General features: G+C 38.8%; 12 protein-coding genes and 1 long non-coding RNA gene across 46 annotated transcripts; 8 read left to right on the forward strand and 5 right to left on the reverse strand.

Annotated features, from left to right (window-relative positions):
• The first annotated feature begins 3,640 nt into the window (after positions 1-3,640).
• LOC129728477 (uncharacterized protein K02A2.6-like) lies at positions 3,641-6,971 on the forward strand. Its single transcript, XM_055686924.1, has 2 exons — positions 3,641-5,269; positions 5,967-6,971. The coding sequence occupies exons 1-2, from the start codon at positions 3,641-3,643 to the stop codon at positions 6,969-6,971; spliced, it is 2,634 nt and encodes an 877-aa protein (XP_055542899.1).
• Positions 6,972-7,168: 197 nt separating this feature from the next.
• LOC129730401 (uncharacterized) lies at positions 7,169-10,725 on the forward strand. The gene is made up of 2 exons (XM_055689714.1): positions 7,169-8,004; positions 8,067-10,725. Exon 2 carries the CDS (start codon positions 8,232-8,234, stop codon positions 9,267-9,269), a length of 1,038 nt encoding a protein of 345 aa, XP_055545689.1. The 5' UTR covers positions 7,169-8,004; positions 8,067-8,231; the 3' UTR covers positions 9,270-10,725.
• A 417-nt stretch (positions 10,726-11,142) lies between these two features.
• Positions 11,143-15,046, forward strand: LOC129730551 (ethanolaminephosphotransferase 1). Of its 4 annotated transcripts, XM_055689970.1 has the most exons (7): positions 11,143-11,559; positions 11,670-11,745; positions 12,290-12,358; positions 12,666-13,118; positions 13,185-13,520; positions 13,576-13,752; positions 13,821-15,046. In XM_055689970.1, exons 3-7 carry the CDS (start codon positions 12,329-12,331, stop codon positions 13,890-13,892), a joined length of 1,068 nt encoding a protein of 355 aa, XP_055545945.1. In that variant the 5' UTR covers positions 11,143-11,559; positions 11,670-11,745; positions 12,290-12,328; the 3' UTR covers positions 13,893-15,046. The 4 variants fall into 4 exon arrangements, with proteins under 4 accessions (XP_055545945.1, XP_055545944.1, XP_055545946.1 ...); XM_055689969.1 differs by lacking the exon at positions 11,670-11,745; XM_055689971.1 differs by lacking the exon at positions 11,670-11,745 and having other exon boundaries at positions 11,518-11,627.
• A 7,431-nt stretch (positions 15,047-22,477) lies between these two features.
• LOC129730553 (uncharacterized) lies at positions 22,478-23,825 on the forward strand. Its single transcript, XM_055689972.1, has one exon. It carries the CDS (start codon positions 22,578-22,580, stop codon positions 23,715-23,717), a length of 1,140 nt encoding a protein of 379 aa, XP_055545947.1. The 5' UTR covers positions 22,478-22,577; the 3' UTR covers positions 23,718-23,825.
• Positions 23,826-45,610: 21,785 nt separating this feature from the next.
• On the forward strand, positions 45,611-46,602 carry LOC129730361 (uncharacterized). The gene is made up of 2 exons (XM_055689646.1): positions 45,611-46,408; positions 46,467-46,602. Exons 1-2 carry the CDS (start codon positions 45,813-45,815, stop codon positions 46,525-46,527), a joined length of 657 nt encoding a protein of 218 aa, XP_055545621.1. The 5' UTR covers positions 45,611-45,812; the 3' UTR covers positions 46,528-46,602.
• A 6,084-nt stretch (positions 46,603-52,686) lies between these two features.
• On the reverse strand, positions 52,687-54,266 carry LOC129729626 (uncharacterized). The gene is made up of 2 exons (XM_055688343.1): positions 53,724-54,266; positions 52,687-53,662 (listed from the first exon to the last, which is right to left on the reverse strand). The coding sequence occupies exon 2, from the start codon at positions 53,633-53,635 to the stop codon at positions 53,036-53,038; it is 600 nt and encodes a 199-aa protein (XP_055544318.1). The 5' UTR covers positions 53,636-53,662; positions 53,724-54,266; the 3' UTR covers positions 52,687-53,035.
• A 5,052-nt stretch (positions 54,267-59,318) lies between these two features.
• On the forward strand, positions 59,319-60,091 carry LOC129731199 (lysozyme 2-like). The gene is made up of 2 exons (XM_055691017.1): positions 59,319-59,604; positions 59,709-60,091. Exons 1-2 carry the CDS (start codon positions 59,461-59,463, stop codon positions 60,006-60,008), a joined length of 444 nt encoding a protein of 147 aa, XP_055546992.1. The 5' UTR covers positions 59,319-59,460; the 3' UTR covers positions 60,009-60,091.
• A 187-nt stretch (positions 60,092-60,278) lies between these two features.
• LOC129731198 (uncharacterized) lies at positions 60,279-88,967 on the reverse strand. The gene is made up of 10 exons (XM_055691015.1): positions 88,515-88,967; positions 85,455-85,643; positions 85,163-85,387; positions 84,954-85,105; positions 61,898-62,038; positions 61,741-61,816; positions 61,336-61,668; positions 61,081-61,272; positions 60,631-61,023; positions 60,279-60,569 (listed from the first exon to the last, which is right to left on the reverse strand). The coding sequence occupies exons 1-10, from the start codon at positions 88,698-88,700 to the stop codon at positions 60,279-60,281; spliced, it is 2,178 nt and encodes a 725-aa protein (XP_055546990.1). The 5' UTR covers positions 88,701-88,967.
• Positions 88,968-101,072: 12,105 nt separating this feature from the next.
• Positions 101,073-193,227, forward strand: LOC129732294 (sodium/hydrogen exchanger 3). 28 transcript variants are annotated; one of them, XM_055693057.1, is made up of 26 exons: positions 102,806-103,436; positions 136,342-137,284; positions 145,427-145,469; positions 145,551-145,763; positions 163,024-163,287; positions 163,377-163,570; positions 163,758-163,878; positions 163,943-164,081; positions 164,349-164,566; positions 164,633-164,716; positions 164,782-164,990; positions 165,057-165,182; positions 165,245-165,426; positions 165,820-165,955; positions 167,331-167,345; positions 168,450-168,470; positions 169,829-169,885; positions 169,946-170,026; positions 170,093-170,261; positions 171,300-171,410; positions 173,306-173,731; positions 174,304-174,369; positions 174,434-174,592; positions 177,340-177,670; positions 180,185-180,247; positions 189,009-193,227. In XM_055693057.1, exons 2-26 carry the CDS (start codon positions 136,739-136,741, stop codon positions 189,235-189,237), a joined length of 4,203 nt encoding a protein of 1,400 aa, XP_055549032.1. In that variant the 5' UTR covers positions 102,806-103,436; positions 136,342-136,738; the 3' UTR covers positions 189,238-193,227. The 28 variants fall into 28 exon arrangements, 25 of the variants coding, with proteins under 25 accessions (XP_055549023.1, XP_055549029.1, XP_055549037.1 ...); XM_055693048.1 differs by lacking the exon at positions 102,806-103,436 and adding an exon at positions 101,073-101,198 and having other exon boundaries at positions 145,427-145,763; XR_008729224.1 differs by having other exon boundaries at positions 102,805-103,436; positions 145,427-145,763; positions 179,280-180,247; positions 189,009-189,095.
• On the reverse strand, positions 121,455-121,904 carry LOC129732296 (uncharacterized). Its single transcript, XR_008729227.1, has 2 exons — positions 121,705-121,904; positions 121,455-121,647 (listed from the first exon to the last, which is right to left on the reverse strand). It is a non-coding gene; the product is annotated as an uncharacterized LOC129732296 (long non-coding RNA).
• A 12,795-nt stretch (positions 193,228-206,022) lies between the features above and the next one.
• Positions 206,023-240,164, reverse strand: LOC129727144 (intersectin-1). Of its 4 annotated transcripts, XM_055684648.1 has the most exons (14): positions 239,468-240,164; positions 236,809-237,567; positions 236,322-236,737; positions 236,147-236,244; positions 235,901-236,076; positions 235,452-235,836; positions 235,210-235,383; positions 234,907-235,125; positions 234,211-234,416; positions 233,814-234,138; positions 233,408-233,755; positions 233,216-233,345; positions 232,973-233,146; positions 206,023-207,631 (listed from the first exon to the last, which is right to left on the reverse strand). In XM_055684648.1, exons 1-14 carry the CDS (start codon positions 239,626-239,628, stop codon positions 207,621-207,623), a joined length of 3,582 nt encoding a protein of 1,193 aa, XP_055540623.1. In that variant the 5' UTR covers positions 239,629-240,164; the 3' UTR covers positions 206,023-207,620. The 4 variants fall into 4 exon arrangements, with proteins under 4 accessions (XP_055540623.1, XP_055540625.1, XP_055540624.1 ...); XM_055684650.1 differs by lacking the exon at positions 206,023-207,631 and having other exon boundaries at positions 232,626-233,146; positions 233,814-234,060; XM_055684649.1 differs by lacking the exon at positions 206,023-207,631 and having other exon boundaries at positions 232,626-233,146; positions 233,871-234,138.
• A 1,498-nt stretch (positions 240,165-241,662) lies between these two features.
• Positions 241,663-250,193, reverse strand: LOC129728479 (uncharacterized). The gene is made up of 4 exons (XM_055686925.1): positions 250,073-250,193; positions 247,981-250,009; positions 247,537-247,913; positions 241,663-242,879 (listed from the first exon to the last, which is right to left on the reverse strand). Exons 2-4 carry the CDS (start codon positions 248,088-248,090, stop codon positions 241,663-241,665), a joined length of 1,704 nt encoding a protein of 567 aa, XP_055542900.1. The 5' UTR covers positions 248,091-250,009; positions 250,073-250,193.
• Positions 250,194-250,921: 728 nt separating this feature from the next.
• LOC129730695 (protein ref(2)P) lies at positions 250,922-255,474 on the forward strand. The gene is made up of 4 exons (XM_055690225.1): positions 250,922-251,500; positions 252,486-253,011; positions 253,408-254,810; positions 254,873-255,474. The coding sequence occupies exons 1-4, from the start codon at positions 251,320-251,322 to the stop codon at positions 255,016-255,018; spliced, it is 2,256 nt and encodes a 751-aa protein (XP_055546200.1). The 5' UTR covers positions 250,922-251,319; the 3' UTR covers positions 255,019-255,474.
• Positions 255,475-264,392: the final 8,918 nt, after the last annotated feature.

Consider the following 264,392-nt stretch of genomic DNA (forward strand, 5'->3'; position numbering starts at 1 on the left):
TGTCTTCGCGCTAATGGTATTTCTTCATGAACGACGCAACTTCTGGAAGGCACTTCGTACTTTAAATTTCCCCGTTCACGGCCAGCCCGGAGCGAAAGAAGAGCAACTTTGACATCTCGTTCTCGCTGATTGTCAGCCACAGCCGCACCTTCTTGGGGAGCTTGGTCTGTGAAATAAACTTAAGCTCGGTACTCACTTCCTTCGTGGGGGAGGTAAAATACGAAGAGTCCTGCTAGTCGTTTCCATCCAGGGTGAGATAGGTCTAGTCGTCCATCACCACTGCCACGTCGCGATTCGCCGGGAAAATCTATTTGACCATCTTATTCAACCGCTGTCGCTGCGTCATTGCCTGCAGCTCCGAGACCAGTGGACAGGACTGCCGCTTCCTGACATGTATGTCCATGTTCTCTTTTACTTTTCACTGTTTTAGCGCATGCACCAACCTCCCGGCCAAGTGCACGCAGTGATTTAGCCACTTCTCTCTCGGTTTTCCTCTTCAGCATCCTTTGAAGCTTCTTGTCGCTCGGGGTCGTTTTCCGTCCGGAACCGGGCTTTCTTTCGATGCTCTGATCGTTGTCCAATAGTGTCAAGATGTTGTAGATGTCAGAACGGGCATACCCAGTGTCCATAAAGTGCCGCACGATGTCCGTTTTTGACGCGGCGGGGTACCGTTTTTTGAACGCGCACACTTCTGAACGAAGTAGCTTCACTTTTTTCGCTATAAAAGTTAGAGTTTGACTGATAAAGCTGTCAATTTTTTTTTGCTAAGTCATAGATTACTATGATTGATGATGCATGAGTAGTTTCGTCAGTGCGATTAAAGGTAAACCCATGAAAAATTGGTAATTTTTGTCTATTTTTTCACCGAAAACGTTATTCGACAAATGCAATTTTGCTATGTAAATCTGTTAAAAAATGAGTCAGTGATTGCCCAAACAGAATGGATACGTTTGCGTTGCGTTGACGTTAAATTGACAGTAAATGTATGGCCTTGAATGACAAATCTTACGATACTGCGAATGAAAATTCGAACAACCGGACGAGTTAAACAGTTTGTTTTGGAAAGTTCGGGTTTTACGCCGGGGTGCTTTCTACGGAGTAGTTTCAAGCCGAAGTTTGTTTTGAAGGTTGTATAATAAGGGAAATAATTGAAGCAGGCAAAATTCTGTCAATTTTTAAATGGCCAAATCTTTACGAAAAATGAATCAATTTTGACAAAGCAGGTTTCATTTTACTGGAAAACTGTCCTAGTTTCCTAGTACTACTTGAGAACTGGACGTGACCAAGGGTCACTGGAAATGTTTCAGATGTGTGCGAAGTGTGTGCCAAAGTGTACATTTTTGCAACGCGTAAAACTTTTTCTGACATTCTGTTTCACTTAGGTTCATATATTGTCAATAAATCAGAATTTATTTCGAGTTCATTGGTAGCCAAAGATTGAAAATTCGCCAAGGAATCATCGAGGTATGAATTTATTAAGTATGGGTGTTGATTTTGACGGTTTTTTCCCTGTTGGGTACTAATTTTCTTTAAGCTTGCAGCACTCTAGCAGAATTCAATCGAACATTGTGGGTGTGTAGGTCTTATTAAACCAAGCAACTTTGCAAACTTGCATTTGAAAATCTATCTGGATTAACATTTAAAAAGGTCAGATTATTTTCACGCGGATTTTCTCTAAAGCCCTATTTAGAGTTCCAATCAAAGTGAAAATCTCATACAAAATGTTCATTTTTTCACGCCCGTGAAAAATGCAACCTGCAAAAATTTCACTTCGCTTGGAACTGTATGTGGATATTATCTTTTTCACTTGGGTTTACCCCGCGTAAGAAAACCTAACTGTATTTGAACCTTTTTCTTATGAATCAATATATCTTAGTTAAAATTATCTGAACTTTCCTTTACAAATATAAAAAAATAAGTTAAAGATCCTACTCTGAAAAAAATATAATTTTAAAAACAAAAAAAAATGATTTTAGATAATATCGGTGATCTCAGATTTTTTTAAATGAAGTATTTTAGATAGACAATTTAGTTGCATAGAACGTTCTATGCGTTGCAAAAATGTACACTTTGACACACCCTTTTGAAATCCGAAACATTTTCGGTGTAGGTTGGTCACGCCAAGTTCACAAGTAATACTAGGAAACTAGGATAGTTTTCCAGTGAAATGAAACCGGTCATCAAAATTGATTCATTTTTCGTAAAGTTCTGGCCACTTAAAATTTGAGAGAGTTTTATTTATCTCAATTATTTTGTCTACCCCGGTTTAGTTTAGTGGAACTAAAAATTGTTTGTTGGGTAACAGATACTTTAAACTTAAACAGTTCCAAGTTGAACTAAACAACTACCAGAAAATTACCAATACACTGCCGCTATGCATGTCCATCATATTATAAGAGTTGGCAAGCCAGAGAAAATGCATTTTATTACAATTTGGTATCATTGCTTTTTATGAGATGGTGCAAAAAGTTGGGATATAATTAAAGTTCTCCAGTATTAATTTGTCGAATTCATCTGTTCTTAGGAAACTAAAACTATAAATACCTTTTTAGTTACCATTTTTTCTCAGAAACTCAGTGACACCCGGGGCGAACCTTTACACAACCTCCAACAATGCTAAATCTTGTCGAATAGCAGCACCCAACAAATACCTAGCGGCAAAAGCAACTCCTGGGGTAGGGTAGGTGAGGTCTCCTTCTTTTGGGTCTCCTCCAGTAACAAGCCGCACTGACTTGTGCTCACTCTTATAATATCGATAATTATCGCTAGCGTCAAAAAATTAACGATAATATCGATGTCCAGCATCTATCGATATTATCGATAAGTATCGATAAGTTTCCCATCACTACTTTGTGCTATGAGAGTACATGCTTCGTGCTACGGAGAAGGGAACGTGCTACGTGCAAAAAGGGGAAATTTGATTGTAAATTTGGAGAATTTTATGGTTCAGAGTTTGTTCTGGTTCAGATGATGTCGATGACTGTTTTCCTAGTTTATGGTAGAGTTTATCGTATTTTTTTTATTTTGCTTAATTTTATTAGATGCAGCTGTAATGCCCGCGTTCGCGGTCGGATCCGATCCGAGGAACGATTGGATGAGGTGGAAAAAAGCTTTTGAGAGATTCATTGCCGCCAACGGAGTAACTGATGATGAGGAAAAATATAACCTGTTGCTAGTGATTGGTGGTATTGAGTTGCAGAGTTATTTTGATAAAGTTGATCAAGCTCAGATTGGAGTCCCTATCGAGGGTGATAACGCCAATTTGCAAATTTTAAAATATGAGTCAGCGATATACGCTTTGGACACTAATTTTGCCCCGCAGTTGAACAAACAGTTTGAAAGGCATCAATTCCGTGCGTTGAAGCAAGAACAAAGCGAAACCTTCGAAGATTTTGTTTTTCGATTAAAAGGACAGGCTAGTCGCTGCAAGTTTATTGACCCTGATGATATGATAGTTGATCAAGTGATCGAAGGATGTACCTCAGTGGAGTTAAGGAAGAAACTGTTGACAGAAGAGAAAACGTTAACGGATGTAATGCAGTTGGGCAAGACCATTGAAGAAGTACAGAAACACACAATGGAATAAAGGAATTCGAATGTAGCAATACTAGGAAATGTGAATAAAATTTCGGGAAACCTGATGATAGATAGAAATAATCGGAAGTGCTGCAATTGTAATCGGGTCGGCCATATTGCGAAGGATATTTCTAAGTGCGTCGCTAGAAACGTTACATGTTTCAACTGCGGAAACAAGGGACACTTCAAAGTCTGTTGTCGTAAAAGAAAAGCGGAAGAACCTTCTTTACGAAATGAAAATAAGAAGAGGGTATATGCAGTTATCGAATCCAATGATGATAAAGCAGGAAGCGGTGTTTTCTTCGTGAATGATAACGGTCCTTCTGAGATTTTGAAATTTATCGTCGGGGATGTACCAATTTCGTTGGTAGTTGACTCTGGATCACCAGCGAATATAATTCGAGACAGTACGTATCAAATACTTCAACGAAGTGGAGCAAAAATCGTCAACGAACGGAAAGCAGATAGAACGTTAAGCTTGGAAGCTTTTGCGTCGAACGAAAAAATTCAGTTCAGTATGGCCTTTGAAGCAGAAATCAGAACACCAGAAGAGGAAAATAGGATCTGGGCTCATTTTCTCGTTGCACCTAAAGGTCAAACTGATTTGCTAAGCAAAGCAACTGCATTTGCACTTGGAGTTTTACGAATTGGATATAGTGTCAATATGATTACTGGTACTTCCAATACAAAAAATACGGAGACTGAGTTTCCTAAGATTCCCGGAGTCTCACTCAAAATTCATATTGATGAATCAGTCAGGCCAGCAATTCAAGCTCCAAGGAGACTTCCTATCGCAATGGAAGCTGCAGTAGAAGAGATTCGCGATCTTATCGACAAGAAGATCATTGAGCGTGTTGAAGGCCCCCAGTCATGGGTTTCACCAATAGTTCCTGTTAGAAAGAGTGATGGCAAAATACGAGTTTGTATTGATATGCGTGTAGCTAATCAAGCGGTTATTCGAGAACATTATCCTATGCCAAACATAGATTCCGCGATGGCATCGATCCCCAAAGTTGCCAAACTATCCAAAGTTGATCTAGAGTCTGCGTATTACCATCTTGAATTGGAACCTGATAGTAGAAAAATAACTACATTCGCATGTCGGAGTGGTGTATATCGGTTTCGACGATTGATGTTCGGTATCAAATCGGCACCAGAACTATTCCAGCGAGAAATGGAGAATTTGTTTCGCGGAATCGATGGTCTTATTGTTTTTCTCCATGATGCTCTTATTCACGGCAGTACAGAGAAAGAACATGACGAAAGGCTGGATGAGTTTATGAAACGAGCAGAAGCAAATAATTTAAAGATTAACAAGGCAAAGTCAGTTTTTGGTGTTAAAGAGGCAATTTTCTTGGGACATGTAGTTTCGGTACATGGAATTAGACCAACAAATGACAAGATACAGGCAATTTTGGATTTACAGCCTCCAAGCTTTATGACAGAGCTTAAATCTTTGATGGGAACGATAAACTTTGTCGGTAAATTTATTCCTAACTTAGCATCAATGACAGCCTGCATGGGAGAGCTTCTCATTAAGGATACACCGTTCCTTTGGCGGGATAAACACGACCAAGAGCATATAGAGATAAAGGCTACACTAGGGAAGGTCGAGTCACTTGGGTTTTTCAACCCTGTTGACGAGACATTACTTATTACGGATGCTAGTCCTGTTGGGGTTGGAGCCATCATGGTACAGGTCAAAGACGGTATATCAAGAACAATATACTGTGCCTCCAAGAGTCTATCTATTCACGAAAAAAAGTATTGTCAGACAGAGAAAGATTGCTACGCGATGGTATGGGCTATGGAAAAGTTTTATATGTATTTATATGGACACCATTTTACTCTGATTACCGACTGCAAGCCGTTGCAATATTTGAATAGAAAGATGGATCCTGAGAATACAATCTTTCGATTTTGAGGTTAGATATGAACCTGGAGACAAAAACCTGGCTGATTCGTTTTCAAGGTTAAGTGTAAAGGACTTGGATTCTGCTGAAAAGACAGATGTAGAAGGAGATATCGTACAATGGATAGTCCAAGAATCGAAACCTGTTGCTATACGTGTTGAAGATATTTGTAAAGCGACAACTGAAGACGAAGAGCTTTGCAAGGTAAGAGAGGCCATCGAGACAGGAGATTGGGATGGCATTTCCTTGCAGTACGCAGTCTCAACAATCAAAAATGACTTGGCGGTGTATGGAGAACTGGTTCTCAGGGGTGATTGGATAGTTATTCCTTCATCAATGAGAGAAAAGGTTGTACAACTAGCTCACTCTGAGCACCAGGGCAGCACAGGGGTCAAAGCTCTTCTGAGATTCAAAGTTTGGTTTCCAGGGATGGATAAACTAGTAGAACAAGTGGTAAAAAGATGTAAACCCTGTCAGATAACGTCTATTCCCGACAGTCCAAACCCGATCATTCGTCGGTTTCCTACACAGCCGTGGCAAGATCTCGCAATGGATTTCAAGGAAGGTTTACCGTTGGGGAAATCTTTACTCGTGGTAGTGTGTTACACAAGCAGGTTCATTCAAGTTGAAGCCATGAAACCAGCTACTACCCAAAAAGTGATCAGTGCGCTTTTGAGAATGTTCGCGTTATTTGGCGTACCACGTTCGATCACAGCGGATAACGGTCCTCAGTTTAGGTCATCGGAACTTAAACAGTTTTGCACCAGTTATGGCATACATTTGAATCTTTCCACCCCGTATTGGCCAGAACAAAATGGAGCGGTGGAAAGACAAATGAGGAACATCGGACGAAGAATCAAAATCAGTACAATTCAAGGAACAGATTGGGAACATGATTTAATGAGTTACCTACTCATGTATCATGCCACACCCCAAGAAACAACAGGAGTTGCTCCAAGTAAGATGATGCTTGGTCGGGAGCTACTAACTACAATGCCCTCAATCAACAAGTGTAACAACCTCGAATTGGAACCAATGCGCGACAGGGATATGATGCTGAAGGAAAAAAACAAGGCCAGATCAGACGAACGGCGTCACGCGACATCTCATCAATTGAAAGAAGGTGATACGGTTATTATGCGCAATCAGCAGACAGGATCTTTGCAACCGACGTTTACAGCAGAAGAGTTTAATGTTGCCGAGGTCAATGGAAGTAAGATAACTGTCAGGTCCAAGCAATCGGGAAAAACCTATTTTAGGAACAGTGCTCATCTAAAAAAGCTACAAACCAGTGAAGAAGATGTAACGGAGGAAGACAATGGAAAACAGGAAAACTCAGATAATGATATGGTGACTGATAGAGAAATAATCGCAAGTGATAAGGATAGAGTCAGTGATCCGATAATTGAAGAACTAGATAGATATCGTAGAAAGGTTAAGAAACCGGAAAGGTTCAGAGATTTTGTGTTGGGGAAACCTTAGAAATGAAATGGATCTAAAGAACCCATTTATGGGGAAGTAAACAAAAATATAAATGAGGTAAATATTGGTAAATATAAACTAGTGTTCAACATGTAAAATATTTCTCATTTCTAAAAAAGGGAGAGATGTACCGTCTGTAAATGTCTGTGATAGTAGAATGAGTGATATGTCTGTCAGTGTGTATGCGATGATGAGGTTCGGATGTCGTACTGCGGGGAGAGCTCAGTTTTAGTTCGGACACCGAAGCAACCAGTTGGTCTTGCGATACGCTCTGTTGGAAACGATCCCTAAGACGATACAGCTACCTCATCATTTGTGTGATCGAATTGAAAGAGGAAGAGATTTTCATAGATATAACACTAGAAACGCGGATGAAATAAGAACACCTTTCTTTCTAACAAGAGCTTCACAAAATTCATTGTTTTATAAAGGTATAATTTTTTTCAATTCGATGCCAAGACATGTTAAACGTGCACCAACGCTTGCGGAGTTCAAGAGACAATGTATTTCACACGTGAAAGTTTCTGTTGTACAGAACGAAAATTAAAACTTTTATAAAATGACGAGAGTTTATCTGACGAAGTTTAAACAACGGATTTATTTTGAATGAACTATTTATTTTTGGAACCTATCTATTTATTTATTGTTTTATTGAAGCATGTAACTGACGAAGTTTTTACGAACGGATCTGATTGTGTTGTTTAAAATATTATTTATTAAATCTTTTTTAATATGTAATGTAATAACAAAAACTACTGTGTTCGTCACGGTAGTGATGATGGATTTTTTCCTTTATGTTGTTGTAGCTTTAAAAAAATAATAGAAAGTGACTACATAAGTTTGAGCCTCGCGCGCGGAATTCAGATATAAATGGATTCTTTAACAATGCTTAGAGAAAAATTATGAAGTAGTTGTGGTTAGTCTGGCTGAAGGTCATGAAAACCCTGTGCTAGTTTTGTGTAGCTCTATAGCTCTTCACATTTTTACCGATGTGAATCAAGTAAACAGTTTTTGAAGAAGTTTATATCTGGAGGTAAATCAGTTCGTTTTTTTTTGTATAACTGATTTAATTGTGACTACATTAATTATCTATAGATAAATCGTCCAGCTCAATCCTTTGTTGGGGTATGTTGCGGGACCATCATCATCATCATCATCATCATCCAGCAGCTCAGGCTCAGCGATGTCTGGATAAAATTGTACCCCTCAGCCCCCGCACCTACATACATTACACACAACTCTGTCTCCAGGCTCGACAGAATGTATGTCAGTCATGGTCTCTGTGCGCATCTGCGGAACGCAGCCACTCATGTATACTCCTTCACAAACCACAAAGCGCTTACTGCCCGATTATGCCTCCCCAGCCTCGGGCGCGCACCTGGTCGCGGATACTGGTCCTTGCGTCCCCACCTTCTGACAACAGAAAACATCGAAGAATTCCAAGTTCGATGGCAGCGGCGAAATTTTCCAAACTGGATGACGTGGTGGCTTTCTTGTGCTAAGCCAAAAATAAAATCGTTCTTTCGATGGAAATCTCACGAGGCTTTCAGCGAGTTCCGCGCAGTACATCAACGGCTATACGCTCAGCTGCAGCGAGCGTACGATGATTATTACCAGAATCCAGCAATATTAACTACCATCAATCGTGTGAAAGCACAAATGCTCGCGCATCAGCGAAAATTTTCGCAAAACTTCATGCGCATCAACGACACCTATATCGCCGGAGAATGCATCAGCACATTCCAGCTGGGAGAACGGCAGAAGAAAAAAAACGTCATTACGGAGCTACACGGGGAAAACGACGAAATATTAAACACCTCTGAAGCAATCGAAAATCATTTGTTTCAATACTTCAAGGACCTCTACACGGCGTCAGCGGTACACGAGGACGCGAGGCAACCCTTCCAATGCAACCGAGTCGTACCTGAAAATGATATCCCCAATGAGGCTTGCATGGCTGAAATAACAACAGCAGAAATCCTGGGATCCATACGATCGTCGGCCAAAAGGAAAGCTGCTGGCAGCGATGAGATGCCTGTCGAATTTTACCAACGTACATTTGACGTGATACACCGAGAGCTGAACCATGTACTGAACGAGGCGATGACAACCGACTTCCCACAAGATTTTGCCAACGGCGTGATCGTGCTAGTGCGAAAAAGTGGAACGACAAACACTGCACGAGGATATCGCCCGATCAGTCTGCAAAATGCAGATTTCAAAATTCTTAGCCGAATCCTAAAGGCACGACTTGAACTGATAATAAAATCGCGACGAATACTGAGTGATGCCCAATAGTGTTGCAACGACGGGCACTCAATTTTCGAAGCCACTCTTTCTCTGAAAGATCGAATCGCTGAGCTGCGGGCGCGAAAGAGGAGAGGGAAACTGATAAGCTACGATTTGGACCACGCTTTTGATCGAGTGTCCCTGTCTTCCCTGCACGAAACTATGCGCCAGCTGGGAATAAACCCGGCTTTCGTAAATGTGTTGAAACGAATAGCAGAGCGATCGTCTTCTCGACTGTTGGTAAACGGGCATCTCTCCGAACGTTTCTCTATTGAACGTTCGGTTCGACAGGGAGACCCGATATCGATGCTGCTTTTCGTCATCTATCTTCACCCACTTCTCCAACAGCTGGAGCGGCGTATCGGTACCGATCTGGTGGTAGCATACGCTGATGATATCTCAGTGATCGTCACCAATACACAGGTAATTGAAGGAATCAATGAACTATTTGATCGGTTTGAACAGACTACTGGCGCAAAATTGAATCGTAATAAAACTGTTGCGATTGATGTCGGGCTCAGTGATGGAGACCCATTAGTTGTACCTTGGCTGCAAACAGTAGAAAAGGTTAAGGTTCTGGGTATGTATTTTGTAAATTCAATACGAGCCATGATAAAAATTAATTGGGACACACTGGTAACAAAATTCACTCAGAACTATGGATACACTCACTGAGAAATTTAAATCTCCAACAAAAGGTGGTACTATTAAACACATTTATCACGGCGAAAATTTGGTATGTTGCATCAGTTCTACCAGCGTATTGCGTGCATACAGCCAAAATCACGGCCACTATGGGTTCGTTTATATGGCGCGGACTTCCTGCACGCGTTCCAATGCAACAAATGGCGCGCGACAGAAACTCTGGTGGAATGAATCTGCAGTAACCGGCACTGAAATGCAAAGCATTGCTGATCAATCGGCACATGCAGGCAAGAAATTCCCTGCCGTTCTATCAGCTTCTTCTAAACGAAGCAACTCCTCCCCCCGCAGATCTTCCCTGCCTTAAACTATTATCCCAACAAATCCCTCTCCTCCCCCCACTCATACGGGAGCATCCCACGAGTAGCCAGATACATGGGCTTTTTCTGGAACGAACGGAAATACCACGAGTAGAAAAAGAACATCCGAACTTGAACTGGAGACGCATCTGGACGAACATTGCAACGAAAAAACTTAGGTCAGAAATATGGAGTAATTTGTTTTTGCTCATCAACGAAAAGACTGAGCATAGGAAACTGATGAGAACCATTCACCGTGCAGATGCGGAGAGCTGTTTACATTGTAATGCTCAGGTGGAGACGCTGCAACATAAATTTAGTGAATGCCCTCGAGTGGCACACGCGTGGCATTTTGTACAGGAGAAGTTGACTTTGATTCTCGGTGGATGGCGAAGACTATCCTTCGAAGATTTGCTGCGACCGACATTATTGAATATTGGACCCGTGAAGCGAAATAAAATTTTGCAAGTGTTGATATTATACATCACCTATGTTAGTCAAGTTAACGATAGAATCGATGTTGAAGCACTATGTTTCCATTTTCAATGTGAAAGTTAACTATTTGTAAATAATATTTTAAAATCAAGAAAATAAACTAAACTTTTTACAAAAAAAAAAAAAATGACAACAATCGTTTGCAAGCTTACATTAAAAATACTGTGTTTTTTATGGTTACAATAAAAAACATTGTCCGTTTACTGTTCCTACCGCAAAATACATCGTAATTTTTTTTTCGGGCAGTGACATGAACCCGCTTACATTCATTACTTACGACCTTTTCACATGATGCATCTGAAATCTCATATCAAAATTTCCTCATGAAGTATCATACCTTAACAAACTGTCTATTTGCGTTGAGACAACAAAAATGCATGAGTAAACTGACAGTTGAGTTTGTCAATGCAGAAAATGCTGAAAATTCGATAGTGTGTGATGTTATTTTCAAATAATTGGTAAAACAGTTTAATGAATATTAAAAGTAAAGTAATCAAAGTTTTCAAGCGTTAGTTTATAATATAAATAAGCTAAATTCGCTTTATGATAGGATACGATACGTTTCACTAAATGCTAACAAAGTTTCAAGCTGTTTTTCCGACCCGGTAAATCATTGTTAGTCGATATTGCTCCGGTCAGAATTCTGCAGAATTTCTGGTGCCGCTTAATAATTATCATAGTCGAAGAAATTCCTCCGTTTTGTACCACCACCGAAAATACCCACAATGAGAAAGGACAAAAACGTAAACATGACAGTCGGCTACCTAACCAAAGAACATCTTGCCGGATTTGATAACTATAAGGTAAACCACGATAAAATTTGGTTGCAAGGCGTGTAACTTCGACAGCTTTGAAAAGAATCAATCGTTATGTAAGCAATGCCTGTGTTAATCGTATTTTATATTCAAACCAGAAACGTGCATCGAAAGCTGTTTAGTAACTAAATAAGTTAGAATTCTGTTTCTGGTAGCTGCATTAATTGCTTAGAGGTTGGTTTGTGTTTGTATACCGTGCTCATAACCAGCTAACACTAACCATGTTACATGTTAAAAATTTTGAATTTATATTTAACTATGCCACGTATTATAGTTTATTATATTACCGTTGCTAATTATAGCTGCAAGTTAACGCTAAAATATCTATCTCTATAGTTGATAGTTATTAGACCTTGAATGGCTATCGATTAGACAAACTGCATGTAAAATGTTTGCACATGAAATTTTGCACAGAAGCTCGCAGAATAACGTCACTTCATCTAGTTTACAATACCAAACAAATTTCTGTGGGTGGATTCAACGCTTCTTCGTTAGTACCGGTATAGCCTATTTGAATTTTTTTTTAAATTGAAACAATCTTCGAAATTTATTAAACATTGATGCTTTAGTTAATAACAACCTTTGAACAAAATATGTTGAATTTGTGTTCTCGATTATGTAGGCTTTTCGATTTGAAACTACCAGTTACCCAAATCACTATTCTACAATTTGGAAGCTTTTAAATATTTAAATAAAATATGCAATATTTTCATTTCAGTACAGCGCACGGGACACGTCACCCTTGAGTATCTATTTAATGCACCCATTTTGGAATTGGCTCGTGGAGGTGAGTAAATGTCACTAAAACAACTTGTTACTTAAATTAACGAATGCTATAAAGGTCTTCTAAATTCATCTGTAATCTAGAGTTCGTCACAGAGCTTTAGAATTGCGCAATCTTCCTATTACAATTATGTCAACAGTTTCATATAAAGTACATACCTAATATTCTTTAATTCAATCTGAAAATGTGATGCATTGAGACTTAGGTCACGAAGCGTTTGACTCAGTGTAAAAAGTTCAGCAATCTGCAAGTGTAAAGAACATTCTAGGCAACAACTAAAATTTTTACATTCCTCGTTCCAATATTTCAGTACTTTCCAAAATGGGTTGCACCGAATTTGATGACCTTTGCCGGTTTCTTATTTACGGTTCTGAATTTCGTGATGCTGTCGTGGTACGATTGGAATTTTTGGGCTAGTACCGATCTTCCTGGCTACAGTCCGATCCCCAACTGGTTCTGGGTACTAGCGGCAGTGAACATTTTCCTAGCTTACACATTGGATGGAATCGATGGGAAACAGGCGCGACGGATTGGTCTTTCCGGACCGTTGGGAGAACTCTTCGATCACGGGTTGGATTCCTACACGGCGTTCTTTATTCCAGCCTGTTTATATAGTATTTTCGGAAGAGGCGAACTTTCGGTACCACCAATCCGGATGTACTACATAATGTGGACGATATTTTTCAGTTTTTATTTGTCGCATTGGGAAAAATACAATACTGGCGTTTTGTACTTGCCGTGGGGCTATGACCTTGGAATGTGGGTAAGTAGTTTACATGATAGATTTCTTTGTACGTGTTTTTATTCGTATATTATTATTAATACGAAGGGATCGGTGCTGATGTATCTTGCCACTTGGATGTTCGGATACCAAATGTGGAAGACTGAGTTGCCTGGCGGTGTTTCGGCCGGTCAAATGATGGAGATTTGCCTACATATTAGTGCCATGTCTAATCTACCAATGGTTGTGTATAATATGTATCGATCCTACAAGGATCGCACGGGTAAAATGCGGACAGCGAAAGAGGCTTTGAGACCGCTTTTCACATATGGAACATTCATGTTATTCTCACTACTGTGGGTGTTCTTATCACCGAATGATATTATGAACAAGGACCCAAGAGCCGTTTATATTCTTAGCGGAACCATCTTCAGTAATATAAGCGTAAGTAAGCTAATAATTTGGTTGTGCGTCATAAATTGTGGTCGATTTTTTGCAGTGTCGACTGATAGTATCCCAAATGTCTAATACGATAAGTGAAACGTTCAATTGGATGACGGGTGTTCTTGGCGTGGCGGTTTTGTTGAGTTTTACAATTCCTGCTATTGAGCGCCCACTTCTTTATCTTTTAGTCATTGGTTCTTCATCAGCACATTGGCATTACGGAACAATCGTGGTAAGATTGCAGTACTTTTTTAAGCTTTTTCATTTGATATGATTATTTCGTATCTCATTTATTTTAAGGTTCAGCAGATGTGCAAGCACTTTAACAGGACATGTTTCAAAGTTACTAAACCAAAAGAGATCGACCAATGAGACACAAAACTTAATGAGATAAGTGTGCAGCGTATTCTGTAAACTCAAACGGACTGGAAGAATCAGCATTGCATCACATGTAAAATGGAGATGAATAGTATTCGTTTATAGATAGGACGCGTATACAAGGAAGAGAGACCACCTTAATTTGTTTTAATAATTTATTCTATTTTTGTAATTATTTCTTAGTATTCATTTACGAAATTGCATCATCGGATTATTTATTTTTATCGCATTGTTCTGCCATAGAATAATGATCGTGCCAGCTTAACGTCCTCGAAATTAAATGCATTTTTTTAATTTTATTCTTTTAGCATTTATCCTACTAAAGTAAGTAATTATAATGTTCCAAGGAGTGTCAGGTTTGCAAAGGTTCTCGACAAATAAAATGCTTACACCGTTGTATTTTTAAACAAGATTTGGTAGCTGAGCAGCATTTACCCGACAACAAACCTTTGATAGAATTGTCAATATTTAACATCATGACAATAACATAGATAGCAACATCGTTATAACTGAAGTACTATTTATGCTTCGAATAACAGTAACAGTAATAATAGCAACTTGACTAGTTCTGTCATTTCTTATGCAAGAATTTTAGTTTCCACCGTTATTATAACGTTTTATGCAGTATTTGGTTTTATTTTACTTACTACTAACCGTCTTGTCCTGGTACAAGGCGGATAACTGTGATGCAACATATTCAGCTTAAGAAAAATGATCATTTTATTAGTAGAGGTTGAACTAACAACTAACTGTACATACATTCATTGTGTCATCAGATGCATAAATGATTCTTCCTCACAAAAATATCCTCAAACACTCCGGGAATTGACAAAATTTTCCAGGTTTAAGTAGAGTGCGCTTATTACACAAATCGCTAGATTTCGCTTTGCTGTGTAATAGTATTTTTCTGTTAAAAGAATGTAGAAGTTGTAGTTTACTGTGTATAATTTTGCCAAAGCATCTGGAGGTTGCTGCCATGCATTCTATGTAATAGCTTAATGTAATAGAAAGACAGCAGATTGTGAACAAAAGGCAGCAATATTGTATTCATGACACAGTAAAAGTCCGTATTACTTCAAATTAGTGTACGTCAATTCATGTAAATCATACAATGATAAAAAATTAAATGAATGGTCAGTATCTTATAATTGGTAAGTTTTTTTTAGAGAAATTCAAACATAGTCTCTGCTGGTAATTTCTCCGGCATTCTAGCTACATGCCCAGCTCACTGAAGCCTGCAGTTGAATGTCATTTTCTAATTTGTCGTTAAGGATTGAATGCTCACCGATCAGCCTCTTTTAGTGTCAATGCTGCATGGTCATAGAGGACCACCGAGAGCGTCAGTGTTTTATACAGTGCTAGTTTTGTACGGGTTTGCAGGCTGCGGGACCTCGACTGGTTACAAAATCCGTAGAAGGCCTGTTTGCAGCCACTATCCGCCGCTTTATCTCACGACTAACCTGATTGTCACACGTCACCATTGTACCTTGGTAAATAAATTCGTCAACTATTTCAAATGATTCCTCATCTATCACTACCACAGCAGCAACATCCGACAGGCTACCACGCTCTCTACCCGCCACCATCTACTTCGTTTTGGCATCGTTAATGACAAGTCCTATCTTTGCAGCTTCCCTCTTGAGAGGTCCAAAGACTGCACAGCTTAGGAGTATGTACTTCTCTGCACGCCAGCGGTGTTGAACATTAAGTTTGACAGCCCATTACCTTGTTCCAAACCATCTAAAGTCACAAAAGTGCCCGATAACTCAGCGGCTACCCTGATGCATGATGTGGAACCGTCGAAGGTGGCACGAATCAGCCAGATTAGTTTTGTTGGAAAACCATGTTCGAGCATAATCTGCCATAACTTCTCTCAGTTCTCTCAGTCGTACGCTGCCCTGAAATCTATGAACGGATGGTGAGTTTGCAAGTTAAATCCTCGAAATTTATTGAGGATTTTTCACCTTCTGATACCTGAACAAAATTTTTAGAAAAGTAGATAAATGTTTAAGAGAAATTAGATTTTCGAATTTCGTTCAGTATTCATGTTTTCCATTAATTTCCAATGGAAGGCAATTATATAGGCTCATTTTTATGTGAAGAAAAAAAAAAATATAGGCTCATTTGCAAAAGTAATTCCACACCCTTGCGAGTGGCTTTCAGAGAGTTTACCGGAACATTCGCGATGGTTGACATGCGTGTAGGCATGTATTTGAGTTCTTTCTATTTATCAATTCCTCCTCAATTTTCGCGTCAAGATTTTCAAAGTAGGTCTCACGCTTCTGGTTTGTCCAGAAACTCGGGATGGGAAGCAGCTGCGGAACGTTGGGTGGGTTGGCCGAAATGGGTACCGCATCGATTTTCAGCCGCTCCATCTCCTCCAACGATTGCTTCGAGTAGTGGGCAGACACCAGATCCGGCCAGAGCACCGCGTCTTCGCCCCTACGGTATTTCTTGATAAACGACGCAACTTCCGGCAGGTACTTCGTACTATAAATTTCCCCGTTCACGGCCAGTACGAAGCTTCTCGCTGATTGTCAGCCACAGCAGCACCTTATTTGGGAACTTGGTGTGTGAAATGAATTTCACCTCAGAGGTCACTTCCTTCGTGGGGAAAGTAAAATATGGAGTGCCCTGCCAGTCGTTGTCATCCAGGGTGCGATAGGTCTCGGCGTGGACCACCATCATCAAGTCGCGATTCGCCGGAAAACTCGACTCGACCATCGAGCAACTCCGAGACCAATGGACGGGACTTCTGCTTTCTGATGTCCATGTTCGCCAGGTACTTTTCCACTGTTTGGCCGGTTGAACCGACCTCCCGATCAAGCGTACGCAGCGATGTAGCCACTACCCTTTCGGTTCTCCTCTTCAGCATTCTTTGGAGCTTCTTGTCGCTCAGGGTCGTCGGCCGTCCGGAACCGGTCTTTCTTTCGATGCTCTGATTGTAGTTCTGCAGTGCCAAGATGTTGTAGATACCGGAACAAGCGTAACCGGGGTCCCTTTTCCGTACGATGTTTGTTTTCGACGCGACGGGGTAACGTTCTTTGATCGCGCACACTTCTGAATGGAGTAGCTTCACCCGCATAATCAAAAACCATTGCTGAAGCGGTAAGGATTTTATCTGTACTTAATGTAGTATGGTAACTGTTCGTGATAATGTCCCTCATCAGTTATTACTGTACTAAACTGAATGACTTAAACTATTTATATTCAGTATCCCCACATAGGATAGTGAGCACTGTTTGTCCGCCACACCTTCAACGGTTGAAGCTCCATCGAAAAACGAAGAGATCCAGTGAACGGTGTAGTCGCAGGTGTTTGTCAAACTATAATGAAAGGTAATCAAATTGGTCACAAATCTTTCGGCTTTAGTATTTATACAATCCTTTTTTCTATCCAGTATCTCCGAGCAGAACGATGTTGAAGTCCACATTGCACGACGACGAATGCAAAACAGCGCCCCTCGCAGCCTGGAAGAATACAAATATGACCATTCACAAAAAGAAATGCGCAAGATGGCTGACAAGTGATGATATCTGCAGCTGAAAAACAAAAACATGATTTTGCAAGAAATAAAGAAATCGCCACTAACAGTCTTTATATTCAAAACAATATCACGACTATTCCACGAACGATTATCAGAATATAAATCAATATAAATATACCATTCATGAAATGATACCTGAACAACTGGAAACTACTGCAAAATAACATATTTATACTATTTGAAGAAAAGTTTTAGTACAAAATTTTGGATTATCAGTTTACCATATCGTGTATAATATCGAAAAAAATATGTTCGGGAAAATCGCTGTTTTTGAACGGTAACCATACCTAACGCCTAGCTACCAAATGGTTTTTTCTCAGTTTACTATAAACTAGATGGTCAAAACTGAAGCTGATATGGTATGTAAATGGTTATGTGACGGTTTTATAAATGGTTAAGATACTATACGGTAAACAATTCGTGTATAGTATTTGTTTATGCGGGCACTGTTTTCGCCATTATGGTTAGAGTTTGAGTCAAATTTTTTTCTTCTGACTCATGGGTTACTATGATTGATGCTGCATGGGTAGTTTCGTCAGTGCGTGTAAAGGTAAACTCATGAAAAATCGGCCTTTTTGGGCATTTTTTTCAATACTAGCGTTAGGACTCAACAATTTTGTCTTCTCGAAAAAAAATTTCCATCTAAAATTTGAGCAAAACTTTAGAACTCTATTATTGTCCGCAGTGTAGAAGAAGTTTCGGTTTAATAAGAAGACTCCCACTTGTTCAGTAGCAAGAGTTTAATTATAAATTCCTAATTGGGAAATTAGGACAAATATTAGAAAAGGCGATTTGCTTGACAAAATTAATTACCTTTAGTATTCCAAACTGTGGCAACGAAATAAATTGCGGCGCTTTTTAGGCCTCATAGCACCACATGTGATAATTGTAAAAACTTTTTTTAAATATAAGATGTTTGCAATATAGCTACCTTGATGAGTATAAGTGAATATAATTTGTTCCTTGCTTAGTAATTTAAATTAACTTAGTAACAATAATTATAGGAAAAATATTTAGAAAATCAATTGGAACTTTCTATTTCGAGTATCGGCAAACGTGTCATCCGCTCACTGAATAAACGGTCTTTTGTTCTCTTCATGTGATGCCATGTCCGCTGGCGTACAATGACACACAACGTTCCCTCGAGTGGACACGGGTGTGGTGTTTGCGATCAGTCGTCAAGACCGTCAGTCAAAGGTACGGGAGTCTTCCTAGTTCCTTGAAGGGCGCAGGAAACACTATCGTAAATGAAACAATAAAAAAAAAATCCTTTTCTCTGAGTAACGTTACAACTGTACATAAGGGCATCCTTAACAGTGCGGTACCATTTAAGTTGTTATGGCGGCTGTGTACAGCGCGGCTATTTTGCTCACTCATCCGTTTTCACACCGGTCGCTGCTATCGTTTCAGTTTGACGTTTCATCCAGCATAAACCTTTAGCAGCGCTGTTATCGGGCTGCTAAATTTGAGAGCGCCATGCTTCCCGGAAGCTCGGCTACTATTTCTCTAGCGCGTTTAGCAGCGATCGGTACGGTGTGAAGTGATGATAGAGCGCTGCCAAACGGGGTATAAAAGCGCACCGTTAAGGATGCCCTAAGTCTGTAGATTTATAACCTCTCGCTCAACGATATCCATCAAAAAATCTGTCGCTCGCAACAGTACTTTCTTTTGGTTTTGTCCGATAGTTCCGTGTGGGTAAGTACCCACATGGATATTTTCCGAGTGGGTATTACTACCCATACTACCCACATGAAACGCCGGCCCTGATTGACGGTCGGCACTCTTTGGATGTTAGGTCTTTTAGAGGACCGAACATCTATTTGGACCCCTATCTCGTCGTTTGTAAGTCCGCGCATGGTTTTTTAACGTGCTGAAATCTCGCACAGAGAACAGCGGTTGAAAACTGATGGCGTGGTGGAGGAATTCGCCAGAGAGCTGGATCAACAGATCGCAGAACAGCAAGAAGTACGAGTGGAAGACATAAATGGGCTGTGGAGTAATATTTACAGTACCATTGAAACGACTGCGGGAGAGGTGGTAGGTACGACGCGTGGAAGACAGCGTAACAGCTGGTTTGATGCTGAGTGCCAGAGAGTGACGGACGCGAAGAACTCTGCCAGGAGCCGCATGCTCACTGTGACTAAACGTCAAAACAGAGAGAGATATAGGGAGACAAGAGCTGCCGAAAATATAGTCGGAAGAAGTGTGAGTACAAGAAGCAAGTGCTCGCCAGTGCAGAGAACAACTTTGCTAGGAACGAAGTGCGGAGCTTCCATAGAGTCAACAGAAATAGAAGCAGGCAGGAATGTTCCGTGTGCCAGTCATGTGCAATGTCAAGGACGGCAACCTGCTCACGGATAAACCGACGGATGCAGCCAGGTGGAAGGAGCATTTTCAGGCGCTATTAAACGGTGAAGTGCGAGAGGGGCAAAACAGGAACAGGATGAGGATTATGAGCGACGAACAAGCTGTAGAGCCAATAACACAGGAGGAGGTTAAAAAGGCGGTAAGCGAGCTGAAAACGGCACGGTCGCTGAAGAGGATGGTATCCCAGTCAAGTTTCTGAAAGCGGGAAGCGAGCGGCTGCACCGTGCTATTCAACAGATCATGCTGAGGATCTGGGTGTATGAACAAATGCCGAACGACAGGCTGGAAGGCCCCATATACCCAATCTATAAGAAGGGCCATCGACTGGATTAGTGCAACTATCGAGGCGTAACGTTGCTCTACTTCGTTTATAAAGTGCTCTCCCGTATCCTGTTCTTCAGATTGAGATCCTTAACGGAATCCTTCGTCGGCGAACACTAGACTGGTTTTCGACAGTGGCGTTTCACGACGGATTAAATTTTCATATAAGTTTCAATAAGTTTCGGGAATATAACTTGGGAATATAACAGATAGTAAGTCTATCTGTTTGTGACTTTTAAGGCGACATACGACTCAGTGAAAAAAAAAAACGGGCTCTGTCTGATAATGCTGGAACACGGTTTCCTACCGGAACTAATTAGGCTGAGTCATGTGACGCTGATCATGCGTGCGCATGGCTGGCGAGACATCAGCCACGTTCGTAACGTTAGATGGACTGAAGCAGGGGTGTACGCTCTCCAACATACTGTTTAACATCGAAGTACGAAGAGCAAACGTGTGAAGAAACGGTAGGATCATCATGAAATCTCATGTGATCCTTGGTTTTGCGGACGACATAAATTTCATCGTAGTTTGCAAACTCGCACCAAAATAGCGCTGTCTAGGACGCTGATCCTCCCGGTTGCCCGTTACGGACATGCAGCATAGACGCTGAAGGAGGCTGATCGACGAGTGCTCGGAATATTTGAGCGTAAAGTTCTGCGATCGTTACTTAGCGGCAAATTGGAATATGGAGTGTGGCGCAGACGCATGAATCGCGAGTTGCATCAGGTATACAAACATGCTGATATAGTGAAGGCAATACAGCGGGGCGGTGGGCTGGACATGCGGCCAAAATGCCTGAGCCGCCAACACTATATTCAGCAGAGAACCGGAAAGAGGCCGTTGACTCCGTGGTAGGCCTCGCACTCGGTGGATGTGCGCGGTGGAAGAAGATGCACGATCTGCTGGTGTACGAGGTGACTGGAGAACGGCTGCTCAAACGGCCAACAAAATAAAGTGAAGTGAAGTAAAGTATCTGCAAAGATCCAGCTGAGAAAATGGAACGAGTTTTTTAATTACTATATGTTAAGAAAACATTTCTTATAAAATAAATAACCAAAGTGATGAATTTGTTGTAGTTATGACGGACATAGGCATGTAACCCTACTCTCTTCCTGATAATCTTGTACTTTTTCTCAGGAAAAGCAAGTCGTGTATCGCCATTCGCAAAGCGGAAATGAAGAATGAAGAATTATTTTTGCACGAACAGTGTTTCTATCTTTTATCCAGAAATTATTGTGAGCTCCTAAATTGATCGTTTTATTTCTTGCATTATGATTCTAAATATTAAAATAACGATAAAAATGATGCAATTCAATTTTGCTCGAGAAAACTAGTAAAGTTTGATTTTTTAAGGTGTGTGGCAATTTTTGTATTACATTTCAGTTCGCGAACATTTTTATAAATATTTTGTTTTCATTACAAACGGGAACGTTTTTACCGAAAATCCAATTTTCTAGAAAGTAGGTATATTATTTTTTTTTTTTTGGAAACTGTTATTTCGTGTATCAAAAAATGACCGCCAACAATCAATTTTGTTGAACTTTTCTGTGCTTCCAATACTATGTTAATCACAAATCAAATGGTGTCAACAGTTTTTGATGCTATTCTATGTTTGTTACACTCAAATCACGCCTGGAATTAGTCATTACTTAATAATAGACAAATAATATAGCTTCCCATATTTTTTTTTTAATTTATCTTTAATTTATTTATCTATGCTTTCTCAACACGATACTAAACTGTAGATAAATAATTGGTTTAACTCTGTCTGTGAACTTCAAAGAAGAAGAAAAAGATAGCAAGTGCGCTCTGTACCGTGCTTATTGCGTTGGGTGGATGTTAAATAAAAAATATATAGAATAATGGCGTGTACATGCAGGTACATAACAGTTAATGATAGTTCCAGCCGATAGTCAGTAGCACAAGATTTTTTCATGCTAATTATACATGTTGTTTCAAGTGCGAATCTGTCAATTCGAAAATAATTGAAGCTCGATTCGATTATGTCGTTCAGCAGTCTCAATTTTCACTTACAGCTAACGGATTCCAAACCAAGTTTTGATATTGTTTGCGCGGCCCATACTGTAGATTACCTTACCGCACAAGGTTGCAGCACGCGATCACTCCAGGAAAAGGCACCAGATTCGCTTATATCTAATACTGCTTTCAGATTGAGGGATTACGGGGGACTGTTTGAAGTGTTAGACAGAGACGGGAGTCGACCATGATCATCGCTGTGCACATATCAGAGGGAACGGCATTTTCAATTTTCTGTTTTTATATTTTGCTTCTTTCCTGTTGCGTGCCGTCGTCTTCAATGAACCTGGTTGGCGTAAATAAAATATATCTTTGCGACCAGTCGCTTGTTGAACTTGAACCAGAAAGCAGTGATATTCGGACGTTATTGGAGGAATTGTTCTTAAGCGCGCTTTGCGGAAAATATGTTGCGATCGTTTTTGATGCTGTTGATGCTGGGTTCTGCGGTTCTGGCAGGACCGGTAATTCGCGATGATAAACGTTTAAATAGAGGTGATTTAGAAAGCAGTGCAACTCCGGAAGCTAGTACCACTTCAGTTCCAGATACTACACTGCCGGTGCATGCGGCAGAAACTAGCCCGGAAACGTCGAGTGTTGCAGTAGAAGTATCAACAGATGCCGCGGTAACTACGCTCGCTGCAGTGCAAACCTCCAGTGCAGTTCCTCAGCCTTCTTCAACGGCAGTGACGCCTGCTAAGCCGCGTAAAACCGTAACTTTTGATCAGCGACAGGAGGGCAAGTTCAACATTCGAGCTGATTTGGAGAATTTCGTTATCGTTGTCGTACCATCGTCTTCGTCAGCCGGAATTTCACTTTTAGATTTGCTCAATCGTTCTGGTCAGAAAAAACAGCAGCAGAAAAAGTCGGCTCATCGCAAGGGAGTCAAACATCATTCCGGCCAGAAAAAAGTGCAGAATGTGACCCCAGAGGTGGTCGTGTTGGATGATGTTCAATCACAGGCACGGGTAGTTAATGAGGAGTTCATCGAAGGACGCACCCCGTACAAAGTGGACATTTCTAGTACTGGTCGCAGCAGTAACTCAGAGCTTCCATCGACGATCTATCGCGTCGTACGACCATTCACCGTCAACGTAGAACAGCCAACTTCGTCAAACATGATTCGTTTCCCCGCGTCGTCAGGTAATTATGTTAATTCCATAAGAGAGGCCAAATCGTTGCCTGTGATGTCGGCGACACCATTCGATGACGAAATTAGAACTAATACCGTATTCGCTATACTAACAAATAACAACAATGGTGATGGTGGGATCGATCCTATCGAGGCTACTGATGATGATGACGATCATAATAATTACCTGATGATGGGGCAACGGACATATCTTGATTTACCTGCTTCTCCTGATTCTTCGTTCGTTAGCCTAGAGTACCCCCTGTCCGATGTCGACATGACGAAACTGCAACTGCAAGAGGACAACGAAGGGAACGGTGATGGATGGGAATTGAAGTTGATCGGTGCCCAGGAGCAGTGCGGTCCCGATCGCAAACGTGACAGCTATGGCGTGTGTCAATTCGTCACACCGTAAGGTGTACCGCTTTTTCTCAAAACGGTTAGCGTTTAAGGTATATTTATTAATTGCTTAATTTATTATAGACAACATAAGTGCCAAATAAATGAAGAATATCATGCGTAATGTAACGGTTTGATTTGTTCGATAAAAATGCTGCAAAAGTAGGTACGAAAACGGCACTGCATTTAATTACCACAAGTGGCCTTATTCATTTTTGCTGGGATTTGCGAATCGGCTGATTCCGTTGTGTTGAGTGGGTCATCAAAGGAAGGAGATAGGTTTGAGTGCAAGCAGTTCTGATATTCCGCCATATGTAAACAGTAAGACGATTGCTTTCTCCGCATACCGTTTGGTCTGTAGTGTTCATTGCATGATGCGGGAAGACATGTGACGTGAATGAACTCTATCCGATGGGCCTGGTGACGGAGAAAGGGGTAAATAAAAAAGAACACGACGTGGATGCTAAAATATCAGCTTATATGTTTGTTCCGTTATACGCCGTCCGACCTACATTCGATATTATCGCGACCGATGGCGTTTCGAGACTGTGTTTTATAACCTCGACCAGATGAGCCGCACTCAACCGGACGTCACAACGGGCTCAACTCAATATAGGTCGATCTCGGCACGCGGGACTCAATATTAGTTGCACTGTTTATGTCGATTCTATCCGGTCGAAAAATAAGTCATTGGTATATGCGAATGTAAACAAGTTTCGCACGGTGTTTCTACATTCACGAGTAATATTTTTTGTTGATTCCAAGCAGAAGTCTGAAACGATTCGTAACAACAACAAAACAAAATCTTAATTGCTTCCACTAGTGAGAGTTTTCGGGCCAAATGACCTATCGATCAAATTCAAGTGGAACATATGAATAAAATTTTGCACAAGTGTTTCGTTCAGCAAACTAGGTATTTTCCACGGGTGGGAAAATTTTTCAGGCTCAACAAATATTTTTAAAAGGTGTATGTATTTCAGCATACAATGTATGCAAAAAAAATTCTGCTCAGAAACCTTTGGTTGTATAGAAAAACCATCCGAATATAAGTTGTAAGGAACTATAGTCATCATTAAAATGATGTTCTATAACAGCGGTTCTCAACCTGGGGTACGCGTACCCCTAGGAGTACGCGAAAGCCTTCAGGGAGTACGCGAAAGAAAAATCGGTAATGGCGGCCAAAGCATTTTTCTATAATATTCCATTTGTTGTTCAAACTTGCTTTTGAAACATGACTGTATCAATCAAACAAACCATAGTTCAATTTGAAACCTGAACTAGACTACCACAACATAATTTACCACTACTCCCTCTCACTCTGCGAGAACATTCCAACCCAGGGGGTACAATTGATTTGGAAAATATCGTCAAGGGGTACGCGAATAAAGAAAGGTTGAGAACCGCTGTTCTATAAGAAGTGTACTCTGACAATTTATTTACTTCTATATTACTTTTCTCGTTAGCCCAATCACAAATTGCAATGGTACCATGGTAAGGTACTTCCCATTACGATAGAACTGATATGTTTGAATATCACAGATTCTGAATTGTAAAACCAGAGGGATTGCTGATGGCTTCATTGTTATGCCAATTGTTCAATAGATATTTCAAACACATTACATTTTAAAGTTATAAACAACATGAGTGCTCGAGATATCTTCTGAATTACACTGTTCGAAAGCTGAAAAAATGCTGCCCTAAAACTCAAAATAGTTGCCATAGAAAGACAATAGCTATTCAACCAATATATACAATATCGCACGCTTAGCCTTGGGACTAATAGCGGTCTCGATCAACTAGATTAGTTGAGAGAACTCGTTATCGATATTGTTTTTGACACATTTTGCATGTGTAGGATAAGTACAACGATACACCGTGCCCCAGTGCTGAGTCGAGAAAACTTCCAGCTCGAAAAGATGCTCGACTCGATCGGGAATCGAACCCGATATCCCCAAAACATATATCACAAACACACGATATCCCGTGTGGGAGAGCTAGTCGACAAACATCGCTAACCACAGAACCACGGGGACCACCATTCCAGTGAAATTTGGTACCTTTAGCCAGTGTAGAAATGCGTCAACTTGAGACTCAAATACAATGGATACGTTTGCGTTGCGTTGACGTTCATTTGACAGAAAAAGTATGGGCTAACTGTCAAATTACCGCAAACGCAGCCGCAACGTAGCCATTGCGCAGTGGTCCAATAAGGCAAAAAGTGGAACTTAATTCCATAGACCCATTTACCTTTATCGTAGCTCAAAAGTGTCTTCGGAACAATTGTTGGTATGAATGACCCGCATAATCGCAAATTGTCGAAAAGTATGAAAAGTTTACTATACTAAAAATAAAAAAAATAACTTTTTTATGTTAAGAGATAGTAGAATAGTTTGTTCAGCAAAGTTGTAGAAAATTCAAAAATATGAAACTTTGTTGGACAAATGAAAATCCTATCTTCTTTCGGTACAAAGTTATAAAGTATATTACATGGACCTAACTTAAAAGTTAGTTTTTTGTACTTAATTTTTGTTAGTTGCATTTTACACGAAAGCATTGTTCGGAGGAATTGTTAGGGCACACAAAACACACATTTTTGCCAAACGTCATATATCTCCAGGACTTTTCCTTACAAAGTTATATCATATTTTAGCTTTTTTTTCGATAACTTCAAGAACGTTTAAGTTTAAAAGGGGCAAGTGGAATCATGATGTCAATACTTTCCTTTGAAGTTAGGCTGAAGCTTAGCTTAGCTTAGCTTGACCTACTGCACATATCAATGGTTGCACTCCGTGATTGATCTGAATCAGTAAAATTGCACAGTGAATCAACTGAATGGGGTTGGGAGTGACTGACCATTCTCATTGTACAAGTTTTAGTGATTCAATACTTAGAAGGATCAATAACGACACCGGCCACGTCCTTGCAATCAGGTGGGGAGAGGGAAGGGATGTTAGTGTGACCCTTGCTATTCGGAGACCGTGTTTACCTCTGCATCTCAACAAAGGTCACAGGAAGGAGGTTTTTGTTAGTAGAGGAGGGCTCGTTGGATCAGGATTCACATGTAACTCCTACATCGTAACTCCTACCTGTCTCTATTTAGCTATTTTCGGTTTATTCTATATTCAGCCGGCTGACTAGAGAAGCACACTTAGCTTATTTCTAGATAAACATTTCAAAAGGTCCTATCTGCTTTCCTCGTTTTTCTGAAGCGCCTTTTTATTTTGGTAATGGTACAGCTTTATTAACTCTCCCAAGCTTGGTTTCCATTCAGGAGGCTAGAGTGATCCCTCCGCTATCAACTTGTGCAAATAACGTGTTATAAAAGGTTTTTAATAAGTTGTGATGGTTGAATGAAAGTGATCGATAAAAAAATCAATCAAAGCAGATAGGACCTTTTGAAATGTTTCTCTAGATTTATATTTGGTACCAGTTTAGACCAAGAGAAAATGCTGCGTGCGAAGTTAGTTTATTACGAAGGCGAAAGAAGTGTCTTTAATGTCAAACATCGGCAATATTTAGGAGCGGCGCGCGCGTAAACCATCCACCACCCGAAGAATCCAAATTTTCATACATTTGTTTATGTCCAATCCCGTATACTCTCAAGAAAGCGAATACTCTTCGGAGGACGCGATTCTTTGATAGGTATTCATTACGTAGTTATTAGATCAATCACGATATTTATCAATCGAACTCGATTTGCGACACGCTTATATAAAAGCAACGGGCAGGAAATCTTTGGTTGAACGGTCATACCAAGACTGAGCTTATCCCGCATTTCTACTCTGCGACGGAGAGAATGGTCTGTGTGATTATGTTTCCGTGGCAAGTGATGGAATCGAATGATGATTCGCGCTAGGCTCGCGTATTACGAATACCAACGGTGTGTATCTTTCTTATCAACCCCGCGATCCTATGCGAATGACGGGCGCGAAAATCATTAACTATACGAAGCATCAACGTATTCAAATAAATGTATATTACCAAACTCAAATACCTGCAAGAAAACAAGCGCACTTCAGTAGGGGTATACCTCGCGTATATATTATTGCTATATTTACTGAACGAAACCTACTCTGAATCGCAACGTGCTGGAATAGAACCAACTGGTGGGCAGTCTTCAAATAAATGATTTGATACACCTCGGAAGTCACAACACACTGAAAATACCGGGCCGAAGACTTGTTTACACCGGAGCATTATGAACGACATCTCTATTCCCTCTAACTGACGCAGACGCACAGAGACACGGAGTTTCGCGCTGATTATTTCTTACTTCTCGAATAATTAAGCTAAGATACCTACTGAGTATAAAAACTGGCAAAGTTCCATGCATTCATAGCTCGAAATTTTACAAAAATGCAAACATGCATATCGAACAAGAGAGAGTTGGTTTATAAAATGCCAAAACAATCGCAATCAGGAGTTAGTTACTATGCCGACCGACAAGATTTCAACGTGATTAAATATAATAAATAAAATTGTTTCAACATTTATTCAAAAGCTCGAAAAATCATAAAACAAGTACATAAAACTAAGCAAAATGTTCGTAACCGTCTGGTCATAACACGAACGATAAATTCCTAAATTGTAATGCTCCCGATTCCATCAAAGCCAGCGTGTTTAATAATTGAAAACAAAACTCAATTCTTGAAAACTCGCTTGGGAGCAATAAAATTTATTTAAAAGCTAAAAAAGTCATAAAAAGCTTAAAAGCATAATACTGCTGCGCATAGTGAGTCCGACCCATTTGAACCCCCATCAAAACTAAAATATTTGACGGAAGTGGTGGTTAAATATGTATGATTTCATAACAATTAATAAATTCAAAAATTTTGTTCTGAAAAACTTCGGGAAAGCATCCAAACATATTGTCCCATATCGTAATGAGCAATGGTATGAAATTATACATTAAATCAAATTTTTCTCGGTTTGCTCAAAATACTAACGGGACCGACCCGCCATGCGCGGTAAAACAGTTCAAAACATATATCACAAACACACAAATAGGAATTTAAAGTAAATGGTGTTATTCAATACAATTCTACAAAATGTCAAAAGTGTTATTTTGTGTTGCGTCTCGCGCCTAAAACACGAATTGAAACAAAATCTCAACACATTAACAAAAAACGCACTTGTCGATTACTAGAAACAAACGCGCAGCGCATAATTGAAAACGAAAAAAGGAGACATATCGCACCCGGCAACCCAGCTGGGTAGCTTGGCAATAAAAAATGTTCTACATGCCTAATGTCGTTTTCGTTTTTGCGGTGTAGCTACCCCGCGGACTACACTTTGTCCTAGCACTGTTTTTTTTACATTTTCCGGACTATCCTTTTTCTGTCCCGGACAGTCCGCGCAAGAAATAGAGTGAAGTTTTGAAGACACCAACACATTAACACGTATGTGTCAAAATCAAAAAAAAAAAAATGTGGCAAAATCGATTTGCTTTGATTATTGTTCTTCGCGTGTCAAACATCAGGTTGAATTTTATTTATTTTGTTTTGTTATTTTGTTATTTTTCAGTAAATTGGCAAATTTTTTGTACAGTAGCACAAATGCGATAAAAGACAATGGCGATAATGACCAAAACAAAAGTGACAGTTACCTCTGGTATTACGCACACCATTGCAACTGCTCGGAAAGTGTTTTTTTTTTCAGCTGCAAAGCGTAGTCCGGGACGGGATAGTCCTGCCGCAAAAACGAATTCGACATAAAATAACTTCGTACGCAAAACAGATCATTCACACATTCATACTCTTGCCAAAAGGGCAAACCGAAACCCGCTATCAGCCACCACACAAAACCGAGTGTCTATGCATTCTTAAAAAAAATATGAGACACAAAACTTATACTCATCTGGATGGCGCTTTGGTAGTGATGGTACGCACACCGAGCAGCACCAAGCGACACCATAGCACAACGCTATCCAACTGCCATCCTCTTCGCTCACATCACCACCAGTGATGGAAACGAAACGAATATGATGCAATCGTCGTTTATTCATCATATGTTCACTTCACGATGTGTACAGGCCGGGACTAAACTCGAATCCTCTCAACCCATAATGAAATGATGATAGGGTGCATAGGTTTCAGGGAGAAAACAAACACATGACTAGACTACATCAGCTCTGTGAAGCGATTCGATCGTTGCGTTTGTCTCTCCATAGGCCGGTAGTTACGGGAAGAAAGGATAGCAACAGGAGAAAATCATGCCGCCTGAACAGCAGCAGAGGTGTGGTGCGGTGAGAGGGAATGTGTGGGGGAAGGAACTACTTCGGCAGCGGTTGAGTTTAAGCGAGAGTAGGAGAGCATACACTGTCATTTTCTTTCTTTTTCTGACAAAAAATCATATTCATGAGTCAAAAGAATAAGGATATAACAAGTTCTGATCGCTCTGTGTAACAGAGACGAATAACTTCATATACCGAGTTGTGCACATTGAGAACCACGTATTGTGGTGTACACTAATGAATAGAAATATATCCTAAAGAGGAAAGCAAAAAGAGTGCACCAGCACCGATACTTTGTTTTTCGCATACTGACGACGATGTCAACGCATCCTAGGCTTGTTTTATATGTATTCATTAATCGCTAGAGGTGATTTTTTTCCTTCGCTGATCACCACGCAATCTTTTGTACGTGCATAACACACCGCTAGCCAGTGCGATACACCGAGTTAGCACTAACACTTGCACAACTTTCCTGGCTTGGCAATTTGGCAATTTTTGAGCGTGGATAAATTGGTCATTCCAACGCTAGAAACACTCGCATTTTCACTTATACTTCATTATTATCGCGCAACAAAAACATCACTGATAACTTTTCTTCACTTTTCAGCAAACTTGCCTGCATAAATCACTTAAAATTCGATAATTTAACGGAGAGGTTTCAGAGCACGTACCATCAATCAGCCGTGCTGCCAACTCTCCTCTTTACTTTGAAGTTAGGCTGAAGTACTATAAACTCCTTTAGGTTCCATTTGTCCCAATCCACCTATATTAGAGTACGGCGAGCATATGTTACAGTAGGTTTTCATATATCAAAAATACTAACTTTTTTGTGTTAAGAGATAGAGTAATGGTTAATTCGGCAAGGTTTTAGAACGTGCAAAAATATGAATCTTTGCTGAACAAACAAAATTGCTATCTTCATTGGGTACAGAGTTAAAGAGTATTTTCTGTAAAAGTTACTTAAAAGTTAATTTTTTGCACATAACTTTTGTTAGTTACATTTTACAAAAAAAAGGTGTTCTAAAGAAGCATTTGGGCATACAAAACACACGTTTTTGTTGAAGACCTCACAATTCCAGGACTTTTCCTTACAAAGTTATTGCACATTTCTGCATATTTTCTCGATAACTTTAACAACGTATAGAATTAAGATTAGGTGGATTGGGACAGATGGAGCTTATAACAGGTTCGAGCACTCGAGCTAAACTTCGAGAAAAAGTATTGACATCCTGATTCTACTTGCCCCTATTTACTTTATACGTTCTTAAATTTATCGAAATCATGCTATAACTTTGTAAGGAAAAGTCCTGGAGATGTGTGGTCTTCAACAAAAACGTGTGTTTTGTATGCCTAAATGCTTCTTTAAAACACCATTTTCTTGTGAAATTAACTTTTAAGTAACTTTTACAGAAAATACTCTGTAACTCTGTACCCAATGAAGATAGCAATTATGTTTGTTCAGCAAAGATTCATATTTTTGCACGTTCTAAAACTTTGCCGAATTAACCATTCCTCTTTCTCTTAACACAAAAAAGTTAGTATATTGGATATATGAAAACCTACTGTAACATATGCTCGCCGTACTCTAATATGGGTGGATTGGGACAAATGGAACCTAAAGGAGTTTATAGTACTTCTGCTTAACTTCAAGGAAAAGTATTAACATCATGATTCCACTTGCCCCTTTTCAACTTATACGTTCTTGAAGTTATCGAAAAAATAAGTTAAAATATGACATACCTTTGTAAGGAAAAGTCCTGGAGATATATGACCTTTGGCAAGAATGTGTGTTTTGTGTGCCCTAACAATTCCTCCGAACTATACTTTCGTGTAAAATGCAACTAACAAAAGTTAAGTACGTAAAACTAACTTTTAAGTAAGTTCCATGTAATATATTTTATAGCTTTGATAGGATTTTTATTTGTTCAACAAAGTTTCATATTTTTGAATCTTCTACAACTTTGCTGAACAAACTATTCTTCTATCTCTTAACACAAAAAAGTTAATTTTTTTATTTTTAGTATAGTAAACTTTTCATACTTTATGACAATTTGCGATTATGCGGGTCATTCATACCAACAATTGTTCCGAAGACACTTTTAAGCTAGGATGAAGGTAAAAGGCGCTATGGAATTAAGTTCCACTTTTTGCCTTATTGGACCACTGTGCATTGTGCTTGGGCCTTTACAGTGTAGGAATGTGTCAACAAACAATCCCAAGTTTATCGGACGTCGATTGGTTTGAAATGTTATGCGCCAAACGGAGACATAACCGATCGACTTCCGGTAAGTTTTAGGTTGTTGGAGGTAGGGTTTGCAATATTCCCGTTTATTCGTTCATTCGTTTATTTAAGGTCGCATTGATTTACGAGTTTCAACATTTTTTATCAATTTACAGAAAAAAAAATTATGAATGAGCAAAGAAAAAATCAAGCAACTAGGAAACGAACTAGCAAAGAACGACATTAGACGAATTGAAAGAATACCTAATTTTTCGTTTACTGAATAAGACAGCAAAAATTTGGTTCTACACTATTGTATAGGAAAGCAAATCATGAGAAATTTGATATAAAATTGTAAAGGAAAGTAAATCATGCACAATTTTTCAAGGAACTCGGGAATTTCGGAATATCAATAATCGGAATCCCAGGATATCAATAATCGTTCCCGGGATTGCAAACTCTAGTTGGAGGCCCCAAATGGAACCAAAACAAAACTTGGTTGTGGAAAAGAGATCACTTTGTCCCACCCTAATATTCATAATTAAGATGAACGGTGTTGAAGCCCCAAATAACCGATTCCTTCTACCACTTCGAATTTTTAAAGACTCAAGACTCGGTAATAGTGCATGTTATCTAGTACAGTACGTTCTGCCGGTACCCGGATAACTGTCCCATAATGAAAAACAACATGTTGAGAAAACGGCGATTTAACATTATCCGTGAATTTTCTGATTTCCAGCTATTTTGAGCAATTACATCCAAAACCAATGACCAGAACAATTTCATGGCACCACAAGTATAACGTTAAGAACAAAAAACCATGGGTGGTATTGGTTTTACGTTATATAACTTGTAAAAAAAAACAATATGGGACAAAATATGTGGGTACATTTCAAAAGTACTCGCATATTTTGTCCCATGACATATAAATTCAACCAGCAACCGGCAGTATCACTGGCAATGTAAATTGTACTACAGAAAAACAACATTAGTCTAGTCAATTGAATGACATACTTCTATATGCCTAAATTTATCCGATATACACTAATCTGGAGCAACATTATATGTTCGCAGTTTGTTCCACTATGCAGTGGGATTGTAATGCGGGTACTTTCAATATGGGACAAACACAACTTGGTATTTTTCCAATGTTTTTCCATACAAAAGTATCAAATTCTGATTTTTTTCGGAAAATATGATAACAATTAAGTCGATTCCCGATGATAACTCAAAAGTGACAAAAATCAGTATGGGACAGCTATGCGGGTACCGGCAGATTAGTACATTAAGAATAGAACTATATACACTGAATTCTGTTATTACGCGATCTTCACGTGATTTTATTTTACACGATTTTTTTTAACGCGATTTGCTCCAAATAACGCGATTTTTTTACGCGATTTGTGACATGGGATACATTTGTATATGAACCAACACATAACACACACATACATACACATAAATACGCATACATACTCAAACATACGCAGTTACCACATACCGAAAGATTTTGTCAAAATGACGCGTTGTTTTTTTTGCACGATTTGTTCCGAATTACGCGATTTTTTTACGCGACTTGTTCAAAATTACGCACGATTTTTTTTGCCTTCAAAACAAAGCTGTTTGAGGTGAAACTGCGTTGAAGTCACACGAGATGCGCTAGATTACGCGAGACTACTATGACACCTTCGATTGACCTTCTACGTTAAATTTCCATGCGGCTCTTAATTATTCAGGTTGGAAATTTTGTTGATTTCAACATTTTTAGATACCTAGGTCTAACGAAAGACACCGAATATTTTGGAATTTGGTTATACTGTTGTAAGGATGATGTACTGTTGCAAGGATGATGTACCTGAACAAAAGCTGTTAAATTTCAAGTGAAAATGCATTTATTAGACCGATATTTCATTTAAGTTAACTTCCCCCTTCAAAAATGTAAAAGTTCAAGCCGATTTGTTAACATTAGCGGTTTTCCGACAGCGTATATGCTCAATTTAGCAACACAGTAAATAATTCTAAATATTACGGACAAGTAAAACATCTTCTCATTCAAATTTCAGTTGCTTCTGACGTAAACCACGATTTTGTTTCAAAAGTATGTGCAATATCATTTAAATTTTACTTGATTCCGACGTAAACCACAATTTGATTTGAAAATTATGTGCAAAATCATTTAAATTTGCATGGAACTGTGAACAAAATCGTGGTTTACGTTAAAAGCAACTAAAATTCAAATTGGACAATATTTTACGTGACGTGTAAAATTCAGAATTTTTTGCTGCTTAGTGACAGTGAGAGTGTCGTTAAAAAGGAAGCCAAATAATTAATAATGAAGATAAAGTGTTAGTTTTCAACATTCCTCGAATCCCAGTTACAAACATCGTAACTACAAATTGCCATTGAGATATTCCATTTTTTTCTTCTTGGTGTTCCCTTTTTTTCTCGGTATTTTTTATTTTTCGTGTAATGAGATTATGATTCATCTGGCCAAAACACATACCTTTCATCGGAATGGTGTTTTTGAAGAAATGGGATCTAAATTTTGTTCAAACATTCTTTCTAGGGCAAATTTTAATTGATAACTAAAAACTGGGCTTGCCCTATGCTTTAGACAATAAGAATAAGGTCCCCTTTTGTTAATTATTTTAGCCGGTCTTCCAATACACAGTAATTAAACTTTATGTCGAATCGCATATAAAGAATTGTCTCCATTGCTTATGATAGAAAACATTATAATATATCACGCAAATTCAAATGATATTGCACATAATTTTCGAACAAAATCGTGGTTTACGTCAAAAACAACTGAAATTTAAATTAGAAAATATTTTACGTGACAAGTACAATTCAGAATTTTTTACTGTGTACCTTTCTTGTAAATTATTGTTGAATCTTGCAGTATATTACACACAGTCAAAACCGGCACATTTTTGCTTTTAAAATTGTTTGCTGAGATTTTTGTGCAGTTTAATTATAACTGTACAATGCGCTTGTGTCATACTTACATGAGAGAGATAGAGCTTATATACATACTCTCATTTCTCTCTGAGTGTGTTTGTTATTGAGTAAGAGAACCTCAAAAATATTCCAAAATTTCAATTGTCACCTGTTATTTTCGAGTAATTGGATAAAATGGAAGGTTTCCATCATGTTGCAACGGGCCTAGTATCGTACCTTGAGGCACTCTAAAGCCTAATGTAGGAGCTGAGCTTGAGCGGTTATCAATGACTACGGAATGTTCGATTCTTTCGAAAACTTATTTTTCCGGGTCGACAGACTGAGCTTTTGAGACCTTAAAAAATTGTGAGGCACACGAAAACATGTTCTTTTTTATTAAAGTTTTAATAACATACCGAAAAAACACCCAGTTTGCTATTATTAGTGAAGACATATGTGTATAAGTTATAGTTATAACCCATTGATGCAATTTGCAATGCAACGAATTACATACTATATAAAAACTTGTATTCCTGCGAACGGTGAATACTTATGTTGTTAATGTTTATTGCACCGAAGGTACACAGAATCGTAAATTTTCTACTTCAATTGCTGGTAGTCTACAATTATCTTCTTATAATCTTTGCATCACGATTTGATTCCCGAGGCTCTCAGCATAGTTGCTTACGAGTTTTTGTTCTTAATTTCAATTTTCCACTGCAATTAAAATTACTGCCCTTAAAAAGATATATTCTTTCACATTTGTAACTTCTTCGGATGCTCTTTCGCATTTCTTCACGGGAGCAGTAGCGTGTGCCACAAAGCGGCAATAATAAATCTAAAAAAAGCAAAGTACTGTTAGTTTCGTTGACCCTTTCTGGATGTATCGGGATCGCGCTTGTCCCGGTTTCAAGAGCGCTTGGGCGGAGAGTGGCCATCGGCTCGATTCGTGTCTATTTACTATATCATTAAACTGTTTAAATAATAGCTCGCTCGTCACTTCGGATGCTGCGTGCCCGATCGCCTGCAGCATCCACCAGTTGATACTGGAGATTGCATAGATTTTCAGCCTTGTGCATGTGTTCAGGGGACTTCTTCAGGAAAACGCCCGAAGACACTGTGGTATGTTTTGTACCGTTCTCTTGCGTCATCCGTTGCGCATATTTAATCGCAGGTATGCACCTTCGAATGCAGCGCGGAAAGGCGGGACATTCGATTACTTAAGCTACGGTTTCATTGATGACACAATACTGTGATGGTAGAATTCTCGTCTGGTTAGTGTTATGTTGCTATGTGTACTAGAGGTTGGAGTCGGTTGTCACTTGACTATGTTACAGGTCCACATTTCTGAAATTTTCAATACATGTTCAAATTTAACAGCTTAAACTGGAAAAAATGAAAGATTGTAGCTTTTTAACCAGGCTTGTGAATTTTGGTGCCCAAAGATCTTTAGAGATTCTAATGAGTTTTCTTGTAAGCAAACGTGGGAGCGACGAACCCGCCGAGCTGCCTTTTGACGTATTTCTGCATTTGCTTTTTTTGTTGTTTTCGACCAGTGTAATCCATATGCTTAACGAAAACCCGGGATTATACTCTTAATATGTTGTTAAGCTTGTTTTATGTTTATTGATTATGCGGGAAGTCATTTTTTCAAGTTGTGTAACTCAAATTGCGATTTCCAGATATAAAAGAGATCAGTCTCATTGGAATTGATGAATAAACTGATTCACGCAAAAGTTGAATCACAGACAGACGTATTTTAAACAGTGGTGGGCACCGTTCCGCTAATTCGCTAATCGCTTATTAGCGACGCTAAAATTTGGTTAGCGATTAAGCGATTTCGCTAATTTCTGAGCTGGTTAGCGGACTGTTAGCGTCGCTAAAATATTGGCCTTCGAAGCGCTAATCGCTAATTCGCTAATTTTATAGTGAAGCGACAAACTATTTACGAAAACGGTTAGTCGCTGATGGCGTACATAAATTGCTCCGAATGATGGACATACTTTACTGTGAAAGTTACTTTTGGAACATATGTTTCAAATACACAACGTTCAATTGACTTATTTGTCTAGAATTCCTCTCTTCACGACACAAGTGCATGTCAGTCTTTTTACCCTAGAATGGGGTTTCAATTATCGCACAAGTCATAGGAAAATTCTAAAGAACAAGCTGCAATTGCAATACACCTGAAATTATGACAACTTCGGTTCTACTTTTTTGATTTAAATAATATTTATGTTTTTGTAAAAACATTCCTTGAAGTATTCATTTCACATAAAGGCAGAACCACTTATGTTGCTCCTTGTTTTCATAAAATTCTCAAGTACGAACACCGTTTCTTGAATTTTGAACCTCTTATTGTAAATATCACTCAAAAGTAAGCATTTTCGTTTGTTTTTATCAGCAATAAACATAACTATATGACAATCTACGTATTAATAAGTTAGCGATTAGCGATTAGCGAAAGTTCCGCTAATATGGATTAAGCGTTTAGCGTTTAGCGATTATCGAGCTAAATTTTCCAGTTAGCGGATTAGCTATTAGCATAGCTAAATTTTCAATTAGCGGTGCCCACCACTGATTTTAAATGTATGCAGCATAATACCACTACACTCCAAACCACTACACTTATAAAGTAGGGATGTAACGGATATCCGCATCCGCATCCGCGAATGCGGAACATCCGCATCCGCGAATGCGGAACATCCGCATGAAAATTGACATCCGCATCAACATCTGCATCCGTAATCACATATCCGCATCCGCAACCGCATCTGCAGATGTCTGAAAAATCACATCCGTAACATCCCTGTTCCGGTCTGTCTGTCTGTCTGATCCATATAGGCTCGAAAACTACCGAACCGATCGACGTGAAAATTTGTATGTTGGGGTTTCTGGTGTCGATAAAGGTTCCTATGATAGTTTGAGACCCTTCCCTCTTCTGGAAGGGAGGGGTCCCATACAAATGAAACATACATTTTTGCACAACTCAAGAACAAGCCAAGCAAATGAAACCGAATTTGGCATGTGGATGTATTAAGGGGTATCAGGTATCAGGTAGGTCGGCTAAAAGCCATGGCTTATAACGGCACGTTCCCCTCACATGTGAAGGATTTGTGCCTAACCGTAGCAACCTTCTCATCATTTACCTGACAAAAAGGGAAAGAAGAGATAGAAGAAGAAGGAATTATTAAGAGTGGGAGAGGAAAAGGATAAAGAAAGGATTGGAAACATAGAAAAAGCATGGGATATTTGTGTTCTAGGAATAATTAGTGACAAACCATGAAGTTCGTCTTCCTAGTCCTAGTCCCAGCAAAAATTTAGAAAGCTCTAGAGTTCTTTCCCGCAATTGAGAATGAACTGAAGGATATTTTTCAAATAAAGAGATCAATATTCAGATTCATTTATGAGATGACGACCGAAAATCCTGTAACGCAGTTGGGCAAGTCTGGGACAACTACATACTAAATGAAAAGAAGACCCATAATCGCCTTCACAGAGGTCGCAACCAAAAGTATTCGAACGATGCATGCTTGCTAAATGATAGTTCAAACTACAGTGGCCAGTTAGAACTATCATCAGCACACTGCAGTTCTTTTTTGATAGATTCAAAAGATAGTTACTAACTTTTACAGATAAGCTTGGTAAATACAATTTTGTTTGGCGACAGGAGTCAAGATTTGTCCACAACCTGTTATGCTCAGATAAAGCCCAAAATCAGATCTTTTGTTTTATCCAAGACTCAGGAATAGGTACCGCGGGCTCAGGACCCACAATTGTTAGATGCACCACTTCGGGCAAGCTCGTCTACCCTTTCATTGCCAGCAATGTTAGAGTGTCCAGAGACCCAAAGAAGATTAACAGTAATTATGATGCTAAGTTCTTCTAGACAAGTGCGACACGCAATGACTAGCTTCGACCTAGAGTTGTGAGAACCAAGTGCTTTGACAGCAGCTTGACTATCAGAACAAATATAGATTATTTGCCCAATTACCTTTTGTTGGAGGGCTGCCAGCACTCCACAAATAATAGCAAAGATTTCAGCTTGGAAGACTGTGCAGTAGATACCTAATGAAAAAGATTGTTGCAATCTTAGTTCACTCGAGTAAACTCCGGCTCCAGCTTTTCCTTCAAGCAGAGATCCATCCGTATAAATAACAATATGATCCGAAATTTCTCTTTCTATGCGGCCTGATATCCAATCATTACGCACAGGTAAAGAGGTACTGAAATCACCATAAGGAAAACTCACAGGAAAAGTCATATCACTTGGAGCAACTATAAGTTGGTCCCACGAGAGCATGTGTGACCACACACGTGAATGGGAATTGTTATTATAGATATCATAGTGCCAAAATCCATTTGCTTGTAACCGGTATGCACATGAGTAGGCTTCCTGTTTCAAGAAAATTTGCAAAGGTTTTATACCAAAAAGAGCTTCTAAAGCAGCAGTGGGTGTTGTAGAGAATGCACCAGACAATGACATTAGACACATCCGCTGTAGATGATTTAACTTTGTCTGAATGCTACTAAGCTCTCCTTTTTGCCACCATACGAGACATCCGTACGCTAGTATTGGTCTTATTATTGCAGTATAAATCCAGTAAATGTATTTAGGTTTAAGACCCCAGCTTTTACCAATTCAATTCAATTGTTCGTCTACATTGTCCAATTCAATTGTTCGTCTACATTGTCCAAAGGCCATGCATGCCTTTCTGATTCTAAAATCGATGTGAGCAGACCAGTTAAGTTTAGAGTCTAGTATTACTCCAAGGTGTTTAACTTGATCTGTCACACAGACCTCAGAGTCAAAGAAACGAAGTGGACGAACTTCAGTGATTCTCCTTTTTTTAATGAACAATACAAGTGATGTTTTATTGGGATTTACAGAGAACCCAACTTCACGACACCACTTTTCAGTTTCCTTTAGAGCCTGTTGCATCAGGTTAAAAATTGTGCTTATACACATTCCAGTAATCATAACAAGATAATCATCAGCGAAGCCATAAGAAGGAAATCCTAAGTTATTTAGTTTTCGTAACAGACCGTCCGCTACGAGATTCCACAGCAGAGGTGACAAAACGCCTCCCTGGGGACATCCTTTGATGCATTGTTTTCTTATGTACGTTCCTCTTAGCGATGAGTTCAAATAACGATTTTTCAGCATCTCATGTATCCACGTCACGATAAATGAGGGTATTTCATGAAAGTGTGCCGCATCAACTATAGCATTGAAAGCTCCCTCAATATCTAAGAAAACTCCTAAACAGGATTGCTTCCGTGAAAAGGCCTTTTCTATATCATGGATAACACGGTGTAAGAGAATAATTGTAGACTTTCCTCTTTGATACGCATGTTGCATTTCATGAAGAGGTCGTCTGGACAAAATTTCATTGCGAATGTTATGATCGACAATTCTCTCCAAACATTTGAGGAAGAACGAGCTCAAGCTGATTGGCCTAAAGCTTTTTGCTTCATCATATGAAGCACGTCCCCCCTTTGGAGTAAATTTGACATTTATTTTTCTCAGCATTTTGGAATGTATTCTGTAGCAAGGCTGCAAGTAAAAATCTGCTTTATTAAGTCTGCTAGTTTCATTCACACTAGAAATGTTTGTGCAGAGGTTTTTCCAACCCCGTCGTTCAGAGGATTTCAGAGCTTTTTTATAGGCTCTCTGAGCTGTTTCAAAAGCAATGATTCCCTCTGTACGGCGTCTGTTCCAAGCCCTTCTGCAATTCTTGCGTAACTTTGCAAGTTCAGTATTCCACCAGGACGTGCCTCGTGTTGATTTAATTGTTCGTAAGGGACAACTTTCTTCATAAGCCTCCATGATGTAGGATGTTGTGATTTCAACAGCATCGTCTAGATCATGTGGGCTTTCCAAAACAGATTCATACCCGTGAAATTTCGACGCTAGAGCGTCGACATAGGCGTCCCAAACTGTATTTTTTGGATTCCTGAAACGAGTTACCTCTAAACAATCATTTAGATGCTCAAAGAATATAAATCTATGATCAGCCAATGATTCTTCGTTAGAAACCTAAAACACTAACTAATATGTCCCTAATAGTTAGACGCCCCTTCCTTTTCTAAAAGGGAGGGGTTCCATGCAAATGGAACCAAATTTGGCAGAGGAATGTTTTTAGTGGTAAAAAATATGTCCATAATGTTTTAACACCCCTCTCTCTTTTGAAATGGAGGGGTCCCATACAAATGAAACACAAATTTTGCGCAGCTCATGAACCAATCAAGAAAATGCAACCAAATTTGGTATGTGAATGTTTTTAGAAATAACAAATATGTCCATAATGGTTCGACGCCCCTCCCTCTTCTGGAAGCACATGTTTCTGCACGAATTTCTGCACATCTTGCGAACTAATCAACTAAATGGAACCATATTTGGCAGGTGAATCTTTTAGTGGTAACAAATATGTTCCATAATCGACCTTAGGCAACATTTTGCATTGTTAGATGGCAACTTCCGGTTTCTGGAAAACAGCCGAAAATGGCCGATTTCCACCCAATATAATAATATCCGGATCTAGAATGATACACAGGAGCTAAACTCGACCTCAGATAGCATTTTGAATTCTAAGATGGCGACTTCCGGCTTCTGAAAACAGCTGAAAATGACGTTCAAAATCCAGAAATTGTCTCCAAATGCCATTATGAAATCCAAAATGGCGACTTCCGGTTTCTAAAAAACAGCCAAAAATTGCCGATTTCTGTCTTACATGAGTGTCTGTAATCGACCACAGACCCAATTTCGGAATTTGATTTGGCGACTTCCGGTTCCTGGGAAACAGCCGAAAATGATCGAATAACATCCAATATGGGTGTTTCTTCAACCAGAATGACGCTCAGAGGCTAGAAATTATCTTACTCACCATTTTGAAATCCAAGATGGCGACTTCCGGTTTGTGAAAAACAGCCAAAAATAGCCAAATACCATTCAATCTGTGTATCGCTGGAACCAGAATTATGCAATGACCTAACAATTTACCTCAGGCACCATTTTAAATTGCTAAATGGCAACTTCTAGGAAACAGTCGAAAATGACCGAATAATACTCAATATGGATATTTACGTAATCGAGATGATGAATAGAAACCAAACATTGACCATGGACACCATTTTTGAATTTAAAGACGACCACTTTTAGTTTCTGGAAAACAACCAAAATAACTAAATAACTCCCAATATGGGTATTTCCGAGATTGATGCCAGAAAATCTGCTGAAAATGGCCGAAAACCACCCAATATATATACTCAGAATTAAGGCGATGTACAGAAGCCAATAGTCGAGGATGTTGTCATTTCGATAAAACCAATCATTTTGAACGATTTGTTATTTGACTTTGATCATATCCTATGGCCGATTCGTCGTGCATTTGCAGACTTTAAACACATCGCAAGGAATCAATAAATTTGGAACGTTTAAAAAGTACGATACCACATTTAAATTATGTTAAGGCCACATATATCGATCAAAGCAAGTATAGTTTTAAATAGTCTTTGAATTTCTTTTCTTTCCATAACTTTTGAGCCACATATCAAATTGTTATGAAGTTTGTTATTTGTAAGTTTGAGAGATGACTCGTTCGTATGACACTAGTTATGTTCAAATAAGTCATGTAATCTTTGAGATAATAGACTTTCGTTGTTTTATTGACAATTTAATACATAACGGTTGTTGGGAACGTATAGGGCAGGCAAACTTTGAAACCACGTGTTTAATCCTAATTCATCAGTTAACCCTTAACTAGCCCACTCATCTGATAATAATATTGATCAAATTGGTTGTGTAGTTTCTGAGATAATGAAGTTACGTGATTTTCACATTTCGGTACATTACAGACGAAGTTACAGTTCGATTACAGTAAAATTCAATAGGGTGTTATGAGGTAGCTAGACTTATTAATTGACACTTATTTTGTGGAAATCGGGTCAGCCATCTCTGAGAAAAGTGAGTGAGTCCAAGTAGTCTTCGGAATATGTTCCTTTTCATAGCTGGATTTTACATTTTTAAACATAACAGGCAAACGAAGAGTCCGATTGCAAAACAAATCAATAGGGTCTTATGGGGCAACTAGACCTTCCATTTGACACTGATTTTATGAAAATCGGTTCAGCCATCTCTGAGAAACATGAGTGAGATTAAACAGTCTTCAGAACACGTTTCTTTTCATAACTTCTGAACCCGTAGTTCAATCTTTATAAAATTCAAAAGTTAAGGGTTTTTAAGGTAGCCAGTTCATTTGAAATCAATTTTGTTCAAATCGGTTGTGTAGTTTTTGAGATAATGTTGTTTCATGATTTTTACATTTTGATACATAACCTCTAAACTAAAAATCCGATTACAATGAAATTCAATAAGGTTTTATGGGACAACAAGACCTTTCATTTGCGAATAATTTAATGAAAATCGGTCCAGCCATCTCTGAGAAAAGTGAGTGAGAATAAAAATCTGCATACACACACACACATACATACAGAAAATGCTCAGCTCGTCGAGCTGAGTCGAGTGATATATGCCATTCGGCCCTTTGGAGCACTTTTATACTTTCGGTTTCGCAAGTGATTGCTATACCTTTCTAGGAGAAAGGCAAAAAGAATGAACGAGTTTCGAAAACAAAGTGATAATTATTTTCCAATGTCAAAAAGCGGAAGCGAACAGGAGGGTTTCAAAATTTCGTCCTCTCGAAAAAAGTCCCCACGCAAAATGTGGAAAAAATTAACAGATCAAAATCGATTTTTTTATGCAAAATGTGTTAAAAATACATAAAACGTAGAGATTTCGTGTACCAAATTTTTTTTTTTAACTTGGGACTTGGGACTAGAAGACTCAAGCTCGAATTTTTTTTTTCGATCTTAGAAAGTAGTTTTTTTTTCTCAAAAATAATAGTTTGAGATAACACTAGATCTTGACGTTTACATTTCTAAGACATATGGCATCAAAAACAATTTCTACATTTCATGTACTATACACTAAGGTCGCTTTTTACGCGGTTATTTTCACGCGGCTTTTTTTACGCGGATTCCGGAATTCACGCGGTTTTTTTACGCGGATTCTGGAATTTACGCGTTTTTTTTTACGCGGATTCCGGAATTTACGCGGTACTTTTTTACGCGGATTCCGAAATTTACGCGGTTTTTTTTCGCGGTTTTTTTACGCGGTTTCTTTTTACGTAAAAAGCGACTTTAGTGTACAACCTGTGCAATTTTTGTCGTCAAAAATGTAAAATTCTGAACGCTTTGAGGCTCTACTTCTCTTTGAGGCTCTACTTTTTGAATCGATTTTTCATCCGGGAAAATATTTTCCTGGATTCCGGGGTTTGCATGAATATTTCCCGGAACTGTTTATTGAGTTTATTGAGTATTGAGTTTATTGAGTTTTTCACTGTTATCACTTGTTTTCAGAATGCAAAACTGATTTAGCAAACTTCAACAATAATCAAATAAAGTTCCCAATCGAGGGACACTATTCCAATCACCCCGAACCTATTTCAAGCAGAATACATCTGTTTTTCGGGAGATTTTCTTCGATTGATGTTTGTTCAAAGATGTTTTTGTTTTGAACGGAATTTTTTATGTATTCGTAAGACAGCTAGTAGTCACACAGAGCTTTCGTTTTAGTCATTGGAATTCGATAATTATCAAAATTCAGGAGTTTGAGGCCCGTTTTCTTCAACTGATCAAAATAAGCATCACTGCTGATGCCGTTCCTCACCCTACGACATTCAATCAGGTTGGGAATGAATAACTTTTCTACAAACATCGTAGCGCCTTACGGTCTTCAGAAAAGTTTTTCCCAGGGAAATTTTCCGCAAATATCATGCATTGATATATTTTTAGAAGCCAACTAAAGATCTCTGGAGCATAAGTTTTGAAAAGGTGGATTTTTCTATTTAAACTCATATGGAAACTTACAGTTCCACCGATCGATCTGAAAAGTTACAATGTTGTTAAAAGACCCATAAGGAACACGAAAAGTGCATGCAAGCTAACATTTATTTTTTCCTACCCTAATACATATGCGTTTGCGTTTACTTAATTTAAATTAACTTGATTGATTCATGCAGAAGTGGAAACATGTTTGAAAGTCAAACTCTGACAATGCTGCTATTGTATTGTAACGTTAGAAGATTTTCATACATAATCCACATATTATTATAATATATGATGATATATTCACCCATTATGAACTGATAAAATTCAAAAACTATGTTTCATATTTTCTTTGCGAACTAGGTCAATGTTCTATTGGTTTTCTCTATCGAGAATCCCAATAATAATGAAAACCGTCACTCCGTCAAGTTCCACTCGATCAAACTATTTTTGTCCCCAGTTTGGTGGAATTCGAACTGCTATAACGGGCTAGCTGCAAATAATCATAATCCAACGTACCACTCATCGATCGTTTATGCTGCCGAAGCAGAGATACATAAGAGAAATCCAAAAGAAAGCAAACCATCATTCCAGTGTTTTGCTGCACCGCGACAGCTCCTGCAAAAGAAAGAAAAGGTAAAATAACAGCGGCAAAACGATGAATACCTGAATGACGATTAGAGCGGGATAGCGGTCAACTCCCGGCTTGCGATCGGGATGCTGGGTCTTATAATTCATTCTGGTGTTACTTCTGCACCGCGTTGGGTCGTTGCTGGGAGACAGTTCGGAATAATTTTGTTTAAAAGTTTTGAAGTGTACTGTTTATCGCAATGTCCAAGGTATCCTGCAGATCGTTTTGGATGTTGGTGGTGTTAGGAATCAAACTGGTCAGTGGGCTACCGGTACTAACTTATGATGATGATTATACCGATGGTGACGACGACTATGATGTGATATTTGACCAGCGTCAAAACGGAACCGAGAACGTGCGCATTTCCGTAGACGGAGTTGTTGTTGCTGTTCCCGCACCCCCGGTCCATACGGATATTAGCACTTTAGCTGGAGCAGCATTCGTAGAAATTCTCAATGCGCAGCTTGCTGCTATGGATAGCGATAGCTCGGATGAAGAGAGTCCTAGTACTACAACGACGTCCACTACTACGACAACTACGACTACCGCGTCACCAATTTATCATGATCAGTTGATTCCTTCGAATTTTCTTGGCCAAAGTTTGTCGTTTTTATTCAATAAAGGCGTTGAAATTCCAATCAAAATAGCATCCGAGCTGAAACCACTAAGAACGGGCAAGCCAGCATTTATGGTGATCAAAAAAGGTGAAGAAAGTGATGACGAAGAATATGTAGATCCTGAACCGGTGAAGCCCGTTTCTAATGTGCCAAAGAAGGCATCGAAACCTAAGCGAAGGTGATTTGTAGTTATTCAGTTAAGCTTCATAATTTATTTTTGTTTCCGACTTTTACAGATACAAGCTGAAGACGGCCAATCTCCTAAAACCTTTATTGCAAAGAACTTATTTGGCTTAAATCGCAGGGACTGAACATAATATGTGATAGATTAAGGTATAATACTGAGTAATAAATTATTTTGTTAGTTATATATTCGCCATTCATTCGACAATCATTGCATAATTTGTTCAATGGGTATCTTTCTTCTACTTCTACTCAATCTTCTACTTTCACCGGGTTTTCTTTGTGATGATCAAAATACCGGATTATTTTTTCGCATTTTTTGAATTAGGTTGCAACGGTTTGAAACCAGTTTAGCCGGTCTGCTGTGGGGTAGCATATTGTATGCTATCAGTTTCGACAGCAGGTAAACACCCAAAACTCCAAAATAAGGTCAAACAATATTGATTCTGATGGGTTGTTGGTATTTGGTTGATGCTTCGTTCACAGAAGTTACCAGTGGGTCAATGAAAATTCAATCAAGGTTTCCATGAATCATCGAGTAGTGGATCTCGATGTAGCCCATTTTGACATCTTCTCGTAGTGTGACTATTGCAAATTATGATAATGGGGTCAAAAATTTAACATCATAACGAAGCAAGTTCTAAAAATTTTACATGTTTTGTTTTTCTAATATCGTCGTAAGAATATTCCGCAAAGCATGTTAGTAATTGCCAAACCTAAATGAAACTTTCTGAAATACCAAATTATGTATTATATGACAAATCATTATATGAAAAAGTTCGTCTCGTTTATCTACAGACAATACAACTAGATTACCTACTAAAAAGCGGAACTGATGGCGTTAAAATTCCACACATTTTTTTCGATAAAAGTAGGTTTGGTACCTACTGGATAAAGCAAGTATAATTTCTCTATGCGTTCAATGAGAAATTCCAAATATTGACAAAAATGGAAATGGACCTCCATACATAAAGTATTTTATTGTAATAAAATTTGTAAGCTTAATTTTGTTTTTAAATAAAAAAAAATTAAAAGTGAATTGAAAAAAACGTTCTTCATAGTAAATTAAGTTACTTGTGAGACGTCGTACATAAATTACATAACGCTAAAAACCTAGATTTCAGACCCCCTCTTCACCTCCCTCCCTATGTAACGATAAGTAACGTTCGATATGACCCCCCTAAAATTACATATCGCTGGACAGACCTGCCCACCTCCAAATTTATAATTTCGAACAAACATCACAGTTACGTAACGGTCTCAACTCCCCTCCCCCCTATGTAACAATAAGTAACGCAGACCGAACCCCCCTCCCCCCTTCATGCGTTACGTAATTTGCGTACGACGTCTAAGACTATAACCATAAGGCACACCAAACACACGTTTTCTCTCTCCAAAACCCACTCATCTTTAGGACTTTTCCTAAAAAGGGGCAAATGAGGGATAATGGTGATATTTATATACAGAAAGGTAATTTTTTCCACATAAAATAATTTTTGTTCCACATAAAATACTCCATAACTTTGTACGCAATAAAGATAGGAATTTCGTTCATTTAGCGAAGTTCCATAATTTAATAAGTGTTAGATTTTTTCCAAGTGAACCATTTCTCTATCTCTTAAGAGCCAATTCGCGAGAACCTCAACCACCTTTCTGAGGGACGTTGTGTTGATGTTCTCCGATTGGGCTGAAATTTTCAGCGTTTGTTTATCTATTCAAGGTAGAAAGTTTTGCAAAATTTCAATTTTTTTCATTGAGGTTAGTGGGGTAAAACGGCCCTTGAAAATGATATGTCCAAAAACGTCCAAATACAAAAAAGTGCAATAACTCCTGCTAGACTCGCTGGATTTTTCTAAAAATTTGTGGTATTATTCTACACTAAGAGTACTTCAAAACGCATGGTCACAATATATGGCAAAGACGTAGCATGACGAAAAAAAAATGCATTTTTCTTTTAAAAATTGTCATTTTCCTACTCTTCTCAACATCGCTAGAAAAAATATCTGAATATAGCGTTTTGTAGAGCAACTCAAGAGCTTTAATTGCATGTATAAGCCAAGTGTGCCAAATGGGGTAAAACGGCCCTAGAAGTTTTTTTTTCGAAAAACCATCAATATCACTAAAATCACTATATTTACTGCTCGACATAATAGATATTGCTCAATTAGTGACATAAGTTGCAACCGTAGTTCAGTAAATAAATATTAAATTGTTGGCAGTATTGTTTATCACTATGATTGTTCGCCATTCTCTTTTCTTTGCGTATTTTAGTTTTGGTTTTGTGAAAATGTTGTGGATCGTCTGGGCTTGTTACCAGAAATAAAAAAAAACAATCTATCACAATATCATAGATTACACTGGTCAACACAGGTTCTGTCCTGAAATTTTCTATCTTTTTTCCAATTCGAGCTTTAGGGCAAAACGTATGTTGACCACTGCATAATGGTCCAGAAACCGAATTAAAAACAATGGGGCTGGAAAGAAATAATCTACAGAAAAACTTTATTTAAAAATGTAGTTAGGGTAAGAACGACTTAAGCAGTGGCACCTATAATCAGTCGAAGAAAATGGCCCTCAAACTCCTGAATTTTGATCATTATCGACAATTTCAATGACTAGAACTAACACTTCGATAAACTAGCTGTCTTACGAATTACATGAAATACCGTTCAACACAGAAAAATCTTTGAATAAACATCAATCGAAAAAAATCAAGCAAAATTGCCGCCATTCAGGCGCCATTTCGGCTATAGAAGAAAATCCTCTGCAAAACAGATGCAAACTGCTTAGAATAGGTTCGGAGTGATTGGAATAGTGTCCCTCAATTGAAAACTTAGATGATTATTGTTAAAGTTTGCTAAATCACTTTTTAATCTGAAATTGAGTGCTCACAGAGTAAAAGATTACGAACAAACTGATTTATTCATGTTTGTATTTCATCTTACACATTTCGACTAATTCGTCTCAATACACAGGCGGTTCCTAAAGCTGCTTAAAATATGGGTCATTCCATACGAAGTCCAGAAAAAATAATATTTTTGACCAGAAGTGTTGCCAGATAGATTATTTTTGTATTTTGGAATTAAATTTGCATTTTTCGGCAAATGCAGTTAATTTTATTTCAAATTTGATGGTTTCATCGTATTTCTTTGAAAATTTTACGTAAGAAACACTTATCATCCCGTGGTAATATGAGCCAATCTTGAGATATAACATTATTACGAAAAATTAATTACGAAATTCAGAACTATTCTTGGGCCGACTCGGAAGGGTGTCAAAAAGATCTGAATAAAGTTTTTCCCCTAAGCAAACAGAGAAAGGACGAACCCGGCGATCATATGGTCTGCAGCCTTTTCTCGCACCTCCGAGGTGGTTAAAGGTACCAAAATACACAGGAATGGTCGAAAAGCTATACATAATCTTTCTTTTTTTCATGTTTGAGCTCTGGGGTAATTTTTTCGCTTTTGCCTACCAGTGTTGATATACAATTCTAGATAAACATTTCAAAAGGTCCTATCTGCTTTCATCGTTTTTCCGGAGCGCCTTTCCATTTTGGTAATGGTTCAGTTTCAGTTACTCTCCCAACCGTGGTTTTCATTTAGAAGGCTAGAGTGATCGCTTCGTTGGGTGGTGACCAGTGATGGAAACGAAACGAATATGATGCAATCGTCGTTTATTCATCATATGTTCACTTCACGATGTGTACAGGCCGGGACTAAACTCGAATCCTCTCAACCCATAATGAAATGATGATAGGGTGCATAGGTTTCAGGGAGAAAACAAACACATGACTAGACTACATCAGCTCTGTGAAGCGATTCGATCGTTGCGTTTGTCTCTCCATAGGCCGGTAGTTACGGGAAGAAAGGATAGCAACAGGAGAAAATCATGCCGCCTGAACAGCAGCAGAGGTGTGGTGCGGTGAGAGGGAATGTGTGGGGGAAGGAACTACTTCGGCAGCGGTTGAGTTTAAGCGAGAGTAGGAGAGCATACACTGTCATTTTCTTTCTTTTTCTGACAAAAAATCATATTCATGAGTCAAAAGAATAAGGATATAACAAGTTCTGATCGCTCTGTGTAACAGAGACGAATAACTTCATATACCGAGTTGTGCACATTGAGAACCACGTATTGTGGTGTACACTAATGAATAGAAATATATCCTAAAGAGGAAAGCAAAAAGAGTGCACCAGCACCGATACTTTGTTTTTCGCATACTGACGACGATGTCAACGCATCCTAGGCTTGTTTTATATGTATTCATTAATCGCTAGAGGTGATTTTTTTCCTTCGCTGGTGGTGACGAGCAAAAAAAGGGTCTCCACTCTGTTTTCACGTCTGGCCCAGGCCTAGGGGGGGCCCCTTTACCCCCCCCCCCTAAAATCCGGGCCTGCTGATACCTCATATTTTGAAAACAGCCTCGCTTGTATCTTATTTTCTGAAATCGTAACAAAAGACCGGTGTATCGGTCATTATTTTTGATTGTTTGAAAATATTGCTCCATTGCTGGAGAATCCCGGACAAATTAAGAAAAACGTGTGTTTTCCCCCATATTAAAAGTTTTTCGAACCAAAATTCAAAATGACTCGATGATTATTTAGAATGTTGACTATTTAGAATGTTAATTACCAAGAAATTTTCGATTTGAAATGACAGTCTGAATCTTTTAAAATCATTAGAACATAAATATTTTGAAAAATGTTGAAATTAGACTTTAAAAAGAAATGGACTTTTTTTAAAGTTCCGTAATAACTCCAAGTTTCTTTGGTGAAAACAACTCGTATTTTTAAATTAAAGTTTAGTGTTTATTTAAAATTTTTTAGTCAAAATGTTTTTTTTTCACGATGTTTATTTTTTTATGAGGCATTATCAATTCCCTACAATTCATTCTCGGACAGTTGTTTTATACATACAACCAATGGTTTCTGAGCTACAATACTTTGAATAAAATCTATGCCAGAATGGGTCTAGAAAATCTCCTATCTGTGAAAAATGCTAAGCCGAATACGTGTGCAAAGTTTTCTTTCAATTAAAAAATGGTCGATATTCGAACATAGGTCATTTGGGGCGACTTTGCGCATTACCAAAAATCGGTGCAATTTTCAATTGCAACAAAAAGCTCTCTTTATAGTAGTTCATAGTATAGTGAATAACTAAGCTATTTTTTTTCTTGACAAGTCTACAATCCCTACAAATGATAAGCCTCAATTGGGAGAGCTAACATATCTCAACAAGGTTGTTATCACACATCTTTACCAGTGTTCAAAATACACCGCATTTGTGATTAGTCACACGAAATAATTAGCTAACATGAAGTACTTAAGTTACATGAAATCACTTTTAAAAAGGATTGAGCTGAGAATTGCTAGCTCATTAAATAGTTATTTTTTGTTCATCATTTTATTTACCAACCAGAAACAAATATTGTAAACATAAGTTACAAATTATTCTAACAGTGCTCTCCATCTTAATCAAAGTTTTTCACCTTGCATTTATCTTGCTAAGGGGCCATCCACATACCACGTGGACAGCTTTAGGGGGGGGGGGGGTGGTTAATGTCCACGGTCCATACATTTTTTTTAGAATTTATAAGGGCAGTTGTCCACGGAGGGGGAGGGGGGGGGGGTCAAAATCGTTAAAAATGTGTCCACGTGGTATGTGGATGGCCCCTAAAGTACTTAGGTGTCATACATTTTACTTTTACAATAATGTTATGTTACTCGGGGCTGTTTCATTCGCCAATGCCTCGTTAAATATGAGGCTTCTCTCGGAATCGTTGCTGTTGTATACGGAGTTTGATTCAATTTCATTCAGGTCTTATGAAAATGAGATTCTAGCTTCTATCCCTAACTGATTTGAGTATGATTGCGAGCTTGAAACATCAACGATCAGCGCGTGGTACGTATGATATGAGTCTGAGTTCATTGAAAATAGATAACACTAATTTTACCAACTTAAGGGAGAACCTTGAAAAGTCATTTGTAATAGGTTTTTTTCGGATTTTCCTATATTAAAAGCGAACAACTTTTGTAGTTTATAAGTCTATGTGCAAGAATTGTAGAAAATAACGCCTTTAACATATCGATACAAACGGCGTGCAGCATAACTGGAGTTCACTTCGTCCTAGAGTAACCATTTTTTGAGTCAAGATAAAAAATGATTTTTTCGAAACTGCAACGGTGATATTCCCCCTGAATTATTGAAATAGTTTTTCGATGCCCTACTTGAGTTTACATGATTACGTACAATAGTTATAACGTATTACGAACGGTATTGAAGTTCATGAAATTGAGCAAACATATATTTATATTCACATTCTACAAAGACTATAAAATTTCCCTTTTCCGTTTCGTGGGACTCATTTTAATTTGGCAAATTTTACTTAAGCAGCTTTCTAGTACAGAATGTATTTCATATCATGGTCTATCCAAAGCATAAAATCGAGATTTTCTTCGCGCTTATAAACGACTAGTGGCAATGCAAAAAAACATCATCTATTCCGATATTGACGAAAACGGTAAAAATCGATTATTTGTGAAAGAGTAGTTATTTGCTTGGCTAGCAGAGAGGCAGTTGTCTAGGTACAAATTTACCGTTAAATTATTTCACACTTGATTGTTTTTTAATTTGCATCTTCCATCCTCCAAATAACTTTCTCGCGTAACGTTGATGGCTTCCCCCCAACACTCGGTTTGACCTGCATCATTACGGTATCCAACCGGATGGGACGCGTCTGCTGGAATCGATCCTCCTTGTTGGTGTGATTGTGCGTCACATTGTTACTAAACTTGTTCTCTTTATTGGTCGTCTCAAAGACGGTTGGATTGGTGGCGTCCTTTGCCCCATTAGTATAGCGTTTCTTGCTAATAGTTATTGTTTCGTTCTTCACATTATTGAAATTCTCCAAGCGCTCGATTTTTATTTCTTCGGTCGCATAGTTTTCGGCGTTCATTTTATGATTAGATTCCACCCGTTGATCATCGACCGCATCATTGTCCTGATTGTTCATTAAAAAATCGCTTATCTCTAAGAAAAACTTGGCCGGCAAATTGTTACCATTAATTTGCAGCATCGAATCAGCAGCTGATTGCTGCTGTTGTTCCTGTTCCGTCAAAACTTGCTCTTCTGGAGTTGCTGACTGTTCACTTTCTTCGAATGGAATTCCAAACAGCTTCAGTATTGAGTTACGAATCATGGTTGCCATCGTGCTACCCTTCAGCATGGCCAGCGAAGACTCCGGGACTTGGATCTGGAAATTTTTAACATGCAACCGAATATTTGTTTCGCCATCTGTTTGCCTCTCGTCATACATTACGTCCGCTTCGTCATCCGCTTGCTTGTCTATATCTCTTCCAAGGTCCGGAGGCTGTTTCACTTTTGCAACGATATTCACTCCATTTGCGCTTTCAGCAGATGCAAAAGTCGTCAATGAGATCAAAACCAGGCATAATAAAATCGTTGAAGAAATTTGCATCTTTGATTTTGGGAAATAACCAACCGGATGATCTTTATTGTGTATTGATTATTTATTTTCCGAATCATCAATACTAGCTTGAGTGTTTTATTTATTATTGCAACCGATTCCGAACCAACGATATCGTTTCGTCACACTGTGATTGCCACTGATTTACGCGGGGCGTTTTCAACGCCGAACGGCACACGACTAAATTGATCGGGAAATGTTCAACCAAAGCGACGCGAATTTCGTAGAGCCTCGGAGGCTTCAGGGACCGCTTTGTTGTGGTCAGGTGGCGATGACAAAAATAAACACCGATACAACTGGAAAAATATAGAGGAGGGAACAATGAATCAACCCGCTCAACCGTTACCGATCTCTTCGGATCTCGTGTATTGTTGTGGCTGTTGGAATCAACGTCGTGTGTTGCTACTCGAGCGATCGTAGGCCGGCTACCTCAACTCGCACTCACCTCGCAACTAGACTTTGAAAGGAATACCATCGGCGAATGTAATTCAAAGGAACACACATGTTTTAATGGCCAATTTATTGACATTGGTTGTAGCACAAGAAGAAAGTCGTTACAACGATTGTAAGGTGATGGCGTATTATACATATTTATAAGCATCCGATAAACCTTTTTGAAGTGAGACATTTAAATGTATAAATTGAAGAAGATTACTTCACTTTTCTAGTGTGAGTCCTACGGCAGCAGCAGAGTGAAATCTTCTATTCTATATTTTATTTGTTTTCATTCTAGTTTACTTTTCATCGATATCTATTTCCGATGATCGATGATCTGATTAGGCTCTATTCAGAAGCAATTGCGCCAATGGCCAAATTTGGGTTCTTAGAGCTAGTTTGATAGCTTTCACCGCAACGCGGGCGTTGCTAATTTGGTTTGGGAAATTCCAACCCTCACCTTGGGTAGCAGCGAGCTAATAAATTTTACAGCGCAGTAGCAACGAGCCGAAACGTTGCTACTCGATCAAATGTCAAACTATTATTTCGTTTACTTACGTTTTGTTTTAAATTTACTTCATAAATGGTTGGGATTTTCATTTTGATAATACAAGGAATCTTGGTTTGTGATAATATTACGGAAAATAACGTGTGCTTTGAAACGCGGACGTTTATGTGAAGAAAAAAAAAAAAGAAACGCGGACGTTATTGGTCGGCCCCGGAAGACGAAGTGCTTTGCCTCGCTTGGTTGAACACGTCGCAAAACGTAAGTGTCGGTGTAAATTAGTGTTCGCAAAAATTGTGTGACCGGATTCACGAGTGCTTTCTAGAAATATGAACGGAGAAATGCTAGAGAACACTTTGCTAGCTACTAAAAGTAATTAGATTTGGGAAATTGCTTGTGCGAAAATCGCTATTTGTCAAAAGATAGCGTCTGTAGTATAAGTGCTGGTCGGTTTTGACAAATCTAAAACGAAATGAATCAAGTTGAAACATATGGTAAACAAACCGCCTTGATACGTTAGTGTTTTTAATGGGGCGTCATATGATTTTAGCTGTGTAAAAATATTTATTTGTTTGTCAAATGCCATTGGCTGGAAGTGTTACTTTGCTAATTTCATTCTTAAAGAAAACAGTGGCTGAAGCACATCGAGAGTTAAAAAAAAGTTTACAGAAGTGCTACTCCAAGTGAAACAACGTGCAATGATTGGTTCCGTCGCTTTAGAGACGGCAATTTCGGCAATTTTTGTGAAGGAAGGTCAAAAACCTTCGAAGGCGCTGAAATGGAAGGATTGTTCGATAAGTATTCATGCCAAACGCAGGAACAGCTTGCTTCGGTATTAAAAGTTATAATTCTTATTTTAAGCAGTAAATGCATGGGCGCAACTAAGGAAATTTTCCAGGGGGGGGTAGTTTTCATGTATGTAATTTTAAAAAACAGAAAAAGGAGTTTTAATATGCTTATTTAATAACGCTTAAAATAGTGTCGTAACAGCAGAAAAAATCACTTCGGGATAGAATCTCCGAAGATGTACTGAATATTTTGAACACAGTGTCAACGCCAACCTCTTTCAGCAACACTGATTTGATATTGAGGAGAGCCAGGTTTGATAAATGGCTGGGCAGTGCTTTTAAACAGCACACCCGTACTAGCTGGAATAAAATAGACCCCAGTGTGGTTCAAGGCATAATGCCCTATTCCTACCTCCACGTGTTATCGACTGGGATACGAGAAACCAAGGGAGAACCGGTGAACTGGTGGGAACTTGGTCGTATGCTGACAGGAAAGGGGTAGTTGTTCTCCTTAGAGAGCAGCTTGTCTGAACCCCACAGGCTAGGGGCGGCTCAAACAGCGACTGATCCGGACCGAACGGCTGAATTATAATATGCGGTGTCTCGGCAGCTACACCTATGATGGCCGTCGCGAGATAAGGCATCGCAGCCCTAGTAAGGCAGCATACTAAAATAAACATACTACGAAGAATCAAGAATTCAAAACGAACCGGAACAATAGGCAATGACCCAGCCGACGAAATAAGGACGACGATTAGAAGCTCAGTACATGTAACAGTAGATCGCTCAACGCCCCAGATGTCGACTGGATTCTGCTGGATCAGCTAGAATTCCGCCACTTCGACATCGTCGCGCTCCAGGAGCTTTGCCTGAAAGGAGAGAAGGTACGGTGGATTTGTGACCGCATGGCACAGTACCACCAAAGCGGTGGCACAACCAATGAGCTTGGTAGCGGTTTTATAGTGCTGGGCTTATTAGCTACAACTACATTATTCTCAATGTTCACTGCCCTCACGAAGGAAGACCTGATGCAGAGAAAGAAACGTTCTACGCACAGCTGGAGAAACTTTACGATAGCTGCTCGCGTGAAGACATCAAGATCGTCATTGGGGACATGAACGGAAGGAAAGACTTATATAAGCCGGTGATCGGCCCGCACAGCCTGCACACCGTGACGAACGACAACGGCCAGCAATGCACCAATTTCGCAGCTTCCCGCGAGCTGGCAGTCCAAAGTCCCTTCCTTCCTCGACCAACGTCCAGCAAAACAATTGTCCACGTTCTCATCGTCATTACATACGTACGCACCAATCACAGTGCTGACCGGACATGACCACTTCGATACAAAAAATTACGAAACCCTGATATAACCGGTAGTCCTCTACGGAAGTCCTCTTTGTGTTTTCGAACGGAAGGGGATGTGGACTATCTACGGTGGAGTACAAACGGACGACGGATGATGGCTCGACCAGATCGAAAGAGACTTGCGAGTGATGAGACGTCTGGGGAACTGGTGAAACACAGCCCAAAACCGAGTAAAATGGCTACAACTTCTTGATACATCACGAGTTACTACAGCTCTTGTCTGACTGGTAAGATGAGTAAGAGAGCTAGTTTTGAGAATCGATCCCAGGTGCAGAACTAGTTCTTAGCCGATGAATGATGACATTTCAATTTGTGTTGATTTTGATGCTCTGATAAGTAGTATGGAATGTAATTATATTGAATACAATCATTCTCTGGGAAATTCTAGGGGGGGCTAAACACTTTCTAGGGGGGGGGGGCTGAACACTAAAGAAAAAACAAACAAAATAAACAAAACAAAAGCTTATCGGCTCATATTTTATTTTCTCCAGCTGTCGTTAGTGGTGATTCCTGGAGTGGTCATCTGTGGCGGCTTTACAACTGCTCCTGCAGCTCACGGTCTCCACCAACAGCAGCGACAATCCTTGGCGGGGCGGTGTTCTCCTGCTCCTTGTTGTTTAGCCGGGGGCAGCCAATAAAAGCCAATCGCTAGCCCAATCCGGCGAACGAATACAAACAATAGCACTCAATCCACGCGCCAATGGGGCAACTTTTATTGGACTAACACGAAAAGCGGAAAAAACTTCGCATTCATACGACACAAACTGTTAAAACACAGCAGTGAAAAACCAGCCTCGAAATAAAAGAAAAACGAGCATCGCCAAAATAAACGAAAAATGTTATTTTGAAGCATAAAAGTTGTTTGGTAAAAATTGGTTTAAACAAATTTTGAGTATAGATCAGTATTTGGGCGATATAGATTTTGATTCTAGGATAGTTTAAGCATGTTTTAGGCCAATAAAAAAATGACAAGAATTTTTTTTTTGGTTTAATAATTAATTCACGAATCACAAACATGACAAAAAATTTTAAATTATAAAATTACCAGACTAACGCGACAATATCGTTTACAAACGAGCACACGATCGAATTAAAACTAATAACCGCTTTTTGCCTGTGAACCATTGTGAGCTGTTGGAACCGAACGAAACCATTTCTGGGAAACAGTATCGACTTTAATTAAACCGAGCACTGCGCGACCACAATACGACTAGAGGTAGGAGAAAGTGATTCTGCTACTTGACAACGCTCGCTCTCACACTGACGAAGTCGAACTTTACATTATGGATGATTTTTGCGCAAAGTTTAGCTTTGACAAAAAAAAGCATTGTTTTCATGTAGGAAGTCCGATAGTAGAAACACACTTATTCGGATGGATTTTGACACCTAAAAGCAAAGCCTTGGTGCTACATTCCGATTTGGAACTTGACCTTCTGTTTATTTATACACAGACTTCGCAGCCGACTATTTAGTGTACAGGACAATTGCGGGGCTAGCGCTACGATCCTACTGACACTAACAACCTACGAACCTACGACAACTGGCTTGTTAGGCCAGCATCGTACCTCGAGACCATCTGGAAGATGATTGGCACTTATGAATGAAATATATGCTCAAAGACTTGTGCGTTTGAAATAAATGACGTCTTCGGTAATGTTGTAGCTAGTAAAATTCCTGTATAGGCTGTCAAAAAAATCCTACAAAATACATTTTATTCATTAGCACTAAAAGCTTTTACTTTAGTTTTTATAAGTTTTAAATAAATATTTTTTTTTGCTTCCTAAATTGATGTCAATGACACTGAAGCACGATTCTGGTGCCAAACAATGCCCAAAAAAAAAGAATCCTAATCAGGAAAAGACACAGTAACCGCAATTTATTCTTGGGTTAATTGTGTGGAGTGTCTATGAACAAAATGTGAGAGTTATATTGTTCCCAGATTTGTTAATTAAAAAAAAATAATAAAAGAAACGGATTATCCGGAATGTAAATGCCAATTTAACAACTGAAACGTGCATTTTTTTCGAAAAAATATCTAAGTATAATTTTCAGAAGAAGAGAGGCTATATAAATTCCAGATAACTCTGTAGCCTTCCTCTCTCAGTAACGCCAATGATCTTACGATTGGGTCGCAATCAATAAAAAAACATCGTTTTCCAATTAGTTTGATTCGTATTGTTCAAACGAGAAACATGTTTATAAAAACAATAAACTAGTATTCGACTAGTAACAGCAATTATACTTGTATTCGTGACATTCCTGCTTTATGTTTAAGAAAACTAATAAAACAACATTAGATCTTTTACCGTATTTATACAATCAGAGTGTGACTTCGATCGATTGATGATAAGAGCATTTTCATCATTTATACCGACGGCTAGACTATTGGAATCATATTGTTGTGGTTGTTCCCGCAGATCTCGGTCAGAGTGATTGCCGTACTCGCTGTCGGTGCCATTTATATTAGCGAAATGATTCATTTCAAATTGTTGACCTTATTCGGTTTCATTTTTATGGCGAACGGAATCTTTCTCTCCAATCTCAATTCTACGTGCTTCCGTTGTATTTGCGAAGCTTCAACAGGTTGCAGCAATCGATTACAGTGCGGACAAGGGGTTAGTAGACACAATTTATTGGCGGAAGGCAGATTGGGTTTATTCAAAGTTTAGTGCTTTGATGATCGTTGAAGGCTTAGTGTTTCTTTTCTTCTAAATTTTAGTATTGTGGGCCGTTTTCTATTTCTCGAGCCTATTGGATCGATGCTGGGAAGGTGGTCAAGGCTGATGACGATCCCAATCGTTGGGGCTCGTACGAAGATTGCGCCAATCAGTATGCTTGCGCTACCAATATAATAACACAATACATGGAGAAATATGGAAAAGATTGTAATAATGATGGGCTGGTGGATTGTGTCGATTACGCTATGCTACATATCAACGGAGGGCCAACTTGTCATTTAGCGTTGAACTCAGACTTCAGACTAAAGTTCCGCAGTTGCTTGCAAAAAAGTCAACAATGACCCAGGGAGAATAAATCACGAAACTTTTTTGTGTAATGCATACAGGCCTTATGTTTTCGAAAAAAATTCTGATTTAACATTCATTTAAACATATCATACATGAAAGAATTCCTAACCGATTAGTAAATTTACAACCCTACAATGTACATTTACTACTATTTGGTTTATCAAACGCAATTGACAAACAAATACGAATAATATGTACATTTAATAAAATAATACACAGAAAGACAAATCTCTACAGTAGAGTCATTCGAACTTGAAAATGGCTCACTTTTTAGCGACAGGATCGTTAGCAGGAGTAACGGTGAACTTGTTTGATTTTTTCAAGCTATACTTGAAGGGCCGACCCATAATGGAATTACGGCGAGATGTTCCTTCCCCGAAAACTCCTCCTCCTTGCCGCATACTACTGGGTGGTACATCGTGAGCAACATTTTCGAGTATTTTGGATAGCGGCGCCGATGTACTACGAATCGACTCCGTGAATCGGTGATGCCGATGATGTCCTATGTCCATTGGGTTCGAGCGTTTATGGCCGGTTGGGGACGATGGTTGACCCTGTAAAATGGGATGATAGTTATCAACAAAAATAGAAAGAGATAGTATTAAGATTAATTACGTCTTCGCTATGTTGAGGTGGTGACCATGGTTTTGAGGTGCGTGGTCTGTAAGGATGATTGGGGTAGTGGTATTGCCCTTCGTTGCCATTCGATAAACTCAAATACAGAGCTTCCAGTTCTTGAATCGATGGCCTGTGTTCTCGTTGGTGGTAATTGTGTGTTGGTGACCAGGTGTGCTGATTTCTACCTATGGTGTTGAGTAACAGTTCTGAACCAAATCCGCGACTTTCTGGATCTTGGTTATGCAGAGCGGTCAAGTCGTGAATTAACTGCTTGCTCATGGACATTCCGTCTGTGGAGTGCAGTGTTCTGTTGTAGTCTCTAGCGATCTTAATGTCATGCTTCCAGAACTGTTTCTGGTCTTGAGGAACAATTGGAGCAACTTCTTTGATCTGGAAATTGAATCAAAATTCAGTACCATTGATAGCTGACACGGAAACTACGATTACCTTGAGGAATATAACACCCATCAGATAGATACAAACGACATTGAGAAGCGTTAAGCACATACTCATGCATCCAAGTGTAAAAAGTTCAATGGTTTGGTTATCTGAATAAATATTGGTCTTCACAACAGCGCTATATCGTTCACTTGTGGATCCTAGTACTAAACACAATACTGAGAGCGCCCATAAAACACCCTACCATGAGTCAAAAACATGAATTATTTTACAAATTGTTCGTTTTTGTTGAATAAACCTTACCGCGTTAACCGCTGGAGGTAAGAGGGACGCTGAAATGGCAACACCGACGAGGGAACCTATATTTTCGCCTAAAATTGCAATGGCCACGGCTGCTCCTGAAGGTAATGCGATCGCCACTCCTATTGCCAATGAGTGAACTTCGCATCGACTGAGCATTTCGTTGGTAATTCCTTCACCCACGCCGTACCGTTCGTCTAAGCTGCACACGATCAGCCCAAAAATAAAGCCAACCGATATGGTTAGTGAGATTCCAATCATTTCATTCTTCAGACCCATAAGTTGTAGACTTCTTTCTTTGATAACAGTTCCGAAAATGCCAGCAATAATTGGACCCTGAACATAGCATAGAGAAAAAGAGGCAGTCAAATGTCGACATTCAGGCGCATTAAATTTGCTTCAGCTTACCATTAAGGGAGAGATAAGCATACTGGCAATTAAAAACAACGTACTATCCTCAACCAATCCGAACGCTGCTAAGATGCTGGGTGAAGGAAAACATGCATTAGTGCAGTTGTTGATTGATTAGTTTGAAGAGAGTGTGATTATCATGCAATCAACATACCTTGCGACTACCAACATGGAGACAAAATCAAAGGTAATGGACGCGTCATGCTTCACTTCTTCAACGATTTGTGCTACGTTCAGCCGTGCTCGAACAGATGACAGAAAGTTGTTCCAGCCACCATCCTTGCTTCCGTTGGCCCTAGAAAAATATTGATTTCAATTTAAAGTTTGCATATTTTCAGTTGTTTTATTTAAAAAATACTAAATTTATTGATTCACTTTACGTGGAAATGTATTAACACAGAATAATAAAAGGCAGAACAGGAAGGTTAGAGTTAAGAAGTTTGAGCAATATTGGAGTCAAGAATCTTGAGTTAGGAGTCAAGAATATTCGCACATTTGTTTTAACGAAAATCATTCAGATACAAAATTTTGGTATACACTTTTTAGTAATTGAACTGGTCAAAAATATAATTACAGTTTGACAATGCATATTAAAATTTTTTACGAAAAATATTATCAAATGTTAGTTTCCCTCATATATTTGCGAAAAGACATAAGAAATTCTACTGAGGCATTCCATGGGAAACAGGTAAATAAATTTTTTTAGACCATGTCATTTCCGATTTCGCTGAAACTATTCACAGTTGCTAACTCTACTGATTTTGATTGTTAACTCTACTGATTTTTTTTGAAAATATTTTTTATTATAAAATAGAATCAATTACAATCATTGGTTACGAGATAATTTTACTGCAGCATACCGAATCCGAAGTTTTCAAGAGGTTGATCTTAAACAGCTCAGGAATGTCAAAACATCAAGGTATCGAGACATTTTCTTTTTCCGTTGTTTTTCATTTGTTCTCAGTTACTTAGGATAAGATTCAATTTGATTTATTATTATAAATTTCCTAATTTGTTACCCGGCCATAGTGTGCAATTGGGATGTTTAGCTATTCACGGATTTCCGATTTTTATATATCATCTGAAAGAGTGTAATTTTCTGAATAAAACGTAATTTTTTAAAACATTATATCATTATCCTTCGATTTTTAAATGAAGAATAAAAATTCGCTCTAAATCGCTACAATGACAGTTGGTATATGGGCGAGCTGTCATTGTAGCGATTTCGAGCAGATTTCGAGCAGTTTTAATTCGTGATTTAAAAAGCGAAGGACAACGATAGAAAAGTTTTTTAAATCACGTTTTACTTAGAAAATGTATATCTTTCAGATGATATAAAAAACTGATATAGCTAAACAACTCAATTTTGCGAACAATTGAAATGTATACCTCTACTAAATGAATACCTCTACTCAGATGGATCGTCAGGTTTATTTATTTTTTATTTCCGGCCTAAAACATGATCCCATTGAGTTTTATTCAGATGACTGAAATTAATAAAGTCAGATCAAACAAGTTAAGAGCTGTCATTAAGGACCTTATTCAAGCCAACAAAAAAATGCTGCATCCGATTTGTATACTAGAAAATATCATATTTATGTTCTTGTGCGAAATATGGGAATCGACGCTTATCCATAAAGGACGCACAGCCCAAAGTACAATTCTGGCAGCGTAAATGGAATCATTTCTCACCCCGTATTCTAACACCTGTACACGCCAAAATTCGACACAGTTCACTAAACTAAGCTATTTTTACCACAAACCTTAGATATATCGATGAAAAAACTACTTCACGTAGTTGATAACGCTTTATTTTATTTTTCACTCTATTTTCAAATTATTGTGATACAAATGAAAAAAAAAAGGCAAGAACTTCTAAAGTGGCCTAGTGTAGGTTGTAGGTCTTGTTGAGTATAACATTCGCTCATACTATAAATTTTTCAAACACCCCCAAAATCTGAAGTTATGGTCAAAATACGGTTTTTCCAAAATTGCTAGAATATTGAAAATCGGCCAAGAAATGATTGAGTTAAAAAAAGTTGTATGCACTTTGGACCTCAGTGCCCCGTATTTTGACCATAACTTCAGATTTTGGGGGTGTTTGGAAAATTTCTAAAGGGTGTTCACGATGAAATTGCCACACACAAAATTGATTCGCAAAATTCGAGTTTTCATCCGATTGCCATCAAATTTTCAGGGATTGAAAAATAACTATTAAACTTCATTTTACTATTTTACTCGTATTTTATTTACAGTCCATATGCAAATGCCCGCACCTTGGCCTTAACCCCGGCCATAAGATTGTGCACAACCTGTGAATCAACCGTTTTTTGCATGTAAACCCATACTTTCTTCAGTTTCTCGACTGTCTTCACTATCTTAGGTTGTTTAAGAAGGTGCTGCTTCATAATCGCCCAGTACTTTTCGATGGGGCGGAGCTCCGGAGTGTTGGGAGGGTTGAACATTTTCGGCACGAAATTTACCTTATTGTCCGCATACCACTTCAGCACGTCCTTGGAGTAGTGGCATGAGACCAAATTCGGCCAGAAGATTGTTGAAACGTTGTGGGCCTTCAGGAGAGGAAGCAGCCGCTTCTGGAGGCACTCTTTCATGTACACCTGTCCGTTCATCGTGTCCTGGGTCACGAAAGGTGCACTCCGCTTCCCGCACGTGCAGATGGTTTGCCAAACCAGGAATTTCTTCGCAAATTAGGACTTCTTCTGAGTGCGGACATGCTCCGGAACGTTGAACTTATCCTTGGCAGTGAAAAACAGGTTGCCGGGAATCTGTTTGAAGTCGGCCTTCACATATGTTTCGTCGTCCATGATGCAGCATTCAACTTTTGTCAGCATGTTGAGGTACAACTTCCTGGCACGGGTTTTGGCGAACTTGTTCTGCTTCTCGTCGCGATTAGGGGCCTTTTGTACCTTGAACGTTCGAAACCCAGCCTTAGTTTTAGCCTTCTGGACAAAACTTCGGATTAAGTGCAGCTTCTTAGCCACATCCCGAACGGAGGCGTTCGGGTTTCGGTTGAAGGCCCCAACTACGCGGTCGTGATTTTTGGTGTTGTACGGAATACTTTTTCCTTCACTTCTGGGCTTCCGACGGTGGTCAATCGTTCCTCAAACCGCTTAATCACTCGCGACACCGTGGAATTCGCAATTCCCAACGTTTTAGCGATGGAACGATGCGAGAGATCCTTGTTCTCGTGATGAATGCGCAAGATTTTATCACGCACGAGCTGTTTTTTCGACTCCATTTCCGCGAGTTTTGATCACAGGACTTTAAAACTTGCAGGATGTGAATAATGCACTATGAACTAAATCCACCCAAATTTTCATTAAATTCTACCCGACGGTTAAAAAGTTAAAGCAATTTCATGGTGTGGCAATTTCATCGTGGACAGCCTTTAGTATGAGCGAATGTTACACTCAACAAGACCTACAACCTACACTAGGTGCCGTTAGAAGCTCTAAATCGCTGTAGCACAGTATTATTTATTACGCCTTAAGCATAGTTTACAGTTCCAAGCGAAGTGAAAAATTTGACAAGTGAAAAAGCGTAAATTTTCGCTTGCGAAATCTGTCGTGAAAACCCGTTTGTGGAACACGCAGGTATTTCACCAGCCTACAGTTTACAGTTCAAGTGAAGCGAAATTCACGTGTTTACACTCCGAGCGAAGTGAAAATTGGCCACAACTGACAGAATATAAACGCACGCAAGTTTCCGCTTGCTGCTACTTTTTGCCTTTCTCCTAGAAAGGTATAGCAATCACTTGCAAAACCGAAAGTATAAAAGTGCTCCAAAGGGCCGAATGGCATATATCACTCGACTCAGCTCGACGAGCTGAGCATTTTCTGTATGTGTGTGTGTGTGTGTGTGTGTGTGTGTGTGTGTGTGTGTGTGTATGTGCAGATTTTCATTTTCACTCACTTTTCTCAGAGATGGCTGACCCGATTTCCACAAAATTAGTGTCAAATGAAAGGTCTAGCTGCCTCATAACATCCAATTGTCGAACTTGTTTTGCTTATCGTCATGATTTGGAGTCACCACCTTTTTCTAAGTCGACAGTCCGTCACAGTTGTAGAAGACACTCGCGACATCTCGAACGGAAAGGACAGATTTCGCTTGAAACTGCTTTTCGTCGTTTTTGCGGCCTTCGCATTTCGATTGCCTCGCGGATCCTGTCTTCCTTGCAGTCGACAAACGTTTTCCAAACACTTTTATTACGTTGGCGACGGTTGATTTGACCACAATTTTACCAACTTGGCGTGCGAGTGGTTCGAATTTTAGCGATGCGAGAGCAAAATTTGAATACGTTGCTTCTCTTGCTTCGAAGCCATTTTCACAATTGCAGTGCAAATGTCAAAATGAAACATAAGATATAAGATGAGGGGTGTTCAGGTTTTTTGATACACCATAAAAATAATACGACATATTGAAGTTGACCAATTTTTGACCGTAACACCCTTTAATTTGTTCATTATTTGTTTTTTCTTTGGATTATTGTATTACAAATCAAATAAGCCACAGAGTATCGAAACAAATAAAACTGAGCTAACTAAAAGCTAAGAAGAAGGCTTATTTATACAATTTTAGGGATTTCAGTTTTTATATTGTTTTATATTCAGTTTTTTAATTAGCGAGTGAATCTCCAGCCTAAAAACACTAGCCATTCACAAAATATAAAAATGCTACATATCTATTGGATAAGTTTATTCACAGTCATTGTCATAGCATGAAACTTTTGGTACTGTAAGAAACACAAGTTGTTTTACACAGTAGTGCTAGCTATTGAAGTACAAAAAGTGCGATTAGGCTACCGACAAAATTATTGAAAACAGCATATTTTGCTTAAACCACAAAACGTTTGTGTTTTTTCATAGAGGAAACATTTTTCAACATCTGTACATATAAAAAGGGAGTTCTGTCTGTCTGTCTGATATATACTTGGAAACTACTAAACCGCTCGACATAAAAATTTGTATATAGGAGTTTTTGGGGCCGGGAAAGGTTCTCATGATAGTTTGAGACCCCTCCTTCCTTTGGAAAAAGGCGCTCCAATGCAAATGTTGAAATAATAGCAAATTTTTGCATAACTCGAGAACTAATCGAGTAAATGAAGCCAAATTTGGCACGTTAATGTGATGAGAAGCAAGACATATTTCTGCTACCAAAGAACTCCTCCATCCTCCCTGGTCTGGAAGGGAGGGCTCCCATACAAACGAAATATAAATATCTGAATAATTCGAGATTTAATCAGGCAAATAAAACCAAATTTGGCGTTCACGAGAGCAAGAAATATTCATGTGGTAGATCGACACCCCTCCCTTTCCTCGAAGGGGAGGGCTTCCATACAAATGAAACACAAATTTTTGCATGAATCCAGAACTAATCAAGCAAATGGAACCAAAATTTGCATGTGAAAATTTTTAGGGGCAAAAAATATATCAATGGTGATTTGACGCCCCTCACTCTTCTGGAAGGGAGCGATCCCATACTAATAAAACAAACATTTCTGCACAATTCAAGAATTAACCAAGCAAATGGAACCAACCTTGGCTTTGGGGGCAACAAATAGTTTCATGATGGTTCGACACTTCTCCTTCTTCAGTAAGGGAGGGGTACCATACATAACACAAATTTATGCACAATTCGAGAACTAATCGAGCAAATGGAACCAAATTTGGCATGTGAAGGTTTTGGAGGTGAAAAATGTTTCTCTCATAGTTTGACACACCTCTCTACTTTGGAAGAAGGAAGGGGGGCTGGAAAACAACCGAAAGTGACCAAATACCAGCAAATATGGGTATTTCCGTAATCATGATGATGCACAGATGTCAAAAATCGACACCATTTTTAATTCCAAAATAGTTACTTCCGGTTTCAGGGAAACAGCTAAAAGCGGCCAAATACTACACAATACGGCTATTCTCGTAATTGCACAGAAGCAAAAATCGGCCTTAGACACCATTTTAAATTGTGAAGCGCAGTATGCAGTTCAAAAAAAAATTCATTTTTCTATCTCAATCACATGTAAAATTCAGGTACAGAATCAGGCAATGAAATTTCTTCTCACGGGCAGTGCGCAGCTAAAAAGAAATCATAAACCGATATGGAAAACAAAGTTCACCTGGTGTGAACACTGCTGTGAAGCGAAATGTCATTTGTTCTTGCGCGGAATAATGAACATTGCCATCATTCAGGTACTGAAAGAGTCAGGCAGTTAAATAGTTGGTCGTCGATCGTCTCACACAAGATCGTCGCGTTTTGGTAAACGAGTGTGTTCAAGTGTGATTAAAAAAGCAAAAATCATGCGCTCGCTGACGTTAGATATCGTTACTGTTAAGTTCTCAGCTGTCAAAATTCCGTTTGGTAAAAAGGGCAAAATTTCGTGGACCTCTTTTCTTTTCAACTGCGTACCACGCTTGAGATAGTGGCATACGGCCCAAAGGGCGATTACAACCCAAATTGGTTATCTTCGGAACCAGAATGATGTTTAGAGGCCACAAAAGAACTCCACATGTTTTTTTGAAATCCAAGATAGCGATTTCTGGTTTCTGGAAAACAGCTAAAAATGGCCGAATACCAATATGGGTACATCCGGAACCAGCTCAGAGGCCAGAAATTAACTTCACATTGAAATTCTAATTGACGACTTCCGGTTTCTGGAAAACAGCCGAAAGTGACCAAATATGGTATTTCTGTAATCATGATGATGCACAGATAATAAAAATCCATCTCAGACTCCATTTTGAAACCTAGAATGGTGAGGCTAGAAATTGATTCCACACTCCATTTTGAAATTCAAGTTGACGACTTCGTTTGGACAATATGGGTCGTTTTAGAATCAAGGTTATGTACAAAAGCTGAAAGGCAAGGATGTTCTCATTTCGATAAAACCAATCATTTCAGACGATATTTCTTTTGAGTTTGAACGTATCCAATGTCCGATTCATTATGAATTTGCAGACTTCAAACAAATCGGAAGTTAAATCTTTGGATTTAGGTGAAATCAATTTCAAGTGTTTGACAGCTAGTCATTTCTATAAATTTCCAGGAGAGTATGTCCTGAAAGTTTAGTGTGAAATGCAAAATAATTTCAAATCCCATACAATAGTTGGAAAAAGTTAATAACGCTTACTAACAATAATGCATCGACTTGAATAGCATACCTTCAAAGAACTATTATTTATACTTGGAATGTTACTATGGCAAAGAGATGTTTTACTATTATGCAATGTTTATTCTCTTTCTAGGGTTTTTCATTTTTCATGAAAAAAGAAAGTCAAGCCAGAAAACGTGTTCGTTTGATTGTCACCGTTTGAAAACAAAACAAAACTCAGAGTAATAGTCTTGTTGTTTTAACTGTATTTATGTAAATTCGTTCTGTGTACTGGACATTTTCATTTCACGACTAGTGAATGGATTGAAAAATACTACCCCGAAAGAAACCATTTCCGGAATCCGAATTAATTTCGATGTTTCATTTTGATAACGCTTGCTGTTGGATTCTCATTTTCGCTTTACCGAAGAAACTTTGAAGATCTTTTGGTTAGATTTTCAGAAAATGTTGTTGCGTGACTGTGAAAGATACGCGTAAAATATTTCATCAGAGTATGATTGTATTGATATTGACTGTAAGAGTATTGATGACAGCTCATTACAAAGATGAAAATCTACTGTACCTATCTGAAATGGTACTGCGTTCATTGGAAGTGAAAATTGATGAAGATTGGTTATGGTGCTTATTACGGGAGTCACTTCACGGTGAAATCAGAGTGAAGTAAACAAAATCCTGTTACGGGACTCACGTAAGTGAGAAAAACGTCGCAAAGTGACATCTGTCGCGGAATCTGGGTTATTATGAGTGTCATATCAGTGAAGTGAGAACGGAAAAAGCGACTTTTCGCGTGGAATTATTCCACGACCATTTTGAACGGTAAAATAATTCCACGAAGATGCCATAAGCTTAAAATTGATTGATTTGTGATCTAATGGCAAAAATTGGATTTATTCTTCAGTAACGAAACGAATCAGAATTTGATCCGTGCTTTAAAGCGGTAAAAATGCAAACTAGTTAAGGAAATTTTCGATACCGAAAAAAACATTTTTTTTGCTGCCGAATGTCTTAGAAATGCAGAACACGTGAAGATCGGGTGTTATCAAAAAAAAAAAAAAAAAACGAAAAAAACGACAGAGAAAGGTCTTGTTGTCCCATAAGACCCTATTCAATTTTATGGTAATTGGATTTTTAGTTTAGAGGTTATGTATCAAAATGTAAAAATAATGAAACATCATTATCTCGCAAACTACACGACCGGTTTCAACAAATTTGATTTCAAATGAACAGGCTACCCAGAAAACCTTTAACTTTTGAATTTTATGAAGATTGAACTTGTGGTTCAAAAATTATGAAAAGAAACGTGTTCTGAAGACTGTTTAATCTCACTCATGTTTCTCAGAGATGGCTGAACCGATTTTCATAAAATCAGTGTCAAATGGAAGGCCTAGTTGCCCCATAAGACCCTATTGATTTGTTTTGCAATCGGACTATTACTTTGCCTGTTATGTTCAAAAATGTGAAATCCAGCTATGAAAAGGAACATATTCCGAAGACTACTTGGACTCACTCACTTTTCTCAGAGATGGCTGACCCGATTTCCACAAAATTAGTGTCAAATGAAAGGTCTAGCTGCCTCATAACATCCAATTGAATTTTACTGTAATCGAACTGTAACTTCGTCTGTAATGTAACGAATTTCACGAAAATTCATTATCTCAGAAACTACACAACCGATTTGATCAATATTATTATCAGATGAGCGGGCTTGTTAAGGGTTAACTGATAAATTATGATTGAACACGAGGTTTCAAATTTTGACTGCCCTATACGTTCCCATTTCATTTCATTATAATCGAGCTTAAGCAACCGTTATGTATTAAATTGTTAATAAAACAACGAAAGTCTATTATCTCAAAGATTACATGACTTATGTGAACATAACTAGTGTGTTTCCCAGGAACCAGAAGTCGCCAACCTAGAATCCAAAATGGGGTCTGTGGTCGATTTCAGCTGCTGTGTATCATTCTAGATCCGGAGATACTCATGTTAGACGGAAATCGGCCATTTTTGGCTGTTTCCCAAAAACCAGAAGTTGCCATCCTACAATTCATGATGGCGTCTGAGGTCAATTTTTGGCTTTTTGCAACATTCTGGCTCCGGAGATACTCATATTGGGTGATATTTGGTCATTTTCAGCTGTTTTTCAGAAACCGGAAGTCGCCATCTTAGAATTCAAAATGGTATCTGTGATCGATTTGAGGTCCTGTATATTATTATAGATCCGGATATTATTATATTGGGTGAAAATCGGCCATTTTTGGCTGTTTTCCAAAAACCGGATGTTGCCATCTTACAATCCAAAATGTTGCCTGAGATTGATTATGGAACATATTTTTTACCTCTAAAAACACTCTCATACCAAATTTGGTTGTATTTTCTTGATTGGCTCTTCAGCTGTGGGAAATTTGTGTTTCATTTGTATGGGACCCCTCCCTTATAGAAAAGGGAGGGGTGTCAAACCATTATGCACATATTTGTTACATCTGAAAATATTCACCTGCCAAATTTGGTACCATTCAGTTGATTAGTTCTCGAGATGTGCAGAAATTTGTGTTTCATTTGTATGGAACCCCTCCCTTCCAGAAAAGAGAAGGACGTCCAACTATCATGGACAAATTTGTTACCCCTTAAAACATCCACATGCTAAATTCGGTTTCACTTGCTTGGTTTGTTCTTGAGTTGTACAGAAATTTATGTTTCAGTTGTATGGGACCCCTCCCTTCCAGAAGAGGGAGAGGTCTCAAACTATCATAGGAACCTTTATCGGCACCAAAAACCCCAACATACAAATTTTCACGTCGATCGGGTCTGTAGTTTTCGAGCCTATATGGATCTGACAGACAGACAGACAGATCGGACTGCATTTTTATATGTATAGATTACAACATCAATTTTTTAGAACCTAAAGAGTGAATATACATTAATTGGATTGAAGCGTTCATGTAAATCTATTTTAACAAATAATAAGTTTGAATGAGAAAGGTTGGGTCTGACCGCTAGGTGGATTAATTTAGGTTTTTCACTAGCGTTTGCATGCGTGAAGAAAGTAAACCGAAGTGAAAAAGATGAGATCCACAACCTTCAATTTCGCTGGATCGAATTTGTCCACAGTTCCAAGCGAAGTGAAATTTTTCACAGTTGCATTTTTCACGAGAAGATTTTCACTTCGCTTGGAACTCTAAATAGGGCTTTACTAAGCATTTAAAAAAACTAAAAAAAATGTTCACGGGATTTTTAGTATTCCGATCGAAGATTTACCTCCTTTAAGTATGTGAAAAAAAGCGTATTTATTTCAAATTGTGTTATCGCGTACTGACAAATTTGAAAACTAAAATTGTGATTGATACCATACAACTGTTGATAGCGATAGGTAGTGGAGCGAACTACAGTAGCAACGCGTAATGTTGTCATGGTAACCATACCAAACTGTGTAAAACATGAGCTTCCAAAATCGAACCGTGGAATGTGGTGAATTAGGGTTAAAATTGATTACATTAAATTCAGAACAAAATAATTGATCAAAAGATACTGATTTTACAATATTTGCGAGAATCATGTACTTGCCAAACATAACCGTTAGGTCGACGGGGTAGTTTTATATATTTTCGTAGAATTTCTCTAACTTCCTCAAAACTTAATCGAATTTGATTGAACAAGTTTCATAATTTTAAAAATTTATCAAATTAAACTTTGATGACTAAAGTTTTATAAATGTACCACTTGAATCCCTTATTTTAATTTTTACCTTATACATTTTGTACAAGCCGAAATCGGTCGAAGGATGGTAAAATGAAAGCAAAATTAGTAAATCTCATCCCGAGAGTCCCAATAAACAGATCTTGCCAAAAACTATCGTTTAAATATTTAAAGGTTTGTGATTGTTAGTTCCAGTTCAAACATCAACATTCACCACGTACATATCGAACAATAGCACATTTCTAATAGAAGGCATAGGTTTCAAGGGTGCTCAATTTAATCTCGACTAATCTCATAGGAACTCCGAGAATTCACGAATTTGTTTCATGACATAAAGGAAACAAATTTCAGTCATAACACCAGCGGTTAAAATATTGTAAAACGTGATCAATTTCACCCCATTCAATAAAAACAGAAAAAATCTAAATGGAAAAAAATGTTCTAAATTGAGCGCCGTTTCACCTTAAATGTCTTTTAAAAAGCGATCTGGTTACTTTTGCTGGAACTTGGGACGTTTAGTCAGGAATGGATTTTATTTAAATATCTTCGTGTTTGATTCTTAAAGTGCTTGAGAAAGTCATATTCATTTTTTAATACAGAAATGTTAACAAAGCGTTAATTTTTTTACAGCAATTGGATCATGGTGGAGAGTGCATTGAGGGGATTTTATTAAACCCACCCTTCCAGCTGGTCTCGAGGTACGATGCTGGCCTAACAAGCCAGTCGTCGTAGGTTCGAAGTCTCGGCCCGGGAGAGACTGTTAGTGTCAGTAGGATCGTAGCGCTAGCCCCGCAATTGTGTCCTGTATACTTAACAGTTGGCTGCGAAGTCTGTGTGTAATAAAATAAACAGAATGTCGAGTTCCAATTCGGAATGTAGCACTAAGGCTTTACGTTTTTTTTTGCTTTTAATAAACTTTATCAAACTACAATATCAGTTCTCGACTAGAGGCGTCTTTGTTTCCGTTATGCGGCAACAACTCATATCATAAAATAGAGCGTATACAGTACCGCTGTTTACGCATTACTTTAGGTTGTATGCACTTAACTCATACAATGCTGTTCCGAAATAAATGTTAGCGGGCATTCTCCTCTCAAAAAATTGCTGGATTATCACTTCTTGCATTCTTGTGAGAAGTGAAAATTTCATAAATAATTTTCAAATACATATGGAACTTGAATTACAATCTCGTTTCATGACTGTATATTTCAGTTACGTGTCTCAAAACATTAATCCTTCATCATATGCTTCGAACGATATTTTTTTAAGGGGTTATATACCTTTTTAGTTTTCGAAAAACCGAAAAAAATTATTGCATTATCTTCAAATACAACATCTTGAGAACATTCTCACAAATTTTCATAAAGATCTGAGCAATAGGAAGAAAGTTAGAGCGATTTGCAGCGCGCCTCGCCACGGCCGCATAAGCTAAACTTAAAACTTTATACGCGATTATCTCGGAATAGTGTTTTCCGAAAAATGACTTTGCCGTGATCCTGATTGCGGGAAAACTACTGAACCGATTTCCTTCATCTTTTTTTTATTTTCGTTATTAAATTCGCCGGTCCTTGAACGATCGCTTTTTGCAACATACAGTTACATTTTGCCGCAAAAAAATTTTTAATGCAATTTTGAGCGCTAAAAACGTGCATTTTTTGGGAAAAACGTTCCCGTTTGCACTGAAAACAAAATACTCATAAAAGCGATCGTTCAAGGACACGGCACACTTCTAAACTAATGAAATAATATGAGTTTTTTGATTTCGGTTGACCCGCTGAGTCTCTATCGTGATCACCGTAAGCCTCTGCAAAAAAATAGCGTTTCGGGGAAACGGCCATTACTCAGTAATAATTGGCATATCTCAAAAACAAACTTATTTTGTTGTTGTTGATAAACTGTACTTTCAGAAAAATAATGATGCAATGGAATTTCCGAGAACCCAACAGCTGAATCATTCAGCGAAATATTCTACAATCTTTCGGTTAAATTTTCAAAAACATCGGCAAATGAAATGTTAATGCTTGCTTGTTTACGAAGATTGTTATATTTGCCGAATGTTCATCGAAATGTATTTCTGGCATCCGCAAAATATTCGCCGAGTTCGATCAGCTGTTGAGAAGTTTGCCGAGATGAATTAAGTGTGTACGTATACAATAGATTGTAAATCTATTTCACGATTGATATCAATTATAATAGTTTATTTTATACTGATGGATCTGTTCTCAATGAATTCACCCACCAATGTTCATAACAATAGTTTATCCATCGCATATAAACTCGAAAGCCACATTAAGAAACGGGTGACAAATAAAAATTATAAATTTTTACCAACTGCTGTCAAAATAAGGTAGATATATTCAAAGACAAACTAGTTTATTTCTCATGAACATACGTTTATTTTTAATTAAAAAGTAATGCCCATTTGCGAAAGGTCCGTAACCGATCGAGGTTTTTTCATGATGCCGGAATAAAACTTTTCGAATGTATCTTTTGATTCTTTGAGCATTCAACTGTTTGCAGTTCTTTGCACTCGACACCAAAAAACTCAAAATTCCAAAGAAATCTTCAATTGGATGACACTGAGGCAGATTCTTTGGGTCGCGTTTTCAGGGTACAAATGGGGTGGAGTGGTTGTTCAGGAACGTTTGTGTTTTTTTTTGGTAGAATGTGATGGTGTTTCTCTTTAGCCGAAACACTTACCTTCTATCGGTAAGGTGTTTTTACAGTAATGAAATCGAAGCTTTCTTTGAACATTCGTTCGTTCAGCCACATTCGTTCAGCCACTCAAAAACTGGTAAAACTCTTGGGACGATAGAGGATTAGGAGGATTTTATTATTTCTAAAATTCCGTTGAGACCTTCGTTCAAGAGATTGGATGTAATTCATGATTATATTTGTCATTCGAGTTGAGCCCACTGTGCCAGTCAGGAACAGTAACGCGCGCGCTTGAATTAAATATTATCGTTTTCTCAGTAAATCGCGAATACTCAATAGTGAAATTTCTCCAGCAAGAAATTCAATAATTCCTACGTACCAGTCAGTGAAGATCGGTCAAAAATCGGCCAATAAACCGCGAAAAACGAAAAAGATACATTCGGTTAATAACAACAAAGGAACGCTATTGTTTTGATCGACTTGCTGCAAAGTTGCAGAACGTGTGTGGCTATTCTGACATAACCTCGCGTTAATACCAAAACAAAGTGAAGAGAGAGTGTATATATCATAACAAATCTGGTGATATTTATTTCGCGAACGAAGATTTGGATAAATTGTACGCTAATCAAGCATCTATGTAGTGAAACCTGAGGGGCACTCTCCCTTCAGTTCAATTGGGGTGAGCAACGGGTGACTGTTGCTACACAAACAAGCTTCGTGCGGTTGGAAATAAAAGGTGATGGCTGCTTCAAGCAGCGGCGACCCTGATGGGTCATTCATTGGAAGAAGACTTCCAGTTTTTATGGACCCAACGAACGAATTTGGTGCACTGACGTATCTACAGCTGATTGGCTTCGAATCACCACTGCCGAAAAACCCCTTCTTAATTGGGAAATCTGTTGAAATGGTTGCTGGAGGTGCAATCGAAGGAGCAAACACCGAAGCGCAAGGAACCCGCTATACGCTTAAAATTAGAAATCCGTCACAGGTAGAAAAACTGCTGAAAATGTCGGAACTTATCGATGGCACCAAAGTTACTATTAGACCCCACCCGAGTCTGAATGTCAGTAGGTGTGTCATTTCGTGCTTTGATCTAACTAATCTAGAAGAAAACGATATCCTCGAAGAAATAAAAAACCAAGGTGTAATCCGAGTACAACGAATTACGAAAAATATAAGCGGCAACCGAACAAATACAATAACGTTCAATAAATCAACGTACCCACAGTATCTAAAGATCGGTCTCCTGCGTGTGACAACTCGCCCCTATTTTCCAAATCCTCTCATTTCCAAATTTGGCCACCCTCGCGCCCGTTGCCCTGGCCCACAACAATGCTATAACTGCTCCGACAAGCATCAAACTAATGAATGTAATGCAGATCCGTACTGTCGAAACTGCAAAGGAACTCACCGCCCAACGAGCCGCGAATGCCTAGCCTACGCATTTGAGAAGGAGCTAATCAAAATTAAAATACATGATAATATAACATACCCTGAAGCACGCAAACGAGCTGCAGAACAACAACAAAACAGTAGATATGCCGAAGCAGCAGCACAACAAAATACCAACGCTCTGATAAAAGAGATGGAGGCAAAATTAAATGAAAAAAAAATGAACAAATAGAAAAACTCGTAGAGATCGCTAGAAAAAAGGATAAAAAACTAAAACAGATGTTCGTACAAATGGGAAAGATGAAGCAAAAAATGATAGAAGTTACACAAAGTAAATCAGACCAAATGTCAACACAAACCAATCAGCAACCAATACAAACCAGTCAGCAATCAGGACCAAACACACGATCTAGAACCAATCCAAGAAGTGCAAAATCGAAACGACAAACCACCAAAGAACCTATATCTTCCCCGGATAGACAAAGCCCACTGAAGAGAAACACCGCGAACACAGACGAACACAACTCTGACGACGACATGGAAATATTGGATATCCATTCTAATCATGCTCTTCGATAATCCGAACACATCTAAGAGTTCAATCTTCTATAGGGTGTTGTATCATGATCGAACCAGTCAGGAAATGTACCATGATCGGACCATTTTTATATATGCGAGATTTCTTAACTTTTGAACAAAAAAATGTGTCAAATATGTAGCAGCACCATCAAATAACTTCTTTTGATGATGTTCAGAAGGTTTCATCCAGATTGCTTAAGTATTACTACTATTAAAAATGTTTTAAAAAATGAACTATTTTCGAGCACCAATTGCCCTTTTATTGTTATCAGGGCTTGTTTTCAAGCAGTGATTTAAGAATCAGATATTTAAATATTGCAGTATATTTTCCAGTAATATGTTTCTGCAACATCTCAATTCAATGTAGGAACACTTTTTATATGAAATATTTGCTCTAAAATTGGAATTATTGGTGAAACGCGAAGGCCTGTTTTGTATCATGATCGGACCAGCATTGAACCATGATCGGACCAGCCTACTTCTGAGACATCACCGTTTCACTTTGCTTATGCTTGATTTACCCAATGAAGGATTTCACGTTTAATGCATTGGAACAGAATGTAAATGATGAAGCTTATTTTCTATGGAATGAAATCTCACAAAAACGACGTAAGGTTCACTACACTACACTACACTAAACTACACTACACTACACTACACTACACTACACTACACGTCACTACAAACAGCCCATTATACTTCAAGCAGGAAAAATATAACTCAGTGTCAACCTAATTTAAGAAGCACTTTTTTCCGCAAAGTTTCGACCAGTTTACGAGAGAATCATATATTAAAATATATGAAAGTTTATATTTGTGAATGATTGGTTGTCATAGCTTTCATCGAGGCATCTGTCTCAGCTTTGTAAAAACACTCGGAGATACCAAATACAATGACGAATATGACTGAGGTTTCTTCGAAAAGATTGATGACATAGCACCGATAACTTCTTTCAATAAACCTTAAACTGTGACTGGACTTTCAAGCAGTATGAAATAATAGCTTTTATTCTTTTAAACAACTTTATCAAATAGATACGATAGCGACTAACAAATCAGTATGAAAAAATTAGAAAAAAAAATTAAACAAAGTAAAGCTTCTGAGTGCTTTAACAGAATGGATGCCAATTATTTTTCAATAAATACATACATGTCAACATACACTATTCTAACAATTTAGTGAGAAAGTTTGGCTCGAGTTAGTAAAATGTTAATGAACGTTTTAAGATTTGAGTGAAATTTATATAATATACTATTCAATATGCTATTCACCGTGATCATTGGTGCTTATTACGGGAGAGTTTACGGTGAAATCAGAGTGAAGTGAACACAATCCTATTACGGGAGTCACGTAGGTTAACAAAACGTCGCAAAGTGACAACTGCTGTGAAATCTGGGTTATTATGAGTTTCATATCACTGAAATGAAAATGAGAATAGTGACGTTTTGCGTTGATTTTTTTCACGACCATTTTGAACGAAGTGATTTCAAGAATATGAGGAAGGTTTAAAAACCGATTGATTTGTGATCTAATGATAATATATAGCAATTTTATTTTCCAGTAAGGGGCCATCCACATACCACGGGGACAGATTATTTTTATCGATTTTGAAAAACGTGGACATAGAAATTTTTGTGCTGGGAAATTCATTTCACTTGTCTTATCCTCATTTTCACTTCACTGTCAATCTCACTTCACAGAGCTAATTTTTGTCACCTCACTTTAGATGGAATCGGGAATAGGTCTCAAAAAGTGCAGTGAGCGTGGGAGTGAAATTTATATTTCACCGTGAAGTAATTCCCGTAATAAGTAACATTGGCTGAATATCGCACTGAATATGAACTATCACACTTCAGGCAGAAAACTTAGAGCATTGCAATATTCGGCAAATTTGTAGTACTATTTGGGGACTACAAATTTGTCATACATCGTTTCTCAAAATTGTAGTGGTGGAGTAAGCTATCGGTTAAACGAAACGACAACCGAAAAAACACCCAGAAATTGAAAAGGCAAACTTGCCGTATTTGAAACTGAAATATAGTTCATAACGTTTTCGAAATAATATGAAAAAAGTTCGAAAATAGTTTAAGAATCTCGAACAAAATTGATAAAATCTAATTTATTAAGCCCAAACCAAACACCATGCAAGTAAAGTCCAGCACGCGGAGCGAAAAATCGCTTGAAGTTTCAGAAGCACACTGGTCCGATTATGATACATTTTTTGGTCCGATCATGATTCACCCTGGTCCAATCATGGTACAAAATCTATGATCAGGAAAAACGATATAATTCAATGAATTTACGTCAGATTTGCTATAAATTGTTATTTTTGTAAGCTAGACAGATAGACTTCTCCGATAAATATATTTTATTCAGGATTCCATGTAATATTGATGGTGAAAATGTGACATGAAAAGCGATGTACCTTGAAAATAGTCTAAATTGGTCGGATCATGATACATTACCCTACTACTGACCCCCGCATGGACATGAACAACAGCAAAAATCAGTTTGAAATGAGGGAAAGTGCAGTACCCCTTTCACTCCCTTATGTGGAAGCGCAGCAGGCAGGAAGACTTATCCAGGACGTCCCACCCCACCCTGTTGATGACGACTCCCCATCTGCGGCTGACAACACCTATCGACGAATAACAGAACACAGACAATCAACTGACTCTCGTTCAACACTCGCAGCATCAACTACAACAAACGACAAAGCCACCAACTGCTTCGCATTGCAGTGTAATATGCGCGGACTTCGCGCTAACATTGGTGAACTCAAACAACTGATCACTCAACACGAGCCTGCCATTATTGCCTTACAAGAAACCAAAGTAAACCAACAAACTGTTCCATCTGACTTTATCGGTAGGCACTATACTTTGTTACTACAATCTAACAGCCGTCACTATTGGCAACATGGAGTCGGCCTAGCGATTCACGAAGGTATACCATTCGAGCGTATTCAGCTAGAATCCAGCCTGCCATCCATCGCAATACGGATCCAGCAACCATTGCAGGTAACGATTTTATCTATATACATTAGGGTGGGGAAAAGTGATCGATTTTCCAGAACCTAGTTTTTTTGGTTCCTTTTGGCATCCCAAACAACATTGAACTTACCTGAAGTCGATTGGTTCTGTCTCCGCTTGGCGCATTGCATTTCAAATTTGTATGAAAATGCATATGGGAAAACCAACTTTTTTGCATTTACCTTTCTAGAGAGCTCAATAATGCTCTAATAATGCACTACATTATGTTAAAGTATAGTATTTTAGATGCCCAACAACTTTGCAGAAGACACTGAAGAGCTAGAATGTCCCTAAGAAGACCTATAGCTGTTCAAAGTGGAGTATGTCGATTTAAATGCAGAAAATCTTGTTTTCTGCCAACATTACTAATGTACCGGCATCAGTAGGATTCCCATCAGAAGTAATCTGTCGTAACGAGTTTATACACTCAGCTGGACCAAGCAAACAAATTTTGGTCATTATTCTAGGCGTAGGTAGAATCTACAACGTGTTTCAGAGATTACTTCTGATGGAAATCTGACTGACACCGGTACACTTGCAGTGTTGGCAGAAAAAATGATTTGCAACATAAATTTCGACATACTCAACTTTGAACAGCTGTAGTATTTTATTGGCACACCCTAGCTATTCAATGTCTTCGGCCAAGTCGTTAGGCAACAAAAAACCTACCATTTGATGTCATGAAACCTATGGTTTGAGCCATTTTGAGCTTTTTAGAATGGAAAATGCAAAAGAGTTGGTTTTTTTATACAAATCTCCATATAAATTTAAAATGCAATGCGCCAAGCGGAGACAAAACCAATCGACTTCCAATAAATTCAGGATTGTTTGGGGCCCCAAATAGAACAAAAAAAACTTGGTTCTGGCTTTCTGCTATCAAGTGTCGTTTTTTTCATATAACGATTCCCCAGCCTAATATAAGCGAGCAACAGAGTCAACAAGCATTGAATGGCATCTTCGAACAATTTCGGGGCCAGTGCTAATGATGGGAGATTTCAATGCTCACCATCTTGCATGGGGATCTCATACCTCTAACGCTCTCGGGCGCTTTATAGCAGAAGAGACATTATCAAAACGACTCATCGTCCTCAACAATGGCTCCCCCACTCGCGTCGACCCAGCCACAGGTAACACTTCAGCTATACACATTACTATCCGCTCCGAAAACCTAGCACGCAAACTGATGTGGCAACCGCTATCAGACACACACAATAGTGATCACTTTCCAATTCTTGTCTGCATCCCAGGGTGGTCAAAAACACGTACAACTCGACGGAAATGGCTATACGATCATGCCGACTGGGATAAATTCGAGAGTATAGTTACCGAAGCAATCCGCCCAGAGCATGAATGGAGCGTGGAAGAATTCACTGAACAAATCCTGACAGCAGCTAACGCAAGTATACCACGAACCAGCGGAAGGGTTGGACCAAAAGCTGTTCCATGGTGGTGTCCTGAAGTTAAAACGGCAATCAAAGCTCGAAGAAAGCAGCTTAGAATACTACGGCGCTTACCAAGTACGGATCCGAACAAAAATGAAGCTCTGAGGCAATTTCAAAAGGCACGGCAAACAGTAAGAAAAGTCATACAACAAGCAAAGCAACAATCTTGGGAAAATTTTGTGGCCAAAATTTCCCCATGTAACACATCGACTGCCCTCTGGCGAACAGTGAACATCCTGCGCGGCAGACGACAACAGCGAAAGATAACTCTTAAACAAGCGGATGAATTCACAAGCGACCCAACTGAAGTAGCCGAAAAACTAGCAGAGTATTACAGTGAAAAATCAGCGACATCCAGCTACCCGCGTGAGTTTCAAAGAATAACGGATTTATACTTTGCCGAACTAGAAAAATCACTTCCAACGACTGATGAGCACTGCCTCATCGCATCACTAGACTTGTCAAAAGCGTACGACACAAGTTGGCGATACGGTATTCTGCGTACACTAAAAAACTGGCGAATACTTGGTCGAATGTTCAACATACTTCGAAGTTTTTTATCTGAGCGTATGTTCCAGGTGAATGTAGGAGAACATTTATCTCAACCACACCCCCTGGAAAACGGAGTCCCTCAAGGCTCTGTTCTGTCTGTCACTCTTTTTCTTGTGGCAATGCAACCCATCTTCAGAGTGATCCCTCCTGGAATAGATATACTGGTCTATGCAGACGATATTCTGCTCGTGCTACGGCGGGCCAAAAATCAGCCGTTATACCGTAAAATGCAGCAAGCTGTAAAGGCAGTTGCTAAATGGTCCAAAAACGTCGGCTTTAGTATCTCGGCAGCGAAATCTTGGACTTTCTATTGCAGCCCCAATACACGCCGAGACCCTGTAAGAAGCATCACCATCGATAATGCCACCGTCCCCAAGACCAATCTGCTGAAAATCCTTGGCATCTCTGTAGATCGAACCCTTAATTTCAAGACCCACTGCAAACTTACAAAAAAATCATGCGAGTCGAGGCTTCGAATACTCAAAATGATCGGGGCTAAACTCCCACGTGGGCACCGGACATCTTTGCTTCAAGTGGGATCTGCAATTGTTACCTCAAAACTTTTATATGGAATAAGCCTCACTAGTAGAGGTCAAACAACATTACAAAACCTTGCGTCCGCTTACAACCATATGATACGCTTTGCTTCTGGTGCATTTGTTACCAGCCCAATCGTCGCAGTAATGGCTGAATCCGGAATGCTACCCTTTGACATACTTGCGGCTCAGCGCCTAATTCGAATCGCAATTCAACAACTAGAAAAAAATAGCAGCAATATCAATCTTCCACTCACACATCGTGCATCCGCTTTAAAACAACAACTAACCGGGACTCCTCTGCCAGCAATTGCGACACAAAAATCGGCCCTGGTACCTTAGCAAGCCTATTGTTAACTGGGATGTAAAAAAACACGTGAAAGCAGGTGATCCTCCAGAGATAGTTCTACCGATCGTACAAGAAGTGCTCACCCGTCGATTCAGCGAATCGGTAATAATGTATACCGATGGTTCAAAACTGGATGAAACTGTAGGCGCCGGCACTTTTGGCAGTGGTTATGCGAAGTCAGTTGGACTGCCACAACAGTGTAGCGTGTTCTCGGCCGAGGCATACGCGATTAAAACAGCATTAAAAATACGCAACACTAATAATCCAGTGATCATGACAGACTCTGCAAGCAGCCTATCTGCACTTGAATCTGGACAAACAAAACACCCCTGGATCCATGCAATCGAAGCAGCAGCTCGTATCAAAAACATTCAGTTTTGTTGGATCCCGAGCCACGCGGGAGTATCGGGTAACGAAGCGGCAGATCGACTCGCAAATGATGCGAGGAGACAATCACCAAAAAATATACCGATTCCAGCACTGAGAACCGCCAAAAGAGAACTGCGAGAACATTGGGCAAGACGGTGGTTCACTGAACGTGACGTGAAACTGCGCGAAGTTAAACCCGATACATATCGATGGACCGACCGAGACAACGCTGCAGATCAACGAGTTCTTACCAGACTTCGAATTGGGCATACACGACTAACTCACACCTTCTTGATGGAAAAAGAATCCCCACCCACTGGTGAAACTTGTGGAACAGTACTCGACGTCCGTCACATTCTGTTGCACTGTAGAAAATATGAGGTCACGAGACAAAAACATGGAATAACCGCGACGAATCTCCAACCAATTCTTCAAAACATCGACGAAAACGAGACAAAATTATTAAATTGCTTAAAAGAAACAGATTTGTACAAACTACTGTAAACGAAAATTGTTAACATTTTTAAAAGACACGAATGCACCAAAATACTTGGTGTAAAATGTCCTAAATAAACAAACAAACAAACAAACAAACATGATTATATTTGTGTGATCTCCCAGTTCATGTCTAATCCTTCAATGGTCATATCCATCGTATAGGACTTACAGATGATAACCATTGCATCAATGGTGATAATTATCACGATATTTAATGTGTTGAGTCAAATTTTCCTTTTTTTTAAATTTGGAAAAAATCCAAATTCTAGAAAGCAATTTTTACAAAAAAAAACTATTACAGACGAATTTTAAAAGAACGGTTTGTTGTGCGAAGTTTTGTTGATAAATAAAAGAGATGCTCTCAAATCTCGTAAGTCTTACACGTACAATTTTCTTCATAATATCGATTGAATAAAAATAGTTTGATAATCAGACTAAAGATGTAAATTATCACTCACGCTCATTTTTTCGCAAGTCGATAGCTCATTTAATAAGCCTAATTCTGAACAACTTTGTATGAAGAACTTCCAGTTCTCAAGTAGTACTACAGCATTGTTGAAGAGAGTATTACTCGTACTAAAACACCGGAGCTGTGAGAGCACATGCTTGCAAATTATCGCGATAGTTATCACGATCGCGGCTATTTTCTCAAATGTGCTCTAACGGCTCCGGGGTTTGACTACGAGTAATACCTTCTTCGACAAAGTTGTAGTACTACTTGAAGACATCAAGTGCGTCACACAAAGTTATACCAAAATACGCTTATTAAATGAGCTATCGGCTTGTGAAAAAATGAGCGCGAGTGATAATTTACATCCTTGAATTAGACTAGTAAGTTTAAACACAACAACAATTTTTTGTTGTTGGTTCTGTCCATCCTTTCCTCAACTTATTCTTGTGATTTTTGAAGGTGTAATAGAAAGTACTATAATAATATTGATCTACGATAAAATCAAAGTATCTAGTAATGCACGTGATACTCACTCCGAAGCAATGTCATCCTCCGGTGGTTGTTCAGTAAACAGCGTACATGAGGTAATCGTAATCGTCGAGTTGAACCGCTCTCCAATACCCCAAGAATTGAGCAAATAGATAACATCATCACATTTACTGCCGGATTCCATAGAAAATGTTATCTAAAACATAGGTCATATAACTAATTACAAATAATATTTGATCTTATTTTCCACTACCTGATATCCTTTGCCCCTGTTGGTTTCGATCCAGGCGGCGGAGGTAATTTTCTGATCCTGGAGAATGTCTTTCATTACGGTTTCCAACGGCGAGTCGGCATTAAGGTTGAATTTCTCGGCCGCTGCCTCACGAGAGTTCTTTTCCTTATCCTTTCTGGCCGAACTCAGGATATCTTTGAACCCTTCCCAGGACTTCCGCAGTGCCGAGGTTCGATCGAATGGTACCTTTGATGAAAAGTTCGATTCACATGAATCATTGTGTTTTAGAAGGCCTGAGCTACAGAAAACCTACCGCAAGCGATTGCTGTACATCATCTTCATTATTCTGTGGTGTTTCCGGATCGTTCGAGGCATCATCATCCGGCAGGTTGATGGTCGGAACAACTAAACTAGGAGGCGGTGGCTGTGGAGCGTCGCCACCCTCTTTCAGATTTGGTTCTTTTTGTTCTCGATCATCGAAACTGGGAAGCGGGTCTTTATCCTGTGACAAGTTGAATATAAATAAATAAATCTGTAGATGAAATCAAAAAATATTGATCTGCCGTATTCACTTAAACCGGCAGGTGCGCTTGTGTTCAAGTAATTAACAAGGTGGCGATCAGCCAGAAAATTGTACTGGTATGTACCTGCTCGTACACATGTGGGGCTGATGGCAGTCACAGTTATTTTGGTTTCATGCTCTCTCAGTTAGTCGATTTATATTTAGCATGATTTCACTCAGCAGCTGGAGTGAACTCAGCTGGTTTTTGTTGTGTTTTGTCTATACACTAACTAGACGCTAAATATTTTTGTTAATTAGAAAAGCAAATGCATTAATAGTCTATGTCTTGTTGGAAACATAGAAAGTGAGAAAAAAATTAAAAAAGGAAACAGGGGAAATCGAATTAAAGTTGAAAGAAATATAAAAATCCAATAATATATTCAATATCGCACGCTTAGCCTTGGGGCTATAGCGGTCTCGATCAACTAGATTAGTTGAGAGAATCCGTTATCGATATTGTTTTTTTGGCACATTTTGCATGTGTAGGATAAATACAACGATACACCGTGCCCCAGTGCTGAGTCGAGAAAATTTCCAGCTCGAAAAGATCCTCGACTCGATGGGGAATCGAACCCGATATCACAACCGTGTGGGAGAGCTAGCCGACCGACATCGCTAACCACAGAGCCAGGCCCGTATTTAAGGGGGGGCCAAGAGGGGCAAATGCCCCGGGCCTCCCGATTCAAGGGGCCCCCCTAGTCCTTAGGCGACCTTTTTTTTTTGCTCGTCACCTTCCAGAACGTTACCTTTGTTTGTTTTTAGAAAAGAGGGCCTCACAAACAAATTTGCCCCGGGCCCCCCACCGTCTAAATCCGGCCCTGCACAAAGCCACGGGGACCACAAAAAATCCAATAATGTAAAACAAATTTTCAATTAGAAATTCAAACATCCCATACTTGTTAAAAAAGAGGGTATACACAAGTGGTACATAGATTGAAATCTGTGTCACATAATGAGCTGCACTGCAAAAATTACAGTCTTGGTCTTGTTTGTTCCAGGTGTGTCAGATCGGCTGTGACTGGAGATGTAATAGGAAGCTTTTGGATCGAAAATATATGTTGATCAAAGTAATAACAACAAATTAAATCATATGTTGCGAACTGAAGTTCGTATAACAGCTAAACTTTTCATACTAAAACCGTGTTAATGTGCTCATTAGTTTAGTAGTGAATGTCACATTTTTGATATAGGGGAAGGGGTGATAAAATGGACACCCTAGGCCATTTCCCGATTTCCTCCACAGTTTAACACTACAACTACGAGTCGATAGCGTACATTAACTGAGCCACTAAGGGTTAATACAAAAAATAAGAAGAAGTACTCAAATATAGTATTTTTCGTAGTTTTCATGAGCATTTTCGAAAGCAGTTTTTTGGGGGTAAAATGGACACGTGTGGGTAAAATGAACATATGGCGGTGGTAATATGGACACCTTGGGCGTGAACATTAATTATCCTTTCACAGATAGTAAAATGTTGTTCCATAGCACGTAATACATTTATGCATTCACCAACAGTTCAATTTTCACCGTTTGTCGTAGAATTAAAAACAATATATGACCTTATCCGCAAGAAACTTAGAAATGGTGGAAGGTTTTTTACGGACATTCCGTATTCAACGGTACGTTTGGCCGCGGTCATCTGTTCATCGGTCCGAGTTTTCCTTTGCGTTTTTCTTATATAAACACGAAGCATCTAGATTTTTCAACGGAAATTAACACAGTTTTTTCCCCATCACCATGGGCTGTCCATTTTACCCGCACATACATATTATTGAAAATACCTCAATGTATTGAGAAAATCATTTGAACAATTACTAACCTTTGATGATTTCTGCTGGTTAGTTGTCTGAGTACAGATATTTGCAGAAAAAACGTTATAAAATATTGTTTTACACTAGAAAAAACCTTGTTTTTTGTAGGCCAAAAATAACATCACCACCACGAATGTACACGTGTTTTTGTTTTTGTTTATTATTTTGACTGTTTGACTGTATCATGTCGCATACTTTGTCTCAAATAGCTTCTAGTGCCTCTAAGATAAGGTGCCAAAGAAGTTTGTACTATTTTTCAACGTAATAGTCGAGATTTGAACGGGTGTCCATTTTACCACCCCTGTTCATTTTACCCACAATTCCCCTAAACTTGTTCACTGCGCGTATGCTTGAGATGATAATTGGTGACTAATTACACGTCAAAATGCTGAGCCACCGTTGATGGCCGCTATTTATTTGCATACACGATAAGATCTTATCGTACCTAATGCCAAAATCAATAAAAGTTGAGCATGAAAGTTGTGGAAATAGTGTCAAGCTTTTTGTGCTTACGAATACAAATTTCAAGTAGGAAAGAAAAGTAGTTGAACAAAAATTCTTTTTGACACATTTCCCATATTATGCATTAGTACTCTGCCTGACATCGCTGTTGGTTGCTAACCGATCAACGCCGTCGAATTCCTAGTAATTGAAATAGTTGTATGACATCATTTCGAAAATTCCATTCCAGGATAACCTTTCACAAAGGTTCAAAGGTGAAATTGCCGCCTGAGATGTGAATATTGTATTTTCTTTCTCTTATCTGAGATTTTAACTAGACTAGACAAATCAATCACACAACAATCATTTAATCGGGCTGAAATGGCACGACGCCTGCTCTGCCTTTCATAGTTGTTAACGGCGTAACTTGTGTACACTAAACCAGTTGAACACTTTGCTTAGTAAACTAGTTGAAAATTACAATGCACAACAACGCGTGGTGAAGAAAACCATTGTGAGAGGTTATTTTGTCAGAAGAAATATAGCTCCGATGATTACCGTCAGAACGTGTTTCCGTGGTTGTGGCGTGAGAAATGGTATAGTTTCCTCGGTTCCATCCTTGTTGTCGCGCTTTTCATTGGTTACCTCAGCCGAATTCGATTTAGTTTTTTCCTTTTCTTTCTGGCGTAAGATAACCTCGTACTTGGCCGTAGGTATCTGCACTATGAATAAAACGCCGGCCATTGCCGTTACTGCTGTCTCTGAATGCTCTTTTTACAGCCTATAATTACCGAACGTACAGCGGGATAAAATTAATTGTTTTCCTTAGGACGCGGTAAGTCACTCTGTAAGACTGCACTCAGCACATGCACCAAAAATTTTGTAGGAAAATCGGGATACCCGTCTCGAATATGTTTTTCCATATGGCCGATTGGATCGCGGTTTGTCTCTGTTCGCGCCCAACGGTTTTTAAAACCACCGCAATCGATGACACGATCAACACTGAGGGTGAGATATGGCAATCACTGCTCAGCAGTGTCACGTAACGGCAAGCCCCAGAGCTGGTGAGAGTGTGGAAACGTTTTCTCTCCGTTTTAGAATGGAAAGCACATTTAGTTAGTAGAGACTATCGAGATATGTATTCCATTGCAGTTAAGGATGAGTGAATTGGATAATTTAGAGAAACAATGTGAGTCGAGTAAAGTTATTTTTCATTTCTTTTTGTAAGATGACCTGAAAATAAAACTATATTCTTATCGACCATATTTTTTCATTCGAGTAAAATTTGCACACGTGCTTGGCTTAGCAAGCAAAATATTTTTTACGGGTGGAGCCCTTAAGAGTAATTTTCTAAAAGGATATATGGATTTTTGCACAGGCATTATTTGAAGTGTTGCAGCTCAGAAACCTTTGGTTGTATAAATAACTGTCTGAGAGAAAACAATCATGCCTTGTAAGAAAGATACGCTGAAATATATTTTTTCTATAAATTTTTTTTCAGCATTCACATTTTTTTTATTTTAAAAATTGTCATTTTTGACGTAGAGTTACGTCTTACGGCATTATTGGGGTACAAATTCAAAAACCTAAAACATCGAACTCAGTTAGTTTCCACCGATTTCCTTCATTCTCACAGCAATCGATTGGAAAATCATCTATGTACCCGCTTAAATTCAGAAACCTGTAGTTTGATTATTTGAACTATTGTACTATTGAAAATTGTCAAGCCTTGTTGAAACACCGATTTCGACCTCTGATTATACCTAGTTAATCGGTAATGTACTTTTGGGCTATATGAAAGCCTCCTTCTGCTGAAACCAATCAAAAAAAACTAATTCCTCTTTATTGCAGATTGCCTTTTACATGACTTGTGGGATGATTCTCGTTCTGTTGTTATCTCGGTAAATTTTCTACCATTTTCAGAACTTTATCAGCTACTCAGTTGTTTATAACAGCTAGCAGATAGGCAACAGAATATAACAATACGTGCGAGTGAAAGAAAAATCTTAATTTGTATTCTCAAACCTATTTTAAGACAAGCTGTCGTAGTTCTACGTTAATTTTGCGATCATGTCTTATAAACAACTTTTTAAGTATTTTTCATGAAGATTCAGTTCCAGAGAATTATTATTTTCTAATGATATTAAATGATTTTTGAGATGATAAATCAACTACGAGTACGATTTCTTTCGTTCATCTAAATCAAAGCTGTATTTAGTCTACCCTGATTAACGAAAAAATATATAAAAAAGTTGAAGAGGTTGTTTATAAGACACGACCGCAGAGGTAACGTAGAATACGACAGCCTGTCTTATGCCAATGTATTTCTTGGAATAGGTTTGGGAATACACTGAATTGGGGTTAATTCTTCAGATAAACTTTGAGGTTAATTGTGTTTGTCATTGCCATTTATTGACAAGTGAATATTTTTTCAACATGGCAAATTTTTTTTTTTGTTTTGAATGATTCACAGTGATAATCAAATTCTACATGAGGTGATTTGTTAGCAATTACTTGGAATAGGTTTGGGAATACACTGAATTGGGGTTAATTCTTCAGATAAACTTTGAGGTTAATTGTGTTTGTCAATGCCATTTATTGACAAGTGAATATTTTTTCAACATGGCAAATTTTTTTTTTAGTTTTGAATGATTCACAGTGATAATCAAATTCTACATGAGGTGATTTGTTAGCAATTACACTACCTGTCATAAGTTTGGAATCGCTTTAGGGGCCATCCACATACCACGTGGACAGCTTTGAGGGGGGGGGGGGGGGGGTTGGGTAATGTCCACGGTACATACAATTTTTTCAAAATTTATATGGGCAGTTGTCCACGAAGGGGGAGGGGGGGGTCAAAATCGTTAAAAATCTGTCCACGTGGTATGTGGATGGCCCCTTACTGAGTATTGCAACACCCAGTTTGAATATTGCAACGCCTCCCGAAAAGTTTAGCATCACCTGGAATAGGCGGATATCTCGTGTTTTTGACAACCTAGAAAGTTTCGGTTTTCAGCAAACTTGTTCCGAAGGCCAAAGGCTACTGTATGGTGGCCAATTCAGTGTGAAATTTTACCGCTATGTGGTGCTAGTGAGCACACAATGAGTCGTATTTTGAACTTAACTAATCTCTCGATTCCGACCTGCCAGAAAGTGGTGGTGGTGGCGGTGTTGATGGCGGTGGCGGTGGTGGTGGCGGTGCCGCACGCGCTATAAAGATGCACACTCGCGCTACAGGCATGCATACACGCCATAAACATACACACACGCTTTAAAGCAAGCCACACACACCTTATATATTAGGGACACACGCTTCAAATATTCACACGTTATGTGCATACACCCTGTATATACATACGCTGGATGATGGTGGCTTATCAATCCACCTGGCGGTGCGAGTCTCTTTCAGTTTCGGGTTGTATTTGCCCAACGATATCTGAATCGGATTACCGCTGGTGGGGTCCACTTCAGATCGAAGGGTAGCCGAAATGAAAGAGGTAAGAACTGCAGCTAACCACTACCACCGCCGCTGTTGCCCGCTTCTGATCCACTTCGCCTACTGCCATCGGTGTTGATGTTCGCTGTTGTTGCCTGCTGCTAGTAAACTGTTTTGCTTGAGGAGAAAGTCTCTTATATAGCTGGTGGTGGTGGCGGTGGTGGTGATGGTGGCGTTGGTGGTGATGGTGGCGGCGGTGGCGGTGGTGGTGATGGTGGCGGCGGTAGCGGTGGTGGTGGCGGTGGTGATGGCGGTGGCGGTGGTGGTGGCGGTGCCGCACGCGCTATAAAGATGCACACTCGCGCTATAGGTATGCATACACGCCATAAACATACACACACGCTTTAAAGCAAGCCACACACACCTTATATATTAGGGACACACGCTTCAAATATTCACACGTTATGTGCATACACCCTGTATATACATACGCTGGATGATGGTGGCTTCTCAATCCACCTGGCGGTGCGAGTCTCTTTCAGTTTCGGGTTGTATTTGCCCAACGATATCTGAATCGGATTACCGCTGGTGGGGTCCAACTCAGATCGAAGGGTAGCCGAACTGTAAGAGGTAAGAACTGCAGCTAACCACTACCACCGCCGCTGTTGCCCGCTTCTGATCCACTTCGCCTACTGCCATCGGTGTTGATGTTCGCTGTTGTTGCCTGCTGCTAGTAAACTGTTTTGCTTGAGGAGAAAGTCTCTTATATAGCTGGTGGTGGTGGCGGTGGTGGTGATGGTGGCGTTGGTGGTGATGGTGCCGGCGGTGGCGGTGGTGGCGGCGGTAGCGGTGGTGGTGGCGGTGGTGATGGCGGTGGCGGTGGTGGTGGCGGTGCCGCTCGCGCTATAAAGATGCACACTCGCGCTATAGGTATGCATACACGCCATAAACATACACACACGCTTTAAAGCAAGCCACCCACACCTTATATATTAGGGACACACGCTTCAAATATTCACACGTTATGTGCATATACCCTGTATATACATACGCTGGATGATGGTGGCTTCTCAATCCACCTGGCGGTGCGAGTCTCTTTCAGTTTCGGGTTGTATTTGCCCAACGTTATCTGAATCGGATTACCGCTGGTGGGGTCCAACTCAGATCGAAGGGGAGCCGAACTGAAAGAGGTAGGACTGCAGCTAACCACTACCACCGCCGCTGTTGCTCGCTGCTGATCCACGCTGCCTTCGCCTACTGCCATCGGTGTTGATGTCCGATGCTGCTGCCTGCTGCTAATCAACTGATTCGCTTGAGGAGAAACAGTCTCTTATATAGCCCAAAGAGTGCATTCCCGGTTAACTAGATACTCCATTCTGTCGTCCTATTTAGGGAAAGGCAGCAAGCGACCAATCAAAAATCGACATTTGCGTTTCGACATTGTTCAACAATTTTCAATATAACAATAGTTTGAACAATCAGATTACAATTTTTTGCATTTGGACGGGTGCTTAAATGATTTTCCAATCGATTGCTGCAAAAATGATAGTAATCGGTTGGAAACTGACTGGGTTTAAAACGTTTGAAATTGGACAATTTTTGTGACGCTCTCGATGTTTTCGGTTTTGAAATTGGATCCCTGTATTGAAATTGGGTCCCTGTAATTGTTGCCGTAAGACGTATTCTACGTCAATAAAATAGATAAGCAATTCCCGCTGAGACCGGCTCACTATTTACATGATGGTATTGAAAACGATTCCAATTGTATATTTTTGAAAGCCCACCTTGAGTGAGTGAAAAACTGGTTGATCAAATTGATGAACCCTTCGTTAACTGGAAATCAACACTATTTTTAGACCCATCATTATAACTTGGCTCACCAAAATTGGTCTAGCTCTTGAATTTCTCTATGGAATCATCTTAACCAACATATAATTTGGAAGGGAAAATATAGGGCCTTCTTTTGCAAATATTGAAGTGGGTGGTCGCCATATTGAATTTATCCTTCATATCGTTTTTTTTTTCAGAAAAATTGATATTATTAATAGGTGTCCATCTACCTCTCAAATTTTTTTTATTTAATTCGAAAGCTCATATTTTTTTACATATAATATGTCAAAATTAGAGATGTATGTTGTCCTAAACAAGAATTATATTAAAATTATCGAACCATGCTCGATTCGACCGTTTCATTTTTCGTTAAAAATAACCTCGTTGAAATTGCTGTAACACATGATATTCTGCATAGAACAGAACATCTCCAACCGACCTATCATTACGAACAGGATGAAAAAGTCATCCATTGGAAATCGTCAGGTGATAGTGACGCTGTTAATTTTCGCTTTTGTTTGTCATTTATTTCATTTTTCGTAACCTTTTTTCTAAATGAAAAAAAAAATCCCATATCAAGAGTCTATGAGTCAGTACCCCAATTTATAGCTCTATCAGTCAATCTTTAACCGTGATGACAAAAACAGTAAAGCTACTCCAATCATAAGTGTGCGTGTTCAATGAACAGTATTTCGCCGCGTCGAAAATGGACATCATGCGGCATTTTGTGAAGGACAAATATGCCCGTTCCGGCATTTACAATATCTTGGCAACAATCAATCAGAACATCCAAAGAAGGTCCGGTTCAGGACGGTCGGCGACCCTGAGCGGCGAGAAGCTCTAAAGGTGCTGAAAAAGAAGACCGAGGCAAAACTGGCTGCATCGCTGTGTGCGCTTGGTCGGTAGGTCAATGGTAGGTGACGGACAACGAGACCTATCTCACCCTGGATGGCAATGACTGGCAGGGCACTTCGTATTTTACAATCAATTACATACAATTTTACAATCAGAACATCCAAAGAAGGTCCGGTTCAGGACGGTCGGCGACCCTGAGCGGCGAGAAGCTCTAAAGGTGCTGAAAAGGAAGACCGAGGCAAAACTGGCTGCATCGCTGTGTGCGCTTGGTCGGTAGGTCAATGGTAGGTGACGGACAACGAGACCTATCTCACCCTGGATGGCAATGACTGGCAGGGCACTTCGTATTTTACTTCTCTCACGAAGGAAGTGAGCTACGAGGTGAAGCTCATTTTACACACCAAGTTTCCCAAAAAGGTGCTGCTGTGGCTGACACGCAGTGAGAAGAAAATGTCAAAGCCGCTATGCTTTCGCTCCGGTTAGCCGTGAACGGGGAAATTCATAGTACGAAGTGCTTGCTGGAAACTGCGTCGTTCATCAAGAAATACTAAAAGGGCGAAGGCGCGATGTTCTGGCCGGATGTGGACTACTCGAAGCCAAAAGCGAAAGAGATGGAGCGGCACAAGTCGGCGAAATCGCTCATCGTCCCTCAGCTGCGTCCCATCGAGAATTTCTGTGCAAACCTGAAGCGTCAAATTTCCCCAACAATTTTGTTGCGAAAATTGTCGAAAAATTGAAAAATGAAATGAGGAAAGACCTCGAAAACATGCCTACACACATGTTTTTGTCCACCATGGCGATTGTTTCGGTAACTGCCGGAATTTTTTTGGCAACTAAGCTAATATTGGGTTGGGGAAAAAAATGCATACGTTCGTTTAGAAAATAATTCATGAGCATAAAAATCACTTCATCTGTGAAAAAGACTTATTTTGCTAAGACAAAAACGTGTGCAAAGTTTCATTCAAATAAAATATTATCGATATTCGACCATAGGTCATTTGGCACGATTTTGCTCAGTGGCATCATGAAACGTGAACTCTATAGACTCCATAGACAAAATTAGAACTGACCTAGACGAATGAATGGCATTTTTTGTCAATTGTCTAATGGTTAGTTAGATAGTTAAAACTTCATGGTTTTTAATATAAAAAACTTTAATATGTGCAGTGTACCTTTTATCATGTTCCGAATAAATTCGAACGAAATATGAAGCTACTCATTGCAGAGTAATGACTTTTCTATGGACCTACTTGGTTTCGGGTGCTTTTCCTAGTGTTGATCACACCCACATGTCAACCATTGAATGAATGCATTTTCATATCTACCAACTCAAACTACGGAGACTACCGCAAGAATCTGCTGAAGTGATGAATGGTGTAAGTATAAAAATAAACTCGTTGGCCACGTGCGCTCGGCTCGAAGTGGTTTTTATCGAAAACCAAATAAAATATTAACAACAGTTTCGTGATTACCCACACTTTTCGGTTAGTCATGCCTGAATGAATGGAATAAAACGGTAGTCTTATAACTGCAATGTTTAAGTGGCAATATAATTAGTAAACAGGATTGAACATTTTTAATTGCATTTGGAAGATTTTTCTGAGTGTAATTACATCGAACATTTTTGCCTTTCTCCTAGAAAGGTATAGCAATCACTTGCAAAACCGAAAGAATAAAAGTGCTCCAAAGGGTCGAATGGTATATATCATTCGACTCAGCTCGACGAGCTGAGCATTTTCTGCGAGTATGTGTGTGTGTGTGTGTGTGTATGTGTGTGTATGTGCAGATTTTTATTCTCACTCACTTTTCTCAGAAATGGCTGGACCGATTTTCATGAAATTAATTGCAAATGAAAGGTTTAGTTGCCCCATAAAACCCTATTATATTTCATTGTAATCAGATTCTTAGTTTGGAGGTTATGTATCAAAATGTAAAAATCATGAAACTACCTGGAAAACCATTTACTTTTGAATTTTATAAAGATTGAACTTGTGGTTCAAAAGTTATGAAAAGAAACGTGTTCTGAAGACTGTTTAATCTCACTCATGTTTCTCAGAGATGGCTGAACCGATTTTCATAAAATCAGTGTCAAATGGAAGGTCTAGTTGCCCCATAAGACCCTATTGATTTGTTTTGCAATCGGACTATTACTTTGCCTGTTATGTTCAAAAATGTGAAATCCAGCTATGAAAAGGAACATATTCCGAAGACTACTTGGACTCACTCACTTTTCTCAGAAATGGCTGACCCAATTTCCACAAAACTAGTGTCAAATAATAAGTCTAGCTGCTCATAACACCCTATTGATTTTACTGTAATCGAACTGTAACTTCGTCTAAAATGTACCGAAATGTGAAAACCACGTAACTTCATTATCTCTGGAACTACACAACCGATTTGATCAATAATATTATCAGATAAGCGGGCTAATTCAGGGTTAACTGATGAATTATGTTTGAACAGTTTTGCTGCCCTATACGTTTCCATTTCATTTGATTATAATCGAACTCAAGCAACCGTTATGTATTAAATTGTTAATAAAACAACGAAAGTCTATTATCTCAAAGATTACATGACTTATTGGAACATAACTAGTGTCATACGAACGAGTCATCTCTCAAACTTACAAATAACAAACTTCATAACAATTTGATATGTGGCTCAAAAGTTATGAAAAAAAAAAGAAATTCAAAGACTATTTAAAACTATACCTGCTTTGATCGATATATGTGGCCTCAACATAATTTAAATGTGGTATCCTACTATTTTAACGTTTCAAATTCATTGATTCCTTGCGATGTGTTTTTAATTCTGCAAATGCACGACGAATCGGCCATAAGATATAATCAAAGTCAAATAACAAATCGTTTAAAATGATCGGTTTTATCTAAATGACAACATTCTCGACTTTTGGTTTCTGTACATCGCCTTAATTCTGAATATATTCATATTCGGTGGTATTCGGTCATTTTCAGTAGATTTTCTGGCATCGATCTGACACCGGAAATACCCATATTGGGAGGTATTTAGTTATTTTGGTTGTTTTCCAGAAACTAAAAGTGGTCGCTTTTAAATTCAAAATGTTGTCCAAGGTCAATGTTTGGTTTCTATGCATCATCTCGATTACGGAAATATCCATATTGAGCATTATTCGGTCATTTTCGACTGTTTCCTAGAAGTTGCCATTTAGCAATTTAAAATGGTGCCTGAGGTCAATTGTTAGCTACATGCATCATTCTGGTTTCAGAGATACTCATATTGGGTAGTATTTGTTTATTTTAGGCTGTTTTTCCCAAACCGGTAGTCGCCATCTTGGATTTCAAAATGGTATTTAAGATAATTTCTAGCATCTGAGCGTCATTCTGGTTGAAGAAAACCCATTTTGGGTGTTATTCGATCATTTTCGGCTGTTTCCCAGAAACCGGAAGTCGCTAACCTAGAATCCAATATGGGGCCTGTGGTCGATTTCAGCTGCTGTGTATCATTCTATCCAGAGATACTCATGTTTGACGGGAATCGGCCATTTCTGGCTGTTTTCCAGAAACCAAAATTTGCCATCCTTCAATTCATAATGGTGTCCGAGGTCAATTTTTAGCTTCTTGCAACATTCTGGCTCCGGAGATACTCATATTGGGTGGTATTTGGTCACTTTGGGCTGTTTTTCAGAAACCGAAAGTCGTCATTTTGGACTTTGAAATTGCCTGTGAAATCAATTTCTGTTATCTGGGCGTAATTCTGGTTCCGAAAACACTCATATTGAATGGTATTTGTTCATTTCCGGCTGTTTGCCAGACACCGGAGGTCACCATCTTAAAATTCAAGATTGTGTCTGTGATCAATTCTTAGCTTCTGTCCATCTTTCTGGTTCCGGAGATACTCATATTTAATGGGAATCGTCCATTTCAGACCATTTTCCAGAAACCGGAAGTTGCCATCTTCCTATTCAAAATGTTGTCTGAAGTCGATTTGTGGCTCCAGTGCATCATTACGGTTCCGGAAATACCCATATTGGGTGGTATTTGCTCGTTTGCCGCTGTTTTTCCGAAACCGGAAGTCGCCATTTTGGATTTCATAATGACATTCCGATCGATTTTAGCTCCTGAGTATCATTCTAGATCCGTATATTGTTATATTGGGTGGAAATCGGCCATTTTTTTTTGTTTTCCAGAAACCGGAAGTTGCCATCTTACAATCCAAAATGTTGCCTAAGGTCGATTACGGAACAAATTTGTTACCACTAAAAACAATCACTTGCCAAATATGGTTCTATTTAGTTGGTTAGTTCTCGAGATGTGCAGAAATTTGTGTTTCATTTGTATGGAACCCCTCCCTTCCCGAAAAGGTAGGGGTGTCGAACCATTATGGACATATTTGTTACCCCTCAAAACATCCACATGCTAAATTCGGTTTCATTTGCTTGGTTTGTTCTTGAGTTGTGCAGAAATGTATGTTTCATTTGTATGGGACCCCTCTCTTCCAGAAAAGGGAGGGGTTTTAAACTATTATAGGAACCTTTATCGGCACCAAAAACCCCTACATACAATTTTTCACGTCGATCGGTTCGGTAGTTTTCGAGCCTATATGGATCAGATAGACAGACAGGCAGACAGACCGGACTGCATTTTTATATGTATAGATTACAACATCAATATTTTAGAACCTTAAGAGTGAATATACATTTATTGGATTGAAGCGTTCATGTAAATCTATTGAAACAAATAAAAGTTTGAATGAGAAAGGCTGGGTCTGACCGCTAGGTGGATTAATTTTGGTTTTATTAATTGTTAAACTCAAAAGTTTTGAGCAAAAATTTATACTGTAACACAACTATACTGTTTTCTTTGCATGCTCGCTTTACACTTATCAAGAATTAAAACATTCAATGTCCCGTGATTGTAGAATTGCCTATGTTATAATATTTTGAGAGTTGTAGAGTCTAAATTGGTAACTTTTCACTCAATTCTTCATGAGACAAGCATTAACATTCAGCGAATTTTTATACCACTGCCGTACTGTTACAAGTACTTATGCACTGCCGTTGTTGCATCAATAGCTTTGTTTACGCCTCTGTGTAGACTATCCGTGTTTAATTTTTGTACTCGTCTGCTTGGGATGTCCAAAATAAATGATATAAGAAAAACGTAACTGGAAATTTCATTTTTGTTTTTGTCTGCTGTTAAGATTTTCATGTATGAATAGTAAAAACAGGTTAAAGATAACAATAAATTCATCTATATGTTTATGTGATTGTATATGTGAAACATATATATTTCAGGATATCATCTGGTTTTTAGGTTAAAATGCTGGTCTAATAACAAGCCAGACGTCATTTGTTGGAATCCTGGCTCAGGTGCGACTTGGTAGGATTGCAATGCCAACTTCACAATTATCGTGTGTATTAACTGTGGGCCGCAAGGGCGGGGGCCTAGCGTGGTTGGTAACGTCTCCGCCAACCACGCTCGACGCCTGGGTTCGAATCCCACCGCCGACATAGGTGTTGATGGTTGTGAGGTGGCGTGATCCACTCACAACCAACCCAACTGGTCTAGATTCAATCCTAGCCGACACCGGGAGATTTTCTGAGGCGAAAAACTTCTGGGATCACGCCTTCCATCGCATGAGGCAGTAAATCCGTTGGCGCCGGTCCGTTAATAAACGGGTCGTGAGTCAGGGTCCTGGGTGTGGAGTCGCCTCCCTGGGCGTCGGTGATTGGCCATAACAGTGGCGGAACTAGACCGACGGAAAATAAGCGAGAATAAAAAAAAAACCTCGGGCCGCAAAGTTTGTGTTTAATGAACAGTACAGAATGGAAGTTGGACTCTAATATTTGACACCTAAACGAACAAATGAATAAGGTTCGGGTGTTTCAATAATAAAGGTCAGTTGTTCGTGGTACGGAAAAGTACGTCGAAAAGAATACATTAAGCTTCGTTGTTATTATGCTTGGTCAACTCTAATAATTCTAATTAGTTACATTGAACTAACCAAAATTATCTTTTTAAAAACCATATCCAAATGATTTATTTTTTGAAAATCATATCCAAATGATTAATCACAAAAAATACTCCATAGTTTCTTGAGTCAAAACTGTTTGGTTAAATTCTCGTAAGCCTCAGATTAGTTTTTGATCCACAATTATATTTTATTCTACTAACTCCCAATCGTTTAACTTTTAGATTCTGGAAGAGTTGTTTCCATAACTATCAAATAGAAATTTTAATGTAAATGGATCAAAATTAGTGAAGATATGGAATTTTGTATGTATCTTATTAGTAATTATTGGACTGTACGAAACTATACACCGATTTTGTCACACTCCACATTTCCAATACCGCTGACAATTGATCACTTGATCATTGACACATGATCTATGTCATAGAATGTAATCTAATTCTATGGCATAGATCATTTCAAAAATTAATACTTGTCGTGTTTATTTAATGTTGTTTTTAATTTTACTATAACAAATTCACCATTTTTTTTTATTTTCGTTAGAACTGTAAACTGAAAAACCTAAAATCTCATTAAATATATGAATTGATTTAATAGTTTTCAAATTTATAAAGATTTAGGGGAAGAATACTTCCCTACTGTTAACTAGACTAACATAAGGGAAACTGCATAACAAAGAAACGCGCGTCACTCAAAAAAAATGGCTAGCTACATTCAAATTTTCACCGTTATCGATTCAATAGTTGTTGTCTTTGTAAAGATTAGAAACAGACAGACATTCGCTTTTTTTAGCTTTCATATCAAACACAATTATATTATTATGTCTAAAATTTTCTGAATAAAATGCATAATAATCCGTTTGAAATCAGGGACGTTTGATACGTAAACAGTTTTGATTTCTAGAAAATCACCTGTCGGCTGGCAAAGAAGAGGTATACTGACGGTATAAAGGCTTTTAATTAACTGATAAAATGTTCATTTCTCTATTCCTATGAATGACTGGGGAGAGCTTCCTCGAGAGGGAACACTTATCATGTCGTTCAGTTGGTCGGCCGATGTTCTGCGATCCGGTAATTTCTGCCCAACAGCAGTGGAACGAGAAATCTGGTTCGAAGAAATTTTTCATAAGTTCATGTGTGAAGCAAAGAAAAGATAATAACTACTAAAAGGTAGGTGGAGATTAGAATAGTTTTAAGGAACATGCAATAAATGGAAGATGTCTAAAGAAATAAATATAATCGCATGCAACTGTTTTTAAAGATAAGTCAACTAAGGAAAGAGATAATTAAATGTGGAAGTATCAAGGAAGTATCAAGATATAATCGAATCAAACTTAATCACAAACAAAAACCTTGCAGCATGGCTAACTTGTTCACTTGTAAAGGCAAGTGTCGGCTTTCAAGTTCAATGCAATTTTGAACAAAATTATACTGATGGCCGCGGAGTAATTATTGAGACATTGAAAAAACTCCATGCGCCACTAAATGAGCCCTTTTGTTTAAATTGTATACTAAGTGGTGCAAACTGCTTTTTTATCATAATTAGAGGTATTGAATATGCTAAGCTTCTTACTTATTTCCAACCAGTATTCAACAGAATGTCAGTATTAGAACCTCCGAAGCAAGTATTACGAAGTGCCTGTCTGCTTAATGCCAAATCAAACAAGAACTTGAAATCTAGCACATGTTCAAAGCTAGTGCCCAACGTGTAAGCCTCTAAAAGATAACCTTTTCTAGCCTAGCCAATTGGAGCATCAGTACTGATAAGCCCGATATCATCAAGTCAAACACACTGACTTACATCTGGCTTAAAGGTCACTCTAGCAGTAGCTACTCGTCAGTGTTTAAGTAGCTTGATCAATAATATAATCACAAAACCGCTAGAGTAAACTGTTTGCACAATATCTGGAATATCACCAACTGTATCATTGTTTTGCCCGAGATGGACTAGACTAGATTATACGGTACACGCTAGACAAACCTTCAATCATAAAGATAAGAGCAACTGAAATGAGGTTCACTTTCTGCGAGATCACGTGAATGTTAAAGCGTAGTTTCGCGATATTGTTTTCATTTTTAAGTTATTAGTTCCCAAAAACAGCCAAATCAAAGAATTGTACTAAATTTCAAAAGTTCCATTGTCAGATTGATATCAGTGGGCACGCGCGACTAATCTATTACTTCACTTGCACTTCAGTTGTTTTTCGGGTATAAACAAGAGTGAAATTCGAATTGTACACAAATGTAGCGGACAAAAGCGAGGAGAATAATGAAACTAAACAGAAACAAGAACCTCTGCGCTTGCGTCTTGAAGCCTGTCAAAGTCAGCTGTTGATAAACAGAATAGAAACATTTCGGAATGGCAGAGGAAATGGGTTTGTTTTTTCTCAATCTTCTGAACAAACAACCTTTTAGTAGTTTAATCTTATAACGAACTTAAATTTTGTCATATTGTAAGTCTGATGTGGTCGATGTGGGTAAAAATGACTTATTATTTGTAGCTCAAACATTGGTCGGAAAGAAAACTTCACCTCGCATGTGTTCGTAAAAATTATTTCGTTTCTGTTTTGACTCCCATTTGTTTGATAACAATGCCGACAAGTCACATGGTAACTTTTCTCCTGTACCAGCAGGCAACTCTCTTGCATCCTCGATTTCCTCATTTTCCGAGAGCATCGTTTTTAGTATCGCTCGATTCGTAACCTAGTATGCTCCGGCGAACGTTTGCCCTGTTATTTTAGATGCAATGTGCCAAGTTTACCAACCAGGGACTGTTCGAGAGAGAGAAAATTTACAGCTATTCGCTGGGAAAACGAGCCAGGCTGTGATCATTTCAGTCGCAGAACCTAGAAATGGCGGCCGCATTGCATACGCTGTTCGTGAAAACGCTATTTGCTGGAAGGTTTCCACTGCAACCAACGCAAGTCAGTGAAATCCGGGCAGTTTTTGGTTCGAAGCAGACATTTGTCGTGATAGCAGATGTGGTTTTGGTATGAAGAAGGTTCTCAATCAGTGATAAGTGTAAGGTGTTATTTTGTGGTTACATGTTCTCTTTCTTGTGGGCGAATGGAAAATTTGGTTACATAAGTGTTTTTGGCATTTGCTGGAGAAAATTCTGTGTGCGATGGTTTTGCTATGAAGGTGGTGTATAAAAAAGAAAATAGGAAAATAATAAATGCTAATGAGCGGAATGGGTTTCGTTGATGCGTATTAAATGAACAAAAGAAATGGAACCATTTCTTGTCATGTTTTTAAACAAGTAAATAGTGTACGGGCAATTCACCTAACGTAATATACCAAAAACAATCCACTGGAAGTTTTGACAACTAGAGGTTATATAATTTGTAACCTTCAATTTCTCCGTTTACGCACCATCAGACATTGGTAGCAGCAAAGGAGACTGTCAAGGTAATATTCCAGCTAGTAGATAAAAATCGATTTTATTAGCATAATCAAACTGTTGCCAAACTCGTTCTATATATTACGGTGGTTATCAAACGGCGAAGCTTGCTTCTGTTGGCCCGTAGCTGAAATTTACCAGGCGGCTCTATCGATTTTCTTTGACCTACAGTCTTGCGCTGCAATGACCGTGCAGGACAACATGTTTTTGAACGGCAGCTAGAAGCTGGATGGCCTTTTCTTTGGCTAGTAGCATCCCAATGCGATGCAGTTTGGTGGAAATGGTTTTTGGTTTCTTGTCTGTTGAAGATATAGCTTCGGCAGTCGATGCGCTTTCTGCCACACTTTGTCTTGCTTCGAATCGAAGTGTGTCTTTGTTGTCGTGACTTGGAATAGAGATCGTACCCAGGTTGAAAGCAAAAACATCCACGCTACCATTTCTTTTGCTACAATAAAGAATTATTTTTTTTATCCAAAACAATGAAAATTCGAAACATTTGATAATCATTGATCAACGGAATGGAATCCCAAGGTAGCTTTAAACAAACTGCTTGTCTAAATTGAAAGAAATCCAGCATTATTATTATTATTATTCAGTTTGGGTTCCGGACCGATAACTATGCAAATAATTTTCAGATGGGACTATCATAACTCAATTAATTTTCAGATGGGACTATCATAACTGAAGATCATAACTCAAAATCGACGAAAATGCAGATGGGACTGATATGCGTTTTACGGCAGTAACTGTGAGTTAGAACTTATGAAGCTAATTTGTCTATCTTTTCATTGCTTTCACTGCCGCGGTGGTCTGAAAGATTGTACAAATTGGCAGGATTCAGTCCACAATGAAGTTAAACAGACAACTATTGAAGTAAATTTGCAAGCACATAATGCAATTAGTGTCACTTAAATGTCAGGAAAATTATATTCTGTAAGCAATACCGTTGAGCCTTGCCGAACCATGTTATCCAGGGTATACAATCCTCCTTTTTAAAAAAATGCAAACCTCAATATTTAATTTTCATCATAGCTTGAGAATGGCCGGGCTTACCACAAAAGTTCGAATTTGCTGGTGAAGTTGCACAGCATCCTGTTTTCCTCATCACTTATCCATGCGAGAATAGGATGTGGCAACATAGTTTTTCTATGCATTATTTGTTCGATTTTTCGCACTCTTTTGATTTGGCTGGGAAAGCTCAAGTGCTGGGTTCAAGCGGTCAAGAATTTCTTCTCTTTGTTCACGCTAGGTCAGGATCATCTACTGCATAGTTAAGAACTTCCTGTATGGTATACATACTTAAGCGTATAGCATGAAATTGAATCGAACTGGAAGGGGGTAGAGAAGAATTAAAGGAAGCTAAACAAAAACTGTGAACCACTCAAAAGCTGAGTGGTTTTGTGGTGCCGTACAGTTTATAGCACCATCCTGTAAGTATATCGCTTTTGTAGAGAGTTAGGATAAGCCATAGATTTGAGCTCCTATAGTATAGTTGGTGTGCCATCTTCCTCCACATAAAGGCACCGAATTCATCAGCCGTATGGTAATGATAAAAATTATGATTGAGATTCGAACAGAGCTAAAGTTGAAAATCCAATTTAGTTTTCTGATTGAAATCGAATTACGCTCAAATAACTTTATTTGGTAGCAGCGATATATTTGCCCGCAAATCTATGTATTTTTGTTTTGAATGAAAGTAAAAGACTTTCAGGTCTTAATTTTATAGCGCTAATTTGTATATGACCAGTACTTTCATTATAATCAAAATTATATATTAATAGGTTTCCTAACTCATATAATCGATATACTTTTATGGGGAGATTTGAAGGACGGAACTTTGAAATAAAGGCACCGAATTTATCAGCCGTATGGTAATGATAAAAATTATGATTGAGATTCGAACAGAGCTAAAGTTGAAAATCCAATTTAGTTTTCTGATTGAAATCGAATTACGCTCAAATAACTTTATTTGGTAGCAGCGATATATTTGCCCGCAAATCTATGTATTTTTGTTTTGAATGAAAGTAAAAGACTTTCAGGTCTTAATTTTATAGCGCTAATTTGTATATGACCAGTACTTTCATTATAATCAAAATTATATATTAATAGGTTTCCTAACTCATATAATCGATATACTTTTATGGGGAGATTTAAAGGACGGAACTTTGAATAAGTGTGCTTACCATTATAAAGTATCCTGGTTTAACTGACTCAAAACGTTTTTAAAGGTCATTCATAGTCTGAAAATATCGCTAAAATGTCAAAAACCCATCATTACCATTATCAACTAAGTTGTTCAAATATTGAGAGGAGCGAAAACCAACAGTTATACAAATCTTCGTTAGAGCTGATATAGTCAACCATTAAACGACTACTAATGGCAATCATTTAGAAATATTTTTTGTTAACTCATTTGCGTTTTTTTGTTAACAAACTGATTATATGATTGGCGTCTCGGTTAAGGTCACGGATTTCATTGAGCGAAACATCGAACCGTGGTATCGGATTCGCTACACAACTTTACGGTCGAGCTAACACAGCTAAACTTTTCGGAATCACTAACCATGCAGGAGCGCACGTGTGGGGGCATCTTACAGTGTAATCAGTATGAACTGTGTTGTTGGAACATATGATTCTATTTTATGAATGAACTGATAGCTAAATCGCTAGTAAATACACTGCTGTTAGTGAGTTAACGGAATGCGTTTAATGAAAGGAGGGTTGAAATGACGTGTCCATCAGTAGCATTTCATAATATTGAAGAACAGTGAGTCATCCCCCCGTTACAAAAAAGCATAAAATAAAGCAATTTTTTGAGGCGTTTGCGCAATGCAATGAATTTATCTTTGTTGCTGAAACTAAATATCTTTGAAAGAAATGTTTTGAAGATATAGGCAAAAAAGCATAGCATAGGTGCTAACATTCCGGTTTCGGAGCTTAATCTATCTTATTTACATCAGCATCGTACTTCGAGACCAGCTGGGAGGCGGGAAGTTTATTTCTGCTCTCTCTATAATTAGAACAACAATTAAAAATTGCTGCTGTAAATTCGTTGGTGTCGAGCGTTAGCCCTGGAATTGTCCTGTACACGAATAAGCAGAAGGTCAAATTCCGAAATGGAATGTGGACTTTGCTTTTTTTATGATCCTCCTGATATTAACAGTTTCTTTTCCGGTCCAGAATCGAACCTGCATCATACAAACTCGTTTAATTTAACCTCACTGGAAAATGGTTAGATCAGTGAGTTGCGACGGTACAAAAGAAAAGCAAGTTTCTTAAAGAATCTTCAGCTTCTAATACAAATAGCTGGATTAAATCAATATGATTAGTCTTTAATTAAACCACTATGCCTCCAGATGTGTAGACAGTAGCACAAACTAAATATTTTTTCTCCATTTGAGCAAGATTTTTTTTACGCAATCCGGATATTACGCGATTAGCATTATTCATTTGTTGCCTCACATCATAATTGAACGATTGAGCATTTAGCAAGAAGTTCGCAGGAACAAATATGTATGAATTTTTGATTAAGGGTTCTAAAAAGCATACTTATTTGTAACCTGTCTAACAATACTTTAGTTTGAGCGATGAGTAAAGCAAAACTTCTGGAAATAATGTTTTGTTACGTTTCTTTGTTTGGCTGCTGAAAATTCCTTTCTTGAAGCACTGTATGCTAACTCTGTCATTACTATCGACTTACATCAATCCAAAACCGTTTAAAAACTTAAGTATGAAATTCCTACCCTAAATTACTTCTCAGGCAACAGATCATAGAGATCCTATGATGAATCCAGAATACGTCTTCATAAAATTCGGTCTTGGGTTGTTCCTTTCCAGTCGCTTCTTACTCTCACTGCTCGTTTATACTTGTCGACAGCACCCATCCAACGCGTACTGGGTCCGCTTCGAAATCTTCGGCCTCTATTGGGGTCTCTACTGAATATTATCTTCGCCGGTCGCTCATCAGCCATATGTACTATGTGGTCAAACCACTGTAACCTACTGTGTTTAACCAGCTTGGCAAAACCAACGTGTTTGTATATTACGTACAGCTCGTGATTCATGCGCTTGCGCCTCACCCTGTTTTCTGGCTTGCCATCGAGAGGATAAGCGTCTTTCAAAGCAAATATTTCGTGCGGATCTCTAGGCTGCCACACCTATAGGGGTACTGGGGGTAAGCTCGGCACTGAGGGTAAGACCGTCACCCCAAGAATTTAACTAGAAAACGCTAATTAACTGTGTTTTGGAATATGTGAAGTGTTGGTATTTAATATTTTATACATTTTAAGATACATCGAAGCCACCGTGAAACGTCAAACGTCAAAATAATAGACAAAACATACGCTACTGCAGCTGATGCGTAAACGGATGTAATTTTTTGTCAGTGGAACTTAAGCTTTTATTTATTTGAAAAGACTAAAATAATTTTTCGTTGCTCTAAAATTTATTGCCTGCGTTGTTATCAATCACAGGAATCCGATCTGAGATAAATTGAAGCGATAAATTTGTAAAAATACTCTTTTTAAAAAATTGTGTGCTGTCGGGGTAACACCGTCACCCAGTGAGTGGGGTAAGCCCGACATGGTCCGAGGCTAGTTGGATGTTACTGACACATATTTCTCATCTATTACCGATATCTCGCTGCTAAATAAATTAATTAATCGACTTAAAACCATGCACTCAAGTAATTCTGTGATTTATGAATGATCCCAAGGGTTATTAGAGGTGTCAAATGTACTGAATCAAGTCACAGAACTGACCGCTTGCCCGGTGGTATTTGGAATATGTTTGGTTAATGTGATCCTGGCTTCGATAAAACTAGTTAATAATATGATTTAAACTGCCACATGATAGGCTTGCCAAGTATCAAATTCTTTCATTGTTTATACATAATTTTTACTGGAACTTGTTCCGGCAATCTCCCCAGAACCAGCTAATCGACAACAACCAAATTCAACAGTAACATATAGAAATGTAAGATCTCTCATTTGGCGGTTTCCGGATTCAAATTGGTTCAGTTAATTCAAGTAAATTCATGAATAAACTTAGGTGCCGGTGTTACCCCCAAGGGGTGCCGGTTTCACCCGCACTGGTTGCTAAACGTCGTTTTTATCTTGGTTTCAAAATTTCACTATTCCTTGTAAAATAACAGTTTGAAAGTACTGAAAGCTTTCATATCTTGTAGAAAACAACCTGGGCAACGATTCTGTGAAAGAAATATAACAATATTTGCCATCAAGTCCTACTAAAGAATCATAGACGGATGCGGATGCGGGTATACGCAGCATCCCTGGTATTTTATTTCGCATGACTTTATGCACCCCAGTGCAAAGGCTATTGCATTGAGCAGCAAATATACCAAGGAAAATTTTATGAAGCGATTTTTTTTACATCTGCATGATATCTCTTGATACATGATGTGGATGCGGGTGTAAATTTTCGTGTAGATGCTTCGCTTTACGGATGTGGATATCTGTAACATCTCTACTAGAGATGACCTGGCCGCTTCGAGACGTTGTCGTTGGTGGTAGAGTGGAGGTTTCCCTGCCTCAAAAATGGGACAAAAGAATGCCTTCCGTCCGAGAAGTGCGTTTATATCTCCGATGACGATCTTAACGTCGTATTGTGGGTCTCTCCATACTTTTTCTCAAGAAGCTCGTAGAGCTCGTTTGTCGTTTGGTGTTGTGTATACGTTGATAAGGCTGTATTTGAAGAATCTGTTCTTGATCCTCAAAGCGATTTTTTAATCATTTGATTTTTTAATCATTTCCCTAGAAACCGTAATCCACTAGTAAAATTGACCGTTAAAATATATTCATACGGTATGACCGTCCGAAAAAACTTATGGTCTAAGAGATTATCAAGGCTATGAGTCTCAACTCAATTCCCCTTTGAATAGCTTAAAAAAACCTTAACGAATTAGTAATTTTACTGTCCAGTTGCAAAACAGATTATGAAATAAACACAATATAATAAAGAAAATGAAATCAATTAGATGAGTTGAACGGGCATCAAACCAACTTAAAAATCAAAACATCGCTGCGGGAACTCTACTTGTGCTATTGTTATTAAATTCTTCACTATTCAGCCTAAGTCTTGTTAGCATCTCCATATGCTTTCCTATAAAAACCACACTTTCAACAAAGTCGAAGCAACTCTGGCAACCCTGGTTGCAACGGTATTAGTCGTACGTTCATTAGCCACTACGCAGCAGTGTATAGGTTTGCTTTTTTTGTGTTTCAGTTCATTTTCACAAGCCGGCGGCAGCCTCCACCTATGCATGTTTCATTCATTTCCCTCCGTATGTGCTTAAGCGGACGGTCGACTGCCTGCTTGCGCTATTTCTTAGCCGCCGTTTGCTCGGAGTGTAGTTTTCATTCAGCTGTCTTCCCAGATGGTTGGAGTTGGCGCGTCGCCGGATGTTTTGTATGTACACTACTCGTGTGATTGTGGTTTGCGGATTCGACAATCGCTTCAAACATCCATTATGTGTACGTTGTGATTGTGTAAAAACTTGATTTGTACTTAGATTAAAGAAATTTCCGTTTGTTGTGAAAGGTGTCATTGTCGGGTGCACTGTTTTGCTGTGCTTGAGAAAACTGAGTTTTTATAAATCACTCTTTGCCGGTTGGAAATAGATGGCAACGGTTTATTGGCGTGAGCTGCAAAAGCATTGGGTGACGTGAAATGTTTGCCGGAAATATAGTGTGATTTTGGTGTTCGTAGTTCGCTGCAGTGTCGTTACATATCCACGTGCAAGTCATTTGACGCTCACCGCAAGTGTGGGAGACCTCGCACGAGCATTCGATATTACCATATAGCTTGTGACGTCTTATTTAAACACTAGGATCCGACAGATTTGCCTCAGTGCGGGATTCCCAGAGAAATTCTCGGAAAAGGTAAAGTTTTCACACTCCATGCGTGTAGCCTATCAGTTATGAATCATTGCAAACATAAGCATAGAATACGCCGGCCGTTACCTTTGGTTTGCGTATCCGCTGCCGACGGTTTGTTGTAAAGTGGTGCGGTGGTGTTAGTGTTACGGTTTATGGTTGCTCAAATGTCTTCGTCCGATTTTGTGCTGCTTGCCATTCTGTTCTATTTCTTCATGCTTCTCACGTGCGTGGCGGAATGGGGTAAAATACTTCGGAAACCTTGAGAGTAGGTTACGCGAAAGAAATTCTTCTGATACTATGTGCAAATTATTTAATTGACCTGTTGGCATTGAAATTGAATGTTTTAAGTTTTTGTTATATCTGATTTAAGAGAAGATGCTGGGAAAGATAGTTTCAACATAGAACGGAACTAAAACAATTTATTTCGGTTGTTGTAAACTCCGTGACATTTGCTGTGCAATTTCTACTTATTATTGGATCCTCTCATCTTAAAATTTCCACGTTTCACTTGCGTGATTCATTTTAAATTCCATTGCTCAGCCGTCTGCGTGCCTCGGTATTTTAAAGCAGCCAGCCAGTAACACATTTTTGGCGTGCTCCTTTGTATCTTAAGAAACAGGTAGGAAACTATCTGCATGCATGAAGGTTAGAGTGACTCACAAATGTGTACAATGGTATAATTTCACACGATGAAAGTTTCTTAATTCATATCATAGGTGATTTTTTTTTCTTTGGGATAATCTACATTGAAAATTTATAATTCAAAATAGGCATTTACAAGCATATAAATTACAAAGGTAATGATTTTTGCACTAGTTCAAAGTCACATTGCCATTTTCAAAGTTACGGAAACCAACACTAATTCAAGATGAACCTTTCTAATTTGAATTCATATTAATTTGTCGGTGGTGTTTCCGAAAATGCAATCGAGAAGAAACTCCATCCAAAGCCTCGCGTATCTGCATTCGTATATTCGAAACTCGAGCAGCGTCTTAAATTTTAGATAGCCTACATGGGTTTTCTTCGATGGAAGAGATTCGATGATAAAACAAGGGGATTTTTGCACTTCTATTATTTAACTGTATGATGATGATTTACCATCCGGAGGATTCAATTTTCTCAGCCTATTGCCACATGACTTTCTCAATTGTCACTGTGGTAAACTTTTATTACCAATAAAACCTGATACGATGAGTTAAATGAATAATTTGTGTTTTATAGGCGTCGGTCATTAACATTCCAAGTTTAATTACTTCAGAGTTTAAAGATCGAGAAAACATTAGATTAGATTTCTATCACATGATCTGTACCATGTATAAGGCGTACTATTTTTGGAAATATCAAGAGAAAATTGGATTAGCAATGGTGTGAAACATATACATCCACCGAAATTATACATAGTTGTACAATTTGAATTTATGAAGCTGGAGATTACTTCTTTTATATTCCTCAAAAAAAATCGTAATCGGTTTACCAATTTGAAAAATGTGTTAACTTTTTAGATTTTTTCGAATTTTAAATAACCTAACGAAATAACGAAATGAAATGAGCCTAATGACTTTGAGAATAAGTGACTTTTAAATTGTTACCGGCAAAAAGTTCTGCTTTTCTCACGATTGAATGATAAATTGTCACGACTTCATCGGGCAAATGACGTGCTTGTATAATGATGTTTATTGTCACCTGATGCAAATAATAGTACTCAATTATGCATCCGATTAGTTGTTTGATTGTTTGAGTTGAAACGACCTATAATTGCGCTGTTGTAAAGTTAGTATAGTACACAATTGATTCTTGAGACCGAGGCTACATCCTGAAGAAGATCATTTGAGAAATAATCAGCTGAAATTAGCTAAAAAAGTTGAGTATCAGAAAATAAAGAAAATTTGAAAAAAGGTTTAAAAATTGATATTTTTTAGAATTGACCACTATCAAATACAACATTTGAATGAATATTGTTTCACCTTTCCGGCTTTCCCCGAGGTCAAGGCCCATGCCACTGAACTTCACGTTTTGTATGTTTGCCTTTTTTTTGTTTCATTTCATGACAAACCAACATTGCGGTTTTACCTCTGCGCTCTATTCGCTTTAACGATAATTTGCATATAATGGTGTCATACTTTCGAGCACTTTAATACAAACATGTGCTCTGTTTGTTGCTGTGTGGTACAATACCAGGGCATGCATCATAATGGTCGGTTTGTTTCAAATTAGAATGCCATTGTTAACATTGGACTGTAATTTATATACTATCATAGTCAATTTCAATTACAGATACAGCATCGTAGTGTATAACGTTCATCGCATCCTTAGTGCTCTGATAAGCAGTGATAATATTTAAAAAAATACTTGCTCAATTCTCTTCTGAACACACTTAACTAAAACTAAAAACACGTGTCGTTTTCCAGATTACATGCATATTTGAGACTAGGAAGATTATTGTCACGACACATAAAGGTATTTTGCATGTCAGGTCGTGGATTATAAATCAATATAATAAAAATACATTTTTAGTGACGAACAGTTTGCCGCAAACTTGAAGGAAAACTGTTATATTCGAATTGTTGTTCTGCACGTCATCATGCAAATCATAACATTGAATGTAATTTCGTATGCTTCCTGCAAACTTTGCCATGTCAGAGGTGGAAGAGTAATGCAAGTAGATTCTGGTTTTGACACAGTTCACCACGACGCAAGCCTTGAACGCTACACTATTAGAAAGAGAAAAGTTTTCCACCAGCTCAATTTGGACGTCTTGTTGGAAAGTGTTAGTGTTTGCGAGTGTTTTAGGTCTTTTCCAACTACTAGATGTGTATAACTATAACTAAGCTACTACAAGCAAGACATGTTTATCAAATTGAGCCATTTCCACCCACACACAAGAGATGCATTACAGACCGCGCGTCGTTACCGTTATTTGGCAGACAACTAATGTAATTTTAGTTTTCCATGAAAAATGGTAGATGTTTGTTCGCATATGTAACACATTTATTCGCGTAATGTTTCTATTATTGGGTGAATGTAAATTGATACATTAAATTTGATCTTATCACTTTTCATAGCAAGGGAAGGAAGCACATACAGGTTCTATTATTGGAATATCCATTTGTTCATGGAACCAATAAAAGGAATTATTCAAAGTAGTATACAGAGACGAAATAACTAAAGCCCAATAATACTTTAGGTAATTTAAACCATTAAGTTTTCATTAGTACAAGAGCGAATGTGGAACGATACAAACATGCGCGGAACAGGCAGAACTCGGTCCTTCGTAGGAAAAGTGCCAACAGTAGGAACTGGATGGAACACCTGTACTGCGTTAGCGACACCCGCAAGTTCTACGAGAAACTGAACAGATTGCGCAGGGGCTACGTTCTACAAGCCGATGAGTGCCGGGACCTAGAAATAAATCTCCTGACTAGCGAGTGTGAGGTGATCGGAAGGTGGAAACAGTGTTCTACGAGCATCTTAACGGCGATATTACAGCAGACGAGGATACGCTAATTATTCTAGAAGTATGTGCAGATGACAGGTTCCCGGCCCTAAGCCTCCAGGAGATTGAAAAACAAGAAAACCTCTGGCAGTGACCAACTACCAAGCGAGCTTCTGAAACACGGCGGGTAAGTACTGGTGTATGTCCCATCTACAAGAAAGGCGAAGAGCTGAATTTTAGTAACTGTCGTGGATTCACACTGCTAAGCGCCGCCTGCAAGGTACTCTCCCAACTTTTATGCCGTTTCCTATCATCTAGAGCAAAGGAATTGAGGCAATGGCAGGCTGAATTCACTACGGATCCACCACGGCGCAGATTTGTGCACTGCTGCAAGTTCTCCAGAAATGCCGCGAGTTTAACGTTACCACGCACCACTCATCGATGACACAATCGAACGAGATCAGCTTTGGGAAATCATGCACGAACATGGGTTCTCGAAAAAAACTTACGCGATTGGTCAGAGCAACGATGGATAGAGTGATGTGTACAGTGTGAGCTCCGGGGGCGCTCTCGAGTCCTTTAGAAACTCTAAGAGAGTTGCGGCAGAGTGGGCTTCAATGTCTGCTGTTCAACATTGCCATGAAAGGTGTTATTAGAAAGTTGTTTTTAGACACGAGTGGTACAATCTTCAGGAAGTCCGGCCAGTTACTTGGATTCGCCGACGACATTGACATTATGGCACCCAATTTTGCGAAGTTGACGGAATCGTACAGCAGACTTAAGGTAGAGACCAATCGGGTCGGACTAGCCATAAACATGTCGAAGACTAAATACATGAGAAGTAGAGGCTCGAGGAAAGACTATGTTAGCCTTCCACCACGGATTGACGGTGACGAAATCCATGTGGTAGTTGAATTTTGTGTATTTGGGTTCACTTATGACCGCCGACAAAGACTTTAGCAGGGGGTTAAAATTTCGGTCGAACAAAACTCGTCGCTCCACAAAGGTCAGACCGCTATAGCCACGGAACATGGACTTTGTTCGTTGTGGACCAGTGTGCCGTTGAGATTTTCTTAAGGAAACTGCTGCGTAAGATTTACGGTGAAATGGAAGATGGGACATAGAGACGACGAATGAACCACGTGTTGCATCAGCTTCTGGGGAGAAAGTTAATATGAACTACAGCCCATACAGCTAAAATGGTCCACTAATTAGTATTTCGATACCGAAGGGTTCAAGCCGATATATATGCTCTTTTTGAATGTGCACAAGCCTGTTAGGCTAGGGAATATAGAATATGCATATCTCCGATAGCCTAGCAGCACTTAGCGCAGTAAAAGCCATTACATCTACCTCTAAGGTAGTATGGGAGTGCATCTTTCACTAAAATAACTGGCAGAAAGAAACTAAGCTGCGGAGTGGAAGTCAATGGAAAAGCAGTGTTGTTAGTCTCGCTCGTAGACAGCATGCAACACTTCATGTGAGGTACTCGTTGCTAGCGCTATCACACACGAAGTGGAGAATTCTCCATTCAAGCTATTTCTCGTTCTTTTTCGCTTTCTTTCTTGCTCGCATTCGCTCCCGAGATCATATTTGAGACCATGTCAGTTGAAGGTAATATAAATAAATATGCACACACTCTCGTCTCGGCTGGTTTTGCATTAGACTGCTGAAAAAAATTTACCAAAGCAGTTCGATACTCTACACGTTGCGATATTTTACATATTCTTCGCCCCACTGTCGGCTGTCGGTATATGAAGTAAAACCGGGTAGATGAAGAAAGCATTTTCGTTTTCGAGCACAGTTTTCCAAGCACTCCTCCTAGTCGAGCAATTTTGGTCGAGTATTCCTACTCGCAAACAGGAACTCGCGTACTCTTTTACAGTCGCTGAGTAGCAATACAAAAGAATTTTTGCGTGTCGGTGCGTGCTTGCTGCTACTCAGAAGAATGCATGAAGAATAAATAGTATCTCGAAAGCGTGTGTGCCAAAGACTTGAGAAGCGTAGCATATGTCTCGTTCTCAAGCAGAAAGGAGAAGTTTTGCTTCTCGCTCGTTTTGCAACACTGTGAAAAAGCCAATACGCTAGCCAGACAGGAGTCATGTTTCGATTTTATTGGCCCAGGACAATTCTGTGGGGTGTCATCAAGCAACCTAAAATAATAATTGAAAACCTAGAAACATCGAACAACACAAGAGAACTGGATATGCTCTAGAGAGCTACCTCAGTCAAAACGTATCATAACACTAATCGTGAAAAAAACCAGTAGCTGCCCAGTTTAAACAAAAAAGGAACTAAGCACAGTTACACTGCCTATAATCGCATATCAGTCCCATCTGAAAAATCATCGAGTTGAGGAACCAGCGCTTGAAGATATTTTTTCTTATTTCGGGCATTTCACCTGTTTGAGGTGAGTTAATCTCATTTTTTCGACATAATATAATGAAATGGACTTTTATCATAACTTTAATTTAAAGAATTGCTTTTTTTCGTGAAAATTGCAATGAAAAACAAGGTAGAGGCTGATATGTGATTATACAGGCCATCGAGTAGCAAAATAATCGCATACCAGTCTCACTCTCAACCGTTTTGTGTAGGAATTGTCATATTTTCTAAAGTATTTTGAACATGAGCACACGTTTCTGACCGCAGGCTGTTTCTATGCTACATGGAGAATGGAGAAGACGTCCACCCATTACTTACCCCGACTTTAAGGTCGGCGTTAAAAAAGCAAAATCTAAAATCTTGGATACGCTGCTGGACAATTTTGACGTAGAACTACGTTTTTCTTTAGCCTACCACATATGGATGTAAATAGGAAAACTATTAACGAAAAGGGGACGAAAAATGTCCCCTTTTTAAATGCTTATAAATCGGTTTGTTTTCAACCGATTTCCTTGATTCTTGCAGCAATTGATTGGAAATTTATACACGCATCCACCCAAATGTAGAAAAGTGTTGATTGATTAGGCGAACTATTGTACTATTGAAAATTGTCAAGACTTGTTGAAACGAAAATTACGTCCTCTGATTGGTCGCTTGCTGCCTTTCTCTAAAACGGTCGACAAAATAGTATACCTAGTTAGCCGCATCGTAGCGAATTGCGGAAGTAGCAGCGGCGGCTTGCGCCAGTAAACGAATCACATCACGTATCTAAGCAGCAGCGAGGTAGCACCAAACGTCTCGATATGCCAGTTAAGAGCTTCGGCCTTCTTCCCGCAATAAAATTTTGCTTTATCTTGGCAACAACACATTCTGTGCTGAATCCAAGAAAACATAATCTGTCGCGGCCGTCTTATTTACTGGATGCGAAAACAGTTTTTACAGATTATGAACAGCAAAATGCCTTTCTCAAGACACATAAACAAGTAATTGAAGGTTAATAACTTTTTGGCAATAACACCAGCATTCTCCTAGCAGTCAAATTCCTTCGCGATCAAACAATTTACTTTATTTAATTACCTAATATTGTTGGGGCAGCACAGAGGCTAGAACAACAAACTGCCCTGTTCTGTTAGAACGCCTTGAAAAAGGTGATTAATTCGACTTCACAGGAATAAATTGAAGTCGATTCAATCAATCAACATGAACAGAATTTCGTCGTTCAGCTGCTCAGTTGCAACATGATGCAACACGCAACAGCGAGCAAACGAAATCGCTTAATGTTACAAACCGCAACACGATACGGGTTAAAATCGTTGCGTGTGTGAGAGCACCATCGGTGTTTATTCGCTGTATACAAAAATCAAATGCGAATTGTGGAATAATTCGTCTAAAGAACATTAGAGAATGGGACAACTGAACAGAAAGGCGTGGCCTATTTCGTACCAACCTTCGGCTATAAAAGAGTGTTTCTGGTAGAATCAGCTACATTCATTAGTCGGAAGGTAAGCTGGCTAGACCGTGCACAACGTTGGCAGCAGTAGCAGCAGATATCAGCACTCAGCAGTAACAGCGGATTGCAGCGGATAGCAGCGGGTTGCGCCTATGGCTGCCTTTGAATCAAACAATTCACTTGCCCAGTGGTTGGTCAACATGTCTCAGGAGCAGCGCGGTTCTTCTCACTTCTCAGCGTGTGTCGTCAGACTGCCGTTATTGCCCCACTACTGAGGCAGCACAAAGGTTGCCATCAGCAAATCCAATTTTGAGCAGCAAAATGCCTTTCTCAAGGCAAATGAACAATTTGAAGGTTAATAATTTTTTGACAACTCAAACGAGCAATCTGTGCTGGATACTAGCAATTTAAATCTGTAGCGGCCGTCTAATTTACTGAATTTACAGCTTTTACAGCTCGTGTTTTCAGTGTCCTTATTCCCCCACTGTTGAGGCAGCACAAAGCAAGCATTAGTAGACTTTATTACTCGTTAATGACACACTTACAACAATGCATTTGTTAATAGTGTGCGTAGTTCTACGTCAGTTATGCGGTCGAGTTTTGGGTACAATTTCCTACTTTTTTTCCTTACGTCTTCAGTTTTTCGCAATACGTCCTGAATAAAAATATTCCGCATTACCCCGTGCATTTAGTAGATTGGAAAAATGGATTGAATAGGGAAATTTTCAATTTTATTACAACAGTGACTTGGAAGACGACGGCAATGGAAAGAGTTTCAAGCTGTTTCTAGCTAAGAAACCAAAAACGATTTCTTCTGAGTTCTGACAATTTCAACTTGAATGATCATTTGAAGTGAGCAGATCATCTACAGGAAGTTAACACCTTACAGAAAGAAGCATTGCACGAGACTATTATCCCTCTGATTTACAAAACCAAGAAACTTTTGTATGGATTTATTGGGAACATTTTCACATTCATCAATTATCTGATAATTTTTAACAGTTAAAAGCTTAAACAACAACACCAAATGTTTGTTGTATGGATTAAAAAAACATGGCCATACTCAGGAAAAACATTTAGTATGATATGCGATTATTTTTGAGATGGGACAATTTGACTCATATTTTTTTCTGACTTTTTCGAATAAAACATACTTTTGAAATTCAATGTCACGCTAGGAGAAAAGGTGCGATAGGGCAACAAGGATTAATTTTATCAATATAGATATGTCTGCCAAGAGTATCTAGGCTTAAGATGAAAACAATAATGATTGCAGTGGTGCAAATCTTACAAAATGAAAAAAAAAACTAATTATTGTATAAGAATCATCAGTAATTACGTGTATTGAAACAAACGTATGCAGGAGAGATTATATTACTATTTAGTTAAATTTCTCATCATACGATCAAAATTACATCGCTTTTTAACATTTAAATTTTAGAAGACAAAAATATTTTATATGCATTTTTTTACTATTTTTTTGAACAATTGCGTATATATTTCTTTTTATCTATTATTATATTTTATTCTAATCCACTCACAATTATTTTTATGTTAAGTTTTATATATCAATACTACATTAAAAAACAATATTTAAATTCTCGCGAATAGTTCAGGACTCAAGAAATGACTATTTACTTATATTTATTTATGTTTTTTTTACTCACCAAAAGAACACAGAAACAGCCAGTTTTGTTTACTTTAAATATTACGTTAATTTTCGTTGCTTCAAATTATTCGGTGAAGAAAACACTAAGTCTTTGAATATAATGTTTCTTTCAAATCAGAGAAGGGCTTTCAATTTCTCATTTTTGCCAAAATACGCTGAAGTATTTATTTCGGGACTCAAATGGCATGAAATAAATCCAAGCAACGGGACACTACAATATTTAAGATTTTAAAGATAATTTATGTCTGCACCAAATTCAACTGATTTGTTGCTTCATGCGGGTTTTTAACATTGTTGTTTGAAAGAACTAAAATAGCTTGTCCCTTGGAAATTCCACGACCCATACAGGGTTAACAATAAAGTTTCGGATACTAATTGTAGCTCGCACAGTAATTATATTCCATTTTACTATGAGTAGAATCATTAGAAACGAATACACAATTATTATTAGCTTGTCAAACGCGTACAAATTTGTTCCTCAAACTTGAGCCGCAACGCGAGCAAAGCCTATCGGGTTGCTAAATAGGGCGCCCATCACGGGAAGCGTGGTACAGATTAGGGTGTTTGTGTATAGAGAGAAAGAGAGAGGCGAAGCGTTTGTTGAACGCGACAATTTACGGCAAAGTGGCGTTCAGCTAATTATCGTTTGATTAGCGCTCTGTGAGCTGAATGTTGATTGATGGACTTGACGCCGACAGGTGTCGATTGTGATTCTCTGGGTGTGGATTTGTGCGGTGAAAATGGATACTACACATTCTTTTTTTTTGTTATAAAATTAGATAATCGACATATCAGATTACGAGATTCTAATTCAGGAGTGGTTTTCAATGCATGACTTTTGCTAAAGATTCATACTATCAGTTGCAAATTGAAACCGTTTTAAAAAACTAGACACAAGATTATACATGTGTGCAATTTAAATTAAAGCGTTTAATGTAAAATTTGAGTGAACTCAGCATATTATATGAATTTATTTTCTTTGACAATCAAATTGTTGAACCTCTTTAGATCTGTAAAAGACTCAAAACGTAGTCATCTTGAGGTTGGGAACGATAACGGTATCCGTCTATTTGTTCAGATTAAATTGTTCGTGTAATGCGAAACGTAACCAGTGTGCAATGTCTGGAAAACGTAACTGACAAATTCGTGAACACTAATTCCGTATCATCTAATATATATATATATATATATATATATATATATATATATATATATATATATATATATATATATATATATATATATATATATATATATATATATATATATATATATATATATTCATATATATATACATATATATATATATATATATATATATATATATATATATATATATATATATATATATATATATATATATATATATATATATATATATATATATATATATATATATATATATATATATTAATACATCTCAAAAAACCTTAAGAATTAAGCTTCCAAAGCATAACAGTTTGATCTACAGAGTATATCAATCAAACTCAAAAGTTAATATTTGACATATTTTTTCCGAATCCATCACTCCATCGATTCAAGTGGTGATTTTATCGATTAATTTCGCTTATCAGCCTTGCTGCCTCCGGTCCTACTGCAGGTTCGAGTGTTTACCAGTATCACAAAATTCACTTTCCAGTTGAACGAAAAACATTGTACCAGCGCTGATAGTGGCGACTGAATGGCTAGACGGAAGGTGGTAAAGTGGCAGTGTGCCGCCTGAACAAACACGTAACATGATATCGTCATAATTTTCACATTTTATCGTGACAAAACCGAAGCAGTTCGAGCGTACGGTTCTATCTGAATTTTAAATTTCTCTACCGACTCAACTTCCGCGCATTTCCTGTTAACTCATGCAGAAGTTCGAAGATCTTCACGGTCGGATTATAAGATTCTTGGCATTCTTTCTTTGCTTCCAATCTGCATATTAATATTATATTACGGGTGCCCTACTTGTATATCCAATGAAGACATTTTCATCAGTAATCCGTAATTGAATACCGTGCAGTAGAGTGTGTATGATAATTTGCACAGGTTTTTTTTGCCGGTTCAGCTCTCTTCAGTTATTACTTTATGGTGGCCTGCAAGGTTACCATTGAGGACGGTCAAGGCAGTCATGACGGGTTTATGACGATGGAGATACCGGCATTAAGGCGTTCGGAAATACCTATTAGCAAGTGAAAATCTAAATTTAAATAACTGTTTTGGTTGCATTAGATTGATACGAAAAATTAAAGCAATTAGTAACCAATTTAACGTTTCCTCAGTTTATAATGTACATGGAATAGAAAATCACTAATGATAGTTGTCGGCTCTATTATAATAATTGAATCGCTCCAACCGAATTCAATTCACACGATGTTTATCATTTCGTTGGCTATACCTAAATCAAAAATACTATTAAATAAACAATGATTATCGACCAATATAGATTACTCACCAATCAGCTTACTACACCACCGCAATAGCGGCGAAGGCTGACGAAAGTCGTTTATCGCCTCAGCAGCGGCGCTGAAATGGCACGTGAATAGTAGTTGCGCAATTGCCATTCATCTGCACTAATGATTGCATTGTGTCAGGTTCCATCATTTTTTCCGAACAGTAGCTGTCGTTGCGATCACTCTGTCTGTTTCCAGTGGGTGATTCTTTAGCGACTAAACCACCCCGTTGGATGCATTCTCTGTACACTCTCGAGACGGTACCTGCTGCTTCGAGAAATGCGCAGGAAGGCTTCGTAAGATAATTTTTCAATTTACTTCGACACACAATGCGCAGTGTGCATGCCAACGTAGCGGTGGACGAGACAAAACGCCAACACCAAGCATGGGCAACGCGGCGGGCAACCCCGGGAGCACGCATCCTAGAAATGCAATTTCATTTGCAGTTTTATTGAATTAATCTGCTTCTGTCAGCCGCTCTCGCAAGCACTTTTGGTTAAATCGAGCGTTCTGCAGCTGCAGTATTAGCGATGTCGTTATACTTTTTATGCCGAGGACGATAGATGAATGCAGATGTTCCACCGTTTTTAGTTCACCAGATCGTTTCAAGTGTTTTCATACTATGTAAGCTACTTGTAAAATTGTTAGGCTAGGCTGTATGTAAGCTATTTGTAAAATTGTTAGACAAACACTCTATATTGTGTATCTGTAAAATTTGTAAGCTAACAGAAAAGTGCATCAAATCAAATCATTGTACATTGCGTACTTTCGACCATTCCTGGAATATTGCAATATAGTCCATTGTGAATTTTCTAAACACTTTTAGAGATATGTAATTGGAACTGTTATGATTTGTTTGCTTCCACAATCAAGGCTTATCCTATTTGTCAAAAAAAGGAAATACTAATAAAGGTTGTACGGGTTAAAATCTGCACAAATTCAAATTGCTCTACCTTTTGATCCGCTGAGAAAAATTCATGGAAATTTTGACTGGAGTTAGTTTAGCGTACATTTTTGACAGTTTGCTTCCAAAAGTCAGCAAATGTCGTTGAAAGAATGTCGAATTCGCGAAAAAATTCTGCATGAGCATACCGAGAATAAGAATCTGTCGCTTTGTGACATTAGAAGAGAGTTGGGAACCGCGAATTCTACAGTCTGGTATTATAAAACGGTTCAAAGAATGTCTGACTACCGATCGGAAGCCAAGGCTCGAAAAATACTGCAAGGTATACAGCCCTAGAGGGTGTATGAAATGGTGACATAGGACTAAACAATGTGATTAGCGGATCTAATCCACTAAATTATTCTATTTCCTCAAAATTCAAGAGTTTAATTTCTTAAATCCACTAAGATGAACATTGTGGACTGATCAAGTTAAGTATTTAGTACGTGAATGCTTAGTTATTTATTACGTTAAAAAGTCTTCCGTATATTGACAAGGATCCCGACCGCGTAGTTGGGGCGTTCAACCGTTAACCGAACGCATCCGTTCGAGATGTGCCAAAAACAAGGTTGCAAATTCAATTTAAGGGTGCTTTTTCGCCGCTTGCCGATAACTCATTCCACAAGTATAATTTTGAGAAACGATGTTTGACAAACCTTTTGGTTCTAAGTAGTACTACAAATTTGTCGAATAATGCAATGCTCTAACTCCTATACCTGAAGTGTGAGAGCCCATATTCAGTGCAACAATCAGCCAATATTCGCGGTGAATATTATGATATTCACCGCGAATATTGGCTTAGTAGCCCAGTGAATATGGGCTCTCACACTTTAGGCATGAGAGTTAGAGCATTGATTTCTTCGACAAACTTGTAACACTGCAGCCGAAACCCCGCTAGAGGCAGCAAACCTGTTCTCATCCTTCTTTCGAACTGTGCAAAGTACAAACTTACCACCTTCGTCTGAAGAGTATTTGAGCAGTTTGCCGCTGTTCGACTTGAACATGCCGCTTTTCAACTTTTCGCTGAATGATGTGACGTCGAAGCTGCGATCTATTGACGGATCGAAAAGCGCCGGACCGGACAGACTGCCACCTCTACTTTTTTAGAAATGTGCTGCGACGCTCGCTATTCCTGCATCGGTTATTTTCAACTTATCGATGTCGGAAGGAAATTTCCCGAGTGTGTGGAAGACTGCTGCTATTACACCTGTACATAAAGCAGGTAGTATGAACGACGTCACAAACTACCGAGGAATTTCGATTTTGAGTTGTTTGCCAAAGGTTTTCGAAAGTCTTATCCACGACTCGCTTTACCCGAAGGTACATCATATGATTTCGGAGTACCAGCACGGATTTGTTAAAAAAACGCTCGACAGTTACCAACATGATTGCCTATGTTTCTGCCTTGACGAGAGCGCTCGAAAAGCGCCAGCAAGTTGACGCCGTTTACGTTGATTTTGCTAAAGCTTTCGATAGAGTGCCGCATCTTCTGATGGTTACCAAGCTGCAAAAAATGGGATTTCCTTCATGGCTGACACAGTGGATACTGTCGTATCTAACCGATCGCAATGCTTTTGTACGCGTGCATGGTACAAATTCACTTCCATTTGAAATTCGATCAGGTCTGTCCCAAGGAAGCCACCTGGGCCCACTGCTTTTCATTCTTTTTGCAAACGATCTGTGTTCAACTATAAAACCTCCAAAGTACATGTTCGCGGATGATCTTAAGTTTTATCGTGTAATATCATCGAGAGTTGACTGTTGTGCTATACAATCCGACATAGATTCGCTGCTGAATTGGTGTACGTTGAACGGAATGGATGTGAATGTGCAGAAGTGTAACGTCATCTCATTTTGCAGAAATAGGCAAACTACTCTGTTTGATTATATGATGGAAATAGTCAGTATTACTCGAGTAAGCACCGTAAATGATTTGGGTATTCTCCTGGACTACAAACTGTGTTTCGCTCAGCATGTTGCAGTTACTACTGCTAAAGCATATGCTGTATTAGGTTTCATCAAAAGGAACACGCAGCAGTTTGATGATATTTATTGTCTGAAGTCCCTCTACTGTGCGCTAGTTCGCAGTATACTCGAGTACGGAGTACTTGTTTGGTCACCTTACCACGCTGTTCAGATCAACAGGATCGAACGAATCCAGCGCAGGTTTGTACGGTACGCATTGAGAATGTTGCTTTGGGAGGATCCAATACGTCTACCGCCCTTTTTTTTTTTTTTTTAAAGGTGGCGGGGAAATCTGCAAACAGACACCTGAGAAGAGAGCTCAGGGTGTGGGGATGAGACTAGGGGAGAGATGCTGGGGTAGTTACACTCGCCCAGACACCTACTGATCCCTGTCCCGACCCACTAAAACCCCTCCAGTCTCCAGCTCTGGTCTTCCCGGAACGACGGTTAAGTATTACGTCGGGGAGTGGCTTTTGTGCGTGATGCACCCTCTTTACTCTTATAACCTCCTAGCTAACTACCTGGAGACTGGTAATTAGCTACCACTGGCGTGTTGGTGGTTGACCCGCCACACACGTTGCAGCTCCAGAACAATCTGAGAGGCGGCCGCACAGACCGCGTTCCAGATGTCCGGGTCGTCGCACATCCTCCGGACTAGATTGTCCGGAGTAGTGCCAGGCCCGCTCACAGCCATCATGTTGCTCCTCGCTCTTGCGAAACGGGGGCATACGAAGAAGACATGCTCAGCAGTCTCCTCCTCCTCCACGCACTCGGGACACATGGGGGACACCGCGTGTCCGAACCTGTGCAGATATTGCCTGAAACAACCATGGCCTGACAGGATTTGTGTCAGGTGGAAGTTCACTTCACCATGTCGTCTCCCGACCCAGCCGGATATCTCCGGTATGAGTCGGTGCGTCCATCTGCCCTTTGTGGAGTTGGACCATTCCCGCTGCCAGCGGAGCATCGAGAATGACCTTCTGGTACCTCGTATGCCCCTTGTGTCACGTTGGTCGAAACACTCTCTGTCCTCCTTGATGACGATGCTGATAGGCATCATGCCGGACAAGACACAGATTGCATCGTATGACACCGTACGATACGCACTCGCAACTCTCAGGCACATGAGCCTGTAGGTACTTTCCAGTTTACCGCGGTAACTGTTAGTACCTAACGCTCTGGACCACACTGGCCCACCATACCTAAGTATGGACGAAACTACGCTGGCAAGAAGTCTTCGCTTGCTGCCATAAACCGCTGAGCTATTGGACATCATACGAGATAGTGCTGCAATAGCCGATGAGGCCCTCTTACAGGCATAGTCGACGTGACTCCCGAACGTGAGCTTGTCGTCCACCATAACCCCCAAGAGCTTCAGGGATCGCTTCGAGGTGATGGTGCAGTCTCCGACTCTGACCACCGCCTGTTGCTCCGATTTACGGTTGTTCACAACCGTGACCTCCGTCTTATGATGCGCGAGCTCCAGTTTCCTGGAGCGCATCCAGTCCTCGACCTTGCGTATACAGTGCGCGGCGGTCAACTCGACCTCCTCGATAGACTCGCCGTAAACCTCCAGCGTTATGTCGTCTGCAAAGCCGACGATCACAACCCCTACAGGGAACTTGAGTTTCAACACTCCGTCATACATGACATTCCACAACACCGGGCCCAGGATAGAACCTTGCGGAACTCCTGCGGTAATTGGGACGCACTTCTGACCCTCCTCCGTGTCGTAAACAAGTACTCGATTCTGGAAATAATTTTCCAGAATCTTGTACAGCGACACCGGTACATGGATGCTCCTGAGCGCGAGCGCTATAGAGTCCCAACTGGCACTATTGAACGCATTCTTCACGTCGAGCGTGACGATTGCGCAGTAGCGTATTCCCCTTCTCTTGCGCTGGATTGCTACCTCCGCCGTCTTGATGACGGAAGAGATTGCGTCCAGCGTGGACCTGCCCTTCCGGAAGCCGAACTGGTTACTTGCCAGACCGTGTACACCCTCCGTGTACCTCACCAGTCTGTTGAGAATGATCCTCTCAAGCACCTTGCCCGCGGTGTCCAGCAGGCAGATAGGCCTATATGCCGATGGGTCCCCTGGCGGTTTCCCAGCCTTCGGCAATAAGACCAGTCTCTGCCGCTTCCACCTGTCCGGAAAGAGACAGTCATCCAGGCACCTCTGCATGACTGCCCTGAACAGCCCGGGGGCCGTTTTTATCGCCAGCCTGATCGCCAGGTTAGGGATACCATCCGGTCCCGGTGCCTTGCTCACCTTTAGGGATTTGGCGATCATGATGAGTTCCTCATTCGTAACCCTTGCCTCCTCCCCTGCCTCGACACGGCTGTCGTCGCTCACGGATTGGATGCTCGGCAGGTTGGCCGACCATCTCTGGTCTATGTCTGAGATACTGGAACGTCGGACGTGAGACTCGACTGCCGGAGGCCAAGGACTTGGCTCGTGGCGTGGAAAGAGTCCCTCGATGATACGCTCCAGCATCGCTGGTGATCGCTCTGCAGGCGCCAGCGCGCCTTTAGTCTTGGCCATTACGATCCTGTAGGCGTCACCCCACGGATTTGTATTGGCACTCGCACATAGCCTATCGAAGCAGGCCCTCTTGCTGGCCTTTATCGCACTCTTTAGCATCGATCTTGCCGAACTGAATGCTGCGCGGCGCTCTGTCCTCTCTTCTTCGTTTCGTGCACGCTGCATCCTCCGTCTTGCACGGAGGCACGCACTGCGAAGGTCGGCTATCGCGTCCGTCCACCAGTAAACCGGTGGCTTTCCATTCCTAGGTTGGCGAGTCCTAGGCATGGTGGCGTCGCACGCCCGCGATAGCATAGCAACTAGTTGGTCAGCAGTCGGGCGGATCCAACTGCCCCCCTCGCGCTCCCTTCTCATTGCCTCTTCGAATACCTCGGCATCAAAGTGCGATGTCTTCCACCCGCGAACGGTCGGAGTGTTGGCTCTACCCGTCGCTTGCCGCCTCTCGTTGTTGTCTACACTATAACAGACCGCCTGGTGGTCGCTATTAGTGTAGCCATCGTCTACCCTCCAGTTCTTGATCAGTCCTGGGCTGGAGAACGTCACGTCGATGATCGACTCCGCACCATTTCTGCTAAATGTACTTTTGTTCCCAACGTTGGCCAGATCTAGGTTGAGCTTTGCAAAAGCCCCCAACAGGATCTGGCCCCTCTGGTTCGTGAAGCGACTTCCCCACTCAACAGCCCAAGCGTTGAAGTCGCCCGCCACCACCAACGGCGTTAGGCCCGTTAGCTCCATGGATAGGAGGTCGACTGGTGAACCTGGTGAACCTTTCGGTAGACCAACGTGGCGGAGCATAGCAACTGCAGTAGAACACTCCGTTTACCTTAGCAACTACGTATCCTTCTTCTGAGGTTGAGACAACCTCCTGAACCGGGAACTTGCTCGTCGTACATATGGCCGCCAAACTGGACTTATCCGCAACCCAGTTACCGTTTCCGGGAGGGATGCGGTAGGGATCCGATATGATGGCGATGTCCGACAACGACTCAGTGGCTGCTTGGTGTAGCAGCTGCTGAGCCGCGAAGCAATGGTTCAGGTTCAGTTGCGTCACCCTTACGCCCGTGGTTTCGCAGCCGGCTTACCGGCTGGGCACCTGGGGCCTCCCATAAGGTGTTTGGCGTCCCGTTTCCCGGAACATACCATGCACTTGGGAGACTCCACACAGTCCTTTGCTTTATGGCCTGCACCTCCACATCGCCTGCACAGCTGGCTCCTATCGGGCCCCTTGCAGGTCCAGGACTTATGTCCGCCCTCAAAGCACCGGAAGCAAATGTCTGGTTGCTGTAGTATGCCCAGAGGACATACAGACCAGCCGACCTTCAACTTGCCCTCTTTCAGGGCCAGGTTAGCGTCCGCCGACGGTAGTCGGAAGGTAGCTATCTGGGTCCCCGCCGGACCTTTGCGGAGGCGGATTGACTCCTTAGCCACCTCCACCCCGCACTTCGCTTTTAGGGCTTGTGCAATGTCGCACCCCTCAGTGATTTCGTCCAGGTTTTTTAAGCTGGAGAGTCACTTCTGAGGTGAGTGCCCGCACTTGCACCTCCTTCCCTAGGACCTTTTCAGCTACCGTTTTGTAGGTAGCCCCCTTGTTCTTGGCGTCCTTCCGGAGCTCAAGTATCATCTCGCCAGTGCGAGATCGGCGGATACTCCGCACATCCGCCCCCAGATCCTTGAGCTGGGTTTCCCCCCTCATCTTCTTCAAGACTTCTGAGTACTTCGACCCATCCGTCTTGAATCCATCTTGAATCCGTCTACCGCCCTATGAACACCGATGTGCCCTCATACAGCTGCCCACTCTGGCGAATAGGAGAAGTTTGCTGCAACGTTTATTTACTTTCGATCTTCTGGGAAACAATATTGACAGCACTAAGCTACTAGAACGAGTCCATTTCAATGTACCAGCTAGAATTACTAGACGATCGGATTTTTTGAGACTACCTATGGTTCGCACTTTATTTGGCCAGAACGATCCAATTGAACTATGTTGTCGTGCATTTATTGTTGTGTCTGAATTTTATGACTTTGGTATAACCAGGACTGCTTTTAGATCTGAATAGGTTAATATTAAAGACTGTCTGTACGATTTTATCGAAGACCAGTAAATAAATAAATAAATAAACATAACTTAAGGACTGCAAGTTTATCGTACTTTTGAATGGAATTGACACCCCAAAATTGAATATGCAACCTTGGCAAAAAAACAGTATTTGAACAAGACTTTCGAGCAGGGTGCAAAAGCTCAAGCTGGATTACGTACGTTTAAATTTGAAAAGGCCCCAAACTGTGACGAGACGCAGAATACGGTCGCAAAAAAACCGTATACGGAAGTTATTCGAAAGCTGACGGAATTTCATTGCCAAGGATAAGTTTAATGTTCCAGAGAACCTCGAAACACAAAAGATGTCCAAGTTCTCCAAGAAGTTTTTAATTTAGCAAAAGATTTATCCTGCGAAAAGCGAAATATACCTTTTGTTGCTTCAAGCACTGTTATGGATAAATGTATTTAGAAGATTGTCTCTAAAATCGGCTTTTCTATTTATCTCTCTCCTGAAGGCTCATAACAATCCAATGATCTTCTGTTCGAATTCGACATCGTGCCACTACCAAAGGACGTTCTGGACTAAACCAAGTGAATTTGCATAAAAAGCAAAGTAGGGCCTTGGTGCTACTTTTCGTATCGACCTTTTGTTTTATTATACACGGACTTCACAGTCATCTGTCAAGTGTACAGAACAATTGTGGGGCCAGCGCTACGATCCTACTACCACAACAGTCTCTCCCGAACCGGGACTCGAACATACGATGACTGGCTTGTCAGCCCAGCATCGTACCTAGAGACCAGCTGTGAGTAACGTTGCATACTTTTTCCAAAATATTATCTAGACCAACATTTGGAAAGGGTTAAAGTTTTTCTATGAATCGATATATTTGAATAATCACTAGAGATAGACAAAAGTTGTCAATGGATGACTTCTACGGACTAGTCTGAAGGTGCATTTACGATTATTGGAAAAAATGAATTGGAAGTCTTGCGTTAAAAAAAAAAATGATTTTAAAAATACTTTAGATTTTTAAAAAATCAAACGTCTCAGATTTTTTTCGAAATAAGCTTTTAGATAGACAATTTAGTAACCTAAAAGTAACCTGGACAGTTTGAAGTGGGTACTTTTATAGCATAGTATAGCATAGGTAGTAGTATGGAGTGGGTACTCTTATGTAAAAAAGTTTTTTTTAACATTTTTTTTCATGTTCACTATATTTCACGTTTTGTGCTTTTGGACGCTCATGCATCTCCTAGACATACAGTAGTGACAAGAGTTATTGAGAAGTTGTCAAAGGATGACTTTTAAGGAATTGTATGAGCTCTCATTGAAAAATATTTAAAAAAAATTGAATTTGAGATCCTACACTGATCTCATTTTAAAAACAAAATGTTTTTTTTTTAATCCAAAATAAGGTTTTGGATAGACAATTTAGTTGATTAAAACTCATCTAAACAAATCAAAGTGGGCATTCTTAAGAAAAAAAAGTATCACTAACTAAAACTTTTCCATGTCCTTTACTGTTTTATGTTGAAAATGTTTTATAGACATGAAAAGATTGGGCTGATCAGAAGAGTTCTTTGAAAGAACGGAATCTTAATCGCTCTCAGAAGAACTGGTTCTTCCGATGAATTGGCTTTTTTGATCACCTTGCAGGCAATCCATTAGCGAGCTGATTAGAAGAGTCAGTTCTTTGAAAGATCGCTATTTTGATCGCTCTCAAAAGAACTGACTCTTGCGATGAGCTAGCTCTTTTTGATCAGCTCGCGATTGCCTGCATCTATACACCTTCAAAGATCAGTGAACCAGTTCTTTCGCTCTTTTTTCCACTTTTGCTATCCATTCGTGTGGTCCTATGCTTGTTGGTGAACAGTGGCAAGTGATTTTTTGCTTGCTCTCACGGCTGGTGGATGGGTTATGTATAGCAAAAGAGGACAGTCGGTGGCACCTGGTTGCTGGGAGTTCTATTGCAGTTACGCGCGGTTTCGCGCTTGGTAAGAGGGGTGTAAAGCTTTCATATTTCTTCGCTTTCGGTGTCCTATATGTCGAATTCGTTTTTGCGCGGGATTGCATCAAAACTACATCCCACGTGCTACTGTTATTTTTTATATACGATTTGACAGTTATAATACGAGGGGTATACTGCCTGTAATCGCATAATTGTAACATTCGACATTTTATGGATTTCGCGCTTTTTATTGGGAAATGCTTAAAATAGTACGTACTTTCCACATCTGAAAAAAATTGCTTATGTTTGTTTGAAAAATGTCGTAGAAAATACCAAGTTGTTTTGTCACTTAGCGCAAATAACCTCATAATTGTCACACTGGTTAACTTTTTCAACTTTTTTGTTAAAAAAGGTTCCATCCAAATCCACATCTGCATCCTTTGGAATTCGGAAGTTATTCTGGTCCGGTAACCAACCACCGGTAATCCGTTTCTGATGTTCAGCTCATGCTTGTTGAATACATGAAAAACTTTATTTTCTCTGTGATATATTCCAAAAGTAGCTTGAAAGTGACGGCATAAATGTATCATTGCAAAAATTTCAACCAATTTGACTTCAAAAGTAATATTCAATGCATACATAGTGTAAAGTAGTGCTCTCTTCATGATACTAAGTTTAGTTAAAGTGTCTATTTGCGAGAATGTATTAGGAACAATGCATTTAAGGTCAAAATATAAAAGTGCGATTTGCTCGAACAACCAATTTTGCGAATGTTACAAATATGCGATTATGGGCAGTATAGTTATGGTGAAGTCCCGCCGTAAAAACGAATTCGACAATATTAAACTATACTGATCGGAAAAAAAAGAAATTAGAACGAAGAGAGCGCCCTGATCCGCCCACCGTAGTGAACCATTTTTCCCACCTCTAATATTGACGGTACTTTTAAAAAAATTGCCGTTTGCTGCTAAAGAACGGCGAAAGATTCACAAAAAAGCGTATTTTCATAGAAAACTGGAAATTTTAAAACTTAGGTTTAAAATATCTCAAAAACATATGCATTTAGAGAATTTTCCAACAGCTTTATAATTTGAAATTACTATCAAAATCCTACTGCATCATTGGAATTTGATTTATCTCTATATAATTGGAATTTAGGTTTTTATTTCTCCATCCAGGTCTTTTCATCGAATGATTTGGAACACCTTTATAATTTGAAAACAAATGAGCTTACAAGGTAAATCATGATGAGCTTTTTGATTTTAAATAAATTTTTATATCATTGAGCATCATTAGAATATAATTACTGTGAAAAATGACGAAATTGATCACTTGTACTAAAACCCGAATTTCAACCAAAAAATTGGTTTCCATTTCTACATTCTGGACTTTTCACAAAAAGTTTTGTTATAACTTCAGGTTTCTTGAAAAAAATAAAATGAAAAAAAGTCAACTCTTTTTTCTGTAAATCAAAATTTAGTGTTTAATTAGAAATTTGCACAGCGTGTATATATATTTTTTTAAAAGATTACATTTGTTCCCTACCATTCTCTCAGACCTTTTTTTTGTTTAATCAATTTGCTATCGTCGATACACACATATAGTATAGAAAAGAGTATTTGAAAATTAATTTATTGTTATAGTTCATTATACGATTTTTTCTGTCCATTGATGTACCACTTCCAGTGATGAGTTGCTTCAATTTCTGGAATACAAAAAAAAAAAACAACAAAATCTGCGCTCAAAACCCCGTGATAAAATTTATTATTATCGTAAGTGGAAAGGAGATAAATATTTGTTTTTGCAGGAAATGATAAAGACTGAACAGTACAAAAACAACCGTGAATTTGGTGATGCATAGTTGGTAAGAAGTGCATCATATCGTTTTTCGTTATTATTGATGAGCGATAAATTGGATCCATGCTCTAATACTAAATGCCTAGGAGCTACATTTAGCTATCGAAGCTTGACTATTTAGACACAGAATTCGCGGCTAAATTTTAGTGTACAGAACGATCCAACAATCACTTACAGTCTCTCCTGGACCGAAATTCGAGTTCTGTTATAAACTTGTTTCGAATATATAAAATTGTGCATCTCTGTTTCGGGAATAAACAATAAGAGTACTAACTTTTTCCAACTTCAATCGCACAATGAAGCGTCAACAAAGTTTATATACTTCTTTCGAAATCAATCAACTCAGAATAATTTAAGGTAAGATAACCAATTCGACTAGAACTATTTGCAGTTTCGTGTTCGCTTTATGTTAGCGCAGAAGAAATAAAAGTTTGTCTCAACTTCAAACCGCAAGGATAAAAGCTAGAAATCCTAACCTAAGCACTCGACCACTGGGAGTGGATTTTTCTTTCGACCGTAGTCGAGTCCGTATTTCGTGCAATGGCCCTTCCTTTAGTAACAGCTACATAAGTTGGCATTTAGCAAAGAGAAGAAAAAGGTCATATGCTTTACCAACTGGCGCCAAACAGACTAGATTCTCTTTACATCTGCACATAAGCATAAAAGCAACTAAGCTTTCTCCCCACAGAGGGGACCTAACTTAGTTCGAGCGTGAATTCTCATAGTGAAAAAATCTGAGGGTTATCATGTTTTGGTATAGCCTTTAATGGCAAGCTTACAACCAGCATCGTTTGATGGTGATGATTGGCCTTCTACTAAGTTTAACGGTGGATTAGTTGTGCTGTTGTATGGGCAGCGATAATCTCTTTTATTTCGTTGATAATACACTACGCATCGAATACGTACGAATTACAGAATGGTTTTGTTTTGTTTTATATAACTTTTTTGCTGTATATTGTAAGCGGAAAGGGGCGGTAGAAACCCCATTGAATCAAAAAGACGATACTTATCGATGTGCAACCTTAAAATGCTTTAGATATCAATCAGTAACATCAATTAACGTTCTACTCGTCTTTCATTGAAAGCAGTTTAGTGTAAAAAGGGGAAAAAACAGCAAAAACATTTTAAATTCATCCGCTGCTCGCTTCCGTCTGAAAGCATACCTCCTAGCTTCATGCTTCAATATTGACTTGTCCGCAGTTCAAACAAATTCCTCGAAACAACTGAACAACAACAGCGATAAACACAGTCCTAGAGTGCCCATTAACCGCTTGAAGCAGCTGCCGATATGGAGAACGGGTGTAGTGCCCACACTCGCGCAACCAAAGGGATGGGTTTATCTGACGATGGTGGTCTGCAATTGCACAATGTATAACAGTTTTTCTACGCTTCAGCCCACCAACTGGGAACAACAGACAGGCGCGTGACTGTGCCTTGTCACATGCACTGCCGGCACCCTTGTATTCGGCAGTAGATAGTACATTACAATTTATGATAAGACAAATCAAAACAGTTTCTTGTTTCCTGCTCGAATGCATGCAATCAGTCTTTCTCCCTGTTGGATTGAATGATATCGTTTGCTATCGGCGGCATGTTGTTATGATGAGGATCACCTTCAAAATTGAAATTGGAAACTGATACGCTCTGGAAGTTGGTATTCACGATTTGCCTTATCGTCGACACAGTTACAAAAGGTGATACGAGTACCTATTTAAATTGACCAGCATCTAGGCCAAGAATTTTCTAATGATTTATTGATCCTTGCTTTATAACGTTGGCTACCTTAGGCAATAAAGATTTTCACTCGATGTGAATCAAAATTGTCTCACACATTGCTAGTGCGTTTCTAGATGCTAGAACGAGAATCCTTCCACGGTGTATTGTTCACGCTTCTACGAAGGACGAGCAGTGTATGTTTATTTCAATTTGCTTGCACTTGTTCACACCAACTCGAGTTGAGTAATTCTTAGCATACTTGTTCAGTACGGTGTATGAAAACCACCGAAAGAAATGAAATCCAACTGTAATTATGGCATCTATATTGCAAACCCACAGGCGCATACAACTGGCCTGTGCTTAGCGCAAGGGTATGCGAAGCAAATGTTGTCCGCGGTCTCATGTTAGGCCACTGCTGGTTTTCTTGGCTTAGACTGCTACGGAGTAGTCTTAATCTCGTGTGGTACCCTTGACCATGAATCTCACTCTTGTAATTCTACCCGCAATGTGGTCAGATGATACTTTGGCATAAATATCCATCTGAAATATACTCGTTTTATTTACAGTGTTTGTAAAACCTGAAACTGGCGCTTGTAGTAATGAATTATGAGTTGGATGAATTACTGGGATTGCCATTTTTTTTATCTTTATCATTAAATCATTTCAATTACGTTTCACGCGTCTAGGTTTACATTTAGCCAGGCTCTAATAGATGTACAGCTGCAATCGTGGTCATTTCTACTAATTAAATAAACTGTTCAATAATTACTTTTCGACTCTTGTTCAATTTTTATTCTTCCACTGTTAAATGCGTCAGTCCATTTTTTACGAGTCGATAAAATTAATGGAAAATTTGGGTTCGTGTCGATTTTTAAAACAATGTGTTACAAAAAGTTCTGCGAACTGTTATTCTAACTTCGATTTGAATGTTTTTTTTTTTGCTAAATTAAATCAAGCCAACATTTTTTGAAATCCTCGATACTAGATATTGAGTACATGCACTAGTTTGAAATTTCACAATGTTGACATAGAAATTTTTAACAAAATGAGAATCTAATATATGATTCATTAGTGGAAATGTATTTGTAATTTGTTCTCTCAATTTAACGACACAGCCTTCCCTTGTTTTATTGCTCCTGAAAAAAAATACTGTTGGATTTAAGTTGGGTTACAAAAATCAACAAAGTTTTATTTTCCAAGCACCGTTCGTTTACTCCAATTCAACCAATTCAAACCTTCTAAACTTTTCCAACACGCCAACGGCCAGCACAATTTTTCGTTTCTCATTTTTTTCATCGTTACTGTTAATTGGGACTAAAGTTTCTAACGATTGACAAATAAAAATTCGTTTTTTTCTTATGTTATCAAAAAAATTTGGATATAGTAGAACAAAAACTGATTTATTGCACATTCATTTATTATCAAAAAAAAACTTGAAAAAAATCCCTGAATCGACTGTTCAACAAATTTATGAAAAACTGATATAAACACCTTTAATGATCAAATTATGTTTCGAGAATGAAACTCTTTAAATGCTTGAGTATACAAATGCAGCACCACTGCCATCGCTACTTTCCTCTCGCTGCGATATTAATTCCCATTTCATTTTCTTATCATTCGCAGAACGGCCAATCCTCATCGCGTGGTCGAGCGAAATCAAATATTTGTTTTGGCACGAAACGAATCATTTTCTACACGAGACACCGAGTAGCAAGAGCGGGACACATAAACTCAATCAATTTCGGAATGATTGTTCAATGAAACGGACAACGAGCAGATCAAAGCGAACCGGAAACTACCCGAAAGCAACACCCATAGTAACCCGGTCTATTGTGACACCATCATCGATCGTTGGCTAACAGTGCTGACTAAAACCGACACATTGGCAGTCTGGCAGAGCTGAACCGAGGTGGGGACAAGGTTGTTACCAACCGAACCCCAATTAGTGCTATCCATTAATTGCGGCCATCCGCCACCGCACTGTCAAGCACCGGTTCCTTAGCAGGTCAGAACATCCAGAATGGTAGCATCGTTTCTCCAACAGGAGGTCAATCTATCTCGCCGTGCATGTAGGAGACTCCCAGAGGATAACCACAACCACCACGATGTAAACCCACTACCCACTGGTGCTAATAACCCAACGCCTGAAAAATCGACCCAAGAAAATGTTTTTAATCAACAACGCATTGTAAATAGTGAGATGGCCAGTAGCACAGTAGCGACTAGTGAAGATCTTATACTTACGGGTAATTCCATGTTCTCTTATAGCGAAACGCGAGCAGTGAATGAAAAAGTGAAGAGTTCCGACAGTTACCGGCTAGTATTCAGTTGTGATTTTATTGCGCAAATTTTATTGTTAGTTAAAAATTTAGTTATGAACTCGATCTGTAATCTTGGCCGGTTGGCCAGTTCCGGCAGAAGCCGTAGTAGTTTTATCAGAGGGCTAGGTAAAGTGTATATGTGCGTGATTGTAGTCAGTATACTGTTGGGAGACGGCGGTGGTTTGGTGTTAGCTAGGCCCAATCGAAGCAATGTGGCAACGGGTGAAGAAAGCGTAGCAGCTGTGGTAAGTTCACTAAAATACAGATGTATCTCCTCCCGCTCAAACTTAACCAATACTACTACACATAAGCAATATCGAAAAAGTTTACCTCTCGCTTATCGAGCGCACGCTTCGCAATAATCGTTAACCGTGACAATCTCTGAATGGTTAAAGTACCGCCTGTATTTCGAACTGGATTACCGGAACGTAATTGAGTGATGACCGGTGTACCATTCATCTTGGTAGCACGATACCTGACATAATTGAGTTTCTACAATGACAAACGAGCTTCTGATATGGGTGCAATGCTACGCGTTACTGCTGCGGCGAGGCAAGAACAAATAGCGTGCTCTGAATTGTTGTGGTTTTACTTTTTTGTTTTGGCAAGAATGCCATAGATATCTATATCAAACAAACAGTCTTTATGAAACAGATATTTGGGTAGGCGAGGCGAAACCGATCGGCGGGAACCGACCACAGAATTCGTCGAATAAGCAGCGTTTTCCTTCTTCCTAGAAAAGTGTTGCAATCACTAATACAAATGAAGATGCAAAAGTGGTCGAAAGGGTCGAATGTACTACCATTCCACTTATTTCGACCAGCTGAGCATTTTCTGTATGTGTGTGTATGTATATACAACTTCTCAAACTCACTAACTTTTCTCAGAGATTGCTGGATCGATTCTCACAATTTTATTATCAAATGAAAAGTCTAGTTACCCCGCGAAATTCCAATATCTCAGAGACGTAACTGATTTCAACAAAATTAGTGAAAAGTTTAAAAAAATGGCCTGCCCTTTAAACCCTTAACTGATGAAATTCACGAAGATTACATTTGTGGGTCAAAAAATGAAGAAAAAAACGTGATGAAAAAGCATTTTTTAAAACATGCGAATATCTATTTCTCCCAGTTGGTCTCGAGGTACGATACTGGTCTAACAAGTCAGTCGTCGTAGGTTCGAGTCTCGGCTCGGGAGAGACTGTTAGTGTCAGTAGGATCGTAGCGCTAGCCCCGCAATTGTCCTGTACACTAAACAGTCGGCTGCGAAGTCTATGTATTAATAACAGTAGGTCAAGTTCTGAATCGGAATGTAGCACTAAGGCTTTGTTTTACTTTGAATATCATTTTTTTTATTGACTATAATGTGAGTCAATCTATTTTTTTATTCCCAGCAGTGAATGTTGGGTTCATGATAAAATGATCTACTAACTGGGGAAATGAATAAATAAAAAAATTTCGAAAAATATGATCTAGTAAGTGGCATTCGAACCAACGACTTCTGATGTCCGGTCAGATGCGTTACCACCAAACAATACTCTCTGCTGAGTAAATGCATGATGTGTGAGTAGTGTGCGAACGATACAAACAGCTAATTAGAAAGGCCGAGTTATACGTGCTACGGTGGTGCAACGGAAACGCATCTGACCGGAAATTAGTACTATTGTGAATCCCACATTAACTGATCGAAATAGAAACATGCAAATTTCTCAAAAGTAACAGAATACTTTCTACCATAGTTCGAAAAATACCAAACATGCCTTGCAACTGTAATCAGAACTAACAAAATTGGACGTTCCTGTCGAAATTTATCTACGCTCAAGTTTATGACAATAAATCATAAATAAATAAAGTATCAATTTTTCATTATTTCAAAATGGTATCTGGAGTTGCTTGTCTACAATCGAATACCATCCCGGCTCCGGAAATACTCATACTACATATATGGTTTTTGACAACTCCACGCTGTTTCCGAGAAACCTGAATCTTGAAAAAACCCCATCTTGAATTTTAAAATGGCCATATTGAAAAGTATTTGTTCATTTAAGCTTGATTTTGAGAAACCGGAAGTTGCCATCATGGAATTTAAAATAGCGTCTAATGTAGATTTCAGATCTCTGGGCATCATACTGATTCTGGAAATACACATATTAGAAGGCATCCAGTCCAGGATATCCAATAACACCGAAGTTCCATATTAGGGTTTAATGGCCCACGTTCTCTAGGGAACACCGGTCAAAATAACTCAATTTTGCGAGGAATTCCCATAAATCGAGAATCCAGAAATCCAGAATCACGAGAAACAGGGGTAGGGTAAATTAACCTACAGATCCCTTTCCTATAGTGGATAACTTAATTTATGCGAAAACTGGAGGCAACGAATCTGCATCACAAACAATTTTAAGTTCCAGTTTATGTTGAGAGAAATTGAGTTAATCTGATTGGTGGTCCACTATAGGTTAATTCTCCCTATATCGAGAGAATAAACAATTTTTCATCAGGGTGGACACTGGATTTCATTGAATATTACATCACTTGAGTATATTCAACTCATTTCTTACAGGGCATATACCAGTTTTGGTGGCCATGGTAAGCTTCCTGGAAGTAGCAGTCAAACGGCTCGAACTTTGCCTAGAGCATATGGTTCACAAAGATCATCTTGCGAGAACTGTAACTGACAGGTGTCGCCAAGAATATTCACAAATATTGAGTATGCGCTCGACGAAGACATTGCTGACTTCCGACCGCCTCACAATGGTCGGAAAATTAAGATTTACGGCCAAAATTCATTTTTTTGTGTCAAATGGTTAGTTTTCTACTGTAGATGATTTCATCATTCGAGAAAAGTGTTGTAGTGACGAGGGGCTGCCCATAAACTACGTGAAATGAGGTAAATCTTATTATTTTTCTAAACAATAAAAAAGTCGTCAGTGTATACAAACAAATAAATATAGTAGTTTTATGTTTGCTCGATGTGTTTTGGACCAAATTGGTACAATATATGATAAATTTCATTGATAAATCACCCAAAAATTGAAAATTTACATAAAAAATGAAAAATTTTCAATCATCTTTTTCTACAAAAACGCAAATTTTCCGCAAACTTTTAACATTGATTCTTGAAGAGTACAAGCAGGGCTTTCAGGCATACTATCAGTAACTGTGCTTACACGTGCTTACATTTAATGGTTGTGAAGGTCAAAATCAGAAAAATTTCGCATATGTTCTATGTGGCCTGCACTAGATTCTGTAGGGTCAAAATCAGTTATTCTTTCATGTATCAATTATTATTTCATGTATTCCAACATATTCAGAAAAACTATTTGCCTCCCTTTTTGAGAAGGGCAACATTAGAGGCATTTTTCAACATGAACCGTGCTATGTATTAAGGTTTCATTGTGCAATTATGAAAATATAAATCAAAAACTACAAAACGATGTACTCAAAACATCCTGAATATGAAATTCGCATTTTGGTAATTTTGGCCGCTCCTTTGTATGGGGACTGTCTTATGTGCGCTGTAGTGAGAAGCGCCTTGATACTTTTTGGAGAGATCTGATAGCCGGTTCAGGCACCTTCCTAACTTGACTATGTTCATTAAGAAGATTTGGATTATATCCCATGGCAATGTAACGTTGGTGCGAGATTTTTCCGTGAACAAGGAGTGCCTAGTCGTGAATCTCAAAGAGGAAAGCTTCGTAGCGCAGCGCTTGGTGAACGATGCAGCACATGATGCCGGTGGGGTAGATGAAATTGAGTCGTTCTGTATCAGAATCAAGAGAAACATTTGTAAATTCAAATTTAGGGTAGAACTACCTTGGATGAATCTGTTTCTTTAGTGGATCACCCCGATCGTAAACTGTTCATTCTCTTGATATAAATTGTAATTTACAAATGTTTCTCGTTATTCTCATGCAGATTAGCAGGATAAGATGTTTACCGATGGAAGTTTTCTGAAAATCCCTCGAGTTTTCGCATATATTGAGTTAATCTGACCGGTGGTCCACTACAGAACGTGGTTCATCCAAGGTAGTTATACCCTATATCAAGAAAATAAACAGTTTTTCGTCAGAGTGGTCCACTGATGGAAGTGATCCACCCGAAGTATTTCTATCCTAAAACCCACTGGCGTAGCGTAGGGAGAGGGGGCGATCCGCCCCGAGTGTCACCCTCTAGGGGGTGACACCCATGAGGATTTTTTTTCATAAAATTAAATAAAATTTTCAAAAGGGTGACATCCGTAAGATTAATTATCAATTAGGTGTAGGTCGAGCTGAAACCCTCGAAAATTGTATAGATTTGCTCCTAAGAGTATAAATAATCTCAACCAATTTTTCGAAAATGGGTAGATTTAGTGCAATGAAAACGCACGTGCTAACTCTCACAGTTTTTGATAACAAGATGTTTTTACTGCAACCTGGCGGGAGTGACACTCAGGGGGAAAGGGGTGACTGCTAAAACCACAATAAAAAAATAGGGGAACTGCTCCATTATTCATGGATTAGCAGGATTCATGGAGAATACACGGATTGAACACCAAATTTTCACGAAATCATTGAACAAATAAACAAAAAACGCTTACGTGCTCTTATGGAATCGTTCAGCATTGTATATTTAGTAAACTTAGCTAGATTTATCCTGAATTTTGTAAAACAAACCATTTTTCACAACGCTCCCATATCCATCTCAAAACATAAATCACTGCTCAATTTTTCATCTCACGACGCCCCCATATCATATTCATCACACTGTTAATCATGAATGAATCACATTATCATGAATGAACGTAGCCGCAGCCCGTCGTAGTAGGTTACCAAGATATCCGCTGTAGTTGTTTACTTGCAAATATGGTAACCTAGGTAACCACTCCAGTGCTGTCCATTTATGTCAATTATGTCGGCATTATTCAACATTTTCAGTATGATTTTTCGTATTATCAGAAACTGATTTGGCAACTTTTGATTTTCTTCAAGGCAGTGAAAACAAATGAAAATACATGCAGTTGAAATTTAGGAAATTCATCTCATATATTTCTGCTAATTCAAGCTTGTTTTAGGAAATTTGAGGTGAATATTTCAAAGATTAAAGGTTTCTTAGTGTAGTGAATGTTTTTGTTTAGTGATTACCATAAAAAATGGTCCGCTAGTGATGAAAAAAACTTTAGTTGGCTGCTGAACGAGTCCCGTTGTGGCCGTATAGAACGATGCGCGGATTTTGTTTTCTAAGGTAGGTGATTGAATCAAATGAGTTTTCGAGTGCAGATGTTCGACTATATTATCAAATATAGTGCTTTTATATTAGTTTTTGAGGATTTTACTTTATGAGGAATCTAAAGTGAACTAAGGAGAATCCATTCCATGGATAAGCAGATTGATTAAGTTAGAAAATATGCGTTTTTTCCTGCTTTCAATTGTGTTTTCATGTTGTATGAGATGAATATATGGGCTGAGATGAATAATGGAGCAGTTCCCCTACAATACAATATACAGTATCTTTCTTTCATTTCCTCTCTCACACATAGGGAACCTATACATTATAGAAATGACAAGACACTCACCGTTAAGGCAACTGTCAACATCAAAACGGATAACGGCAATGCAAAATGATACAACTCGCCCGTTTTGATGTTGACAGTTGCCTTAACGGTGAGTGTCTCGACGTTTCTCTGGTGCATAGGCTGACTACTCACACACATTGTTCATATCGCTACTACACCATATTTTTCAATATACCTAGCGTCTCCATAAATGGGCAAAAACGACGGAAAAATTTCAAACTAATTTTATTCAAGTTGTCTCCGATAGAATGCCTTCAAACAACTTTCATTTGAAAGCTTACACCCTGAAGTAACGTTAGGTGAATAAAAACCCGTGGTGTATTTAAGTCGGAATATATATAGAGTTTGCACGCTACAGATGTAGCGTAGCACGTGCTAACCAATTAATATTTTTATTTTTTTTGATTGACTGTGAAAAAGCCATATACAGGCTTTTCGGCTAACTGTTAGGATACAGGACAATTGCGGGGCTAACGCTACGATTCTACCGACACTGATAGTGTCAATAGGATCGAATCGCCAAGTAAACTTTGCGAAGTTTATTAGATATTTTGTATAACTAACCATTTTCGCCAACGTTTCTGTGTTAATGTTAATGTTGCGGGGCTAACGCTACGATTCTACCGACACTGATAGTGTCAATAGGATCGAATCGCCAAGTAAACTTTGCGAAGTTTATTAGATATTTTGTATAACTAACCATTTTCGCCAACGTTTCTGTGTTAATATCGCTACTTGAATCACTGTTCCTTTATTCATGTTTCAATGCTTCTATATTCACTTTACGGTCAATGTTTTTCGTTCGTTTCTCTTAAGCGTTCTCTTAAACGTAGCAAAAAACATATATGAATACATTCAGTTGGAATTTATAATTTGTAAAAATTCATCTCAATAATTAGGCTCTATACATATTACAGGGTGGCGAAAACTTGGAAAACCTGGAAAGTCAGAGAATGTCAGGGAATTCTTTTTTAGATCAGGGAAGTCAGGGAATATCGGAAAAAAATGAAAAATATTCAGGGAAAATTCTTTATCCGTGACGCGATTTTTTTTGAACGACTCTTTAGCGCAAAAACTGATTTTGTAGAATAAAAGGCTATGTCGGGACCTCCACGGTTCCTTTTAATATCTAATTGAATACTTTTTTCACTGGGATTTCAGAGTTGCATTTATCTACGTTGCGTTTTTTTTTGTGCTGAATGCTGAGAAATATCAGGAAATTTAATGTTATATTTCATGGTACATCAGGGAAAATCAAAGAATTTAACTTTCGTTTGGGTAATACTTGATAGAATATATCGATATCTTCAAGATAGCACGCAGAATTCTCTGCGGTTCTCCAAAATATAGGTTGAACTAACTTTCAACCTCCTCGATCCCGACTCCAAGTTTGATTGTTAATGCATTATTTTCCGATACTTTGTTCCTTTTTTGTGTATTGACATGAAAACTTTCTTTCTCTCTGAATTGTGGAAGTAAACAAATTTTAACCATTTATTTTACAGAGAGATACCCGAAATCCTTTCCAGATGGTTTTAAATCCTCTTCTAGTGTCTGTAAAACATCACCCAATACGCGCCCAGAGGCCAGAAATCGACAATCAATTTCTAGAAGACAGCTAAAAATCACGAAAGGACACCTAATATGAATATTTTTAAAATCGAGATGATGCCTAGGGACGGGAAAATAAAAATTAAAAAAATAATTGCTTAAAATTAAAATTAATTAATAAGCACCACCCAATTCGAATATTTCCGAAACCAGAATGTCCTCTAATGACATTTTAAAATCCAAAATAACGACTTTCGGTTTCTGGAAACTGCTCTGTGTGTTCTAATAGTATTAATGTATTCGAAGTGATAATTAAAATATAAGATATGAAATATGAAGTGAGTTGTTCTAGAAAGAAAGTGAAATATGAGACATGATTCTTAATTTTGAACTCTTTGATCTCGAGCAGCACCGGGAACGTTCAACTAGTTTATCAAAAACATTAAAAACAAAAGTTGCTCCATTAAAAAAACTTCATTTATGTTTCCAAAGATGACTGTCACGCGTTGCCTTATTTATGTGATTTGAACAAGAGTAACGTGGTCGTTAAAAAAAAACTTTTTCTTGGCCAAAACATAGTGTTTTTGTTTATCCAAACTTGTTGAAAAATTGTGTGTAATCATCGTTTAATTTTGTTGATACCTAATGATTTCCAAATAAAAATCGATATTTACACAGCACGGTCAAAGCTAGTGCTTCTGCTTTAAGTACATACCTGTATGGAAAATACCGAAACGAAATTCAGTGTGTGACTTCGCATTCTCCTTACCCCCGAATAACATTATTATTCTGTACGATTCACCTTTCGTGTGCTTGACCTCGAAAAAGGTGAAAGAAGCGAGACACTAATCACGTGCCGCCAGCACGCGATTTTACAATCAACGGAATGATGATAATGCCTGTGGTGACGATGAATCATAAACAGGAGGGCTTGATGAACAGGCTTGGTCATTATTCGGTAGTGGGTGATTGATTTCCTAGGCGTCGCTGGTTTTATCCGGATATTTAATTTTTTTACGTTTACAGTGTGTAGTAGGCATAGAGAAGAGGTCAGCTGGTCAAGTTGTTTTGCCTTGTTCATTGAATTTACCCATTAAATGAACACTTACATAAAAGAAAAATATCTGAGAAGGTATGCTAATGTCTTGTTATGATACCAAACTACACAGTTGAGCCGTGACCGAACTAGAACTTTAATAATGTAGTTATCTCTGAAAGATGATTAGTGATATATCGGAGAAAAGAGACTAAAATATCTTTTTTTCTTTTCTTGTTTATAGATTTCCGAGCATCTGGTTGTGGACAGGAACACTCCGTATCCGGGTATGAATTTCGAGTCCTTAGGACCGAGCGAGAGTCAATTGAAGCGTTCCGCTGAGTTAGCGTCTATTGTATCGTCAACAGTGCCATCGGAAGGCGCTGCCGGTGGCGGTGGCTACAGTCTTGGCAGCGTGCCAAAACGGGACTCCGGTCACAGTGAATTGGCAAGTGAAGACGATGGTCATGGTGAGGGTCATGAAGTCAACCGGTATCCGGTGGCACAAGTGGAGTTTTCACGCGTCGAGACACCGTTTGTGATCGGTGTGTGGATTCTGTCAGCAAGCATAGCGAAAATCGGTAAGTGAGCTTATCCCACTGCAATTGACACCTCATCGGGAGTTTTTGCTCTGAATGAAGGGAGCAGCAGAGTAATCCGATACACGGATGTATAAAAGTTGAAGCAGACTCCTCCTCGATTACATAAAACGGTTTATATTCTAGCTTCGCATTGAGGGCGGCGAAAATAAACACCTGAAACTATTTGTTTACTAAAAAGTGGCCGCTGGAGATAAACATGTCTACTGATTTGAGAGAAATATGCTGGAGAACGGTTAGATTGTTATTCGAAGTGTTTATAAAATAATGCAAAGCTGGTCGCGTGGCTTGTGCGATATGGAAATTGCAACCTGCAAATGGCCTAAGTTGACAAAAATCTATATCTTGGGTTTGCATTACTATGCATATGAAATATATAATGCATAGTTGAGAATAACAGTTTTTTATGTGAAATTTTTATTGTTTTTGCCACATTTGGACCAAACAATATAAACACAATTTTAGTTACGTTTATCGAGCAGGCTGGAGATATTGCTCACGACGGAATCGATAAATAAAGATTCGAAACGTCATTTTAATATCCTAATATCGTGATCGATCGAGCTTGGTCTACTAACGGACAAAGCTAGTATTGGCACAATTGAACTAATCGAATTGTTTTGCTGCCGAAGCGGGCTGCAAGTATAGTATGGACAGTGGCCTAATCGAAGGCGACAGCAATTTTCAATTGAGATTGATACCAATTCAATTACGATCTACACCAGCTCGAGAAATGACGAACGGATCTAACCGAGAGATCACGACTGTAAAATCGAGATTCATTTCCATTTGTGTTTACCCTGATTTTGAATGCGGGTGTCTCATGTGCGGGATACACTGTGAAAATGTGCAATGTGGTTAAAACTAAATGAAAACAAGTTGGATTCGAGGACAAATCTGTCTAACTTTTGTTTGGATGCTATTAAGAACTGACAAGATATTCCTGAAAAACATTATTTTTATAACTCATATGAAATTTAAAATTATTAACTGTAAACGCGTAAATTTTCACTGAGCAAACTAGGGCCTCTGACCATCGAACCATAGTCCCCTTGATTAGCGCTACAATTCAACTAGAAGCGCTTCAACGAAGACCCTTCAGACGAACAGTTATAAGAAACCTATAACATCATCAAAAGAAATGCAAGTGAGTCTTTTAACCATGTTTCGGTTTGTTTCGCCATTATGCGAGTTGATTGGAGTGTTACTTCTTCGTACTAAACTTCTCTTCTCGGGTTCTCACATTGGCTAAAATGATGCATCGATATGCCAAACGAATATTGTAGTTATTTACCCAGCTTCGATCTGAATAATTGAAGTGAACGTTGATGTCAATCGCTATTCAAAGAGAGTCTGCGTCGGAGAGATTGTTGCTTCGTATCCAAAGGCGATAGCTTGGGGATGGCTGAAAACTAGCCGTTACTGGTTTCATTTTATTCAATGTTTTATTGATGAAAAAAAAATTCCTTCGTAAATGATGTATCGATGGTGAATATCAACGAATTCGTTATTGTTCATGCAATTGATACTTTTACTGGTAATTTATTGAAAGAAGAGTAAAATCAACAACTTAAAAAAAAAAATCTTGATTTTCAAAGTATACAGTCCTCTGCAATTTGCTTGAATTCATATTATTCAGCACGAATATTCATCGTACATTCACAGCCGGAAAAGACCGATCGAATCCTTTTCTATCATAGGTTGGCGGTATTATATACAAATCAAAATTCCTGGAAGGTCTTTTCAATAATAGAACAGTGACGTTTCACTAGAAAAGTTTACAACTCCATCAACTAAATGTAGTGTACCTATAACTCTGTCCTTGCGTGATTCAACGGAAAGCGGATTCACTGAATTTAATTTCTTCGTTTGGCATCGTTCATTTGATGAAACGCTAATTGTCAAAGATCTACAACCATCATCAAGAAAATTGAAACGCTTCTAAATGGCCCTCTCAACGTGATTATCTTTAATCAAGAAAGCGACGTTCTCAACATGCATCAGATGAATCTGCGTCTGACCAGTCGCCACGGGCAAAAGTTGGCATGCTTTACAATATTTAAGCGGAACGCAAAAAAAAAACCGCGCGCGCGCTTCTTCTGCCCTAAATTAATAATGGAACTGTGAAGAAAAATACCGATAGGAACACACCGGTTTTATCCGGTGCAGTTCGATTGAAATCGGTTGCCGGGAGTCACCGGTTCGAACCAATCTTGACGCGTGTATTAACCGTCGCAAATTAACCAGGCATGGTTGGTTTTCCTCTTTCCCAATGGTTCGGTCGAGTAAGCTGCCACTGAAGCTTTCTCGATGTGCTTGGTATGCAGGCAGGGTCGTTGTCCATGCTATGCCAATAAAATTTTGCACTGCATTGTCATGCTTTGTTGTGTGTTTTTGCTCCATATCCTTCCTTTAAATTATTCTTTTAAAGTGGGATACCACTACTAAAGCATATGTTGTATTTATGACAGAATTGATTCTTCTTCTATTTATCAGTCATCCTTCGATAACTTGTTAGAAGTTTTATTGCACATTTACGAGCTATATATGTATTGAAAAAATCGGTTGGCAGACTGGATATCTATGGTTCCATATATTACATAGATATATTCGAAATATAATCTTCTGTGGGTCGTGGAGATGAGAAAGGGGCAAAAACTAGGAATGTAATTATTTTGCTATGTTTCCAGTTATATGTGAATATGAGTGAAAATTTGGAATTATTCTCCTTTCAAAGTACACTGTGAATCTTATTTTGTGCAATAATTTGAATGTTGATGTTTCTCTTAAATCCTTTTTCCTAAACGTTTCCAAATGAAAATGAATACCTATTGAATGATTTCAAAGCAAAAACAAATTTTTCACGATTTTTTATTCATCCTAAAGTAAAACCAAATCCAGCCGGAAACAATAGCTTCTAACTGACGTCAAAGCTTGTAGTAAACATCGCCCGGAGCTTGGACCCGTCATCTTAATCTTGAATTATAACAGTAGGAGCAAACTGCCTCCCACTAGTGAGAAAAGCAAACCTACGAATTTATACTGTTTGACGATTGAGATAGGGTATCTTTTCATTGAAATAAAAAATTAATAATGATAAAGCTCACTGACGTTTTCAATTAATTCTGAAGCATATTTTCTTTAATTACTAATGAAATATTGTTGATGCTGATGATGATACAAGCGTGACGACCCGACGTTGAACTCCCTGATTGACTAGAAACATGAAATCTGAACGAAACTCTCTTGGGGGGAGCATGACCTTCTTCATTCTATCTTCTTCTCGCTATCTAACTTTCCGTTATTGGTAAACCGGTCACGTTCAAATGGTTGCTGTCAGGTCAGGGACAGAAATTAGTCTGGTGGTTGAACTACTGAAAACTGACAAAATATTTGCATCTTTACGAGTGCAAACTTAGACAAAAATCTCCTGACACCGGCTCCTACGAGACTTAACTTTTTAAAGCTATTTTAACTATTTTAGCATAGATTTTTTGCGTGAAATCGTTTTATTTATTTTTACTTTTCTAAGGTTATTGTTAGAGCGTTTCCATGCCAGATGACTTGGAAATTCACAAACATATAATTGAACCTTGTTGATTCGAATAAAACTTTACAAACGTGTTTGGCTAAGCAAACTGAGTATTTTTCACAGATGGAGGAACTTTCACGATTTTTTTTTCATTAAAAAATCAAATCATGTTTCTTTATCAAGTTCAATTCGTACTGAGTAAAGGAAAAATATTGACTAAAGCTTTCTTTTTAGCGACTGCGAATTGGCGAACCTCTCTCTTGACTTCTACCACCAAGTTTCGTACAGCCTTCTTGGTTAATTTGTTCGCCCCAGAACGCCTGAACTCGTCTCGTTGACTCGTTGACAACTGTCTTTCGTGTCTTCTTGAGGTTCCGCTTGTCGGTAGGGCAGTTTTTTGCCACTCCATGGCTTTTCTTCTGTACTGGCAAGATGCCAAATCCGACCAAAACAGAACGGAACAACTGTGTTGCTGACGTTTTTCTCAGGCACTCCTGCACATAAATTTTCTGGTTGACGGAACCTTTCGCGATGAAATTATTGTTCTTCAAACCAGATGGATCAGATGGATATATTTCTTCGCAAATTTGGACAGCTCAATTTGTTTGAAAATCTCTGCCACCTTTCCTCTTTCAGTTGCCGTATAATATTCCTGTTCAGGAAACGGTTTAAAGTCTTTTTCATTTTTCAAGTCTTTTCATCATTCTGTAACACGCAATCAAACTTCGTCAGCATCTTCATGTGCAGCTTCGGCAATCGTTGTCTAGCCAACTTGTTTTACTTATCGTCACGATTTGTAGTCACCACCTTTTTGTAAGTCGACAGTCCGGCTAGTTTTTTAGCTCGATGCACAGTTGTAGACCACACCTCCGGCTTGCTTGCGACATTGCGCACGGGCAGGTAACGTTCTCTGAACACTTTTATCACGTTGGTGTCGGTTGATTTGGCCACATTCAACAATTTTCGCAAACTTTCGCGATGCGGTATCAAAATTAACATAACACCCTTTGGACGATGAAAAGAAAATCAATTTTACACTATACATACGTCGACATCAAAGAGATTGGATGAATCGTAGTCTCCATCCTTTGAATTATTCAACCCGTAGAAATACATCTCCGTGAACGTGAACAAAACATAATTTCTGAATTATTGAGCCAATTTCTTTGATGTCAAAGAATACATTGTGTTATATCAATTGTAACCTTTATTAAATCCCACAAAAGACTCACAAAAAACCTAAATTAATCCACCTAACGGTCAGACCCAGCCTTTCTCATTCAAACTTATTATTTGTAAAAATAGATTTACATGAACGCTTCAATCCAATTAATGTGTATTCACTTTTTGGGTTCTAAAATAATGATTTTGTAATAGAAGTATAAAATATATAATTTGACGTATTGTTAGTGCTTAAGAAAATCAGCTCGTCGAACTGAGTCGAGTGATATATGCCATTCGGCCCTTTGGAGCACTTTTATACTTATACGGTTTGCAAGTGATTGCTATACCTTTCTAAGAGAATGGCAAAAAGTTAAAAAAAAATTATTAATTAGGAGTAAAATATTCGTGCTGAAGAAATAGCGAAATAAAAGAAATGACTTTGAATTTCGTACACTTCAATCACGAGCATTACCGGGAACGTACGAATAGCACAATACCAAATGTAAATTTTGTTGATGACATATGTTTTAATCGAAGCAGTTACAGTTTTAAAAAGTCTTTGAGTTTCGTTTCTTTTCATAACTTTTTAACCACATATCAAATTGCTATGAAGTGAGTATGAGTGTTTAATCACTATAAACTTCATCAATTAACCTTTAACTAGCCCGTTCATTTGGTACCAATATTGTTGAAATCGGTTGTGTACTTTCTGAGATAATGAAGTTTCGTGATTTTCATACTTTGATACATTACAGACAAAGTAACAGACCGATTACATTGAAATTCAATAGGGTGCAGCTAGACCATTCATTCGACACTAATTTCGTGGAAATCGGTTCAGCCATCTCTGAGAAAAGTGAGTGAGTTTAAGTAGTCTTCGGAATATGTTTCCTTTCAAAGCTGGATTTCACATTTTTAAACATAACAGGCAAAGTAACAGTCCGATTGCAAAAAAAAATCAATAGGATCTTATGGGGTAACTAGACCTTCCAAATGACACTGATTTTGTGGAAATCGGTTCAGCCAGCTCTGAGAAACATGAGTGAGATTAAACACTCTCCAGAACACGTTTCTTTGAATGACTTCTGAACCACACGTTCAATCTTCATGAAACTCAAAAGTTAAGAGTTTTTTAATTAGCCCGTTCATTTGAAACCAATTTTGTTAAAATCGGTTGTGTGGTTTCTGAGATAATGATGTTTCATGATTTTCGCATTTTTAAACATAACCTCTAAACTAAAAATCCGATTGCAATGAAATTCAATAGGGTCTTATGGGGCAACTAGACCTCTCATTTGCAATTAATTTCATGATGATCGGTCCAGCCATCTCTAAGAAAATCGAGTGAGATTGGGAGAGCGTTACACACACACATACACACACACACACATACGCACACACACACACATACGCACACACACACATACAGAAAATGCTCAGCTCGTCAAACTAAGTCGATTGATATACGAGATTCGACCCTCTGGAGCACTTGTATACCTTTGGTTTTTCCAGTGATTGCTATACCTTTCTAGGAGAAAGGCAAAAATTAACCCTCATTTTAATTTAATGCCTAGTGTTTATTTTCTGTTTTCCTAAATTAAAACCAAATTAACTTGATAACGGATGGAATCAAGAAGTAAATAATAATGAGGTTTCCGATTGGAAATGATTTTTTCAGTCGTTTTATATGATAAATACTTTGAAAAATGTTGTATTTTTGGCTTTCTCCTAGAAAGGTATAGCAATCACTTGCAAAACCGAAAGTATAAAATTGCTCCAAAGAGCCGAATGGCATATATAACTTGACTCAGTTCGACAAGCTGAGCATTTTCTGTATGTGTGTGTGTGTGTGTGTGTGTGCAGATTTTTATTTCCACTCACTTTTCTCAGAGATGGCTTGACCGATTTTGATGAAATTAATTGCAAATGAAAGGTCTAGTTGCCCCATAAGACCCTATTAAATTTCATTGTAATCGGATTTTTAGTTTAGAGGTTATTTATCAAAATGTAAAAATCATGAAACATCATTATCTCGGAAACTACGCAACCGATTTGAACAAAATTGGTTTCAAATGAACGGGCTACCTAAAATACCCTTTACTTTTGAATTTTATGAAGATTGAGCTTGTGTGTCAATAGTTATGTAAAGAAACGTGTTCTGAAGACTGTTTAATCTCACTCATGTTACTCAGAGTTGGCTGGACCGATTTTCATAAAATCAGTGTCAAATGGAAGGTCTAGTTGCCCTATAAGACCCTATTGATTTGTTTTGCAATCGGACTGTTACTTTGCCAGTTATGTTTAAAAATGTGAAATCCAGCTATGAAAAGGAACATATCACGAAGACTACTTGGATTCACTCACTTTTCTCAGAGATGGCTGACTCGATTTCCACAAAATTAGTGTCAAATAATAAGTCTAGCTGCTTCATGACACCCTATTGAATTTTACTGTAATCGGACTGTAACTTCGTCTGTAATGTACCGAAATGTGAAAATCACGAAACTTCATTATCTCAGCAACTACACAACCGATTTGATCAATATTATTATTAGATGAGCGGGCTAGTCAAGGGTTAACTGATGAATTATGATTGAACACGTGGTTTCAAATTTTGGCTGCCCTATATGTTCCCATTTCATTTGATTATAATCGAACTTAAGCAACCGTTATGTATTAAATTGTTAATAAAACAACGAAAGTCTATTATCTCAAAGATTACATGACTTATTTGAACATAACTAGTGTCATACGAACGAGTCATCTCTCAAACTTACAAATAACAAACTTCATAACAATTTGATATGTGGCTCAAAAGTTACGGAAAGTAAAGAAATTCAAAGACTATTGAAAACTATACCTGCTTTGTCGATATATGTGGCCTCAACATAATTTAAATGTCGTATTTTACTATTTGTACCTCCAAATTCATTGATTCCTTACGATGTGTTTATAGTCTGCAAATGCACGACGAATCGGCCATAGGATATGTTGAAAGTTAAATGACAAATCATTTGAAATGATTGGTTTTATCGAAATGACAACATCCTCGACTTTTGGCTTCTGTACATCGCCTTCATACTGGGTGGTATTCTGCCATTTTCAACAGACTTTCTGGCATCAATCTGACACCGGGAATACCGTGCTGGATACAGTATCGAAATCCGTACACCTTGATGTTCTTCTTCAGTTTTAAGCATTATAAAAATAAAAATTCATATGATAGTTACATGTACATATCCGTTGAGCTGTTATCCTTCTGTTAAATCAAATTGTGCGCCAGTAAGCCATGAAATAAAAATATTAAAATGATGTTTCTAAAATACCCAACAGTCGAATACAGTTGCGTGGTTGGTTACCAAAATATTATTATATTTTTTTTTTACTCTCGCTTATTTTCCGTCGGTCTAGTTCCGCCACTGTTGTGGCCAATCACCGACGCCCAGGGAGGCGACTCCACACCCAGGACCCTAACTCACGACCCGTTTATTAACGGACCGGCGCCAACGGCTTTACTCCCTCATGCGATGGAAGGCGTGATCCCAGAGATTTTTCGCCTCAGAAAATCTCCCGGTGTCGGCTAGGATTGAATCTAGACCAGTTGGGTTGGTTGTGAAATAATTATTATATTTATCGAAAAAAAAATTGTTCTTTATTATTATCAGGCTGTAATGTATTCCAAGAGCTAAAACGTATGTGCTAATAGATTTTAACATATAATAGATTTTGTATGAGAAAGACCAGATCACACCCCTAGGTGTATTAATTTAGGTTTTTTTTTTTCAAACAATCGGTAAACGGCAAAACTACATTTCCGGAAATGATTCGACCGAAGATCGAGAAAATTACGCTCGCATTTCTACGTAAAACTGCACTTATTTTGAGGAAATTTACGTAAAACACACGGAGGCTTGTCAACTACAAATATCTGCTAATTGATCAACATTTGCATTTCGCAGTAAATCTGCACTTCTAGTATCCCTGCTGTTACATACTGTTTCACCTAGAAATACTCAGAGGACATTCGATTCGCGGTGAAAAAATCGCCAATTCGGCAACTGGGTTTCATATGTCAGAGGTGCCAGATCTCTTCTCAAAGCGCAATGTTGACTAACATTCGACTTGTATAATCGGTGGTGACAGTGAAAGTCCTTAAGAATAGTGAAGTGCTTCGCAAAAACTGTTAAGGTTTTATGTTTAATTTAATACACCTTCACCTATTTTGTTACCTATACACTAGGTTTGTTGAACTCCGAGTGAAAATCACTCACAGCATTCTTAATTCATTCATTAGCAATAGAACAAAAAATCGTATAGAAATAAACACGTTTTTTTTTGTACCTGATTGCAATACCTCCAATGTGGTGTTACCTTTCTTGTTCGTTTGGCTCCAATTTTGACAGTTCGTTTGGCTCACCGCATATCTCTCCCTCTGAGTATCTCTAGTTTCACCATACTCATCGCTACACGAAAGCTTTCTGAGAAAAAATCATCTGTTTTACGTTACTCGAACAATACGCACTACACGAAAATGACGAATTGGAAAACGTTACGTGCAGATGGCGCAGGTAGATGATAGAATTCAAACAAAGATTTACCGGTTTTCGATATCAGGGCTAGTAGCGAACTTGGAGTAAAATAATAGTGACTTTAGTGACTTTTTTCATTAAAATAATGACCGAATAGAGACTCAATAGTGACCAAATAGTGACCAAAAATATACAAAAGAGGGTTTTGAAACTTATTGTTGAACCATAAATGAATTAAATTTTATCTGAAATTTATGTCTTTAGAACATAGGATGTGCAATGATTTGTTCTCGTAGAAAAAAAGTCGAACTAAAATCCGTATCATAATTTCACGTTGAAATGGTTTTAATAACACCTTGTTCAATATATTCGAATACAAGTTTTCGAGTTATAAGCGTTAATGAAAGTACGTGAACGAATGTATGCACTCTCGAATACGCATTGGTGTTTTGGTGGTCTGTCAGTTGTATTTAGTTCTTGATGTGCGATGTAACAAATCCGGAAAGTCGTAGTAAAACGATTTTTGGTCAGTGACTGCCCTTGCACAATATTCAAACATCTCAAATCGTGTGAAGCTAGGCGAGATTTCGTTTATTAAACCATCGAAAAACACGAGGAGACATTCTCTTTGGGGGATCGTTGAATATTCTGTCGGTCACGATCTGCAAGGATGCCGCAATATCTATTTATATCTATTGAATCGGTCCACAATATTTTGGCCGATTCTTTTAGAAAAAGAGGCTCGATAGAGTGAAAATGATACTTTCACAACTCGCTGTTCGCGAGTTCATTGTTTCTGATGAGAAACTATTTGTCCTGGAGTGTGACTGGTTACACAAAACAATCGAATGTGGGCAGCAGCAAGAGACAACATTTCAGAGTTCTAAAGGAGTGTTCCTCGATTGCAGAGTACAGCTTTAGCGATGGTCTCCGGAGCAATTTGCAAGCGAGTAAACTTCCTCTGATTTTCATTTACAAAGACGCCGAATTTAATGCTGTTCATTAAAAATCGGTGGTTTTGGAAAAAAACGTTACCCCGTGTCTTCGAAAACTCTTCAGAGCTAATTACTATATGTTCCAGCAAGACGGTGCATCAGCGCATACTGCGAACTTGACTTAAGGTTGGTATAGGGACAATTCGAGGGACTTTTTGAATAGAAATAAACTGCCGTTAAGTTCACCTGATCTCAACTCAATAAACTTTTTTTTTACAAAATCTCCAACTTGTATAGCGGTTAAAGCGGTTATCCAGAAAATCTGGGATGAAATCTGGGAATCCGTGCCGCCTGTGACAGCTTCGAAAAGCGTTTGGAGTTGGTTAAGCTAACTAAGGGAGGGGTTTTTCAAAATATATTAAAAATAGCATTGTTCGCTCCGAAAATCTGCAAAAACAATACTAAGACTGTTTGTCCCATCAATGATTTTCCCCGCATATTTAACCCACTTGACATTTTCTAATCAAATTCGTCCCAACTAAACACTCGTTTGCTTGATCTGGAGCATGGGACAAATATGCGTAGAACGGGTTATCATTATGGAATTTCGAAATGGTATCTGGTAAACACCGGTGGGTTCGGACGATTGAAAGCAAAATCCTACGAATTGAGACCTAAACACGACTATGCACAATATAAGCTCGAAATTTTTGAATCCACTTCAACCAAGAGGAACAGTTGATTTGAGGCAAGCAAATCAAACTACAAACGTAATTTTACGCACAACACTGATTAGAGACGCGAGTAGCTTGTAGAATAAACCTTTACATTCCTTTGCAGCTCTTAGACAATTCATTCGTAACTATTCTGCAATGTTCACTTCGATGAGAAATTTGAAAGCATTGCCTGGCATGAAACTTCTATGAAGGATAAGTAAACAAAAATGCCTTACAAACCGAACTGTCCAAATATTCTGTAAATGAGAAGCAAGCTTTCTAAAGTACACTAAGGTCGGTTTTTACGCGGTTTTTTCTTACGCGGACCCCGGAATTTACGCGGTTTTTTTACGCGTATTCCGGAATTTACGCGGTTTTTTACGCGGATTCCGGAATTTACGCAGCTTTTTTACGCGGCACGTATCCCCCGCGTAAAAAGCGACTTTAGTGTATGTTGCAATACAACAAAAGTTGATTTATACATTTAAAGCTAAAAAAGTGACTTTAGTGACCATTTTGTCGTAAATTAGTAACTTTAGTGACTTTTTAGCGTAAATAGTGACTTTTTGGTGACTAAGCTCAAAATAGTGACAAAGTCACTAAAAAGTGACTCGCTACTAGCCCTGCGATATGCTCCAGATCTCTTAGCTCTTGATGGTCTACCAGCGCCGCGTACGGTCAGTTTTGACAACAAGAGGCAAACAATGTTCAAAAATTTAAATAATAGTTTTTTAATTATTTTATTATGAAGTATGCCTACAAAAACTACATTTTCGTGAATCACAAATTAAGAGCTTTCGATTGATGTATATATCATCGTTGTCCGATTCATTTGAAGCGAAACCATTTTCAGAGATGGCTTGACTCAGTTTTCTGAAAATTTCTCAGAAATTACTCAACCACAAATTACCACAAATTGGATTTCGAAACCACAAATTAACCACTAAATATTGGTGCTAAAAGAATTAAAAAAAATACTTTGTCAAGCCATCTTGAAACGAGCAAAAATCTGCACACATTTTAAGAAAATCTGCGCAAATATAAGGAGACTCTGACAAAAATCTGCAGAAACCGTGGACAAACTGCAAATATCTGCAAATAAATAAAAATCTGCACACTGACTCCAAAAGTCTGCGTATTGCAGACAAATCTGCACATTTGGTATCCCTGCGTTCTTCAGATAAAACGATTTTCAAGTGGGATATAAGTGTTTTACTCTGTGAATCTTTTTGAAATTGATGGAAAAGGTAAGTCTTTGTCATTTTCGAGCTGTATATTGTCTGGTAAATAGTGTAAATTGTATTTATTCAACAAAAACTGTGCCGTACGGATTTTGATTCTTGTTAATTGCTTGAATTGATATCCGTTCAGCGTGTGTATCATGCATATATTGTTGAACTTTCTTTTTGTTTTCAGCATATTTTAGAAGAAAACAAGTATAAATATACGGCAAACAATTTCGAAGGAGCTGTGACTGAGGTACACAAGAGAAAGTCGTACCGGGAAGCTTCGAGAGGTTCCGGCGTTCCTGTTACTACGATCAGGGGTGCCGCAACGAAACGCTACGAAAATTGCACTATTTCAGCTTTCATAGAAAACCGTGTGAAACTTTAAGAACCAATTGATCCTCAAAATATATTCATTCGTAAATTTAAAGGTAAATTATAAATAAAAGATGTTCATTTTTGTACTTCTATATCTATACGGGTTTCGATTTATTGTTGTATGGACTTTGATCCAGTCTATATCGCGTGTGTGCGGATTTCGATTCAAAAGTGTACGGGTTTTGATTCAGACAAAAAACTGTTTACGGATTTCGATTCAAAACATGTTCTATTTAAACACGTTTTTCTGATTTTTGGAGTGATTTTAATCATTTTGCTTGGAAATAGTGATAAAATATAAGTAGACCTATAAGTAAACATGTCAGTTTAAAGCAATATGTATTTATTGATTTTATATTGACCGTCGAAGATTATCATGTGCTTAGGTGTACGGATTTCGATCCAGCACGGTACCTATATTGGAAGTATTGGGAGGAACCGGAAGTCGCCAACCTAGAATCCAAAATGGGGTCTGTGGTCGATTTCAGCTGCTATGTATCATTCTAGATCCGAAGATACTCATGTTAGAAGGAAATCGGCCATTTTTTGCTGTTTTCCAGAAACCAGAAGTTGCCATCCTGTAATTCATAATGGTGTCTGAGGTCAATTTTTAGCTTCTTGCAACATTCTGGCTCCGGAGATACTCATATTGGGTGGTATTTAGTCACTTTGGGCTGTTTTTCAGAAACCGAAAGTCGACATTTTGAACTTTAAAATTGCCTGTGAAATCAATTTCTGTCATCTGGGCGTAATTCTGGTTCCGAAAACATTCATTTTAAATGGTATTTGGTCATTTCAGGCCGTTCTCCAGAAACCGGAAGTTGCCATCTTACAATTCAAAATGTTGATTGGCTTCAGTGCTTCATTACGGTTCCGGATGTGGCTTCAGTGCATCATTACGGTTCCGGAAATACCTATATTGAGTGGTATTTGGTCGTTTGGAGCTGTTTTTCCAAAACCCGAAGTCGCCATTTTGGATTTTAAAATCATTTGAAGACAATTTCGATCGATTTTAGCTCCTGTGTATCATTTTAGATCCGCATATTATTATATTGGGTGGAAATCGGCCAATTTTGGCTGTTTTCCAGAAACCGGAAGTTGCCATCTTACAATCCAAAATGTTGCCTGAGGTCGATTATGGAACAACTTTCTTACCACTGAAAACATTCACCTGCCAAATATGGTTCTATTTAGCTCTCGAGATGTGCAGAAATTTGTGTTTCATTTGTATGGAACCCCTCCCTTCCAGAAAAGGGAGGGGTGTCGAACCATTATGGACATATTTGTTATCCCCTAAAATATCTACATGCCGAATTCGGGTGCTTAATACGGGAGTCACTTCACGGTAAAATCAGAGTGAAGTGAACAAAATCCTATTACGGGACTCACGTAAGTGAGAAAAACGTCGCAAAGCGACATCTGCCGTAGAATCTGGGTTATTATGAGTGTCATATCAGTGAAGTGAGAACGGAAAAAGCGACGATTTGCGTGGAATTATTTCACGACCATTTTGAACGGTGAAATGATTCCACGAAGATGCATAAGTCTTAGGTGCTTATTACGGGAGTCACTTCACGGTGAAATAAGAGTGAAGTGAGCAAAATTCTATTACGGGACTCACGTAAGTGAGAAAAACGTCGCAAAGTGACATCTGCCGCGGAATCTAGGTTTTTATGGGTGTCATATCAGTGAAGTGAGAACGGAAAAAGCAACGTTTCGCGTGGAATTATTTCATGACCATTTTGAACGGTGAAATGATTCCACGTAGATGCCATAAGTCTTAAAGTTGATTGATTTGTGATCTAATGGTAAATATTGGATTTATTCTTCAGTAACGGAACGAATCAGAATTTGATCCGTGCCTTAAAGCGGTAAAATTTTTATTTTTTTGCCCGATTAAAAAAATGCACCTAGTTCAGGAAATTTTCGTTACCGAAAAAAAACATTTTTTTTGATGCCGAATGTCTTAGAAATGCAGAACACGTCAAGATCCGGTGTTATCTAAAAAAACACAAAAAAAAACACTTTCTGGGACTTAGAGATTTTTGAGCTGGGAAACAATCTCATTTCACTTGTCCTATTCTCAATTTCACTTCACTGTCAATCTCACTCCACTGTCAATCTCACTCCATAGGTCTAAAAAAGTGAAGTGAGCGTGAGAGTGAAATATATTTCACCGTGAAGTGACTCCCGTAATAAGCACCTTAAAGTTGATTGATTTGTGATCTAATGGTGAATATTGGATTTATTCTTCAGTAACGAAACAAATCGGAATTTGATCCGTGCCTTAAAGCGGTAAAATTTTCATTGTTTTGCCCGATGAAAAAAATGCAAACTAGTTCAGGAAATTTTCGTTACTGAAAAAAACATTTTTTTTATGCCGAATGTTTTAGAAATGCAGAACACGTCAAGATCTGGTGTTATCTAAAAAAAACGAAAAAAACGACTTTCTGGGACTTAGAGATTTTTGAGCTGGGAAACAATCTCATTTCACTTGTCCTATTCTCAATTTCACTTCACTGTCAATCTCACTCCACGGAGGTGATTTTTGTCACCTCACTTGAGGTGGAATCGGGAATAGGTCTGAAAAAGTGAAGTGAGCGTGAGAGTGAAATATATTTCACCGTGAAGTGACTCCCGTAATAAGCACCTCGGTTTCATTTGCTTGGTTTGTTCTTGAGTTGTGCAGAAATTTAATTTTCATTTGTATGGGAGCCCCCCTCCCCTTCCAGAAGAGGGAGGGTCTCAAACTATCATAGGAACCTTTATCGGCACCAAAAACCCTTACATACAAATTTTCACGTCGATCGGTTCGGTAGTTTTCGAGCCTATATGGATCAGACAGACAGACAGACCGTACTGCATTTTTATATGTATAGATTACAACATCAATGTGAATATACATTTATTGGATTGAAGCGTTCATGTAAATCTATTTTCACAAATAATAAGTTTGAATGAGAAAGGCTGGGTCTGACCGCTAGGTGGATTAATTTAGGTTTTTTTATGTTCAATTAAAAACTTGGGTTTTTTTATTTCTCCATCAACTTTTTATTAAAAGTACAACGAAACTTTTAATAAAAAGTTGATGGAGAAATAAAAAACCCAAATTTTTCATTGAACATTGAGTTTTATAAAAAACACAACATTTTTCAAAACATTTATAAGTTAAAAAAAATTTAACCAAGTGTTTATCAAGATTTGTTTTTTGGTCAAAATATTTTTTTTTTCGATTTTTATTTTATTTATTTTTTTTGTAAAGCTCTATTAATTCCTTAAAATCCGTTCTCAGACAGTTTCCATGTACAATCATTGGTTTTTGAGCCTCAAGGCCTTAAACAAAACCTATCCCAAAATAGTTGATATTCGATCACAGGTCATTTGGCATGGAAACACTCCTTAGATTATATATTGAACGCCTATGGTGCTTTTTTATGAATTTTAGTTATGTATTCGTTACACTGCTAAACCACAGGTTTTGCGCTAGAACTCAAACCGGACAAAAAAGGCAGAATAAAGCCTTTTAACGATTTCTGTGAACTTTGGTGGCCTTAGTAACGACAACTTTTTCAGTTTCAAGTTTTCCCGTAAGCCAACGTAGAAGCGACGAACCCGGCGAGCACTTACTGTGCGGCAGTAGCGCGGCCAAGAAGGGGAGGATATAGGGTTCAACCACCCCCTTCCCCAAGAGCATTTTTTGAATGTTAGCATTCTGCATTCCAGTGCAGTAGGGTTAAAACGCTTCGTCTCATCGAAAAAAGTCCCCATGCAACATTTCGCCTTAACCGTTATGTACTCGGCAGGGTACCCAGGTACCCACCAAAATGAAATGCTTCTTACTTCTTTAATTCTTGACCGATTTTTAATCTTGACCCATCAAAAGAATGGAAAATTTGTCTATTTTTAGTATACGAGACCTAAAGAGCCATTGGTCCCCATATGGTTCCTGCAAATCCGGGTTTCCGGGGCCAGGTTCAAGATGCGAGACAAATCGTAAAGATTGATTCTATTAAAAAAAATCTAAACTCCGGAGACAAACCACTTTCTTTCCCTAATTTTACGCTTGTCCTTCTGTAGCTTCCTATTTCTTTGCTATCGCTATTCGCGGTCGTCGCTGTTTCTCTTGTGGAAAACAAGGTGTCTAGTATCAGCACTTTATTCTGGCGAATGAATGTCGGGAAAATATACTTTTTTAGACTATGAAACAGAAGGTTGCATCAAATGTCTGTATGTGAGAATGGAATTTTGTGACTGCACCTCTTCTAGATAGGAGGCTGCTGCACAATTGAGTTGAATTTTAGCATGGGAACTTTTTGCGAGAAGACAAAACTTTTCAGATCAACTGCTATCAGGTAGCGCGGCTAAAAGGCCATGGCTTCTAATGGCACGTTCCCCTCACATGTGGAGGAATTGTGCCTTTTGTCGACCAATGTTATTAGGAATCTCAGTCATATATTGAACAATGCATTTCAGAAGTTCAAATATCGCTTTTGAATAACATCTTTTGTTGATTATCCGAACTCCCCTGAATTACAGCCATTATAAAATTGTCGTCAGTGGCAAGCAGGTGATTTGTATTTTGCAGTCTATATAAATATTATTAATTGACCCAATCTGCCAACGCAGTCAGATGAACAGCTCGAAAAAATCATTTTAAGTTCAAAGTTCAATTTTGGTTTAAATGGCCTGTAGTGCTCTGTGTTTTCCCGTGCAGACATACATGTATCTATTATTGACAGTTCTTTTTCCGTCCCATCAACAGGGTTCCACATGACGCCTAAACTGAGCAAAATGTTCCCAGAATCCTGCCTGCTGATCGTCGTTGGCGTCATCATCGGAGTGCTGCTGCGATTCGCCACCAACTTGCACGTTTCGCCGCTAACCCCGAACACGTTCTTTTTCTACATGTTGCCACCGATTATCCTCGATGCGGGATATTTTATGCCAAATCGGATGTTTTTCGACAACATCGGCACTATCCTACTAATGGCTGTGATCGGTACAATATTCAATATTGCTACCATAGGTAAGTTATGGCGGGAAAATGTCCACTAGAGTGGATAGCGATGTTTTGACCGACATTATCCTTTCTTTTCTTCTACCTCTTCTTGGCAGGTGTTTCTCTGTGGGCGTGCGGGTTGACTGGTATTTTCGGGGTAGATCTTCCATTTCTACACGTGTTTTTGTTTTCCTCCCTGATCTCGGCCGTCGACCCTGTCGCAGTGCTGGCGGTGTTCGAGGAAATCCACGTCAATGAAGTGCTGTACATAGTCGTGTTTGGTGAATCGTTACTAAACGATGCTGTCACCGTAAGTGTGAAATTATAAATAATGAGATTTAATGGTTGTAGGTGAAGATAGTGCGTGCGAGTGTGTGGGTGCCAGCCATGCAACTGAAGTTTGGCGCCTGCATTATTTTTATTCAGAGTAAAGGGTCACGAGCTCACCGTATTGATAAACACTCTTATTTTTCTCATGCGTCACTGGAATGCAACAGGTTGTAATGTATCACATGTTTGAATCGTACGACGAAATCGGCGCAGATAAAATCGAGGCAATAGACATCATTTCGGGTGCTGCCTCATTCTTTGTGGTTGCCATCGGCGGAACCGTCATCGGTAAGTATTCCGAAAGTGTCGCTTGTTGCATCGTGTGTCATGAAGCGTATCCCTCTTACCGCAGGTGTTATCTGGGGCTTCCTAACCGGCCTCGTCACACGCTTCACCGACCACGTACGAGTCATCGAGCCAATTTTCATCTTCGTAATGGCCTACCTGGCGTATTTGAATGCGGAGATTTTCCATATGAGCGGAATATTGGCGTAAGTATGGGTAATATGAGTAGCGATTGCAATCGGGGCGGGTTTTAGGTTTCATCTCTATACACTACCAAAACTACTCAAAATCCACTTAAAGCGCACAAGCTCAAATCAAAAGTAGTGCGACGTTAAATTGGTAATTTGGAACTATTAAAGAACCGAGAGATAAGTTATAAGATAAGAATAACTATTTTACTATAACACCTTCAAAATATTTTCTTTTTTCCTATTTCCAATAGTTCCTATATCTAATACTTCAAATCTTTTTAGTATCACATTTTGTGGCATCACGATGAAAAACTACGTCGAGCAAAACGTGTCGCACAAATCGCATACCACCATAAAGTATGCGTTGAAAATGCTGTCGTCTTCTTCGGAAACGATCATATTTATGTTCCTGGGTGTGGCCACGATAAACAACCAGCACAACTGGAATACCTGGTTTGTCGTATTGACAATAGTTTTCTGTTCTGTGTTTAGGATTATAGGTGAGTCCTTATCTTTGAATGATATTATTTAACTTAATTTACGAGTTTTATTTTTCTTCACTACAGGAGTTTTAATATTATCTGCGCTGGCTAACCGATTTAGGATACACAAATTATCTAAAGTAGATCAATTCGTTATGTCTTATGGAGGTAAGTCCCATGTGAGGTATTCACTCTTTCTTCTACTGATCACCTTCTTTTTGGTGCAATTTTAGGCCTTCGTGGTGCAGTTGCATTCGCTTTAGTATTACTAGTCTCGAAGGAACACATTCCGCTGCAGCCGATGTTCGTGACCACAACCATAGCAGTGATTTACTTCACAGTATTTCTGCAGGGCATTACGATCAAACCGCTAGTGAGAATTTTGAACGTGAAGCGGTCGAGTAAACGGAAACCAACGATGAACGAGCGAATCCACGAACGGGTGTGTGCCTAATCCGGGGGTCTGAGCAAGACGAAGTAATCAGTGATTATAATTTTTTTTTTACAGTTCATGGATCACACGATGGCAGGTATCGAGGATATTGTGGGTAAAACAGGCAATTACAACATCAGGGATAAGTTTAAACGATTTGACAATAGGTTTATTCGTCCATACCTAATTAAGAACTTACAGGTTAGCGGGAGTTGCATAGATTTGATTCAAGCAAAAAATAACCGGATTCTATTTTCCACTAGGGACCGGAACCGAAAATTTTGGAAACCTACTCCAAACTTACGATGCGTGACGCCATGGATTACATGAGACGAAATCCGTCCACTATTGGCCAAATGTCTGGAACCGAATCGATGAGTGCTCTGTTCCGAAACTACACCGGTGTCTTCGGTGGAAGGTGCGGAGCGTCATTTCTAGGCACATGGTAAAACTTCAATAGATCGATGCATGCCTCCCGAATAATAACAATAACTTACATAGTTTCGTATTTAGCATGGGTGTGGATACCGACAGTCAGGTTTTAGGACAACCTTTGCCAACTAATTCTTATATTTGAGTTCAATTTTCAAAATGGTTTGATTTATTTATTTTATCTTATATCTTTTGTAGTTTTAGGAATTTGAGATCTAAGTTCTGTAGTGCTTTTGTATATTAAACAGCTTTTTTCCAAATCAATTGATGACATTAGTTTTATCAAAGGTTTTAATAACATGCATCAATTTATTGGAAATATTTACCCATCGGTTGTGGTTTTTGCGACTATTTACCTAAAGTTTAGAGCTTGGATTCATTCTAAGAATTTGTTTTACTTTGACAGCCCGAGTTTCTCCAACCTGGAAAACTCCACACGTAATTTGGACATGCAGGAACTGGACTACAATCCGTCGAAGAAGGATTTGACGGATGCCAGAATTCATCACTTACTATCGGTAGAGCTGAAACCGTATCGAAGGGTAAGTTTTCGTCTAGTTCTGCATTTCTGCATGCATAGTAGGTTTCCAAACTGTTGACAGTGCGGTCATTAGTTTTGAGGTATCAACATTTCACAAATTTGTTTTTAGTCGGTTTTAGTGAAGGTTTGCACTTATCGAGAACTTAACGTTGACGTTAGAGATATTTAATTGTTGGGTGTAACAATACTTGTTGTAAAAACTAGGAATTGGTCTCGAATGAGAGAATTTTGTAAGGATTGTTTCTTAACTCACGTGTTAGTAGCTTAAAGCTTGTACAATATTCTTGTAAAGGATCCTGTAAATGTCAAAAAGTGGAAAGTGAACTCCCGCGCTTTAAATCAGAAAGTACGGTGAATGAACGAGAATTCCGCGCTGTAAATTCCATAAGGGATATGACATTTGCGTAATTCCTAATTTCATTGCCGACGGCTTGATGAGTTGGGACTCTCGCTCAAAGTTTGATGGAGAGTTTTGCGTGTTCAAGGAAATGCACCATTGACGGAAGAAACCCAAGCACTGTCGTGGAAAAAGAATTATGGTTTTTTATGCTAAAAATGCGTAAAACGTTACATGTTAGCTCCAGGGCGTTTCTTGTGCCACGACGTGGATGGAAACTTTATTACCAGTGAGACACCGGTGGAAAAAAAAAACATGTGGATCTCTCAAGGACAAATAAGGAGAAGAAAACAGCAACTGGAAAGACCGGCCAATCGGCAAGTTTTTTATCTTTGGTTTGGGTTCGAAAGTGCAAATCTTCAATAAAATTGTATAATTGGAAACCGAACAGTACCCTTAAATGGTTCAAAAAGTTGATCTGACAACTGGGTAATTTACATGCATCATCCAATTCAAAGAATACATCACATCATCAAATTGCTATCACAACCATCGTAAAGTTTTTAGTCATCATACCAATAGAATAAAACATTTAAAACAAGTTTACTTTCTTGATCCGGTAGCTTGATCTGATAATGAATCATAAATAAGTTGCTTCAAAACGTGGTTTGATCATGACGTACAGTATCCAGTAAATCGAATAATTATGTTTCTTTTTTCCCTTCTACATTTTCCCGCAAATCCGCGCGCTGCGAATGAAACCCTCGCTTGAATGCATCTTTACCATCGTCATTCGAATATTATGATCATTCATATAAAAAATGCAAAAAAACGTCTGCGCGCCGAATCGCTTCGTTTATGATTGAATCCGGCTGGCAACTATGCCATCATCATGAATACACAATTCGTTTCACGATTTTCGCTATATCGCGCCTCACCGTCGTTTGCTCACTCGTGAAATCGGCCATCGCTTCGTGCTCACATATTGCTCCATATGTTCCCGCTCATTGTTGCTCGCGTGCGACTTATTCGACTGAAGACGTCAACCAATTTGGTAGGGAGCAATTTTTCGATACTAAGTTTTATGTTTGTTTTCGCCTACTACTAGTTCCAATTAAAATCCAGCAAACGCAACCCGTTAAACGTAACGCTGCGACCCATTGGAAAGTTGTTAATGTTTGACTTTGTAACAAGCACATTAATGGTTGTTATGTTGTGTTGTATTCAGTTGTCATATTTGTATGCATCGGTATCCTAAAATTAGATTTTAAACCTCCACACCATCTTCTAACAAAAAATGTTTTAAAGATTTTTTTCTGGGGTTCATTTGAAATTTGATTTTGAATTCATATACCTAACTAAGGCAATTACAATACTCTTTTCTTGAATTCATTCAACCGAGGTCCTTTGACACTATATAAAGTTATTTTCTATATGAAACGTAACTTCGAAGCAGGGGTAGACGATGTAGATTGAAACGAATTACTCAATGATTTTCTAGAAGTATGCATGTCTGTTAAACAGTCGATTTGATAAACAAATAGCCAATTCAGGTTCAACTTACTCAACTTGTTTCATGATTATTTTGTTTGATTCGTTTCGTTGTGTAAGTTTGATCTTAAAAGTTCTTTTTTATCCAAACCCTATATATTACTGTAAAACTTCGTTCTTGTAGTATGTTATTTTGAATTATTTATTGTTCTAGTGGGATGAAATTCTAGTACACACATTTGAGTAGGATAAGCCGATTCTGGTCGAGTAGCAGAAAACTTTTAAAATTTTTTTATAGCAAGTGGGAAATTGATAGGGAATTCCGGTTTTCGTTTGTATGTTAGTAAAACTTAAATTACACCTTAAAGCAATAAATTAGCGTATTTTTTCTCTATTGCACAAGAAAGTGAATAATATAGTTTGGGTTAAGTTACATTGATTCAATGCTAAATTGCAAATGCATGCCCAAAGTCATCTTGCTTATGTACACCAATAGTTAGCTAAAGTTTCAAACCAACTCACGGCCTACAATCACATCACGCCGTGCTTTTTATGATATGAGAGAAAAAAAAAACACTTTCAGCACAGCTTGATTGAACCATTCAAAATCACAATAAATTTGTACTTTTTTAAACTCCCATATGCATATCTTGGTACATACTGAAAGCAGAATCCGCTAAAAACTGGAGTGAGTAGAGCTATTAGAGCGAATAGTTGAAGCCAATTTTGTTTTGAATCGTTTGACAAACACGTTTCGAATTCGTTTCACACAGATAGATAAATGCTTAATATTTATTGGAAGTGGTTACATGGAGCAGTTGTATAGCCTATATTACTCAGTAATTAGCATAGATTTTTTTTCATTAAACAGTAACAAGTTGATTTTTTATCCAATATTTTTTATTACATTGATACGTTACGAAGTGTACTGACAAAAAATACTGTAAAAACCACAACTTGAAAATTATTTGAAAAAATTGGTAAAATCGATCGGGTAACTTCATATTTTTTCTGTATAACTGAACAAACTTTTTGTTGACTAAAGCATTATTGCATTACTTTATTCTAACAATTATTAAGTCAATGATTTTATTAAGCAATTATAGGGTTTTTGTAGTAGACATACAAAATTCAGTGCTTTCGTAAAAGGGAATATCATATGTGGTATTGTTATCCATCTTGTATAAAATGTTCCCCACCCATAAAACAACTAGTAAATTTATCAAATATACTTCGATTTGTTGGTTGTTAACAGGGACATCGGTGTCCACGTGAATAAATAGATTTATTGATAGCAGTGCATCCGCAATTTCCAAACTGTTCACCTTCATTAGTTGTGATCACATGTTTCGATAATTGCTTCTGCATCGGCGCCACATGTGGCCAATCATTATCGTGATTGATGATAAGCAGTGACATTTAATTATTTTCTCAAGCACCAAGGCTTAACATGTGCCTCTTCAGATGCACATTTCAACGTGGGATTATCAAACCTATTTTTGTGTTACTCGCGTAACGTTTTTCATATCGGTAGTATGAACCGCAATGTCAAATTGGAATAACGTTATTTCATAAACTGATAGAGTGATAAATTGCATGATAATACATAACTAGATATAAAAACGTAGTGGTTTCTTCATGAAAGGATAATAACAGATTCACATATGATTGTTGTTTACCAGTCGAAATCGCCATGAGTGAGATATGACTTAAGTCTATTAGGTGACGTTATTAGGACTCCAATACTTATAATCTAATAGTAGCGAGTATAATAGAGTAACATATTACAATTCACATATTACAAAAACGTTAAAAAATGACTTTTTCAAACAACGCTTTTGTTTTTTTGAGGAAAACTTTTTTCAGTTTGAATGATATGTTTCATGTTTCAAGATAATTCGTTTTCAGTCAATATGCAATACATCATTCTATTCGATGGTTGAATGATTTTTAATAAGGAAACCAATCGTAGCTTTTTGTAACCGTTTTCTTTTAACTTCTCGTGATCTGAGCTACAGTCTCTAATAAGTCTTTCTATCGTTGCAGCACCGAAGACTTAGCTACAGTCGCCATGCAGTGGACGATCGGGATTTATCCACACAGGTAGTTTTTTCATACTATAACCCTCTACGCTATATGTTAAAATTTTTTCTTCGTTTCCAGCAAGTCAACTATAAAATGCAGATGAACATCAGACGCATGATCAGTGAGAAAAAACACCACAAGCGGAGCAAGCGAGTCAAGGTGACCTGCTCTGTACAGCCAGTATCTTAAATTACAAAATCACTAACTTTCACCTACCCTCCCTAGGACGGCAAACAGCAGAACCACGTCTCGTTCCCGGAGTTCGCGCAGAACGGATCAGCCAAACAGTTTGCTAACGGTACGAATGATATCGTTATGACTAATGATACAATTACGATTACTAACCACCATCCACCACCACAACCACCATCTAACGATTACAATCGCAAAAAAAGTAAAAGAAAATATTCTCAGAATCTTAGCAAATATCGTAGATTAGAAATAGGTAATGAATCGTCAGAATATTTATTTATGTTCTTCTGCTATTTATCCCTGTCAGTCACAAAAAAACTATTGCTTTTTCCCACTAGGTCGGTAGATTTTTTTTCTAAATTTCAAAGTAAAACCGAAATTTTTTTTTGCGTATCTAAAAAGTATAAAAGAAAAGGGTTACCATTTTAACAGAGTTAAGAAATTACAATTTAGTATAGTTAAATGGTAATTATTTTCATCCGTATTTATACTCTCCTGCTAGATTAGAATATTTCGTTTTATCTGCTAAATACCTTTCACTATCTCACTAGTTTTCGGTGTTTATCTACTTTAAATCAAATGTTCACTTTAATTATCATCCGATAAAATTAAAAAAAAACCTAAATTTTTAATTCAGTGTTGCATGCATGTGACGAAGCAACTTATATCTGTAAAAATAATGCAAATTTCTTTCTTGTATCTTTCTGCCCCGTCTAATTTTTTTACCTAATCTTATTTATATAGTATAGGCTAACGAGGTTCTCCATTGTAAGATGAAGGCTTCTTAGAATTCGTGTTAGACTGTAGAACAGCCAAAAAAATCACAAAACAAATTTGTTTTCATTGAGATCGGCACCTTCCCCTGTGTTTGTGTGAGTTTTACTAGGATTCGCGATATTCCCTCGAACTTTCTAACCGCCCTGGTCGGTATATGTAACGAACACTGTATTGCACCATGCTCTTGTTATGTTTATACACAGCAACTGCCGAAACAATCTATAAACATTTTTCGTTTACTTTTTTTGTGATCCAATCTACTTCACGCCCAGCTCGTACGTACGCCGCCCATTTCGTCATCAATCTTGCTGCTCCAAAATGAGAACAAATTGTTGAGTGTAAACAAATCTCTCAACCGTCTAAAACTGATTATTAAATCTGTAACTATTAAACCGCAGTAGAGCGAGAGTGAATTCAAACTGCCAAACACAATCAAAATTAACTGGTCCTTTCGACATTACAGATTATATTAACGAAGTTCTGCACGAGGACAACGAGGACGAAGACAAGATTGCAACTGCTGGGGGCGACGATTGGGACGGCGGTGGTTTAACATTTACCGCAAAATCTTCGCGTAAGTACCATTTGGATAGTCATCAGAAAGAAAAGCTGTTGAGTGTAATGTTCATACATACTTGTGTTTGCCCCCAACATTTCTGTCTTTCGACTTACTCATTGCCTATCGGTATCATTATGTAACCCTATTGTGACTAAAAACTTTCTCTATATCACTTCAATGTTGTGTTATGTATTGGTAGTTCCTCATACTATAAGTTATGTTAAGTACAGGTTCAACATTAAAAATTATCGAAACCTAAATTGGCATAGGTGTCCGAGTAGCGACTGTAGTTAAGCATTTTTATGAACTCACAACTTGCCAGGTCTAAAATACTACGACGAGGTTGGCGGTATACTGAACCATTTTTTGTTCTGGATAATACTATTTCCATTCACTGTTCACCTCATTACTATCCATAGGTAAACAAAACTTATTGCATTTTGGTTTTTATTTTTAATTTATAGATTCTACCCAAATTTTGCCATGGATTTGTCTATATGAACTTTTTCCAGTCTTATTAATAAAACTCAAAATTATGACTCCATAAAGTAATTGCTGGAAATTGAAAGTTAATTTATTCGAAAAACTTTGTTGAATCTATTTTGCAATAATGTTGTGAAGATATACGCAAGTTGATGTCTAAGCCTTTGTGTAAAAGTAATTCAGCTATGCAGATTTGCGAAAAGAGAATTAAATTTTAATCGGAATGTTCTGTTCGATTTTTACTATTCAACAGGTAATTGGAAGCATCGTTTCGAAACTGTTGAAGAATAACAAGAAAATTAAAAAAAAATGTAGCAACATATTTTATTATTTTAACAACTTTCAGGAGCGTTCTAGAATTGACTGTTTTAATTGTGATTAAAACATTCGTTAAACTGATTTTTATCTTCTGCATGGATATCGACATTTGTTTCAGAACCTTAAAAAATCTTAGAATAGATTGATTGGAACTACAATTTTGGCAATATTGACAGTCGATTATATTTGCGTCAATCAAACTGCCACTAAAAGAGTGTGTCTAGGTTTTAAGCAAACTAGCTTTATCAAAATTCAATTAAGAAATAGGGTGTATAAAGTTTCGTTGGACGGCTGAACAATGCAATGAAATATTTTTCTAGTTTTCGTAAAATATGTTGCCAGATTTTTTGTTCCATGACAAAACTCAAAAAACGATGTTGTTACCTTCATTGCGGCATCACGCACAGATAAAAGAATCTCGGTCATCATCGTGGCGACCAATTCTGTATTAGAAAACATAATATTCTCGCGCTCTAGGTACTCTAGGCTCTAGGTACCTGGTTTTATTTGGTTCAAATCATAATTTGGATTTGTTACATCAAATTTATCATTGATATTTTACGTTATAAATTTTGAGTTTTCGGTATGCATCGTTATTATATCAACAATCAATAATTAGCTGTATTAAAAAGTTTTTTGCTTATTTATATTTGAAATATTCATACAATGCAATTGTTACTATTTTTATTGGTAAACTGAACTTACCATATCTGATGGCGCTGATGTTTATTGCTTTTTATTTTGTATCCTAACAAGGAAACAAATTCTTAGTAAGATATTAGAAGGAACTAGACATAATCAGAGCGTAAAACAACGGAAGATTGTGTACTTTTATTCTATCCTGAACAGGTTACTTTTTACCTAGACAAAGTTTATATCTAAAGAAACATTGCATTTTTTCACTATCCCATAGTTTCATTATTATGAAATTGTCTCCATTCACTTTAAATCCATCTTTTGTCGTGATTTGTCATCAAAAACATTCCATCGTAATTCATCCCGTGAACCATTGAATCGCAGTTCTGAAAACTTGTACCCGTTTACAATTTCGATTTTCGGTGAATTTTCTTCCACTTTTGGCCACTTTGGGTTGTCCTTCCGATGCGTAGCCGAATCGCTGGCTAGCGTGCGACAAAGAAGCACCAGTGCGACCACTCTTATCAAGGCAACCGGTGAGTGTGGCTCCAGTGGCGGTGATGGCCTGTCGAGCAACGCTGAAACCGCCTGTGCCACCACTAGTAGCAAGAATAACTCGTTGATCGCACAAATCACAAGCCTGCCGGGATTCGATCCGACCAAGGCACGCATTGTCAAGCACGTTACTAGCAAATTCACTTCTTCTTCTTCGAACAATACCATCAGCAACAACAACCAGATTAATACTAACAACATCGGTGGCGGTAATAGCAGTAGCAGTATGGACGCTGCTTTTACCGCCGCATCCGTCCGACCGCCCGAGCGACCGGATCGACTCATTCCGACAGCGGCCGAAACATTCCTTCCCTGGCGGAGGGACAAATCCTATCAGAGTTTCGGTACGTGACCTCGCAGTTGGTCTGTAGACTTCCTTTGATTTCTAATTGTGTTCTTCTTAGATCCCAATGTGGAACTTCATTCTCCAACGCTTACATTTATTTTGATTGTTTAGAATTGTTTTCGAAATTATAGTTGCAACTTTGTTCTCAATCGATTCGGTTTACCAGAGTGCCGTTTTAAATCACCGTTTTCTGCATGCTGTTCACAACCGAGCGCACATGGTGTAAGGAACACATAGGCAAAACACATCCTTTGAAACATTCAAAACATATTTTTGCTTGCATTTAAAAAACTGCGAATTTTCATACCTATATTCAATCTTCTAATTTGGGATTAATTCACTCGAAATATCGGATATTAATAGGTGATTGTTGTAGTGCTCACAAACTTTAATCCAATGTTTTTGTGTTGCACTGGAGTAGATTTTGCATGCCCAATCGATGCGGCTTCTCTGGATTGTTTTTTCGTGATCTGTAGGTGTGTTATCATTGTGGATTAATCCGATCTGTTGTTCGAATCTGTTTCTTTCGTTTATCCTCACCTGACCTAAACTTTTTTACTATTGTTGTAGTTGACGAAAATTCTCAACCACTCAAAAACGATAAACGTTTGTCGAAGGATATGAAGGATGCAGAAGGTGAGTGCGAAATGCATATTATGTAACATCACGTTTCGCTGTAATCACACTCATTATTCAACAGAGAGCCGCGTAACAACCCCCACCGCCATAGAAGCAGTGCTGCCATGGAAGCGGGACGTGGAAGACGATGAAAGTGGTGCTATCAAACAGAACGAATTTCCCTCCTGGGCTTCAAACAAGGAGTATCTAGCGTACAATTCACCAAGTGCAACATTTTTAGGTACGTATGACGGATAGGGACAAAGCCTTTCGAACCCGTAGGTGGGTGTAATGACTCACTCCTGGGAAAGCAATGTGACGAATCTGGTAGGCTAAACTACTGTTCGTTAATTTCCCCCAAAACGAAATCAATCATCTCAAATGTCAGCCCAATCCATTTCTCATTCAACTTTCATGCAACAAAGCTATTAGATTTGATCTTTTCCAACTATTGGCGTGCCTAAGGATATATTATCAATTACGTAGTGATGTAAAGTCTTCATCTATTTCCTAGCATGTACACTTTTTTATGCAATACTTTTCATGACTTTTTCAATATTACTTTCGTCAGATATCTTGTGTTTGGTTACGTCAAGCGACTCACATGATTCAACATTTTTTTACGAAAAGACTTACTTGACACACGATAAACGCAATATATTTTTAAGGTGCATATTTACATTTCGAAAAACAGTTACTACTAATGCAACTACGCCTGCTAAGTTTTGTATAATAATTACCTCAACTATAGTTAGGTATGTGTGAATATAAAAATACTGCACCAAAAAACAAGCGCACATTATCCCATTAGTTATGTTGTTCGATCCAATTTCGTATCACCAACAACTGCATGCATGATGAACTCACCGAAATAAGTTGAGAGATGCAAGACAATCAAAATTTAACCAGTCCTCAGATTTTAGCAAAGTTTCTTCAGCTTAAGCTTTTTCTCTCCACTTGTGTACCTTTGTTGTCTACTAAAATATCTCTGTCGTTTCAATGTTTTTTTAACTGGACCATCGAAAAACGCTCAATATATTGGGGCGCTCGAAGAACTGCTTACATTTCATCATGATTGAAGAGCACTGCACAGGCGAGGTGTGACGTCTCGTTTAGCGCACTGCCGAAAATGTGGTTTGTTTTCCAATTATAGTGTGCAGGATTGAACCCTTTTGGAAGTTTTGGTTTCCATTCGTACACACCTCAAAGGAAAACCGTATATTACACAGTGCAACAATTTTTTTTGCTTTGGTTACTATGTATGATTTTTTGATGAAGTTTGATGTGAAAATAAATTTCCTCGAGGTTGAACATATTTCAACTTAAGGGGCAACAATGGCACCATTTTGAATTTTTGAGAAATCGGAAATTTTCGATGTTTTTTCAATGCCATTTTGTTTTAAGACCAAATATCAAAATTCTGAGAGTTTGTCCACATATTAGCATCTTCTTACCCATCTTAAAAAAATAGACTTAAATTGGACAAAAATTGAGCTCGAAACGATGATTCTACGAAACCGGATTTGGCATGCGTTTAGTATATTTCACAAAGCAAAATAATATCGAGTATGTCTGAGCATTAATGATAATGCGATAATTATTGTAGAGGAATTGGGGCAAAATTGACATGTTGCTGACATTTTACGTGGTTCAGACACCTACTTATCGATTCCTGAGACTTTTTCTACTCAATATACGACATAAACCCAGTTGGTCTCGAGGTACGATGCTGGCCTATCAAGCCAGTCGTCGTATGTTCGAGTCTCGGCTCGGGAGAGACTGTTTGTGTCAGTAGCGCTAGCCCCGCAATCGTCCTGTACACTAAACAGTCGGCTGCGAAGTCTGTGTATAAATAAACAGAAGGTCAAGTTCCGAATCGGAATGTAGAACCAATTCTTTGCTTTTTTTCACGACATAATGTTACTACCACTTTTAGGTATTAGCGCATTATCATTAATGCTCAGACATACTCGATATTATTTTGCTTTGTGAAATATCCTAAATCCATGCCAAAACCGTTTTCGCGGAAGCACCGTTTTGAGCTCAGTTTTTGTCCGATTAAAGATCTGTTTTTTTTTTAAAGATGGGTAAGAAGACACCAACATGTGGACGAACTCTTAGAATTTCAATATTTGGCTTTAAAACAAAATGACGTCGAAAAAACATCGAAAAGCTCCAATTTCTCAAAAATTCAAAATGGCGCCGTTGTTGCACCTTAAGTTGAAATATGTTCAATCTCTGGAGAAATTTAGTTTTGCATCAAAATACACAAAAAAATATGCATAGAAACCAAGGCAGAAAAAAGTCAATTTTTGTTGCACTGTGTTATTGGTAGTAGTGTTTGTGCATGGTTTTGAAACCACTCGATGGTGCTAGCTCCGCTTTATCACACTTGAGTCTCCTTTCGAGAATTGAGCAATGTGTGCTTTTTTTCGATAAACTTATTCCCTATGATCGATGGTTGAACCTGCGTTTTCACATTTTTATTTTTTGTACCAAATAAAAAAACTTTGTAACTTTGCAGACTGTATGCGTTGAGAAATAGTATCATTGAAAGAAGTAAAACATTGCAATTGCAAACAAGGCCTTCGTAAGAAGGTATGGCCAGTACTTTCTAATTCAATTCCTAGGGCGCACAATACACAATAATAATTAGGTTACAACATTCTAGTATTCTTCAAAACTACCAGCATTTTTTCGAAGTAATGATCAAGTAATAAACTGTTACTAATTATGTTCAACCATCGATCAATGAAAGGTTGCTCCAAATAGCCGTATTTGTTACTGGCTTTTCTCTATTCTCCTTCCCTTCATATCTGCCTGTCGAATACATCCGCTCAAATTCACCCCAGTGCTCCCCACCACCGTGAGTCTTTCGGAATCCACCCTTAATTTTATTAATTTGCATACGCCGCATTAGCTCGCACCTAACAGCATTTTTATCCATTATCCGCGACTGTCCCCGTCATCCTACCAACTTTCATTTAGGTGGCCTAACACAACCTAAACAGGCTAAGTCCGTAATAGGTCTGTTCCGGCGGGAGAGTTCCGGTTCCGGTGGTATCGTGATCGGCGGGGTAACGGATTCCGAGACATCGACCCCTGTCATGGCGACGACGCCGATCGGTCGCGTCAAAAAGGATAAACGATCGGCCTCGATCGCGGGCTACATCACATTCGATGGCAGCTCCGGGGACGCCAACGGTGATCCGCTGGGCGTTTCAAAGGCTGCCGCAGCCGTACCGCATGCCAATGCTTTTCCGGTAACCGCCAGCCACAGACGTAACAACAGACGTGGCTCGATGCTGGAGCTTAGCGGGTAAGTACTGTTGCCTGAATGTCCGCGGATTTTCTCTCCTGAAATTTTATGTTTGAATATGTGTAAATTATTGGCTCCTGGTAGAATCTTATTAAATTATCAAATATCAAAACCGTTCTCAAGCAAAAGCGGAGGAAGTTCATGTTCCTTCACTATTGGTAGAAGAATGACTTTGCTTTAAGCCCCAAAGCATATAGATAAATTTAACTAGATGTTGATGTGTTTTTGCATGTTTTGTATCTAAATGTATATGTGTGTATGTTTTGTGGTGTATCAGTTGGTTTTATTGATGTTCTAGTTGTTAAGAGAAACATAGGACTAACGCACATGGTGATTCTATCAATACTTCCGATACGTGGGTGATAGTATTTTAAATGCTTAGCAATAAAGTAAAATGATCTTACTCAGGACAGCACACGACACTATTCAGATTACTATTTACACTCAGACGGAATCACTTTTACTAGGGAGGCACTCAGTTAAGTTTAGGCGTTCAGTTGCAAGATGTTTTTTATTTAGTATGTATGTTCACATATTTTGGTGCAATCGTTCAGTTAGCGTGGATAGTGCTCAAAACGGATAATATTCCTAATAGAACCTATGAAAAGCGACAATTTCATCGAATATGTTGCAGTTTATACATACTAAAATAAGACTTCTTTTACAACCTTGCGCATACGTTTTGAGCACAACATTATATGAAGTTATATTTGAATTGAAAAAAGGTATTAAGCAATCAGTTTAATCTGTTCGACTTTAAACCGAACCTTAAAATGCTATACTATTTCAACTGTACACTATCTTATTTTTCTTTTCCTCATCTTTAGATAATGTGGCCTCAGCTAACAATTTTCTGGGGTAATTTTTTCAATCGCTACAATTTGCTTAGTAGAATTTTTCTCGTAACAAACACAAACAACTCACTACTTGGCTTACACTGTACTCTTCTTCTAACTTTTTTTTTATTCCAATTAATTTGTTCTACTCAGACACTTGCTTAATTGCGAAGAGACTCTATACTGCATACAAATTTATAAATTTTTTCACTTCGTATTTAGCTTTTGATAGCATCTAGCTCAAATATCAAAATATGTAAGCACACTCCACTTTACTTTATATTGTAGGAATTTGAATGTGAGAACAGTGAAAGGTCGTTAAATTTTCGTTCGGTAATTCTTACTAAGGCAGGTTAGCATGTTCATTTAACGAGATTTTACTCTAAAGTCCCACCCGGATTAGCCGTCAGCTACGGTCAACGGAATAGTGTGCCACATTGTGAACACATCCATCCAAGTACGCGTAGTAATTATATATATATATATAAACGGTTGTTGGTGTGTTTCATAAATTTGACAGATAAACGATAGAAAGACTGATATATTGTACCTCAAGTGACATTATATTCCTCCGACGTATGTTGATGGCCAATGTGGAACGGGCTACAGACAGTACTCCAGCAAAATACAAGACAAATTGCTGCCCGTTGGGAGCTCAAACTGTCAATATAGACAAACTATCACTTATCACACCAGAACCCACCTGAGTTATTCTGATCAAGCCTGCCAGTTGTCAGTTGCTGTTCCAACAAACCAATGTTGTTCATCCGCAGACTACTAGTGACCGGACGGAGACCCAGCCGTTTCTCACTGGAACCCTTTCCCGCTCCACCGCTCGAGGTAGACGAGGAAAAGGCCGAGGGCACAAGCAAATAGTATAATTCACAGCTTCACATTCCTTCCACTATGTCCTGTGAGACCTCCGCATTCCGGCAATCCAGATCATCATCCTGAATCACTTGACCAACAAATCAGCAACGAACAACGAAAGTCCAACGGAAATTGTGCGTGCGAATGTGTGTGCGTGGCAGTTTCTCGGTACGGTGCTAAACTAGCTTCTGTTGGGACGAAACACGACTTTAGTTAGGATAGGAGACAACTAGCGTCGTTGATGATGTCCTTAGTAGGCTGAAAGCTTTTCTTACATAGGTTTGTTGGCGTTCGAACTGCTTATGCGAATTTTATGCTGCGTTTTGAATTGAATAATTTCTATATTCCGTTGAGAAAAGTAGTCAGTTCGAACGTCAAATGGTATTTTGCATGAACTTGGTTTTTCACTAAGGCGAACATAATAATCCTTTAGTTAAGGTATACCAGGGACACTACGTACTATAAAGCGAACGGGAGTTACCATTATCCAACAACGAAAAAATGATCTATATTGTATTCCAATTGGCTTCAGTATTAACGCAAATCTGTTACTGCATGCAACTACTGTAACAAACGGTACTTATGATTAATTCTATATTAAAAGTTTTAACTTTAACTGTAGTATACGCAAAGATAGATTATTCCACTAACAAATTACTAACCTCCACTTGTAGTAAGTAATTTGTACAAACCAACTAAGTATATTTACCCCCTTAATCGACCTTTCTCAAGTACAGGGACAAACGGCCTTATTGTAACCACGAATAAAGCTAACCGTTTATATCGCTTGTATATTTTCCCGAAACAGGTACAACACATCCGAATTTGTCGATTTTACCATTGTAGCCCGTCGCTTGTCGATGAAATGCTGGTACTTTTTGCTAACTAATTCAATAACCACAACTTCCCATCACTTTTTCCTCTCCGATAGGAAGCTCGTTTCCCTCGCAAAACAAAGCATTCTAGAGAGATTCTATTGTAACAAAAAAAAGTACAATTCAAACACATATTCCATTCATGTAAATCTCCCTCACCGGAATGGGGTACGACGGCACAATTAGATTCACTGTTGCCCAATTAGTTGTACCTAACGGTTATCTAGGAAACATCTAATCTGAAGCCAAACGGAAGTACCCCACGTGTGAGACACTCTAGCCAAATCCACCTATTTGATTCTCATTGTATACAAGTAACGCGAATGTCATACTGTAATTTCATAGCTAATAGATCACCACATATTTGCCAAAATTACTATCCTTCGGACTAGAACTGTTCCATAAGTTAGGCTTAGTACGCGTAAAAATATAACCGTTTAAACAGAGGCTACTAGCGCTTGTAAAGCATGTTATAAAGATTTATCGTTTAAATGCTTATCCCTTTTACCTAATGTTACAAGAAGTTAGCTTCTATTCCAATAAACACAAAGTATTCTTGATAACATTCCTCCCTGGCTGTTGGTTGTACGTACTTCTGTTAGAGAAAGGCTTAGCAGTGGTTTGGCTGTAGTTCATCCTGGCCCGGACAACCGCAGTTGGTGACTTGATATGTGTCCCTTTGTTTTGTTATGATTTATTTTATCGGTAGACGTATGTTTGTTTTATTTTGTTAGCATTGTAAAGTATATTAATGTTTGCATTGGTCAGGAAGGGTAAAACTAAATTCCCTGCGTTTTGAAAATTAACACGAATGATATTAATATACTTTCTGCCTGTTCGGTTGTAGATATTAACTAGTAGCGATAGAACTATGATAGCTTAATGAGGTTTACATATTTATTTACATTCTGTAGTATTCGTTGATGGTTAATAAATGGTTGAAGCTATGCTTTATTTTCTTTATTTTGTTCTGAAAATCAACGCTAATAATTGGTTTACATAATTTACTCACAATATACTACATAGTAAACAACATGTACACATATCAACTGTGATGCACGAGGGGAATTCAACATCAAAAACGGGCTTAATTTTTATGGGTGCGGTCTACTAGTTACATACTATTATAATACAATATATTAACTGAAGCTATTGAACTATTCTAATGATTGATTACAAAAACTTTCTCGTGTATTCTATCGTTTCTGGGTACGTAAATATCTATCTTCGATCCACGTTTTGTCAAATATTTTTTAGGCCATCAAACTTAATGTGCTGAGTGTCGTTTTTTTGTTATATTATTTTCTCTGTAATATAAGATTTTTTTCCCAGTTTTTTACACTGGCGAAAATAACAGCTTAGGGTATCTTTGAAGTTTATTCGATCGTGCCTCAATACTATATTATTAACAATTTTTTTAAGGAACCTATTGATACGACATTCAGCAAATTGTTGGTGTGGTTATCATATAAGGCAAATAAATATACACTGTCCGCACTAAGTCTGGAATAGCTTCATTGTGTATTACAATGCAACACCCAGTTTAAATATAACAGCACCCCCTAAAAAGTTTAGCGTCTCCAGGAATAGGCAGATATCTTGTGTTTCCGACGACATACAAAGTTGCAGTCTTCAGCAGACTTGTTCAGAGTGTTAAGGGCTTCTGGATAGTGGACTGTTTAGAACAGAATTTCACCGTTATGTGACGCTAGTGTGGATGTTTCGTTTTCTTGATTTATCTCGTGATTCAGACTTCTTAGAGAGCTGCGGTCTCTAGCTATGTTCAGAAGGTAGAGGATTTTTTGTAATGGCCAACTTAGTGCAGAGTTCTGCCACTATGTGGCGCTAATGATAATGAAATTCGTCGTCGACCTTAGCTTATCTAACGATTCTAACGTCTTCTGGATGGTAAACAGTTGAGTACAGAATTCTACTGATACGTGGCATTAATGTGCACGCTATACCTTATGTTTTGACCTTCACTTATCTTACGGTTCTGATTTTCTAGAATGTTGCGGGTTTCAGCAAAGTTGTTCAGAAGGAGCTTCTTATTAGTTTTCATACCGAGGAGTTCAAAATTTCCAAAGTTTTGAGAGCAAGTCGCTAGTTTTCTAGACCTGTGGTCAAAAATACCTTCTCTAGTCGATAAAGCGGAAAAACGCTTTGATTTTTCTAAGTAGTAAGATTCTCGTGATAAATTTAATTCAAAACACTCAAATCTAAACGCATACTACGAACAACTTGCAGAAGACCGCAACTTTCAAAGCGGTGAAATTTACGAAATAAAATAAGTTGAAAATACTGAAAAGTTTATGCACACTAGCACCACGTCGTGGCAGAACTTCGGATTAGGCCATTAGTCATTCACCATCGGCCACCGCACAAGATTGGCGAAAGTAATGCTTGGTCGTGCAATGGTTATGTAGTACCAAAACGCCAATTGTGGTTTCAAGCCCCAGGTTTTGCTTAATAGTGTGCTGTAAGCCCAAAATAGCCATTGTAGCATTTTTGACTGCGTAGTCAATTTGGATCGTCCAATACAGCTTACTGTTCAGAATAATATCCAGGTATTTAACTTCTTTACAAGAGGTCAGTAAGCACTTATTCAGTGCAGGAGGAGACAAAGTGTGTTTCCTCCGTTTGGTGAAGGCTACAATAACTTTTTTCAGCGGGATTTATATTCTGCACCTCTTGTGTGCACCAACTCACGGTAATGTCTAGTGCCGTCTGAAGGTGGTAGTCATTGTTGCGTCACATTTTCCGTGAATTATGAGGACTACATCATCGGTATAGCCAAGCTGGGTTAGCTTGCCCAATAGGGCATCGACCACCAGCGACGAAAGCAGGGAAGCGAGGACTCCCCATTGTGGACAGTCTTTTGAGACGGTGATTGAAGCATCTTTCAATGTAGCTGTGATTTCTCTGCTCGAGAGCAATCCAGCTCATTGTAGTGTTATCAACTCTCCTATTCAGGAGAGCTGTATTGAGCGCCTTCAGCGACTTTTTGATAAGAGTCACTATGCCATGAAGAGCAGTCCATTTACCAGGTTGTTAAGCATGCTGATCTTTATGTAGTGGCGGGTTCTTAAGAAACTCATTGTGGATATGGCTATCTGCAATTTTCTCCATTAACTTCATAAATGTAGATGTAATGGGCCTGAAGGTCTTAGGTAGTGTTTTGTATTTTCTTCCTGCTTTCGATATGACCTTCACCTTGACTTTCCGCCAGCTAACTGGAATATAACCCAGGGTAAAACCCCATCTGATTTTTGTATAAAGATGGGTAGAACGCCATCTGGTCTGGTTGTTTGGAAATGCATTGAAACTCTACGGGAACTTTCCCGGCAGAACTCAGTTTTTCTGTTTTGGGTGCCCGTACATTGCGGAGTCGAGGGTAATGAACACGCTGACTACCTATCAAGACAGGGATCAGCTCAGTGGTTTATTGTCCCCTAGCCATTTCTGGGTACGTCCAATTGCGCTATCAAAAGCGAACCACTAACTTGGGAAAGGCTAGAAATAGCATCATAATGGCAACAGTTACTGTGTTGTAGACAAGCTAAACAGTTAATCTCTCCGAACCCTGGAACCGCCAGAAAGTTACTTATTCTAAATCGTAGTGAACTACGGATAATCACGGGACTCCTTACCGGACACTGCCCCACTTTTTATCATTTAAAGAAAATCGGTGTAGTGTTTAACGACACCTGCCGATTCTGTAAATCTAAACCAGAAAGTTCAGAGCATTTGCTTTCCTCTTGCGGAGCGCTTGATTCTTCTAGGTACAACTTCTTAGGATGTTACCTTTTAATAATTCCATACCAATGAGTACGAACAATCCGTAACCTGTGCACAGCAATCGGGGCCCGCCACAAAAGACAATCAGCAAGAATGTCGCAGTGGCACTTCAGTACCCAGTGCCCTTCAGGCATACAAGGAACAAAAAAAAATGCCATCTGGTCCTGGAGGCTTCATAGGTACAAACAAGATTAATGCCAAATTGGTTGAAGCTTCCATGAACATCTATCGAGAGCAGTGTTCGGTTATACATGTGGACCCAGGGAAGTCCATGTTCATAACAACCTGCAGTGATTCCTTAGGTATGACGGTGAGACTACCGTCCTCTTTTTTAACTGCTCTAGACTGTTGGTATGGTCTATGGAACTCGCTTTCTGAAGTCGTGCGGCTTCGGGGATCGGTTGGACGCCCTCGCAGAACTTGTTCCTACAAATTCTTTTAGCCTTGCGTAGCTTAACGTTTTACTTGTTGAGTGACGCTTTGTATTCATCCCAGTTGGATGCGCTTTTAACCCTGTTGAACAATGGCCTGGCCTCACGGTGGAGGTTATTGAGCGTTATATTCCACCAGGGCACGTCGCGACACACACACCTCTCCGTTAGAGGACACCTGGCCATGTAGGTATCAGTGATCCTACACTAGCTTCGATGAGCCACTTTTTGACTTTCTCGGCAATGTTTGTGCTACATTACGAAATTCAGAACTATTTTAGTAAATATGCTACATCTAGAGATTGGCTCATATTACCACGGGTTGGTAAGTGCTTCTTACGTGAAATTTTCTGAAAAACACGATGAAACCATCAAATTTAAAATAAAATTAGCTGCATTTGCCGAAAAATGCAAATTTAGTTTTAAAATACAAAAATAATCTATCTGGCAACACTTCCGGTCAAAAATGATATTTTTTCTGGATTCCTTGGTTTATTTTCTTCAAAATTCACCTATCATTATTTTCCGGGTGTCTTACGTCTATAAATTGTAAAAAAAATAATTACGAAGTTTACAACTTTTTTCGTATAAATGTTATATCTCGATATTGGCTAATATTACCTCGGGATGATAGCTGTTTCTTATGTGAAATTTTCCATGGAACACGATGAAATTATCAAATCTAAAATAAAAATGGCTGCATTTGCCGAAAAATGTCAATTTAGTTTTCAAATACAAAAATTATTTATCTGGTCACACTTCCAGTCAAAACTTATATTTTTTCTGGATTCCTTGGTTTATTTTCTTCAAAAATCATCTATCAGTATTTTTTGGACATCTTACGTCCATGAATTATAAGAAAAAGAAAAAAGAGATTTTGAACAAAAAATGCGTGACTTTGCAATAAACAGGGGGTCCCACAGAGCGAGGGGTATTCCAATCGACACCAAATTTGGGATTTTTCTAAAGTGACAGTAGATGAATAGTTCTCCCAACATTGAACAAAATCTGTGATGGTCGTGTCCAAGTTTGTGTTTTTTCGTGGTCACTTCGTATATATTGACCTCGTTGAAAGTAAGATACGCACCCCTGTTGTTGGTATCCAAGCTGCCCCAAATCGTGTGGTGAGCATTCGCATCGCATCCGATGAGAAACGGCTTATTGACTGCTTTGCAGTACCGCACGAGTGCATAGACCTCGGGAGGCGGAATATCGTCCAGGTCACCGTGGAAGTGAACGGTTGCGATGACCATGGTTTGTTTCCCGTTCGTAGTCAGGACTTCCGCTATTATGGCAACGACGTCACGTTGAATAAATTGTGTAATTGGAGTGTATTTGATTACTCTGCTCAACAGAATTGCAGTCCTAGGTTTAGGCTGCGATACCTCTTGAGTCCGCGAGGTTCCTGGACCAGAGCAACGGTTAGTTGCTCTTTGGTGAATCTTCTGCTAACGACTTTGGAGACCCCTTAGCGTGATGAAGATTCACCAGGTTGCAGCGAAAGCTGCTCATTGCGTGTTGGATCCGTCTGTGGTTGGATTGGAGGATCAAGTACCTGTCAGACGATTGCCATAAGCAGAACTGCTGGTTTGGGTTGCCTTTGTTCTAACACCGGCTAGCTTTGCCTGCTGTAAGCGATGTTCTGCATGTACCTTCCTTCTCGTCGCAACATAAGTTTCCTTCCGAAATATTGGTCATGGATCTGCTCACCCGGCGCATGCGAGCCTTACCTAACATGTAGTTTAGTAAGAAGCGCTGCTCGGTAATTCGGTCGGCGGATTGTTCATCGTTCTCCAGAAGAAGTTCGACGGTTTTCTCTGTCACCTTGCGGTTCCTTACGCGCCACTCCAGTGCAGAGATACCGTCGTTCTTATTCTGGATGAATCGCAGTATCTTCTCGTTTGAAGTGTCCACACTGTTCGAGAAATAACCTGCGATCCGAATCGTATTCGCAGTTGAAAACACGCAGTTGTGCTCCTTCCCAGGGAGATCCCTTGAGTGGCCTTCTTTCATATATGCCGCGTACCTGCGCTTTTGCGTGTTGGAGGGACGCTTTGTTCTCTTCTAACGGAGAGCAGGCGGACTAGAAGGTGCGTCTGCGTTTGTCTCCTTTAGGAAATCGAGGATCATGGATAGGGCGGATGGGCATTCCTGTAGCAAAGCATTATCAAGATTAAACCCTGCTTCCTGCTCCTGATCAAGAAGTGTTCGTCCGACCACTTTCTCTGTTTCCTGTTGACTGTTTTTGCTGAAATTGTTAGAATTTTTTATGTTGTCCATGTGAATCTTACGAGAAGCTAAGGAAATAAAGGTCCGCTCCGTCAGAGCCCCACTTAACGTAAGAAGGGTAGAGGTACAGTGGAGGGTACCCAGTACTCCACTGGCTCCGTTTGCGGCTAGGGCAATTTGATCTGCCTACTGCCTCTAGATATTCATGTAAATAAAGAGGCAGGGCTTGATGCACTAAGGCTTCAACAGAACAAAACAATCCTCGAAGGCGATCAGGCTCGTCATCGCATACTAAGAGAGTTTAAATTCACACCCTTAGTCACCGCAGTATCAGACTGCATGGCGGTTCAGAATAATCTATATATTTATTTATTTCGTCAAACAAAATGCGACTACAATCTCGACATTCTATATAAGGTGATTGAAACGAATCGCCATATCGCCATGAAAATGCTTACTACCTCGCAAGACAAGGATCAGACAGCAGTTCATTGGCCCTGAGCCACCGCACACTGCCCTACTCTCTACCACATAGAGAACATCGGTATTGTCTCATACGATAACTGCCGCTTCTGTAACCTTGCAGTTGAAACGAAAGCTCACCTGCTTTATCAGTGTGAAGCCCTAGCGTTTGCTAGGTAATACTTTTTCGGACGTTACCTTCTAACCCCTATCAGGTATGGAATTCCAATCCCAAAAAGGTTGCTTGTCTCTTTGACTATGCGATACCAAATCGATACACAACATAATCTGTGTACAGCAACCGGGGCCAGCCTCAAAAGATAATCAAGGAGAAGGTCGCAGTGGCTCTCTTAGTCGTAATGTCCTTCAGGAATACAAAAAAAAAAACATTAGCCCACCGAAAGACCATGACTTTTTGAACTACTTTTTTAAAGACCGCAGTTTCCTAAGTAGTTGAATTCATGAGATAAATTTAGTTCAAAACACACAAAACTACATTCACACTAGAGCAACGTAAAGTTAATTTCCATACCAAGCTGTAACCAATTAAAAACCCTTGTCCTGAACGACTTTACCGGTATCCACGAATTTTAACGAAAATTATGTTCAAAATACTCAAAACTATATGCAAACTAACGCCATGTAGCTGCCAAATTTCGAAAAACAAACAAGCTTTGCTGCAGACGGCAAATTTATAAGTGGCTCAATTCACGAAATAAATTGTGTTCAAAATGCCAAAAACTGGTGTGCCAAATTTCAGCTAAATTTCGAAAAAAAATTGCACTTACTAAACGTTGTTGACATCCCGAACAACTTTGCTGGAGACCATAACTCTTTTGGTTGTCAGAATCACGAGATAAAATGACATTAGTCTTCTTACTTGGGTAATGCTTAAATTTTCGGAGTGCTAAAACATTTAAATTTGGTGTTACAATACCCTATGGAGCAATTAAAAACCTATAGCAGGTAGTGTAGATTAAAAATCGATGAAAACAATATACCAAAGCCACTATTGTAGTGGTTTTCACGTGAATTCAGGAAATCATATGTTTTCACGCGGCCTAGGGAATTACGCAGATTTCGGAATTCACGCGTTTTTGCGTTTACTTTTGGATTTTTTAGAAAGTATGTTTTAACGTGTATTTTTCCGTGGAATTCGGAATTCACGCGGTTTTTTAATGTCCAGAATAAAACTAAATCGAAATAGTATGATCCAAAAATTACTTGAATGAATTTTGTGTTATTCTAAAGGCGCTTTTTATTATTTAAGTTTAACTTGTAAAAACATAAGTCAGAGTTTGAACTTAAACTAATTTTCAAAATCCGCAGATGGATAACTTTAGTTATACACCAGAATCGTACAACATTTTCTACTGAATGAAATTATACACTGCTTTCTTCGCTATTTTTAAATACGTATGCTTTTAGTTTCACAATTAGATTGCGTTTGTTAACCTAGTAAATCAATAGCTTCAGTTAATTATAGAAGGGTAGTCTCTTTTGCTATCATATGTAGTTTGACGTCTTTTATTCTTACCTTCTTTCCACGCCAAAACATCTAGTCTTTTCTTGCTCATATATACACCCCGGTAGCCATTCTCCTTAGTGAAACCCTAGGCATCCGTAGTCAGCCAATCACCCGTGTTGCCAGCCAGAGGGCAACTGTTTCCACACATAGTATTCTTCCGTCACTTTCACACAAAACCGATACACTTAACAACAAATAAATACAAAATTTGAAAACATATTTCCCCCTCCGTTTTCTTATTGGCATTCGGGAACTTGAAACACGCCTGTCGTTGCGTCGGCCGTCAATCGGATCGAACCACTTTCGCAGCGAGGCGATCCCAGAAGAAAACTACACCAAATCGCTGCCCGAACGCGACAGATACGGAGCCCGTAGAGGACCAACTCTAATCAAAGCATCGGGAACGCCCAGATCGGCCGGCAGCAATCACAAGTCCAGCAACCCCCAGGCAACCGCCCTTCTGTCATCCAGTTCGACTGACTCCGAAGAGGACGAAGAAGAAGATGAGGACTGTGGTGACGAGCAACACCCCATTTGAGAAATATTCATCTAGGTAGTCGTTACTCCTCCCGCGGTTTTAGCTTCCGCTGCAATCCCCCGCCGCCTATACAAACCTTTGCCTTAGTCGACGTATGTACTTAGATCGAATACACAGATACAGATTGCGACAGACAGCTTCTCCGGCCGATCAACAGCAACAGTCGGGAAGTGGTCTTCGGTGTACTTTTTTCCAAGCGCTTCCTCCCACGGTGAGTTTGGTGGTGGATCGGATAAACGTGGCGATCACTGCGTTCCCACGTCAAAAACCTGCAGCAGTAATCAGTATACTCGGTAAAGTTATTTTTAGGTTATGTACTTTTGAATGTTTCGTTGATTTTACCCAAGCCTCCGTTGGGCTGACCAGAGCCGAGAAGGTTAATCTAATTGTAGATGAATAACCATATACTTATTTATCGAAGTGTAGTGTTTAATATTTTAGGAAGTCACACAGAAAAGTTTTAGAATTGTAAACCTAAATGCGGGAACAATATTTAGAGAAAAAAGTTAAAGCAATTATTGTGATAGGACAAGTATAACCCGTACTTAGAACATTTTTGTTGGAATGCACAAATTTTTTAATACACCAGGAATCCATTTTACGTTTCGTACAAACAGAGCTCGTATTCACAGCTTCACAGCATACTGCGTCAGCTGTGCTTAGAAACGTATTATTTTAGTCATCTCAACAAATTCTAATTTCTGTGCAAATGTTTCCTGGGAATTTAGTAAAAATTATTGACCAATTGTTTAACAGCAAATCAAGTTAGAAGAGTGTTGATATATTTTTGAGACAGAAAATAATACAAAAATTAGAATAGTCTTGTTGCACATTTGAGTTGAGAGGCACCCACCTTGAAAGAGTCATGTGATCCGCTTAGAAGCAAGCTAGCCTTTAGAGGAAGAAGAAACCGTGACAGTCTTGGCATGTTTGTTTGCCTCATTTTCAATATCATTTTTATCGTGTAAAATGCACTGAACTGAAGTAAACATGACTGCAATGCTCCATCGAAAAAAAAAATTAAATTATGCGAATAGAATGTTATTCCATTGGAAACTTAAAATTAAATATTGGCTTGGACGCGCGATTTTAAAAATTCATTAGTGGTGAATAATTTTATTGTAAAGTATTCATTAGCGGCTCATTTTCATATGTGAGAAAAATAGTAAACACCATATATGATCATACTGCTGGCTTTAAGTGTATTTCTCAAAGTACACGTTAGAGGTTTTTAGATCCTACATTTCAGATCTTAGCACCGTCAGTATTTAAAATCATGAAATTTAATCATATTATCCCTAATTGAACTTTCCGACCCTCACTGTGTTTTGTACATGGAAATTAATATCCATTGTTTTTCAAACGTTTCAATTACATCTTGCTCTCTCTTATCGGATTAAAGGTAATTACTGTGAACGTGAGGAACGATTTGATAGTTGTTCAAATTCAAACTACTTTAAGTCATGTTGGTTTCAATGATATCTTAAACGAATAATTCGAGAGAACGGAAATATTTGTAAATATACTATAAAAATGTTAGCTTAAGCATAAGAAAGTTTTGATTGCACTTAGATAATTCTTCAATTTTTACGATTTTTGACGGCCAAAATTAATTCAGTGCCCAATATTCAACGTTCGAATTTTGCCTGACTGCAGCTGGACTGCAACTGAGGCTAATGTAAGATGACAAGAAGGGAAATTAGCCACAGAAAACAAAAAGCATCACAGTTATTAACTTGCAAAAATGTTAGAGTTGCTCTCGTATTCAAATCCAACCTATAATTTCTCATTTCTAAATCTAAAATAAATAACTTAAGGAACAACTGAGATAATCGCCGAAACAAACATATATGATAGTTGCAAAAATCAAAATTTTAGAGAGGTTATAAAACAGAATAGATCTGATATGGAACACATTTCACACGCTGAATTATCTTTTTAATTGAAGGCTAGAAAATGATTATTCTGCCATAATAATACTGGAATTTAGTACATTTATTCTTCCATGGACCTGATTCAATCATCGTGACCTTATTCAAAGAATTTGATTCAATTTTTAAAAACTCATCAACATTTTATTGTCATCAACCAATGACCGACTGAATTCTCAATAAGCGGTAAAATATATTTTGAAACAACAAGTAAAGCTAGACAAATTAACAAAAGATTTTCCATATTTTTCCAAAAGATCAGTTCATGAGATTTTTTGATGGCTTTAATCTGCTTTGTTAGGTAATTTTATTCGAACTTCTAAGCATGGCTGACGCAAATCTAAATTGAAGCATTAAATCTCATGCACTACGTTCGAGTTCGCCAGCCGTTCGTACTTAAATAGGTGTAAATAACACATCAATAGACAGTAACAACAACAACAAAATAGAGAGGAAAAAAACAATAACTACAAGTGCATCATTACGTATGACAGAATTTAGAGCATAAACCGAAAGCCAAACGCATTTATCTATAGCTAGCTATTGACTGTAGTTTATTCGACTGTCGCTGACTTCCTAAAATGGCGTAGTATTTACCTGCTATTCCCAAAGACATTATTAGTTAGAAAAAAAGTGTAGCGAACGTAACGAAATCATTACAGTTACAAATTAACGTACATATAGACCACAGAGCAGAACTTTACGCACTTGTTTCAGTTGATATGCAGGACAACCAGCGGTATTATTATTCAATGAAATAAAAAAAAACATAAATCATAAGTAGCAAAAAGGCAAAAAGGCATCTACCAGAACAATAGACAAAGTACCAGATTACAATCTTTAGCTGTAGAGTTCCATTGTCAGACAGTCACTATTTGGCCCTATAGGATCGTATCACTTTTCAGTAATATTTAAATGAGTTAAAGTATATTTCATTAGCCTAACTAGAACATATTATATATTTTTTATTTAGTAAAAAAATTTAAAAAAAAGTTTTTTGTTTTTGGTTTTGAGTATTTCGCTGGTAAGTATTTCCGTTTTGTTTTCTCCTTTTATGGTGCTGATATTTTTCGCATATTAAACCCAGCTCCAGATAAGCCCATATCGCGGGACAATCTAAAGGCACCTAGTAAAATTGTGCTTTGCACATACATTGACTTTCCTAAATCTGTACAGTCTCTGGTGAACGATGTGACAAAACTGATTCTTCAGGAGGACTTGAAACGAAACCTTATTGTAATACGTCAATCAGCTAAAACCAATTGCTGGAGTGGCTCGAATCGTGGAATCAGCTAGCAACACTTGAGATCGGGAAGATCAGCCAAAATGCAAGAAAAGAAAAAAAACTAAAGCATTGTGTAGACAGTGCATACACTAACTAAAAAAGGATACGATATGAATCGGAACCAACGTGACGGACGGTCATCTGGATGAACAACATCTGCTCCGAAACGACGTCCATTTTTTGTGCAAGCCTTAGGAAGTTGTTAAACAAAGTGAATGAGGTGAATTATAACACGGAAACTGAAAACAAATGCAACTTGAAATCGACTGGTAGTTAATAAGAGAGAAAAATAAGAACCTAACCCACGTAGTTTAAAAATCTAACTATATTTTTTCAACTGCAAAGCGACTAACTGAGTGATTGGACGAATGGTTTGACCACAGATGATGCGTGACGTATTTTTTACAGCGTAGTTTATGACTTATGATCCAATTGGCTATTAAAATATGTAAAACATGTGTATATTCTTCAAACAAAATTCGAAATTCCATTCTTTTACGAGAGATCTCTGACAAAATTCTAACTAAAAAAAAGTTTATGCTGATGTGATTTCTTGATGAGAACAGCAAATGAATACTTTGAACTAAAAAAAAAAAAAAAGATCAAGAACGCAAAGTTAAACCAACATGAGATTATAATTAATTCAAATTGTAAGATACAATAACAGAACAATGTTTGCTATAGATTATTCCTAATAGAAGAAAACTTGTTGCTAAAATTGGGACGATGATGATGCAGAAACAAAAAATGTTTTTAATAAAGCTTTGAAAAGTTTGCAGAGTAAAGTTTTTGCGAATCCGAAACCTTGTATTCGATCCGAACATAACCGAATTTCCGATACCTGCATATGCGATCTGTGATACCGTTGGTCATTTATATTCAGGGCCAGGGTTAGGCTTGTGGGGGAAGCCCTTTTCAATAGTCAATATTTAAATTAAGGAACATGTCATACAGAAATCTAAACTAAAGGAAGGTTATAGAAGGGTTGTGTTAGTTTTGATTAAAATAAAATGTTTTTTTAAGATGTCAGGATTTTTTAGTATCGTTAGTCATTGGAGGTGAATTGTTTTGGGGGACCCCAAAGTGTGGGGGCACGGGGGCCATGGCTGCCCTGCCCCCTTGAAACCACCCCCACCCCCCTTAAATACGGTTATAGTTATATTATTAGAAATTATATCACATTTTACAGTCTATAAGACGAATAATTTCTGTAGTTTGCTATTGCGCTCAGGCGTTCTTTACTGGGTTAACTGGTATTGGTGCTTATTATGGGAGTCACTTCACGGTGGAATCAAAGTGATGTGAATATAGCCCTATTACGGGACTCACGTAAGTGAGAAAAACGCCGCAAAGTGACATCTGCCGTGGAATCTGGGTTGTTATGAGTGTCATATGAGTGAAGTGAAAACGGAAAAAACGACGTTTCACGTGGAATTATTTCACGACCATTTTGAACGGTGAAATGATTTCACGAAAATAGGGAAGTTCAAAATCGATTGATATGTGATCTAGTGATAATATATATATATATATATATATATATATATATATATATATATATATATATATATATATATATATATATATATATATATATATATATATATATATATATATATATATATATATATATATATATATATATATATATATATATATAACAACAAGTAAAGCTAGACAAATTAACAAAAGATTTTCCATATTTTTCCAAAAGATCAGTTCATGAGATTTTTTGATGGCTTTAATCTGCTTTGTTAGGTAATTTTATTCGAACTTCTAAGCATGGCTGACGCAAATCTAAATTGAAGCATTAAATCTCATGCACTACGTTCGAGTTCGCCAGCCGTTCGTACTTAAATAGGTGTAAATAACACATCAATAGACAGTAACAACAACAACAAAATAGAGAGGAAAAAAACAATAACTACAAGTGCATCATTACGTATGACAGAATTTAGAGCATAAACCGAAAGCCAAACGCATTTATCTATAGCTAGCTATTGACTGTAGTTTATTCGACTGTCGCTGACTTCCTAAAATGGCGTAGTATTTACCTGCTATTCCCAAAGACATTATTAGTTAGAAAAAAAGTGTAGCGAACGTAACGAAATCATTACAGTTACAAATTAACGTACATATAGACCACAGAGCAGAACTTTACGCACTTGTTTCAGTTGATATGCAGGACAACCAGCGGTATTATTATTCAATGAAATAAAAAAAAACATAAATCATAAGTAGCAAAAAGGCAAAAAGGCATCTACCAGAACAATAGACAAAGTACCAGATTACAATCTTTAGCTGTAGAGTTCCATTGTCAGACAGTCACTATTTGGCCCTATAGGATCGTATCACTTTTCAGTAATATTTAAATGAGTTAAAGTATATTTCATTAGCCTAACTAGAACATATTATATATTTTTTATTTAGTAAAAAAATTTAAAAAAAAGTTTTTTGTTTTTGGTTTTGAGTATATCGCTGGTAAGTATTTCCGTTTTGTTTTCTCCTTTTATGGTGCTGATATTTTTCGCATATTAAACCCAGCTCCAGATAAGCCCATATCGCGGGACAATCTAAAGGCACCTAGTAAAATTGTGCTTTGCACATACATTGACTTTCCTAAATCTGTACAGTCTCTGGTGAACGATGTGACAAAACTGATTCTTCAGGAGGACTTGAAACGAAACCTTATTGTAATACGTCAATCAGCTAAAACCAATTGCTGGAGTGGCTCGAATCGTGGAATCAGCTAGCAACACTTGAGATCGGGAAGATCAGCCAAAATGCAAGAAAAGAAAAAAAACTAAAGCATTGTGTAGACAGTGCATACACTAACTAAAAAAGGATACGATATGAATCGGAACCAACGTGACGGACGGTCATCTGGATGAACAACATCTGCTCCGAAACGACGTCCATTTTTTGTGCAAGCCTTAGGAAGTTGTAAAACAAAGTGAATGAGGTGAATTATAACACGGAAACTGAAAACAAATGCAACTTGAAATCGACTGGTAGTTAATAAGAGAGAAAAATAAGAACCTAACCCACGTAGTTTAAAAATCTAACTATATTTTTTCAACTGCAAAGCGACTAACTGAGTGATTGGACGAATGGTTTGACCACAGATGATGCGTGACGTATTTTTTACAGCGTAGTTTATGACTTATGATCCAATTGGCTATTAAAATATGTAAAACATGTGTATATTCTTCAAACAAAATTCGAAATTCCATTCTTTTACGAGAGATCTCTGACAAAATTCTAACTAAAAAAAAGTTTATGCTGATGTGATTTCTTGATGAGAACAGCAAATGAATACTTTGAACTAAAAAAAAAAAAAAAGATCAAGAACGCAAAGTTAAACCAACATGAGATTATAATTAATTCAAATTGTAAGATACAATAACAGAACAATGTTTGCTATAGATTATTCCTAATAGAAGAAAACTTGTTGCTAAAATTGGGACGATGATGATGCAGAAACAAAAAATGTTTTTAATAAAGCTTTGAAAAGTTTGCAGAGTAAAGTTTTTGCGAATCCGAAACCTTGTATTCGATCCGAACATAACCGAATTTCCGATACCTGCATATGCGATCTGTGATACCGTTGGTCATTTATATTCAGGGCCAGGGTTAGGCTTGTGGGGGAAGCCCTTTTCAATAGTCAATATTTAAATTAAGGAACATGTCATACAGAAATCTAAACTAAAGGAAGGTTATCGAAGGGTTGTGTTAGTTTTGATTAAAATAAAATGTTTTTTTTAAGATGTCAGGATTTTTTAGTATCGTTAGTCATTGGAGGTGAATTGTTTTGGGGGACCCCAAAGTGTGGGGGCACGGGGGCCATGGCTGCCCTGCCCCCTTGAAACCACCCCCACCCCCCTTAAATCCGGTTATGGTTATATTATTAGAAATCATATCACATTTTACAGTCTATAAGACGAATAATTTCTGTAGTTTGCTATTGCGCTCAGGCGTTCTTTACTGGGTTAACTGGTATTGGTGCTTATTATGGGAGTCACTTCACGGTGGAATCAAAGTGATGTGAATATAGCCCTATTACGGGACTCACGTAAGTGAGAAAAACGCCGCAAAGTGACATCTGCCGTGGAATCTGGGTTGTTATGAGTGTCATATGAGTGAAGTGAAAACGGAAAAAACGACGTTTCACGTGGAATTATTTCACGACCATTTTGAACGGTGAAATGATTTCACGAAAATAGGGAAGTTCAAAATCGATTGATATGTGATCTAGTGATAATATATATATATATATATATATATATATATATATATATATATATATATATATATATATATATATATATATATATATATATATATATATATATATATATATATATATATATATATATATATATATATATATATATATATATATATATATATATATATATATATATATATATATATATATATATATATATATATATATATATATATATATATATATATATATATATATATATATATGGGATTTATTTTCCAGTAACATGGCGAATCTTTTTTTTTTCTTGAAAAAAATCGATTCCCTGGGACTTGCAGATTTTGGAGCTGCGGTCTAGGGAAAAATTTACCTTCAAATTTTTTAGCGGTAGGGCTCAAAACTTTCTTCTTATCGAAAAATGCCTTCATACAAAATTTCAGCTTAATCGACTTTCCGGGTCTAGAAATGTTTGAGCTGGGAAACTCTCACATTCCACTTGTCCTATTCTCAATTTCACTTCACTGGCAATCTCATTTCACGGAGGTAATTTTTGTCACTTCACTTGAGGTGGAATCGGGAATAGGTCTCAAAATGTGAAGTAAGCGTGAGAGTGAAATATATTTCGCCGTGAAGTGACTCCCGTAATAAGCACCATTATGTATAAATGTAGAGTCTTCGACAAACATTTACATACTCCAATTTACTTTACTTACTTTTATGACGAAAGATCCGAGCAGTGGCGTAGCTATGGTTTGGTGGGCCTGGTGCGGTCACAAAAATGTGGGCCCCCAATGAAAATGACTGGGAAGTTTTTTCTTCCGTAAAAGGAATTGAGACAATCAAAAACTTAGATTTTTCTACTTATTTATTCCGATGTCCGCAAAATCAATAATTAGGTATTTAGATACTCACTTTTCGAGCCGTTTGGTTGGCAAAATCAGTAATTACAGATTCAAAATCTATGGAATCAGTGATTTCACGTTCGATTGATAAAATGGCAAGGTTTGCTAATCTCAAGTTACTCATCGTTGACCTCAAATAGTTCTTGAATTTTGTAATATTTTTTAAAATATAAAGTCGTTTTTGTAATATAAATTGATGATTATGCTTCCTGAAACGACGGAAAGTATCAATATATTACACTGTATTTTATGGCTGAAGGCTCAAAAATATGAAGCAATTACATATTCATATTACAGGAAATATTTACCGAAACGCATGCTTTCTTTAAACGAAACAAACAAATCCAAGTAATTGCAACTATTGCAGGTGAGAAATTTTCTCGGCATGTTCTTAATACTATTACTATTAAACAGAACATTATTTTGCTGCTTCATTACATTAAATTTCATTTCATTGAATTCATGACATTTAATTTCAAAAACAACACAAATATATAGTCACCCACTCACCCGCATACGTCGTCAGCGCTCACCCTCTGCACTAGCTGTAACGTGTAATATACGTAGCAAAGAGAAGCAGAGTACAAGAAGGCGGAGATGCCGGAGCAAAAAAGTAAGCAAAATGATTCGGGGCTACACCGTGCGCTCTATGTAACTTTAGAAAAACACCAACGAAGAGATTTTCGCTTTGTGGTGGTATTCTTCATTCTTCGCGTGCCGAATCATCGACCGAAGCACCCCGCTCAAGTGCGTGATACCTAGCAAGCTCTTGCTGCTCAATTTTTGTTCCGCTTCTAGTGCGGTGCGTGCTTTACCAAGTCTGGTTTTCAGGATTGCAAAAAATCGCTCCTTCGTTGCGTGTTTCCACGTTGCATCGAATGTTTTCTGCGATCGCAAAACATTCAACTTCGGCATCAGTCGAATCACGAATCATGGTAAAAATAAACATCGGTATCATGTATAATTTGTCCGTGTGGATCATCAGGGCCGGCGTCACATTATTTTTCCGAATGGGTAGTAAGGAATAGGGAAGGTTCATGGGTGACAAAGGCGTAGCCGGGGAGGGGTGACCTTCTGGTACCTGAACAGAATTTTACGAAAAGTCGACAGTTCATCAACAATAGTGTGCCAATGGGATGTTTAAGAGAAATTAGATTTTCGAATTTCGTTCAGTAGTCATGTTTCCCATTAATTTCCCATAGAAGGCAATTATATAGGCTCATTTGCAAAAGTAATTCCACGCCTTTGCGAGTGGCTTTCCGAAAGTTTACCGGAGCATTCCCCATGTTGGACATGCGTGTAGGCATGTTTTTGAGTTCTTTCTTCGTTCTATCTATCAATTCATCCTCAATTTTCACATCAAGATTGTTGAAGTAGGTCTCACGCTTCTGGCTTGTCCAGAAACTCTGGATGAGATGCAGCTGGGAAACGTTGGGTGGGTTGGCCGACCTATCTCCGCTCTATCTCCTCCAACGATTGCTTCGAGTAGTGTATTTCTTGATAAACGACGCAACTACCGGCAGGCACTTCGTACTATAAATTTTCCCGTTCACGGCCAGTACGGAGCTTCTCGCTGATTGTCAGCCGCAGCAGCACCTTCTTTGGGAACTTGGTGTGTGAAATGAATTTCACCTCAGAGGTTACTTCATTCGTGGGAGAAGTAAAATATGGAGTGCACTGCCAGTCGTTGTCATCCGGGGTGAGATAGATCTCGACGTGGACCACCATTATCACGTCGCGAATCGCCGGAAAAATCGACTTGACCATCGAGTAACTCCGAGATCAATGGACGGGACTTCCGCTTTCTGATGTCCATGTTCGCCAGGTACTTTTCCACTGTTTGGCCGGTTGAACCGACCTCCCGATCAAGCGTACGGAGCGATGTGGCCACTTTCCTCTCGGTTTTCCTCTTCAGCATTCTTTGAAGCTTCTTGTCGCTCAAGGTCGTCGGCCGTCCGGAACCGGTCTTTCTTTCGATGCTCTGATTGTAGTTCAGCAGTGCCAAGATGTTGTAGATACCGGATCAAGCGTAATCGGCGTCCCTTCTCCGTACGATGTCTGTTTTCGACGCGACGGGGTAACGTTCTTTGATCGCGCACACTTCTGAACGGAGTAGCTTCACTGTTTTGGCCATTATGGTTAGAGTTTGAGTAAATTTTTTTCTGTTGATTCATGGGTTACTATGATTGATGGTGCATGGGTAGTTTCGTGAGTGCGTGTAAAGGTAAACTCATGAAAAATCGGACTTTTTTGAGCATTTTTTTTAATGCTAACGTTAGGGCTCACCAATTTTGTCTTCCTGGAAAAAGTTTCCATCCAAAATTTGAGCTTAATCGAACTTCTGAGAGGGTTTCACATTCACTACAGTCGTAAAAGTTGTACATTTTTGACCAACCTAAAAATGCACAAGAGTAGTTCTTGAAGTTTCAGAAATCATTTTTTTTTATAGCAAATCTCTTAGAAATGCATGCAATGTCGAGAACTGATGTTGTTTCATAAAAGTTTGTTTTAAAAACAAAAATTAATTTTCAGGGACATGGAAACTTTTGCGTTGGAAGACTCGAGCTACACCAGAACACACACGAGACACTCCCAGCTCGTACATTTCTTTCTGTAACTTTGACCGCTTTGAGGCTCTACTTCCCAATGTCCGATTGAGCTCCAATTTGGCATGGGAAATTTTTACGAGAAAACAAAACTTTAGAACTCTATCGTAAATAAAACAATTAAAAAAAATTATCCTTTTCTCTGAGTAACGTTACAACTGTGCACAAGTCTGTAGATTTATAACCTCTCGCTCAACGATATCCGTCAAAAAATCTGTCGCTCGCAACAGTACTTGTTTTTTGGTTTTGTCCGCAACAGTACTTGTTTTTTGGTTTTGTCTGATAGTTCCGTGTGGGTAAGTACCCACATGGATATTTTCCGAGTGGGTACTACTACCTATACTACCCACATGAAACGCCGGCCCTGTGGATCACGAGAGCAGAGTGGCGTGTTTACCAATACATGAGGTTAAGTTCAGATGGCCAGTTAGATCGGTTTGGTGTTCGCGAGATTTTGGGGCCCCCTTGAGTGGTGGGCCTGGTGCGGACCGCACCAACCGCACCCCCCTAGCTACGCTACTGGATCCGAGGAACACCATGCCGAGGCTAGAATACTCTTCTCCACAAATTCCGTCTTGTGCTGCTCTTGTCCAGTCACCTCTCACACTCGCTGTTTCGGCAGCCTCGTCCAAAAAACACACCCAACGCGTGCGGTTTTTCCCTCGAAGTAGTCGGGCTTTATCAGGGTCTCTACTGAATGTTCTCTTTGTCGGTCGCTCATCTTCCTCACGTGCTACGTGGTCGGCCTGCTGTGACCTGATGTGTTTCATCAGCTTGACAATAGGATTCTACTTGACAATAGGGTACTACGCTCGAAGATCCCAAGCTCTCGCCGATTCATCGACCGTGGGATCAGCGTTCTGTAGATTTCGCGCGAATCGTAAACAAAATCCGCGCATAAAAACCGTGTAGAAAACATGACTGTATCCCCATCCATCACCACCACCGCACCAACGCCCGCACTGCCGTGATATAACATTATGACGTACATCCATTTGATCAGTTTTTCAATACGGTCCAAAAACGAACGGGTTACTTGTCACTTTTGTATTGAAATGGTGCATACGTCATTTTGTTTTCTTGATTTTATGCAACGTACAAATAAGTTACAACTAAAAGAAAGATACCAATGGATGGGTCTTCGAATAACGAACAAATAGGCATGAGAACTCCATATTTGAAAAAATGGCACTTACGTCAGTCTACGAGATTACGGCAGCGAAGGACTACCACGCTCTCCGCCAGTCACCATTGATGGCAGTTTCCCTTCTAAGCACCCTGCCTAACACATTTCGCGCTATTTCACTAACTGGTCGTGGATGTGCTTTCAGTGAACATTGTGGTCCATTTCAACTGGTTCATCGATCCATCTATCACCTTTCCGGGTATACTCTGCAAGAATTCCTTCCGCTGATAACCTCTAGATGTTCAAACGTAACTTTCCCGCGATCTCGATTTAAATACGTTGGACGGCCGGTTTTGAATTTTACCTACCACGAGATAATGATCTGAATCGAAAGTCATCGAAAAGACCGCACATCGATGACGTCTAAAAAGTATCGGCCGTCGATCAGCACGTGGTCGATCTGGAAGCAATCCTCTCCGTTGGAGCGTCAAGAGGTGTGCAAAAAGGATATTGCAGATTCCTCTGAATGCTACCGCGACCCACGCTTTGAAAAGAGTCCTAACATGCCAAGTGGCGAGTTTTCAATCGTCCTCTTTCGCAACGGAGCTGCCGCCTTGGGTGCAGCTGGCGAGACACCACATTTCATTTTTCATCCGTGTGCTCCGGATCAGTGGCTGTTTGAACCGACCCTGAGATTGGAAACAGACGCTCAGAAATGCTGGCCTCCAAAGAGAACAGCTCCCCCTCTCCTGTCATCATACGGCCAAGCTGTCTATCGATTTTCCTTTGGTTGCTCGTACGCGGGGGTAGATATAGGAATTGCTAGACAATATGCTCTGGACCACACTGGGGTCTATTTTATGCCAACTAGTACGGATTCTGCTGGGCAGGGATAACCGAAGAATGAAACAAAAATATAATGTTCCGACGAAGGAATGTTAGCACCTTAACCTTTGACTTTTGCGAGGAAGAGCATTTAATGTCGATTGCAGTTTTTTTTCTACAGTGCATAACAGCCAGTTAAATTTCTGAGCATATTTGTGAACAATCTGTAAATAAGAAGTAGTCTGTAGAGGGCTCTAACCTCGAACAGCGACAAAGTTTTTTTCAATCTATTCGTCTATTTGTCTATATTTATGTCGACTTTTTGACGTAGAAATACGTCTCTCAGTAAGTTCGGCTACATAGGGACAGGGGCTGACGAAGGGTGATTTGAGATGCTTGAGAAAAATGATATGGTGCCCCCCGCACATCATTGTTAGGTTTATATTATGAGCATTTTTGAAGAAGTGGGCACTGCCAAGCAGTCCTTGAGAACTTGATAAGCGCTCGTGGCGTTTTTAATAAGTATTCCTTGTTCCGTAGCATTTGTCTGAGTTCGTCTTTATCTGTTCTTGTCAAAGTTCGAAGTTATCCTAGATGTTATGTACAATTCAAAGAATCGTAACCCGCAACTAACCGGACCGAATTTCGAAAGTTGGTGTTTCCGAGTCAAGCTTTATTAAGTCAATTCTCATTGTTGGATTCACAACAGATGAAATCTTTACAATTGTTCGGCAAAAGCAAACGACAACTGAAATGTAGGAGGTTCTTAAAGAAACCTTTGTAAAGCCAAACGTTACCATAGAAGTAGTTGACACGATAACGGACGAAGGAAGGAATTTCCATGCGATTTGATTACGTTGTATTTGATGATCTTGTCCGGCAATTCAAGACCGCAGGAGTGAGAATCGAAGAAGGTAATTTGATAACTCAACTATTCTTAACCTTACGCGACAGCTATGATTCCCAGGTGACGGCACCAGATAATCTAGAGGAGAAGGACGGTCAAACAGCGGCTGTTGACCGAAGGGAGAAAAATAAGGATAACCACCAGGATGATTTAAGGGTGCGGGACTCGTCGGGGGTAGGAAGAAGTAGCAGAAATAGTTAAGCAACAAGTGGCATCGTTCTGCCAGACACGAATTCATGCAGAAGAAATGTCCTTCGAAGAAATCAGAAAGAAATGCTATAGCGCCAGTCGATAAGAAACCAGTTGCGTTCCTGCTCAATGGTGAATAGAAAAAAATCTGAAACCGGGAAGATTCAGTGCTGCCTAGACATAGAATGCATTGATCACCTCGTGAAGGATGCAAATTATCTGCGGACTATGCGGGAAATTGAAGTTGCTTTCATTATCGATGTGGCCAAGAACGCCCTAAGCTAAGATCAGTTCTACCTAATTCAAAAGCTGCGGAGATGTTGTGGTCGAAAGCGGCTCCGACGGCAACGCACATCCTAACAGTGGTTTTGGCATGAAACATAATTCCTACAGAGAAGTGGATTAATGTAAAACTAGACCATGATAGGATACAGATTTCCGGATGTGTTATGACACGGATCCCGAACCTGCAGAGAAACGAAATAAGACCCAAAAAACCGAGAAATGGTAACGATTGGCTACGCTCCGAATGGATAGAAGCTTTGTAAAAGACGTCTAATTCAATGAAGATTGTTTCCCTTACACTGAGGCAGATACAGTGGTTCGCAAATCACTAAGTGGCTCCTCGTTCGAAGTATACATCCACATAATCTTGGTCAAGCAAGAAGCATGTGACGTCGAGCGCTGATGTGGCTGGAATAACTGGGCTAGCTGGTTTTCTGCATGATGTTGGTGTTAAGATTACGCAACCGGTGGAGATCTATAAGGACAACCGTAGTTGCATAGGGATGGCGCAAAACCTGACATCAAACACCATTTTATACGCAACCACATCGCAGCTGGACGCATACAAGTGGAACCTTTGTTTGAACCGACAAGCAGTTGGCGGACATCTTCACGAAGACGCTGGTCGTTGGAAGATTCGAAGACCTGCGACGAACAGCAAGCGTTGAGAAGGTGACAAGTGCTCATGGAGAAAATTTGCAGTCATTTCCGATGAAAATGTGTAATCCCTAGAATTGTTTTTCAATAAACTGTTTCTCATTCGTTATCGTTTGTCTGAGTATTTATCAGTCCAAGTCCAAGTCCGATGTTATCTACATTTTTTTTATTTACTTAATAATTTTGAGGAATAGCGTTCTAAAAAAAATATTCAACTGAAACTACCAAACATTCAAATTAATCCTATAATTCGAGTTCTATTTTTTTTAACTCCCGCGTTAATCCACTTCTGCATAGGGATGTGAAATGAAAATCTAAAAATGGAAAGTGTGAAAAATATGCCCAATTTCAAATACAAATAAGTCGTTTTTTTTCTCAATGGATTTCCTTTGTTCTTGCAGCAATCGAACATTTCTATACAATGCAGAAAATTATAATTTAATTATTCGAGCTATTGTGCTATTAAAAATTGTCAAGTCTTGATAAAACGCAAAATTCGACCTCTGATTGGTCGCTTAATGCTTGCTTCCCCAACCACGGTCGATAGCATTATAGACCTAGTAAATCGAGAAGGTATAATTTGGCCTATAAAAGAGCCTGCTTCAGCCTAAACTAGTCATTTTAGTTCTGGACAGCGACCACGTCAGGTAGTAAAGGAAACCTACCAGCAGCAGCAGTGTCAGTGGCAAAGCCAGCTGGTTCAGCGCCACTCGCGCTACTTAAAATCTGCCTTTGTGCGGTAGCGGGCAGCATCAGTAGTAGGTACATCAGCCGGTATTTCTTCCAATGAAAGGTTATCTCATTTTGACAACATACTTACGTTCTGGAATGCTAGCCGGCGCCACGCCGCCGCAGACACTTTTACGCACGCCGTCGCCGCCGACGATTTTGAGTCGGCGCGCCGCCGAGAAAATTTTTTACGCGCCGATAATAATCATGCAGACTGGATTTTTTCATGATTCGAGAGATACCACGAATCACAGCCAATGAGTGTAAATTATCCTGAATGGTGAATTTTCGATACAGCATTTCACATCAAGAGTATTAAGTTGCATCAAACATTATACGCAATATTTTAGAGGTGGTAATTAGAGGCACGCCGATATACGCCGCTGCCCCTGCCGCCGATGAAAGCCAACGGCGTCACGCTGGCGCGCCGACCGCCGCCGAGGCTAAATGTTTTCTACGTCGCCGCCGCCGATGATTTGATCGGCGCACAGCACTATATGTGATTTTATTATTTATTTATTTTTTTTGAGTTTAAATGTGATGTCACTTTCAAGCTAACCCCCCCTCCCCCATATGTCACAAAATGTAACAATAATTGAAACCCCCTCCCCCCCCCTAAACGCGTGACATCATTAATGGATGGTCCCTTATTTGTATTATTATTGTATTATCTATCCGATATTAAATTGAACAACAAATTGAAGAGTTGACATCTTTGGGTACCAGCAGCGTTAGTAGCAGTACTGGTGGTTACAGCCTCAGCGGTAGGTGCAGTGTTACTTCCCTCAGCAAAAAGTTGCCTTTGTACGATAGCGGCAGCATCATCGGTAGTTGCATGGCCAACACTTCCTCCAGTGAAAAGCTCTACCGTGTTTTGGCAACACACAACCTTTTTTGTGGATGCTGCCAACTAATCTGTAAGCCGTGTCTAGCTTTCAGAGTCAAAACAGCTTTCCGCTGTGTTGTCTTTGTACATTAATCTCCACTGTCAGGGTAGCAAACTAAAATTCAGTAGCACTTCAACTCCTCTTTTGCACAAAATTTTAAACATATTCAATAAAGTAAACTAAATAATTGTGATATTACTAACGATTTAGAAACTCAACTTTTTTTTTTTTGATATATATCTTCATTTGTTTAATGCGTTAAACTAATTTGCTTTCGTATTATACATATGCCATGTGTGAGTACAACTATACTGATTAATATATCATTATTAGTCAATAACACATTGATGAATGCCTGTAGTTTGCGCCTGTATTGTAATATTTGTAATACCTGCAGCTGTCCAAACAATTACCAACGATGTTTACGTTAAAAACTATCCCGTAGGGCATTGTGGCGGTGACTTCAGAAAAAAGGAGGAATTAATTAACAAAAATGAAAACAAAAATTGTTTTTAAATGAACATGAATGAAGTTGAGAATATGTACAATTTCGACTGCGCACTCCACAATTGCAAACTCAAACTGTATCGCAAATGTAGGTTAAAATGGTTAATTTTGTCAAACACTCATCTAGCTAATTTATAACTCTCTATTGTCTGGAAACCGGAAAGCATGCTTTAGATTGAAAATATGATTGTTTTATTTCAACTAGAAACACACAATTAGTTCATCGAGAAATCGTTATTAAAGTAGCATACAGTTTTTTTTTCTTCTTGTGAATTAGCCACTGGCAAATGCGCATTTTGGTCGTCCGATTACCCTTAGGTTTGCAGTCTGTAGCTGAAACAACAGTACTAGTTACTGAACGTTCTAACATACTTATAGTTTAAATACTTAACGTACTACCAGTAACAACTAAATAATTGTTTGTCTGCAAATACGCGCTACTTCGATATGATGGACGAACGAAACAACTAGTTTTTCAAGCGATATCATTGGAAGCCGATGCGTGCTTCACGATTACATTTAATTTAGATATATATATTTTTAAATTATCATTAACCACAAACTAACAATAAATGGGATGCTTTTTAGTTTTTTTTTGCTTACTAACGATGAAAATGAGATAGTCGGGATTCGTGATGGAGTTCTTAATTTAACTGACTTTTTGAAAATACGAGAGTATTTTTGATCCACATTGATCACCTAATGCAGTACTTCGAGGGAATATCCACAGCGATTCCAGCTACAATTATAAACAGTACACCTGTGGAGTGATGTTCTAAAAATTTACGACTGGCGCAGAGTTACCAGTTGAGCACTTTGCAAAACGCCTAAAAACAATAACATTTGTTGCACGGCAAGTTGCCTCATCTTCTCAGATTGTCGAAAAGTCAGTTCAAAACATAGAAATACTTCATGCGTTTGTTATCCCTATTAAGATTATGAACGATAAACTGTATTGTAGTTTGTAACATATGGTTTATAACCAACCGGGATTTACTTTTAAGCACTCTATTCTTGCAATAGAAGAGCAACTCCGCACACGATTCGCTCGCTTTGGTTACTAATGAATGATGTCCGATAGTTAATACACATAAATATACATTTTAGTTGGAATTTCGTGTCGATACTTGTGTCAATAACATCTCGTGATAATTATTGTTGTCATTGTTACTGTTGCTAGTGTTGAAATTGTTGTTATAGTTGTTTTTGATATTAATATGATTATTATTATTATTATTGTTGATGATGTCATCTTCAGTGGAACTGATTGCGGCCGGGTTGCGAACACCGTATGACTTGAAACTTGCCCAAAATTCTCGTTATACATTACCTGTGGAAGAAAAAATTTACAAGAAAAAAATTAATTTGTTAAGCTTCATGTTTAGGAAACGTGTTGAACAAGTTTTCAACTTGCTAATAAGCGAATTGACGTTTTTGCTTATTCAAATAATTAGCAAAACTTTAACCATCACCAAAATTTTGAACTTTCGAAGCGGCCATTGCTGAATCACAAAATTAGCAATGGAACACAAAGCACAATATTTACAAAAAATAGTGTACACCAATTAAGGCATGCATTTTCGTTTTCAGGATGTGTTTTTTGAACACTGTTTAATTTTCATCGTAATGCCTGACGCCTGGTACTTTTGTCTTCACTAGATGAGTACCATGGAGTTGGGTGAAATTGATCAATTTTTGAATATTTTTTAACAAACTCGCTTCATGTTGGTTTCTTCGAAACAGTACCACAGCAATCGATGGGGAACAGAATACCCATGAACTCCATTCATTCTATTGAAAATGTGCTACTATCCGATATGTACATAACAAATGATGATTTTCGAATTGAGAAACATCTATCACAGTATAGATACCTACTTTGAAAACGAAAATACTACAAGGTATACAGCCCTAGGGGTTGTATGAAATGGTGACGTAGGACTAAATATATAATATATGCTAAACTAAATATTATTATATGCTGCGCTAAACTGTTCATAGGTAACACTACCGTTTATTTTTGATAGTCGTTATTTTAAAACTAACGATGCATGAATACATGAAAATTTTACACTAGTAGTAGTTGCGAAAATTCTCATAACTCTTATCTTCAAGCATCTATAGTTCTGAGAAGAACCGATTCCATAATATTCAGTTAGAAATTCGTGCTACAGAACGCTGATAATCGCACCATGAATATTTTGTTGGCCGCGCATAAAATTTGCTCTCCGCTGTGCCCTCCAGTAGCTGTGCTAGCAAAATATCCTGCATCGAACGATGGTAAGTGTTGCTGTCGTATGCAAAATAAAGGTGTAACATAGTTCCGCAGTGCCTGGAAGTTGACTCGTATGCAGCTCTCGTTTCTCAATGTCGCGTACCTTTAACAGCTGCACTGCTCTCGCCTTTGTGTAACAAACTAAACTGAAGCTGAATTTTCTACACGCAGTCTTTTGTATCGAGTTCAGCGTAGATTTTTACCATTAAGGCGTGGCCACGTAGCTTATAGAAAGAAAGAGAAACAAACCAATACATCTTCAATACTACTGAGTGATTTTCATAAGCATCAAAAGAAAGTTTTTGCTTTCCCGATGCGAAAATCACTCTGGTTCTTAGATTAACTAATTTTCGTTGCTGGTATTTGACTGATAACGGTGTTCGAGTGAACACAAACAAACAATTAAACCGGAAAATCACTCAATTTAGCAGTGAAAATTCTTGAAATGAGGGTTATATCTTGTGACAAACTATTCATAGGTAACACTACCGTTTATCTTTGGTGCGTCCTGGTCGTTATTGTAAAAATGATTATTTAGAAATAGATGAACATTTCACACTAGTAGTAGTTGTGAAAATTCTCATAACTCTTATCTTCATCATCTGATAGTTCTGAAAAGAACCGATTTCATAATCTTCAAATGTAGCTACAGAATGCTGATGATCACACCACCACCGGTAGCATCGATTATTTAGTTGGCCGCGCATAAAATTTGCTCTCCGCTGTGCCCTCCAGCAACTGTGCCAGCAAAATATCCTGCAGCGTACGATGGTTATTGTTGCTGCCGTATGCAAAATAAAGGTAACATGCTCCGCGGTGCCTGGAAGTTGACTCGTATGCAGCTCTCGTTTCTCAATGTCGCAAAGCTTCAACAGCTGCACCGCACTCGCTATTGTGGAACAAACTAAACTGAAGCTGAATTTTCCACACGCAGTCTTATGTATCGAGTTCAGCGTAGATTTTACCATTAAGGCGTGGCTACGTAGCTTATAGAAAGAAAGAGAAACAAACCAATACATCTTCAATACTACTGAGTGATTTTCATAAGCATCAAAAGAAAGTTTTGACGTTGGACTAACGTCTATATCGAAGTTAGGCACCTGAATTTGAAAATCTAGTAATTCAACCGGGGAAAACCAGGGAAAAGTGGTCAGGTTTTGAGCGCTTATATATCAGTCATTTCTTTTCAGAATTTTGAGGTTTTGGCATCAACCGATCAGAAATTCTTTTACGGTTGAATTTATGTAACAAAAATAACCTATTGTTCGAGATACACTATTGAAAAATTGATAAATCACATCGATTGTCTAAATCATAACGAGCAACCAATCACCACCTCTCTTCACAAGCACAGTCGACACTAACGGATACAACCGATCTGACTTTGTAAACAGTCTCACAGCTTTCAACCAATAACGAGCTCGCTTTCGGTAGCTGCAACAGGTGTTTCAACACCGTTTTAAAATGCTTCTTTTATCATTACCACTGAACAGATTCTAAACACCAATGGCTTGATTGATAGGGGAAATATTGCGCAAGATTGTCATATAAAAATTTAAATATGTTTTCGATACTAAACTAGTTAAAAGTTGTGTTAAAAGTCGTGCACATTCAACCAATCACAAGCTCGCTTCTTGTTTGCTCGCGGATGGATTTTTTCTTTGGGCTATATAATAGCCTGTGTCGTCTCATAGCAGTCTTCAGTTAACAAGTGAAAGGCCACCAGGCCGGTCTTGTATAATCAGCAGCGGTGGCTGATTCCAGCGGCCAAACTGAGCTGCAGCAGAACCAGAGCGGTGGTATCAGGCAGCAGCGGCGAAGGTAGTGGGAAGCTGCATTTCTTCATTCAGTTCGGTGCTCCTTCGATCTGAGTTGGACCCCACCAGCGGTAATCCAATTCAGATATCGTTGGGTGAAAACGTTGGGTGTGTGTGCAGTGTGCACATATAGCGTATGTGCATCTGTATTGCTATGACATTTGCGATGATAGGGATGGCGCTGTTGCGTGTGTATGGCTAGCTATAGCGTGTGTAAGACACTAGCAAGTGTAGCATATTATGGCTATTGCGTGTATATCTTCAGCGTGTGTACGGATAGTTATAGCTTGTGTGTGGATAGCTGCTGCGTGTGTAATGATTAGTTATAGCGTATGTATGGATAGTAATAGCACATGGTTGGATAGCTTATGCGTGTGTATAGATAGTTGTATCGGATGTATGGAAAGGAATAGCGTGTGTATGGATAGCTATAGCTACAGCGTGTGTATGAATAGTTTTAACGCGTGTTTAGATAGTTATAGCATGTGTGTGAATAACTAGCGGGTGTTTTTCGAAGATTATTATTGTCATTGAAAATATTAAAACGTCTTAACGAACACAGTTGTGAATTTGATTTTACAGCAGCGATTTTAACTTCTTCAGCCAGTCTTTATTCATCGAGGAAAAATTACTACCTATGAATGATCAACACTTATTTACTAGAAATTTGATTTAGATCAAAACGGGTTCTTTTGAGTATCATAAGTTATTGGTAAAAAAAGTTGCAAGTTTTCTCAATGAGCATTCATTAGATTTTCGTTTTTGTTTCTCGGTGCGCGGTTTCGATTTTGTTTCTCGCACACAGAGAAAGAAACAAACTTGTCGCTATCGTGAAAAATAACAAAACAATTAGAAATGCTCTAAATCACAACTGAAGAAGTTAAGATATTTTCCTGTCACTCGCCCCAACCTTGATAACAACTACCGAAAAACGTGTGATTGAGCTCTTGCTATATTGAGCTATTGAACCAAACGTTTTTTTTTTTCAAATACATGAAGTTATATGCTGGGCTGGAACTAACCTAGCATGAGTTTTATCGATTAAATGTCAAACAATTTTCAAATTTAAAATTTTCGGTTGAATGGATAAAAGATATCCATTCTTTTAGTATATATTATTATTTATAACGTTTTAACGTCTCAGCATCCAGAAATGCACTGTTAGATAAAATTGCAGCAAATACTAGAGTTGCAATTCTCTCTATTATTTGTTTTAATGGAATATAAGAATACCGTAGTCCAACGTCATGCGGTCGTGTCTTGAATACCACCCTACTACTTTTTGCTTTCCCGATGCGAAAATCACTCTGGTTCTTAGATTAACTAATTTTCGTTGCTGATATTTGACTGATAACGGTGTTCGAGTGAACACAAACAAACAGTTAAACCGGAAAATCACTCAATTTAGCAGTGAAAATTCTTGAAATGAGGGTTATGTCTTGTTGTGATAAACTATTCATAGGCAACACTACCGTTTATCTTTGGTGCGCCCTGGTCGTTATTGTAAAAATGATTATTGAGAAATAGGTGGACATTTCACACTAGGAGTAGTTGTGAAAATTCTCGTAACTCTATTTTCAAGCATTTATAGTTCTAAAAAGAACCGATTCGATAATCTTCAGCTCGAAATGTATTGCTTTTATGTCATTGGACATTGTCTGCTAGACCTTTTTAATAAATCATTGAAAACGGGGCACATGCCTGAAGTTTGAAAGGAATCACTTGTGGTTCCTATCCCCAAGATTATTGGGACGTATAAAACCGAAGATTTCCGACTCATTAATTTGTTACACACATTAGAGAAAATTTCAGAACTAGTTGAAAAGGCCAGCTGATGAATTACTTGAATAGTAATGATTTGCTAATCCCAGGTTATCGAGAGGGGGGGACTCTTGTGAGTCTACATTAAATCTGGTGTTAGCAGAATGAAAAGAAACAATCAAGACTAAAGAAACTATTCTTGCTGTATTTTTCTTGAACGCGGTTTTGAAACAATTTCTAGGCTTTTTAGGCCTGTTGTAAACACTGGACAGCATACAAATAATTTGAGAGCTATTTGTTTTCCAGAACTCAGAAGACTTGTTTTAATGATTTCGAATCGAATTCCATTGCTAATACACTTGGTGTATCGCAAAGAATATTTAGGGCCCAATTTGTTAATAAGGCTGACACAAATTTTGAATAGTTTTTATGCCCGCGGTTATCAAAGTGAGCTGAGGGGAGGGCAAAAAATAAATAACAATGTGAAGAAAAAAAAGGAATTGCTTTCATAAAAAATTGTGTGCAAGTTACGACGTTTGTAACTTGCATGCAAAATGGATGTTGATAGAATATCACATTATTATCATTATTAAACATTTGGTTTGCCTTTCGATGACACTTTCACTGTCACTGGACTTATTTGTTGCTTAATTAAGCATATACGCTGTCGAAAAGTCAATAATATTAACAAAACGGCTTAAATTTTTTTTTTCCCTTCCAATTTTTAACATTTTTGAAGGGGGGGAGGGGGGTGACATAAAATGAAAATGAAATTTGTATCGTCCTTATTTATATTATTCAAATGAATTGAAATTGAATAAAATTTAAACAGCTTAAATTAAATAATATTAAAACACAGTACTTGATTATTTTTTCTACCAACTCCAGACCAGAAGTAAACATTGTAACTGATGGTGAGACGATTGATCGCGTAGACAAGTTAATGTTTCTTGGAGTGATTATTGACGACAAGTTAACTTTCGCCGTTTGAAAAATTAATTGACTGTGAGTAGTGAAATTAGTCTTTATAAGTCAATAATTTCATCACATATAGATTTTCGTTCATCCATTCTATTTCTTGCAAACAATACACAAATGTTGAGACTGCAGCCCATACAATTAATATTAAGATGTAATAGATTCACTTACTCGAGTTTTATGCTGGACGCTTTGTAATTGCTTTCTGTGAAGCAAAGAGTATATTTTTTGACAATGGTGCTTCTTTATAAAGTTTTAAAAATATTTTTTTGCTGCCTTACTATTTGTGATCGAGTTGATAGGGGAAGTGATTTTTATAGGTACAACACTAGAAACGCGGATAATGTTAGAACACCACATTTTGTAATCAGAAGATCACAAAACTCTCTGTTGTATAAAAGAATTAACTTTTTCAATTCAATGCCAAGGCAGGTAAAACATTCAGCAACAATGGCGGAGCTTGAAAGGCTTTGTATTTCACACATAAAGTCTGTTTTGATGGATTTTGATAGATTATATAGTTTTTTTGTTGTAATTTAATGACGAAGATTATAAAATTTTAATATCTCTTCAATTTATTGGGTACATTAATATATTATGTTCATTGATGATAATGGATTTTGGTTCGAATATAATTATATAAATAGTAGTTTCAAAAAAGAGTCGGCACACATGTTTGAGCAACTTTGTAAACTCTGCAGAGAACTGAATCTCTATCTTCAGTGAAGATTCTTCACACAGAGTTTTCGATTCGTCAAATAGTATCTGAACTATTACACATTACGTTGTTCATCAAACTATTACACAAAAACACCAAGTTTTTCGAAAATAGCTAAAGGTATTCTGTGGTCTACTCTATCGAATGTCACTCTAAGATGAGTGTATACTCCGTATATTTTTGCACCATTACTCGACGAAAATTAGACTAAGTTAGTTTTTTTTATCTTCATCTATAATTTATTTGACACGGCACAAATACAATTTAATGTTTAACGGCGCCAATTATATCTGGTAGCTTACTTTCTAAAGTATCTTAATAACTAAAAGCAAATTTTTTATCCTCGCTGCCGACTACGAGCTGAAACTAAATCTAACTTAAAGCTAGAATGTTTTGCATTAAAAGCACTGATTTGTTGTTTGATGGTTTTCTATCGCCATAGGTAAGCAGCCTATTGAATATGTTCCGCTGCTGGGCCAAGATATTACGGACTGGCATATTGGGTTGTCTCCCTCGTGACCTGAGCCGGCTGCCTACCTTCGGCCTGCAGGGAAGCTATTAATCTAGACCTGGCGTCACGGTGTACAGGGCATGACCAAACAACGTGCTCTATGTCGTGATAACCTTCACCACAGGCACAGATACCACTTTCCCCGAGCCCAACACGACGGAGATGCGCGTCAAATCTATAGTGATTGGACATAAGCCGGGACATCACGCAAATGAAATCCCGACCTACATCCAACCCCTTGAACCACGGGTTCGTCGACACCTTGGGGATTATGGAATGTAACCACCTTCCCAGTTCCCCTCTGGTCCAAGCATTTTGCCAACTGATGATCGTATTCTGACGTACAAATGCGAAAAATTCATTAAAGGCAATTGGTCTTTCATAAATATCACCGTTTGTTGCGCCCACCTTAGCCAAAGAGTCCGCTTTCTCATTGCCCGGTATCGAGCAGTGAGAAGGGACCCACGCTAAGGTAATCTGAAACGATTTTTCGGATAAAGCACTCAGATGTTCCCGTATTTTCCCCAGGAAATACGGAGAGTGCTTAACATCTTTCATCGATCGGAGAGCCTCAATGGAACTGAGACTGTCCGTAAAGATGAAATAATGGTCCTTGGGCATTTTTTCGATAATCCCTAGGGTGTACTGAATTGCAGCTAATTCTGCGACGTAAACAGAAGCAGGATTATCGAGTTCATTGTATTCGCTCCAGTTTGATCAGATGTGTGTTTGCTGCGGAGCGGAAGCAGAAACACCCGTATTCAATAACAGACAATATCGTTGTTTGGTAAAGCCTTATAAGGTCTCCTGGATGGGCTCCCCACCATTGTCCGGTTATTGTACGAAGATAATTCACTTATTGTTGACATTTTTTCATCAGATACCTCACGTGACAACCCCAGGTGCCTTTAGAGTCAAACCAGACACCAAGATATTTGTGTACCAAAGCCTGAGAAATCGTTTTACCCATTAACTGTGTTTGAAGCTGAGCAGGTTCATGCTTCCTAGAAAAAACTACTATCTCAGTCTTCTCCGGAGAGAATTCGATACCTAGCTGTAAAGCCCAAGCAGACAAATTGTCCAAGGTATCTTGCAATGGTCCTTGCAAATCGGCAGCTTTGGCTCCTGTAACAGAGATTACACTGTCGTCTGCAAGTTGTCTTATCGTGCATGAATTTGCCAGACATTCGTCGATGTCATTTACATAAAAGTTGTAAAGAAGGGGGCTTAAACATGAGCCCTGGGGAAGACCCATGTAGCTAATGCGAAAAGTTGCCAAATCGCCGTGCGTAAAATGCATGTGCTTTTCGGACAACAAATTGTGCAAAAACTGTTTAAAATTGGAGAAAATCCTTGTCGGTGAAGTTTACCCGAAAGAATGTCAATAGAAACGGAATCAAAAGCCCCCTTAATGACCAAGAACGCAGACGCCATTTGTTCTTTGCGAGCATACGTCAGCTGAATATCTGTTGAAAGCAACGCAAGACAATCATTCGTCCCTTTGGCACGGCGAAAGCCAAATTGAGTATCCGATAGTAGGCCATTTGATTCGACCCAATGGTCTAAACGAGGGAGTATCATTTTTTCCATCAATTTCCGGATACAGGATAGCATTGCAATCGGCCTATAAGAGTTGTGATCAGAAGCTGGTTTCCCTGGTTTTTGGATGGCGATCACCTGCACTTGCCTCCAATCCTGCGGTACAATGTTTTGCTCCAGGAACTTATTGAACAAGTTCAACAAGCGCCTCTTGGCATTGCCGGGTAGATTCTTCAACAAGTTGATTTTGATTCTATCTAACCCAGGCGCGTTATTGTTACAGGACAGGAGGGCAACTGAAAATTCTGCCATCGTAAAAGGTGATTCTATCGCGTCGTGGCCCGGAGACGCATCGCGAACAATATTTTGCTCAGGAACAGAGTCCGGACATACTTTCCTGGCAAAATCAAATATCCACCTACTTGAAGACTCCTCGCTTTCGTTAACCGTAACGCGATTCCGCATTCTTCGGGCTGTGTTCCAAAGAGTGCTCATCGATGTCTCCCTCGACGTCTCGTTCACGAACCGACGCCAATATCCGCGTTTCTTTGCTTTAGCCAAGCTTTTAAGCTTGGTATCAAGCTCCGAATACCGTAAATAGTCGCCAGGTATACCTCCCTTCTGGTAGGCCAAAAACGCGTCGGATCTTTGCATGTAGACATCGGAGCACTCTTGGTCCCACCACGGAGTGGGAGGCCGTTCTTTAATCGTTACGCCAGGATATTTCTTCGTTTGGGCTTGCAACGCGGCGTCGAGAATCAAGCCCGCGAGGAGGTTGTATTCTTTAAGTGGTGGATGATGTTTAATCGAATCGACCGCTTTTGAAATCATTTCCTCGTATAACTTCCAATCGACATTCCGTGTGAGATCATACGGAATGTCAATTGGTCGCATGCGAGTTGAACCGTTAGTAATTGAAATAAGAATAGGCAGATGGTCGCTACCGTGAGGATCGAGGATTACCTTCCATGTGCAATCCAACTGTAGCGACGTCGAACATAAGGATAGATCAAAAGCGCTTGGGCGCGCTGGAGGTTTCGGGATACGTGTCATTTTACCATTGTTTAAATTAGTCATGTCGAAGTCATCGCAAAGGTTATAGATTAAAGAGGAGCGGTTATCATTGTAGGGGGAACCCCAAGCCACACCATGAGAGTTGAAGTCTCCCAAAATCAAACGTGGCGAGGGAAGAAGTTCTATTAAATCAAAGAGCAACCGTTGCCCAACCTGTGCTCTGGGAGGAATATATATTGAGGCAATACAAAGCTCTTTACCTTGTATTGTCATTTGACATGCGACAACTTCGATGCCTGGAATCGAGGGGAGGTTAATACGATAGAAAGAATAGCACTTTTTAATCCCTAAAATTACTCCTCCATATGGGGTGTCTCGATCAAGGCGAATAATATTAAAATCATGAAAGTTGAGATCAATATTTGAAGTAAGCCAAGTTTCACAAAGGGAAAATGCATCGCATTTGTTTTTATTTATCAAAACTTTAAACGAATCAATTTTTGGTCAAATACTTCTACAATTCCACTGTAAGACAGAGATAGAATCCTTCATATACGCAGTTGAATTAGGCATCGAAGGATACAATCGCTGCAAGGAGGGGCCATTGGGCAGTCAACTGCTTCAAAAATGATCTAACTGTTGGGAGGAATGCTGTAAGAAAAATTTTAATTGGATCGGGTACATTGAAAGTATCAAAAATCCAGTCCACAATGTCAGAAAATTTCACTAATCCAGAGTTTGTTTCATCAACTGGATGTGAAAAAGGAACAACTGGGGTTTTAGATGTTCCTGGCAGTGCTGGGAACTCCTTCTGGGACTTTAAATTTGCAAGCCCAGGAGGAGTTTGCTTCGGTTTTTCCGCAGCACTATTTGGTTTGTTTGTAACTTTCATTTCATTTTGAGAAATCTTAGGACCTTTTCTGGGAAGTTTAGGAGAGGAAATTTTTTTCCTCTTTCTAGACTCCCCAGGATTGGCGTAAGATGTTCCCGCTGGTGAATCGTCAGAATCGGTTTCATCAGAGGACAACAGATCAAAAGGGTTTGATGTAATGGGAGAAGTGGTAACGGTCTTCTTCAGCATCTCAGCGTAAGAACGCTTCGAACGCTCTTTGAGAGACCTCTTTATTTTATTCCTGCGCTGCATGTACACCGCACATGTCGAGAGCTCATGCTGACTCTCCCCACAGTGAATGCATCCGCATGATTCTCCCCACACTTGCCACAACGTGCCTTATTGCAGCAATAGGCGGCGGTGTGGCCTAACTGCTTACAATTCAGGCAGTTCATGACGCGAGGCACATATAATCGCACAGGGAGAGGAACCCGGTGGATCGAGACGTGGCTTGGTAGCGCTGACCCGGCGAACGTAACTCGAAACGAGTCTGACGGAGTGTATACTGTTTTGCCACCGATGATCGATGCTGACCGCAATTGCTTGCAGTCGAGCACCTTTACATCGGGACAGGTGTTGTTCTTAAAGCACCCTTTGGCACTTTTCAATATACACTCGACGGACAGACTCGAATCGGTTATGACACCGTCGATCTCCACGTCTCGTGCGGGTATGTAAACGCGATACTCGCGTGTGAAGAGCTCAGAGCAGGCTATATCGTTGGCCTCTTTCAGGTTACTGACCACGACACGAAGCTTGTTAGGCCGGACCTTGGAAATTTCGGTCACGCCCTTTTACTCCTTCGTCAGGTCTTTAGAAATCTGCAAGAGGTTCAACTGTTTCGATTTCGGTCCCGCCTTTGGCCGAAAATAGACAGTATAGCTGCCCTGGGCTCCGTCTGGGTAAAGCCTGGGGCGAGGGGGGATTGAAGAATGAACAGGGGAGGGGGTAACAGAAGGGTCAGTGTCAGAGGGGTTCGGGGATGGTGGCGCGGGAGGCGAGGGATCTACATCCATCCCGCTAAGTCTAGCGCACTAGCGCCGACAAGAGCACGTACCTTTTTACTTCTCCCTTCCAGTAAGGTTGGTTGTCCGATCGTTCGAAGTTGCAGCCGTTACAGCCAGCAGCACCAATACAGCAGCACCAAACAGCCACCAGCAGCGAGCCAGGTGTGAGATCACTCCACACAGCGATACAACTCAACTGTCAACTGATGGCTTCTTCTTTTTCCTCTTTTGTGTCTCGTACACTGCTGTAGCACAATTCAGCCAGCAGCCAAATCGGCTTACGCACCAGCTGGCAGTCACGATGCGAAACAGTTGCACAAAGGCGCGACCTTGAACCCGGATTTATTTCACTCGACCAGGCAAACAATGCCAATACTTGTTCGCACGTCTTTTGTTTTATATTCTATCGGACCGATCACCAAACACGTCCGATACTGATGCGTGTTCGGCACAGAATGACTAAGTTAGTTGTTATCGATCGTTTCGGGTAAAAATCATGTTGATCTCACAAAATGTATTGTTTACTGCTGGCGAAAAGGGCATCAATAACAATTATTTCTATCACCTTTAGTAAGCACAGAGAGCTAGTTATGATGTCTCTATAATTTTCCATATCACGTCTAACGCCTGAAAGCTGTTTTAGAGATACGAGACTGTTAGTGTCAGTAGGATTGTAGCGTTAGGAACCTATTCATTATTGATTGTTTTTCTGAAGCCTGTAACTGACGAAGTTTTTTACGAACGGATATAATTGTGTTGTAAAATTTTATTTATATTTTATATTAGATCATTTTGCCTTTCTTCTAGAAAAGTATAGCAATCACTTGCAAAACTGAAATATAAAAGTGCTGCAAAGGGCCGAATGGCATATAACACTCGACTCGGTTCGACGAGCTGAGCATTTTCTGTATGTGTGTGTGCATGTGCAGATTTTTATTCTCACTCATTTTTCTCAGAGATGGCTGGACTGATTTTCATGAAATTAATTGCAAATGAAAGATCTAGCTGTCCCATAAGACCCTATCAAATTTCATTATTATCGGATTTTTAGTTTAGAGTTTATGTATCAAAATGTAAGAATCACGAAGCATCATTATCTCAGAAACTACACAACCGATTTGAACAAAATTGGTTTAAAATGAATGGGCTACCTTAAAAACCCTTAACTTTTAAATTTTATAACACATGTGGTTCAAAAGTTATGGAAAGAAACGTATTCTGGAGACTGTTTAATCTCACTCATGCTTCTCAGAGATGGCTGGACCGATTTTCATAAGATCAGTGTCAATCGGAAGGCCTTGTTGTCCCAAAAGACCCTATTGTTTTGCTTGTAATCGGACTCTTACTTTGCCTGTTATGTTTAAAAATGTGAAATCTAGCTATGAAAAGAAACTTGATTGATCAAAATATAGTGTACTATTTGACGGTTCCCGGTATTGCTCGTGATTACAAATCAAATTTTACGTTTTATATTTCAATTATTACTTCAGATACAACTTCAATATTCTAGGACCCAAAGAGTGAATATACCTTCATTGGATTGAATTTGGCATCTTAAGGTTGTTTTCCAGAAACCGTAAGTCGCAGAATCGGATTTTAAAATTAAGTATGGAGTTGATTCCTGGCTTCAAAGCATTATCCCGGTTCCTGAAAAACTCACATTGGGTAATGAAACTGGAAGCTACTATTCAAAAATTTAAAATGGCGTCTGATGTTGATTTTTGGCCTCTGGGTATCATACTATTCCACAAATTCTCATATTGAATGATATTTGGTCTGTTTAGGCTGTTGCTCATCAGGGAAAATTTTCTTACTACAAAAAGTTGAATTTCAAATGAAATATAATCCGACCTATATATGAGTACAGTGACGTTTCGATTATACCAGGAACAAAAAAAAATCGCATCATATACTTAAAACATATTTATTTCACTTCCAAAATTTTCGGTATAGTTATGCTTTTGGCTACCAGAAATTCGTTATTTAGAGTGAAAAATAATTCCTGCAAAATTATTAAGGTGTATTTTTTCTATTAATTGAAGGTTCCATGCAAATCTATTCAAACAAATAATAAGCTCGAAAGAGAAAGTCTGGGTCTTACCGCTAGGTGGATTAATTTCGGGTTTTTTTGAACATGTAATAACAAAAACTACTGTGTTCGTCACGGTGGTGATGATGGATTTTATTCCTTTATGTTGTTGTAGCTTTAAAAAATAGAATAAAGTGACTACATAAGTTTGAGCCTCGCGTGCGGAAGTCAGATATAGGATAAGGAACGACTTAAGCAGTGGCGCCTATTTTAATCAGTCGAAGAAAACAGGCCTCAAACTCCTGAATTTTGATCAATATCGACAGTTTCAATGATAGAAACGTAAACTTCGATTGTCTAGCTGTTCTACGAATATAAGAAATACCGTTAATCACAAAGAAATCTGTGAACAAACAGCAATTAAAACAAATCGACCTGTATTGCAGCCATTCAGGAGCCACTTCGGGTGCTGAAAAAAAAACGCCTGCAAAACAGATGGAAACTGCTTAAAATAGGTTCGGGGTGATTGGAATAGTGTCCCTCGATTGGTAACTTCAACCCATTGTTGTTAAAGTTTGCTAACTTAGTTTTACAATCTGAAAACAAGTTCTGACAGATAAAAAGAGAGAGAACAGATTGATATACTTCTGTTTGAATTTTACCCAAAACATTTCGAGTATTTCGTTTCAATACACAAACGGTTCCTAAAGCTGCTCAAAATATGTTCCCTACCCTAAATAAATTCTCTTACAATTGAAACAAAAATTGTTATTTGAATGCTTAGAGAAAAAACATGAAGTAGTTGTGGTTAGTCTGGCTGAAGGTCATGAAAACCCTGTGCTAGTTTTGTGTAGCTCTACAGCTATTCACGTCTTTACCGATGTGAATCAAGTAAACAGTTTTAAAAAGTTTATATCTGGAAATGGAACCAGTTCGTTTTTTGTATAACTGATTAAAATAATGACTACATTAATTATCCATAGATAAATCGTCCAGCTCAAACCTTTGTAGGGGTATGTGGCGGGACCATCATCATCATCAGCCCCGCAATTGTCCTGTACATTAACAGTTGGCCGTGAAGTCTGTGTAGAACAAACAGAAAGTCGAATTCTGAATCGGAGCGTAGTACCTAGCTGCGCTTTGATTTGCTTTCTTGAGCGCGAAAAATTTTGTGTGAATACGTTAAATTTCGCTAATAAAAATTGGAAAATTAAAAGTTAATCGCATTCGAAGTTTTATGCCAACCACTGCCGATTGCTTTTCTATATCTAGGAGAGCAGCTCCAGCTTAGGAGGAAATTTACGAGCACAAGGAGTAAGCTGTTGCTCGGGCCAAGGCAGATGACCAAATGTTACAAGACTGTTGCGAAGATCTCCGTTGTCCTACCGTTGCACCATCTTCTGGTGGGTTTCGGCAAGGAATTTCACTCTGATTACTAAGCATCAGTTTGATTGCATTAGCTACATAAGCGATACTGTACTCTGGCAGCAGGGAAACTTTCAAACTAGTCACATCTTTGTGGATTTCAAAGCGGTGTAGGGTTGAGTCAAGCAAAATATTATGTTTCCCCGACAACACTGGTTTATGGTGATTTACAAAGAGCAAACGTTCGAAAAATGATTGTGTAATTCTGAAATCCACATACTTGTCGGTTTTGCGGATAACTTTAATATTTTTAAGATTCAACATGAGTATTGTGGAAGAGACTTCTAGACGTTGTAACAAAATAAGAGAATTTCGGCAGCGAAAATTACTTAGGGTTGTTTCTTCGGAAAGTGTACGTCTTCTGTAATAGGCCTAGGCCTATGTAAAGACGCCATCTTTTCATGACCGAAGAATAACAAGCAACATTATGGAACCACGGTGGGTTCGAAATGGAAATGGAGCCAAAAATATGTCACATACATCCCAGTGCAAAAGCATAGGCCCGTGTAAGGCCTGAATAGGCCCCTATAATTTATCCCAGTAATTCTCTGCCACGTCAAAACATAATCCCTGCTGGTGAATACCCAGCCCTTGATGCTGTCAAACGCAAGATATTGCGCACCATCTACAGTGTAGATAGAAGATCGTAATTTTTACTATCGACGTGAAACTACGTCTTTGTTTTCTATACTGGTGTGCATTCTGTAAAATTTAAAATGAAACTGGCAAATGTTGGGTCAGATTAATAAGTCTCTCCGTCCCAATAGGTCAATTTATGTTTTCTTCCATGAACTTAGACTTATTTGATGTCTCAAAGGTAAAGGTTTTTCGAAAAGTTTAAGCAGCCCCTTTTCTTGAACAATTTCTAAACCTGCTATTAGAGCATAACAGAAACTGATGTCTTGAAAGTAAACATGCTGGTAAAAGCTATAGTACTGTACAGTATATGGGGAGCAAAGCGCCGCTGGTTTCTCGTTATTTTCAGAGCAAGATTCATATAATGAATTTATTTTGATCAGGGTTTAATAAGACAAAACCATTCATTATGATAACGTAGGTATTGTTGCATTAGTGTTTTGTGGAATAAAGTTAATTATGATTTAGTAGCATGACGAAAAATTTTTGGTCCTTCTTCAACAACAACGATACGCTTGTGCCTTGTCAACATCAACATGCCTTGGAAACAACATCTAGTTAGCACAAAAAAAACACTACAGGCACAATATTGCCAAGTGTAAACAAAATTCTTTCGAGTGTTGTTAAATATATTTCTTAAACAAAATTTAAGGCGAGGCTGAAAATGAAAATACATTAAGGTCGCTTTTTACGCGGGTTTTTTCACGCGGCTTTTTTACGTGGATTCCGGAATTTACGCGGTTTTTTTACGCGGATTCCGGGATTTACGCGGTTTTTTGACGCGGATTCCGGAATTTACGCGGTATTTTTTTTTTGTGCGGATTTCGGTTTCCCTTCACTCGAAATGCAGAATACACGCTGTTTTTTTTATGCGGATTCCGGAATTTACGCGGTTTTTTACGCGGATTCCGGAATTTACGCGGTTTTTTTTTTCACGCGGCACGTATCCTCCACGTAAAAAGCGACTTAAGTGTACCTAAGTTACTGAACAAACGAACTGATTCTGTCTGCGGACGGACTTTACAGCCTTAGTAATTAAAAATTCCTCTTATTACAGTGTTTAGTCCCACGTCACCATTTTATACAACCCTAGGGCTTTATACCTTATAGTATTTATTATTTATTGAATAATTCATCCGACTTAAGTCCCTATGAATAAATTAAAAAAGGCACTTTGAAAGGCCGAGAAGGCAACTTTCAAGCTGGCATAAAAACCCAGCATCTTTTAAGAACAATACATTGCATAGTACAAGCGTAAAATAACATAGATAAAAACAATTTATAATATTCATAATATACAATGAATTACAAAAAAATAAAATTTTCGTTGAGTCGGTTGAAGAGCAGGGCCATTCGGCAAACAGGTTCATGAAGGCCGTAGTTCGTACGGCACGCATTCGTTTAACAATAGATTCTGGTTTCCTCGAGGACGAAGGGGACAATACAGCTGCAGCAAAGTCAGGATAACTGGACAATCATACCGGCCTGTCTAAATGTTATGTGTCGTTTTGGTAATTATTTCCTTGTGGCGCTGCTCAAGGGGTGAGATTCCAACCAACAAGCAAAGGTTTTCGTAAGGTGATAGATGATTGGAATCCCTCCATAGCAATGTACGACAAATCTTTCTAACAAAAAGTTTTTGAGCTCGTTCAATTATTTGAACCCACAAATCATAGTGCGGGTCCCATCCAACGCACGTAATTGAGCGCTCCAAGGAACAGTGAAGAGTCCGTAAGTTACCGTAATCAGTAAACTCTTGGCCAATTCTAAATATTAGACCAAATTGGCGATTAGCTTTGGAGATGATCGTTGAAAAGTATTGCCAACAGGCTTCGAAATGGTCACGGTCGAACCACTTTTTACTGCGATAATCGTCTTCTTCTTCCTCTGACGCTAGCAAGGCTCGCTGTCTCAATACAGTCTTGAACGAACATGTCAAACGACCACCGCCACCACGACGGTTTTTTCCTCAAACGTATTTTGACATTTTTTCTAGAAATGAGAATTACGCACGTTGGGTGCGGATATTTCGGAAATTTTTTATATCATTGTGCTTGTAACAATATTTATCAATATAATTAGAATGAAGTAGACAGAAATAGGCCGAAATAACATCGCCAAACGAATGGCAGTGTGAATCTCTTTGATGCGCGAGTGTCGAATGACCATCATTTCTTTGTTTGAGAGGCGACGGTTGTTTTACATTTACGAGCGAAAGCCGACTGTGATGCACGATGAGGAAGCGAGATCGAATGAAAATGCTGACCGTTTCGAAGCCTGATGGCCAACATGTCCAACAAAACACCCAAATCGGTGAAAGTTTCTCGTTACGTTGTAAACTTGTGCCAGCAATGCGATAGTTGAACACCAAACGTTGCTTTTTGCCGTGGAAACTTATCACAGTACACTTAGGAATGCTTAGTAACATCAAATATCTTAAAATAACAATATAGTTCACTCTCGAATTTTCCATATATTTCCGTGAAGACAGACAGGGAACACCCCCTCTTGTGGTGAAAAAGGTAACTAAACTTATTGCACAGTGGTACAGTAAGGCATTTTAGGCGGACATAAGCTTTTCGTTGCGATTTTGGTTTGCGGTTTAAAGCCATAGTTTTTGTAAAAAGTTGTTTTTTATACATAGTACTCTATTTATGTGCAAATGAAAATTAGGGTGGTCCTAAAATCAACGAAATAAAAACAAACTAGCTTGTTTTTATTTGCATAAATAATTGTAAACATTCTTTGGCAAACTTGTAGATCAACTAATTCTAAGTAACTTTTTTGTAGACCTTCCTTCCGCTCTATTTTTTCAATTCAATTTTAAAAACAAAGTTTTCTTCGGTAACTTTAATCAAAAATACGCCAATTTTGACGAAAAAACATTGTCGATATATTGTACAGATGAAGAGTTTTCACTACTTCTATTTTAAAAATAGGCCCTTTTAAAATATTAATGTCTCCGTTTAGGGCAAACATAAATAATATTTTTTGGTATCATTTGAAAGAACAAATATTGTATAAATATTGTGAAGAAATACCGAAAGTTGCTTAAAATTAGTTGATCAACAACTGTGCCGATGAATGTATACATTTATTTCTGCAAATAAAAAAGTTAGATTTTTTATATAGTCGATTTCAGAAACACCCTAATTTTCATTTGCACAAAAAAATAGACTAAATATAAGAAACAAGTTCTTAGAAAAAAAATTTTACTCTAAAACCACAAAATCGCATCGAAAAACTCATGTCCTCCTACATTGCCTTACTGTACCACTGTGCATTGTTGTTTAATTTCTGTGAGCGTGTGACATTCTCACACACGAAACTGAGTTTACTCAATTTTAGATTTAGTTGACTCAATTTTATACTTTCACAGAAAAAAATATGTTGTAGATTTCGTGCGTATATTGTTTGTATGTAAAACTAACGCCATTCCGGGAGTTAAATATTGATAATATAATAGATGTAGCTTATCGAGGCACGAAGAAGAAATATTCAAATAATCAGGCCACGACGTGTAAATGTAAACTAATCCCAAGCAGTGATGGAAACGAAACGAATATGATGCAATCATCGTTTAATCGGCAGTTTCCCATTCACCGGAAGTCATCATTTTACAATTCATAATGTTGTCTGAGGTCGATTTGTAGCTTTAGTGCATCATAACAATCCCGGAAATACCCATAATGAGTGTTATTTGGTCTTTTGCCACTGTTGTTTAGGAACCGGAAGTCGCCATATTGAATTTCAAAACGGCATTTGGAGACAATTTCTGGCCTCTGAGCATCATTCTGGTTAAAGAAACACCCATATTTGGTTGTTTTTGGGTCATTTTCGGCAGTTTTCCAGTCACCAAAAGTCGCCATTTTACAACTCAAAATGTCGATTTGTGGCTTCAGTGCATCATAACAATCGCGGAAATACCCATATTTGGTCATTCGCCGCTGTTTTTCAGAAACCGGAAGTCGCCATCTTGGGTTTCAAACTGGCATTTGGCGACAATTTCTGGCCTCTGAGCGTCATTCCGGTTAAAAAAAACACCCATATTAGGTAGTATTTGGTCATTTTCTGCAGTTTTCCAGTCACCGGAAGTCGCTATTTTACAACTCAAAATATTGTCGGAGGTCGACAAACGTACAAACCGTGGAACACCACCCATGGATTGCCTCATACATTGACGAAGTTTACTATTATAAAATATTCGGCCGACTCCACTTCACAATAAAATGAGCATTTTTTTCAGTGTACCCATTAGGGTAATATTATTGTCAAAAGTTACTCTATTTCGCATGTCGTGTAGAACAAAATCAGAAGTGGCGCACCTAGCGGTCGAAAAGGTGACTAACGCTTCTGTCATTTTCAATTTGTCTTCATAATTTCACGTAAGTGAACTATATTGGTATTTAAGATATTTGGTAACATGTAATTACGATGGCAACGGTCACTAAACAAGTCAATCCGCGATTGAAGCCTATGGCAATCTTCAAGAGTTTCGATGAGCTTGAAAATTTTAGTATCATCTGCGTACAGCGATCGTGTGCCAGGTGGCAGAACTTTTGTAAACATAATTGAACAGCGAAAAAAGTAGCTGTTCAAGTATGCTACCCTGGGGAACACATGAACTGTTACTAAATCAAGTGGACTGGGGCATGCCCAGTTTGACAGCGATCTTACGATTACGTAGGTAGGAATCTAGCCATTCCACCATTTCAATTGCAGTTTCAAGCTTGTCGAGCTTGGCACAAAGTAGCCCATGATCAACACGGTCAAAAGCGGCTTTTAGTATAAACAGTATCGATCTGAAGGCTCTGGCCATATAGTCAAAGATACTGGGCTAAAACAAATCGAGCTGATAACTGTAAGTTTCGACCAGAAGAAGAAAAAGAAGATCTGAAGGCTCTGGTCCATACGGCGGAGGCAAAAAATTGAACTTTAATGAATTGATAAATACAGATCTACCGAGGTAGAAATATGTATAGTTTTTCACGTCAACATGAGATGATGATAGATAACGGCTTCCAAAACTTTGCAACAGGCACACAAACATGAGATTCCAGGATAATTTTCAACATTTCGTTTATAACCTTTCTTAAATACCGGAAATATTACCGATTCTTTCTAACTACTAGGAAATCGATGTCATAGCAAAAGAGATTAAAAATCGCATTTAGCGGTGATTCTAGATTTCTAGTACATTTTTCAGCAGTACGGCAGGAATGAAAAAGGCGTATCAATTTTGAACTGCCCTAGCTATAAGGAGAAACAGCAATCAATCACGCCGCGTGAACCGGACGGTTATAGTAAACAGCAGGGTGGAATATAGTTAGTTTTCTTTGAGCGCAACATAATTATGATTTGGTACTCTCTCAAGGCGCCAATGAGAGTGAACTAAGTGTACTGCATCTAAACATATAAAAATGCAGCTCTGTCTGTCTGTCTGTCTGATTCATATAGGCTTGGAAATTACCGAACCGATCGGCGTGAAATTTAGTATATAGGGGTTTTAGGGGCCGGGAAAGGTGACTAAGATAGTTCGAGACCCCTCCCTCTTCTGCAAGGGAGGGGTCCCATACAAATGAAACACAAATTTCTGCACATCTCGAAAACTAACCAAGCAAATGGAACCAAATTTGGCATGTGGATGTTTTTAGGAGTAACAAATACGTCCATGTTGGTTCGACACCCTTCCCTCCTCTGGAAGGGAGGGGTCTCATACAAATGAAACTCAAATTTCTGCACATCTCGAAAACCAACCAAGCAAATTTAACCAAATTTGGCAAGTGGATGTTTTTAAGAGCAACAAATATATCCATGTTGGTTCGACACCCTTTCCTCCTCTGGAAGGGAGGGGTCTCATACAAATGAAACACAAATTTCTGCACATCTCGAGAACTAACCAAGTAAATAGAACCAAATTTGGTAGGTGGATGTTTTTAGGGGTAACAAATATATCCATAATGGTTTGACAACCCTCCCTCTTCTACAAGGAAGGGGTCCCATATAAATGGAAAACGAATTTCGCACAGCTCGAGAACCAATCAACCAAATACAACCAAATTTGGTATGTGAATGTTTTTAGAGGTAACAAGTATGTCCATAGTGGTTCGATTCCCCTCCCTCTTCTGTGAGGGAGGGGTTTATAACAAATGAAACACAATTTTTTGCTTATCTCGAGAACTAACCAACTAAATGGAACCAAATTTGGCAGGTGATTGTTTTTAGGGGTAACAAATATATCCATAATGGTTTGACACCCCTCTCTCTTCTAAAAGGGAGGGGTCCCATACAAATAAAACTCAAATTACGCACAGCTCGAGAACCAATCAAGTAAATATAACCAAATTTGGCAGGTGAATGTTTTCAGGTGTAACAAACATGTCAATAATGTTTTGACACCATTCCTTCTTCTGGCATGTCTCCAAATACCGTTTCTGAATAATAGCGGCAAATAACCCAACATGGGTATTTCCGGAATTGTTACGATGCACTGAAGCCACAAATCGACCTTAGACAACATTTTGAATTGTAAGATGGCGACTTCCGGTGTCTGGAAAACAGCCGAAAATGATCAAATAACACCCAATGTGAGTGTTTCTTCAACCAGATTGACGCTCAGAGGCAAAAAATTGTCCCCTTCTATTTTGAAATCCAAAATGGCGACTTCCGGTTTCTGAAAAATAGCGGCAAATGACTAAATACCACCCAATATGGGTATTTCCGGGATTGTTAAGATGCTTTGAAGCCACAAATCGACCTCAGACAACATTTTGAATTGTAAGATGGCGACTTCCGGTGTCTTGAAAACAGCCGAAAATGATCAAATACCATCCAATATGAGTGTTTCTTTAACCAGATTGACGCTCAGAGGCAGACTCCCTGAAATCTCGCTCGCACAAAGAAGAGACAGTGTGCTTTGCGCTACAAGTCTCGTTTCTCATTCAGTCGCTTTATGCTGTGTGCAGCGTGCGAGCGAGAAAACTTACCATTCGTACGAGCCACGTCTCGTCGCATGGGAATTTTTATTGCGACGTACACGAAGATATCTCGTCTCTCAACTTAACGAGTGCGGTGCATGGGCGTCGCGTACTTGAGACAGCTTGCGTGCAAATTCTCGTGAGCTCGTCTCGCGAGCTTGCCTCGCATGTTGCTTTGCGCTAATGGTGCGAGAAGGAATTTGATTTTGCGCAGAAGGAAACAGGCAGGGGATTTTATGTTTTTTTTTTCATTTACCGTGTTATAGCAGCATGCATCAAAACACCGTTAGAATTATCAATGATATAACCTAGTTCATTTATTTATCAATTCAAAATTCTATGATTAATTCATCCGACTTTTGTTAACATGAATTAAGAACGTTTTGTTACTATACCTATTATGCTAACGGTACGAAAATGCACCGGATGCAGAGTGTTACGTTAGTTAACAGAAGTGTTCCTTTCGTCGGTTTAGATGTCATTGACTATCTTATGATAGAACTCTGTTTTGTAGTTCTAAGGATAAAAAATGTGGTTTGAAATTACAACATAAGTTTTTCGGGAGTTAAAAATAGTAAAACCATTGAAATTGTTTATATTTTCTAGTACATGTTGATGTTGGATAGAATTTTCGAATTGAGTACACTAAAGTCGCTTTTTATGTGTGGGATACATGCCGCGTAAAAAACGCGTAAATTCCGGAATCCGCGTAAAAAAAAACCCGCGTAAATTCTGCAATCCGAGTGAAGAGGAACCGAAATCCGCAAGAAAAAAAAATACCGCGTAAATTCCGGAATCCACGTAAAAAAACCGCGTAAAAGCGACCTTAGTGTATAGATATTGCAAATCAGGTTCTGAAGGTTCGTGATAATCTGATCGTAGTAATATAGTTTTGTGAATTCTTCCGATTAATACACCTTCAGAAGGGTCTGACGGCATATATCGTATGTAGGTACGGTAGGCAGCCTATACACCAGAGTAGCGAACCTATACATTAGAGAAATGACAAGACACTCACCGTTAAGGCAACTGTCAACATCGAAACGGGCGAGCTGTATAAATTTGCATTGCCGTTATCCGTTTTGATGTTGACAGTTGCCTTAACGGTGAGTGTCTTGTCATTTCTCTAATGTATAGGTTCGCTACACCAGAGAGACGCAGAGACACTCACCGTTAAGGCAACTGTCAACATCAAAACGGATAACGACAATGCAAAATTATACAGCTCGCCCGTTTTGATGTTGACAGTTTCCTCAACGGTGAGTGCTTTGTCCTTTCTCTAATATACAGTTTCACTAAGGTACAGTACGGGCGTCTCGCTCAGTTCGTAAAGCGATAAGACAACGTGTGGTGCGCCGCAGTCTCTTACCGAAGAATAAAAGAAAAGAAACCTCTCGTCGTTCCAGCGCGTGTACAGGAAGTCTGTGCACACGAGAAAGTCTCACGAGCTGTAGCGCACGAGCTGTATCAAGTATGTACAGTACGGGCGTCTTGCTCAGTTCGTAGTGCGATGAAACATCGCCTTGCGCATCGCAATCCGAACCGAAAGAGAAGCGAAAGAGCAACCTGCAAATTGTGACGTGACTCGTCTCGTCGCACATGCATGGAAATTCTACGAGCGAGAGAAAGATTTCTCTCGTCGCTTGAAAAATAAGCGCGTGCACGGGAAGTCTGCTCAGAGGCCAGAAATTGTTTACAAATGCCATTTTGAAATCCAAGATGGCGACTTACGGTTTCCGAAAAACAGCGCCAAATTACCAAATACCCCTCAATATGCGTATTTCCTGAATTGTTATGATGCACTGAAGCCACAAACCGACCTATCAACCTCAGACAACATTTTAAATTGTAAGAAGGCGACTTCCGGTGTCTGGAAAACAGCCGAAAATGATCAAATACCACCCAATATGAATGTTTCTTCAACCAGATTGACGCTCAGAGGCCAATTGTCTCCTAATGCCAGTTTGAAATCCAAGACTTCCGGTTTCTGAAAAACAGCGGCAATTGACCAAATACCACCCAATATGAATATTTCCGGAATTGTTATGACGCACTGAAGCCACAAATCGACCTCAGAAAACATTTTGAATTGTAAGATGGCGACTTCCGGTGTCTGGAAAACAGCCGAAATTGACCAAATACCTCCCAATATGAGTATCACCGGATCCATAATGATGCAAAGAGCTATAAATTGACCTTAGACAATACTAAAATATGGCAACTTCTGGGAAACAGCCGAAAATAACCGAATACTACAACATATGGATATGTCCGTAATCGAAATGATGTATAGAAGCCAAGCATTGACTCTGGACACCATATTAAATCAGAAGATGACCACTTTTAGTTTCTGGAAAACAACGAAAATAACTGAAATCGCACCCAATATATATCCGGAACAGAGGTCATGTACAAAAGCCAAAAGTCAAGGATGTTGTCATTCCGATGAAACCAATCATTTTTAAACGATATAATCGAATCGCAAGGAATCAATGAATTTGAAATGTTTAAAATTATAAAATTAAACACTAAAATAGGCGGGACGAAGTTTGCCGGGTCAGCTAGTAACTGATAAATACTGTAAAATAAAATTTCTATCTGCCTTCCAAGACATGTTTTATACTAAGCAGTGCGTTTAGATTTTCTCTTAGGTATAATTATAGAATTCTGTTATTTTTATTTCAATTTTTACCTATGAACATTTTTGTTCTTTTTAGTTCGTTTTGATGACAAACAAATGATACATATTATTAAATAAAGATAAATTTATAATAACTGATAAATCATAAATGTACATATAGTTTCTAAATATACAAATAAACACAGCAAAATATATGTTTTATACCGAATAAACTGGTACTATACAACAAACATAAACGGTTGTAAAACATACTACAGTCAAATCAAATTATAAACAATGTCTAGCAGAACAAAAGAGATCCTGCCTGTATAGATAGGAGTGGGAAGCAAATCAGGCAAAAATGCAAACTACAGCTCTGTTGCGTATTCTGGCTCTCTAAATCAGTCGTCGCATACCAAACATTATGGAGTCCCAAGACGATGTTAACTACCGATACCGGAAGCTTTCTTACCTGACGTCACGAACGGGCCCACGTAATTGCTTGGGAAGAGTCCAGTGGTACCGTTCAGCTCACCGCGCCACCATTCTGGTTCATCCCTTCCGAGCACACTAATAATGTCATCTTTTTCGAATGAAAGCTCATCGTCATTCAGCGCTTTGTACGGATATAAAGCTATTACTTTATCTGAAAGTAAAATTATAAAACTTGTAAGCTAGATTTTTTGCTAGATTTGTAGCTAGATGAAAATCTCACCTAGAATTGTCTCTGTCAGTTCCACCTTGCTAGCAGATACTGGAGTATTGCGGCCGCTATTACGTCCTCCTTGTAAAATTTTAACATAAGTTGCTGGGAACCAGCCGATCTGTCGACGCCGTCCTTTTGCCTAAAATAAAAATTAACATGATTCGAAGATCATTTATCCAAATATTTTCGAAAGAAGTTTACCTGTAATTCGCCCTCCCACCATCCAGAATCAGTCTTCTTTCTGATCATGATAAGCTGACCACGAGTGAGTGACAATTGCTCTGAACTGGTTGCTTCGTATGGTGCAATAACTTGTGCAACTTCACCCTTCTTTCGCAAACTTGGTGTGGCCGATGACATCGACGAGTAACGGATATTTTCTTCGTTCGCTGCTGGAGGTGGAGCAGGTTGAGTATTGATTTGGGACACTTCGGAGTCCGCTTCGGCTTGATTCCTCGCCTCTTCGGCGTCTTGGCTTGTTGATTCCTTTCGCTTCGATTCTGATTGAACTTGCTGTTGATTGAAGGTCTGATTTCCGTTTATTACCTCCTAGAAAAATAGTTTACTTTAACATGTCGCCTCAAGAATGGTGCACATTTATATTTACATTTTTTTCGTTTGCTATAACACTAGCGTTACTACTGGTTTCTATTGCACTACTTACAGATTCCTGCTTTTGTACATAATTCGAGGGGAAAATACCAGTACGAGTGCCGATGTTACCCGTCCACCAATCGCCATCTTTTTTGCTCACAGCTATGACTTCACCCGCATCGAACACCAGGTCGCCCACTTCTGCCGATTGATAGGCATAGCAGGCAACGTAGTATTCGACATCGCCATTGTAAGTCGCTGCAAATGGTTCGTCAACGTTATTATTACCAGTGTTACTACTAACGTATTCAGTGTTTATTGCTCCTTCTGACATACCTCTGTAAAAACAAAGCAAACGATAGATGTTAGACATCGCAAGCTACATCATCACTAGATTCATCGTTACTTACTCTACTTCATTGGCGTCTGGGTAGGTGGTGGGGGCAGCGACTGGTTCGGTGTAGGCAATTGTTTCAGGAACCGCTGTTGCAGCCGGTGCTGCTACGGTGTTCAGATTAGTGTCAACTTTCTCTACGTATGACTCGGGGAACCACCCAGTGTGACCACCTATCTCGCCTGCTAACCATCCAGGCTCCGCATTTTGTTCCAGTGGTACCTGTAAACCACATGTATTAAAAAATTGACAATAAAAAAGTTGCTAAGTTTTGATATAAAATAATTTGTAATTAATCAAAACATTAAAAAAATCGCATAACCCATGAAATTTTATACACTCTTTCATAAAAAGTAAACTAATAACGAAATACACTAAGGTCGCTTTTTACGCGGCTTTTTTTACGCGGATTCCGGAATTTACGCGGTTTTTTTACGCGGATTCCGGAATTTACGCGGTTTTTTTTACGCGGATTCCGGAATTTACGCGATATTTTTTTTGCCTGGATTTCGGTTCCCCTTCACTCGGAATGCAAAATTAACGATGGTTTTTTTACGCGGATTCCGGAATTTACGCGGTTTTTTTACGCGGATTCCGGAATTCACGCGTTTTTTTTTACACGAATTCCGGAATTTACGCGGATTCCGGAATTTACGTATTTATGTATCCCCCGCGTAAAAAGCGACTTTAGTGTACACCACTAACAACTCACCATTACAATATCCCCCGGTTGAAATGAAATCTCATCGGCGTTTCGCGCACTGAACTCGTAAATAGCTCGATATTTCACATAACCTGGAGGAGTTTCAACAGCTTCATTCGTTAACACCGGTTCCGCTGCTGCTGGAGCCGTATCCACTGGCCAGGAATTGCTGGTATCCCAAGCGCTGGTATAAGATTCATTTTTACGATTGTTCTTCATTTCAAGTATCTGTTATCAACAAAGAAAATTACAAAAAAAAAAATATATTTGTATGTATTATTGATATATAAATTATTGTTTCTCAAAGCCCACCTGAATTCGCTGTACATCATATTCAAGATATAGTTTTTCGCACGAATCAATCAAGTCGGTTAACTGAGATTTTAGCTCTTTCAGTTGTTCACTATTAATCTTTATATCAGTTGTCTTATTCTCAATATGTTGCTTCGTGTTCTCTAATTTATCTTTCAACTGTTGTATAATAATCTGGTTGGTAAAGTGAAGGCAGTTATTTCATTGATATTCAATTGTGTTTTCCAATGCATATTACTAACCTGCTTGTTCGAGAACTGTAGCTGCGTCTCCGTTTCACCAGCTTTATTTTTCGCATCCATTTTCGCCTTTTCTTGGCTAAGCTGAACCAACCGTTGGTTTTGGTCCTTAACTTTAGCCTTCAACTGTGCCATGTCACTCATTTGCGTATCTCGGGTCGTTCGCATTCCATCGATGGTGCTCTTGACGTTGGTTACTCCGACGCGAGTGTCGCATATCTTTTGAGAAAGTTCCTTGATTTTTTCATTAAAGGTGCTCAACTCAACACCCAGCGATTGATTTTGAGCTTTCAATTTGAGCACGTTTTCTTGTTCTCGCTGACGCTGCAACTGCATCTCTGAAATCTTCTGTGCCTCCCACTCCTGCTGGCGTTGCTTTTCCATCTCTCTGCATAAACGAAAAATTCGTTATTTAAATAATTAGAACAACTCAGTGACTAACAATAGCATACTTCCTCGCTAGCTCTTTTTTCTCTAGTTCGCGTTTGCGCTGCTCCTCACGTTCCTGCTCCAATTCACGCTGGCGCTGCAGCTCTTGTTCCAGCTCTTGTTGCTTTTTCATTTCTGCTTCCATTTTTGCCTTGCGTATTTTTTCTTGTTCCTCGCGCTCTTTCCGCTCACGTTCTTCCTTTAGTTGACAAATTAATGGAATCTCAGTTAATAATAAACCTTTTGAAGCTCAATCTTTGCATACTTACTTGTTCTTTCTTCTGAATATCCATCAACGCTTTGCGCCGTCTCTCTAGTTCAGCTTGACCTTTGTCGAAGTTTTCCTTTCGTTTATCTTCGAAGGATGCTGCGAACATCAAAAACAAAATAAATAAAATATATTAACTGACATGGACATTTGTCCATGTCTTACTCAATACTTACATTGGGGTAGCCCCGAGAGAGGATCAGCTTCGACAGCGACTACATGTGCCGGAATTCCTCCTTGCGAGGATACCGAACCATGCCTGGAGCCTCCCACGGAGCCGTGCCGTGAGGTGGCCTTTCGGAAAGATGGTGGAATCAGCTCTGCAGGAAGTGTGGGAGCAATTTTTTCACCCTGCAAGGCCTGATCGCAAAGATACATGGCAAGAACGAACTCTTCACAGCCAAGCCGGCCGTCAGCATCAATATCCGAGAGGGCCCAAATCTGCGCCAGAATTGCTTGTGGTAGTTTTGTTTGAACCATTATATTACGAGCTTGAGGCCCAGTCAGGAATCCTGAGCGATTGCGATCTGTTGTGTTGAAAAGTTGAGTGTACTTTAGCTTAGCTGGTCCTTTGATGGCCCATTCGGATTGCCTGAGGAGGAAATAAAATGTCCGAGTTTACGTAGGGATGAATTAAAAGAGACATTATTAGCGTGAACTTACGGAGATTCAATGGATGGCGCTCTCTCAGAGATAGACATTGTGCGTTGGGGTGTCCCACCACCTGAGTGCGGAGGAGTTGGTGGAGCAGGGACTACTGCTGGGGCTACCGGTTGATGAACTAGTCCAGGAGCCATTGCAGGTGCAATTCCACCCATTCCAGGTTGGATTATTGGTTGTACACCACCGATAGGATCGATCAATGGTTTTATGATTCCTACACCTGGTGCCGGTGCAATTGGGACAGTTGTTTGAACCATGCCTGGTGCTCCTATACCTCCGATTAGAGGTTGCTGAGGTTGTGCAGGCATCATCGGTGGGATCGCACCACTAGCTGGAATCAGAGGTTGCATCGAAATCAACGAAGGCTGTGCTGCTGCTATCAATGGCTGTGGAGGAATGGCTGGCCGTGCTGGAGCACCGGAAATTAATGGCTGCTGGACCATAGTAGGCATTTGATTATTTATCATAGGGGGTACGATGGCTTGTGGGACAGCGTGTGGCACGATTGCCGGCTGTGGAGGAATTGTAGGCGGCATGGTGGAAATCGAATTGCCAAGGGATTTCAACGGATCCAGCGGACTGAGACCCGATGTAGGGGTCAGAGTCGGTGTGCCACCAACAGCCGTCAGGGATGCTATCAAGCTAGGTGGCAATGTTTTTGGCAACTCGAAGCCACGGAGCTTCAGATTTATCAGTTTACACGCGATACTGAATTCACCCAGTGTCATTTTTCCGTCGGCGTCCGTATCAGCGAGAGCCCTGGAACAAGAAGGAAAACCAAATTATGTGTGATCGATGTCTACTTGCAGCAGAAACATATTGTAGACAGAAGGTTCGTAATTTATGAATAGTGGAAAGTAGAGTTGCTGGAAAGATTATTTGACCTCAAAAGTCACACACTGCAATAAAGCTGTGGCCACTAGTAAATTATCTGGCCAAATGGTAAGTAAATAATGACTTCAAATATTGTGCTGGAAATATGTTTAAAATTTTTTGTAAAAGGGAAGTAAATTTAAAGATAATCAAGAATGGAGTAGATAGAGAACCTCTTTTGTTTGATCGTGTGTGAATCATGAGAATTTATGACTTGACAGACTTTTAATAATTTCTGAATTACATGGGTTCGAATCTAAGTAGAATCAGACTATTAAGTGTTCAAAGGAATTCAACATGGGTTTATGCTCGGGCTCTTCATCACATACCCTTCAGTCATTATGAATTGTACGGTACCTTTGATGACTTTCCTCTTGATAAAATAAGTCCATATTTTATAAAACTGGCCAGAAAAAAAGGTATAATAGTTCTCTTCAGGAAATTGTAACTAGAATGCCATATATTGGCAGGAGGAACAAAGTTCGACAAGATTCCTTCCTCTTGTAAATAAAAAAAAAAACAGTTTTACTTACAGTAAAACTAACCAGTAGAATATTAGTGCTCTTCCAGGGAATTGCAATTGGAGATATTAGCAAGAGGAACGAGGACTCGATAAGACTCTTTTCTCTTGAGATAGTAAGTTCCTCTATGTACTAATAAAAAAACCTCTAGTTTAATTTACCTACAAACAACGCGCATACAGCAGATCATGGAAACTGGTTTTGTTGCTTTTCGTGCTCCCTTATTTCTTGTTTGTTACACAACCAGGGCCGGATTTAGACGGTGGGGGGCCCGGGGCAAATTTATTTGTGAGGCCCTTTTTTCTAAGAACATATGGAGGTAACGTTCTGGAAGGTGACGAGCAAAAAAAAAGGGCGCCCAAAGACTAGGGGGCCCCTTGCATCGGGAGGCCCGGGGCATTTGCCCCCTTTGCCCTCTCTCAAATCCGGGCCTGTACACAACTAACAAGGTATGAAACTATATGGTAATCGCCATTTTTTGTAAGTAATAAATATTTAATACAGAGAACTAATAAAAAAATAATCATAAATTCCAATGATCCGATGTAAACACATTTTTGGAATCAAAAACTCAGTTGAGAAGTTGGGAATGCATCATACATGCTAGGCATTTTAAATACACTTAATGGCTCAACCGATTTGAACGAGTTTAGTTGCATTTAACATTTCAAATGTTGTTTAAAATATGTTTAGTTTGTTTAGTAAATCTTTTATCACTTTTCAACAAAAATTTATCTCATGTATAAAGGAGCCAATTTTATTAAATTTCTATTTAAATACTCAAACGATTTCAACACGGTAATTTGCGTTAAAGTGTATTATTTACAACATCATGTAGCATTTTTTTCAGCAGAGACTTAGTTAGAAATTAGGGAAAGAAATGTACTGCAGTTGTTACAAAATGCAACGTTTTCTCTATTATTAACTCAGTGTTTATTATACCAATGTGTTGTTGATAAAAGTCAAAAGTTTCAGCAAAGGATGCGTGTTGTTTTAATTATGATATAAAAATAATGTATACACATAGTAAATTGTTATAACTTTTTTGCCTAACCAAATTCGTCTGCTTTATTGTGCTCAATACTTTTGATTTCTAGAACACTAAAAGGTAAAAAGGTTAATTATAGCAACAGCCAAATATGTTTAAGTACTTTTAGTCAGATCTTTTTTTGACAAACTATTTTTTGTGTTTATAATCTGTTTTGACCTTTTTAAAACAATTGCATAAAAATTTCCACTCATAAAACCAACTTCCCGTGACTCACCAAATCTGTCCCAAGATCATGGGCGGAAGCTGACTCTGCAGGAAAAAACCTTTAGCCTGCGCCCCGGTGACTACTCCGCCGATGGGCTGCAAACTCTTGAATTGTTCGTCATACTTGAACCTTTCACGTGAAGTTATCACAAATGGGTCGGCAGCATTCATGATTTCCTTTCAGTTGATTTCCTACGTCTAGCAAGTCGAGGGTTCTGACTGATTAGAGAAATTGCCACTAGATGCTATGCACTGGCGTTCCGCCCAATGCAAAGTGGGTGTTTTCTTTTTGAACTTTCACAAATTGACACGAGACTTGAACTCTCCAGGTAGAAAGCACGGCAAATTTCTAAGTTTGCAGTGAGAAAACACTTTTTCACTCGAATTCTAGGAGAATAGGTCACACATAACACAATTATCGATTATTTTTCTCCAGCAAGCACAATTTTTGCCTATTCTTTATCAGTAATTTTTGCATCTCCTGCTTGCATTCCGATGCTTTGTTACACATTAAGGTACATTTATAGAGCATAAGTAAGCATTTGTATCACGCAAATTGCACCATTGAATCAGTTGTTTTAAGGGTGTAACTTAACAATTGAAATTTAACTTCAAATTGTGGAATTAAGGATTCACAGACCGATCTGTGAATTAAACTCGACTTGACTAACGTCGAATGAACGTTTCCTTTGACTCTTTTCTCTTCGTTAGAGAAATTTGTCTTCTGTCACTGGAAAGATAAAATGTCACATTAATGAACAATAATGAATATATTTTCGTATCTCTTGTCATCATAGATCATACAAAGAAAATGAATATGAGGTAACTTATAGCCAGAGATCAATGAGTATAAAAGAGAGGTGAGGAGGAAACTTACTAACACTTGCACGCGTCCCTCTACTCGCCTCGAGCCTTTGGCATCCCTATACCGAGTAACAGTGAATGACAATGAACTTATGTCCTGGGCTCAAATTAATTTGTGCCCGCTGTCAGCAGTAAGATAAAGATGTATGAAAAGAAGCGGTGATGTGCTATCTCGTTTACACATATGTTGAGATGTTAGCCCTTGAAACATGGCGTGATGCCAAAGGGGTGACTCGTCCCCCCTCCCCCCATAGTTGATGCCAAATAGTGACGTAGCTATTTGGGTTACCATTGAGTTCGTCTAGTTGTTTACATTTGAAGCATTTACTAATACTAGAAAAATTCACTCTCCCCCTCACCTCTCTTTTATGCTCATTGGCCAGAGATGCCAGATGGTTTTGAAAAATGTCTGCAATTGCTCGAAAAACCGAAAAAATGAGCTCGAAATCTGAAAAAAATCTATCCGTGATTCAAAAAAAATTCGCTAGCGCAGGCAAAAGTCTGTGAAAATTTGCCCAAATTTAAGGAGACTCTGACAAAAATCTGCAGAAACCGTGGAAAAACTGCAAATATCTGCTAATCAATAAATATCTGCACACGGACTTCAAAAATCTGCGTTTTGCAGACAAATCTGCACATTTGGTATCCCTGCTTATAGCAAATTTCTCTATTCCATTGGATCAGTGCAGATCTACCCGAGAAAAAAGAAATTAATAACATATGCATACACACTCATTTATTTTTGTTGGAAACCAGCAAAATTTTGTTGGATTTTACCGAGCTGTAAGACCAGCAATTCATCCAGCGAAATAAATTTTGCGGTTTATCCAGTAAAGCAACATTTCATCCAGCTGACAGCCTTAACCACATACATAAGACATAAGTAACACTCAGGAAGAAATCTTCCAAAAAAGTTGGTACAAAATGAATCACTCGAATGGTGCCAAGCTCTGAATAAAATCACTGTTTGAGTAGTTCATGAAGGCGGTGTATTTGCGCAGCCCTGCATTTGTCTCGTTCTCACTCGAAAAATGCTGCATTGATATTGTAAAAATGTTTTGACAGTTCCTTATGGGATTTTCATTGAGGCTCGATAAAGCTGAGAAAAAGAAAATTCATTTTGTTCATTTTTTGTTGAGCAGTTGGGCCCATTCAAATATTACGTAACGCATAAAATGCCATTTTCACGAACCCCCCACCCCTTTGTAACAATTCGTAACATTTGTAAATACTATCCCCACCCTATACCGTAACGTGTAACTAAGGAATTTACAAAAAAAAAACAAATCCTGAATATCGTTTTTCTGTATATTGATTTTCATAGGAAAAAATTAAAAACATCTATTCATCTTCACGGACATTCTCCCATGCACACTCAAAATGATGGCTCATGTTAATAACTGGGATTCCAACAGCTGCATCAGTTTCATTTTCATTCTGGAACGAATGGTTATCAAGGTCAAGAATATCTTCTTGCAGCCATTCTGCTTCCCAATCTTCATCGCTATCGAAGTTGACTAAGAGCTCATTCTCACGTTTGGAAAACACCTTTCGTGGTTTCCTTTTGGGTGTCCGATATTGTTTTCCATGAACATGTTTACAATGACTATTTAGTAATGTTGAAGATGCAAAATAAATATCACAATGCGAGCAAATACGTTTGTCTAAATTGTTCAATGTACTCGGGCAAAACGTATCGTATGCTAGTTTGTTGCTCTCGAACAATGCTAGGCTCTGAAAAAGTGAAGCAAACTTCAAATTAGATTCAGTATTCCCAGCACTTGCAGATCTGTCTTCTGTAATATCGATGCTAGGATTGTAACAAAGGGGAACGGGTGGTGGCAAAAATCTGTGTGGAAAGTATGTTCCATACTTGCTCCGAAATGCGTTGCAACAGGCCTTGTCAAAACATTTGACAATTTGCAGGCAATACTGTGAAGTCCGTACGTGTTTCGCTTTCCACGATTCATCCATCTGAATCATATCAGATTTCTGAATCTCAGATCGTTCCGGTAAAATATATTCTGCTGACACATCAAATCCGTCAATATTTACATTGCTCCACACTTCAGCAAGAGTCTCGCCAGCTTTTTGAAAGTTTCGTTTCTCCAGTTCCATGTCAATAGTTTCGCCTTGTGAATCCAGATGAGAGCCGTAAGCGTTGTGGGGAAGAATCAGTCCTGATAGTTCACGACTAAGTGGTGCCATCCGTCTTTCTACGGGATTGAACGCAGACCTTCCAGGTGCGTTGGTAGCTACGAAGTAAGCATCCAAGTCATTTGAGCAGAAATGATGTATAGCAACTTCAATAGATTTCGCAAACCGAGGGTTCTCGTCCGGTCTCCCATCAACTGTCACTATAATAACAGGTTTCATCGTTCCGTCTGAAGTTTTCAAAGTCGAATCAAACGTGTGCAGAGTAGACAATTTTTCAAAATCCCATGCGTGAGCATAAGCAGTCGATTTGGCATGTTTAGCTGATCGTATGGCTATGTATGTGGGTCCTGAAGCAGATACAAAGCTGGGGTCACCAAATCCGTTTTCTCGAATTTGAAGAGCTGCAAATTAAAAAAAAAAAACATTGTAGTAAGATCTCCAATGAACGTGTCGATATGAAACAAGAGATAATTAAGAAATCAAAGAAATAGTTATCGGTTTCCGTGCTTATGTGGACCAGTCCACATAAGCACTGAGGAAGACTGTAAGTCACAGTCCCAGTGCGTCTTGAACTGTCCTACAGATCAGACGTTTTTTCGGTTGCTTGTGGACTGGTCTTTGACTGCCTATAGCTTCAAAGTTTGTGTTTTGTCAGTGTGTCTTTTAAAGATTACCTGAAAGTTATTTCCCATCAGTCTTTCTCAAGACTACCTACTTTTGAATTTAACATTTGTTTTAACTTTTTTCGTATCACCTGAAATGGCTGGACGGAAAAAGAAACCTCGCATCGCTGCGGGGAGGAAAAGAGAGGCATCTCTTTCTGACACATCGAGTGTCTGTAGTGACAATCCTTTTGATATTTTGCCTGAGCAAGAAGCTGGTGAAATGGAAGTTACCAATAATGAAACTATACAAAATATAAAATCTTTAAAAAAGGAGAAAGTTCCACCTATTGTGGTAACTATTTCTTCTGAATTTAATATATTCAAAAAGGAACTTTCAACGTTTGTTTCTGACGTTAAAGTTACCTATCAAATTGGTCGTAGAGGTGAATGCCGCTTATTAGCCGACTCAGTAAAGGGTCGTGATCGTCTTGTTCAGTATTTAACTGACAAGATGTACAAATTTTTTACATATGACACCAAGAACGCCAAGCCGTTCAAGGTTGTTTTGAAAGGTCTCACCAACGATCAAACCGTTGATGAGATCAAACTCACTTTAACAGAATTACTTGGCATAGCCCCTACCCAAGTAATTCTAATGAAACAAAAATCACGAGGCGAAAACAGTCAGAGAACTGGAATTTCCCTTGTTAACTATTTAATTCATTTTAACCGCAATGAGGTTAACAACTTAAATTTTTTTGAAAAAGCACATGCTTTGTATAATGTGCGTGTAAAGTGGGAAATTTATAGGAAGTATGGCGGAGGTGAAAAGCATATCACCCAATGCCGTACTTGCCAACGTTATGGCCATGGTTCTAAATTCTGTAACATGGACCAAAAATGTCTTAATTGTGGAGACTCTTCTCACAAAAAGGACACATGTCCTGTGAAAGAGAGTAAAAATTTTCGCTGTGCGAATTGTAACGGCAACCATATGTCAAATTTTTATCAATGCCCAGTCCGGTTAGCAATTGTTAAGGCAAGGCAAGGTAAACAAAATTCAATTTCACAATTAAAACCAACTTCAAAACAAAATTCTCCAAGCGTACCAGTGACGCATAGTTTACCTACTCCTTTGCATACCCGTTTAACTTATGCACAGGTTACAGGTAGTTCGAACATTATACCGCCTAGTGTTGGTAGTTCGAAAATAACCGTTAATATGGGTAAGCAAAACACGCTAGAAAATAATTGTACACCTATCACTCCAGCTAATATTGCTACCGAAAATATTTTTTCTAATGTCAACTGCCTGGGGCCTATTACGGCAGGTAAACTTTCTTTTTTGCAACAGGCAATGTTCGATCTTATGAACGCCATGTTTCAGGCAAAATCAATGTTTGAAGCCATTCAAATAGGTACAAATTTTACTATTAAAATTGTTTCTAATTTAAAATTTAGCAATGATTTTAAATAAAACAATTAAAATATTAAATTGGAATGCTCGCTCATTGAAGGCCAATGAGAATGAGCTTTTTAATTTTTTAACAGTAAATAATGTGCATATTGCAATTATTACTGAAACATTTTTGAAACCTAACATAAAATTAAAATATGATCCCAATTACGTGGTTCATAGATATGATAGGATTCAGGGTTCCGGCGGTGGAGTTGCAATTATTATTCATCGCCGAATCAAACATCGTGCTCTTCCCCATCTTGAGACGAAAGTTATTGAAACTTTGGGAATTGAAGTTCAAACTGAACTTGGGATTTTATTTATTGCCGCAGCATATTTACCATTTCAATGCACACGCGAGCTCAAAAATTATTTTAAAGGTGATTTACAAAAACTCACCAGAAATCGTTCGAAATTTTTCATAATCGGCGATTTTAACGCTAAACATCGTTCATGGAATAATTCTCAAAGTAATTCCAATGGCAAAATTTTATTCAATGATTGTTCTTCAGGATACTATTCTATTTTGTCTCCGAATAGTCCCACATGCTTTTCTTCTTTAAGAAACCCTTCAACAATTGATTTGGTGCTAACAGATCAAAGTCATGTATGTAGTGATTTGATCACACATGCTGACTTTGATTCTGACCATCTTCCAATAACTTTTTCTTTATCACATGAATCAGTTTTAAACCCTATGAGCTCTGTTTTTAATTATAACAAGGCTAATTGGGAAAGATACAAAACTCATATTGAGAGAAATTTCAATAATGAGCTTGATTTGCAAAACGAAGTGAATATTGATTCCGCTTTGGAAGCATTAAAATGTGCAATTGTTGATGCCAGGAATTATTCTGTTCCAAAGGCTCAAGTGAAATTTGATTCATCAATAATTGACGAAAATCTTCAACTTCTAATTCGTTTGAAAAATGTCCGCAGACGTCAATATCAACGTTCTCGTGACCCTGTTTTTAAAACTATTTATAAAGATTTACAGAAAGAGATTAAGCATAGATTTACTCTTCTGAGAAATCAAAATTTTGAGACTAAAGTTGAAAAATTGAAACCATATTCAAAACCATTTTGGAAGCTGTCGAAGATTCTTAAGAAACCTTCAAAGCCTATTCCAGTTTTAAAAGATGGTGAACGTTTTCTTGTATCCAATGAACAAAAGGCTCAAAGACTTGCTCAGCAGTTTGAGAGTGTTCATAACTCAAATTTGAATTTTGTGAGTCCAATTGAAAATGAAGTCACACGTCAATTTGATTTAATTTCTTCCCAGAATTTTTTACCTGCAGAAATAATTGAAACTAACTTGAATGAGATTAAATCAATTATTAAAAATTTCAAAAATATGAAAGCACCTGGTGACGATGGAATCTTTAATATACTTATCAAACATCTCCCTGAGAGCACAATGGAATTTTTAGTGAAAATTTTCAATTGCTGCTTCAAAATTGCATATTTTCCCAAATTATGGAAAAATGCAAAAATTACTCCCATTTTAAAACCGGATAAGAACCCAGCTGAAGTTTCAAGTTATCGACCAATCAGTTTGCTTTCTTCAATAAGTAAACTGTTTGAGAGAATTATTCTTAACAGAATGATGTCACACATCAACGAAAATTCAATTTTTGCAAATGAACAGTTTGGATTTCGCCATGGGCATTCCACAACTCATCAATTGCTCAGAGTTACAAATATGATACGAGCTAACAAATCTGAAGGTTATTCCACTGGAGCTGCTCTTTTAGACATAGAAAAAGCATTCGACAGTGTTTGGCATAAAGGTTTGATTGCGAAATTGCAAACTTTTAATTTTCCAATTTTCCTAATCAAAATTTTAAAAAATTATCTTACTGATCGAACTCTGCAGGTTGTCTATCAGAATTCAAAATCTGATAGATTTCCTGTCAGAGCAGGTGTACCTCAAGGTTCAGTCTTGGGTCCAGTCCTGTACAACATATTCACTTCAGATCTTCCTGATTTGCCTCCAGGATGCACAAAGTCATTGTTCTGCGATGACACAAGCATTTCCGTAAAAGGAAAAAGCCTTCGTGTCATATGCAGTCGATTGCAGAAAAGTTTAGATATTTTTTCTTCCTACTTGCAAAAGTGGAAAATCTCTCCCAATGCTTCTAAAACTCAAATGATAATTTTTCCGCATAAGCCTAGGGCTTCTTTCCTCAAGCCAAACAATAATCACGTTGTCAAGATGAATGGGGTTATTTTAAGTTGGTCCGACAAGGTTAAGTACTTGGGACTAATTTATGATAAAAAACTTATTTTCAAAGAGCACATTGAGAGTATACAAGCCAAGTGCATCAAATATACGAGATGTTTATATCCTCTCATTAACAGGAATTCTAAACTTTGTTTAAAGAACAAACTTTTGATTTACAAATTAATTTTTAGACCAGCAATGCTTTATGCTGTACCGATCTGGTCAAGTTGCTGTTCAACAAGGAAGAAAACGCTCCAAAGGATTCAGAATAAAATTCTGAAAATGATTTTGAAGCGTCCTCCTTGGTTTGGTTCACTCGAATTACATAGCCTTACTGGTGTTGAACCATTAGAAGCTATGTCAAATAAAATTATTAACAATTTTCGACAAAAATCGTTGCAATCCTCAATTGCTACGATAAGCTCTCTTTATAGCCAATAAGTTAGTAACAGTCGAAATATATATTTGCGGACTGAATTTCAATATTTATTTCCAAAAAATTTAGTAAAGTATAACGGAAACCGATAACTATTTCTTTGATTTCTCAATCACTCTGCTAAGACGCTCGGTATAGATTTTCTAAAAGAGATAATTAATTCACATGAAAAGTTCAATATGTTTTTCTATTAACGTACAATAATCCCAAAATTGTTCAATCACTACAATTTACGAATCACTCGTTTCGATTCACACGTTAATTGACTGATTCATAAATCATTATCAGCTGATTCAAAATTGGGTTACTGTAAATATGAATTTATTACACTTACAAGCATACACTGACGGGATAAGTTTATGCTTTTCAGCAACAACCCAGTCATGGTCCGGAAGTCGCACTCTGTACTTCATGTGCATCAATATTGGTGATTGATGTGTAGCCGCAGTTATACCCAAGGGAACTCGAACTTTATCGTCTTGACTGAGCCTGGCCGCCTCATGTGGTCCAAGAAAGCTCCCGATTTCATCTAAACGTTTAATAGTTGATGCACAAAATCGTGTGTCTTGGTGGAACTTATGATGATCATTCTTGGCCAGGATCAGCCGGACTGGCACGGTTTTAATATGACGTTTTGCTTCTATCGAATCACATCGTTTTGGCATTAGTCGGTAATAAACGTACGTCCTGGACATCGTAAAATTAAGTTCCCTAAATGAGATAGAATTTGTCCTAATTAATCACTTTTTGATGTCAGCCTTATCGTATTCATACTTACTTTAAAGATTCATCCAATTCGTCTAACGTTTTCACTGTTCGGAGCTGTTCATATTGTCGCTTTTCTTGTGCCGAAGAGCCATATTGAGCGATATCAATGATTGCACTCATTATATCAGCTTCATCCTCGTTTCGTGGCCTCCCACGACTACTGTGGTAGTTAAGTTTCAGAGATTTTTCTTTGGAGGATTCAATTAAGTCGAGTTTTTTCCGTTTCTAAGTCTGACGGAAAGTTTGCTGCCGCAGTTGACCATCAATAAGCTTCTTCAACCGGAATTCAAGTTCTGCTTTATCCTTTTTTAAATTTTGAAGTAGAATACTTCTCTCAGGAAGTTCGGCTACATAGGGATGTGAAATGAAAATCTAAAGCTGAAAAAAGTGAGATATATGTCCAATTTCAAATGCTAATAAATCGGTTAGTTTTCGATGGATTTCCTTCGTTTTTGCAGCAATCGATTAGAAAATCTTCTAAGATTCCTACCAGTTGCATGAAATTGCAATTTTATTTTTCGAACTATTATACTATTGAAAATCCTTAAGCCTTGTCAAAGCACAAAATTCGACCTCTGATTGTTCGTTATACGATTGCTTTCCCAAGCACGGTCGGCAGAGTTATGGACCTAGTAAATTGGGAATGAATCATTTGGCCTATATAAGAACTTCATCAGATAATAAACAGACATTTCATCGGTTATTAAATTGAACAACAGAAATTTGAAGAACAAAAATGAATATTTGAAGAGTTAATATTTTCTCGTTTTGCGCTATAATCCAAAGTTAATTATCTTCATCTACATGCGCGTCGGTTAGTGTTTGGCTACGGTTATGCAGAACGCAAATAACGGCGCGATGCGATTCGGCAAGACGAAATGTGTTGAAATGTATAGCTCTACTTCGCCTTAAAAAGAGCTGTACATTTCACCACGGTAAGGCGAATCGCATCGCGCCGTCATTCGCGTTCTGCATAACCGTAGCCTTTGCTCCGTTCCCGTTTAATGATGTCGTATTAAATGTGCATATTACAATTCGGCAGCACTTCAACTTCTCATTTGCACAAAATTTAAAAATATTCATAGAACTTCATTCAAAATATCAAACAAAAAGAAATTACAATACTGCCAATGAACGGTCAACGTTGATTTACTAGAAAAAATGACTGACACGCAAGCAGCCGAGTTATCTTTCTTGTAAAAGTATTCTAGCTTGCGGTCGTGGCTTTGCATACAACCTTCCTGTGATTTTTCAGTTAGGTGACTTGTTCTACAGTAATCATTCCCTTTTCCTGACGCAGAAATAAGTTGGCGATATCCGCGTCAACGATACTCAGTTGGTTTCTTAGCGAATCTTGTTCCGGAGTGGCACAGATAAGGCAATCCACGAGACAGTTGCGATCAGCCGATTTCAGTCTGTTTTCAACTTATGACAGCTTTATGTATGTTCGATCCGTTCGATCGGTCTCAACTTGGATGCAATCCGGATCCAGAAGCGTGAAAAACAAATGTTATCCGATCGGTAGCTCTAGTATCGCGAGTGCAAATCCTAAATACAATATAAAATCACTTTTGATATTATTGCCGACATTATTAGATTTCGGTTTTGGTCGTGTTTTGATTTTGCAGCTTGAAAAACAGCAACAATAACAAACGTACAAGCAAAAAAACGTCACCCGTGGATTGCCTTATTGGTGAAGATGAATCGGGAACAACTTTTGGTGGCATCTCGGTTGGTAATAGATGGGTAACTGTTTTCGTTTTATCGTTTTCGCTGGTAATCGAACTGGTTGTTGGCTCCTGTGTTTTTAAGTCGGTTTGCGGAGACTGAGTAAAGAATCGCATGTTTTTATTCCTTGATTCGGCCACTTAATCGGATAGCTCTTGCTTCTTGCGTGAGTAAAGATCTATGAAATTGTCTTTTTTCCGGATTTCTCTCCAATGTTCGGCGCATTGCATTTGCAAATCCTTTTTCGATTTCGTAGGATATGCAGAGCAAAACAAGTCATACAGACGTTGATATAATTCTTCTTTGTTCATCTGTAATTGGTTTTAAGAAATTTATGCTTGAATAATACAGTATAAGTAGTATTGATCACTTACTTTCAATCGGGGTATTCGAGTAATAAATGAATATAAATCATACGGCTGAATAAAAAATAAACCTTCTCCACCACCGCGGTTTACAACTCAAATGAAAAAACAAAACAAAACAGTGCTGTGCAGGTAGGGGATGTTGAAAGATTGTGTTATGTTAATTTGAAAATAAATTATGTTAAAAATTAATTGCGCAAATTTTTTTTCTGTAAATCAGTTTTTTTTTCCAATTCAGCATGTTACACGTAACGTCAACTCTGAAAACCCCCACCCCCACTAATTTTGCGTAACCATTTGTAACAAAAAACAGATTACCCCCCACCCCCTACTGCGTTATGTAATATTTGAACGGGCCTTTAGACAGGACTTGGTACGGAGTACTACGGGGCAACGTGTACCAGAAAAAAACACCATTGTTACTTATGTCTTATGTATGTGGTCAATTGATTACCGAATTCTTAAGTAGAGAATAAAATTTGTAAATTAAAATTTGTAATTAAGCACATTTAATAAATTATTGCTCAAAGCTACACGCAAAGAAAAATGACGATGCTATTAAGAATCGGTAATTACAGCCTCTAAGAAATTACCTTAAAAAAATGCCCATTCTCTGTTCTCACTGCAAAATAAATGGTACTTTCTTCGGGCTACTCTCTAGAAGCCGTGAAGCATTCAGAATGTAATCACACAAAAGTAGACCCCTGATGAATTAGTTCACTCGTTTGAGTAAAATATACACTAGAAGCGTTTGTTTTCTTGTAACGTGCAACCGAAATAGTAAAACAAAGCAAAATCAAATACATAAACATAAAAAATTCATTTTTGTTGCAGCTCTGATGTGTTGTTTTTCGTCGGTGAATCATTCTTGTAAAAGTGCTGGAAGAGTCTGGAAGTGTTGTTTTCGCTGTAGTCTGCTGGCTTAGACAGTTTTGTTCCAAATTGTGCTAGATCATTTACTTGACCAGTCTGTTATATTGCTGAAAAAAGTATTCGCTCTTGTGAAATACTTTTATATAAAAGCCAATGGTGTACTGATCGTTGATTTAATAAATCGTAACATACAGTGGAAGAAAGACGATTGCAGACTTTTGGAAAGTTGTTTTTGAAGGTCAGCTACGAATAGAACCGTGACATATATATATTGTTTCATTGATACTATTCAAACTTTGATTAACGTAACGATTGTGCTGCAGAACAAGTGTGAATTAAATTTTGTCTAAAAGTTGGAAAGAATCCAAAGTGCAAAAAACAAAATGGTGTTTCCCGATGCATTGAAGGTGACGGTTCTGCGAGAAGCTGCGGGACAAGAAAATTTTGTTCTGGTCGTCTCTCGCCATAGGGAAGTTTGCCACAGTTTTGAGAACCTGAGAAATGAAATTGTAGCTCGCTGTCCGGGCTTGTTGCAGTCGGATGAAATTAAATTTTTCTGGATTGGTAAGTACATAGATACTTTTTTTAACGGCCTAAACAAATTCCTTTTGTAACTGCGCATTTTCTGTTTTTCACACTCTTCGATGTGTCGGCTGAAGAAAGTTCATTTTTCACCCGTATGAATCATATGGTTGTACAGTGCTGCCAATATTTGCTGTATATTTGGAATTTTTAGGCTACGGATAGATATCACTGTTCAATGTTCATTCACATAAATACTTATTTTACATATACATGTTTTTCAACCAGTCGTTAATCTTGAAGACAACTAGTTCAAAAAGTAGTTTACTTTAGAAAAACATATTACGGACTGAAAGAACTGAATGGCCTTTCTTACAAACCGCACAAAAAAGCTTGCACAAGTATGAAGTCGTACAAACAAATCGCACAAAAACAGGTTTGACTGTATCTATATACAAAATGAATGTGAATCGTTTTTTATCCCAAAAAAAGCCATCAATAATACTTATCTGAAGGCTGTATAACTTTAATCATAATACAAAAGTATTTTTTTCAAAGTTATTAAAAAAAACTCGTTGCATGCACTCCGAGACCCGCTTAAATTTTAACATTGTTAGTATTTTCTGCTGGCTGAAATTGAAGTAACTTCCGCAACAAGACAAAAATAGATGGATTGAGTAACGAATGAAATTCTTACATCAGAACAAACAATCCATGCATAAACTTGTCATTCTGTACAACCGGAATGAATTAAGTGAAAATTTAATTCTCTTGCACTCGAAAAGTTTTAAGTTAGTTGAAAGCTAAAGATACATTTGTTGTTGAGACATTGGATTCTACAGCTGTTACAATGGTTATAGTGAAACTAGATCTTTTCCGTTAGAAAACTGTTGCTCAGCATGATATAAACTACTGAGTCTAGATGGAGCGAAAATTATCTTTAGTAATCAGTTTTTGTTATATGTCCCTATTTGAGTTCGATTCGTATGAGATGGTAAATAAATTACGAGTTTTGTTTATGTTTTAGACGATGAGGGTGACGAGATTACCATTATTAACCATGGGGATTACTTTGATTACATGGATTCGTGTAATCAAAATGGGCAAAAGCGCCGGATTTACGCTAAGGGCCTAGCAAGACCTTCCTCGCAGACGGCTACGGTTTCATTCGAGGAAACTCCAATTGAAGAAGTTTCCGAAGCAAAGGTGGAACAATCGGCTGCGGAATCACTTCCTGACAACCTGCCGGTTCATTCCAATATCGTTTGCGATGTGTGTGATGCTATAATCAAGGGCCATCGGTATAAATGCATGCAGTGCTTTAATTATGATTTGTGTATGCGCTGTGAGAGCCGCTATCGGCACAAGGACCACATGATGATTCGCATCCCAACACCGGCTGCAGATCGTCGGGCACCATTCCGTTTGTTTGAAAAGTTGCGCAGCTACGTTGCCGATGTTGGGGCTCCAGTTACACCACCGGCAACAGCACATACACGCGACGATGACTATGAAAATTGCAAACGCTCCAAGCGGCACCATCGTAGAAACAGGTGAGCATACTTTTTTATTCTTTTTTATTCTTCTTTTTTGGTAGAGAATGATTAGCGATATGAATAATAACGGCTGCATGAGTCATTAGTGGTTCCCCGTGTGCATTACAAAGTTTGGATAGGAAAATGATAAGTTAATCAGTTGATTTCGAAAAAAAAAACTTATTATCAACTTGCCATTATTTGTATGCAAGAGTGTTTATTTCAGAGAATATAGAAAATATTTGCTTGAAGACTCTAACACTCGCATGATTGCTCATGAATTCACCGCTTTGCAAGCGTTATAAACAAAAATTTAACATACTTGTGAAGACGAGCAAAACACAATTTTTTACGTCTATTCTTGAAAGGCCCCGTAATTCTGCCAGTCTAACATAGATTTTTTTTCCTCTATAGCAAAGATCGTGAGGAATCCCGGGAACGCCGTGAAGAAAAAGAACGCAAGGAGCGCAAGCATCGTCGTGAACGTTCTGCGAAATGTGCTGAGGAACGTCGCGGTGGACGCCACGGCCATGGACATCATTTCAATTTTTCCCATTTGATCAATCAGGTTATTGATCCAGCAAATATATCCGCATTTTTATCTGCTGATGCCGCGGCGGCAGCGGCCGCTGCTGCTGCAGAATCTGCTCAAGAAGCTGCACGTGCTAGTATGGCAAATTGTCCATTGTTCACTTCGACAACTTCAACAAGTAATGCTGGTACGACTTTCGTAACTTCTGCTTCAGCATCAGCATCCACCACTGCGCCGAATGCAACGCACGTAAGTACTGAAAATTCTGAAGAGGCTTCTGCTCCCTCCCCTACCAGTGAGGAACCTCAAGCCAAAAAAGCTGCAACTTCTTCGACCCCAATGGACCAAGAAACGCGTCAACAAAGAGATTTTGATCTTTCCTGGTTGGCTCCAACACCGGAAAGCATTCAGAAAATAAATCAAACTTTTTCAAAGATTTTGGATCCATTGGGAATGAATATTGAAATTCGAAGTAACGGAACTGCTGCGAAACCTGCGCAGACTCAAACTCCAACTGAAGAGAAAAAAGATAAAACCACAGAAACAGCTAACACACCAACAACAAGCACTCCAAGTCAGACTTCACCAGTTGTAACGGCGGTAACCAGTAATAAATCTACCGAAATCGATCCAATTGCTGAACTGGAGCAAAAGTTACAAGCTGCTTTTCTGGCCGAGGCATTGGGCCAAAAGAGTCAGGCAATTGAGGCCGACTTAACGCACAGTGATGATGATGATGATTCTTCGGTGAGCAGCGTTTCTTTGCTTAGCGATAATGAAGGTACTACAGAACATGGAGAAACAGCAGAAAAGAAATGGACGTTGGTTGATTTACCCTGTGATGAGGAGCAAGTTTACACAAAGCAACCAGAGGCAATGTCTGCGGCGGCTAAATCAGATGCAGCTATAAAAGCAGAAACTGTCTCCACTGTTCAACAAGAGACTTCAGCACTTGCAACTCCATTGTCGGTTCCGGAAGCAACTTCGGCATCCTCAGCTAGTCATCAACCAGTAAAACAAATTGACTATGAACAGCTTGGTAAAGCTCTTAAGCAGCATTTGAAGGCAGAAAAGAAAGCAGCTACAGCATCACAACCTCCTTCCAAGGAAACCACCCCGCCGCCAATGGTTTCTACTTCTCCAGTGTCGCTGCCGACTCGTACAGCAATCCCACTGCCGCCTCCCCCGACTCAACCACAACCAATTCACACCGCAATTCCGCTCCCACCCGCATCGACAGCTGGCCCGCAACAAGCTTCTCCATCGAAAATAGTTTACAGTTCGCGTATGTTTGAAACATAGTTTATCATAGTTTTTTGTTTCTAATAGAAAAATGTCTCATTCTAGGTCCCCACGTAAACCATGCAATACATGCTATGATGGCTATGGGCTTCAGCAATGAGGGCGGCTGGCTGGCCCAACTATTGGAGTCAGTCCACGGTGATATTCCTCGCGCACTGGACATGTTGACGCCACATAAAATTAATCCTTAAACTGTTGCACGAGGAGCTGCTTTTATAATACGATTATTTGCAAACAAATGTGGTAGTGTGCAGTAACGATAGCAATATAAAAACACACTTCTGAATAACCATATAACACCCATAATTTTTAATACAGATAACGGTGATAGTTGTTAGTTTGTAGGAGTTTAATTTATAAACATTTTAGAAGCAAAACAATTTGCAGGCCTATACATAGACAAACAGATTATTGGTCTGATATTTTGCAGAGCCTGCAAAATCGATAAGCTACTAAATTGATACAATCTAGAGAGACAGAGAGAATTCAAAGCCGTCAACCTGGTTACAAATCGAAAAAATCGATTCGTAACTGATGGAATGTAACCTGCCGTTTTTGACATATGTATTTGCAAGGTAATTCAAATATGCGATAAATATTATATTCAAGGATATGTATTGTTAAATACCCACGTATGGTAGACTGTATTCGAGCGTGTTTGGCCTTGTCGTAGGATGTATCACATGTTCTTGTTTTTGCTTTCAACCTCTTCTTTATCACTTCGATCAAAGACCTTTCCAGCGAGCTAGGATACAGCTCGACTATTGCTAATCTAAACACCTGTCAGCATCCATCATTTCGTAAATTCTCATCTAATATCGATTTTATGATCAGCCTATACTACTCTATGGCACGAGTCACTTATAGCGGATTTCTTTATTCCACCAGCTCACCTAGTTTCGACCTGGAGCCAACCTAACTGCTGTCAAAACCCTTCTTTATTCACTTGATTTTGACCCCATATTGGTGCTTATTACGGGAGTCACTTCACGGTGAAATATATTTCACTCTCACGCTCACTTCACTTTTTAGACCTATTCCCGATTCCACCTCAAGTGAGGTGACAAAAATCACCTCCGTGGAGTGAGATTGACAGTGAAGTGAAATTGAGAATAGGACAAGTGAAATAAGATTGTTTCCCAGCTCGAAAATCTCTAAGTCCCAGAAAGTCGTTTTCTCCGATTTTTTAGATAACACCAGATCTTGACGTGTTCTGCATTTCTAAGACATTCGGCATAAAAAAAATGTTTTTTTTCGGTATCGAAAATGTCCTGAACAATTTTGCATTTTTGCATCGGCCAAAAAAAAGAAAATTTTACCGCTTTAAGGCACGGATCAAATTCTGATTCGTTTCGTTACTGAAGAATAAATCCAATATTTACCATTAGATCACAAATCAATCAACTTCAAGATTTATGGCATCTTCGTGGAATCATTTCACCGTTCAAAATGGTCGTGAAATAATTCCACGCGAAACGTCGCTTTTTCCGTTCTCACTTCACTGATATGACACTCATAGGTGCTTATTACGGGAGTCACTTTACGGTGAAATCAGAGTGAAGTGAATGAAGTCCTATTACGGGACTCACGTAAGTGAGAAAATCGTCGCAAAGTGACATCTGCCGTGAAATCTGGGTTATTATGAGTGTCATATGAGTGAAGTGAAAACGGAAAAAGCGACGTTTTGCGTGGAATTATATCACGACCATTTTTAACGGTGAAATGATTCCACGAAGATGCCATAAGTCTTAAAGTTGATTGATTTGTGGTCTAATGGTAAATATCTTCAGTAACGAAACGAATCAGAATTCGATCCGTGCCTTAAAGCGGTCAAATTTAATTTTTTTTGCCCGATAAAAAAAATGCAAACTAGTTCAGGAAATTTTCGATACCGAAAAAAAAAACATTTTTTTTGATGCCGAATGTTTTAGAAATGCACAACACGCCAAGATCTGGTGTTATCTGAAAAAAAAAAAAAAAACGGAAGAAACGACTTTCTGGGGCTTAGAGATTTTCGAGCTAAGAAACAATCTCATTTCACTTGTCCTATTCTCAATTTCACTTCACTGTCAATCTCACTCAACGTAGGTGATTTTTGTCACCTCACTTGAGGTGGAATCGGGAATAGGTCTAAAAAAGTGAAGTGAGCGTGAGAGTGAAATATATTTCACCGTGAAGTGACTCCCGTAATTAGCACCAATAATAACCCTGATTCCGCGGCAGATGTCACTTTGCGACGTTTTTCTCACTTACGTGAGTCCCTTAATAAGATTTTGTTCACTTCACTCTGATTTCACCGTGAAGTGACTCCCGTAATAAGCACCATTGACTTGCTGCTCAAAGCACACGTAAAATTTGTCAGTTTTAGCCCACCACCGAAGCATTCTTTGTCCTCCTTAATGGCGAGGCTGATAGGCATCATGCCGCACCGGACACAGATGGCGTCGTATGACACTGTACGATACGCAACCCTCAGGCACATGTGCCTGTAGGTAAAAAAGAAAGCAAAGCCTTGCTGCTACATTCCGATTCGGGACTTGACCTTTTACTTGAACTCTGTAGTTACTTTCCAGTCTACCACGGTAACTGTTAGTACCTAGAACTGTGGACCACTCTGGCTCACCATACCCGAGTATGGACAAAACCATACTGGTAAGAAGTTTTTGCTTTCTGCGATACACCGCTAAGTTATTGGACATCATACGAGAGATTCCTGCAATAGCCGATGAGGCCCTCCTAGAGACACGACGTGGCTCTAAAACGTGAGCCTGTTGCTCCAATTACCGTCGTTCACAACCGTGACCTTCGTTTTATGATGCGCTAGCTTCAGTTTTCTGGGACGTATCCAGTCTTCGGCCTTGCGATAACAGTGCGCGGCCATCAACTCGACCTCCTCGATCGACTTGCCGTAGACCTCTAGCGTTATGTCGTCTGCAAAGGCGACGAGCACAACCAAGTAATTTCCCAGAGTCTTGTACAGCAACACCGGTACATGGATGCTCCTGAGCGTAAGCGCCATGGAATTCTAATTGGCGCTATTGAACGTATGCTTCATGTCAAGCGTGACGATTAAGCAAGAGTGTATGCCCCTTCTCTTGCGCTGGAGTGCTACCCGGCCGTCTTGGTGACGGAAAGGATAGCATCCTGCGTAGTCCTACCCTTCCGGAAACCGAACTGGTTACTTACCAGACCATTTACACGCACCATGTACTTCACCAGTCTGTTGAGGATAATCCCGAGCACCTTACCCGCAGTGTCCAGTGGGCAGAAAGGCATATAGCTCTTCCTCGACGTCAACACGGCGGTCGTTGCTCACGGATTGGATATTCGGCTGTTTTAGGCAGTACCTGCATAGGTTCGGGGTCTCCTACGTGTCCCGTATGTACGGGAGAGAATGAAAACGCGAAGCATGTGTTCTTCACATGTCCGCGTTTCGAGCGGATAACAGTTAGCAGCACGAAATGCTGGCAATAAGTGGGACGGACACCACGCCAGAGAATATTGTGCGAAGGATGTGCGAGAATAAAGAAATCTGGAGTGCGGTCATCAAGGCTGCATCACAGATCGTAAATGTTTTGCAGGGCACCAATCGACGGAAAACCATCGACATATTCTAGCCAGTAGCTCAGTAGCCAACTAGCTAATTAGCTGACTAACTGGCCTGAATAGGTTGCTCTGCTACCCAGAGAGGTGAGTGCAAAAAGCGCGACTGGTCCTCTCCCCGAAGTAATGCCTAACGACGGTCCCAGGGAGACCAGGGGCTTTAGCTGTCCAGCTTAAGGTTGCTCAGCATGGGTAAAAGCAGGCTCGTGGGGAGGACAGAGTCCCTCGCTGATACGTTCCAGCATCGCTAATGATTGTTCTACAAATGCCAGCGCGCCTTTGGTCTTGGTGATCCTGTGGGTGTCACACTTGCATGGTGGCACGCACTGCGAAGGTCCGCTATCGCGTCAATCCACCAGTAAACCGGTGATTTCCCATTCCCAGATTAACGAACATGGTGGCGTCGCACGCTCGCTATAGTATGGCAACTAGTTGGTCAGCAGTGGCCAAGCCAACTGACTAAACTTCAATATTGCCGCTTTCTTATTAATTTGCACTCTTCGTTTCAACCATCATACGGCATCACTCGCTGGGAATGCGTTAATGGTTGGCAAAGAAAGTAGTTCCCCGGAAGAGCGATCTGCAACGGACCAAATGTTCACCTTGCGTCAAATCCTTGACAAGTGCAGAAAAGTAAATTTAAAGAAAAAAATTGCAGACTGATCATCTGTTTATAGACTTCAAGGCGGCATACGATTCAGTTGAGCGCAACGAGCTTGTACCATTATCTCCAGGTCTCATATGCTCCTTGCTGTTGCGGATGATACTGTTGGTATTAACCGCATATCAGTGAAAAAGGTATTCGTGCCTTTCAACAGGGTAGTAGCACATACATAAGACATACGTAACACTCAAGAAGAAATCTTCCAAAAAAGTTGGTACAAAATGAACTACTCGAATGGTACCACCCTCTGAATAAAATCAATGTTTGAGTTGTTTTTGAAGGCAGTGTACCTGCGCAACCCTCGTTCGTCTTGTTCCTACTCGAAAAAAGCTGCATTGATTTTGTAAATAACTTTCTGACAGTTCCTTATGGGATTATCTTTGGGGCTCGATAAAGCCGACAAAAAGAAAATTCATTTTGTTCATTATTTATCGAGCAGTTTGACAGGACGAGGTACGGAGTACTATGGGGCAACGTGTACCAGAAAAAAACGCCAGTGTTACGTATGTCTTATGTATGTGGTAGTAGAGAGAATCGGACTTACCATCAACTGTACCAAAACAAAGTACATGGTGGCTGGTAGAAAGATGGAGGTATCTCTGAAGTAGTTGACGAATTTAAGTAGATTGGTACCACATACTTAGACATACGTAACACTGACGATTTTTTTTGGCACTCTTTGCCCCACATCACCCGATACCAACACCAGTATGAACTGCTCGACGAAAATGAACGGAATGAATTTTCTTCATCGCGGCTCTACTCGAGGCCTCAACACATTCCCTCACGAAACTGTCAAAAAGTTGTTTACAAAATCAACGCTGCATTTTTCGAGTGGGAACGAGACAAATGCAGGGCTGCGCAGGTACACAACCTTCATAAACTACTCAAACAGAGGTTTTTTTTACAGAGGTTGGTACTTTCGAGTAGTATATTTTGTACCAACTTTTTTGGAAGATTTCTTCCTGAGTGTTACGTATGTCTTATGTATGTGTTGGTACTGTCATGACGTGTTACAACGATGTTTGCCGCAAAAAAAAAGAGATGGATAACAGCTGCGAATAGGACCTTTGACGCTTTACGTCGCCAGCTGAGATCCCGTAGCATGCATGTCCGCACGAAATTTGCGCTCTGCAGGATGCTGATTCTTTCGGTGGTATCAAAGGCGTAGCCAGAGGGGGGCAGGGGGGCTGTTGCCCACCCCCCCTAATTGTTGAAATTGGTGCAGAATTTTGTTTTCAATAACTCTAATAACGTTTGCGCTAAAAAATGGACAAAAATTGCCAATTTTTCATGGGTTTACCTTTGCACGCACTGGCGAAACTACGCATGCAGCAACAATCATATGCAACAGGTTGCAATTAATCCAAATTCGGGTAATAAATGCCAAGCGTGTAAAGATATGTTGCTTGTCAGTGTGTAGGAGTTTTGTTTTGATTTTTGTTGTTGTGGTAAGCAACATACTCGCCACTGCATGTGTAATTTTATTTCGTTGTTTTCTCGTTAGATTTTATTTAGAAGTTTGTGATAGATGTTCTAGTATTTAGGTTTAAAATTATCAGTGTTAATTGTATCGCGTGTGAGTTAAAATTAGGTCCCGTTTCTCCTCCCGCGGCGGAAAAAGTGAAGTGCATTAACGGCGAAGAAGCCAAGCGCGGTTGTGTTGGTTTGAAACCATGGCTTAAAAACGTCAAGCGGTTTGTTTTGATGCGACGGCGGAAGATCGCAGTGAACCGCCAACAATAAAGGACGCGTTTCTTGGTCCGCCTGAAAAGGAATCGCGACGGGAGCGTGAAGTGTGGTCCTCAGTGCGTGGGTGAGCGAAAAAAAAAAAAGAAACGCTGTGAGAAGTGCCGTGTTGAGAAAACCCGAACGGTGCGTGTGCCACTCCCCCCACCCGTGAAATACACCCCGTCAGTGCGGAAAAGCCGCTACAAAGAGTGCTGGATCGCCACGCCAGCAGCGAGTGGCCAAAATTATTCACTGCCAACGGCTTCCTTTCACAAACCCGCCATTGCGAAGAGTCGGCGAGGAGGAAGGAAGGTCAGTGTTAGGTTTTCTGTTTTATTATTTATTTAATTTATTTTATTTAGTGTTTTGCAATTATTTATTTGTTTACATTAAATATCCACCCAATCTAACCCCTTTTTGGGAAAGTACCCCAGTGCTACGCCGCCGCCGGGTAAATCGGCCCCGTGAAAGCTGGGGTAGTAAGCGATAACTTACCCATATTAACTCATCAGTCATCAGAAAAAATTTGATTGGCGCGTTCAAATAACGGTACCCCGTCGCGTCGAAAACGGACATCGTGCGCCAGTTCGTGGACACCGGATACGCCCGTTCCGGCATCTACAATATCTTGGCACTATTGGACACCAATCAGAGCATTGAAAGAAAGCCGGACGGCCGACGACTCTGAGCGACAAAAAGCTCCAAAGGAAAACCAAGGGAAAAGTGGCTACATCGCTGCGTGCGCTTGGCCTGGAGGTCTGTGCAACCGATCAAACAGTGCTTGGCGAGCATGGACATGGGTCATTCCATACGAAGTGACCACGAAAAAGCACAAACTTGGACACGACCATCACAGATTTTGCTCAAAGTTGGGAGAATTATTTATCTACTGTCACTTCGGAAAAATCCCAATTTTATATCGATTGAAATACCCCCCCCCCCCCCATCGTGCCGTGTCAAATAAACCATATTAAACCAAAAAAAAAACCTGGAATACCACCCGCTCTGTGGGGCCCCTTTGTTTATTGCAAAGTCACGCATTTTTTGTTCAAAATCTCTTTTTTCTTTTTCTTACAATTCATAGACGCAAGATGTCCGAAAAATACTGATAGATGATTTTTGAAGAAAATAAACAATGGAATCCAGAAAAAATATAAATTTTGACCGGAAGTGTTGCCAGATAAATTATTTTTGTATTTGAAATCTAAATTTACATTTTTCGGCAAATGCAACTATTTTTATTTTAAATTTGATAATTTCACCATGTTCCTTGGAAAATTTCACATAAGAAACAACTATCATTCCGAGGTAATACGAGCCAATCTCGAGATATAACATTTTTACGAAAAAAGTTGTAAACTTCGTAATTAATTTTTTTACAATTTATAAACGTAAGACACCCGGAAAATAGTGATAGGTGAATTTTAAAGAAAATAAACCAAGGAATCCAGAAAAAAAATATTATTTTCGACCGGAATAAAATGTTGCCAGATAAATTGTTTTTGTATTTTAAAACTAAATTTGCATTTTTCGGCTAATGCAGCTAATTTTATTTCAAATTTGATGGTTTCATCGTATTTCTTGGAAAGTTTTACGTAAGAAACACTTATCACCCCGTGGTAATCGGAGCCAATCTCGAGATATAGCATTTTTACGAAAATAGTTCTGAAATTCGTAATTAATTTTTCGTTAAAATGTTATATCTCAAGATTGGCTCATATAACCACGGGGTGGTAAGTGCTTCTTACGAAAAATTTTCTGAGAAACATGATGAAACCATCAAATTTAAAATACAATTGGCTGCATTGGCCGAAAAATGCAAATTCAATTTTAAAATACAAAAATAATCCATCTGGCAACACTTCCGTACAAAAACAATATTTTTTTTGGATTCCTTGGTTTATTTTCCTCGGACTATGAATTGTAAGAAAAAGAAAAAATTTTTTTCTACAAAAACTGCGAGTCCAAAGAGGGGGGTCCTGGAGAGGGGATTTTTCCAAAAAGTCAGTTGATGAATAATTCCCCCAACTTTAAACAAAATCTGTGATGGTCATGTCCAAGTGGCATGTATACTTCGTATGGAATGACCCACATACATGTCAGGCGAACATGGACGGCCAATACCCGTTCACTAGTCTCGGAGCTGCAGGCAATGAAGCAGCGGCAGCGCCTGAATAAGATGGTCAAATCGATTTCCCGGCAATTCACGACGTGGCGGTGGTGATGGACGACGAGACCCATTCATCGGCAACGACTGATAGGGCACTTTGTATTTTACTTCCACCACGAAAGAAGTAAGCACTTGGGTGAAATTTCTTTCACACACCAAGTTTCCCAAGACGGTGCTGCTGTGGCTGATAATCAGCGAGAAGGACGATCATTTGAGGAGATGAAATGGTAAAATGTCGATGTGGTACCCAAGTTGGCGAACCCGTCCAACGTTCCCAAGTTGCGTCTCATCTTGGGTTTCTGGCAAGCCTGAAGCATAAGATCTACTTCAACAATTTTGTCGCGAAATTTCATGAGGAATTGATAAATATAACAAAAGAATTAAAAAACATGCCTACACGCATGTTTTCGTCCGCCATGGCGAATGTTCCGGTTAACTGCCGGAAGGCCGCACGCAAGATCGTAGATTTTTTTCGCAAGTAAGCTAACATAACAAACCTTCCATAGGAAATTTGAGGAATCAGAGCATTGAAAGAAAGCCGGATGGCCGACGACTCTGAGCGACAAAAAGCTCCAAAGGAAAACCAAGGGAAAAGTAGCTACATCGCTGCGTGCGCTTGGCCTGGAGGTCTGTGCACCCGATCAAACAGTGCTTGGCGAACATGGACATGGGTCATTCCATACGAAGTGACCACGAAAAAGCACAAACTTGGACATGACCATCACAGATTTTGCTCAAAGTTGGGAGAATTATTTATCTACTGTCACTTCGGAAAAATCCCAAATTTAGTGTCGATTAAAATACCCCCCCCATCGTGCCGTGTCAAATAAACCATATTAAACCAAAAAAAAACCTGGAATACCACCCGCTCTGTGGGACCCCTTTGTTTATTGCAAAGTCACGCATTTTTTGTTCAAAATCTCTTTTTTCTTTTTCTTACAATTCATAGACGCAAGATGTCCGAAAAATACTGATAGATGATTTTAGAAGAAAATAAACCATGGAATCCAGAAAAAATATAAATTTTGACCGGAAGTGTTGCCAGATAAATTATTTTTGTATTTGAAAACTAAATTTACATTTTTCGGCAAATGCAACTATTTTTATTTTAAATTTGATAATTTCACCATGTTCCTTGGAAAATTTCACATAAGAAACAACTATCATTCCGAGGTAATACGAGCCAATCTCGAGATATAACATTTTTACGAAAAAAGTTGTAAACTTCGTAATAAATTTTTTTTTAAATTTATAAACGTAAGACACCCAGAAAATAGTGATAGGTGAATTTTAAAGAAAATTAACCAAGGAATCCAGAAAAAAATATTATTTTCGACCGGAATAAAATGTTGCCAGATAAATTGTTTCTGTATTTTAAAACTAAATTTGCATTTTTC

The sequence above is a fragment of the Wyeomyia smithii genome, chromosome 3 (assembly GCF_029784165.1).
Source record: "Wyeomyia smithii strain HCP4-BCI-WySm-NY-G18 chromosome 3, ASM2978416v1, whole genome shotgun sequence".
In the NCBI taxonomy this organism is placed as follows: domain Eukaryota; kingdom Metazoa; phylum Arthropoda; class Insecta; order Diptera; family Culicidae; genus Wyeomyia; species Wyeomyia smithii.

What these genes read in the sequence shown, in the direction of transcription:
- LOC129728479 (XM_055686925.1), bottom strand. Translation starts at nt 248,090, where the DNA reads ATGAGTGCAATCATTGATATCGCTCAATATGGCTCTTCGGCACAAGAA. An exon ending in GAATTGGATGAATCTTTAAA is followed by an intron (nt 247,914 to 247,980) that starts GTAAGTATGAAT and finishes TATCTCATTTAG; the next exon opens with GGAACTTAATTTTACGATGT. An exon ending in TATCCCGTCAGTGTATGCTT is followed by an intron (nt 242,880 to 247,536) that starts GTAAGTGTAATA and finishes TTTAATTTGCAG; the next exon opens with CTCTTCAAATTCGAGAAAAC.
- LOC129732294 (XM_055693048.1), top strand. Translation starts at nt 136,739, where the DNA reads ATGGTAGCATCGTTTCTCCAACAGGAGGTCAATCTATCTCGCCGTGCA. An exon ending in CATATGAGCGGAATATTGGC is followed by an intron (nt 164,082 to 164,348) that starts GTAAGTATGGGT and finishes AAATCTTTTTAG; the next exon opens with TATCACATTTTGTGGCATCA. An exon ending in ATTCGTTATGTCTTATGGAG is followed by an intron (nt 164,717 to 164,781) that starts GTAAGTCCCATG and finishes GTGCAATTTTAG; the next exon opens with GCCTTCGTGGTGCAGTTGCA.
- LOC129730361 (XM_055689646.1), top strand. Translation starts at nt 45,813, where the DNA reads ATGTCCAAGGTATCCTGCAGATCGTTTTGGATGTTGGTGGTGTTAGGA. An exon ending in GCATCGAAACCTAAGCGAAG is followed by an intron (nt 46,409 to 46,466) that starts GTGATTTGTAGT and finishes CGACTTTTACAG; the next exon opens with ATACAAGCTGAAGACGGCCA.
- LOC129731199 (XM_055691017.1), top strand. Translation starts at nt 59,461, where the DNA reads ATGATTCATTTCAAATTGTTGACCTTATTCGGTTTCATTTTTATGGCG. An exon ending in GATTACAGTGCGGACAAGGG is followed by an intron (nt 59,605 to 59,708) that starts GTTAGTAGACAC and finishes TCTAAATTTTAG; the next exon opens with TATTGTGGGCCGTTTTCTAT.
- LOC129729626 (XM_055688343.1), bottom strand. Translation starts at nt 53,635, where the DNA reads ATGCTGAAGGGTAGCACGATGGCAACCATGATTCGTAACTCAATACTG.
- LOC129730695 (XM_055690225.1), top strand. Translation starts at nt 251,320, where the DNA reads ATGGTGTTTCCCGATGCATTGAAGGTGACGGTTCTGCGAGAAGCTGCG. An exon ending in AATTAAATTTTTCTGGATTG is followed by an intron (nt 251,501 to 252,485) that starts GTAAGTACATAG and finishes TTTATGTTTTAG; the next exon opens with ACGATGAGGGTGACGAGATT. An exon ending in CGGCACCATCGTAGAAACAG is followed by an intron (nt 253,012 to 253,407) that starts GTGAGCATACTT and finishes TTTCCTCTATAG; the next exon opens with CAAAGATCGTGAGGAATCCC.
- LOC129728477 (XM_055686924.1), top strand. Translation starts at nt 3,641, where the DNA reads ATGATAGATAGAAATAATCGGAAGTGCTGCAATTGTAATCGGGTCGGC. An exon ending in TTGGGGTTGGAGCCATCATG is followed by an intron (nt 5,270 to 5,966) that starts GTACAGGTCAAA and finishes AAACCCTGTCAG; the next exon opens with ATAACGTCTATTCCCGACAG.
- LOC129730401 (XM_055689714.1), top strand. Translation starts at nt 8,232, where the DNA reads ATGTATGTCAGTCATGGTCTCTGTGCGCATCTGCGGAACGCAGCCACT.
- LOC129727144 (XM_055684647.1), bottom strand. Translation starts at nt 239,628, where the DNA reads ATGAATGCTGCCGACCCATTTGTGATAACTTCACGTGAAAGGTTCAAG. An exon ending in ATGATCTTGGGACAGATTTG is followed by an intron (nt 237,568 to 239,467) that starts GTGAGTCACGGG and finishes TTCTTGTTCCAG; the next exon opens with GGCTCTCGCTGATACGGACG. An exon ending in ATGATGTACAGCGAATTCAG is followed by an intron (nt 235,126 to 235,209) that starts GTGGGCTTTGAG and finishes TGTTGATAACAG; the next exon opens with ATACTTGAAATGAAGAACAA.
- LOC129731198 (XM_055691015.1), bottom strand. Translation starts at nt 88,700, where the DNA reads ATGGCCGGCGTTTTATTCATAGTGCAGATACCTACGGCCAAGTACGAG. An exon ending in CACGGAAACACGTTCTGACG is followed by an intron (nt 85,644 to 88,514) that starts GTAATCATCGGA and finishes AACTTGTCACAG; the next exon opens with GATAAAGACCCGCTTCCCAG. An exon ending in TCCATGTTGGTAGTCGCAAG is followed by an intron (nt 61,817 to 61,897) that starts GTATGTTGATTG and finishes TCCTTCACCCAG; the next exon opens with CATCTTAGCAGCGTTCGGAT.
- LOC129730553 (XM_055689972.1), top strand. Translation starts at nt 22,578, where the DNA reads ATGTTGCGATCGTTTTTGATGCTGTTGATGCTGGGTTCTGCGGTTCTG.
- LOC129730551 (XM_055689968.1), top strand. Translation starts at nt 11,970, where the DNA reads ATGAAATTTTGCACAGAAGCTCGCAGAATAACGTCACTTCATCTAGTT. An exon ending in GCTATGACCTTGGAATGTGG is followed by an intron (nt 13,119 to 13,184) that starts GTAAGTAGTTTA and finishes ATTAATACGAAG; the next exon opens with GGATCGGTGCTGATGTATCT. An exon ending in GGCATTACGGAACAATCGTG is followed by an intron (nt 13,753 to 13,820) that starts GTAAGATTGCAG and finishes ATTTATTTTAAG; the next exon opens with GTTCAGCAGATGTGCAAGCA.